This window comes from Pseudophryne corroboree, chromosome 3 (genome assembly GCF_028390025.1).
Source record: "Pseudophryne corroboree isolate aPseCor3 chromosome 3, aPseCor3.hap2, whole genome shotgun sequence".
Lineage (NCBI taxonomy): Eukaryota > Metazoa > Chordata > Amphibia > Anura > Myobatrachidae > Pseudophryne > Pseudophryne corroboree.
The window spans coordinates 461512780-461801137 of NC_086446.1; the positions used below are offsets into that span (position 1 = coordinate 461512780).

Sequence of the window (288358 nt, forward strand, 5' to 3'; positions counted from 1 at the left end):
TTTGGAGAAAATATGTGTCTTGGTGTGAATCCAAGAAGCCTCCTATGGAGGACTTTCAGCTGGGGCGTTTGCTCCATTTTTTGCAAGCAGGTGTGGATGCGGGCCTAAAGTTAGGCTCCATTAAAGTACAAATTTCGGCCTTATGAATTTTCTTTCAGAAAGTATTGGCCTCCCTTCCAGAAGTTCAGACCTTCGTGAAAGGCGTACTGCACATCCAACCTCCCTTTGTGCCCCCAGTGGCACCATGGGATCTTAATGTGGTGTTGCAGTTCCTGCAATCTCATTGGTTTGAACCTTTACGTAAGGTTGAGTTAAAATTCTTTACTTGGAAAGTAGTCATGTTGTTGGCTTTGGCATCCGCAAGGTGGGTATCTGAATTGGCGGCTTTGTCTCACAAAAGCCCCTATTTAATCTTCCATGTTGATAGAGCGGAGTTGAGAACTCATCAGCAATTTCTGCCAAAAGTGGTTTCATCGTTTCACGTAAACCAGCCTATTGTGGTGCCAGTGGCTACTGACGCCTTGGCGGATTCGAAGTCTCTCGATGTGGTCAGAGCTTTGAAAATCTGTCGCCAGAACGGCTCAAATTAGGAAAACAGAGGCTCTGTTTGTCCTATGGGCTCCCAACAAGATTAGGGCTCCTGCTTTCAAGCAGACTATTGCAGGCTGGATCTGTAATACGATTCAGCAGGCTCATTCTACGGCAGGATTGCCGTTACCGAAATCGGTGAAGGCCCATTCTACCAGAAAGGTGGGCTCATCTTGGGCGGCTGCCTAGGGGTCTCGGCATTACAGCTTTGCCGAGCTGCTACTTGGTCGGGATCAAACACCTTTGCGAAGTTTTACAAGTTTGATGCCCTGGCTGAGGAGGATCTCTTGTTTGGTCAATAGATGCTGCAGAGTCATCCGCACTCTCCCGCCCCTTCTAGAGCTTTGTTATAAACCCCATGGTTCTTGAAGCATCCCCAGCATCCTCTAGGACGTATGAGAAAATAGGATTTTAATACCTACCGGTAAATCCTTTTCTCTTAGTCCGTAGAGGATGCTGGGCGCCTGTCCCAGTGCGTACTGTATCTGCAGTTATTGGGTAGGTTTACACACATGGTGTGTTGCATTTAAGTCAGCCTGTTGCTGACGATATTCATGCCATGGTATACGTTATGCTTTCAGTGGTTGTGTTTACACACACAGGTTGTGTTACGCTTTATGTCAGCGTATTGCTGCATATTCTTCATGCCGTCGGCTGGTTTTCTATTGAATGCCACGTTCTGCGGCATACTGGAGGTGTGAGCTGGTAAAATGCTCACCGTGGTTTATCAATAAATTATTTCCTCGAAATGTCCGTCTCCCTGGGCACAGTTACTTAAACTGGAGTCTGGAGGAGGGGCATAGAGGGAGGAGCCAGTTCACACCCATTCAAAGTCTTAAAGTGTGCCCATGTCTCCTGCGGATCCCGTCTATACCCCATGGTTCTTGAAGCATCCCCAGCATCCTCTATGGATTAAGAGAAAAGGATTTACTGGTAGGTATTAAAATCCTATTTCTGACGTCCTAGTGGATGCTGGGGACTCCGTAAGGACCATGGGGAATAGACGGGCTCCGCAGGAGACTGGGAGACTGGGCACTCTAAAGAAAGATTTAGGACTATCTGGTGTGCACTGGCTCCTCCCCCTATGACCCTCCTCCAAGCCTCAGTTAGATTTCTGTGCCCGGCTGAGCTGGATGCACACTAGGGGCTCTCCTGAGCTCCTAGGAAGAAAGTGTTTGTTAGGTTTTTTATTTTCAGTGAGACCTGCTGGCAACAGGCTCACTGCATCGAGGGACTAAGGGGAGGAGAAGCGAACCTACCTAAGTGGTGGTAGCTTGGGCTTCTTAGGCTACTGGACACCATTAGCTCCAGAAGGATCGAACACAGGACCCGACCTCGTCGTCCGTTCCCGGAGCCGCGCCGCCGTCCCCCTTACAGAGCCAGAAGCAAGAAGGTGGTCCGGAAAATCGGCGGCTGAAGACTTCTGTCTTCTCCAAGGTAGCGCACAGCACTGCAGCTGTGCGCCATTGCTCCTCATGCACACCTCACACTCCGGTCACTGATGGGTGCAGGGCGCTGGGGGGGGGGGCGCCCTGAGCAGCAATACTGACACCTTGGCTGGCAAACTGGCACCATATATAGCCCCAGAGGCTATATAGGTGCTTTTTAACCCCTGCCAGAATCCATAAAAATGCGGGAGAAAGTCCACGAAAAAGGGGCGGAGCTATCTCCTTCAGCACACTGGCGCCATTTTTCCCTCACAGCTCCGTTGGAGGGAAGCTCCCTGGCTCTCCCCTGCAGTCAATACACTACAGAAAGGGTTAAAAAGAGAGGGGGGGCACAATTTAGGCGCAGTATACAATATATATAGGCAGCTATAAGGGAAAACACTCTTTATATGTGATATCCCTGTGATATATAGCGCCCTGGTGTGTGCTGGCATACTCTCCCTCTGTCTCCCCAAAGGGCTTTGTGGGGTCCTGTCCTCTGTCAGAGCATTCCCTGTGTGTGTGCTGTGTGTCGGTACGGCTGTGTCGACATGTATGAGGAGGATAATGATGTGGAGGCGGAGCGAATGCCTGTAAATGTGATGTCACCCCCTGCGGGATCGACACCGGTGTGGTTGGACTTATGGAAGGATTACGTGAAAGTGTCAACTCCTTACACAAAAGGTCGACGACACAGAACAGCCGGCTACTCAGCTTGTGCCTGTTCCAGCGTCTCAAATGTCATGGGGGGCTCTAAAAACGCCCGCTACCTCAGATGGCAGAAACATGTCGACACGGATACCGACTCCAGTGTCGACGACGATGAGACTAGTGTACCCTCCAAATAGGTCCACCCGTTACATGATTGAGGCAATGAAAAATGTATTACACATTTATGATAATACCCCAGGTACCACATAAAAGGGTATTATGTTTGGTGAGAGAAAACTACCAGTAGTTTTTCCTGCATCTGAGAAATTAAATGAGGTGTGTGAGGAAGCGTGGTCTTCCCCCGGTAAGAAATTGATAATTTCTAAACGGTTATTGGCAGCATACCCTTTCCCGCCAGAGGATAGGTCACGTTGGGAAACACCCCATAGGGTAGATACAGCGCTTACACGCTTATCAGAAAAGGTGGCACTACTGTCTCCGGATACGGCCGCCCTGAAGGAACCTGCTGATAAAAAGCAGGGGGTTACCCTGAAAGATATAGTCACACACTCGGGCATTATATTGCGACCAGCCATTGCTTCGGCATGGATGTGCAGTGCTCCCGCTGCGTGGTCAGATTCCCTGTCGGAAAATAACTATGGATAGGGACAATATTTTGCTGACAATAGTGCATATAAAAGACGTGGTCTTATACATGCGTGATGCACAGAGGGATATTTGCCGGCTGGCATCAAAAATAAGCGCTAGGTCCATTGCCGCCAGACGGGGGTTATGGACTCGGCAATGGTCAGGCGATGCCGACTCGAATCGGCACATGGAAGTTTTGCCCTATAAGGGGGTAAAACTGTTTGGGGATGGTCTTTCAGACCTCGTTTCCACAGCTACTGCTGGGAAATCGACCTTTTTGCCACAGGCTACCCCACAACAAAAGAAAGCACCGTATCATCAAGTACAGTCCTTTCGGCCCCAGAAAAGCAAGAGGGCTAGAGGCTCATCCTTTCTGCCGAGAGCAAAAGGTAGAGGAAAAAGCTGCAGCACACAGCTAGTTCCCAAGAGCAGAAGTCCTCCCTGCGTCCGGTAAGTCCACAGCATGACGCTGGGGCTGCTCAGGCGGACCCGGGTACGGTGGGGGGCCCGTCTCAGAAATTTCAGCGCCCAGTGGGCTCTCTCACATGGATCCCTGGGTCCTTCAAGTAGTATCTCAGGGGTACAGGCTGGAGTTCGAGACGTTCTTCCCCCCGCCGTTTCCTAAAATCTGCCTTACCGGCACCTCCCTCTGCCAGGGAGGCGGTGTTGGTGGCTATTCAACACTATAATCACAACAAGTGATTGTCAAGGTGCCCCTCCTTCAGCAAGGAAGGGGTTACTATTCCACAATGGTTGTGGTACCGAAACAGAACGGTTCGGTGAGACCCATCTTAAAATTAAAATACTTGAACTTTTATATCAGAAGATTCAAGTTCAAGATGGAATCGCTCAGGGCGGTTATTACGAGCCTGGACAAGGGGGATTACAGGGTCTCCCTGGACATCAAGGATGCGTACCTGCATGTCCCCATTTACCCTCCTCACCAGGAGTACCTCAGATGTGTGGTACAGGACTGTCACTATCAGTTCCAGACGCTGCCGTTGGAGTTGTCCACGGCACCGAAGGTCTTTACCAAGGTAATGGCCGAAATGATGATACTCCTTCGCAAGAAGGAAGTTTTTATTATCCCATACTTGGACGATCTCCTGATAAAGGCGAGGTCCAAAGAACAGTTGGTAGTGGGGGTAGCACTCTCTCGGGAAGTGCTACAACAGCACGACTGGATTCTCAATATTCCAAAGTCACAGCTGGTCCCGACGACACGTTCCAGTGGGACCTGTGGGACAAATGGTCCGGGTCCCATCTACAGATACAACAGCGGATAACCCTGTCGGCAAGAAACAGGGTGTCGCTGCTGTGGTGGCTGCAGAGGGCTCATCTACTAGAGGGCCGCAGATTCGGAATACAGGACTGGGTCCTGGTGACCACGGAGGCCAGCCTTCGGGGCTGGGGTGCAGTCACACAGGGAAGAAATTTCCAAGGAGATTTCGCTTCACATAAATATTCTGGAGCTAAGGGCCATTTACAATGCCCTAAGCCAAGCAAGGCCCCTGCTTCAGAACCAGCCGATACTGATCCAATCAGACAACATCACGGCGGTCGCCCATGTTAACAGACAGGGCGGCACAAGAAGCAGGATGGCGATGGCAGAAGCCACAAGGATTCTCCGATGGGCGACCTACACCCGGGAGAATGGGGACTTCTTCCAGAAGTTTTCCAAATGCGGGTAAACCGTTGGGAATGACCACGGGTGGACATGATGGCGTCCCGCCTCAACAAAAAGTTGAAAAGATATTGCGCCAGGTCAAGGGACCCTCAGGCGATCGCTGTGGACGCTCTAGTGACACCGTGGGTGTACCAGTCGGTTTATGTGTTTCCTCCTCTACCTCTCATACCCAAGGTACTGAGAATAATAAGAATGCGAGGAGTAAAAACCATACTCGTGGTTCCGGATTGGCCAAGAAGAGCTTGGTACCCGGAACTTCAAGAGATGCTGGCAGAGGACCCTTGGCCTCTGCCGCTCAGACAAGACCTGCTGCAGCAGGGACCCTGTCTGTTCCAAGACTTACCGCGGCTGCGTTTGACGGCATGGCGGTTGAACACCGGATCCTAAAGGAAAAGGGTATTCCGGAGGAAGTCATCCCTACCCTGATCAAAGCCAGGAAGGATGTCACCGCAAGACATTATTACCGCATTTGGCGGAAATATGTTGCTTGGTGTGAGGCCATGAAGGCCCCGAAGGAGGAATTTCAACTGGGTCGATTCCTACACTTCCTGCAAGCAGGGGTGACGTTGGGCCTCAAGGAAGGGGTCCATCAAGGTCCAGATTTCGGCTCTGTCGATTTTCTTCCAGAAAGAACTGGCTTCACTGCCTGAAGTTCAGACTTTTGTCAAAGGAGTTCTGCATATTCAGCCTCCTTTTGTGCCCCCAGTGGCACCTTGGGATCTCAATGTGGTTTTGGCATTCCTGAAATCACATTGGTTCGAACCACTTAAGACTGTGGAATTAAAATATCTCACGTGGAAAGTGGTCATACTGTTGGCCTTGGCTTCGGCCAGGCGGGTTTCAGAATTGGCGGCTTTGTCTTGTAAAAGCCCTTATCTGATTTTCCAGATGGATAGGGCAGAATTGAGGACTCGTCCTCAGTTTCTTCCGAAGGTGGTCTCAGCTTTTCACTTGAACCAACCTATTGTGGTGCCTGCGGCTACTAGGGACTTGGAGGATTCCAAGTTGCTGGACGTAGTCAGGGCCCTGAAAATGTATGTTTCCAGGACGGCTGGAGTCAGAAAAACTGACTCGATGTTTATCCTGTATGCACCCAACAAGCTGGGTGCTCCTGCTTCTAAGCAGTCTATTGCGCGCTGGATTTGTAGCACTATTCAGCTGGCGCATTCTGCGGTAGGATTACCGCAGCCTAAATCAATAAAAGCCCATTCCACAAGGAAGGTGGGCTCATCTTGGGCGGCTGCCCGAGGGGTCTCGGCTTTACAACTTTGCCGAGCAGCTACTTGGTCAGGGGCAAACACGTTTGCTAAATTCTACAAATTTGATTCCCTGGCTGAGGAGGACCTGGAGTTCTCTCATTCGGTGCTGCAGAGTCATCCGCACTCTCCCGCCCGTTTGGGAGCTTTGGTATAATCCCCATGGTCCTTACGGAGTCCCCAGCATCCACTAGGACGTCAGAGAAAATAAGATTTTACTCACCGGTAAATCTATTTCTCGTAGTCCGTAGTGGATGCTGGGCGCCCATCCCAAGTGCGGATTGTCTGCAATACTTGTACATAGTTATTGTTACAAAAATCGGGTTTTGTTGTGAGCCATCATATATATGCGACTGAAAACAGCTAGCGATAAACTCAGAATGACCCCCATAGCCATACTGAGTATTACTTTGTATTGCATGTCCAGTGCAGTTTATGGTACATAATTTCTGCATGGTACGCTTGTGACTATGGCCCTCATTCCGAGTTGTTCGCTCTGTAATTTTCTTCGCATCGCAGCGATTTTCTGCTAATTGTGCATGCGCAATGTTCGCACTGCGGCTGCGCCAAGTAAATTTGCTAAGTAGTTTGGTATTTTACTCACGGCATTACAAGGTTTTCTCTTCGTTCTGGTGATCGGAGTGTGATTGACAGGAAGTGGGTGTTTCTGGGCGGAAACTGACCATTTTATGGGAGTGTGTGAAAAAACGCTGCCATTTCTGGGAAAAACGCGGGAGTGGCTGAAGAAACGGAGGAGTGTCTGGGCGAACGCTGGGTGTGTTTGTGACGTCAAACCAGGAACGACAAGCACTGAACTGATCGCACTGGAAGAGCAAGTCTCGAGCTACTCAGAAACTGCACAGAGAAATCTTTTCACAATATTGTGAATCTTTTGTTCGCAATTCTGTTAAACTAAGATTCACTCCCAGTAGGCGGCGGCTTAGCGTGTGCAATGCTGCTAAAAGCAGCTTGCGAGCGAACAACTCGGATTGAGGGCCTATATACGTGTGTGTGCATGTAGCTGCTGCGTGGTTGCCTTATTGTAGGGTATTTCACTCAGCGTGCTATTCCTATATTACTATACCTGTGGGGGCCAAGTGTTTCAGGTTTTTTTCAGATAATATAGGTTTGTTTCACAAGATATGCTACTGGAGTATTTTTTCTTGTGAATTATAGTCACCATATGTTCTATTCCTATTAAACACTCAGTCTGTGCCAGCTTCGGCTGTTTCTCTGAGAGTTCTTATTAGGTATAGTGCTGCTACAAAATTATAAATACCTTTTTGTACCGGGTTGCCCATTACTGTGCACATTGTTATGTCTGCTTCACGTGGCAACGACGTTGGGGCCTCTCCCACACTGCGTGGTAGTGAGGCCACTGACGGCATGGAGGATAATTTAGCAGCTGAGAGTTCAGGTTCAGGGGCTTCCCTGCCCCCCAGTGGGTCGGTAGCACTCGGGGCAACTCAAGATCCACCTTGGGCTACATTTTCCACATTGTTAAACACGCTTGTAACTAAATTAACTCCCCCTGTGGGACCACCTGTGCTGCTATCACAGATTATGGTCCCCGCTGTGAACCCGCCATGGGCGGATTAGCTTTCCACTCAGTTACAGCATTTGAACCGATCCATGTCCAAATATAAGGGTCACTCTCGCCCGCATAAGACTAAGTCGTATTCTAAAAGGGCCATTACCTCCTCCCGATCCGCAGCCTTAACTGACACATCCTCTGAGGAGGACGGTGCTTATACTGAACCCTCGGACACTGATGCTTCAGATGGGGAGGGGAAATGTCCGTGGATGTCTCAGATTTGATTGAGGCGATACGGCTCATTCTTCAGGTGGCTGATGATTCTGAGCCTGAAACTATCTCCAAGAAACCTGATAGGTTTAAGCGTAAGAAGGTGGTTAAGCAGGTTCTACCCTACTCTAAACACCTGACTGACATACGTCAGGAATCCTGGGAAAATCCGGGGACAAAGTTTACACTGAATAAGAGACTGTTGGCTCGCTATCCTCTCTCTGCGGAGGTGTGTAAAAATTGGGAAACCCCTCCGTCTGTAAATTCTCATGTGGCGCGTATGGTTGTTTCCTCTGCCCTGCCAGTAACTACGTCACCTCTCTGAAGGAACCGACGGATCGTCGTGTGGAGGGCTGTTTAAAAGCGATTTATACCCAGTCTGGGGCTGTTCGAAGCTGTTGAGCTGTTCATGGGCTCAGGAACTCGAGGCGGAACTGCCTTCTGATGTTTCTGATCATGCTCGACAATGTCTCTCATATTGCCACGGCTTCTCTGTACCTTAAGGAGGCGGCCTCCGATGCCGGGGTGCTCGCGGCCAAAGCTGCTACTGCATCCGTTTTGGCCAGACGTATCCTTTGGTTGAGATCCTGGTCGGTGGATTTGGATTTCAGAAAAACCCTGGAGGTGCTTCCTTTCAAGGGAGACATTCTCTTTGGAGAAGACCTCAATAAGATTGTGGCTGACCTGGCTACTGCTAAAGCAGCCTGCCTACCTAGTACAGCTCCTTCCGCACAGAAGGCTAAAAGTACTTTCCCTCGGCCCTTTCGTACTCCAGGTAAAGCAAAAGGTCAGGCATACCCAAAGCAAACCCGTACTTCCAGTCCTGCCAAGCCCAAACCGAAGCGTGCTTGGGCCACCCGTCAGCCAGCTTCAAAAACTGATAAGCCAGCCGCATGACGGGGCGGGCCTCTCTCTGGGGCAGGGGTGGCCAACCAGTCAGAGACAGAGCGCCAAGAAATCTTGTTAGGTACATCAAAGAGCCGACTTCTCTGGCTTTTCAATATATTTTATGCAAATCTGGCTTTTTCAATGTATTTTATACCAGGGGTGTGACCTTGTGCCTACTAGGCCACGCCCCTGGTATAAAATACATTGAAAAAGCCAGATCCAACATAAAATACAATGAAAAAGCCACTTCTACATCAAATAATTGAAAAAGCCAGATCCGCATAAAATATATTGAAAAGCCAGATTCACATAATACACTTCAGTTCCCCCATGTGTCACTCCAGCCAGGACCCGCCTGTGTCACTCCAGCCAGCTCCCCCGTGTGTATTTGGCTCCCTCAGTTCTCAGTCTACGTAGTGCTGCTGCACGTCTAGCTGGAGTGCAGCGGTTTACAGATCTCTTATGGTCACGTGACTGAGTGTTGGGAGCCACATTTGAATGAAGAAAGAGCCGCATGTGGCTCCAGAGCCACGCGTTGGCCACCACTGCTCTGGGGGATCCCAGGGTGGGGGGCCGACTTCTAGGGTTTACCCAGGAATGGTTGAAGACCACTTCGGATACCTGGGTGAGGGAAGTCGTTGCTCGTGGTTACGCCATACCCTTCAAGAATCGCCCCCCTCATCGATTTTACCTAACAGATGTGCCTCTGGATCCGGCAAAAGCAAACACGTTGCACTCGGTGATACATTCCCTCCTGTCCACAGGAGTGGTGGTACAGGTGCCTCTGACTCAGAGGGGCGTGGGGTTCTATTCACTACTGTTTCTAGTCCCGAAACCGAACGGGTCCTCGCGGCCCATTCTCAATCTGAAGTCCTTGAACAAGCATGTGCGACTTTCTAAGTTCCGTATGGAAACGCTGTGCTCTATTGTTCTGGCCATGGAGCCTGGGGACTATATGGTCTCCCTGGACATACAGGATGCCTACCTACATATTCCTATTGCGGTATCTCATCAGCAGTACCTGCGGTTTGCAGTGGGCAACTTTCATTACCAATTTCGGTCGTTACCTTTTTGTTTGACTATGGCTCTGCGAGTCTTCACCAAGGTTATGGCGGTCATGACGGCCACGCTATGCCGTCAAGGGGTCAGGATACTACCATACCTAGATGATTTGTTGATCCTGGCGAGTTCCCCAGAACTTCTCCTGCGTCATCTCGATTTGACGATCCAGTGCATGAAAGCCCACGGATGGCTGATCAACTGGAAGAAAATAGGATTTTGATAACCTACCGGTAAATCCTTTTCTCCTAGTCCGTAGAGGATGCTGGGGACGACATCAAGACCATGGAGTATAGATGGGATCCGCAGCAGACATGGGCACTCCAAAGACTTTTAATTGGGTGTGAACTGACTCCTCCCTCTATGCCCCTCCTCCAGACCTCAGTTGTAGGAACTGTGCCCAGGGAGACTGACATTTCGAGGAAAGGAATTACTTAACTAGTGGTGAGATATCTACCAACTCACACCCTCAACCATGCCGCACACATGGCATTCAACATAACACACGCCAACAGGCATGAACTAATTGCAGCAACATGCTGAAACCAAAATAACACAACTTGTGTAACTGTAATAACTAAACTGCAGGTAAAGTACGCACTGGGACGGGCGCCCAGCATCCTTTACGGACTAGGAGAAAAGGATTTACCGGTAGGTTATCAAAATCCTATTTTCTCATACGTCCTAGAGGATCCTGGGGATGACCTCAAGACCATGGGGTTTATACCAAAGCTCCAGTACGGGCGGGAGAGTGCGGATGACCCTGCAGCACCGATTGACCAAACTTTAGGTCCTCATCGGCCAAGGTGCCAAACTTGTAGAACTTAGCAAATGTGTTTGACCCCGACCAAGTAGCTGCTCGGCAAAGTTGTAATGCCGAGACCCCCTGGGCAGCCGCCCAGGATGAGCCCACCTTCCTAGTGGAGTGGGCCTTTACCGACGTCGGTAACGGCAATCCAGACATAGTATGAGTTTGCTGAATCGTATTTCTAATCCAACGTGCAACAGTCTGCTTGGAAGCAGGACAGCCAATCTTGTTGTGATCATACAGGACAAACAGCCTCTGTTTTCCGTATACGAGCTGTTCTAGCAACATAGATTTTCAAAGCTCTAACCACATCTAGAGACTTTGAATCAGTGAATGTGTCAGTAACTACTGGCACCACAATAGGTTGGTTTATGTGAAAAGCAGAAACCACCTTTGGAAGAAAATGTTGGCGAGTCCGCAACTCTGCCCTATCTTCATGGAAAATCAGGTAAGGGCTCTTGTGAGACAAGGCCCCCAATTCCGACACCCGCCTTGTGGATGCCAATGCCAAAAGCATCACCACTTTCCAAGTGAGAAATTTCAACTCTATCTTTTGTAAAGGCTCAAACCAATCCGATTGAAGGAACTGCAATACCACGTTAAGGTCCCATGGTGCCACTGGAGGCACGAATGGAGGTTGGATGTGCAGAACCCCTTTCACGAAGGTCTGAACCTCTGGAAGAGAGGCCAATTGTATTTGGAAGAACACTGACAAGGCCGAAATCTGGACCTTGATTGATCCCAATCGTAGGCCCGTCTCCACACCATACTGCAAAAAAAATGGAGAAAACGTCCTAAATGAAACTCTTCCATAGGAGCTTTCTTGGATTCACACCAAGACACATATTTTCTCCAAATACGGTGGTAATGTTTTGACGTTACTCCCTTTCTGGCCTGAATAAGGGTGGGGATGACCTCCTTAGGAATACCCTTCCTGGCTAGGATACGGCGCTCAACAGCCATGCCGTCAAACGTAGCCGCGGTAAGTCTTGGTACACACACGGCCCCTGCTGCAGCAGGTCCTCCCGAGGAGGAAGAGGCCGAGGATCTCCTATGAGTAACTGCTGAAGATCTGGGTACCAAGCCCTTCTTGGCTAGTCTGGGGCAATGAAGATTGCTCGAACCCTTGTCTTTCGTATGATCCTGAGTACTTTTGGGAACAGCGGAAGTGGAGGGAAAGCATACACTGACAGAAACACCCACTGGGTCACCAGTGCATCCACTGCTACTGCTTGAGGGTCTCTCGACTTGGAACAGTATCTCTGAAGCTTCTTGTTGAGACGAGACGCCATCATGTCTATTTGAGGAACTCCCCAAAGACTTGTCACCTCTGCGAAGACTTCTTGGTGGAGGCCCCACTCTCCTGGATGGAGATCGTGTCTGCTGAGGAAGTCTGCTTCCCAGTTGTCTACTCCCGGAATGAATATTGCCGACAGAGCTTGTAGATGTTTTTCTGCCCAGCGGAGGATTTTTGTCGCCTCTGCCATTGCCGCTCTGCTTTTCGTTCCGCCCTGCCTGTTTATGTATGCGACTGCTGTTACATTGTCCGCCTGGATCTGCATGGGACGGTCTTGAAGAAGATGTACCACTTGTTGAAGGCCGTTGTGAATGGCTCTTAGCTCCAGAACGTTTATGTGAAGGCAGGCTTCCTGTTGTGACCAACGTCCCTGGAAGTTTTCTCCCTGAGAGACTGCTCCCCAGCCTCGGAGACTTGCATCCGTGGTTACTAGGACCCAGTCCTGAATCCCGAACCTGCGTCCCTCTAGCAGGTGAGAGCTGTGCAACCACCACAGGAGCCAAATCCTGGTTTTTGATTACAGGATTATCTTTCTGTGCATGTGTAGGTGTGACCCCGACCACTTGTCCAACAGGTCCCACTGGAATACTCTGGCATGGAACCTGACAAACTTTATGGCCTCGTAGGCCGCCACCATCTTCCCCAACAACCGAATGCACTGATGGATCGACACACTTGATGGTTTCAATATCTGTTTTACCATTTTCTGGATTTCCAGAGCCTTTTCCAGCGGAAGAAATACTCTCTGAACTTCTGTGTCCAGAATCATCCCGAGGAAAGACAACCTTGTCGTCAGTTCCAACTGTGACTTTGGTTAATTTATGATCCACCCGTGTTGTTGGAGTATTGACAGGGAGAGGGATATGTTTTGTAATAACTGCTCCCTGGATCTCGCCTTTTATCAGGAGGTCGTCCAGATAAGGGATTATATTGACTCCTTTCTGACGAAGGAGGACCATCATCTCCGCCATCACCTTGGTGAATACCCTCGGCGCCGTGGAGAGACCAAAAGGTAACATCTGGAATTGGTAATGGCAATCCTGAACCGCGAATCTCTGATAAGCCTGGTGAGGAGGATAAATGGGAACATGCAAGTAAGCATCCTTTATGTCCACCGACACCAATTAGTCCCCCTCCTCCAGACTGGCAATCACCGCCCAAAGTGATTCCATCTTGAACTTGAACCTTTTCAGGAAGAAATTCAGATCTTTTAGATTTAGGATCGGTCTGACCGAGCCGTCCGGCTTCGGAACAACAAAGAGACTTGAATAAAAACCCCGCCCTTGTTGTGACAACGGTACCAGGACTATAACCTGGTCTTGACATAATTTTTGGATTGCCGCTGTTACTGCTTCTCTCTGGCGGAGAAGCTGGCAAGGTCGATTTGAAAAATCGGCATGGGGGAACGTCTTGAAACTCTAGTTTGTATCCCTGGGATACTATTTGCAACACCCAGGATCCAGACCAGACAGAATCCAATCCTGGCTGAAGAGTTTGAGACGTGCCCCCACCCGAGCGGCCTCGCGCAAGGGAGTTCCAGCGTCATGCTGGGGATTTGGCAGAATTAGGGGTAGACTTCTGCTCTTGGGAACCTGGAGCCAGTGTGGGCTTCTTTCCCCTTCCCCTACCTGCAAAGAAGGGGGAACCTCTCGCCTTTTTGTATTTATTGGGCAGAAAGGACTGCATTTGCGGGTGATAGGTCTTTTTTTGCCGGTGCAGGCGCAGAGGGCAAAAATTTTGACTTACCTGCGGTAGCCACCGGGACTAACGCATCCAGGCCATCGCCAAATACGGCCTCACCTTTATATGGGAGAGCCTCCATGTTTCTTTTGGAATCTGCATCCGTGTTCCACTGGCGAATCCATAACGCCCGCCTAGCCAATACTGCCATGGTAGCGGCTTGTGAACTCAAGAGTCCAATATCCTTCATTGCTTCCAGCATGTAGGCGGCAGCGTCCTTGATATTCCCTAACTTAAGGAGTATCTCATCTTTATCAATCGTGTCAATTTCTGATGACACGCTTTCTGACCATTTTTCAATAGTGTGACTCACCCATGCGCAGGCAATAGTGAGCCTGAGCAGTGTACCATTGGTAACATAAATGGATTTCAATGTCGTTTCCATTTTGCGGTCTGCCGGCTCTTTAAGAGAAGCCGTGCCAGGAGCAGGGAGAATTACCTTCTTTGTCAACCTGGAAAGTGCACTGTCTAACACAGGGGGTGACTCCCATTTTTTCCTGTCTTCAACCGGGAAAGGATAAGCTATGTGAATCCTTTTGGGAATACGAAATTTTTTATCAGGATTCACCTACATCCCTTCAAACAGAGCACTTAGTTCGTATGAAGGAGGGAACGTGACTTTGGATTTATTTTCCTTACATAAATAAGCTTTCTCCTGAGGTACATGAATGCTTTCTGTAACCTCCAACACGTCCTTTATAGCCACAATCATATATTGTATACTTTTTGCCAATTTATGATCTATCTCTCTGGATTCACCATTGTCGACACAAGAATCAGAATCCGTGTCGGTATCAGTGTTTACAACATTTGCAAATGGTCTCTTATGTGACCCAGAGGGGCCGCCCGCATAAGGAATAACAGCATCCTGAAAAATCACATCTTCACCAGATTTTCTCCAGTATGCAGCCTTAGATTCAGATTTATCTAATCTACGGTTAATCAGATGCATACTGTCACGTAGCTCTTTCACCCATGCAGGCTCTTGGTGTGCCGGTAGCGCCACCACATTACAACTCTGTGTCCCTAAAATGGCTTCCTCCGGGGAGGAACTCCCTGCCTCAGACATGCTCACACACGTGTACACCACACTCACAGACACACTGGGACTTTTTTTGGGGACAGACCCACAGTAAAATCTGTCAGAGGGACACAGGATAGGAGCAGCCAATTCACAAACCCAGCGCCAGTATTGCCTGTGAACACAGCATGACCACAGCCCAAAAGTGCTTTTAAATAGTAATATACACTATCAAATGCACCACAATCGCTTTGTGCCCCCCCCTTTATAGCACCCTGTACTTGTCAGTAGTGGAGGAGAGGACCAGCGTGTTCTCTGCAGCCTGAGGAGAGGGAGAAAATGGTGCTGAGTAGTGTGCTGGCTGCCTGAGGAAGAAGCTCCGCCCCTCAGTATCCATGACAATATTTATACTGGCGGGGGTAGGGCTGTGCCAGCGGCATCTTATGCCCCCTTTTAGCCAGTTTGAGGTATTTTTCTTGCTGCCCAGGGCACCCCCCCCCCCCTGCACCCTGCAGTGCCTGTGTGTGTGGGCAGCAATGGCACGCTGCACTCCCGCCAGCCGCGCCGCACCACAGCCATCACTTACTTGATTGAAGATCATTCTTATACTCACCTGACTTCTGGCTCTGTGAGGGGGGTGACGGCGTGCTGTGGGAGTGAGCACCTAGACACGGCTAGCGTTCAGTTCCCTTCAGGAGGTAATGGTGTCCTGTCAGCCAGAAGCAGAGCCATGAAACTCTGAGGAAGTTGGTTCTGCTTCTGCCCCCTCAGTCCCACAAAGCAGGGAGTCTGATACCAGCAGATCTCCCTGAAAATAAAAAAACAAACATAAGTCTTTTCAGAGAAACTCAGTAGAGCTCCTCAGAGTGCATCCAGTCGACCTGGGCACATTTCTAAAACTGAGGTCTGGAGGAAGGGCATAGAGGGAGGAGCCAGTTCACACCCAATGAAAAGTCTTTGGAGTGCCCATGTCTCCTGCGGATCCCGTCTATACCCCATGGTCTTGATGTCGTCCCCAGCATCCTCTAGAATGTATGAGAAATCCTCCTTGGTTCCGGCTCGGAGCATGGTACACCTGGGAGCGTTATTGGACACCCACAACCAGCGGTTGTTCCTGTCTCAGGAGAAAGTCCTGAAGCTTCAGGACAAGATCCGATGCTTCCTATCCCGTCCGCAAGTATCGATTCATTCGGCGATGCAAGTGCTAGGTCTCATGGTGTCGGCTTTTGATATGGTGGAGTATGCTCAATTCCATTCTCGCCCTCTGCAGAAGTTGATGCTGTGGGACGGCCTGCCTCACCGGATCAGATCTCACATGATCTCCCTATCTCCGGCGGTCCGTCTGTCACTGAGCTGGTAGCTTCAGGACCAACGATTGAGCAGGGGCCGTCCCTTCTGGATATCCAGCTGGGTCCTGCTGACGACGAATGCCAGTCTGAGAGGTTGGGGCGCGGTGTTGGAACAACACTCTCTCCAGGGTCGGTTGACCGAGGAGGAGTCTCTACTCCCGATAAACATTCTGGAACTGCAGGCAGTGTTCAATGCGTTGACAATGGCCCAGCATCTGATACAAAACAGACCTGTTCAAGTACAGTCGGACAACGCCACCACGGTGGCGTACATCAATCATCAGGGCGGCACTCGAAGCCACATGGCAATGAGGGAAGTATCAAGGATTCTTCAGTGGGCGGAATGCCATCTGCCGGCAATATCAGCAGTGGTCATTCTGGGCTTTCTGAACTGGGAGGCGGACTATCTCAGTCATCAGGACGTGCATGCCGGAGAATGGAGCTTTCATCCAGAGGTGTTTCAACTTCTCGTGGACAAGTGGGACCTCCCAGATGTGGTCTTGACACAATCACAAGGTTCCGGTCTTCTGAGCAAGGACGAGGGATCCTCAAGCAGCATTCGTGGATGCTCTGTCAATACCGTGGAACTTTCGGCTGCCGTATGTGTTCCCTCCGGTGTCACTGCTGCCCAGAGTAATTCGGAAGTTCAAGCAAGAAGGAGTAAACCTACTTCTAGTCACTCCAGCGTGGCCCAGGCGCCACTGGTTCTCCGATCTACAGAGCCTCTCATTGGATCGTTCCCTTCTACTTCCACAATGACCAGACCTCCTCGTTTAGGGCCCTTGTGTTTACCAGGATTTGGCCCATCTGGCTTTGACGGCATGGCTCTTGAAGCTTCCGTCCTGATGGCCAAGGGGTTTTCTGAGGCGGTCGTTCAAACTATGTTGAAGGTCCGTAAGCCAGTTTCTGCTCGGATATACCATAGGGTCTGGAATGCTTACTTTACTTGGTGTGCGTCTCACAATCATGACGTGCCAAGCTATTGGCTTTTCTACAACAAGGCCTGGATTTAGGCCTGCGTCTGGCCTCCCTCAAGGTTCATATCTCTGCCTTGTCGGTTTGGTTTCAGAGAAAGATCGCTTCCCTGCCTGATGTCCATACATTCACTCAGGGTGTGCTGAGGATTCAGCCTCCTTATGTGCCACCTGTGGCCCCTTGGAATCTGTCGGTGGTTTTGGAGGCTTTACAGGAGTCTCCGTTTGAGCCTCTTACCTCTGCTGACCTTAAGTGACTTTCCCTTAAGGTGTTGTTTTTGCTGGCTATTGCTTCAGCTAGAAGGGTCTCGGACTTGGGTGCCTTATCCTATGAAGTCCCCCTATTTGATTTTTCACCGTGACCGGGTGGTTCTTCGGACTCGCCCTGGTTATTTACCCAAGGTGGTGTCTTCTTTCCACCTTAACCAGGAGATTGTGGTTCTGGCCTTTAATTCTCCTGAGTTGTCTTCCAAAGAGCGGTCTTTGGATATGGTACGGACTCTCTGTATCTTTGTGAAGAGAACTTCCTCCATTCGGAAGTCTGATTCTCTTTTTGTGTTTGGTTTTCACAAACGTGGCTGGCCATCTTCTAAGCAAACATTGGCCAGATGGATTAGAATGGTGATTGCACATGCTTATGTACAGGCTTAAAGCCCATTCTACTCGGTCGGTTGGACCTTCTTGGGTGGCCCACCGTGGTGCGACCCTTGATCAATTGTGCAAGGCGGCTACGTGGTCCTCGAGGAACATGTTTATTAGGTTCTATGCCTTTGATACTGCCACTTCCCAGGATGCTTCCTTTGGACGCCGGGTTCTTGTGCCCGCTACAGTGCGTCTGCTTTAGGACATCCCGATGTTATTTCCTTGTGGAGCCCAGTGTACCCCGCAGCAGAAAACGAGATTTATGGTAAGAACTTACCATTGTTAAATCTCTTTCTGCGAGGTACACTGGGCTCCACAAGGCACCCACCCTGACGCACTTAGAGTTAGATTTGGGTGGGGTGTGTTCTAAATTGCAGTGTAAAAATAAAGCAGACAGTATTTACCCTGCACAGAAACAAAATAACCCACCGAAATCTAACTCTCTGCAAATGTTATATCTGCCCCCCCTCCTGCAGTGCACATGGTTTTGCCCAATTGCTAACAAACTTGCTGCTGCGATCAACTCAGAATTACCCCCATTACTTCTTGCCACTTCAGGAGGCTGCAAGAAGAAATGTTTCTCCCACTGCTAATAGGCATCTGATTGGAGTAACAATTTAATTGCTCCATCGAACGCCCATTAGTTAAGGGCAGCCTTTTCCTCTTTAGAAGATCACATTTTCAGTTGGTATAAATCTTTTATATATGGATGGTTTTCATATGCTAAGTTTAAATCAGACTTCCTATAGGAACTTAAATTGCATTTATACTACGTGGTCAGTTCATATCCTGTGTGTTCTCTATAGCCTGTGGAAGGAGATTGGCTCTCAAATGTATAAAGTAGGGAGGGAAACAGATGAAGGGGTTAATCTGTTGCATGCCTTTTATTTTCCTCATGTCTCTAAGTGTGTTATACTGTATATAAGCTTTTCTAGATAAACCATGTCGCTATAACTTTTATACTGCTATTGCATGCAGGGTAAATACTGGCTGCTTTTCATTTAGCTCAAGATACTGGACAACTTTACACTGCAATTTAGAGTTCAGCTAGATTACACCCCTCTTAAGTCTAAATATTAAATCATTTTAAATCTATCCCACCTGCAGTACAACATGGTTTTGGCAAAGTGCTCTTTTTTTATGCTGTGCTCCCAACTCTGAATCAGGCTCTAATGGAGTAGTCCAATCTGTAGACTGGAAGAAATTCATACAGTATTTTGCGTTTGCTTGTTGTTTCAGTCGCATGGATGTCTTAGTTACTTTCTAGGTCACTAAGCTATACAATGGTGAAAACGCGATCCAGATTCATCCAGTAGCTTTTTGTGTGATGCCAGAACGAACAGACAAACATCCTGACAAAAAATTCCAATTTTTTTTTTTGTCTCTATAGTTCATAAACAATCCCTAGAAGTACATTTCTAAATAAAAAATGCTATGTACAGACACAACCCATTACTGGGTGTGTATACAGTATATATAGATATAGAGAGAGAGATTATAAACTTGTGAGCAGGGCCTTCTTACCTCCTATGCCTGTCTGTTATTACCCCGTTTTGTTCTATTACTGTCGTTCCAGTTGTAAAGTGCAATGGAATATGCTGCACTATATAAGAAACGTAATAAATAAATATACACACAAACATCGGATTTACAGAATCAGCGATTCAACCATCCATCAATTTGACATTTGGAATCAAAATATTTATTATAGCCTATGTAAGTGCCTTCCTCTGCATAGAAGGGCAATATAGCTTTGATTTTTTTAATGTTAACAGTAGTTCTAATCAGTTTATAACATTGTATCTCCAGGTTTCTCCAAGTCCCAGGCTCTGCGTTTTCGTGGAATTGGTAGAATAGGGTCTTCATTTTGCTTATGGACTCCGGTTCTTTCATGGCTATGGGGCCTTCTTGTGGTCAGTCTGGTTTTATGCAGACCAGCAGATGCAGTGTTTACTGGCAGGCCGGCACTATCTGGAGCTGCCCTACGTGAGAAGCTGTCTGATTTAGACTTTGATTTTATGTGAGTTAGGGCTGACTCTGAAAATGTGCTATAGGTGCGTGGCAGCAGTTGCCTATAAGTACCAGAGGTGGTTGAGGAGATTTCCTTATGTGGCACTTTGTGAGACTGCTGGTTTTTTTGCCAAAGTTTCAACTTTTGCTCCAAAACTCTTATTTCTTTTAGAACCACAGTCACTTTATCCATCCTGTCCAAGAGGTCACTGACTGCTGTAGGAAGGTGTTCCACAGCTAGCCCAGGTGAGAGTATAGGCCGAGGACTGGTTGGAGAGACCAGGACTTCATGAGGAAAAGAAGAGAAGTCAGTGGACAGCACAGTCGCAGATTGTGCGCGGGAGCAGGCCAGGGAAGTGCAGGTTGAGTAAGACTCCAAACCTTCAAATTTCACAGTATGGCGATACTAGATGGGGGTGAAAAATGAGATAGTCATGGTATAAGTAATTTCATTGCATTTCTTTAAAAAAAAAACTATTAACAGTGTTTATACGGGTAGCAGTTGATTTAGCGACGAACACAATACCACAGTCATAATCACGACACTCATTAACCGACAGTCATAATACCGACACGGTCAAAATACTGACATACATTACGCTGACATGTTCAAAATGGCAACATACCGATATTTGAAATGCCGACATGCGTTTTTAAGGAATTTTTGCCCCCAAAACAGACTTGTTTATACTTTACCATCCCAGTGGACCTGGAGGGGGAATATAATAGTGTGCCGAGCGTAGCGAGACACTGTGCCCGAATGCGAGGGGACGCAGTACACTTAGACGGTGTCTATGTCGACATTGACACACAAAATACAGAAAAACTCATGTCGGTATTTTGGCATTTCGGCATTTCAAATGTTGGTATTTTGACTGTTGGCATTTTGAACATGTCGGCATAATGAATGTCATTATTTTGACCGTGTCAGGATTTTGACTGTAGGCCAATGGCTGTTGGGATTATGACCGTCGGTATTCTGTCCGTCGGTAAATCATACTGAACCCGTTTATACAGCTGCAGTGAGGAAGTTTAAATAATTGATCACTGATTTTAATAATTGTTCATGATGACAAAAGAAATGGCTTTAAAGGAAAAAAAATTGCAATTATTATGTTGTCATTTTGTCGTGACCATGGTGCAAACAATGCAAATTGTAATTCTTTAGTTATAGTTTATTATTCCAGTGACCCTTAGTTAAGTGTTAAGTTTGACCAGCTCAATTACTGTAAGTAATCAGCAAGAAAATATGAGATTGATACTTAAGGGGGTACACACGGAGAGATCCGTGCTTAAATTCTAAGCAATCTGATTAGATGCTTAGGAATTAAGCACGGATCTCTCCCTGTGTAGGGTGCCGGCGGCAGCGATCTGCAGTCTCATGCGTCGCTATCGCCAGCTCTAGATTTGGCATGCACGCATGCCAAATCTTGTGAGATCGCTCATTTCACTGCTGGGTGAGTGCTGAGCGGAGAAGAGATGTGTGCTGAGCGGTCTGTGCTAGATCGCTCAGCACACATCTCCCCGTGTGTACGGGGCTTTAGTATAGTTCTGCTACACCAGTGTTTCCCAACTCTAGTCCTCGAGGACCCTTTAAGGCCCACACACACAGAGATGTATTCTGAGCGATCTAACACAAACCGCTCAGCCACATCTCTCCCCCCTGCTCAGCACACAGCGATGTGCGCTGAGGGGGGGGAGAAGGGGGTGAAGTGAGCGAACTACTAGATTCTAGTACCGGCGAGAGCTATGGGGCATCTAATCTAGTCAGATTGCTTAGAAATTAAGCACAGATCGCTCCGTGAGTACCCCCCTTAACAGTGCATATTTTATAGATTTCCAAGTTGGTGTACAGGTGACACATTTTGAAAGATCCATAGATGGAGCCAATTGTGATACTGAGGAGATCTGTAAAACATGCACTGTTATGGGTCCGTGAGGACTTGAGTTGGGAAACACTGTGCTACATGCTATGTTATACATGGAGTGGGCAAATTAGTTTGACGACTAGGCAATTTGATGCAAAGTATCTATTCCACAAATAATGCTGATGTATGACATGGTGACAGCTACAGGAGACGAGGGGGCGCACACACAGTCACCGCTGGACGCCGGAAAGGTAAGTATAGAAGAAATGGGTGCAGTATGCGCACCCTCTGGACTCGGGCCCGTGCGCACTGCACACACTGCACCCATCATAGATACGCCAGTGATATTTCCCTTGTTGACTATTGAGAAATTCCTTACCTCTTTTACTTTGCTGACTCCCAGCCACAGTTTGAACCTTTTGACAAGAAAATCTATCATCTCGTGGTCTTGAGGCTCCAGGGCTGGGCGGTAACTCTCAGCTTTGATAGTGCGAAAAATATTTAGTATTGCTCCAAACAGAAGTCCTCGCCATACCACCAACAGGCTCCGTACCAATCCAAGACACCATCCTAGTAAGGAGCAACTCTGTAGGATACACTGGAGAGAAGAACCGCCCCTCAATAAACTAAAGAGTGGGCTGCAGAGGACATTGGACATTGGCAATATTACATAGGACACCTGGGGAGAGATGACGGCAAATGCAAAAACAGAGTGGTCAGAGAAGATAAGGTTTTGTCAACCCCCTCCCCCCCAACACAGGTTATATTTGTGTATAAATGCTGTAATAACTATTACTGTAACAGTTTTTTTCTCTGACGTCCTAGTGGATGCTGGGAACTCCGTAAGGACCATGGGGAATAGACGGGCTCCGCAGGAGACTGGGCACTCTAAAAGAAAGATTAGGTACTATCTGGTGTGCACTGGCTCCTCCCTCTATGCCCCTCCTCCAGACCTCAGTTAGATTTCTGTGCCCGGCCCGAGCTGGATGCACACTAGGGGCTCTCCTGAGCTTCTAGAAAGAAAGTTTAAAATTAGGTTTTTTATTTTACAGTGAGACCTGCTGGCAACAGGCTCACTGCAACGAGGGACTAAGGGGAGAAGAAGCGAACCTACCTGCTTGCAGCTAGCTTGGGCTTCTTAGGCTACTGGACACCATTAGCTCCAGAGGGATCGACCGCAGGACCCGTCCTTGGTGTTCGTTCCCGGAGCCGCGCCGCCGTCCCCCTTACAGAGCCAGATGCATGAAGATGGTCCGGAAAATCGGCGGCAGAAGACTTCAGTCTTCACCAAGGTAGCGCACAGCACTGCAGCTGTGCGCCATTGCTCCTCATGCACACTTCACACTCCGGTCACTGAGGGTGCAGGGCGCTGGGGGGGGGGGCGCCCTGAGCAGCAATAAAAACACCTTGGCTGGCAAAATAACTACAATATATAGCCCCAGAGGCTATATATGTGGTAATTACCCCTGCCAGAATACAGAAAAAAGCGGGAGAAAAGTCAGCCGAAAAAGGGGCGGAGCTATCTCCCTCGGCACACTGGCGCCATTTTCTCTTCACAGTGTAGCTGGAAGACAGCTCCCCAGGCTCTCCCCTGTAGTTTTCAGGCTCAAGGAGTTAAAAAGAGAGGGGGGGGGCACTAAATTTAGGCGCAATATTGTATATACAAGCAGCTATTGGGGAAAACTCACTCAGTGATAGTGTTTATCTCTACAGTATATAGCGCTCTGGTGTGTGCTGGCATACTCTCTCTCTGTCTTCCCAAAGGGCTGTGTGGGGTCCTGTCCTCAGTCAGAGCATTCCCTGTGTGTGTGCGGTGTGTCGGTACGGCAGTGTCGACATGTTTGATGAGGAGGCTTATGTGGAGGCGGAGCAGATGCTGAAAATGGGATGTCGCCCCCTGTGGGCCGACACCAGAGTGGATGGATAGGTGGAAGGTATTAACCGACAGTGTCAACTCCTGACATAAAAGGCTGGATGACGTAACAGCTATGGGACAGCCGGCTTCTCAGCCCGCGCCTGCCCAGGCGTCTCAAAGGCCATCAGGGGCTCAAAAACGCCCGCTCCCTCAGATGGCAGACACAGATGTCGACACGGAGTCTGACTCCAGTGTCGACGAGGTTGAGACATATACACAATCCACTAGGAACATCCGTTACATGATCTCGGCAATAAAAAATGTGTTACACATTTCTGACATTAACCCAAGTACCACTAAAAAAGGGTTTTATGTGTGGGGAGAAAAAGCAGGCAGTGTTTTGTTCCCCCATCAAATGAGTGAATGAAGTGTGAAAAAGCGTGGGTTCCCCCGATAAGAAACTGGTAATTTCTAAAAAGTTACTGATGGCGTACCCTTTCCCGCCAGAGGATAAGTTACGCTGGGAGATATCCCCTAGGGTGGATAAGGCGCTCACACGTTTGTCAAAAAAGGTGGCACTGCCGTCTTAGGATACTGCCACTTTGAAGGTACCTGCTGATAAATAGCAGGAGGCTATCCTGAAGTCTGTATTTACACACTCAGGTTCTAGACTGAGACCTGCAGATAGTGCTGCTGCAGCGTGGTCTGTAACCCTTTCAAACAGGGATACTATTTTGCGAACATAAGACGTCGTCTTATATATGAGGGATGCACAGAGGGATATTTTGCCGGCTGGCATCCAGAATTATTGCAATGTCCATTCTGTCAGGAGGGTATTAGAGACCCGACACTGGACAGGTGATGCTGACTTTAAAAGGCACATAGAGCCTTATAAGGGTGAGGAATTGTTTGGGGATGGTCTCTGGGACCTCGTATCCACAGCAACAGCTGGGATGAAATTTTTTTACCTCAGGTTTCCTCACAGCCTAAGAAAAGCACTGTATTATCAGGTACAGTCCTTTCGGCTTCACAAAAGCAAGCGGGTCAAAGGAAAAAGCTGCACCAGTCAGCCAGTTCCCATAATCAAAATTCTTCCCCCGCTTCCTCTGAGTCCACCGCATGACGCGGGGGCTCCACAGGCATAGTCAGGTACGGTGGGGGGCCGCCTCAAAAATTTCAGCGATCAGTGGGCTCGCTCACAGGTGGATCCCTGGATCCTTCAAGTAGTATCTCAGGGGTACAAGCTGGAATTCGAGGCGTCTCCCCCCCCCCCCCCCCCCCCCCGCCGTTTCCTCAAATCTGCCTTGCCGACAACTCCCTCAGGCAGGGAGGCTGTGCTAGAGGCAATTCACAAGCTGTATTCCCAGCAGGTGATAGTCAAGGTGCCCCTACTTCAACAAGGACGGGGTTAATATTCCACACTGGTTGTGGTACCGAAACCGGACGGTTCGGTGAGACCCAATTTAAATTTGAAATCCTTGAACACATACATTAAAAAATTCAAGTTCAAGATGGAATCGCTCAGGGCGGTTATTGCAAGCCTGGAGGAGGGGGATTACATGGTATCCATGGACATCAAGGATGCTTACCTACATGTCCCCATTTACCATCCTCATCAGGAGTACCTCAGATTTGTGGTACAGGATTGCCATTACCAATTCCAAACACTGCCGTTTGGACTGTCCATGGCACCGAGGGTCTTTACCAAGGTAATGGCAGAAATGATGATACTCCTTCGAAAAAAGGGAGTTTTAATTATCACGTACTTGGACGATCTCCTTATAAAGGCGAGGTCCAAGGAGCAGTTGTTGGTCGGAGTAGCACTATCTCGGGAAGTGCTACATCAGCACGGATGGATTCTATACGTTCCAAAGTCACAGCTGGTTCCTACCACATGCCTATTGTTCCTGGGGATGGTTCTGGACACAGAACAGAAAAAAGTATTTCTCCTGCAGGAGAAAGCCAAGGAGCTGTCATCTCTAGTCAGAGACCTCCTGAAACCAAAACAGGTATCGGTGCATCACTGCACACGAGTCCTGGGGAAAATGGTAGCTTCTTACGAAGCAAAATTCCATTCGGCAGGTTCCATACAAGAACCTTTTAGTGGGACCTCTTGAACAAGTGGTCGGGATCGCATCTTCAGATGCATCGGCTGATAACCCTGTCTCCAAGGACCAGGGTATCTCTACTGTGGTGGCTGCAGAGTGCTCATCTTCAAGAGGGCCGCAGATTCGGCATACAGGACTGGGTCCTGGTAACCACGGATGCCAGCCTTCGAGGCTGGGGGGGCAGTCACACAGGGAAGAAACTTCCAAGGACTTTGGTCAAGTCAGGAGTCGTCCCTACACATAAATATTCTGGAACTGAGGGCCATTTACAATGCCCTAAGTCTGGCAAGGCCTCTGCTTCAAAACCAGCCGGTACTGATCCAATCAGACAACATCACGGCAGTCGCCCATGTAAACCGACAGGGCGGCACAAGAAGCAGGATGGCGATGGCAGAAGCCACAAGGATTCTCCGATGGGCGGAAAATCACGTCTTAGCACTGTCAGCAGTGTTCATTCCGGGAGTGGACAACTGGGAAGCAGACTTCCTCAGCAGACACGACCGACACCCGGGAGAGTGGGGACTTCATCCAGAAGTCTTCCAACTGTTGGTAAACCGTTGGGAAAGGCCACAGGTGGACATGATGGCGTCCCGCCTAAACAAAAAAACTAGATATTGCGCCAGGTCAAGGGACCCTCAGGCAATAGCTGTGGACGCTCTAGTGACACCGTGGGTGTGCCAGTCGGTTATGTATTCCCTCCTCTGCCTCTCATACCAAAGGTACTGAGAATAATAAGGAAACGAGGAGGTAGAACGATACTCGTGGTTCCGGATGGGCCAAGAAGAGCTTGGTACCCAGAACTTACAGAAATAATATCAGAGGACCCATGGCCTCTACCGCTCAGATAGGATCTGCTACAGCAGGGGCCCTGTCTGTTCCAAGATTTACCGCGGCTGCATTGGACGGCATGGCGGTTAAATTCCGGATCCTAAAGCAAAAGGGCATTCCGGAGGAAGTCATTCCTACGCTGATAAAAGCCAGGAAAGAAGTAACCGCAAACCATTATCACCGTATTTGGCGAAAATATGTTGCGTGGTGTGAGGCCAGGAAGGCCCCAACAGAGGAATTTCAGCTGGGTAGTTTTCTGCACTTCCTACAGTCGGGAGTGACTATGGGCCTAAAATTGGGTTCCATTAAGGTCCAGATTTCGGCTCTGTCGATTTTCTTCCAGAAAGAACTGGCTTCACTGCCTGAAGTTCAGACTTTTGTAAAGGGAGTGCTACATATTCAGCCCCCTTTTGTGGCACCGTGGGATCTCAACGTGGTGTTGAGTTTCCTGAAATCACATTGGTTTGAGCCACTTAAAACTGTGGATTTGAAATATCTCACGTGGAAAGTGGTCATGTTATTGGCCTTGGCTTCGGCCAGGCGTGTGTCAGAATTGGCGGCTTTGTCATGTAAAAGCCCTTATCTGATTTTCCATATGGATAGGGCAGAATTGAGGACTCGTCCCCAATTTCTCCCTAAGGTGGTATCAGCTTTTCACTTGAACCAACCTATTGTAGTGCCTGCGGCTACTAGGGACTTGGAAGATTCCAAGTTACTGGACGTAGTCAGGGCCTTAAAAATTTATATTTCCAGGACGGCTGGAGTCAGGAAAACTGACTCGTTTTTTATCCTGTAGGCACCCAACAAAATAGGTGCTCCTGCTTCTAAGCAGACTATTGCTCGCTGAATTTGTAGCACAATTCAGCTGGAGCATTCTGCGGCTGGATTGCCGCATCCTAAATCAGTAACAGCCCATTCCACGTGGAAAGTGGGCTCATCTGGGGCGGCTGCCCGAGGGGTCTCGGCTTTACAACTTTGCCGAGCTGCAACTTGGTCAGGGGCAAACACGTTTGCTAAATTCTTCAAATTTGATACCCTGGCTGAGGAGGACCTTGAGTTCTCTCATTTGGTGCTGCAGAGTCATCCGCACTCTCCCGCCCGTTTGGGAGCTTTGGTATAATCCCCATGGTCCTTACGGAGTTCCCAGCATCCACTAGGACGTCGGAGAAAATAAGATTTTACTCACCGGTAAATCTATTTCTCGTAGTCCGTAGTGGATGCTGGGCGCCCATCCCAAGTGCGGATTGTCTGCAATACTTGTATATAGTTATTGCCTAACTAAAGGGTTATTGTTGAGCCATCTGTTGAGAGGCTCAGTTATATTTCATACTGTTAACTGGGTATAGTATCACGAGTTATACGGTGTGGCTGGTATGAGTCTTACCCGGGATTCAAAATCCTTCCTTATTGTGTCAGCTCTTCCGGGCACAGTATCCTAACTGAGGTCTGGAGGAGGGGCATAGAGGGAGGAGCCAGTGCACACCAGATAGTACCTAATCTTTCTTTTAGAGTGCCCAGTCTCCTGCGGAGCCCGTCTATTCCCCATGGTCCTTACGGAGTTCCCAGCATCCACTACGGACTACGAGAAATAGATTTACCGGTGAGTAAAATCTTATTTTATTTTACATTTTAAATTGAGAAATGAATACATATACATTAGCATATTAGAAATTCGGATTTAGATGTACTGCACAGGTTTAAAACACAGCCATCTTCAGATACTGATTATGAAGGTACTGGATTTAGGACATAAAGCCACCTTTATTCTCGCCCCCCACCCCCTTGAATGTAGAACTCACACAGATAAGGAGAAGGTGCCTTATAATCACACTGTGATTGGAAGGTATTGTAAAATAAAGCAACACAAACCTCCTAGGTAACATCACACAATTTGCCAGAATTGTCTAATGCTCCCAAACAAGGCTCCCAGGAGCTTCCAGCAACATAGGATTTGAAAAGAATACACATAACCCTTCCCCAAGTCCCTGCTCCATGACTAATGGTGTGTACACACGGTGATATTTTTTGTTACGATTTTGACTATATAGTCAAAATCGCAAGAAAACTTAGTGCAGATTGCAAGGTGAAAGTCACCTTGCGATCCTGATTCGATGCTGATGCGCGGTCCCGTGCGGTCAGCATCGCAAGAATAGATAGACTGTGCAGGCAAGTAAATTTTGACTATCTCTATAGAAGAGATAGTCAAAATTTACATAGGCCCTCATTCTGAGTTGTTCGCTCTGTAATTTTCTTCACATCGCAGCGATTTTCCGCTAATTGCGCATGCGCAATGTTCGCACTGCGACTGCGCCAAGTAAATTTGCTAAGAAGTTTGGTATTTTACTCACGGCATTACGAGGTTTTTTCTTCGTTCTGGTGATCGCAGTGTGATTGACAGGAAGTGGGTGTTTCTGGGCGGAAACTGGCCGTTTTATGGGAGTGTGTGAAAAAACGCTGCCGTTTCTGGGAAAAACGCGGGAGTGGCTGGAGAAACGGAGGAGTGTCTGGGCGAACGCTGGGTGTGTTTGTGACGTTAAACCAGGAACGACAAGCACTAAACTGATCGCACTGGAAGAGTAAGTCTCGAGCTACTCAGAAACTGCACAGAGAAATATTTTCGCAATATTGCGAATATTTCGTTCGCAATTTTGCTAAGCTAAGATTCACTCCCAGTAGGCGGCGGCTTAGCGTGTGCAATGCTGCTAAAAGCAGCTTGCGAGCGACCAACTCGGAATGAGGGCCATAGCCAAAATCGCACATAGTCAGTATCTCAAGCACATAATGAGTGTGCTTGCAATACTGACTATGTGCCGACCTAGCCCCTGTCGCATAGTGAGAATCGGGCATAGCCCGAATCTCACCGTGTGTATGGCCTTAAGGTTGGGTTCGTTTCACAGGGCCAGCAAACCTGGAAATACCAGGGAGCATGCTGGGAGATGTAGTCCTACTGGGTAGTAACTTTTAAAGAAACCGGAAATTACAAAGGAGCATGCTGGGCGATGTGGTGAAACTAGACAGTGACTGCTGGGAAGACGGAAAGTCCCAGCACAACCTCTACCCAGCGGAGAGATTACCCAGACGGCCGGGCTCCATTTCAGAACAATCAGGTTAGTGAACAAAAAGAAACTCTTCATAACAGTATAAACCCCTACATACCTCCCCTTTCTTAATCGAGCCAATGGGAATTGACCCAAAATGGGGTTCAGGACTCTTTACTCGGCCCGTCTGTCAGAATGGCTGGGAGAACTCTAACAGGAAAAATAACGCTCTTTTGCTTCTCGTGTTTGGAAAAATTTAACTGTAGGCCTACCAGCTTCCTATTTCCTGCTTGTGTCTCAAAAGTGCCTGATCTGTGTGTTCTTCAGAAATAAACTTACAAAGGCCCCCTTGACTTAAGCTCCTTCTGGTTAAAGGCAAAATGTATACCTTCATTAGCCATACCTCCCAACTTTGCAGCCGGAGAAAGAGGGACTTTGGCGCGGGCTGCCAGTAAAAAGGGGCGTGGCTTGGCAGGAGTGCTGCTGCTGCAAGCCACGCCCCCATTTCCCTCACTGAAGAGGCATGCCTGGCGCTCTATGAGCTGCTGGCCATGCCCCCTCTCCAACTGTCTCCCTGTGAATAGATGCTTTGAGCATGCGTACAGTGTCTATTCAGCGCTGCGAGTGACTGAGCCTCCCAACTGCCCCCCAATGCGGGACACTGCGACCTGCGGGTGGTACAGCGGGACAGTCCCAAAAAAACAGGACTGTCCCGCGAAAATTGGGATAGTTGGGAGGTATGCATTAGCTATGGTCAGTTCCCGAAAAGAAATTCATTATGCCCTGCTCACTAAAGCTATACGGACGACCACAAAATAGCACTGTAAGTGTACTATCATTTGGAGTGACAGACACTGACTGTGCAGCCTATGACAGAGAGGACTGTAGTGAGTGACATGCCAGTCTTTGTAATAGTGACTCTACATTTTTTAGGCTCATTACAAATACGTCTACAAAGCACTGCCCCAAGCACCTTTCATGCTGACAAATCTGATGGGATACAATTTTCAAGTGCAGGACCAATAGGGCCCTATATGTCATCAGGGTAGGTCATGGAAAGTGCCGGAATCCCGACAGCAGGTTAAATACTGACGAACGGAATCCCAACATCCGCAGGGTATTCCAAGTCGGTTGGAGGGTCCATGCCACCAACAGAGTGGGAATATAACCTGAAGCGAGCCACCGGGCCGGGAAATGTGGTGAGCGCAGCGCACCCGCAAGGGGACTTGCTGCCTCGCTTCCGACAGACGGGATGCCGCTGCCGGTATACTGACAGCCGGCATCCCGTGTGCCGGTAAAACATACCAATTCCAGAGGTGGGAGCAGACTGGCACTTTTTTTTTGAGGAGGGAGGGAGCGGCTGTTACCAAGTATGCGCAGCCAGCAGCTCCTTCCTGGACTTTCTCTAAGCAGAGAGCTATATCTCTCTCCTTCTGTAGTAGCTCCACGGTAGCAGCGTTTGCTGAGGCGCAGACACTGCTGTCTTCTCAAAAATAAAACATTTGGCTCATCAGGGGGGGTTTCCAGGTACTCAGAAACCCCTCCTGTGTGCGCTACTGCCCCAGGTAACTTCCTGTACAAAGTAAATCGTTAATCCCTTACCCAATATCCCCCAATATAACCTTGCATGATCCACAGTCCAGTCCAGATAATCCTGAGTTACTGGGATATCAATATGTTGCCCTCCAACAGTAGCAATTCACACATGCTGACCCAATAACACCTGCGTATTAGGGATCAAATCCAGTTCTATTAACATAAGAGATGCCACAGAATCCCATAGTCCTTGAACCTTTTGATCCCCCACCAACACAGTCTGCATTTGTCATTGTCACTTCATATTCTTTGGAGTATACTGCCCTTCCCTTAGAACCAAATCTAGTACATATACTACCTCCCCTCTTGCTCAACGGGAGGAATCCAATCATTGCCCATGCCCACTTGACAGCCCTCAGGTGCATTCTGTACCACAGAATCAGGAGCAGAATGAGCTCAAGGAAAGGGGCCATGGGTTCGGGGGCACTCCCATTGCAGGTGACCACGTTGGTTACACAGATAACATCTTTGTGGTGACATTTCTGATACTCATACTCCCAGTGGTTGGAATATGGGAACCTGGATAGGGTTCTCTATACTCACTGGGGCAGCTACAACTAATTGTTCTGAAACCCTGGCCTTGCCATCCTCCAATTTGGTTTGATTGGCAACATAATCATCAGCTAACTCAGTGGCTTCCTTTAGTGTAATCGGTTTATCCACTGTCTCAATTCTGGGGCCATTTTTAGCATTGCTTCTTCCAGAATTACTAAATTCAAGCCCTCCCTAACTGGCAAATTCGGCATGCGACTGTTTCCAACTGTTTATCAAAGTCCAAAATTTAAACCAATGGGATTTGGCCATCACCTGACACTTTATTATTTATTACCAGTTTCTTATATAGCACAGCAAATTCCATTGCACTTTACAATTGGAAACAACAATGGTAAAGCAAACCTGGTAATAACAAACAGTCATAGAGGTAGGAAGGCCCTGCTCACAAGCTTACAATCTATAGGGAAATAGTCATTGATACACAAGGATAGGTGCTATCACATAATTGTCCACCAGATTGCAAAGATTCTTGGTGGGCTGCAGGATATGGCTACACAGCTGAATCGGGGTCAGGAAGAAGGGAAAGTGAAGAAAGAGAAAATATGTGAGGATATGTGTGGACTGCATAGTGAGGATGTAATTGGATAGGAAAGCTTATGAATGTTATGTTAGTGGTTACGGAATTAGATACGCTTGCCTAGAAAAGGTGAGTTTTCAGGGAATGCTTGAAGGTTTGGAGACTAGAGGAGAGTCTAATTGTGAGAGGTAGGTCATTCCACAGAGTGGGTGCAGCCCGAAGAAAGTTCTGTAATAGTGAATGGGAGCGAATGATGAGTGTGGATGAGAGACGTAGATCTTGTGAAGAGTGGAGGGGTTGGGTAATATTTTGAGATAAGCAAAGAGATGTACATTTGTGTAGTTTGGTTAATGGCCTTGTGTGTGAGTAAAAGTATTTTATATTAAATATGGTAGAATATAGGTAATCAATGGAGGGAATGACAAAGTGTGTCTGCAGACGGTGGACGCCTAGCGAGGAAGATTAGCCCCTCAGCTGCATTCAGAATTGATTGTAATGGTGAGAGTCTCTTTTGGTAAGACCAGTAAGAAGACTATTGCAATAATCAATACAGGAGATAATAAGCATGGATTGGAGGTAATGCAGTGTCTTGTGTAAAGCATGGTCATATTTTGGAAATGTATCTTCGATGCATGTAACATGATTTTGATGGAGACTGAATGTGGGGAGCAAAGGACAGTTCAGAGTCAAGGATGACACCCAGAAAGCAAGCTTGTGTAGTAGGATTGATTGTCTTGTTCTCAACGGTGATAGAGATATCAGATTGGTAACTAGCATTGGCTGGTGAAAATATACCGTAATTAACTATGTTTTAGAATTATTAAGTTTGAGGTGGCGAGTTGACATCCAAGATGAAATGTCAGAAAGGCATTCAGTGACATGTACCAATACAGATGGTGACAAATCAGGGAAGTATAGGTAGATTTGGATATCATCTGCGTACAGATGATATTGAAATCCAAAAGAACTGATTAGTTTACCAAGAGATAACGATTAAAAAAGGAGAGGACCTAAGACTGGGCCTTGCAGTAATCCAACTGAAAGAGGTAGCAAAGAGGAGGTGGATTCAGAGAAACAGACAATGGAGCGATTAGATAGGATAGTGTCGAAGTCGGAAAATATTACAGTACACACATCACGTACAAACACCACATAGATGGCCTCCGTGTGCGTACTTATTCGGCCATGCGTGCACATATTCGCAATTTGCGTATGGTCGCTCCCGCGGTCCTGCGTATTAGCGCGTGGTATGAGTAATTACAGTGGAATTTTACTCGCATGGAAAAGCCACAAAGACATATCATATATCTAATCCATATATTGCATAAATCACCCACTGTCTGCTTTCTCTTCTAATAGCATGAAGATGGGTCACACATAAATTATACTCCCAGAAACTCAAATACAATGGCCTTATTTACACAAAGCTTTGAAATCCTATGAAGAAGGCAAAATACCTTTGTTTACCCCTATTGTTCCCAGTATCTGTCGAAGACAATAAATACTGGATTGTCATTGTCTTATCTGAGGACAGGACAAACAAGAAAGACAATATCCAGGAACCTAGGTTGACTGAAGAAAAACTCAATTAGCAAAAGCTAACAAAATTACAAACCAGACATTTAGAAATCTGAGGTAATATTCATAGTCTAAACTCTTGGATATATATATATATATATATATATATATATGTGTGTGTGTGTATGTATGTATGTATATATATATATATATATATATATATATATATAAAATTCCTAACAAATTGTAATAGCAGGAGTGTATGTGTGTGTGAATATATATATATATATATATATATATATATATGTGTATAGATATATATGGATATATGTATATCTTGAGGATGGAAATAGATAATCATATCGTGTGGGATCATATTGTTCAGAGTCACGTAAACATTAATCTGGTGGGAATAAGAATATTATCATATATTACAACAATAAGTTATTAATAATACCATATTTATGTATGATTAATGTGATTGGTTTAACTGGTCATGGGGCGGGAACTCAGATGCAAACAACAGAAATCACATCTCAAGTCTTAGCCATCGCCCACCTCTTGAGCTGACCAATGATCCCCGGTGCACAGGATATGTCTCACCCCCGAACCAATGGAAGAAGAGCACACAGTGTCTATTGTATTATGTTTTGATCCACTGTATAAAAAGCCAGCTGCATGCCAGGTCACTATCACAGGACCAGACTGGGAAGCACAGGTGAAACTAAAACATATGTACCATTGACTGTAGCCATTTTTGTTTTATATTGTAACCCCCTGCAAGTAAAGAACCATTGGTGGGTTAGACCCCAACATAGTTTTGAATTACAATTGGTGTTGTGTCCCATTTCCTTGCTAAGGTTTAAAGTGTATTTACAGCCACTCGGGCTGCTGCATTGTGCTAACAGCGTATAAGCCTGTGTATGCAAACTGTGTAGTCACTACGCCATTTCGGCGCACGTACGCAGAGTGCGTACACTGTACAATCTTGTGTACGTAAGGTTTGTGAACAAAATAAGGGTGAAAGGTTAATTACAGCGGCCGCAGCGGCTCAATATTAAAGTGTATTAAGTGTGTTTAAAGTATAACTTTTAGTCCTGTATGTAAATCAACGTTTACAATAGGAACCAAGAAAGCGCTGTGTCTTGAAGACCTTGGGATTGTAGTGTTTGTATGAGAAGAGAGAGGTCAACAGGGTCAAAAGCAGCTGAGAGATCTAGAAGAATAAGAAGTGAGTAATGGCTTTTATATTTCGCAGTGACCAGATAATTCACTACTTTAATCAGTGCTGTCTCCGTGGAGTGTTGGGAACGAAAGCCTCACTGAAGTGGGTCCAATAAGTTGTGTGAGTTAAGAAAGTGTGTGAGGCAAGTGTAGGCAAGTCTCTCAAGTAGATTGGAGGGGCATAGGAACTGAGAGATGGGATGGTAGTTTGAGAGAGAGAGTTAGGGTCAGCATTTTGTTTGTTTTTTCAGAATGGAAGTTATCACTGCATGCTTGAACAGTGAAGGGAAGATACCAACAGAGAGGTTACAGATGTTAGTTAAGGTTGGGATGAGTAAAGGGGACAAAGATTTATTTGTGTGAGTATTGGAACAAGAGGAGAGGTGGTAAAGTAGCAGAATGAGAAAAGTTGTTGATACTTCATTTTCATTTTTGGGATCAAATGAAGAGAATGTGCCAGAGGGTTCACATAGAGAATTTAACAGGTCACTGGCTGGGGAAGAGCATACCATTTCATCACGGATCTTATTAATCTTATCCTTGAAGTAGGAAGCAAGATCTTGCATCTTGATAGTGACTGGTGGGTTGGGTGAGGGAGGGGTGAGAAGTGATTTAAATGTATTAAACAGTCATTTGAAGTAGGAGGCTTTTGCAGACATGAGAGTTTGGAAATATGTTTGGCAGTGTCCAGGGCATTATGATAAGAGCGGTAGACTGTCCTATATGTGAGGAAGTCGCTAGGAATATGAGATTTACGCCACTGATGTTCAACTTTATGTAAGAGCTTTTGCAGATGTCTTGTTAATTTAGAGTGTCACGGGTGACATTTAGGCCTATGTGTAGTGTGATGGGTAGCTGAAGCCACTTCATCAAGGGCTATTTTTAAGGTCTGGTTCGGGTGTGATAGAGCCGTCTCAAGAGAAGTGAATGCAGAAATAGGTGAGAGCAGTTGTTGCAGAGGTGGTGGAAAAGTCTTGAAAATGAATAGTGTTTATACTTCTGTGGATTTGAGGAGTATTGGAGAACTTCAGTGACTCTGAGTTTGAAATAATAGAGGAGAACATGCATGTGGTAAGGTTGTGCTCTGAGAGAGGGAAAGAAGTGTTAAGTGAATTCAGAGACTGTGCATAGTCTGGTGAATACTAGATCAAGGCAGTGGCTCTGCTAATGAGTAGAGGAGTCAGTCCATTGGGAGAGGCCAAGAGAGTAAGTTTGGGAGAGTAGTTGTGAGGCATGTGCAGCAGATTTCAGACTAGCAATAAAAATATTGAAATCACCCATGATAATGGTGGAGATGCCAGAGGAGAAAGTGAGGGAGTCAGGCAGAAAAATCTTCCAGAAATTGTTTGGGTTGCCCAGGTGGGTGAGAGACAGCTGCAGCATGCAGAGAAAAAGGAGTGTAAATCCTGATAGAATGTACTTCAAATGATGTAAATGTAATGATGTAAATGTGAGTGATGGAACCTGTTGTAGAACTGTGTATGCAAAAGTCATAATCCAACACCACCTCTTTTACTGTTACCAAGCCTGAAGGTGTGTGTGAAGTAGAGACCACTATGTGACAGTGCTGCAGGGGAGGCCGTGTATGATTGTGTAAGCCATGTTTTTGTTATAGCCAGCAGACTGACGTGGTAATGTATGAAGAGGTCATGGATTGATGTTACAAACAGAGCGTGCATTCCATAAGGCACATTTGGGTTGGGGATGTAATTCCGATCCCAGAGGTCAGTATACCGACAGCGGGATCCCGGCCGTCAGAATGCCGGCAGCGGGGTGACCGCTAGAAAGCCCCTTGTACTTGCCACAGGTTCTGTTCCCACTCCATGGGTGTTGTGGACACCCACAAGTGGGAACAGCCCTGGCGCAGCGGTCAGAATTCTCTGGAGTAGGGATCCCAGCATCAGTATTCTGACCACCTGGATCCCGACCACTGGGATACTAACTACACCCTGGCACATTTTAGTGAGTGGGTGGGTGATGGGAGACGTGATGTTCATGAGGTTGCCTAGATTTCTATATTGCTGTAAATCAGGTGTATGTGAGTGAGGAAAGTGGTTGTATCCCAGATTTGGTGAAATGAGAGAGATAATGTGGATGTGTGAGGTTTTTAAAAAATGTTATGTAGACAGGCTGTGGACGTTATTGTCAACAACAACAACCAGGAACGCTTTTTTTTTTTACTGTCTCATAAACCCTACACTCGTGAGGACTAAGCATGGCAATATTTTTCTACCAGAGTCCAGCCATTGGCACTGACGTCCTGCATGACCGCCTAACATGGCCCACGAGTACACCATCAGTTTGTTGGTGCACAATTCTCTGCCGGCTCCTGAGAATCCTGAACGGCTGTCATCTCTGACTAATATTTCTTCATACTGGTATTTGGGTGTGCCCTGCACTTCAGTCCAAGGGTGCTATCTGACTTGACAGGAATCCAGATTTGTGGGATTGTTACCTGCTGCTGACCCGTTTGCTCCCTAATGGGTTCTATTATGGAACTTATGGCCTCATCCAAGTTGACCTGTTGCTGGCTTCACTGCCCCCACCCCTGCCACCAACAGCAATTGCTTACCTGTTTTCATCCCCGGGATTGGTTCTCCAAAGATCTGTGTGGCTCCCTGCAACAGTAAAGGCCTGGTCATCTCCACTGGCTTCTGTGGTGTCTGCTTTGTCCCCTGGCGGATGGCTGCTGGCATTGTCATCTTGAGGTTCTAGGGGCTGCTCCTCCAGTGGTGCATCCATGATCTCTGCATAGTACTGTGGTGTCGGGTCCCACTGCCTAACCTGGGAGAGTGACAGTCTCATGCTCCACATCTTCGCTGAGGATCCAGTCTGAAGTGGGACAAGGCAAACCAGGAGCCTAAGCTGCCTACATCCTCTGCTTTGTAGACAGCTTCTCCTCTGACTTTAGACCTGTGACCATGGGACCTTCTCACTCCAGTCTTCACCACCTGCTCACACAGTTATCAGCGCCCGGCCCGAGGATGGTGACTTCTCCAGAGCCACTGCCTGCATTATATCTTCTGTGGTGTCACCAGTTTGCTTCACCTCCCATTGAGTTCTCCCCCTTTCTGCCATATACTCCCCTCCCCCCGCTGTTCCCTCCTCATAACCTTGTGTCTGCTCCCTTCCAATCTCTTGTTAGACTGTCTCCAGGTACCACCCTTGGTGACAGTAAAGTATCAGTAATTAGTCACATCTGCCTACCCTCAGCTTTCCTGGGACTGCAGGGACCCTTGCTCATGCACATTTTCACTGTCTTTTCCTGCTTGATGTGTTTCAGCTTCGCTGGGACACCTGCTTCCTGAAGAGGACTTCTATTTGTATCTTCTAAACCTTTGGATTGGAGTCAGCTACATAAGACTCCATTTGAAACACTATTTTCGAATAAATTACTCATCTCCTGCTCCAGGGACATGTCGCCCACTTATAACCTGCAACAGGCTTGTATACTATTTTAATTCTGTCTGGTTTGCTATTTTGCAAAAATATCGTACTTTTGTTTACTGCTGTGGTCGTAGACTGCCTAGTGTTAATTAAGCAGTGAATCACTATTAGAAAAGGTCAATAATTTCGAGTTACTGTCCTACCATTTTCATTTTGGTGATACACACCTTAACTTTTTGATTTCATTCTATTAGTTTATTAGTCTACAATAATTTTAATGTTATCATAGGCTGAGGCACTTATATTAGTGCTGGGGGTGTGGCCTTTTCCCACTGGGAGAAAAAAAGAAAAAATAGGAGTTTAATTACCTACCGGTAAATTCTTTTCTTGTAGTCTGTAGAGGATACTGGGGTTCCATTTAGTACCATGGGGGGTCCACTAGGAGCCATAGATGGGTCCACCAGTATAGACGGGTCCATAGACGGGTCCACTAGGTATAGACGGGTCCACTAGGAGCCATGGGCACTTTAAGAATTTGATAGTGTGGGCTGGCTCCTCCCTCTATTCCCCTAATACCAGACTCTATGCCCCTCCGACCAGACTCTGGAAACTGCGCCCGAGGAGACAGACATACTTTGAGAGAAGGATAGATAAGGTTAGTGGTGAGATTCCGAACCAACACACACAAACAGGAGGAAAGCCTTGAAAACAGGAACAGCAACAGCTGAACCAAATAACAGTGCAGGAAGAACGAAGCACCGGGAGGGCGCACAGTATCCTCTATGGCCTAAGAGAAAAGGATTTACCGGTAGGTAATTAAAGTCATATTTTCTCTTACGTCCCAGAGGATACTGGGGTTCCATTTAGTACCATGGGGAAGTACCAAAGCTCGCAAACCAGGTGGGATAGTGCTGAGGTTCCAGCAGAACTGATTGGCCTCTGGCGACCTTCAGTTTGGTCAAAGTATCAAACTTGTAAACTTAGCAAACGTGTTTGAACCTGACCAAGTAGCTGCTCGGCAGAGCTGTAAAGCCGAGACACCCTGGACAGTCGCCCAAGAAGAACCCACCAACCTAGTCGAGTGGGCCTGAACAGATTTCGGAACCAGCAAGCCTGCCATGGAATAAGCATGCTGGATAGTGAGCCTGATCCAGCATGCAATGGACTGCTTTGAAGGAGGACACCCAATTTTATTGGGATCATAGAGAACGAACAGCGAGTCAGATTTCCTGTGACGAGCTGTCCTCTTTACATACACCTTCAAAGCCCTCCCCACATCCAAAGACTGTGAAGTAGCAGAGGTGTCCGTAACAGCTGGAACCACAATAGGTTGGTTGAAGCGAAACGCGGACACCACCTTAGGACGGAATTGCTGACAAGTTCGGAGTTCAGCTCTGTCCTCATGGAAAATTAAGTAGGGGCTCTTGTGAGACAATGCCCCTAGATCCAACACACATCTTGCTGAAGCCAAGGCCAACAGTGTGACTGTCTTCCACGTAAGATATTTAATATCTACCTCCTGTAACGGTTCAACTCAGTCTGATTGGATGAACTGCAGCACCAAATTGAGATCCCAAGGTGCCGTAGGAGGCACAAAGGGAGGTTGATTGTGCAGAACACCTTTCAAGAACGTCTGGACCACAGGAAAAGAAGCCAATTGTTTCTGAAAGAAAATGGACAAGGCCGAAATCTGGACATTTATTGAGCCCAGACATAGGCCCACATCCACACCTGAATGCAGAAAAAGCAGGAAACGCCCCAGATGAAATTACACCGCAGAAACCTTTTCTGCTCTCACACCAAGACACATATTTCTTCCAAATACGGTGGTAATGTTTAGACGTTATCCCCTTCCTGGCTTGGATCATAGTCGGGATGACTTTGTCAGGGATAACTCTGCTGGCAAGAATCAGCCGTTTAACTTCAATGCCGTCAAACGTAGCCATGGTAAGTCTTGATAGACGAACGGGCCCTGTTGCAAAAAATCCTTGCGAAGAGGTAGAGGCCATGGATCTTCGAGGAGCATCTCCAGGAGGTCCGCGTACCAGGCCCTTCTTGGCCAGTTTGGAGCAATGAGAATTGTTTGAACCTTTTCCCTTTATATTCTTTTCAGAATTATTGGGATCAGAGGAAGTGGAGGAAACACGTACACCATCTGATATACCCATGGAGTCGTTAGAGCGTCCACCGCCACTGCCTGTGGGTCTCTCGACCTGGAACAATACCGCTTGAGCTTCTTGAGACGAGAGGCTATCATGTCGAGCTGTGGATATCCCCATCGACTTACCAAGCACCTGAACACTTCTGGGTGAAGGCCCCACTCTCCCGGGTGCAGGTCGTGACTGCTGAGGAAGTCTGCTTCCCAGTTGTCTACTCCCGGAATGAAGACCGCCAACAGTGTGTTTTTCTGCCCATAGGAGAATTCTTGACACCTCTGACATTGCTGCTCTGCTTTTCGTTCCACTCTGTCGGTTTATGTACGTCACTGCCGTCACATTGTCTGACTGGACCTGAATGGCCCGATCTTGAAGAAGATATGAGGCCTGCAGAAGGGCTTTGTATATAGCCCTGAGTTCCGGAATGTTGATTGGAAGGACGACGACTTCACTATCTTCATTGAAACTGCACCCCCTGGGTCACTGCTCCCCAACCTCTGAGGCTTGCATCCGTGGTTAGCAGAATCCAATTTTTAATCGCTAACCGTCGGCCCTCGATCAGGTGAGAAGTCTTTAGCCACCACAGCAGGGAGATCCTGGCCTTTGGCGACAGACAGATCCTCTGGTGCATGCGAAGATGTGATCCGGACCATTTGTCCAACAGATCGAGCTGGAAGGGTCATGCATGAAACCTTCCGTACTGAAAAGCCTTGTAAGAGGCCACCATTTTTCCGAAAAGGCGAATGCATAGGTGCACCGATATCCGGGTTGGCTTCAGGACATCCCGAAACATCGACTGGATTACCAATGCCTTTTCCAATGGAAAAAAACACTTTCTGCGACTGTGTATCCAGTATCATTCCCAGAAAAGGGAGCCTCCAAGTTGGCTCTAAGTGAGATTTCGGAAGATTCAGAATCCAGCCGTGATCCAGGAGTAGTTGGGTTGTGAGGCCAATGCTGTTCAACAACCTCTACCTGGACGGAGCCTTTATTAGAAGATTGTCCAGGTAATGAATTATGTTCACTCCCTGCTTGCGAAGGAGAAACATAATTTCTGCCATCACCTTGGTGAACACCCTCGGTGCCGTGGAGAGACCAAAAGGTAGGGCCTAGAACTGGTAGTGACAGTCCTGCAGTGCAAACCGTAGATAAGCCTGGTGAGGGTGGCTAGATCGGAATGTGAAGGTACGCATCCTTGATATCCAGAGACACTAGGAACTCCCCCTCCTCCAGACCTGAGATCACCGCTTTCAGAGACTCCATCTTGAACTTGAACACTCGTAAGTATGGATTCAATGATTTTAGATTGAGAATCGGCCTTACCGAACCGTCCGGTTTCAGTACCACAAACAAGTTGGAATAATTCCCCTTGTTTTGGAGATGAGGTGGAACTGGAACAATGACCTGCGTTTGTACTAGTTTTTGAATGGCATCCTGTAAGGTTATACTTGCCTCCTGTGAAACTGGTAAGCCTGATTTGAAGAATCTGTGAGGTGGGAGTTCCTGAAACTCCAGTCTGTAGTCCTGGGAAATAAGATCTATGACCCAGGCAACCTGGCATGATGTTGTCCAGATGTGACTGATTTTTTTTTAGTCTGGCTCCCACCTTCCATTCTTCCAGGCATCGCGGTCCACCGTCATGCTGAAGGCTTTGCGGAAGCAGGGCTGGCACTCTGTTCCTGAGAATCGGCAGATGTTGGTTTGCGTGGTTTACCCCTAGCGCCTCTGGTGGCTGTAGAAGAATCCTCTGGCTTTGCCCTTAAACTTGGCAGTCCGAAAGGACTGTAGAGTAGGTCCTGAGTAGGTCTTCCTAGTTGGGGGAGCTGCAGAAGGAAGATATGTAGACTTACCCGCTGTAACTTTGGAGATTAATTTGTCTAGTTCATCTCTAAATAAGGTCTCTCCTGTGAAGGGAAGGCCTTCCACGCCTTTCCTGGAATCCGCATTTACAGTCCACTAGCATAACCATAAGCCCCTGCGTGCTGACACTGCCATAGCCGTGGTGCATGCATTAAGCAAACCCGCTTTTTTTTTATGGCTTCCACCATATATTTCGCAGAGTCCTGTATTTGTTGCAGGAGTAAAACAATCTCCCCCTGGATAATGAATCCAACCCCTCAATTAGGTTACCTGACCATCTAGCAATAGCTTTAGTTATCCACGCACATGCTATAGTGGGTCTCTGGGACACCCCAGCAACCGTGTACAAGCATTTGAGTGTAGTCTCAATCTTGCGATCGGCCGTATCTTTCAGGGAGGCTGAACCAGGAACTGGCAACACTATTTTCCGTGACAGCCTGGACACTGATGCATCCACTATCTGTGGATTTTCTCATTTTTTCCTATCCTCCAGAGGAAAAGGAAAAGATGAGATTAACCTTTTAGGGATCTGAAATTTCTTATCAGGATTGACCCACGGTTCTTCAAACAGGGTATTCAATTCCTTTGACACAGGAAAAGTGACGGAGGATTTATTTTTTACATTAAAATAAGATTCCTCACACTCTTCCACTTTATTAGGAATCCACCACCCCTCAGCGTCAGAATCAGACTGCAGGATATGGGCCAGAGATCGCTTTTGTGCACAAATGTCAAGGGACTGAGACGCTTGTTTGGGGAGTGAGTCATAATCTCTAGTCATAATCTCATCCACAGACTGTCTTAAGTATTGCATCTCTTTCTCATGGCGGGACAATTTATTAGATATATTGGAAATCATTCCTTTAATGGAATCCAGCCACGCTGGTTCAGCCCTGCTAGCCTGAGAAGGTGCACTACACTAAGTACATAGTAGTGAACTCCCTGGGAAAGAGGAACACTCTTCCGTACATGAAACACACTCTTTGCCTGACATATTGTAAATGTGACAGCACACACAGGAAAGGTTAAAAGCACAATTAACCCACAAAGAGCCCTTCCAGGGAGACACAGAGGATATTTGGAGCCAGCACACAGTGCCCTTATTGCTAATATCAAGCTTAGCCTGGTCGTAGACTAAGTACCCAGATTGGGGACTTAGTACACTAATAATGGCTCCCCCTCTGCTATGACCCCCTGGTACCGCTGAGGTAATCTGGAGTCACACCGGAGGCGCTGCGCTTCCCTGTCAGTCAGCGTCTGTGTCCACTGCAGAGGGAAAATGGCGCTGGTGAGCTGCTGGATCCAGATCCGTTTTAAGACTTTGTTTGCCATTGTGGGTACTGTGTACAGTGTACTGAGACGCAGTTGTGTACTGAGTCTGGAGACGCAATGTGCCCCGGTGAGAGGCCATGCGTCTCCGTACCCTCATGCCGCCATTATGGCCGGCGACCCGCTAACTGGGATGCTGGCTTAGTACTCACCACTCTTCTTTCTTCTGGCTCTGTTAGGGGTGACGGCGTGCTGTGGGAATGTACGCTCGCTGTGGTGGGGCTTGCGAATAGTTCCCTCAGGAACTAGTGTCCTGTCAGCTGGGAACGGGACAAATTAACCCTTCAAGAGGTTGGGCCGTTCCCACCGCTAAGTCCCACGAAGCAGGCAGGCTGGTGTCATGCAGACCTGCCTGAAAATAACAAACAAAAATAAATGCAGAAAACTCTTCAGGAGCTTCCTTTAGCGTGACCGGCTCCTCCAGGCACATTTTCTAAACTATCAAATTCTTAAAGTGCCCAAGGCTCCTAGTTGACCCGTCTATACCCCATGGTACTAAATGGAACCCCAGTATCCTCTAGGGGGGTCATTCCAACCCAATCGCATGCTGCAGTTGTTTGCAGCAGTGCGATCAGGTCTGACCTGCGCATGCGCGTTGCTGCCCGGTGATGGCAAATGCCGGGCAGCGTGGGACCTTACGAAAAACGCGATTGCAGCGGCACTCGCAAGGAGATTGACAGCAAGAAGGCGTTTCTGGGCGGCAACTGACCGTTTTATGGGAGTCGTGGAAAATGCAGGCGGGTGTCTGACGTCAGTTCCGGGACCTGACAGGCTGAAGTGATCGCAGTGGCTGAGTAAGTTCAGAGCTACTCAGAAACTGCACAAAAACTTTTTGCACAGCTTCCCCGCACAAGCGATCGCACACTTGCTAAGCTAAAATATTCTCCCCCATAGGCGGCGACTATCTGATCGCATGGCTGCAAAAAACCGCTACCGTGCGATCAACTCTGAATGAGGGGCAAGGACGTAAGAGAAAGTATTTGTAGTGCCACGAGCTGCAAGACAAACGGGGACTGCTGTAGCCATTCAGCCAAAGGGCAAAATGAGAAGGGGCGTGACAGCTCCCCCTTACCACCCTCACAGAAAGAGGCTGAGGAGAAGAGCTGCTTCTACTACCAGGTAAGGGGGATGCCAGGGAGCGGCAGCGGACCCAGGCCGTTTAATTAGGCCTGGATCATTAGTATGCCTTCCAACATGACCCTCTCCAGGAGGGACAAAATGCTCTGCTCCTGGACTTTTCTCATAATTTATGATTGCTGGCACCTGTTTCGAACAGGTTAATGGATAAGAAAGGTATTTCTGCACAGGTGATGGCGAGCATAAATTAGGAGGGAAGTCCAGGAGTAGAGCATTCTGTCCCTCCTGGAGAGGGTCATGTTGGGAGGTATGCGTTAGTACCTGTTTCAGTTCCCTCTTGGCTGCCTGCTTATCATATGTTTTAGTTTTAGGAATACGGGCGTATTTTCTCTGTGGTATTGTGCTGCCACCTTGTGGTGAGATCCAAAACTGCAACTTCTTTATTGTATGTGCCTGTACCACACTGTCTAGTTGTTTATAGAGTATTTGTGTTTGACCTTTTGCACTCACTAAGTAATTGTTACATGTGGTGAGGTTTATATTTTCTCATGTGAGGGTAATTCTTTTCATATTTCCTGGTTTGTCGTTACTCTTGGTTTCAGTCCATGTCAAACCTGAGACAGACCCATTTCACAGTGCGGCTCCACCCTGGGTTACATTGCACCCGGGTGCAGTCTTTTTCTTCTGACGGCCTTGGAGATGATATAATCGCCATGCGCTGGGATTAGGCAAAAGCTGGGCCGACTAACTGCAGCAAGTGGGGGACTATTCAAAGCTGTCACTGGGGAGACGGGCAGGAAGAGTTTAAAGCCTCCCCATATGAAGCAGGGATGGGGTAAAAAATGGAATGGTCTGGACCATATGGGTAAATTATAATCTCTATAAACCCTTTCTGGATGGGACACTCCAGATACCTGAAGTTTTTCATTAGGAACGAAGCTTGTGGATTGGACTTCAGGTGCCGAAGATATTAGACTTCCATCCAGCAGGATCGGCAGGATCTGCTTAAACAGCTTCGGGTCAGAACCCCGCTTGTGGTTTTGCTAGCATGTAAGTGAATATCTCCCGTTACTTAATACTATAGATCTATATATTCTAGATATCTGAAAGGGGTACCACTGGCCTGTTTCTAGCTAGTCAGGGTCCAGAGATATCGGACTTCCAGCACCTGGTCCAGCTCCTTCCCTATCCTAAGTCCTCACTTGCTGGGTGGCGGTATTATATTTTCTTTGGTGGAATGTTCTGGCTCCTAAGAAATCCACCTAGAGTTCCGTAAACGAGATCTGTTTACACTGCCCCTTAACCCGGGTCCAACCCTGGTCGCTACCAGAGTTGGATTCCCGGGTAGTGACGAGGGTTATTTTTGAAGGAGCAGTTACCACTAAGCCACATACTGGGTTAGCACAGTAATAACCCGGGTTTTAGTGGCAGCAGAAAAGGGGTATAAGAATATACTGTTTGAAGTTTGTGAGTGCCTTCATCTGACTGGCACAAATTGTTACTTATAAATGGAGGTGGGCCGTGGAGCATGACGAAATTCCTCGAGTAGTCATCCCCATGCACAAATTTGCCTTTAGCCAACAAGGCTTATACCAATAAAAACTCTTTGGCCTCTCCTACGAACAGCTCTAACAATTCAGTGGGTTAGACTGGCCCCCCCACTCTGACAGGTTTATCTGTAGAGTCCATGCCTCTTGCAGATAAGGCAAGAGAAATTACCAAAACCATGATGTCTCTGACAGATAAGCATTTAGATGATATGAATGCAAAGTGAGATGAGACTCATCATACAGGTGATTCAAGGAAAGTAGATGATTTGGAGACCCGTCATAGACAGAATAGTCTCTGATTAATTCGCATTCCGGAGCCTGTTTCAGACGCCCAGGCCCAGCTCTATCATTTTCTGAGCGTAGATCTCGCTGCTGCTTTGGGTATCACAAGGGAGTTCTCTATGCCGCAAATTGATAGAAAACACAGATTGGGTGGTCCGGACAGTTGTCTGGTACAGGGCAGACCCAGGTCAGTGATCACAAACTTTTTAGATTGTAAGGGGAATTAAAAAAAAATATCTCTCAGTACCGCAGGGTACTCTCCCTTACAGTAAAGCAGGCCTGGCCAAACCGGTCCTCGAGATCTACCAACAGTTCACATTTTCCAGACCACCTATCTGGTGCACAGGTGTAGTCATTACGAATTAAGATGTGCTGCATTCATTTCTAACTGACAATTATACAGATCTCCAGGAGGCCTGGAAAACATGAACTGTTGGTAGATCTCGAGGACCGGTTTGGCCAGCCCTGCAGTAAAGGAACATCCTTATATTTCAGGATTTTTCAGCAGCAGTATCATAGAACGTAAGGCGTTCGCTGAGATTTGCCACTAGTTATACCATTGGGTTTGTATACAAATATGAATTAGGCCCTCTGTCCGTATGGTAGACAGTTCAGGCTCCAGATCAAGTGCTATGCTGTAAACCACTTTATTAATTATCTCCCTTTCACTGCAGAATGGGCGGTGCTTGGTCTACTGCTCGGGTAAGTAAAGGGGATAGGTGATAACTCCTGGCCATTAGCACAGCTGCCCGAAAAACAATACTGCAGGAATCGATCTCCCCCATCATTGTGCTTGTCTAGGCCCAAGCTTTTCTATTTCATCCGCATGGACTGGGTAGAGGCATCCCTGGAAAAGCAGTCTAAGGAGGAATGATTTTTTAGTATGTGGGAGAATTATTTCCACACTGTCTATTGAGGTCAGATGCCAAATTCACCACTGTCCACATAAAAAATGTCTATGTATCTATTATGCATGATTGATAATGATCCGCCTACTGCTGTTGATTTAAATACCGCTTGAGGGGTAGTTGTTGTGGGGTACCCCTGTGTGTGTGTTGGGGGTGGGGGGGGAGATTTGCTTTTTTTTTTAAGTTGTTTTGTTCCTATAACTTATCTCATCAATCTTGTTTAACTATTTGAACATGTCCTCACATAATTACTCTGTAATCTGTTTAACAACCTTGCTTTTGGGAGCATGGTTTTGGCTGTTACTTACACTGCTCACTTTTACATTTTCATGTATTTGACTATGTTTCCATCGAAAGTTATGATTTTTGTAACTCATCTGGATGGATCTATTGTATATACTGCAGTTCAACTTTGGATTGCTCTTTCTTACAGTAGCTATATACTTATTATATTCTGGATTCTGATACTGTTCTGTGATATAATATGTGTGTGCTCTAATGAATAAAGAAATGTTTAAAAAAAAACAACAACACAAGCCTCCTAGGTAACATCACACAATAACCATAATTCTCATAATTATATGATTGAATGCCAGTTTCCCCAAAAGTCTCAGCAGAGTCCCCAGAGTCATCAGAGGCAGTTACCCCAGTTTAATACCGTTCTTACCAGGATCTCAGGTAACCAATTCCAGCAGACTATTCAGGGTCCCGGCGACTTAGCCACTGCGCTTCACCAACATGGTGGTGATAACTGTGCCCTATCATCTGCAGCTTATAGGCTTATAGGTTCTGCTAGCATATCCAGTTCCTGCTGAAACACTTATGTAGTACTGCCAAACACACACAGCTTCTGGGAGCTTCCAGCAACACAGGATTTGGAAAGACTGTCACCCCTCTCCCAGCCCCTGTTCCCTTTTAAAACCAAACTGAAACATTTCACAGGGCCAGCAAAACAGGAAATTCAAGATGACCTGCTGGTAGATGTAGTCCTACTGGGTAGTAACTTTCAAAGAAGCAGGAACTAACAAAGGAGCATGCTGGGAGATGTAGTGAAACTGGACAGTGATTCTGAGAACACAAAAAGTCCCAGCACAACCGCTACCCAGAGAAGAGACCAACCAGACTGCCGGCCTCCATTTTCCAGGTTAGTAAACAAAAAGACACTCTCCACAACAGTCTAAACCCTCACAATGAAGACTAGAGAAATTTAGAAGAGAGTTACGCACTTTGAAGGCCACACTCATACTTACCACACTCATACAATGAATAAATGCCAAGGTTAAGATTGTCATAGGAAAAACAAATCCCAGTAGCTCCACCCTTAACTTCTGTAGTGTTTTGCCAAAGACTGCCCACCGCCGCACAAAGCGCAATTGTTGAGCAACCTTAAAAAAAAAAAATGGACTTGTGTTATTTCCACTCTCTTGTATACATTGCACAGTTCTGGTAAGATCCTAGTCGTACCTAAGAAACTAGTCTTACCTTTAGCATAACTAATAATAACAGGGTGGCAGACAGTGCCGCCTGTGTTCTTGACAGCAATGCTATATCATACAGGCTGATAAATGACCAAGGTTTTGCCTGAAATTGATCCATCCGATGCTTTGTTAGACAAATCCTGGCAACATGCACAATGCCTGTGGCTGCAGAGACCAGCCCTATAAGAATCCTTGTCCAATGGGGAGAGGAAGTTGAGTTCACATAACGGGCATTAACCATGGCAGCCAGTTCCGGACACAAGAAACAAAGAGCAGCACACAAGAGGGATAACTGGTGGGAGATCAAATAGCAATTGATTAGCTATACAGGTGAAACATAAGATAGCAACCATGTAAAGACACTCACAGCTAGTGCCATAGGCAGGTTGAGGCCATGTCTCAATTCCTGGATGTGGAATGGGAGGATGGAAAGTCTGGACGGGCTGATTCCATGAGGTGAGAGATCCAACTGGAGGACAGAGGAGATGTGAAGACGAACATCTTTGTGATACTGTGTGATTTCCAGTTGCAGTACACTGTAGATTATAAAAATATTCTTTATAGCGCTAAAGTTTTCCATACACATACGTATAAATAATGGAGAACACATGTTAACACACAGAAAATGCAGCCAGCCAGAGACGGCACAACTCGCTCAGAAAGGGTACGCAGTGCAGGGAGGCGTCGGGCTGAGAAGGCGCTCTTCCTGCTCTGCTACCCTGCTGTTGCTACCACTGCATCTGTCACACTGTATGACAGGCAGTGGCAAGCACAGCACTCAGTGTCAGCTTGGCTCTCCGGCTCCATCTTCCTCCCTCCTCCCCGCTGCACCTGTCAGGCTCTATGACAGGCAGCAGCGCCGGCAGCTTCAAGCTGATTTCCGTGTAAGTACTGCATACTCCCCCCTCTCTCCCCTCCTGTTGACATATGTGTAAGGCAGTGACGTGCGGTGGGGTGAGGCAGAGCCTTTCCTGTCATACTTACGTTTAAACCAGAGTTTTGACTGAATAAAATATATGAAAAATACTGATAATTTGTTTGAAATATCTTCTTTGCATCATTCTAATAATTTTTATAGCCCAAACTCTGGAGTAAAAAGTCTATGGCAGGTGAGGCAGTGCTCGCCTGTGTATCCTTTCTACACATCTCTGATCAAAACTCACTAGATTTCCAGGAGTTTATAATGCTGCACCTGTGTATAATGCCCACATGTACCCTTTGGCTCATATATTGCATGCAAATCTGGCTCTGGGGTTAGCCAGTGCCTCCTGAGCCATTTAGCTCACCGCACATCCCTGGTGTAAGGAGCACTACTTCTGTGGGCATTATGTGCGACACTACTACTGTGGGTGTTAATTGTAAGGGCCACTACTACTATTGTGGGCATTATGTATGGCACTACTACTGTGGGTATTATGTGTGGCGCTACTACTGTGGGTGTTATGTGTGGAGCTACTACTATGGGCATTATGTGTGGCACTACTACTGTGGGCATTATGTGTAAGGGGCACTACAACTGTGGGCATTATGTGTAAGGGGCACTACTACTGTGGGCATTATGTGTGGCATTATTACTGTGGGTGTTATGTGTGGAACTACTACTGTGGGCATTATGTGTGGCACTACTACTGTGGGTATTATGTGTAAGGGGCACTACTGTGAGCATTATATGTGGCAATAATACTGTTGGTGTTAAGTGTAAGAGGCACTACTACTGTGGGCATTATGTGTGACTGTAACAGTATGAAGAAAAAAAGACTCTTTTGTGGGCGCACTCTTTACTTTTAAATAATGTACGAAAGATTAGAGATAAATATAAGTATAAAATATAACTTTTATTTGTATCATAGAGTAAGAATCAGTCAGTGGTCAACAGAGTAACATTCAGATAATATAACAAAGTAGCTAGCACATAAATGCTGATACTTGATGAGGCAACAATGAAATAAACTGAATCATCAAATAATTAATAACAATTAAATGCTAATATTAGCATAATAAATTCCGACTGCCAAAATACAATAAGAGTGCCCTAAGAATTAAATCGTTTGGAAGACAGATAAGCTGCCAATGTGTGTAGGCCTCGCAATAGTCCAAATTAGGACAGTTGAAGCATAGAAGTGTTCTAGAGATTGAAGACTGTAGTATTCGTAGGATGAGTAAGATAGCAAGGTGAATCTGCTGTCAGTGTTAGACTCTGAGCAAAACGGACCAATGTGAGTTCTACTACACTGGGTCTTCCTCAATAGTCGCCCACTAGAGTACTGACCCAGCCCAACACTGATTAGCTTCCAAGATCAGACGGCTTTGGGCGTTTCCAGTGTGGTATGATCGTAGAAGAAAAACGAGCGATGACGGAGACTCAGGAATCACTGATGAGAGTTCACGAAATGTATAGTATGGAGGAAAAAGATGGATCTGCTGCCAATGTTAGACTGGGATAAACCCTGAATCAATGGTGAGAGTCCACGAAAGATAGATTAGAGTCAAAAGAAATGGGAAGCAGAAAACTTGCAAAAAAGAAGCCCTTAGGATAATTGGAAAGTTTGAAAATTAGTTTCCAATAAGCATTTCAAAGCAATAATTGCTGATAACAATTAATGGCATATAATGGAGAAACAGGCAAACACCTGTGCTGGCTATAGATAAACTAGATAAATTGTGGTCAGATTCTTCACAGCAGTGATAAAGATAACAGAGTATCCTAGGCTGAAAAAAGTACCCAAAATGTTTCTAATGCCAGATACAAGCAAGTATCGATAATTGAGCCAAAAGAGAGGATAACAATGTAATGAGTACTCAAGCTCTGAACCTATGAATACATATAATAAGTATGCAGAAATATCTTGCAAATTTAAACACAGTTAAATTGAGTATATGGCTTCAGATATAGCATTACTGAACAATTGAAGACTAATTAACATATTGCCATCAATCACGTTCTTTAATTGGACAAATAATGATTGATATAAATAATAATAGATGCCACTGAATACGTTATTGCCGAAGTTCAATTTATCTTTCAAAAAGATGGGGTAGATAAGCAATATTGAAATGCTGGAAAAGGAATAATAATTAATAAATAAATATACATGTATTGTAAAAGGAAGTGCAATTAATTTTACCAAATAGAGTGGATAAGCAATATGGAAAATGATGGGGAATGAATAAATATATAGATTGATGCTTCTCACAAAATATTCCAAGGGAGTAACAATTGATTGGATGGGGGATTTAAAAAAGAAGTGGAAAAGAATAGGAATTGAAATGCTGTGGGTAAAAAAACACAATGTACTGATATTACCCGTGGCAAATGTTGGATAAGGAATCCCAATCCTGATGTGTGAGGTCACTGTCACTGAAGGGGATGCCCGTGGTGACCGCGAAGAGAAGACACCAGTCACCGTCCTGTGCCCGTGGAAGACCTTAGCTGCCAGTAGTGAGGTAAAGTTCCGTTAATGAAGCAGCGGTTCTCCGTGGATGAAGGCGGAAGGTGCGGCCACGCTGGAGGAACCTGCAGCGCAGGCGGGTGTTCGTGCAGCAGTTGGTCTCGAATGTGGAGAGCAAGCAGCCGCAGGCATATGACTGGAGCGTGCAGCAATAGATCTCTAATATGGAGAGTGGGCAGCCGCAGGCATATGATGGGAGCAAGTACTTGAGGTGAAGGAGGAAGAACAGTCCGAGGCTGGAAACACTAGCAGCAGTTGGAGGATGATATTCCTGCGGGGCTGAGCAGAGCGCCGGGCAGCGGCGGGTGTGGGTGGATGTACGGCACTCAGGAGAGAGAAGGCAGTCGGAGGTCGGAAGACGCGTTTCACCCGTCAGCCGGGCTTGATCACTTCCTATTAGAGATCTATTGCATCTATTCCATATTAGAGATCTATTGCTGCAGCTCCCGTCATATGCCTGCGGCTGCTTGCTCTCCACATTCGAGACCGACTGCTGCACGAACACCCGCCTGCGCTGCAGGTTCCTCCAGCGTGGCCGCACCTTCCGCCTTCATCCACGGAGAACCGCTGCTTCATTAACGGAACTTTACCTCACTACTGGCAGCTAAGGTCTTCCACGGGCACAGGACGGTGACTGGTGTCTTCTCTTCGCGGTCACCACGGGCATCCCCTTCAGTGACAGTGACCTCACACATCAGGATTGGGATTCCTTATCCAACATTTGCCACGGGTAATATCAGTACATTGTGTTTTTTTACCCACAGCATTTCAATTCCTATTCTTTTCCACTTCTTTTTTAAATCCCCCATCCAATCAATTATTACTCCCTTGGAATATTTTGTGAGAAGCATCAATCTATATATTTATTCATTCCCCATCATTTTCCATATTGCTTATCCACTCTATTTGGTAAAATTAATTGCACTTCCTTTTACAATACATGTATATTTATTTATTAATTATTATTCCTTTTCCAGCATTTCAATATTGCTTATCTACCCCATCTTTTTGAAAGATAAATTGAACTTCGGCAATAACGTATTCAGTGGCATCTATTATTATTTATATCAATCATTATTTGTCCAATTAAAGAACGTGATTGATGCCAATATGTTAATTAGTCTTCAATTGTTCAGTAATGCTATATCTGAAGCCATTTACTCAATTTAACTGTGTTTAAATTTGCAAGATATCTCTGCATACTTATTATATGTATTCATAGGTTCAGAGCTTGAGTACTCATTACATTGTTATCCTCTCTTTTGGCTCAATTATCGATACTTGCTTGTATCTGGCATTAGAAACATTTTGGGTACTTTTTTCAGCCTAGGATACTTTGTTATCTTTATCACTGCTGTGAAGAATCTGACCACAATTTATCTAGTTTATCTATAGCCAGCACAGGTGTTTGCCTGTTTCTCCATTATATGCCATTAATTGTTATCAGCAATTATTGCTTTGAAATGCTTATTGGAAACTAATTTTCAAACTTTCCAATTATCCTAAGGGCTTCTTTTTTGCAAGTCTTCTGCTTCCCATTTATTTTGACTCTAATCTATCTTTTCGTGGACTCTCACCATTGATTCAGGGTTTATCCCTGTCTAACATTGGCAGCAGATCCATCTTTTTCCTCCATACTATACATTTCGTGAACTCTCATCAGTGATTCCGGAGTCTCCGTCATCGCTCGTTTTTCTTCTACGATCATACCACACTGGAAACGCCCAAAGCCGTCTGATCTTGGAAGCTAATCAGTGTTGGGCTGGGTCAGTACTCTAGTGGGTGACCATTGAGGAAGACCCAGTGTAGTAGAACTCACATTGGTCCGTTTTGCTCAGAGTCTAACACTGACAGCAGATTCACCTTGCTATCTTACTCATCCTACGAATACTACAGTCTTTAATCTCTAGAACACTTCTATGCTTCAACTGTCCTAATTTGGACTATTGCGGGGCCTACACACATTGGCAGCTTATCTGTCTTCCAAACTATTTAATTCTTAGGGCACTCTTATTGTATTTTGGCAGTCGGAATGTTATTATGCTAATATTAGCATTTAATTGTTATTAATTATTTGATGATTCAGTTTATTTCATTGTTGCCTCATCAAGTATCAGCATTTATTTGCTAGCTACTTTGTTACATTATTTGAATGTCACTCTGTTGACCACTGACTGATTCTTACTCTATGATACAAATAAAAGTTATATTTTATACTTATATTTGTCTCTAATCTTTCATACATTATTTAAAAGTAAAGAGTGCGCCCACAAAAGAGTCTCTTTTTTTCTTCATACTGTTGTTGTTAGCATGCCCATTGACTCAGGGTGCACCACCAAATTATGATTAGAAAACCACGTTTTCTTTGTACTCGTTATTTTGGTCAAATAAATTGATACTTTATATTTATTATACACTGGTGCGGTATCTCTCCAAATACATTATGTCTGACTGTACTACTGTGGGCATTTTGTGCGGCACTACTACTGTGGGCATTATGTGTAAGGGGAACTACTACTGTGGGCATTGTGTATAAGAGGCACTACTGTGTAGCGTAACGTGACTATAGGGCACTACTGTGTGACAACGTGAATAAGGAGTAATACTGTGTGTCGTAATGTAAATTAGAGGAGCTACTGTGTGTAGTAACGTGAGTAAGGTAGACTACTATGTAGTGTAATATGAATCAGGGGTACTACATGCGGTGTAATGTGAATAAGATTGTGCTACTGTGTGGTGTGATTTGAATTGGTACTATTGTGTGGCCATGCCCCTTCCTTGTCGGACCACACCCCTTTGTGCGAGCACTGTCTCTTTATTACGTATGGTAGGGCACAAATTTATGGTTTGCTGAGGGCACTGAACGGGTGTGGATCATTAGATCGACAGTGTCTAGGTCGACAATGTTTAGGTCAACCACTATAGGTCGACAGTCACTAGGTCGACAGGGTTGGAAGGTCGACAGGGTTTCTAGGTCAACATGTGCTAAGTCGACGGGTCAAAAGGTCGACATGAGTTTTTTTGGGATTTTGTGTCGTTTTCTTTGTAGAGTTATCGGGAACTCCAATTAGTGCACCGTGTCCCCTTGCATGGCTCGCTTTCGCTTGCCATGCTTCGGGCAATCGTAGTCCACGTGGATCGTTAAGTATGAAAAAGTTCAAAAAAATGTGAAAAACTCATGTTGACCTTTTGAACTGTCGATCTAGCACATGTCGACCTAGAAACCCTGGCGACCTTCCAAACCTGTCAACATAGTGACTGTCAACCTATAGTGGTCGACCTAAACATTCCTAGACAGTGTCGATCTTCAGACCGGATCCCCACTGAACACCCTAGCACCGGCACTGCAGCCAGCTATAGAGTTTCCTAAGCTATTAAAATCATCATGCTCAGCCCCACCAGTATGCATGTTAGTAAAGTTTTCATATGTGGTTATAGAGAACAGTGGAAACCAGTAGATAAACCATGCCCTAAAACAAGTACATTAACAGTCTAAATATTTCTAAAATACACAGCGCTTTATGATAATACCACCAAGAAATCTGTTAATTACTACCCATAATTGATTAAAAAAACACACCTAATCTCTACTGCTCCCACCGGTGGTACTGTTCCACCAATTACCAAAAACCACAAAATATATTTAAACAAGGGAGCGCTAAGAACAGGGTCAGTTTAAATCACACATTTATTACAATCCACATATAAACAGCAAATAAAATCAAGGATAATATCCGGATATTAAAAACAATATAGTGCACTCTTTATTTAGTCCCATGCCCTGAGCTCGAATTAGTAATTGTCTATTCACACAGATAGATCCGTACAATCTCCACTGGTACGCATTAATTGTGTCCAATTGTAACCATGCTGTCTTGATAATTAATTGGCTTTAAACAAGGCAACCTTCTTATTATTTGTATCCAGCAAATATGTATCAGTCACTGGAAGGCTCCTTAATAGATAGCAGTAGTGGGAGAGCGCTGTGTAGTAAATGGATGCACAGCGGTATGCTACGACCCCTACGTCCCAGCCGCAGCACGTCTTTTGAAAGGTTACTCACAGCCGCCTCTGCTTCCCTCGGGGTGCAGACCGTTTTGCACTTGGTCCTGCTGTTGCTTTATCCCCGGTCAGGTTTCCATTGCGCTGCGTGCGGTAGTGGGATCCGTTCGTGAAAGAGCTCTGGGCACCGGAATCCAAGTAGTGAACGCCCCTCTTACGCGTTTCTCCGCCCACGGGGCCAGCGGTTTCCTCAGAGAGTTAACTCTCTGAGGAAACCGCTGGCCCCGTGGGCGGAGAAACGCGTAAGAGGGGCGTTCACTACTTGGATTCCGGTGCCCGGAGCTCTTTCACGAACGGATCCCACTACCGCACGCAGCGCAATGGAAACCTGACCGGGGATAAAGCAACAGCAGGACCAAGTGCAAAACGGTCTGCACCCCGAGGGAAGCAGAGGCGGCTGTGAGTAACCTTTCAAAAGACGTGCTGCGGCTGGGACGTAGGGGTCGTAGCATACCGCTGTGCATCCATTTACTACACAGCGCTCTCCCACTACTGCTATCTATTAAGGAGCCTTCCAGTGACTGATACATATTTGCTGGATACAAATAATAAGAAGGTTGCCTTGTTTAAAGCCAATTAATTATCAAGACAGCATGGTTACAATTGGACACAATTAATGCGTACCAGTGGAGATTGTACGGATCTATCTGTGTGAATAGACAATTACTAATTCGAGCTCAGGGCATGGGACTAAATAAAGAGTGCACTATATTGTTTTTAATATCCGGATATTATCCTTGATTTTATTTGCTGTTTATATGTGGATTGTAATAAATGTGTGATTTAAACTGACCCTGTTCTTAGCGCTCCCTTGTTTAAATATATTTTGAAGTACATTAACAGCACTTTGCAGTAAGCAAATAACATTAACCCTACACATATTCAGTAGTATAACCTGACACTGATACCCCCCATTAGCTTTTATTTATATTGTGAGGAGCCAGGGCTTAAAACATTTTCCTATATCTCAGCTATGGTGTTTTATCCTAGTGATAAACTCAGGACTAAAAAAAAAAACGACTTTTTTAACCCCATACCAGATACAGAGGGGTAAATGTAATAGCCTGTGCACTGCACGCATCTTAACAACCAGTTTGTAAGTATAAATAGATTTTAAATATGCTATTTTTTCACAGTTTTCCAAAACGCGCCATTTACAACTTGTCAAAATCTGGAGAGCAAGTAGTTGATACAGCAAGTTGGTAGATACTGTACTTCTGATGGATCCAGTTTATATTGTTCAGGGCTCGGATGGTTTTCTGCATCTTTTCCAATGTGTTACCAAGTTCCTGACATGGATTCTGCTGGCAACTATAAATTGCAATATGTACAGTAGTTAGTACTGTATATTGAGAAGCTTTATTTATTACAAGCAGTACAGAATATGTGTACAATGGAAAAAATTGGTTAAAGACACATTTTATGATCAGATCCCTATTGCAAGGCACACCACGCATGAGGAATACATTTGGCTGTGCTAAATACAGTATATTTACACATTCATGTATAGAGAACTATGTGAACAGCTGAACATGCAATATAGATCATACTCTGGTACACTGTTATTTAGACAAATGGTCAGCATGGTTACCCAGCGGAAAGGATACCGGCACTCACAATACTGACGCCAGCAACCCGATCTTTGAAATCCATTTAAAACCAGGTTATGCATGTTCCTTCTAGTACACTCGTACCTCTTGAGTAGGAAAAAAAAACCTCTACTCTTCCAGATTACCAAAAATCCATCCTCCCTATGGAATTAGAGGTGTGGCATCATCTCCAGGTCTTCTTTTTCAGTAGGGCTAGTTTACTAGTTAAAATATCTCCTTCAATTACTTTCCCTTCTGCTTACTTTAGACAATACCACAAAGATTAATTGGCCATTTAGGAATTTTATTTGAAGTCACAAACACCATAAAATTGGTCTTATTTGATTGCAACAAGCAAAATCCAGCCAGGGCATTACCTTTCCTAACGTCACGCACTACAATCATGCGGCCCTACTGAGTCATCTTTGATTACCAGATTCAACCGTATACTAGACAAGTAAGAAATATGATTCCGCACCAGTCCTATCAAATTCAAATAGTATTTTAGGTACCAGAATTAAATTCATCTGAAGAGTAAATCTCTCATAAAACACTTGGTGGTGCACCCAGAGTCAGAAGGGAATGAGATCGAAATTTATGTTACAGAAGACTCTTGTGTGGGTGCACTCTTATTGTGTTTGCTTAAATCAGGTAAATTTAAAACATAACTTTTAATAATTTGGATTAATATACATATAAGCCCCACTACTCCACCGTAGGATTGATATACAAAATACAAACATACAAAAAGAACAAATAGGTTTAGTAATAATAAAATAAAATTATGTTCTGGTTAGTCTATTCCATATTAGACTGGCTGGGAGATGTGGACACTATGGTTCAATCTCTAAAACCGGCCATACCAGCACAAGCAAAGCTTGTTTTATGAGACCTAATAAGGTCAAAAAGAGGGGGCCGGATCTTTTGTACCAGGAGTACACACATCCACTAGTATTCTAAATGAGTTAATGTACGTGTATTTGAACCTCACAGTGCCCAATTGTTTCCTCTGCATACATGTCAGTTGGGTGTGGTTCAATAGATCTACAGTAAAAAGACAGACAGTTAATAGGTCGACCCGAAGTAGTAGACATGCAAGAGATTGACAGAAGAATGGTCAACAGGTGCAAAAAGGTCGACACATTTTGTATGTTTCACCATATCTGAGCCAAATTAGTGGAAATGTGTACCCTCACGGCCTAGCCTCGCTCACCAAGCTTTGGGCAAGGTGCCTTGCTCTGCTGCTGCTGCACTCGGCACAGGTTACTTTTACCAGTCGAAGTCCATGTGAATGGTACATAATGAAAAAGTTTACTCTTTTTTTTTAAAGACTTCTCGATCATATGTGTGTTGATTATTATCATGTCAACCTAAAGCGCTGTCTACCTTTTACGTGTCGATCTTTTCCATGTCAACCAATCAGGGTCGACCTATTGCCTTTCTATCCTTTTAAGATCTATCAACTGGATACTATGTCGGTCATACAGTTTTTCCTTTTAAGAGATTCTGGGTCTATGTACTAAACCTTGGTGAGAAATAAAGTGGATGGAGATAAGGTACCAACCAACTAACTCCTAACTGTCATTTTTTAAACACAGCCTGTGAATTGGCAGTTAGGAGCTGATTGGCTGGTACTTTATCTCAGTCCCCTTTATCTCTCTCCAAGGATTACTTCATAGACCCCAGAATAATTCAGCATAAAAAGAATTCAGAATTACAGAAAATAAATGTAAAAGATTACTTTCAAAATATTTTGGGGCAACGAACACATACTCAGGTGCATTTTATATTGTGTCTCATCAGAAGCTAGCATTGGTATGTAATATGAGGCCTATACTAATTATCCTTGTTAGCATACCCAGAGTGGTCATGCTCATGTGTAAAGTTTGGTCCCAATGTAAAGTTGGAGCAGATTTCTGGATATACCCAGCCAGTGGCAGAAGAGCTGAGTGGCATCTTCTTCAAAGAATCTGACTGCGAGTGTAAGATGGGAAACCAACCTGAAATAAGATAAGATATCATATGTTTGCTATCTCCTTCATAAAATAAAAGCTCTTAAAAAATAGAGTAACATTGGGTATTTATTGCCACAAAATGTATAAACATCACCTGATGAACTCAAAGGCAAAACATTAAGCTGGCACAAACGTGGAGATCCCAGCAAGGTCAGTCGAGGGTTACTGTAAAGGTGATCAGGTAATGTACTATCTAGCCAGTGCCATAAGTCAGAGATGCTGCAAATACAAATCAGAAAATCATGTTTCTTGAGCTTATAATAATGGCATCTTTCCACACACCTCTAACACATGGTCACATCTGGACTTTACCTTCTGATTGTAGTAAAGTTCATCTCAGCTCCAGCTGCAGCCCTGGTAACAGATTGTTTTATTGCTGTGTGAAGGAGCCGGTTGTTGTTGTCATGAAAACTGCTTTGAAAATTCATCAGCAGGACCAGCAGAAAGAAAACCATGTAACCTGTACAGCTCTACACATAAAGCATACTTTAATTACACCCACAGGTAACTGTTGTACATGCAATATTTGATAAATATTCTCATTAGTTATGTTGTTGTTATTATTATTATTTATTTATTACCAGTTATTTATATAGCACACACATATTCCGCAGCGCTTTACAGAGAATATTTGGCCATTCACATCAGTCCCTGCCCCAGTGGAGTTTACAATCTATATTCCCTATCACATGTACAGGCACACACAGTCATGCTAGGGTTAATTTTTTGTTGGGATCCAATTAACCTACCTGTATATTTTTGGATTGTGGGAGGAAACCGGAGTACCCGGAGGAAACCCACGCAAGTACGGGGAGAATATACAAACTCCACACAGTTAGAGCCATGGTGGTAATCGTACCCATGACCTCAGTGCTGTGAGGCAGTAATGCTAACCATTACACCATCCGTACTGCCTACACTTAATAATATATAATGCTTTAATACCTGCATTTTGTATTGCATTCCTGTAAATTCTCACTTTTACACAGTATCAAGTCTATAGAATGCCTACCATGACCTTGCGCTTACAGAATCCACTTGCCGAGTGCTCGCCCATATCAGCCCCTTTTCCCCAAATTACAACTGTTCACAGATACTCGGCGTCTGTCAGGACTTTAAATCTAAATAATGTAAGTTCAAGATCACAGACACATATATTTGAACAGGACACCTCAGTGGCTATTACAACTATGGGGGTAATTCCAAGTTGATCGCAGCAGGAAATCTTTTAGCAGTTGGACAAAACCATGTGCACTGCAGGGGAGGCAGATATAACATGTGCAGAGAGAGTTAGATTTGGGTGGGTTATTTTGTTTCTGTGCAGGGTAAATACTGGCTGCTTTATTTTTACACTGCAATTTAGATTGCAGATTGAACTCACCACACCCAAATCTAACTCTCTCTGCACATGTTATATCTGCCTCCCCTGAAGTGCACATGGTTTTGTCCAACTGCTAAAAAATTTCCTGCTGCGATCAACTTGGAATTACCCCCAATATACAGAAAACAGCATGCCAGATCTTCAGCATAGCAAGGGCAATCTCTCACTAAAGAGTATGCTTGCCAGTTTTCCCAAACAGAACAAATAAATTCATTGCTGGACAGTTCTCTCAAATAATAGTCTTTACCACAAAAAAGAATTGATGAGAAGTAACATTTTTCTTTTTGCCTTGTATGGAAATATTGCACAGTTCTTTCATATACAACAAGTTTATTGCATAAATGCTTTACTGAACAATTATTTCAAATAAGTCTTTTCCACAATAGAAAATTTATAAAAGTATCATGTTTTCTGCATGCATAAGTAAATGCCTTGTAGAAGTATGCTGCACAGTTCTTTCCAATAGCACACGTATATCTCACAGCAGATATCTGCAAACAGCTAATGTATTTCCAAAACAGCACAAGTACACTATGTAGACAAAAGTGATTGGACACTGATAGAAAATAGATCACCAAGATTGTATTGATGTCATTACGTTGTAGGTCCACCATGTGCAGTGATTACTGCAAACATCCTTCTTGGCAAACTTTCCAAAAGTTCCTGGACAACAGTAGGGGGGTATGTTTTCCCATCCTGACTTAAGTACAGTGAACAATTGTGGCACTGAAGGTCAAGTCACTCTAAAATGCACCCATCACTCCAATTCATCCCAGAGGTTCTCAGTGGGGTTAAGATCTGGACTCTGAGCTGGCCAGTCCAGCATCGCCCTGGAAAAGTGTCATTGGGCAGCCTATGAGGATCCCCTTTTAAAAATTGGTTAGCTACTTCCGGCAAGCCATTTTGTTAGCAACTGATCTAATTAGTGCCTGTTTTATACCTTCACAAACATGTCTGCTGCAGGAGCACACCATTTTGCTTGCGCATGGGGGTGAGGTGTCCAATCACTATTGTGTACATAGTGCAATATGCACAGCAGCAAGCTATTGAGTAGATCTTCAGAATACTCCAATTTAATAGCACTATAAAGAAATACGCCACAGTTATTTTCAATAGGCACAAATCATTAGATCTGTAGCAAGATACTTAGCAGATCCAAGTTAGATTCACCATAACTAAAAATCTGCAGTTAACAGGCTTTCCAAATGATATAGGCAAATGAACTTCACTTAGCAGCTCAGAACAAGAATCCATCTATGCATCAGGGCGGGTGGTCTACTGTATGCCGAATGTCGGGATCCCGGCACACAGTATACCGGCACCGGAATCCCGACACCCGGCATACCGACAACTATTCTCCCTCGTGGGGGTCCACGACCCCCCTGGAGGGAGAATAAAATAGTGTGGTGCGCGTAGCACGCCACCGTGCCCGCAGCCTGGCGAGCGCAGCGAGCCCGCAAGGGGCTCCTTTGCGCTCGCCACCCTGTCGGTATGCCGGCGGTCAGGCTCCCGGCGCCGGTATGCTGGTCACCGGGAGCCCGAGCGCCAGCACACCGTACGACACCCATCAGGACAATACAGGATCACACTTATAAGAACCAACAACAAAGAGTCTTTGAAGAATCCCTATAGAAGCTTAACATCCAATCAGCACTAGGCAAAGAACGATTTTAACTCCAGCTGCAGCAACTAGGAGTCAGAAAAAGCCCAGCACAATGAGACCTACAGTAGTCTGCACAAAAGAAGATGATTAGAGCTCACAGAACTATACAGGGGGAATGGGTCTAGACTGCACACTCTAGTGGTTGGAATGAGATGTGCTATCTGCTGAGATTTTATAGTACTACAAGAGAAGGATTGGGTGCTGATTGCATAGTGCATCTGCACCCATTCCTTCTTTTGTAGCTCACAGAGCTAAACTGACCATAATCTACTAAACTGTGCTTATTGCAGATTATAACTTCTTTTTTCCCTTACTGCTTCTAAATTTCTCGCTTTATCCTTATCTTTTTTTTTTATCTTTTCATTAATTCCTCCCAAAAGAACAAATTTAGATTTAGGTGGAGTCCCATAATGTATGCTATCAGTATATACTGTATATACTTTCATGTCTGTGTTGGTCTAGTGATACACTCCTACTATCATTATTGTGTGTACTCACTCACTCGTGATCCATAGCCGACCCTCCATGCACACTGTCTTCTGCTCTATACTCTACATTGCTTACTACATAACGCAGAAACACATTTCCCCACACATTGTTTGATTTCTCTCCATTTTTTGTTTCCCAGTAAAACTGAAATGTTATCTTCTTTTCATGCTATTTTCTAGCTTCTTTCAAATGCATTAAGTGCTCCTATTTTCTGCTCTGCCTTCTGACTAAACAGTCCAGCAATCATTTGGGTGTCTGAATGAAAAAGTTCAGAAATACTTGCAGATTCTTATGTAAATGTCATCAGTCTCTGTCACATGTCAATACTACTTTGCTTCTGTGATATAATGACCTCAATAATCTTATCTTGGTTCTTGTCCATGTTCTCTGTCTATTCCAGTCTTGCTTCCACTTTTAGAGATATATAGGTCCCTTCTCTTCTTCTTGATTGTCCTTCAGCGTATTAATCTATAGGCATAGCTTTCATCCCCGTCTCTATGCTGATAACACGCAACTTCTTCCTGTGAGGTTTTATCCTTTCTGATTATTCCCATAATTTTCCTTCAGAAGACTTTTCAACCCTATTTCTAGAAGCTCTCTCCCTCAAACTTCACAAGCCTCCGTTACAATACTACTGGCTTCTTACCTCTCATCAATTTTTCTACACCTGAAATTTCCATTTTCTGTTTAATTCATAAGCTTAAATCCTACCCTTTGTATCTATTCTAATATTTAAAACTGCTTGGTGTGGGCTGCCGCTGCCCACAGCTGCTGGTATCAGCTTCATGGGTGCTCTAATCCCGATTGATCACTCCGGCTGCTGGTGGCCCACCGGGTACTTCCCTACAGCCTGTCTCCTCAGTACCCAATGGGCCTAATTCAGACTGGATCGCTGCAGCGGCAGTAATCGCAGTCTGAAGCCCTTTGGGGAGTGCGGGCGCACCCTGGAAGGCCCAGTGAGATGCTAAAAACATCTCAGGGCTGCGATCTCCTCTGCCTGATTGACAGGCAGAGGTGGTTGCGGGGCAGGAGGGGGTATGCCAACACCGTTAGAATGCCGTTGGTGGGGCACGGTCCAGACAACCCAAGCGTGTCCAGCCTGTTGCGGGGGCGGGCTGCGGCGGCTGCATGATGTCACACGCAGCTGTTGCGACCCAGAATGCAGTGGGTAGCCACCTGCCAGCGCAGCTAGGCTGCACAGGCAGGGAGCTTCTCGGCAGGTGCAAAAGTTTTTTGCACTTGTGCGGGAGCGCAGGGCCTGACATGCGGGACGGACTAGCCCTGTGCTGGGCGTCCCCCCACATGACAGAGTAACTGATTGTAGATGTGCTAAATTTAGCGCATTTCATGCCATCTCAGCCCATGGCAACTGGAGCTTAAGTAACATAAAATGCATTCTATAAAATTATACTTAGCAGCTGATTGGTTGCCATGAGCAAATTCTCCACTGGCTCACTTCTCCATGAATAGACTCCAATTATTATTACCAGCTTCTTTCTACTGCAGCTATTCTTCCTTACCCAGCTGTCGCTTAACACTGATGGAAGGGCTCCTGTTGCTGCCTGACCTATGCTGCCCCAGTGCTCACCAGGATCCTGGTAAGTTGGACCACTCACCTGGAAGACTGTCTCGGCTGTGAGTAGTGACTGTGTGCATGGTAGAACTGTCTTGCTTTGGCTTGTAGCATCCTCCCTTGCTGTGTGGCTGGGATCTGTAGTGCCACAGCTTTGTGACACTGTTGGCTGTGTGTCCTAGCCTCCTGCATTACCTCCTTCATACAGAACCCTCATAGGTAGCCTGCTCACCCATGGGACACTGTGCTCCACCACCTTGTGACCATGTGGCTGCCTTCCAGCTGCTCAGTACTCTCCTGCTGCAGCCTACCCACCTGAATTAGTGCTTCCACAAGATTGTGTCTTGTGTCACCATGGAATTGGGACCCTCCACGATGCCTCAGAGGCTGTATAACCTCTCCTCTACTACCTGCATCATAAAGTGCCCCTGCTGCCTGGGACTTCTGCATTCCAGTTTACAGTTTGAATCTACTATCTGGTGGTGAGTGCTTTCTCTCATCATCCTCCTCTGGTGCTACCAAGACCAGTTCTGTCACAGCAATGCACCATTGCCTGCCTACACCAAATACATCACAACTGGGGGAGGCACAGATGCAGACTTCGCTGTGTGGTCACCACTTCTATTTGGCTTCCGTTTTACAATTTATAGCTCCCATGCTCCAAAGAACTCCTAGACCTTCAGTGAGTGAGATCTCTCCATCTTTCTCGGATTCTCTCTTCAGTAATACAGTTGTTTTCAATGTCCTAGAAATAGTGGCAGCTATACTGTCCTCGGACTCGCATTCCTTTTCTCTGGTCTGCCGTTATTTGAATTATCTACTCCATTTCCTGCCTCTCCTTTCCTGGTATTATCCATTAAGTGATTGAGATGTAGCATCTCTCTAATTGTGCCAACCACCCGAAATTGCTCTCCAGTTTTTAAACAGCCAGTTTTGTGTTCACAGTACACTAGCCATCGCTATGCACAAATCTGGTTCCAGAATTAGACAAGGCACATAATCTGGCATTCTATAACACCTATACAGGCTCTTTTTCACCTTCTGTCTCCCCCTCAGCACCACCTACAATGATACTCATAGGCCCCTCTGTTCTGTGGACTCACTTGCTACTAAGGATGACCCGAGGGCCATGATTTCCTAAATAAAGGACTCATTCAAAGCCGAGTTTGAAAGATTGACCTATACAACAAGGCATAGTGAGCTTTGCCCAACAGACTGCTGGAATTCAAAAATGTATTCCTCCTGAATAAAAATGATCTTAAAAATGGAGAACAACCTTTGGATCTGAACTGTTCCGGAAACCGTTACTACACAATATCTGGAAGCCTATGTTCACTCATTGGGGGTAATTCCAAGTTGATCGCAGCAGGATTTTTTTTTAGCAGTTGGGCAAAACCATGTGCACTGCAGGGGAGGCAGATATAACATGTGCAGATAGAGTTAGATTTGGATGGGTTATTTTATTTCTGTGCAGGGTAAATACTGGCTGCTTTATTTTTACACTGCAAATTAGATTGCCGATTGAACACACCACAGGGGTCATTCCGAGTTGTTCGGTCGTTGCCGATTTTCGCTATATTGTGATTAGTCGCTTACTGCGCATGCGCAAGGTTCGCAGAGCGCATGCGCTTAGTTATTTTACACAAAAAGGATTTTGGTACTTACCGATAAATCCATTTCTCTGAATCCTCTAGGGGACACTGGAGTCCTATACAGTAGGGGTGTGAAGCTTGCAACCGGAGGTGTGGCACAATCTAAAATTAGCATTGTCTGCACAGCCTACTCCTCCCCCTTCACATCCCTCCTCCCTCAGTTTGGAAAATTTGACTGAGAGAATAGGACATGATACTATAGCACATGGCGAGGAACCGAACCGTACAACATACCAAACAGCATCCAAGAAACTCTTAACCGAAAAACTAACGCTGTTTGTACGAACTGTTTGAACAAGAACTTTGAACACAGCAGGCCGACAGCACCGAGGCGGGCGTCCAGTGTCCCCTAGAGGATTCAGAGAAATGGATTTATCGGTAAGTACCAAAATCCTCTTTTCTCTTTCATCCACTAGGGCAGTGGTTCCCAAACTTTTTTTAATCACAGCGCCCTTGAGCATCAGAATTTTGTTCATGGCGCCCCTAGGTCAAAAGTTTCTTATTGAGAAATTTAGAATGAAATATTACATTAAGTAAAATGTGCTCATGTGTCATCCTTAGGTTCAGTTATGTGGTGAGGGACAAGATTTGCTTCTGTTTGGCCACATAGTTTATGATTAGAAGCCACTAGCACTGGTTTTGCCTTATACATTGACAATGAATTGGTCCTGGACCACCAACCCAAGGCACCCCTGCAAGTGTCCTGAGGCACCCCAGGGTGCCACGGCACACAGTTTGGGAACCACTGCACTAGGGGACACTGGAGTCCTATACAGTAGGGGACGTCCCAAAGTTATCCCCCAGGGAGGGAGTGCTGTCGGTGGCCTGCAAAACTAAACGTCCGAACTTAGAGTCTCCGGATGCAAAGGTATCAAACTTGTAAAATTTCGCGAACGTGTGGGCTGAGGACCACGTCGCCGCTCTGCAAAGTTGAGTAGTGGAAACACCTCTGGCAGCCGCCCATGAGGCACCCACTGATCGGGTGGTATGAGCACCCTTCTGAACCTGAACCTGTCTGCCACAGGAAATATAAGCTTGCCGAATGGCAACACGAATCCATCTAGACAAAGACTGCTTAGATGCTGGCCAACCCTTCTTTGGCCCATCATAAAGAACAAACAAATGGTCCGGCTTTCTGAAGGACGGCGTAACATGTACGTACACCCGTAAAGCTCGGACAACATCCAAGGACACTTCCCCATCTGCGAGACCCTGGAAAGATCGGACCACAATTGGCTGGTTTTCTGGAAACCCCGAGACAACCCTAGGCAGGAAATCTGCTCTTGTACAGGGTTCTGCCCTATCCTCATGAAAAATTAAAAAGGGACTCGTACACGATAAGGCTCCCAACTCAGAAACCCGCCTGGCCGAAGCCAAGGCAAGCAATAATGTGACCTTCCAAGAAAGATATTTCAGGTCTGTTCTTGTTAACGGCTCAAAAGTTGGTGATCTCAAAAATTCCAACACCAAATTTAAGTCCCATGGCGCAGAGGGAGGACGAAAAGGGGATTGGATCCTCAGAACTCCCTGTAAAAAGGTTTGAACCTCTGGCAAAGATGCTAACCGCTGATGAAATAGGATGGAGAGAGCCGAAATTTGAACCTTCAGAGAGCCCAGCCTCAGTCCTACCTCTAGACCGGCCTAAAGGAAAAGTAGAAGTCTGGATAAGTGGAAGTTCGTCGAATTCCACCCACGTTCTTGACACCAATCCATGTATCTCTTCCAAATCCTGGAGTAGTGCATGGTAGAGATGAGCGGGTTCGGTTTCTCTGAAACCGAACCCGCACGAACTTCATGTTTTTTTCACGGGTCCGAGCAGACTCGGATCCTCCCGCCTTGCTCGGTTAACCCGAGCGCGCCCGAACGTCATCATGACGCTGTCAGATTCTCGCGAGACTCGGATTCTATATAAGGAGCCGCGCGTCGCCGCCATTTTCACACGTGCATTGAGATTGATAGGGAGAGGACGTGGCTGGCGTCCTCTCCATTAGAAATTAGATTAGAAGAGAGAGAGAGATTGTGCAGAGTCAGACAGAGTTTACCACAGTGACCAGTGCAGTTGTTGTTAGTTAACTTTTATTTATTTTAATATATCCGTTCTCTGCTATATCCGTTCTCTGCCTGAAAAAAAACGATACACAGCAGCAGCCAGTCACACAGTGTGACTCAGTCTGTGTGCACTCAGCTCAGCCCAGTGTGCTGCACATCAATGTATAAAAGGCAAAGCTTATAATAATTGTGGGGGAGACTGGGGAGCACTGCAGGTTGTTATAGCAGGAGCCCCCAGGAGTACATAATATTATATTAATTTAAAATTAAACAGTGCACACTTTTGCTGCAGGAGTGCCACTGCCAGTGTGACTAGTGGTGACCAGTGCCTGACCACCAGTATAGTAGTATATTGTTGTATGTATTGTATACTATCTCTTTATCAACCAGTCTATATTAGCAGCAGACACAGTACAGTGCGGTAGTTCACGGCTGTGGCTACCTCTGTGTCGGCAGTCGGAACTCGGCAGGCAGTCCGTCCATCCATAATTGTATTACAATATATACCACCTAACCGTGGTATTTTTTTTTCTCTCTTTATACCGTCGTCATAGTGTCATACTAGTTGTTACGAGTATACTACTATCTCTTTATCAACCAGTGTACAGTGCGGTAGTTCACGGCTGTGGCTACCTCTGTGTCGGCAGTCGGCAGGCAGTCCGTCCATCCATAATTGTATTATTATTATAATATATACCACCTAACCGTGGTTTTTTTTTCATTCTTTATACCGTCATAGTGTCATACTAGTTGTTACGAGTATACTACTATCTCTTTATCAACCAGTGTACAGTGCGGTAGTTCACGGCTGTGGCTACCTCTGTGTCGGCAGTCGGCAGGCAGTCCGTCCATCCATAATTGTATTATTATTATAATATATACCACCTAACCGTGGTTTTTTTTTCATTCTTTATACCGTCATAGTGTCATACTAGTTGTTACGAGTATACTACTATCTCTTTATCAACCAGTGTACAGTGCGGTAGTTCACGGCTGTGGCTACCTCTGTGTCGGCAGTCGGCAGGCAGTCCGTCCATCCATAATTGTATTATTATTATAATATATACCACCTAACCGTGGTTTTTTTTTCATTCTTTATACCGTCATAGTGTCATACTAGTTGTTACGAGTATACTACTATCTCTTTATCAACCAGTGTACAGTGCGGTAGTTCACGGCTGTGGCTACCTCTGTGTCGGCAGTCGGCAGGCAGTCCGTCCATCCATAATTGTATTATTATTATAATATATACCACCTAACCGTGGTTTTTTTTTCATTCTTTATACCGTCGTCATAGTGTCATACTAGTTGTTACGAGTATACTACTATCTCTTTATCAACCAGTGTACAGTGCGGTAGTTCACGGCTGTGGCTACCTCTGTGTCGGCAGTCGGCAGGCAGTCCGTCCATCCATAATTGTATTATTATTATAATATATACCACCTAACCGTGGTTTTTTTTTCATTCTTTATACCGTCGTCATAGTGTCATACTAGTTGTTACGAGTATACTACTATCTCTTTATCAACCAGTGTACAGTGCGGTAGTTCACGGCTGTGGCTACCTCTGTGTCGGCAGTCGGCAGGCAGTCCGTCCATCCATAATTGTATTATTATTATAATATATACCACCTAACCGTGGTTTTTTTTTCATTCTTTATACCGTCGTCATAGTGTCATACTAGTTGTTACGAGTATACTACTATCTCTTTATCAACCAGTGTACAGTGCGGTAGTTCACGGCTGTGGCTACCTCTGTGTCGGCAGTCGGCAGGCAGTCCGTCCATCCATAATTGTATTATTATTATAATATATACCACCTAACCGTGGTTTTTTTTTCATTCTTTATACCGTCGTCATAGTGTCATACTAGTTGTTACGAGTATACTACTATCTCTTTATCAACCAGTGTACAGTGCGGTAGTTCACGGCTGTGGCTACCTCTGTGTCGGCAGTCGGCAGGCAGTCCGTCCATCCATAATTGTATTATTATTATAATATATACCACCTAACCGTGGTTTTTTTTTCATTCTTTATACCGTCGTCATAGTGTCATACTAGTTGTTACGAGTATACTACTATCTCTTTATCAACCAGTGTACAGTGCGGTAGTTCACGGCTGTTGCTACCTCTGTGTCGGCAGTCGGCAGGCAGTCCGTCCATCCATAATTGTATTATTATTATAATATATACCACCTAACCGTGGTTTTTTTTTCCATTCTTTATACCGTCGTCATAGTGTCATACTAGTTGTTACGAGTATACTACTATCTCTTTATCAACCAGTGTACAGTGCGGTAGTTCACGGCTGTGGCTACCTCTGTGTCGGCAGTCGGCAGGCAGTCCGTCCATCCATAATTGTATTATTATTATAATATATACCACCTAACCGTGGTTTTTTTTTCATTCTTTATACCGTCGTCATAGTGTCATACTAGTTGTTACGAGTATACTACTATCTCTTTATCAACCAGTGTACAGTGCGGTAGTTCACGGCTGTGGCTACCTCTGTGTCGGCAGTCGGCAGGCAGTCCGTCCATCCATAATTGTATTATTATTATAATATATACCACCTAACCGTGTTTTTTTTTTCATTCTTTATACCGTCGTCATAGTGTCATACTAGTTGTTACGAGTATACTACTATCTCTTTATCAACCAGTGTACAGTGCGGTAGTTCACGGCTGTGGCTACCTCTGTGTCGGCAGTCGGCAGGCAGTCCGTCCATCCATAATTGTATTATTATTATAATATATACCACCTAACCGTGGTTTTTTTTTCATTCTTTATACCGTCATAGTGTCATACTAGTTGTTACGAGTATACTACTATCTCTTTATCAACCAGTGTACAGTGCGGTAGTTCACGGCTGTGGCTACCTCTGTGTCGGCAGTCGGCAGGCAGTCCGTCCATCCATAATTGTATTATTATTATAATATATACCACCTAACCGTGGTTTTTTTTTCATTCTTTATACCGTCGTCATAGTGTCATACTAGTTGTTACGAGTATACTACTATCTCTTTATCAACCAGTGTACAGTGCGGTAGTTCACGGCTGTGGCTACCTCTGTGTCGGCAGTCGGCAGGTATCCAATACTAGTATCCAATCCATCCATCTCCATTGTTTACCTGAGGTGCCTTTTAGTTCTGCCTATAAAATATGGAGAACAAAAAAGTTGAGGTTCCAAAATTAGGGAAAGATCAAGATCCACTTCCACCTCGTGCTGAAGCTGCTGCCACTAGTCATGGCCGAGACGATGAAATGCCAGCAACGTCGTCTGCCAAGGCCGATGCCCAATGTCATAGTACAGAGCATGTCAAATCCAAAACACCAAATATCAGAAAAAAAAGGACTCCAAAACCTAAAATAAAATTGTCGGAGGAGAAGCGTAAACTTGCCAATATGCCATTTACCACACGGAGTGGCAAGGAACGGCTGAGGCCCTGGCCTATGTTCATGGCTAGTGGTTCAGCTTCACATGAGGATGGAAGCACTCAGCCTCTCGCTAGAAAACTGAAAAGACTCAAGCTGGCAAAAGCACCGCAAAGAACTGTGCGTTCTTCGAAATCCCAAATCCACAAGGAGAGTCCAATTGTGTCGGTTGCGATGCCTGACCTTCCCAACACTGGAGGTGAAGAGCATGCGCCTTCCACCATTTGCACGCCCCCTGCAAGTGCTGGAAGGAGCACCCGCAGTCCAGTTCCTGATAGTCAGATTGAAGATGTCAGTGTTGAAGTACACCAGGATGAGGAGGATATGGGTGTTGCTGGCGCTGGGGAGGAAATTGACCAGGAGGATTCTGATGGTGAGGTGGTTTGTTTAAGTCAGGCACCCGGGGAGACACCTGTTGTCCGTGGGAGGAATATGGCCGTTGACATGCCAGGTGAAAATACCAAAAAAATCAGCTCTTCGGTGTGGAGGTATTTCACCAGAAATGCGGACAACAGGTGTCAAGCCGTGTGTTCCCTTTGTCAAGCTGTAATAAGTAGGGGTAAGGACGTTAACCACCTCGGAACATCCTCCCTTATACGTCACCTGCAGCGCATTCATAATAAGTCAGTGACAAGTTCAAAAACTTTGGGTGACAGCGGAAGCAGTCCACTGACCAGTAAATCCCTTCCTCTTGTAACCAAGCTCACGCAAACCACCCCACCAACTCCCTCAGTGTCAATTTCCTCCTTCCCCAGGAATGCCAATAGTCCTGCAGGCCATGTCACTGGCAAGTCTGACGAGTCCTCTCCTGCCTGGGATTCCTCCGATGCATCCTTGCGTGTAACGCCTACTGCTGCTGGCGCTGCTGTTGTTGCCGCTGGGAGTCGATGGTCATCCCAGAGGGGAAGTCGTAAGCCCACTTGTACTACTTCCAGTAAGCAATTGACTGTTCAACAGTCCTTTGCGAGGAAGATGAAATATCACAGCAGTCATCCTACTGCAAAGCGGATAACTGAGGCCTTGGCATCCTGGGTGGTGAGAAACGTGGTTCCGGTATCCATCATTACTGCAGAGCCAACTAGAGACTTGTTGGAGGTACTGTGTCCCCGGTACCAAATACCATCTAGGTTCCATTTCTCTAGGCAGGCGATACCGAAAATGTACACAGACCTCAGAAAAAGAGTCACCAGTGTCCTAAAAAATGCAGCTGTACCCAATGTCCACTTAACCACGGACATGTGGACAAGTGGAGCAGGGCAGGGTCAGGACTATATGACTGTGACAGCCCACTGGGTAGATGTATGGACTCCCGCCGCAAGAACAGCAGCGGCGGCACCAGTAGCAGCATCTCGCAAACGCCAACTCTTTCCTAGGCAGGCTACGCTTTGTATCACCGCTTTCCAGAATACGCACACAGCTGAAAACCTCTTACGGCAACTGAGGAAGATCATCGCGGAATGGCTTACCCCAATTGGACTCTCCTGTGGATTTGTGGCATCGGACAACGCCAGCAATATTGTGTGTGCATTAAATCTGGGCCAATTCCAGCACGTCCCATGTTTTGCACATACCTTGAATTTGGTGGTGCAGAATTTTTTAAAAAACGACAGGGGCGTGCAAGAGATGCTGTCGGTGGCCAGAAGAATTGCGGGACACTTTCGGCGTACAGGCACCACGTACAGAAAACTGGAGCACCACCAAAAACTACTGAACCTGCCCTGCCATCATCTGAAGCAAGAAGTGGTAACGAGGTGGAATTCAACCCTCTATATGCTTCAGAGGTTGGAGGAGCAGCAAAAGGCCATTCAAGCCTATACAATTGAGCACGATATAGTAGGTGGAATGCACCTGTCTCAAGTGCAGTGGAGAATGATTTCAACGTTGTGCAAGGTTCTGATGCCCTTTGAACTTGCCACACGTGAAGTCAGTTCAGACACTGCCAGCCTGAGTCAGGTCATTCCCCTCATCAGGCTTTTGCAGAAGAAGCTGGAGGCATTGAAGAAGGAGCTAACACGGAGCGATTCCGCTAGGCATGTGGGACTTGTGGATGCAGCCCTTAATTCGCTTAACAAGGATTCACGGGTGGTCAATCTGTTGAAATCAGAGCACTACATTTTGGCCACCGTGCTCGATCCTAGATTTAAAGCCTACCTTGGATCTCTCTTTCCGGCAGACACAGGTCTGCTGGGGTTGAAAGACCTGCTGGTGACAAAATTGTCAAGTCAAGCGGAACGCGACCTGTCAACATCTCCTCCTTCACATTCTCCCGCAACTGGGGGTGCGAGGAAAAGGCTCAGAATTCCGAGCCCACCCGCTGGCGGTGATGCAGGGCAGTCTGGAGCGACTGCTGATGCTGACATCTGGTCCGGACTGAAGGACCTGACAACGATTACGGACATGTCGTCTACTGTCACTGCATATGATTCTCTCAACATTGATAGAATGGTGGAGGATTATATGAGTGACCGCATCCAAGTAGGCACGTCACACAGTCCGTACTTATACTGGCAGGAAAAAGAGGCAATTTGGAGGCCCTTGCACAAACTGGCTTTATTCTACCTAAGTTGCCCTCCCACAAGTGTGTACTCCGAAAGAGTGTTTAGTGCCGCCGCTCACCTTGTCAGCAATCGGCGTACGAGGTTACATCCAGAAAATGTGGAGAAGATGATGTTCATTAAAATGAATTATAATCAATTCCTCCGCGGAGACATTGACCAGCAGCAATTGCCTCCACAAAGTACACAGGGAGCTGAGATGGTGGATTCCAGTGGGGACGAATTGATAATCTGTGAGGAGGGGGATGTACACGGTGATATATCGGAGGGTGAAGATGAGGTGGACATCTTGCCTCTGTAGAGCCAGTTTGTGCAAGGAGAGATTAATTGCTTCTTTTTTGGGGGGGGTCCAAACCAACCCGTCATATCAGTCACAGTCGTGTGGCAGACCCTGTCACTGAAATGATGGGTTGGTTAAAGTGTGCATGTCCTGTTTTGTTTATACAACATAAGGGTGGGTGGGAGGGCCCAAGGATAATTCCATCTTGCACCTCTTTTTTCTTTTCTTTTTCTTTGCATCATGTGCTGATTGGGGAGGGTTTTTTGGAAGGGACATCCTGCGTGACACTGCAGTGCCACTCCTAGATGGGCCCGGTGTTTGTGTCGGCCACTAGGGTCGCTAATCTTACTCACACAGCTACCTCATTGCGCCTCTTTTTTTCTTTGCGTCATGTGCTGTTTGGGGAGGGTTTTTTGGAAGGGACATCCTGCGTGACACTGCAGTGCCACTCCTAGATGTGCCCGGTGTTTGTGTCGGCCACTAGGGTCGCTAATCTTACTCACACAGTCAGCTACCTCATTGCGCCTCTTTTTTTCTTTGCGTCATGTGCTGTTTGGGGAGGGTTTTTTGGAAGGGCCATCCTGCGTGACACTGCAGTGCCACTCCTAGATGGGCCCGGTGTTTGTGTCGGCCACTAGGGTCGCTTATCTTTCTCACACAGTCAGCTACCTCATTGCGCCTCTTTTTTTCTTTGCGTCATGTGCTGTTTGGGGAGGGTTTTTTGGAAGGGACATCCTGCGTGACACTGCAGTGCCACTCCTAGATGGGCCCGGTGTTTGTGTCGGCCACTAGGGTCGCTAATCTTACTCACACAGCTACCTCATTGCGCCTCTTTTTTTCTTTGCGTCATGTGCTGTTTGGGGAGGGTTTTTTGGAAGGGACATCCTGCGTGACACTGCAGTGCCACTCCTAGATGGGCCCGGTGTTTGTGTCGGCCACTAGGGTCGCTTATCTTACTCACACAGCGACCTCGGTGCAAATTTTAGGACTAAAAATAATATTGTGAGGTGTGATGTGTTCAGAATAGGCTGAAAATGAGTGTAAATTATGTTTTTTGAGGTTAATAATACTTTGGGATCAAAATTACCCCCAAATTCTATGATTTAAGCTGTTTTTTAGGGTTTTTTGAAAAAAACACCCGAATCCAAAACACACCCGAATCCGACAAAAATAATTCGGTGAGGTTTTGCCAAAACGCGTTCGAACCCAAAACACGGCCGCGGAACCGAACCCAAAACCAAAACACAAAACCCGAAAAATTTCAGGCGCTCATCTCTAGTGCATGGCTGTGACTTGTTGGAACTGTCCCTGAGATAGCAGGTCCTCTCTCTGAGGTAACCGCCAAGGATCTTCCGCTAGTAACCCTCACAGGTCTGAGTACCAACTCCTGCGGGCCAATCTGGTGCGATTAGAATCGCTCACAGTCATTCTTGTTGCAACCTTTTCCGAACCCTGGGTATGAGTGGGAATGGTGTAAAACTGCAAACCTTCTTGTAACACCAAGGAAGTGTTAATGCGTCCACTCCTTCTGCTGCTGGATCTCTTGTCCAGGGCACATATCTGGGCAGCTGATGGTTTTGCCGAGACGCCATTAGGTCGACTTGAGGTAGACCCCATCTCCTCACCACCATGTCGAAAATCCGTGGATGAAGGCACCACTCTCCCGGATGCATGTCCTGGGGACTGAGAATCTGCTTCCCAGTTTTCCACACCTGGAATAAACACTGCCGAGAGGATGATGTTTCACCTTTCTGCCCACAACAAGATCTTTGTGGCTTCCTTTAACGCCATCCTACTCTTTGTTCCTCCCTGATGGTTTATGTATGCCGTCGTCATGACATTATCCGACTGTATCTTTATGTGTTGACCCATGACTAGGTCTTCGGCTAAGAGAAGCGCATTGTAAACTGCTCTTAGTTCGAGAATGTTAATAGGTAGGCTGCTCTCCAGTAGTGTCCATCTGCCCTGAAACTGATGCACCTCCAAGACGGCACCCCAACCTCTGAGACTGGCGTCCGTTGTCAGGATCCTCCAATCCCAAATGCCGAATCTCTTGCCTGCTGTGAGATTCCTGTGCAACGACCACCAAATTAAGGAGGTTCGTATGCGCGGTGGAAGTCGGATTCTTCGATGTAGAAGCCAGTGCGAACCTGCTACCTGAGCAATGAGGTTCATCTGGAATGGTCGGGAATGAAGTCTGCTGGAGAGCTTCGAAGGACGCCACCATCTTCCCGAGAAGTTGCGTACAGAGGTGTAGAGAAACCGTTTGTGAGCTCAGTACCTGAGCCAGTAATCTCTGTAGGTCCTGGACCTTGTTCTCTGGTAGGAATACTCTCAATTGAACCGTGTCCAAGATGAGACCGAGGAATTTAATCCGTTGAGTTGGCATGAGGTTGGATATCTGGAAATTCACAATCCACCCATGTTGAATGAGAAATTGATGAGATGTCTGAACATCCCTGATCAACTGTTCCTGAGAGGATGTCTCGATCAGTAGATCGTCTAGATAAGGTATAAACGTGACCCCCAACAGTCTCAATCCTGCAACCATGATTGCCATGATCTTCGTAAAGACTCTTTGGGCTGATGATAAACCGAACGGCAAGGCCCTGAATTGGTAGTGATCCGTCACCAGTGCGAACCCTAAGTAAGCCTGGTGAGGAGTCCAGATTGGGATATGCATCCTTTATGTCCATAGATACCATGAACTCGCCTTGTTCTAAGCCTACAATGAGCGACTGGACTGATTCCATCTTGAATTTGTAGACCCTTAGAAACTGGTTAAAAACTTTTAAATTGAGTATCGGTCTGACCGTCCTGTCTATCTTTGGCACGACAAAAAGATTAGAATAGAAACCCGTTCCTTTCCGAAAGGCGGGAACTGGAATAATGACCTCTGACCGTAGCAATCTTCGAATTGCTGTCAGTAATGCCTTTGCTTTCTGAGGGCACCGAGGCAATCCCGTTGTAAAAAAACTGGCTGTGAGGCCTCTGTTGAAAATCCAGTTTGTACCCCTGGGAGATTGTTGTTTATCCAAAGTTCTGGTGAGGTTTTGGTCCAGATGTCCCAAAAACCTTCCAGACGTGCGCCCACTAAGGGGGACCCCAGGTGAGCTGGTAGGCCGTCATGCCACGGATTTGTCAGCAGGTTTATCCTGCCTTCTGGTTGCTGCCTGTGAGCGGCCTCTACCTCTGCCCCCACGTACTTGTGTACTGAAACCACTTCCTCGGGCTCGAAAGGACTGTGATCTAAATTAATCAAACGCTGGCCCCTAATAACCTCTCCTAACCTGTGGAGTGGCTGTCGTATAAGGAGTAGGCAGAAAGGTGGACTTCCCTGCTGTAGCTTGCGAAATCCACTCATCCAACTCTGGACCGAAAAGCATCTCACCCCCAAAGGGGATGAATTCTACCGCCTTCTTGGTGTCAGAGTCTCCTTGCCATTCTCTGAGCCATAAACTCCGTCTAGCCGATATGGCCGATGCGGAGATGGGCGATGCTATTTTTTGAGGCTTGACACAAGTATGAAGCAGATTCTCGAATGTGTTCCGCCAGTTGGGTTATCTCTTCTAAGCTATTTTCCTCCTCAATAGCTTGTACAATACGTCCAGACCATGCTCCCATGGTCTTGTTGACCCAAGCACAGACGATCGTAGGTCTCTGTGCAGCACCTGCTGCTATCAAAATTGACTTTAATGCTGTGTCAACCTTACGATCTGAAGCATCCTTTAAACTCGTTACAATAGGTATTGGTAAGATTGTCTTCTTCGACAACCTTCCTAGGGAAGCATCCACTACTGGTGGAGTTTTCCACTTATCCATTACACCCTTAGGTAGGGGATAAATTACTTGAAACCTCTTCGGAATTTGAAAGCGTTTGCAGGTTGTTTCCAAGCCTCCTCCATTTGAGATTGGAGGGATTTAGAAATGGGAAACACTGCTGAACGTGGTTTTTGGGATTAGAACAAATCGAAATCTTCTGGATCCTTTACCTCTTCTACCTTAAAGTTTAGGATCTCCTTTACCGCGACAATTAAAGAATCAAGACCCGAGTTTGCCGTAATCCTCTTCCGGAAAATCGGCGTCTAGGTTAGATTTAATTAACTCACCTTCCTCTGTATCAATGAGAAGACCCTCTTCCTCCTTCTGCTATAATAGGAAGAGGTATTTTAACTGTCTTGCGCACATTCGTTTCTGCTTGTGCGGGCGGAGTTAACCTGATGAGAAATGTCTCCATCGTCTTTGAGAATCCCGCAGCCCATTCAGATTGCTGCTTGTGGGATTCTGCCATCTCCTTGGAGATCCTATCTTCCCATGACCTAGCCAGAGCACTGCTCCCAGGTGGAGCGTCCTTGTCTAAGCAGGAGTCGCACACCCCGGAGCTGCCAACCCGCGTGCCCTTCCTGTTACATTTCGTACAAACATAACAGGTCTTAGAGGTCCTGGATGGTGCTTTAGACATATTGTTTAAACCCCTTACCAGGGTACTATGCGGCGCTTTCACCCTTTAAAATAGGAAGAGAAAGGCTGAGAGAGATGACTGAAGCAAAGGTATCGTATCAGGCTGGAATTACTGTTCCCTTCCTTACATAGAAAAAGGAACAGGACACAATAGATAAATAAAGCAAAAAAAAATAATTAATAATAATTTTTTTAAACAACAGCCGACATGCAACTCTCACACTTCAACTGTAACACAGCTACGATGGTCGAGTTGGCTTCACTTGCTTCCTCGTATTTTCAGTAGGATCTTTGTAATAGAATTCCTTTGAAAATAAAGCATATTCATATTATATTACAGGAGATCCTCATAGTATTCTATATATATAACATTTCACCAGCAGAGGGCGCTGTTGGTACCAGTAGAATTTCCTGACTCACTATAATTCTACAATAGGGTTCACTCCATGTGATTTGGCGCCTGCATGAATTTTAATACGGCCGCCACTTTAAAATTCTGGAAACATCAGTTAGTAGGGAGATCTTGCACCAGTGAGCCCCACTGCCTATACTACTGTATTTATATTGTTTGTTTTATCAGGCTGCTTCCTGAAGGGAGCCTCTCCTGTAGTGGCCGCCAATGTACGCGCTATTGAACCCGTCCCGCGGCTGAGGAAATCTCAGCCACGTGTTCACTGCAGCGTCTCCCGCTCCCCGCTTCCGGCGGCTGAGGGTATTTGCTCAGCGGCGCTGTGATTTCCCGCTGGCCGGCGCGCGCTGGGACCGCTCTCAGCAGGTCCCGTAGCGGCGCCTCTCTCATGCTGACGGGAGACTTTTGCTGTGCGCTGCTGAAGGGATCCCGGCCCGCCTCACACTGTTATTACATGCTGACTGACCGGCGCGCTGCATCGGGGATCTATTTAACTTCTCTATAAGTGAATCATTTTAGGAAAATAATAATAATTAAAAAAAAAAAAAATTACCTATGCTAACTGGCCCTAACAACCAGTACTCACAGACTTGATGATAGACCTTGAAGAGGATCTCCTGTGAGAGATGCAGGTCCCTTCAAAAGGGATCTTTGTCTCTCAATATCATCAGGCTTTGTCCTCCTTTTCATAGGGGGACGCAGCACATATATTTTCTTTATAGTTTTAGGAGCTCAATGCCCCCACGTGCTGTACCTCCAGCACAATTTTCCAAACTGAGGGAGGAGGGATGTGAAGGGGGAGGAGCCGGCTGTGCAGACAATGCTAATTTTAGTTTGTGCCACACCTCCGGTTGCAAGCTACACACCCCTACTGTATAGGACTCCAGTGTCCCCTAGTGGATGAAAGAGAAAGTTAGGTATTTTACTCACGGCATACCGAGGTCTTTTCATCGTTCTGGTGATCGTACTGTGATTGACAGGAAGTGGGTGTTTCTGGGCGGAAACTTGCCGTTTTCTGGGCGTGTACGAATAAACGCTGGCGTTTCTGGGAAAAACGCGGGAGTGTCTGAAGAAACGGGGGAGTGTCTGGGCGAACGCTGGGTGTGTTTGTGACGTCAAACCAGAACGAAACTGACTGAACTGATCGCAATGGCTGAGTAAGTTTCGAGCTACTCAGAAACTGCTAAGAAATTTCTATTCGCAATTCTGCTAATCTTTCGTTCGCAATTCTGCTATGCTAAGATACACTCCCAGAGGGCGGCGGCTTAGCGTGCGCAATGCTGCTAAAAGCAGCTAGCGAGCGAACAACTCGGAATGAGGGCCCACACCCAAATCTAACTCTCTCTGCACATGTTATATCTGCCTCCCCTGCAGTGCACATGGTTTTGCCCAACTGCTAAAAAAAAATCCTGCTGTGATCAACTTGGAATTACCCCCATTATTACATTCTCTGCTTTCTGACCTTTTGGATCATGCTTTATATATTAAACAGACCCATAGAGCTCGTTGCCCTACACACGGAGCGATGATCACTTAATTTCTAAGCAATCTGACTAGATTGCTTAGAACATCGCTCCGTGTGTAGGAGTGCCGGCGGCAATCTAGCAGGTCGCTCATTTCACCGCTGGGTGAAATGAGCGCCTCCCCCTGTGCTGAGTGGGGGGAGAGGTGTGTGCTGAGCGGTCTGTGATAGAGCACTCAGCACACATTTCCTAGTCAGTAGTATGGCCCTTAAAGCTGGTGATCTTCCAAGAGATGTTATCTTCAAATTCCTTATGTTTAAAACGAAGGACGGGACTGTAATTGCATCCTGAAACCGCCCTTACATCTTTTTTTCAGTAAGTCAGATTTTTTAAGATTTAGATCCATCTACAATTAAAAAAGGTAGGTCACAAAGACTTTATGTGATAATGGATACAAATACAGTATAGATGGGGATTCCTGTTTTGTTTACTAGTGGAGGTTTTTATATAGGTTTTATTTTGCAGTCCTTCAAAGGCTAAGAACCCTTCTGCCTTGAATGATGATCGACTTCTTGAACCAGATACCACTTGACGCTCTCAGTTCTCTCTACCAGTACATTTCTTATTGTAATGTCTGCCTGTTTTTTTTCCCCTATTGTTAATGAATTACTGCACTTTTTCACTCGGCCTCCCTCTGACCAGTTGTTCTCCATTACAAGACAGATGGCTCTCTTTTATCCACTATTCCCCATCTGGTTACGTCAGGGCATGTTCGGTCAGTATAGTTGGAGTGCTGTCTTTTTTTTATAGTTTTTTCTTCCATGAAATGTTTTTTTTTTATAAAGGTTACTATTATTATTATTATTATTATTATTATTATGTATCACTATTTTATATGTTTCACTAGACTATTTAAGTGTACACTTGTATTTCCTGGGTGGGTAAGCACTTTGTTGCTCACCATGTGCCACTCACCTAATATTTAAATTTAGAGCTATAATTAGACTATTCACATGCTGGTGTCCACCTTGCAAGAATTACATTCACATTAATAATATTTGAAATGCATATGGCCAGGGGTTAAAGTGGGCTGGAACAGGGCGGAACTGCATTCCGTCACTTGTACCCGCCAGCCCACCTTGCCCGGCCACTTTGTACAGGCAGTTCCTGGTTGAGTCCCCACTGTCTAGCTCCACCTGCCTCCTCTGTCAATGCAGTAGGCACAGTGCGTGCCTTCCATGTTGACAGAGGAGGTGGGTAGCCCTTAGCCCGCAGTGCCTCCCCAGCGAGTCCCCCCTCCAATGGCGCTAGAGGTAGGAATGAGACAGAGCACGAAGTGCTGTAATTGTGTGTCCGTCTATCATGCCTTTGACAGAGGAGCAGACTGCGAAATGAGAAGAGACAGGTGGAGCCATGTGGACACCGTGTACTGGAGCACAAGAAAGAAGAAAGAGGAGGCACATGAGGTAAAACACACTTGGGGTTGGCACATGAAGGAAGACAAGCTGGAAAGGGGGGCAAATTATGGAAGACACGCTGCAAGAGGGATGCACATGAGGGATAACCTGTGTGAAGGGGGAGAGCTGTATGAGGGATAAGTGGTGTCAGGGAGTGAGCTGTGTTTAGGGGTGAGCTCTGTCATTGGGTTATGTTGTGACGGGGAGAGCTGTGTCAGGGCGAGAGCTGTGAGAGGGATAAACTGTGACATGGAGAGCTGTGTGAGGAATAACCTGTGTGAGGAGGAGAGCTGTGTCAGGTATAAGCTGTGTTAGGGAAAGAGCTGTGTCAGGGCGAGAGCAGCGTGAGGGATAAGTGGTGTTAGGGTGAGAGCAGCGTGAGCGATATACGGTGTCAGGGCGAGAGCAGCATGAGGGATAAGCAGTGTTAGGGTGACAGCAGCGTGAGGGATAAGCGGTGTTAGAGAAAGAGCTGTGTCAGGGCGAGAGCAGCGTGAGGGATAAGCGGTGTTAGGGTGAGAGCAGCGTGAGGGATAAGCTGTGTCAGGGTGAGAGCAGCGTGAGGGATAAGTGGTGTTAGGGTGAGAGCAGCGTGAGCGATATACGGTGTCAGGGCGAGAGCAGCGTGAGGGATAAGCAGTGTTAGGGTGACAGCAGCGTGAGGGATAAGCGGTGTTAGAGAAAGAGCTGTGTCAGGGCGAGAGCAGCGTGAGGGATAAGCGGTGTTAGGGTGAGAGCAGCGTGAGGGATAAGCTGTGTCAGGGTGAGAGCTGTGTGAGGGATAAGCTGTGTCAGGAAGAGCTGTATTAGGGGGAGACCTGTGTGAGGGATAAGCTATGTGAAATATAAGCTGCAGGGTGAGGGGAGATCTCAGGGAATGCTTAAAGGTTTGTAGACTAGATAAAAGTCTTATGCATGGGAGAGCATTGCACGGAGTGGGTCCTGCATGAAAAAAAGCCCTGTAACCATTACTGGGAGTAGGTAATGCATGTATATGAGAAGCAGATCTTGTGCATAACGGAAGGGTGAGCTGGGAGATATTGTGAGATAAGAGAAGATATGTATGTTGGTGTAGTTTTGTTAATATAAGTCTTTTATATGGAAATCGATAACATACAGTCAGCCAGTGGAGGAACTGACAGAGTGGAGCAGCAGAAGATTAATGTTTTTCAAAAAGTAGAGGGGCTAGGGGTGTGGCATCTGCCAGGATGGCAAAAGGGGAGGGGCTAGTGATGTGGCACCCATGGGAGGGTGGGGTGTGCTTGGGGGGGAGTTGATGAGTTCTACCACCTCTCTGGGACCACTTTAAGCACTGCATATGGCTATAATTAAAATGATATAATGAAAATGTGTACTGTGATTTCTGTGTCTCTCACCTTGATCATGGTCCTCAGTGCACGCACTCTCCTTGCTTCTTGTTTAGCCTGCTGAAGGCTGAAGCCTCCCGGAGCCCGAACTTTGTTTGAATGATCTGATATCTTCTTAACAACTGGCTCCTCCACGAGCCCCAAACCTTCACTGAGTACTGGTGGGCGGCATAGAGCATAGTAAAGTGAAAGCAACACCACCTGCAATGTCCAAACAGTTGTGAATGTATGAAATTACTAGGGAGATCAGAAAAAGGAATCCAGAAAATACTACTCAGTGATGAGTTATAGATATGTGACCAAACATTATAGATAGATCTGTAGCCTTGCTGGCGCAAAGTAGGCCACATTGCTGTACATTAATACCCCTTTTATACCGCCCGAGGTGGGTCGCACCCTGAAGCCTGACACAAGTGCTTCCTGGCTGTGACCCGCCATAGACCCCAATTCAGATGTGGTTGAAGATGTTGCACATAGAGCAAAGTACAAACTTTGCACATGTGCTGGACCCATACTGTGCATGTATGGGCCCTCGGAAACTGGGCTAAAACCTGTCGGATTTGGCCGCGAACCTGACAAAACACGTGGATCCGTGGCTAATCCGCCGATCCACATGTTTTCCGACAAGTCAGAATTGTCGAACTGTCAGAAAAACGACAGCCCAATCGAATAGGTTGGAACACTGTCCGACCTAAAAAAGTCGGAAACTGCCGTCATATTTTGTATAGACACCAGGGAAATTTAGAGTAAAGCCCAGAAAACAGCAGAATGTGAGAATCATCTTTAAAGAAGAAAAGCACGCAAGGTCATCTGCAATGTGCTACAGTGATTTATTGTGTTAAAGTTTGTTTCATTGTAATAAGTCTACGTAAGTTGAACTTTCGATGATGAGATACTTCTGTACAGTTCACATTTTTTTTTACAATGATGGGGAAAAAAGGCTAATCTGAGTAGAAGCCCAGTTCTATAAGCCGTACATACATAATTTTGGAACATGACCTATTGTACAGCATTAAGAATTCAAAATGCTGTAATTTGGACTATAGGCCTAATTCTGATTTGGAAGTAGCAAGTAACTGCACTTGATCAAAACCATGCTGCGGTGAGGCAGATGTAACATGTGCAGAGAGATTTATAGTAGATTTGGGTGGGGTGCCGCCAAGCTGAAAACTAAATTGCTGTGTAAAAATAAAGCTTTTATACAAAACGAAAGTACTCCCACACCAGTAAGGATAATTTAACATAGATGTTCTCTTTCCCTTGTTTCAATTATATTGTATGGTATGCATACACATCTTTAATAGTCGGGAGTGCTACCCATGGCTTGGAAGACTATAACACAAATACACAGAAAAAGAAGCCATTTTCTGGGTGCACAATTACCTGGAAAAATATGTACAATGCACTTATAGAATATGTACTGCATCAAAAAGGTGGACATACCCCAGGATTAAAAACATGAAAAAATACTGACAAGTGTAGTGGCGCTCTACATACCGTCTATGAGACATAATTAAAACATACTAACGTGTCACCTATATGTACACATCAGTAGATGCACACTGTTATAATAAATAATTTACCATATTGTACAGGGTCGGACTGGCCCACCAGGGGAACAGGGGAAACCACCGGTGGGCCCCCTTTCACGTGGGCCCTCCTCCTCTTCTAGGGACCAGGTTCCTGACTGTATCCAAATGCACTTGAATTATGCATTATACATATGTTACATTATACGTCACAATAATATGGTTTATTATATATTTACCATTGGACACAGAAAATGTACTCTGTAATCGTTAGCCAAACTTCTGTGGTGACTGGCCACACCCCCACTGGAACTTGCCCAAACCCTTAAGCATGGCCCGCTACAACAGCATTCCCCCGGTGGGCCCTACATGCCCCAGTCCGACACTGATATTGTATATATATGTATGGCTAGATTATCACTAGGTGCGGTGTCACCAGCGGTCCCGCAGGACATCGGCAGAGTGACTCATAGCAACACAGTACATATATATATATATGGTACTATAACAGTAATATTAGGACAGTTGTCTGTGCACCTGCTATTGTAAAAAGAGGATATATGTTTATTATGTCCACTTAATGTGAGACCAATAGTTGCAAAAGAGAAACTGCACTTGAGAATAGAGTTTATTGTAACAAATAAAAAGTTACATAGTATTTACATGTGACATCTAGAACTCTTTACAAATAAAATTGTGATTTCCTGGGGAATATAGTGTAATTAAACTGAAAATTGGCAGTATCTCACAAATAAAGTCTCATTAGCAGCGGGGGCTATAATGCCTTTATTAGGAGAAAAATCTTCAGTATATTAATAGCAGTCTCTTTAGAAAATAAGATTTTAAACCTACCGGTAAATCTTTTTCTCCTAGTCCGTAGAGGATGCTGGGGACTCCGTAAGGACCATGGGGTATAGACGGGCTCCGCAGGAGACATGGGCACTACAAAGAACTTTAGAATGGGTGTGCACTGGCTCCTCCCTCTATGCCCCTCCTCCAGACCCCAGTTAGAGAAACTGTGCCCAGAGGAGACGGACAGTACGAGGAAAGGATTTTGTTAATCCAAGGACAAGATTCATACCAGCCCACACCATCCACACCGTATAACCTGGAATATATGAACCAGTCTAAAAGTATGAAATAAACAGCATCAGTCGAAGACCGATCAAAACTGTAACATAACCCTTATGCAAGCAATAACTATTTACAAGTCTTGCAGAGTGTTGTCCGCACTGGGACGGGAGCCCAGCATCCTCTATGGACTAGGAGAAAAAGATTTACCGGTAGGTTTCAAATTTTATTTTCTCTTACGTCCTAGAGGATGCTGGGGACTCCGTAAGGACCATGGGGATTATACCAAAGCTCCAAAACGGGCGGGAGAGTGCGGATGACTCTGCAGCACCGATTGAGCAAACATGAGGTCCTCATCAGCCAGGGTATCAAACTTGTAGAATTTTGCAAAGGTGTTTGAACCCGACCAAGTCGCCGCTCGGCAAAGCTGTAATGCCGAGACGCCTCGGGTAGCCGCCCAAGAAGAGCCCACCTAGTGGAATGGGCCTTTACCGAATTTGGTAACGACAATCCAGCCGTACAATGAGCCTGCTGAATCGTGTTACAGATCCAGCGAGCAATAGTCTGCTTAGAAGCAGGAGCGCCAACCTTGTTGGCTGCATACAGGACAAACAGTGCCTCTGTTTTCCTAACCCGAGCCGTTCTGGCTACATAAATTTTCAACGCCCTGACCACATCAAGGGACTCGGAATCCTCCAAGTCCCGCGTAGCCACACAGTGGCAAACGCAGGATTTCTAGAGGGGGGTTTCCAAATGCATTCCACAATCTACCACTTTGCAGAACATTGGTGCAAGTGCGGGAGTCTGGGAGAGCAGTAGAGGAACCTAGTAATGACCCTGGATATTAATGTAAACATTGGTCTTTTTATACACTGGATACTGTATAGAATACAGTATTAATATTTAACACACTATAGATGTTCTATAGTATAGGCTGTATCAAACATATTTAAATAATAAGTAAAAACACAAACATACAGCAATAGAATCAGTTTTGCATTTTCTAAGCACACATTCTCCCACCTCATGGTACGGCTCCTGTTTCTTCTTCCTGGTAGCTACTCTCGGGTCCAGTGCATTGATTGAGGACTCAGATCCAAACACACAGCAAACTTGGTAAAGGAAGCTGCTATCACCGGGAATGAGCAGTATTTCTGTTCTGTCCCTTAAACTGCATGTTGTAGTGGCAGCTCTGGTAATCGTATTATATGTCATTGATAATTTGAGCCACTTGCCAAGAGGAGGGGGGTTTCCAGGCAACCGGAACCCCCCCTGCGTTTACCTATGCCACAGGCACCACAATAGGTTGGTTCATATGAAAAGAGGAAACCACCTTAGGCAAAAATTGAGGACGAGTCCGCAACTCAGCTCTATCCACATGGAAAATCAGATAGGGGCTTTTGTGAGACAAAGCCGCCTACTCAGACACTCGCCTTGCCGATGCCAAGGCCAGCAACATGACCACCTTCCAAGTGAGATACTTTAATTCCATGGATTGAAGAGGCTCAAACCAGGGAGACTTAAGGAATCGTAACACCACGTTAAGGTCCCATGGTGCCACTGGAGGCACAAAAAGAGGCTGGATATGCAGCAATCCCTTCACAAAAGTCTGGACTTCTGGGAGAGAAGCCAATTCCTTCTGAAAGAATATTGATAGGGCCGAAAACTGAACCTTAATGGAGCCTAATTTTAGGCCCATATTCACCCCAGTCTGTAGGAAGTGGAGAAAACGGCCCAGATGGAAATTTTCCGGAGGAGCATTCTTGGTTTCACACCAAGAGACATACTTCCTCCAGATACGGTGATAAAGTTTCGCTGTCACCTCCTTCCTAGCCTTTATCAGAGTAGGGATGACCTCGTCTGGAATGCCCTTCCCAGCTAGGATCTGGCGTTCAACCGCCATGCCGTCAAACGCAGCCGCGGTAAGTCTTGGAACAGACAGGGCCCCTGTTGCAACAGGTCCTCTCTGAGAGGAAGCGGCCACGGATCTTCTGTGAGCATTTCCTGCAGATCCGGATACCAGGCCCTTCGAGGCCAATCTGGAACAATGAGAATTGTCTGTACTCCTTTTCGTCTTATGATTCTCAATATTTTTGAGATGAGAGGAAGAGGAGGGAACACATAGACCGACTGAAACACCCACGGTGTCACCAGGGCGTCCACTGCTACTGCCTGAGGGTCCCTTAACCTGGCACAATACCTCAGAAGCTTTTTGTTGAGGCGTGACGCCATCATGTCTATTTGAGGAAGTCCCCAAAGACTTGCTATTTCTGCAAAGACTTCTTGATGAAGACCCCACTCTCCTGGATGGAGATCGTGTCTGCTTCCCAGTTGTCCACTGCCAGAATGAATACCGCTGACAGAGCGCTTACATGATATTCCGCCCAGCGCAGAATCCTGGTTGCTTCCGCCATTGCCACTCTGCTCCGTTGTCTGATTGAATCAGAACCGGTAGGTCGCGAAGAAGATTCTCCGCTTGACGGAGGCCGTTGTATTTGGCCCTCAATTCCAGTATGTTGATGTGTAGACAAGCCTCCTGGCTTGACCACAGTCCCTGGAAGTTTCTTCCCAGTGTGACTGCTCCCCATCCTCGGAGGCTCGCGTCCGTGGTCACCAGAACCCAGTCTTGAATGCCGAACCTGCGACCCTCTTGAAGGTGAGTACTCTGCAGCCACCACAAGAGAGATACCCTGGCCCTGGAGGACAGGCTGATCTTCTGATGAATATGTAGATGGGACCCGGACCACTTGTCCAGAAGGTCCCACTGAAAAGTCCTCGCATGGAACCTGCCGAAGGGAATGGCCTCGTAAGACGCCACCATCTTTCCCAGAACTCGAGTGCATTGATGGACCAACACCCTTTTCGGCTTTAACAGGTCCCTGACCAAGCTCTGGAGTTCCTGGGCCTTTTCCATCAGGAGAAAAACCCTTTTTTGTTCCGTGTCCAGAATCATGCCTAAGAAAGGCAATCGGTTCATTGGAACCAACTGTGACTTTGGTAGATTGAGGATCCAGCCGTGCTGCTGCAACACCCTCAGGGAGAGTGACATGTTGTTCAGCAACTGTTCTCTCAATCTCGCTTTTATCAGGAGATCGTCCAAGTACGGGATAATTGTGACTCCCTGCTTGTGCAGGAGCACCATCATTTCCGCCATTACCTTGGTGAAAATCCTCGGGGCCGTGGAAAGTCCAAACGGCAACGTCTGAAATTGGTAATGACAATCCTGTACAGCAAACCTTAGGAACGCCTGATGAGGAGGATATATGGAGACATGAAGGTATGCATCCTTTATGTCCAGAGACACCATATAATCCCCCCTTCCAGGCTGGCAATGACCGTTCTGAGCGATTCCATCTTGAATTTGAACCTGTTCAAGTATAGGTTTAAGGATTTTAAATTCAGAATGGGTCTGACCAAACCGTCCGGTTTCGGGACCACAAACAGGGTTGAGTAGTACCCTGTCCCCTGTTGAAGCAGGGGAACTTTGACCACCACTCGTTGAAGACACAGTTTTTGAATTGCACTTAAAACTACCTCCCTCTCTGGGGAAGAAGCTGGTAGGGCCGATTTGAAAAACCGGCGAGGAGGCACATCTTCAAATTCCAGCTTGTAACCCTGGGAAACAATTTCTATTGCCCAGGGATCCACCTGTGATTGAACCCAGACGTGGCTGAAAAGTCGAAGACGTGACCCCACTGGGGCGGACTCCCTCAGCGGAGCCCCAGTGTCATGCGGTGGATTTAGTAGAAGCCGGGGAGGACTTCTGCTCCTGGGAACTAGCTGTAGCTGGCAGCTTTTTCCTCTGCCCTTACCTCTGGCGAGAAAGGAAGATCCCCGTCCTCTTTTGGATTTATGCGACCGAAAGGACTGCATCTGATAATGTGGCGTTTTCTTTGGCTGTGAGGAAATATAAGGTTAAAAAGCAGATTTACCTGCGGTAGCTGTGGAAACCAGGTCCGTGAGACCTTCCCCAAATAAGTCCTCACCCTTGTAAGGCAAAACCTCCATATGCCTCTTTGAGTCGGCATCACCCATCCATTGGCGGGTCCACAGGGGTCGCCTAGCAGAAATCGCCATGGCATTGGCTCTGGAACCCAGTAGGCCAACGTCTCTCTGAGCATCTCTCATATATAGAACGGCATCCTTTATATGACCCAAGGTCAGTAAAATGGTATCCTTACCCAGGGTATCAATGTCAGCAGACAAGGTATCTGTCCACGCTGCTACTGCGCTACAAACCCAAGCCGATGCTATCGCCGGTCTGAGCAAGGTACCAGTATGTGTATAAATTGACTTCAAGGTAGTCTCCTGCCTGCGATCAGCAGGATCCTTGAGGGCTGCGGTATCTTTACGACGGCAGCGCCACCTTTTTGGATAAGCGTGTTAACGCTTTGTCCACCCTGGGGGAGGATTCCTACCGTATCCTGTCCTTAGCCGGGAAAGGATACGCCATAAGAATCCTTTTGGGAATCTGCAGTTTCTTGTCTGGAGTTTCCCAAGCCCTTTCAAACAACTCAGGTGCCATGTACATTTAATTTTATGTCTTATTTTATATATTTTTTTACCTTTTACTTTTAAATTTTTCATCTTCCATTTTTTTGATATCCGTTTATTTTGAAAAAAACACAAGCGCTCAATCATTTTTTATTAAGCTATTTCCAAATTTTGAGCTGCTAAAACAATACAGCGCGGACCATCAATCATTTTCCATATCATTTAACTCATTGGAAGGGGGGAAAGAAACCTCCGGTTTCTTTTCTTTAAACATGTGGACCCTCGTGTCAGGTACAGAGGGGTCATCCGTGATATGCAACACATCTTTTATTGCAATAATCATATAATGAATACTTTTTGCCAACTTTGGCTGCAACCTCGTATCATCGTAGTCGACACTGGAGTCAGAATCCGTGTCGGTATCAGCAGAGCCGGCCATAGCTATAGGCAGACTAGGCAATTGCCTAGGGCATTTGATATGCCTAGGGGCATCTGCAGCTTCTGCTGATTAAAATGATATGCGGCATGCCTATATTCTGTATAGCATTTCATATGCAGATACAGCCACAGTCTCACACAGTATATAGGCATGCTGCATATCATTTTAATCAGCAGAATCTGCTTGTGCATCCTAGCCACATAGCAATGCAAATAAGATGCATTTTCATAAAAAAGGTGCCCGACGTTAGCATTGAGGCAATATTTATGAGGACACATCTGTATCCAAGCAGAGGCAGAGGTCACAGTGTTAGTGGAAGTGTGCGTGCTGTGTGCATGTGAGTGGGTTGGTTGTGCAGTAGTGTTCGGAATATGTGTAAGGTGCATTATGTGTGTCATGTAAAAATGCATTAATAATGTGCAACACATGTGTAAGGGGCAGTATGTGTGTCATTATGTGTATAAGGGCATTAATAATGTGTGGCATATGTGTAACAGGGTACTACTGTATGTGTGTCATTATGTGTATAGGGGCACTAATAATGTGCAGCAAATGTGTAGGGGCACTATGTGTCATTATGTGTATAAGGGCATTAATAATATGCGGCATATATGTAAGGGACATTATGTGTAAAAGGGCATTAATAAAGGTTGTCATAATGTGTAAGGCACATTATGTTTACAAGGACATAAATAATGTGTAAGGGGCATTACTGTGTGGAATTATGTGTATAAATGCATTACTAATGTGTGGCATTATGTGTATAGGGTGCTCTACTATGTGGCGTTGCGTATAGAATGGGCACTACTGTGTCATCTAATGTGAATAAAGAGCAATAAGGTGTGGTGTAATGTGAATAAGGAGCAATTCAATGTGATGTTATGTGAATAAGGGGCTCTACTGTGATGAGTAATTTTATAAGGTAAAGTAATACTACTGTGGGATGTAATATGAATTATGGACACTATTGCATGATCAAATGTGAATAAAGTTGCAGTACTGTGTGGCGTAATTGGAATTGGGGTTACTATTGTGTGGCCATGCCCCTTGCCAGCAAAAACACACCCTTTTTGGGCTGTGCACCAAATGTGCGAACTGTTCCTATTTAAAATATAGGGGGTACAAACACCAAAATAAGGACTGCTATGGGTGAGGGGTGATGGTGCTGGGAAAGAGGTGCAACCAGTGGTGGTGCTAGGGGGCACCAGTAAAAATCTTGCCTAGGGCATCATATTGGTTAGGGCCGGCCCTGGGTATCAGTGTCTGCTATTTGGGATAGTGGGCGCTTCTGAGACCCAGAAGGGCCCTGTAACATAGTAAAGGGCAAGGATGGACTCCCTGCATTTTCCCTGGAATCCACTTTGTCCAACCTTTATGTAATAAATTCACATTTGCATTTAAAACATTCCACATATCCAACCAATCAGGTGTCGGCGTTGCCGACGGAGACACCACACTCATTTGCTCCACCTCCTCCCTAGAAGAGCCTTCCGCTTCAGACATGCCGACACACGCGTACTGACACCCCCACACACTCAGGGAAATATCCAATCTGGAGACAGTCCCCCAATAAGGCCCTTTGGAGAGACAGAGAGAGGGTATGCCAGCACACACCCAGCGCCAATGACCCTGGAAAACAATTTCCCAGCCACACAGCGCTTTTTTAATATTATTCAATATACATTCACTGCCAAATTAAGTGTCCCCCCCCTCTTTTTAAGCCCTCTGTCACCGTGTTCAGCAGGGGAGAGTCTGGGGAGCCAGCTTCTCTGCAGTGTGCTGTGGAGAAAATGGCGCTGGTCAGTGCTGTGGAATCAAGCTCCGCCCCCTCAGTGGCGGGCTTCCGTCCCGCTCAAAAATACAATACTGGCGGGGGATTTGTATATATATTGCCTCCGCAGCCCATATATACTAAAATGCCAGCCTAGAGGTTTTATATTGCTGCCCAGGGCGCCCCCCCACCCCCACCCCTGCACCCTGCACCCATCCGTGCCTCAGTGTGTGTTGTGTGTGGGAGCAATGGCGCGCAGCGTTACCGCTGCGCGTTACCTCAGTGAAGATCAGAAGTCTTCTGCCGCCTGTGATGTCTTCTTTCTTCTAATACTCACCCGGCTTCTATCTTCCAGCTCTGCAAGGAGAACGGCGGCGCGGCTCTGGGACGAATGGCTAGGGTGAGACCTGCGTTCTGATCCCTCTGGAGCTAATGGTGTCCAGTAGCCTAAGAAGCAGATCCTATCACTTAAGTAGGTCTGCTTCTCTCTCCTCAGTCCCACGATGCAGGGAGCCTGTTGCCAGCAGGGCTCCCTGGAAATAAAAAAACTAACAAAATTATTTTAATCAGAGAAACTCAGGAGAGCTCCCCTCTAATGCACCCAGTCTCCTCTGGGCACAGGATCTAACTGGGGTCTGGAGGAGGGGCATAGAGGGAGGAGCCAGTGCACACCCATTCTAAAGTTCTTTGTAGTACCCATGTCTCCTGCGGAGCCCGTTTATACCCCATGGTCCTTACGGAGTCCCCAGCATCCTCTAGGACGTAAGAGAAAAGATACCTTATTTAAATATCAGACTTTCTATTTTTTTTCCCTCACTTATCTTACTTATTTTTTAATATATTTCATTATGACTGAACAATTTTTAACAATGAAAATAGAAGATATGTTTTATTTATTAATTTGGTAATTGTGAGGTTCTCAGTGCACTTGTGTGTTTATGGTAAAAATGAAGCTGTCTGACATTTGTGGGCTACATGCAAAAGCAGCCAGTATTTGTACTGCACGAAAAAAAATATAAATATATTTGCTCACCTTGCATGGCAACATGGGCCCTCATTCCGAGTTGTTCGCTCGCTAGCTGCTTTTAGCAGCATTGCACACACTAGGCCACCACCCTCTGGGAGTGTATCTTAGCTTAGCAGAATTGCGAACGAAAGATTAGCAGAACTGCTACTAAATAATTCTTTGCAGTTTCTGAGTAGCTCCAGACCTACTCACAGATTGCGATCAGCTCAGTCCGTTTAGTTCCTGGTTTGACGTCACAAACACGCCCTGCGTTTGGCCAGCCACTCCCCCATTTCTCCAGACACTCCCATGTTTTTCCCTGACACGCCTGTGTTTTTTAGCCAACGCCGTGAAAACGCTGAGTTGCCGCCCAGAAACGCCCCTTTCCTGTCAATCATTTACCGAACAACAGTGCGACTGAAAAGCGTTGTATGAGCACCAGCAAATCTACTAAGTTTTTAATTAAATAACTTAGCGCATGCGTGCTACGTACCATGCGCATGCGCATTTAGCAGCAAATTGCAGCATAGCGAAAATCGCCAACGAGCGAACAACTCGGAATGACCCCCATGGTTTGCTACAGATACAAAGTTAACTTGCTTTTTTTTTTACTTTACTTCCAAATCAGAATCAGACCCTATGTTCTAGCAAGGCATGTGGAAAAGTTAGTATAAAATTAGGGAAGTTGGGACATTGAGAGTTTTGGCGAATGAGAGGACTGTGAAAAAAGTATAAACTCTAGGAAATTGTAAAATCTAGGTATAGAAAATGTTGGCATCAAGGTGCTGGGTAAGAATTCTAATTCTGATTCTTTTTAGAAAGTCCTCTTACCTTAAATGGCTCCAACAGGAAAGCAGATGTAAGCAGTGCACAGGTAGTGGAAATGAGCCATAATAAAAGGCCATGCTCAGAAAGAGATGAAATGTATAGGATTGTGGCTGCAATACAGCCAGATAATAGAATAAATGACACTGAGTAAACCAACCACAGCATCCAGGAAGGGAATAGCCAACCTAGAGGTCTCCAGCGAACACCTGTGGGTAAAAGTGATGTTTAAACCAGTAACAAGCAGAAAACATTAGTAGGTATTCAATTGTTTGAAAAGTCAGTTGGGAGTCTGTTTAATAGATTTCCAAACAATTGAATTCCACCCATTATGTCATTATTACAAGATACTTTTACTTAAGGATTATAATAATAGTTAATAGTGATGCACCTAAAATATTTTACTCACCAATGCATGTTGTAAAGGGGGAAGGAGATACTGATGAGCTATCCCACCGGTCCTGGAGTTCAGAATCATTACTGGTCCCATCAGAAACAAGAGAGGAGGAATATGACCCTCTCCTAGCTCTATCCCACTGGTTGTTCTCAGAGCAGCATCCAGTCACATAGCAGTTGTCATCCTCAAACATGAGACTGTATCCACTCTCAGTACTGCAAAGAGAAATCATGTGATTACTAGCAGTGTTTACTGTGGTGGTGGTGGTGCTGCTGCTGCTGCTGATGATTATGATGATGATGATGATGATGATGATAATAATAAAATAATAGTTTGATGCTGTAGCTCCATTACCTTGGTGACCCTAGGTCTTGGTGGGATGAAAATCTGCCACTGTCTGATTCCTCGGTCAGTTTCCACACATGCGTGTCAGCAACAATGGACTGGAGTAAGTTCTCCTCTACAGCAGGACACAGATGTATAATCAGATGCTGGCTCTAAATGCCTAATAGAGAATGCTTAACATTTTGGTCCCCTCTTTAGATAATGTACCTCCCCAACCCCATACAGTTAGCACTCTACCACTACACAATTGAACAGCCATATTATGATGTTTGACAGCCAGAGAAAGGAGAGTTGTATGCTACTCATAGGATTGGAAAGCTGAGTCCGATCTATGGGTGAGGACAGGAAAGAGTAAGTTAATGGAAAACTTGTTTAGATGGACCAACAACTATTATATCAGGTCACTCATTCATTCCACAATTCCCTTCCTTGCTAACTCTCTAGGAATGCTCAAGATCTCCAATGTTCCATTCTCTTCCACCACCACAATCTGGCACCAATTTTAGGTAATGTAGCACTGGTGTGCCATAAGGGGTGGAAGAAGGACGAGAGCATTACCTAAAAAGGAATGTGTCCCAATGTGAACAACCCTTTTATCTTACTGAAAAAACTATACATGCCAAGTAGCATTGGCACTATCTTTGTACCTATGGCTGGTTAAAAAAAATGTCTTCCAATAGTTATTTAAGATAATGTATGTTGTTTCTTTCAATAGAGAAAATATTTGCCCCTTAATAAGAACCATTAATATCTGTATTGGTTTTATTTTTAAAACTAATATTCATGCCCAGTTTACACAGTAATTAGCTATGGTCCGCCCTGTTTGTGACATGTGCAGTGCAAACAGGTGGCACGCATACTCCCCCCCCCCCCCCCCCCCCTTTCCCCTCCGAGTGCAGAACAGACCACTTAATCTACAGGACAAGAACACTGTGGGGCACCGCTTCGCATGTAATGCGACCTGGCCAAGTAATGTACACTTGGCTCTGGTCACATCACATCATGCGACAGTGCCAGACAAGTGGTTAAGGACACATTCTCCCAAGTCATGTCAAGAACCCTGTCTCTTATTGTTAACAGCTGCTCTCTGGTCTCGCTCTTACATTGTGCTGATTAGGGAGGCCAATCCCAGGCCATTTTTTCAATCCCGGGTATCGGGATCGAAAAATGGACAATCCCGGGATCCCTGGGATTGGTGTTTCCCTGTGTGGCCACCCCCCTCGCCCTGCCCTGCACACATAACTCACCACAGCACTGTGGCGGGCGGGTAGGACACATCAGCTTCACTTTCCCGGCATTTCCTGGCGGCATGTGATGGCGCAGCATGACCACTCACTGTACGTCACGCTATGCTAGGGAGCCGGGAAGTGTCTGAGCATCCTGAGGATGCTCAACACTGATCCCTCAATCCCTGGGATTGGAGCTTTCAATCCGGGGATTGAATGCCGGACGTTTTTGGTACGAAATCCCGGGATCCCGACAATCCCAGGATTGGCCTCCCTAGTGCTGATGGAGTCGTCAGATCCAAATAGATTTAACATAGTCTACATGTAATTTAACTGAAATCACTGCCAATTCAGGGGTTTTTCCTCCAAGCCATTGGATAATAAAGCAGGCAGGTTGGATGGCAAAATCACTATCTATGGAGGCGATAGTATTTTTATTATTAGTATTATTATTATCTTTTATTTATATGGCACCACAAGGGTTCCACAGTGCCTAACAAAGTACATAAACATAAGCAAGACAAGAAAACAATAACTTACAGTACAAGACAATGTAGGACAAGTGCATTGTATATAAACATTGCTGCATAAAGGACAGGACACTGAAATAATCATCAGGGTGGCAGAAATCAAAGGCTAGGTGCCGTTGTAGGGAGTATGGAGTAGAAAATGGTCTGAGAGAAGGAAAGCACATGATGGGAGGAGGCCCTGTCCATGAGAGCTTACATTCTGAAGGGGAGAGGCATACAGACAGAGGTGACAGATGGGGTAAAATTGATCATGTAACAGAGGGTTAGGAAGAGAGATGAGGTAGACGTGAGCATGAAGCAGAGGGCTGGGATGAGAGATGGCTTGGTTTGATGAAGAAGTGGGTCTTGAGGAAAGATGGCTGGGTTTGATAAACATGTGGGTCTTGAGATCCTGTTTAAAGTTTTGTAGAGATGTGGAGAGTCTAATAGGGAGAGATAGAGAATTAAAGAGATAAGGAGCACCACAGCCAAAATCTTGGAGGCAGGAATGGGAGGAAGTAATCAGTTGGCAGGAGAGGCTGCATGTATTTATGAAGCAAAGAGGGCAGGTGGGTATGCAAAGTGAGATAAGGTCAGCATTGAGGATAGATTGGAGTAGAGAGGGGGTTTGTCAGGAATGCCAGATAGAAGGAGATTACAATAGTCCATTCTGGAGATGACCAGTGAGTGCATCCAGGTTAAGAAAGGGTCTGATCCTGGATATGTTTTTGAGATGGAAACGGCAAAACTGCGAGAGGTACTAAATGTGTGGTTTGAAGGAGGGGAAGACGAGATAGCACACTTGAGGGTTAGAGGAGATAGTTGTGCTATCAAAAGATATTGAAATTGTGGGAGGTGAGGTTGTGCGGTATGGTGGGAAGATGATCAGCTCAGCCTTAGACATGCTAAGTTTAAGAAAGCGCTTGGACATCCAAAAAGATACAGCAGAGAGACAGCTGGAAATACGAGTGAGGAGAGGCCAGTGGAAAAAAGGTAGATTAGGGGAAGTGCTAGAGACGTGGAGTCATGAGAGGAGACAGAGAAAGAGTGGTCAAAGAGGTAGGAGGTCAGCCAGGATAGGGCAGTATCACGCAGACCAGTGGAGTGAAGGATTTGAAGGAGAAGAGGGTGGTCCACGGTGTCAAAAGCAGCAGAGAGATCAAGGAGAATAAGCAGAGAGTAGTGGCCCTTGCATATCCATTCATTTTAAACCTGCCGAGAAAGTAATCTTATGTTCATTTTAACATGGGAATGTAATCAGAAGACTGTCACTTGTCAGATTGGAATTTGTACATCCCATAACAGAGGATGAAAATATATCACATAGCCACTCCCTGAACACCTGGTGGTAAACAAATAAAAAATAAAAGACCTGAAATACCTGACAGCGTGAAGAGTGGACTGCAGCTGGACTCCTCTGATAGTGATAGTAGGTCATCTCCAGAGCTGCAGGCAGATTGCAACCTGCAGTGATCATAGTCATTCTTTTTGCACATAGGCTGCATAAAGCCAAATGCTGACTCTGAAGGAATATCATACTGGGCATCATATAAACTATCACAAGAAGATATCCAGATGGGCTGGGAACTAATGGAGGACACAATGTATGAGATTTTTTTTAACAATTAAAGTTTTAAAAGGCACAACCTATCTGGATCAGTGCAAACAGGGTAACAACAACAAAATAAACACATTATAGAGTGTAACGACATCACATGATTATCCCCACCCTACGTTGCTGGAGAAGACATATACAGTCTTCTCAAATATGTCCACTAACACCAATTGCCTTGAGTTTTTCCTATGAATGTCTCAAAACTATTAGAAATATGGGACACTAAGCAAAAGGCATTACAGTTCCAGGGAGTCAAGGAGTATAACGCAGGCAGGCTGGGAGAAAGAAAAGACACCATGAGGACTGAAAAATGAATGGGAGGTGGGCCTGTCTACATAATGCAGTCATGTGACTGAGAGGATAAAGGTGATTAATACATGGACATGTACCCATTTATCCAATATGGTGGGTGGGGACTTAGAAGTGCTGCTGAGGTCTCTAATGACAGTTTTCTGCATCCCTGTAAGTAAACTGGATGTTTCAGCATGTGACAACTTGAACACATCAGATTAATTGAAGAGACGAGTACAGTAGATGAAGGTGTTATGTAACAATTTTCTGAATTTTTATTTGTTTTTTTTTTTGTTTTTTTTAATGGATAAAAAAAATCATAATAACAACATTATTATTTTAAATGTTGGTAGTCAATTTACTGATTACATTTGTAGATAAAAGTGCTTTATCTAATTATTGTTTTAATAACATAGGCCTGCAAAATTGAGGTAATTGAAAATTGTCTGCAATTTGGTACTAATGGTTTTTGGCATACTGATTTAAAATGTCTCTGTCACGCAAGTTTTTTTTCCCAAAGTGCATGGGGAAACTGCATAATAGTGCGTATTCTGGTTGAAACATACATTATTTGCAAAAAAACATTAAAATCAGTTTTAGCACAAAATTATTGCTAGACATCAATTCTGACATTGTAGAAAAACAAAATAAATTGTTTCATGCATGTCCTTATACTGCCTTTTCCTTTTCCCGTCAAAGTTCCTTTTGGTACTTTTTCTCTCCTCTCCACGGCGCAGAAAGTAGAACATACAGACATATAGAAACTTGAAAGTATATTGATAAGAACAATAAAGCATAAGGGTTTCAATATCAATCGGAGTAACACAGACATACACAGAGTATTGCAAAAAAATACAGTAGCTGGTATCCAGTCGTTCCAGAGAAATACAAAAGATAAAATCCAAAGTTGAAAAAAGATTATGTTGAATAAAGAGATCTTTGCAATATATCTACATACGATTTCTGTTGCCTTTCTTATTGTCTTCTATGGTCAAAATGTACATTGGCTTAAACTCGCAAGCATAATGCAGAAGGACAGAAGAGAAAAAAGAAAAATAGAAACCATCATACAATATGCAAAGAAATGCCTATAATATTCCACATACTATAGGAAACATGAAGAAAAAGAGGAAAAGGCGTGAAAAGGAAGGAGATGGGGGGAAAAGGAGAGGGGGGGGGGGGATGTGTGGATGACGAGGCCTCAACAAACCAGTATCAGCACATAGATAATGATGTCTTTTTATCAACCCCATTAGTATTATATCAAGGATATGCAGTGTTTTCTTCAAAGTTATTTGCCAAGCTTAACTACCACCAGAGAGCTATGTGACAACTCGTTCAAAGATCATTGTAATTTGGGAATATTCTTCAGGAAATCTTGTAATAAGATAGGGTCTCCATTTATCAAAGAATTTCTCAGATCCCACCTGAACGTTTGGCAACAGTGAGTAGCGTTCAAAATACAATAGTTTCCGTAACAAGTTGTGAACTTCCGTAACAGAAGGAGCAGCTTTGGAAATCCAAGAATTTAAGATTATCTTTTTGGCCACAGTGACCACACCGTTAAAAAGGGAAAAAGATATTTATCACAGGCAGCCAGAGACCACGTATCAAAATTGCCAAATAGAATCAAAATTGGGTCTAGGGAGATATGTAAAGAGAAAGATGAGGTAATAAAGTTCCTTATTTTATGCCAAAAATGTTTAATCTGGCCACAAGACCAAAAATTGTGGAAGAATGTGGCCGAGGAGTGGTGGCATTTAGGACACAAGCCATCCTCTTCCTGGACAAAAAAGCTCCTTTGTTTCTGTGATATGTATGCTCTATGCAGTGTTTTGATATGAGTATCTTGAAGGGAGTATGTGTGTAACGTTTTCAACGTTTTATGATAATATTTAAATAGCATAGCTCCAGTTATGGGTGACAAAATATCTTTCCTCCATAGCTCAGCCGTGGATTCCCACACAGTGTGTTAACCAGGCGATATGAGTTTCTGGTAGCTATATTTCGTTTTGTATGTAGCATTTAAAAAATTATCGGCGATTTGAGCTATAGGATCTGGAGACCTCTGCTGTAACATTATGGGGAGACAGATTTGATATAGTGTGCAAGTTGGGTATAAGGAAACCTATAATGGGTTGAGACCCCATATGTCTCCTTCAGATGTGAGAAAGATATGAATTGGCCACCCGGGTCAAAAACTTGGGAAGTGCTGCGTAATCCCTTCAATTTGAGTCTATGAAAATAGGTATCTTGTAAACCAGGAATGAACATGGGGTTGCCCAGGAGAGGAATCCATTTTGAATTTTGTGGGTTTTTAGATAACTTCTTATTAGTTGCCCACCAGGTATTATATGTGTCTTTAAAAAAACGGATTAGTGTACACTCCTGAAGGTAAATTCGCTCTGGACGTATGCAGGAGTGCTCCAGGAGCATAGGATGAAAATAAAGTATATTCTAAGTCACAGGTAGTGTACATACTTGTTTCTAGTAAACAGTACAAAATATACCTGAACAGTTAGGCATGGGGGTATTGAAGTAAATCCGGAAATCCCCACCCTCCATCTGCTTTTTGCAGTTGAAGTTTCTGTCTAGAAATCCTTGATTTTTTCGATTTCCACATGAATCTCTGAAAAATGGAATATAGCTCCCCAATATCAGCCAACGTAAGTCGAGGTGGCAACATTTGCATACAGTACGTGAGTTTTGGTAGAAGCATAGTCTTTATAACTTCCATCCTGCCCAGTAATGATAAAGGAAGATTATTCCAATTTTCCAGAGACTTAGTAAAATGAGTAATCATTGGGGTATAATTTAATTTGTATAAAATGGATAAATTGTTCGGGATCACAATACCCAAATATTTAATACGGAAGTGCATAATTTTGATGGAGTTTAAAGTATCCTTGCCTGGAAAAGTGTGTGTGTGTGTGGGGGGGGGGGAGTTCCTGATTTGTCAACATTTATTTTATACCCCGAAAAAGAACTAAAATGTTGAATAATATCAAAAACGAATGGAATAGATTGTTCGGGATCAGATAAGAAGAGCAACATATCGTCGGCAAAGAGGGATAAATGAAGATCTACATTACCTATCAGGATACCGGAATACAAAGGGGATTGTCTTAAAGCTATTGCTAACGGTTCCAAAGCTAACACGAATAAGAGGGGGCCTCTTAGTATAGGGAAACTTTCCGATAAGGTGCCGTTGCAGATTATTTGGGATGAGGAATTAATATACTATGTCCTAAGGAGAGAGACAAATTGACGCGGGAACCCAAAGCGATGTAATATATCATACATGTGGACCCAATGCACTATGGCCCTCATTCCGAGTTGATCGCTCGCTGACGATTTTTGCAGCGCAGGGATCAGGTTAAAAAAAAACGGGAAAACTGCGCATGCGCATGTACACAGCGCGCATGCGCTAAGTACTTTCACACAAAACGTTGTAGTTTTACCCAAGGCGCAGCAACGTTTTTCCATCGCTGGAGTGATCGTAGTGTGATTGACAGGAAGTGGGTGGTAACTGAGCGTTTTCAGGGAGTGTGCTAAAAAACGCAGGCGTGTCAGGTAAAAACGCAGGAGTGGCTGGAGAAACGGGGGACTGGCTGGCCGAACGCAGGGCGTGTTTGTGACGTCAAACCAGGAACTAAACAGACTGCATTCATCGCAAGCTAGGAGTAAGTCTTGAGCCAATCTGAAACTGCATGAAATTTTTTAGTAGCAGAACTGCTAACCTATCGTTCGCACTTCTGCTAAGCTAAAATACACTCCCTGAGGGCGGCGGCCTAGCGTTTGCATTGCTGCTAAAAGCAGCTAGCGAGCGAAGAACTCGGAATGACCCCCATGTCAAATGCTTTCTCAGCATCAAGGTATAAAATAGCTTTTGGCACATCAGACCTACATTGGGACCTACACACCACCGCCAAAACCCGCCTGATATTTACCACAGTGTTTTCGCTTTTAACAAGGCCTGTCTGATCGGGATGTATGATATCAGGGAGTATTACTTTAAGTCTGTCGGCTAATATTTTGGTCAATAACTTATAGTCGATATTAAGAAGAGATATCGGCCTATAGGAACCCAGTTCAGAAGGATTACGACAGGGCTTCGGAAGTAACCTCAGACCAGCTGAGGTTAAGGTGGGTATTATATTAAGACTTGTAATAGTCTGGCGTAAAGCCATCTGGGCCTGGGGCTTTACCAGATTTCAGTCCTGAAACAGCTTTCGCTACTTCCAGTTTAGAAATGGGAGCTATTAAGGAAGCACTCTGATCCGCAGTAAATTGTGGGATCGGCAGAGCCATCCAGAAAGAGGTGCTATCTGCCAAAGGTGGAGGAGGAGTAGAATATAAATTTGTATAAAAGTTTTTTAGGACTGAGGCTGTTTGTTCATTATTGGAAGATAGGGATCCATCCGGCATTTTCAAAGGATGGATAATGGAAGAGGGGCGTTGCCCTTTTAAGAGGTTCGATAAGGTCTTACTGGACTTATTGTCAAATTTATAGAATCTCAGAATCAGAATCAGCTTTATTGGCCAGGTGTACTGATGTACACTAGGAATTTTTTGTGGTACAATGCATTGCCAAGCAGCAACATGAAGGGGGAATACATAGCATAAGATAGGGGAAAAACGTGGCATAATACAGTACATTATAAACATTACACATATGAGTTCATACTGCACATTGCAACTGTAGGATGGACACGACATAGTAGACATATTATATGTCATGGGCTGGTCTGATTGTGTTCCTGGTAATGACCTGGGTGAGCCAGTGGAGGGCGCAGGGAAGCAGAAGTTAGGTGGCTTGAGATATGGACAAGTCATATGCTGGAGCACTCTAGAAGATTACACAGTGAGCACAGAGAATTGGCAAGACCTGAAGCAGAGGCGCGGAGTCTAATTCGCCAGGGGTTTTCGCCAGTGACCCCCGCCAGGGGATATGGTCTTCACTGCACCTGACGGGCAAGTCGCGGCCCTCTGCTCAGGTTCCTCTGTGGAGGCTATGAGACACTCAGGTATACAGAGATGCTTAATACCGGATTATACTGAAGTGCTTAATCATCGATAGTGAGTCCGATGGTGACGTGAAAAGGTAAGTAAATCGGAGATGGTGAACTCAGGAGTGCTTTGGTAGCTGAGGATATTCGGAGACTGTGAGGGGAATCCTGGACTGAGCACCGCAGACTGGTAACGCACTGAGATGGAGATAGTGGAAGTCTCTGGCGGCAGGTAAGTAACCAGGAAAAGGAGGTACAGCAGGACACAGGTAAATGGATCTCTGGAGCAAGCCTGGAGCCTTGAGAGCGACGCTGGAGAACTTGCAGAAGAACTGACAAGTTGTTCAAGGCAATGAGGACTCTGGAAAGCCTGCTTATATCCCTCCTGAAGGATGCTGATTGGTTGCTTCTGGCAGCAGCATGCACAGAACCAGGAAGTAATTACCTGTATACCTGGATCATGTGACTCTGGACAATGTGACTCTTCCAGAGTCAGTGGAAATCACGCTAGTAACCACAGAAAGCACCAACGGCTGATCTGCGGCACAGAATACACCAGCGTGCCGGTAAGTGGCGTGTGCGAGCAGTGCGTGAACTGTGGTTCCTGACATTGTACATGTAAGACTAAAAACGAAGGCTGCTTGACAGAGCAGCACTGAGGCAGCCATCCGTGGCACCAACTTGAACTCAAACAATGCACATAATACAGAAGATTTAAGTAATACATCAAAAGATAAACCACACAGATAAAAAAAAAAAAAAAAAAAGAAACCTTGAGCACACAGAAAGCATAATGCATGATTGGTGTAGGCATTTTGGTTAATAACCTCCAAGGGTTGTGTATTCCACCTTCACAAGGTACCAGGTGCGGCAGCCATCTCAGGCGCACTGCGTAGGATTACCTAGGGTGGAATAGTCCACCCCTAGAAGAGATAACAAAAAATGGGGAGATTGCAGAGACCTAAGGTTCAGAGTAGGGTTCCAACAAAACCATCAGGTCCATGTATTTTTCATCCCATCCACAAGCGCACCAGATAAGGCAGCCATGTTGGGCGCACTACGAAGGTTACACAGTGGGAGATGAGCCATACAAGGGCCAAATGCATGTATGGGAAAACTGACACGTCTGTAGGAGTATGCTATACCCTGCATGGAAAGATCCAAATGAAGCACACCTTGCAAGACTGCGCATATATAGGGAAAATTCTTTCAAGGACTTTCTTTCAGTACAGGACGCGGAAGCCTTTCTTCACATGCAGGCGGAAGCCTCCGATCTCCAGGAATGATTACATCTCCTTAGCTCAGGCATTGTGATACTGTATATCTTTATTCTCTTGCAGGTTATGTTATTCTACTGCTTCTCTAATTGGTTCTCCAGTTAATACTGTAGTTTATAGTCTGTTTATATTCATGGTTCCCTGCATTTTAGATGCCCTCTAATTAGGATATATATATACTGTCTTTTTGTTTCTAGATTTTTTGTTTCCAGTTATATGTTAGCGACATGACAAATTGTGTGGCTTCTCCACATATTTTGCCATGTATTCAAACTGTACTGATATAGCTTACGGGCTAATTTGTATGCAATACCATTCACTTATACCCATCGGGATATGATTGTTAGGCATTATTCTATTTACCTGTGTTTCCCTTGGGATCCGTGTTTTGTTTTCTGGGATAGTCGGGTAACAGTTAATATTTTTCTCCAGGAATTGTGCCGATCCACTGGTCGCTTCTTTACGGTTATGAGGTGGTTGACGGGATTGTATGGTTTGTTGATGTATAGAAGTTATATTTGGGTCACTCAACCGGAATGTCGCTTTGCAAAATATAAATATTTCTTTCTGTATGTTTCTCTATATTTGTTGTGTCTCCCCCTCCCCCTTCCCTTTTCCCAGTGGATGACGAGACTTTTTGACCTTTACTGTCCCCCTCTCCCTAGTATAATTTTTCTTTCCTGGCTTTTGTCAATTCTGCAGAATAGTCTTGGAAAATCAGAAGGTTATGACCCTCCCAAGTAAGGTTACGGTGTTTACGGGAAGCGTGCCAAAGTATCTCCTTGTGAAGGTAATTCAAAACTTTAAAAACCACAGCCCGGGGTCTGCTGCCCTCTTGTGACCGATATGGGCCAAGGCGACGAGCTCTCTCAATGACAATATCAGCACATTCATTTTGTACATTCAATAGAGCTGGAAGGGTGTGACGAACAAAAATCAATAACTCCGAACCTTTCACAGCTTCAGGTAAGCCTTTAACACGCAGGTTATGTCGTATGGCTCTGTTTTCCAGTTCACCTGTTTTGTTATGTAGGTGATAGCAAGCTTTAGTATTCATACTCACAGCCTTCTTAAGGTTGGCAATGTCAGCAAAGCATTCCCCCATTCTGTGTTGCATAGTCGTTAGTCTGTGAGAAAGTTGGGATAGCTGCCTGTTTATGTCAGCAGTCTGCTCCTTTAAGAGCGGTCCCACTGTTTCTCTAATGGCATTGACCATAGCTGTATAAGTAATGGGTGCTTCTGACATCTGAAGCACAGCATTGGGCAATGGGGAAGCACTCCCTTCAGATATAGTATTAGAGAGAGAAGGAGAAGGGGATCTGTCCTGCGGCGTCAATGGCGGAGAGACATGGTGAGGGTGAAGCGGCAGGGAGACCTGCAGTGCAGGCAGAGACTCACCCGAGGCCGTGGCCAACGCCATTTTGGCTTCAGTGCGGCGCCGCTCTTTATCCATCTGGCTCTTGTTGCGGGGCATGAGGGGAGTCAGAAAGTTCTCCATATATCGGGGGCTGTCACCGGCACTGCAGGGACCCAGCTGGCCGTTCGCAGGAGGCTTAGAGCCATCAGTAAGGCACAAATAAGCGGGGGGTTAGCGGAGCTTCTCTCTTCAGCTGCCTTCCATGGGGCACCCAGAACCGGAAGTCGCATATGCAGTTCTTCAGAAACATGGCACCCGCCATGTTCCAGAGACTAATACCTAATGCACATGCACGGCGACCATTTTGGCTGTGATATTTACTCTGGCTGCAGCGCCCGACGTGGGACACATTCAAACTGTCTCTAAATCATGTTACATGCATCTAAAAAACATATCCAAAATATGTCCTTATCTTACACAAGACACTGCAAAAACTCTAATCCATGCACTCACCATCTCCCACTGTTACATGTGCTGTCTGCAGCTCTGTTCTGTCTGTTTAACTGCAGCTCTATTCTGTCTGCTTAATTGCTGTAGCAGCACACCTGTTGGGGAATGCTTTGTTACCTGACTCCAGCCTGTTTCTTGTGAAAGTCAGGAATCTGGTGGATGTGCAGCAGCACAGCTGCAGAGAGTTGGTAATTAGGGGAGGCTGGCTGTGCTGTGACTCTCATTGGCTCTTGTCTCCTATATATGTGTCGTCTGTCCCTCACTCCTTGCTGGTCATAGAATTGGGTTGCAGCGGAAGCCTTTGTCCTTCTGTGCCAAGTCCCAGTCCTGTTGGAACACTGCTTCCTGTCTGCCTTAGCATCAGGTGCAGTGTGGATTCTTCCACACAATACTTGTTTTTTTGTCCTGTCCGTATCTAAGGTCTTTCTGTTTGCTATTCATTATCATTCTATTTGCATACAGCTGCTTCACACATAACCACCACATTTGCCTCTATTACCACAGTCCCATTCCACTGCAGTCTCTCTCTGGCCTCTTTAACCATGTACACAGTCACAGTCATATTAGTCTGTCCTCAGACCAATTCCTGGTCTCAGTCATTCTCTTGCTGTACTGTCTATCTTCTACAGTAGTACTGCTCCTCTGTGTTGGTACTGCGGTTGCCAGGAGTAACATCCACTGACCTGGAGCATTCTATGTTGTTTGTATGCCTGTTCTGCTTTCCCTGTCTGAACTCTATTTCCATGCACTTCTGTTGTTGCCAGTAGCTCCCACTGCTGGTTCAGAGCATTCTTTGTTATTTATGTACCAGTTGATTTATGTTCCTTGAATGTCTCTTTAATTAGATTACCCTGTCTGTTAGTCAGCTATTGCCATCTCTCCAGACTACTTCCTCGTTGCTATTTCCATTGGTGTACCACTCCTTCTGTGTCTTTCAATAACCAGATTTCTTGTTAGTACCTTTACCCTATTACCATACCTTGTTATTAATTCATTATTCTCTTGTCTTGTTCTTGTCTTTTGGTATTCTTGGTCTTGTCCTTAATATATTTCCTACCGGCATTGATTCAGGTCACTTGAGAGTTGAGCTCATACTACCGCCAGTGGCGTAAGTCCTGGTGGGCATCCCAGTACTGGTAGGCGCATAAAGCCTTATGGGAAAAGCAGCTCTTATAGGCAAGAAGACCTGCTGAATGTGTTCTATGAGTCTCAACCCCTGGTGTACAGGGGTCACTGCCAGAAGATCATCAGCGTTCTCAGAAGAAACCAAAGGAAGACTCTCTAGTCGTAACAGTCCTGCAAAAAACCTCAGTTACATTCATAACACCCGCATTGATTATTGCAATAGTCTCCTTACTGGTCTTCCCAAGAAAAGACTCTCACCATTACAATCCATTTTGAATGCAGCTGCAAGGCTAATCTTCCTAGCAAGACGTTCATCATCTGCTGATCCTCTCTATCAGTCCCTCCAGTGGTTGCCCATATTCTACCGTATTCAATATAAAATACTTCTACTCTCATATAAAGCTATCAACCAAACTACATCAACATATCTCTTCGCTTATCTCAAAATATCTCCCAACTCAACCTCTCCGCTCTGCATAAGATCTGCGCCTCTCATCTGCACGGATCACTTGCTTTCATTCACAATTGTAGGTCTTTCTTCAGGCTGCACCCACCCTAATGAATGCCCTCCCACGCACAATAAGACTCTCCTCTAGCCTCCAAACTTTCAAGCGCTCCCTGAAAACTCACCTATTCAGGCGAGCCTATCAAATTCCTGAACCAGCTACAGAAACATTCATATCTAATTACATCCCATCAGGACTGACTTTGCAATCTGGTGACTGATATGCTATAGATAGAGCCTATCCTTGTGTATCCTTCCTATTTCTCAATAGATTGTAAGCTTGCAAGCAGGGCCTTTCTACCTCTATGTCTGTCTGTTATTACCCAGTTTTTCTTATCACTGTTGATTCCAATTGTAAAGCGCAACGGAATATGCTGCGCTATAAAAGAAACTGTAAATAAATAATAATAAAATAAAAGGCAAGTATTAAAACATGGGTGCAGTGTATGCAGTGTGGGCCCCCCTAGACCCAGAAGCCTGTGTGCACTGCACACATTATAGAACCACCAACAGGGTTGGACTGGCCCACAGGGGTAACCTGTAACACTGTCTGGGGGCCCTCCCTCTCCTTTAGGGATCAGGTCCCAGACTGTGCACTTGAATGATACATAATACACATGTTATATTATACTGCACAGGACTATGGTGTATTTTCGACAGTGCATTGCTGTTATTAATCTGTAACATTATCACTAGCAGTACTTACTATATATTTATAGAGGGTTCCAGAGCATGCACTTTTTATTGGGTAGCCAAGCCTCTTTGGTGGCTGGCCACACCCCCTATAAAGATTGGCCACACCCCTAAGCATGGGCCCCTAGCACTGCTTTCCCTCCTGTGGGCCCTTTATTCCCCACACTCTGACACTGAACGCCAATAGTACTTTGGTATCTGTGTTCCATCTCCTTGATATCTTAATAAAATCTTTCCCCTTGAACTTCTTACAGCATCAAGATTTTCACGGAAATAGTCTAAATGAGAATTCAGGAAGTGCACCTGTAAACTCATTGAGTAACCCAAGTCTTTGTATTTCATCAGCATGTCTTCCACAATACACTTAAAGTTAGGGTTGCCGTGTAAATGATGCTGCTGTAAAAATAAATGGGAGGACTCGCACAAAGTCTTGCGCTTCCTGCTTCTTGCAGGCTATTACATTCATAGAAACATAGAAACACAGGAACATAGAATTTGACGGCAGATAAGAACCACTTGGCCCATCTAGTCTCCCCTTTTTTTAACCATATTTTTCCCCCTTTATCTTTCATAAGTTTCTGAATATCTGGACCGATGAAAACACCTTCTTTCACTTTTACTTCTGACAGTCACGGAAACAAATAAGTACAATAATAGATAAATCCCGCACCAATGTTTGAAAGCTCATATTGTATATATTCAAATATCAAATGTTTCCTGCTGCTATACAGTTAGTCTCATATGTGATGTATAGTCACATCAATCATTTGTCTTTTTGTTTGCAGGTGCTATCCTGATGCTTCAAGGTCCTAGGACCAACATATTGGTGGTCATTCCGAGTTGTTCGCTCGGTAATTTTCTTCGCATCGCAGCGATTTTCCGCTATTTGCGCATGCGCAATGTTCGCACTGCGACTGCGCCAAGTAAATTTGCTATGAAGATTGGTATTTTACTCACGGCATTACAAGGTTTTTTCTTTGTTCTGGAGATCGGAGTGTGATTGACAGGAAGTGGGTGTTTCTGGGCGGAAACTGGCCGTTTTATGGGAGTGCTTGAAAAAACGCTACCGTTTCTGGGAAAAACGCGGGAGTGGCTGGAGAAACGGAGGAGTGTCTGGCCGAACGCTGGGTGTGTTTGTGACGTCAAACCAGGAACGACAAGCACTGAACTGATCGCACTGGAAGAGTAAGGGGCCCTACACATATATCGATGCGCCGCCGAGGTGCCCGACGGCCGAGGTGCCCGACGAGCGACCCGGCGGCGGTGGGGCAGTGACGGGGGGAGTGAAGTTTCTTCACTCCCCCCGTCACGCGGCTGCATTGAAGTGCAGGCAAATATGAACGAGATCGTCCATATTGGCCTGCATGCACAGCCGACGGGAGACCAGCGATGAACGAGCGCGGGGACGCGCATCGTTCATCGCTGGAGTCTCCACACTGAAAGATATGAACGAGTTCTCGTTCATTTATGAACGAGATCGTTCATATCTTTCTGAAAATCGGCCAGTGTGTAGGGCCTATAAGTCTCGAGCTACTCAGAAACTGCACAGAGAAGTCTTTTTGCAATATTGCGAATCTTTCATTCGCAATTTTGCTAAGCTAAGATTCACTCCCAGTAGGCGGCGGCTTAGCGTGTGCAAAGCTGCTAAAAGCAGCTTGCGAGCGAACAACTCGGAATGAGGGCCATTATACAAAAAAGAAAGAGAAGCAGAAGAAGCATTTTTCTAGGATGCACTGGAACCAAAATAAATGTTAAAATAATAAATCTTTATTAGATATACATTAAAATGTTTAGGATTGGTAAAATATTAAAATATAGTGTGATAATAAAACAAAGTGTGAAATTAAAGCTACAGAAACTCCTGTCCCGGAAACAACAATGCTCCTACTTCAAAACTTGATCAAATGATGTATAAAAAAAATCTTCTCAAAGTGCTAGAATTACATTTTTGTTTTGAAGTCTAATACAGTAATTCTGAAAATACTGAAAATGAAAATTTGAGTCTGCAGACACTTTTTAGTATGTTTTCTGCAAATAGCACCCAAAAACCTATAAAAATTAGCTATTTGTTTTCAGACGTTTCTATTAAAAGACTGTATAATATATCTTTACTGTAAATATCTGTTTCTTCTCACCTCTTCAATTATTAATGTAAATGAACAATGGCACCAAGATATTATTACGACCGATGGGTCAAATGCAAATAAAAAGGAGTCTAAAGCAAGACCTTCCACCAATTTATCAAGATTAAGAGTCAAAAGTTGTATAATAATAATAATAATAATAATTATTATTATTATTATTATTATTATTATTATTATTTTAGTTATAGAGGTTGAGTATCCCATATCCAAATATTCCGAAATACGGAATATTCCGAAATATGGACTTTTTTGAGTGAGACTGAGATAGTGAAACCTTTGTTTTTTGATGTCTCAATGTACACAAACTTTGTTTAATACTCAAAGTTATTAAAAATATTGTATTAAATAACCTTCAGGCTGTGTGTATTAGGTGTATATGAAACATAAATGAATTGTGTGAATGTAGACACACTTTGTTTAATGCACAAAGTTCTAAAAAATATTGGCTAAAATGACCTTCAGGCTGTGTGTATAAGGTGTATATGTAACATAAATGCATTCTGTGCTTAGATTTAGGTCCCATCACCATGATATCTCATTATGGAATGCAATTATTCCAAAATACGGAAAAATCCGATATCCAAAATTCCTCTGGTCCCAAGCATTTTGGATAAGGGATACTCAACCTGTAATACGTTATTGAACATTATAGTTATAATATGTTATTGAAAATGATTTATTCTTTTTATGGTCTTTCTTGCCAATTAATTTACTGAGATAGGCATATCTGGATACTTTGATAGCAGTGGTAGAACTACTGCCAGGGCAGCCCATGAGGCTGTTATGGAGATAGGCAGTGAAAAGAACCTGACAATCCTGCAGCTGCTCCATCCACTCTGGAGGCCCATGCTCTGCTCTTCTGATATTCAGTGGTGACTAGTGCACAAGCAGTAAGCTCTGTTTGGGTTTTCAGTTCAGCACCCTCATAATGAACCCTCTGTTTAGCCCTGTCATAGGTATTTCACTTAAATGAGAACTGAGTTTTGAAAACAACACTTTTTGATTTGTCTTTCTAGACATGGGGAGTCCATTGACAGAAAAATACAAATTATTTTAGTATATTTTAATGCAAATTCTCCTCTGTTATGCAAAGAAATGGCTGTAGGTTTAAGATAATTCTATATTTCATAACAGTTGTTATTTCCCTAAAAAAAAAAAAGTACATGCATCTTTGAAAAAGTTTAAGATGCTCAATACTGTATGCCCAGTTGCTCACCTTCCTGTATGCCAGCAGAAATCCTTGCCAATGTCAAAGGCAAACTTGCTGCTGGTGATGGACCTCTAGAAGACAGAAATCCATCATTAAAGTCATTCGTTTTATTCCCTGTTGTCTCCCTATGACAGGGATATCTTTATTTTTTATACAATCTGTTTTATTAAATAATTTTGATATACAAGGAGGGGGAACAAAAGAGGGGGAAAAGATTACATGTAAAAAATGACAGGGATATCAGTGGTGGTCTATATGCTGTCACTTACACAGCTGAGTGAAGTGATGTCCAGCAGAGAGTCTGCCTTTCCAGGGATGGATAACATGGATGAAGTATCTACATGCAGTTCCTCATCTGCGGATGAAGTTGAGGTAGCCAAATCATCTACAAATACCTGAGGAAGAAAGATGACCCTCTCTTAGAGAAGGACAATATAACCAAGTCCAAAGACACCTATGAAGATGCCTACACAAACACAATTTATTATACATATGTCTTACCAAACTACGTGTTTCCCGGAAAAGGAATGTGACTAGAAGCTGCAGTGGAAGAACAATCAGACACACAAGGATCCCAACAAAAACACTTTGCCATGTAAGCAGAGACTGGCATCCCAGACGATAACTGATGCACAAAATTATCAAATAAAGAGAGAACATTGAGTTAAACGTTAGATACAAAATGTTACCCAATTACATTTCCATTGCAACTATACAGAACATTATGCTATTTTCTTCCCAATATAAGAAACAATAATGAAACTTACAGTAGTAACAATAAAAATATCTGTGCACTTTTGATAAAATCATGATTTATTGCTGACCTATTTCCCTGAACTCCAACTGCGCCATACCACAGGGAACAAGCTGCCATGTAAAGATGAAGAGTCAGTGCACAGCTTGTCACTCTTTGAATACGTGTAAAGCGGCTCCGTGCAGGACGCAACCACACAGACAACCAGAGGTGCCAGTCTGTGACACCAAGACGTAGTTGTGCTGGAAACACTTGGGAAAAACTGTTGAGTTCTTGAGGACCTGAAAGAATAATTTGTGATAATAAAAAAATTCCATCAAGATACATTGAAGAACCACTAGGAAGAGTATCTGATAATAAAAGCGTTTTGGTTCGTTTTCAGTTTTCTCTTTCTGATAGGATGAACTGGCTGGAAGGGGGCTCTCCTGAATAAATGTGTTTAAGCTGCAGCACTGTACCTGATGCTACACCTACATGCAAAAGACAAGACTGTGTCCTATATATAATAGCCTGCAAAGTGCACGAACCAGCATGATTTCAGCTATTAATCACATAGGTTTACAATGGCAATCATTTAAAAGGCAAAACTAGGTTGGTGTTGGCTTTCAACTTATTGCCACTTTAAGGCTACGGAATAATTGTGCTTGTGCCTGCAAATAGCAGGCTATTCCATATGGGTATGTGTGTTACACAATGAACTTCAAGGAATAAAGACCATGCATAGAAGGAGTTGTTCCTGGAAAACAAATAGATATTTCTTGTTCTCCGAGATCATCTTCCTTTTATAACATCCAATCACATTTTATACCGGAGAACACATTATTATCTGCACAATAAGTAATGGAATAAAAAAATTGAAATATATAATTAGGACATAAAATTTATGATTTATTTGAGACCTAATTAAAGCTCCAAAAATCAATATTAGTTACTGAGAGTCAGTGGTCGGAAAGTGGTAGTAGTAAGATTTTGAAATGACATTAGTTTGCTTGCATGGACATTCTTTGACTGTCCACAATCTTGCAAATGGTCACACAGAGTAATGCACTTTCATACAGGATATGGGTATTCTCCGGTGTATGGCACATAACCAACAGGAGGATTTGTAGTATACATGTACCCTGCAGATTGTAGACAAACCTCAGAGATAGCTACTAAATCCATTTGATTAACTAGTCACCACAAGTAGTCACCATTACTAGACACCATAAAAGGACTTACAAGTTGCCAGGATCTCTTTCTCCACTTTTCCTCCATTACGTTCATTCTCTACGGACAGCCAGTCATTCAGCAGAAAGAAGTAAAGGAAATCTGTCTGCTTGTCCCACACAGCCACATATTGCAGGAACCATGTAGGATCCAAGCCTAGACAGGCAACAACATCAGATTCATTTATGGGAACAAGTAATCTTCCCGAGATCTATTGAGACTTGCCTATTGCCACCCATACTCTCTATACACGTGTAAGGTGCTATTGTGTGTTTATTTTAATTCTATATACCATCGGAGGATATTATTAGATGAGACTTATACTTGCAGTAAAGGAAAGGACATCGGTGTAAGAACGTATTATATGTTGGGACAACTCTTATTGCATAGATGATTTTTCTGTTTTGTTCTGTGTATTTGTGAGTTGGTGACTCTATAAGTTGAATCTTTGCTGCTTTGAGGTGCTACACCATAGGATTGTTTTTGGTTTTTTTGCAGTATATTTATTACCACATTCACTGTGGTTATCTTCCGACCACATTTGGGTGACTTACAGCTTATGGGAACAGGGTCTCTTCTGGAGCTGTACTGGGACTCGCCTATAGCCAGCTATACCATCTATACACGTGTGAGGTGTCATACATTCCACTAGTATTACACTATTGTGTTTATTTTTTTATTTTTTTTATATACCAATGGGGAATATTATTGGAAGAGAATTATCCTTGAAATAAAGGAAAAGATATAAGTTCAGGTATTGTTGTGGGCATTAGTTAGTGTGCTGGGGGGATACCGGGGGGGGGGGGGGAAGCACTCCCCCCTTTCTGTCTGCTGTGACCCCTAGATAAGTATCTCCAGAGTGATTGAGCAGCTACCACTGTGTTTGTTTGTATGTGTGAGAAGGCATTGAATGGGAGCAGAATTTGGAAGGCATGCTGGTCCTTGTAGTGCTAATAGGAGATCTTAGGGGTCGCTCTCAGGTAAGCTAGCCCTCAATCTGGATGTAGTTTTGTATGACCCTTTATCATGAGGCCTTACTGTTGACAAATCACATGGCCATATGTGGGCACTGCTATTAGGTAGCGTAGGACTGCTCAGAGAAGCCTTGACACGGCTCAGCAGCTAACCACGTATTTGCAAATGAATGTAACAAATATCTCTGAAATTCTATTACCAGATAGGTTCTGGTATCGGGTATTAGTCAGTGTGCTGGGGGGATACCAGGGGTGGAAAAAGCACCCCCCCCCCCTCTCTGTTTGCTGTTTACTGTGACCCTTCCCCTTTTCTAGCACCTGATAAGTATTTCCAGAGTGATTGAGCAGCTACCACTGTGTTTGTTTGCATGTGTGAGAAGGCATTGAATAGGAGCAGCAATTGGAAGGCATGCTGGTCCTTGTAGTGCTAATGGGAGATTTTAGGGGTTGCTCTCAGGTAAGCTAGCCCTCAATCTGGATGTAGTTTTGTATGACCCTTTATCATGAGGCCTTACTGTAGACCAGTGATGGCTAACCTTGACACTCCAGCTGTTGAACTACACATCCCAGCATGCCCTGCTACAGTTTTGCTATTTGGGCTTGCTAAAACTGATGCAGGGCATGCCGGGATATGTAGTGCAACAACAGCTGGAGTGTCAAGGTTAGCCATCACTGCTGTAGATAAATCACATGACCCTATGTGGGCACTGCTATTAGGTAGTGTAGGACTGCTGATATCAGAGAAGCCTTGACACGGCTCAGCAGCTAACCATGTATTTGCAAATTCATGTAACAAATATCTCTGAAATTCTATTACCATATATGCTCAGGTATTGGTGTGGGTATTTGTCAGTGTGCTGGGGGGATACCAGGGGGAGAAAAAGCACCTACATCCCTGTTTGGAGTTTAGGGTTAGACTGTTGGAGGGGTAGGGTTAGGCTGTGGGCAGGAGGGGTTAGGGTTAGCTTACTGCAGTGCCCCTGTCGGGATTTCAAGCAGTCGGGATGCCAGTGTCGGTATTCTGAGCGCCTGCATCCTATCGGTAACCCATACCCAACCCTTTAATACTATTATTTCAAACAGTTTCTGATTATCTTTCTTAAACTTCACCTTTATTTACTTTTTGATTATTTTACATGATCTACTAAAATAAATATTATCATACCAGTGTTGTCATGCCACACACGAATCTTCCAAATCTCTCCCAAGTTACTATCTGTTTCAACCTGGAATATATCAATACTCCCAGTATTAAAACCTCCCCTGTTGTCCAGGTCACGGGCTCCGCTCTGATTCAGTCCATACAGACAGATCCCAACATGCGCAGTTGTACCTGAGAGAATTGTGATAATTAGGTACAGATGGATAGGATACACGTATGTACAATAAACCATGTTAACACAGGTATAAATGAAATGCATGGCCAAGAGCTCAAAGCAATTATGTAAGCTAATTTAATAGAATTATTAGTATAGAGATATGTGCACCACAAAGAACACTACATATCAACGGATATAGGGGGTCATTCCGAGTTGATCGTTCGCTGCCAGCGATCAGGTGAAACAATGACATTTCTGTGCATGCGTATGCCCACCAATGCGCATGTGCGAAGTACGGGTACAAAGCTCCTTGTGGTTGTGCTCAGGTTCTAGCGAAGTTCTCCTTCGCACTGACGGCCGCAAGAAGATTGACAGGAAGGGGGTGTTACTTGGTGTCAACTGACCGTTTTCAGGGATTGTTTGCAAAAACGCAGGCGTGTCTGAAAAAATGCAGGCGTGGCTGGGCGTTCGCTGGGCAAGTGTATGACGTCAAATCTGGACACGAATAGTCTGAAGTGATCGCAAGCGCTGAGTAGGTTCAGAGCTACTCTGAAACTGCACAAACTGTTTTTGTAAAGCTCGGCTGCACATGCGTTCGCACTTTTGCTAAGATAAAATACACTCCCCAGTGGGCGGCGGCATAGCGTTTGCACGGCTACTAAAACTAGCTAGCGAGCGATCCACTCGGAATGACCCCCATGGTTAATATAACATTTTTACCAGGAATCATCAATGGCACAGGCAGAAAAGAAAGTAGATATGTTCTTCATGGGTAATAGTGAATTATTCAGCTTGTTGGGACTATACCACATTAATGCACTCTACATATGATAGGGTATCCCTGCACACACCAGCCAGTATCTAAAACTCATTGAGAACTGCATTAGGTATCATAAAATACAAATACATGCTATTGTAAAAAATAAAAAAGGTTAAAATATCTAAATTATTACCATGGTTGACTAAGTGTTGGTTAGTTTTTTTATTTATTTTTTACAACTACTGTCTTTCTTTGCAATATGTTATATTTAAAATGTTATTTTCACATGAGAAAATATTAACTGGCAGATTCAATTGCGGATGGGAAATTTAAGAAACTTAGCAGTGGAGGGTTTTTCCTGCAGCCGTGGGGGTTTTTCGTAGTCAGTTAGGGGACGCCTCCAGAGCTTGTCTGATTTTTCCTAAAATCTTTATTTTTAGGAAAATTCACCAGGCCTTGCTCTTCACCCCGCAGCACAACCCCCCCCCCCCCCCTTCCCCCATCCCCCGTCCCCTAGGACTAATTAAGCAATTAAAGGTGTACAATTAGCTTAATTAGTCTGTAAGTACTTTCCTTCCAAAGCGGGGTCTTCTTCCTCCAGCGCCGGGAGCCGCATCGTTCATTGTTCGTATTGTACACATTGGCCCTCATTCCGAGTTGTTCGCTCGCTAGCTGCTTTTAGCAGCATTGCACACGCTAGGCCGCCGCCCTCTGGGAGTGTATCTTAGCTTAGCAGAATAGCGAACGAAAGATTAGCAGAACTGCTACTAAATATTTTCTTGCAGTTTCTGAGTAGCTCCAGACCTACTCCTAGATTGCGATCAGCTCGGTCCGTGTAGTTCCTGGTTTGACGTCACAAACACGCCCTGCGTTCGGCCAGCCACTCCCCCATTTCTCCAGACACTCCCGCGTTTTTCCCTGACACACCTGCGTTTTTTAGCACACTTCCGGAAAAGGCTCAGTTACCACCCAGAAATGCCCCTTTCCTGTCAATCATTCACCGATCAGCAGTGCGACTGAAAAGCGTTGCACGAACAACAGCAAAACTGCTAAGTTTTTAGTTAAATCACTAAGCGCATGCATGTTGCGTACCATGCGCATGCGCATTTAGCAGCAAAACGCAGGATAGCGAAAATCGGCAACGAGCGAACAACTCGGAATGACCACCATTGGGCGATATTACAAAGTATATCGCTCAGAAGGGTGAAAATGAGCGATATCGTTTAAAATATCATCTAGTGTATATGCATGTTTAGACACCGACGCTGGTGCTAGTAACCTTTCCAAGGATGAAGAGACCTGGACTAATCCTTGCACAGAATGGGCTAATCCCCGAGCACATTCTATTCCCTGCTGGGGAAGCAGAGGGAACCTGAGAAGTAGCAGGTGCCAGAGGCAGCAACTGAGGTGGACCTACAGGACCAGCATGCGGCTCTGAAGCTGAAGAGAGTTGCTTTGAGAGTTCTGCAATAGCTGATCCCATGTAGGGGTCAACATGTCTATAGTAGCAACCCCTGGTGAAGTGAGTAATAGCTCTCCCCCTCACAAATTATGCAAACAGCACCATGGTCTGTTGTAGGCTTAGGGACTTTAGCCTGACAAATATTTTAGTCACAGTGCCTCCGTTCTCTGGTAGTCTTGGGGCAGTATCCTATTAGGTGCAGTGAGTTACCACACGGTATTAATGGGCTTTTAGCCCGTTAGCGCTAGAGTGGTCATTTATCACTCTTTATCCATCTCCACTTTATCACTTTTTAAGGCTTAATACATTTGGGCCTTAAGAGCCTGAAAACTACACCCTGCTCCTCTGTGCACTTGAAAAAAACTGGAGTCTTGAGGCTTTCGGAGGATAGAAGGGAGTGGAGTTAATGTTCAAACAAGATAAGTTTAAGTGCCAAGGTCCTCGGACTCATTCCTATGCACCAGTATTCCAGTGTCCCCTAGAGGAAGAAGTAGAAACATTGTAAAACAGGTCCCAGCTAACATAAGAGATTCTTATCACTAAGTTCCAATTATATTACAACAGCCATAGCAACGAAACGGGTGTGCATGGGTTTCCTTACCTTTAGCATGTAAGCTTTTAGGAAGTGCCCTCTTCCTTCTTGTTATCCCCCTAGTACTATCCATGCCACCCAGTGACGTGCGGTGAGGTGAGTCAGAAAATTTTCTTTCATACTAACATATAAGACAGAGTTTTGACTATATAAATGTGGAAATGTGTTCCGGCGCTGGGACGATGTGTCTGCTCCCAGCGCCGGGCAAACAGAAGTGGCGGGTGTCCGGTGCCGGGACCATCTATTGGTTCCCGGCAATGGTTATACTGCAGAGATGGCCAGCGCTGCGGAAGTGGCGCTTCAAACTTTGCGCTGATTCACCAGGCAATCGGAAACACTGGCAGAGGGATTTAAAATCCGGCACCCTCTGTGAGCTAATCACGGCTCGCGGAGCAGCAGCCAATAGAAAGCGCCCGTGGCGAGCTGGCCCCACCCCTGGCTTGTGATGTCAGATGCTGCCGGGGAGCGGAGAAGTCAGGCGGCGGCGGAAGATGATAGATACCACGTGAAGAGCTCCAGTGGCCTGAAGACACCGGGATCAGAGTGCGGCTGGGGACCAGAGAGGCTACCAGTGGTTGAAAGAGAAAGCTGCCCCCTGGTGCCTCTCCCAACGGACAGGTAGGCCCTCGGTGAGGGCACCTGTCACCTACTCCCCTCCCTAGACCATCAGGGATTGGGCACTAGGCCCGTGAGCACAGTCAGGCTAGGGTCTGTTGCGCGGTAGGCGGGCATTAGGTCCGTGGACATAATTCAGACCTCTGGCCTGTGCACTTTTGTGGGCACTAGGTTCTAATTAATTAGTGCCCCCAAATGAGAAAGTTGATCTGGGCAGTAGGCCCAGGTCACCAGAAGGTGATTAATCGTAGGCAGGCTGTAAGCCTGATCCCTACATAAAGGTAGGGCTGGGCATTAGGCCCAGGTCACTCCAACGTGCCCTAGTAGCAGGCTTTTAGCCTGAGCCACATTAAATAAGAGTGATCTGGGCATTAGGCCCAGGTCATTCCAACCTGCCCCATGATAGGCGGGTGGTGTGCCCGTGCCTACATTGAATACGTGTGATCTGGACACTAGGCTCAGGTCACTCCTGCCGCTGAGCTAGGCAGGCCAAAAGGGTCTGAGCCTTGTAGTTAATAAGGTGATGTGGGCATAGGCCCAGATCAATAGTGTGCCCCTCATTTAGGTCAGAGCCCCTGCATTGCGTTGGACAGTATGCCCAATTGAACACTGAGGAGAGGTGGGCAGGCTTTGCAGCACCCACTCCCCAGTAATTAAAGTAATTTTCCCTGTGTGGAGGAACATTTAGCTGTAACAGCTTGAAAGCAGAGACGTAAATAGACAGGACGTTGCCTATTCTTGTACAGTGTTATTGTGATGTTTGCTGTTTCTGTGCAGGAAAAAGTTTGTTTCATATGTTGCGCGTAGAGTTTGTGCTGCACCACACACACCAGAGTTAGTTTGAGTGCTCTGTTAATGAAGCTAGTATAGCGGAAGCACCCTAGGTTAGGTTTTAGCCCTGCACGGCTGTTGCAGTGTTTCTGTCTGCTTACAGGGATCTGTAAGTGGAGAAGCGGAGAGTGTACAAGAATAGCAATGGTGAGCAACATCTACATCTGTCTTGTCTTGTGTGTTTGTTTGTTTGTTTGTTTGTTTGTTTGCTTCTACCTATCTATCCTCCTTTCTTCTGGGCGGACAATGAGCCTTGCAGTCCGGTGCGAGGTTGAATTTTCACCTGGTGCGTAAGTATTAATAGGTTATAATTCGATGCTCTGAGGCCAAGAGTGCAGAGGATGACCTTATCTAAGCCAGACACCCCTGATCCAGAAGACAGCTTGGTTTGGTGGGCATTTATGTCTGTAGTCAGGAGGAACGGTACTCACATCATCCCCTTCCTACTAGATTGTCGTGTCAGTTTCCAGTTGGTGTACTAGGACTGTTGATTTATCTAGCGGCCTGAAGGTGAGAGGGTGCAACACCAGCAAGGGTGTAGCTACCATAGGTGCAGGCAGTGCGGCTGCTATGGGGCCCAGAGCTGAGAAGGGCCCACCTTCCCTGTCACAGTTACATGCGTTACATACATTTTACGCCATCAGGTGGTACGTAGGGGTCCTTTCAAACTTTTTCCTTGGGGCCTGCAATATATCTAGGTATGCGCCTGGGTCTGTAGTGTGGTATAAAATGAACTGGTGGGCATGTTAATGTTATATAATATGAACTAGGGCACTGTAATGAGGCACACTTTGAACAGGGAGCACTATATATCATAATGTGAATTGGGGGTACTGTGCGGCATAATGTGTACTGGCAGCTCTGAAATGTGACATAGGGCTAAATTAAGCAGTACTGCGATTCATATAATAATCTATGGCACTACTATGGGAGCATAACATTAACTAAGGCTCTACTATGGTTCAGTGAATGAACTAGGGCACTATTATAGGGCATAAAATTAACAACTGCTGCAGAAAAGTGTCTCTCTAGAAGCATTGGTACGGGGGCCCCTTCAAAATATTGCTATGGGACCCGCAAAGTTCTGGCTACGCCCCTGAACACCAGGTAAGAAGCAAGGCAGCAGGCATTGCACTGTAGGCATCAAATAAAGTATATGAAAAAGACAAAGAAAATATTAGAAATATCTTCTTTGTATTATTCTAGTAATTTTTATAGTCAAAACTCTAGAGTAATAAGCCTTTTCTTTTCTACACATCTCTGATCAAAACTCACCAAATTTCCAGCAGTATGTACTGCTGCACCTGTGTATAATGCCCACATGGACTCTTTGGCTCAAATATTCGGTGGTATTCAAATGATATATCACGCCCAATCTCCTTTCTACAGTGATCCCCGTTATCACACATATCATGGCCATAGTAGTCAGGTTTAGCTGCGTAAAGGGTTAGGGTGCCTTGCAACCCCGGGGGTAGCAAGCTGAAATGATTATACCACGGTCGTCAGCAGAAACAGAACGGGTGTGGAAGGAGGTGAAAAGAATTGAATACCGCCCATTGTGTGTAAATCTGTCTCTGGTACTAGCCAATGCCTCCTCAGCCATTTACCGCACCGCACGTTCCCGATGCCACCAGTACTCGTCTTTTGTCTCCTTTGGTGACTATGATACTGTTTACTTGCACATACAATAGAGAATATTTGAGTGCTACCCTTCTCCCGAACACCTTTGCCCCACCCCCCACCACCACGACCACAGCCCCCCTTGATCCTGCTTCTTTAGATGTAGGCGGTTTTCGACCCTTGCCCCTGTACTCTTCCGCCCCTGGCATAGTTTTAATTGTACTTGTGGTATTTGTCTTTATATTTCCATATATATGCCACTTATGGGTCTATTTACTAAGCCTTGGTTGGAGATAAATTTGACGGAGATTAAGTCCCAGCCAATCGGCTCCTTACGGCCATGTCACAGGCTGCGTTTGAAAAATGTCAGTTAGGAGCTGATTGGCTGGTACTTTATCCCCATCAGCTTTATCTCCGTCCAAGTCTTAGTAAATAGACCCCTTATTCCTGTATGGCGCTGCATACATTTTATGATGCCTAATAAAAGAGATATGGCATTTACTGTAGAGTAATGAATGGGGAAGGGGGTTGGTGATGAAGGGATCAAACCTCAAGGATGGAGGCCTAGGTAGAAAAGAGTTTTGTGAATCATAAAAGTCTGGTGCAAACACATGGCCGTTGGTTGGGTTTGTAATATGTTCTTATTTGTGCACTAGGCACACTTTCAGGATGAAGGCTGGTGTTGTGATCAAGGGTTGAGATTCTTCAAGCTGGAAACCTACCAGGCATCTAGCAGCCATGAGATTATCTTTGATGAGTATCTAACTGAGCTTAGAGACACCAGGAATAGGTCATGGGTGAAAATAAAATGATTTATATGTGGATATCATGCCAAAATCCTGCCTACATTAATCTTTAAAATAAGTATTATATGCAACTTTGTTGAGAGTGTCCTGTGGTAACTGTCTTTACGCCTTTTTTGCTCTACAGAACATTAGTAATGTTGCAACCTTTATTTCTTTGCATTCATATTAGCTTCTTTGCATTCATGTTAGCAAGTATGTACATTTAATTATATATCTGTGCAAAGTGTAAATACGCACATGTCCAGACAAGCTATGTGAGGAAACATACGCACCTGCGCCCCTCCTCCAGCCTGTCTTCACCAGTACCCAGTATCTGTATTGACCTTGCGGACCACACAGTGGAATGATTCCTACTCGTGACACATCCAAATGGTCCAACTTGTGAGAAATTAGGACCAGCAGCACATATAAAGAAAGAAGCACTAAACAACATGTCACCACAAGTGTCCATTGTTGAGGATCCTAAGTGAGGGATAACAGTGTAGGATGGGGAAAGTATGAAAGTGGAATAAGAACCAAAACACAAGGAAAATTAAGTACAGCAAAATCGGGAAGTACTGTAAACTAAATATAATATAAAAATCCAACAAACATATAGGATATAGTGAGCTTATTTGTCAAAATAATATTTTAGTTTTAGTTAATAGTAAAAGTTTTAAAATGAAGCATAGTGCACTAACTATCAAACTTACAAACTTAACAGTAATATTTTTGAGTACAGTAGGTAAATTATGCTGTAAAATATATATATATATATATATATATATATATATATATACGTATACGTATGTATAAAATTACACATATATGGCTATCTCCCAGTAAACCAAAATAATAATAAAAAAAAGGAATAAAAGAAAATGATATAAAGAAAACGACCCTCACCTTTTACTGCCAATCCAGGCATGTGCACCGTATACCAAGTATCCAAAAACAATTAAAGAGGCAATTTCATGAAAATATCAGTTTGTTTGTTTTTTATATAGAAATCGCTGTGGCAGGTTATAAGAATTTTGTAATTTATCTTTTTCCAAAGATTTTTTTCAAGTATGCTACTTCTGATATTGCATTACCATGGCAACCACCGACACATGGCAAGTTTATATCATGCGAGAGACCCATAAAGGTTTGTCTCTACAGTCTCCTTTTTACCTCTGTGCCAACACTTGACATGAGAGCAGTAATACTGTGTCTGGCAACAATTTTGATTGTCAACAAAGAAGATTTTGAAAAGAAAATAATGATTTGTAGAAAGATAGCAAAGCAAAACCAAACACATTTGTTGAAAGAGAGTACAGACAATGAAAACACTATAGTTATACCAATTCCAGGAATGTCCATGCTTTAGACATACATAAAAGCATTCTCTATAAATATCTATTTATCTATCTGTTTATCTATACACAAAGTGCTTCTTTTGTTGTGGTACTCTAAATTTCTTTTTGGTTTAATTTTTAATTATTTTTCCTAGATCCAGAAACGCTAAGAAACTACTGAAATCATTTCAGAAATTAGTAAAATCGGTATCTTGGAAATTACTATTTTTCTGTGTACCAGCATATAGGTGCATAATGATCTGGCCAGACAGCGGCATCTGGCCAGAGTTGTCCGTGGTAATAGACAAGTGACACTGGCTCAAATCACATCCACATTCAATGTAGGAGGTACCATACACAGCAAGGCAGTGCAGAATTCTTTAGCTTCCATGAGATATGGGAGCAGAAGATCCACCAGAGTACCCCTGTTAACACTATGAAACTGAACACTGCGTTTCACCTGGGCTAATTGTACCCTGGGGGACTGGCAACATTTGGCGTGGTCTGATGAGACATGGTAGGGTTCGGGTGTGGTGCAGACCCCATGAGGCCATGGACCCCATCTGTCAACAATGCACCGTATAGGATTATGGTAGTTCCATAATGGTGTGAGGTGTGTTCACTTGGCATGGCCCACTTGAAAATGTTACTGACCGGTAACCGCTGTGTTGCAGTGCTTATTGACCATTTGTAGCTATTTATGTACCCCCAAAATGATGGAATATTCCAGCAGGATAGTGCACTATATCATTGGTCTCAAGTTGTCCATAATTGGTTCGAGGAGCATTCTGGATAGTTCAGATGAATGGTGTGGCCACCAAGCTCATCTGATATGAACCCAATCAAGCATTTATGGGACATGATGGAGAGGACCATTCACACCCATGATCTTGTACTTACAAATATCAAGGAGCTTTGGGAAGCTATCCAGGTGACATGGGTTAACATCTCTCTAAAGGTCTACCATTCACTTGTGGAATTGATGCCATGTTGAGTTGTTGCACTTTGCCAGGCTAGAGGGGGTCCTACATGATACTAAGCACCTATCCCATGACTGTTGGCACTTCAGTGTATAGATATAGAGTTAAATATATTCCAAACACAGGTAGGCACACACATGTACAAATATATAATTTTTCTTCAAAAAGTTTATACTTACAGGGGGAAGCAAAACAAGGTGATGTAAGGGCACAAAAACACTGGCACCGAACAGTGTAAGGTGGCGAGTATGACAAACGGCCTGGTGTGGTTGGCTGGCATTGCTTGGGGTCATGCCATTTGTTCTCCATCTATGGCTGGTCATATGGAAGTACTGACAAAGGCTTGAGAAGAGGCTGACAGAGGCTGTGACTGAGTTGATTGAAAGCAGGCTAGTGATATTGACCTGATACTCAAGCAAGGACACTGGCCAACTAAGATACAGCAAACAAAAGAACAATGAATGGAGATTCATATTTATTTAAATAGTATAGAGGTTTCTGTAAAGTCATGTAAATCCTAGTGTGTTAAGGGACAGTGTTTACTTAAACAACTGGCGTAAATAATAAAGGAAATAGGTTATCCAATATAACTGGGGAAGGAGGAATTTACTAGCTCTAGAAGAATTTCTAGAGTAAGGGAGTAAAGAAATTGAAAATTATTGATTACAATCAAACATTTACCTCCATTTACTGGGAAGAAGCAGGCTTATATTTTGTCTGTCCTGTGCCCCAAGAGTTAGATTGTACATGTAGATCCTTTTCCTGACAGATTGATTGGTGGAATGAATAGGTCCATATGAAATTAACAATGTTGGGGAATTTTCAAGAGACCAGTCTGACCCTACAAAATAATCACAGACCATGGCTTCAAAGAAGGACAGTTCTATTACAGCCCCAGGAAACCAAATTACATCACACAACAGATTAAACATCAAATGTTTTCAAAATATTAAAGAAGAGGGATATTTAGTAATAGAGCATTTGGGTGAAGACGTGCACTGAGCAACCAATCATGTCCAGTACATGTCATACAATAAAATACAGGCTCTGTCTGGTTATTATGGTTTAGTGCAAATTTAAAAGGGTAAGATTGTTGATTATCTTGGATCCGAATACTTGTCTTCCAGTGTGATGGTTAAATAATAACACTGAGTAACTGGCAATGTTTGCATTACCTACATATTTATAGGTACATTTAAGTGAATGTGATTTTGCGCTGAGCATCTATGGGGTGCTAATTTAGTGATGAGCGGATTCGGTTTTACTCGGTTTTACTCGGTTCTCAAAACCGAATCTTATTGGCTCACTGATGTCACGTGTTTTGGATAGCCAATAAGATTCGGTTTTGAGAACCGAGTAAAACCGAGTAAAACCGAATCCGCTCATCACTAGGTGCTATCAGCCAGACACGGCACTCCTGACATAACAAGTTTTCCTGCACACCTCAGTGAAGGATGAGGGAATATTTGCAATGTTGATGGCTGCCATGTTCCCCAGCACATTGCAGCCATTGTAGAGAATTTGTCCCATAAAGGTTTTAAGTGAAGTTGTTAAATTACGTTATTATAACCCTTTCTGGCAAATAAATGTATGGGGAACTTACTATTATTTTTCTCAGTTGCGATCAACAAGGCATTAAAATGTTCTTGCTAAGTCTGATCATTTATTCTCAGAAGCTACAGCAGTATTATTATTATTATTATTATTATTATTATTATTATTAATAATAATAATAATAATAATAATAATAATAATAATAATAATACACATTATTATGGCTACATCCCCTCATATTCACTTACCATTCATTGTAGTGATATCAATGTACAAATGTGTTCCTGCAGATCTGTGTGCCAGCTCAGTAGTTACTGTAATGTTGGCACTCCCTCTTGGTGGTAGGAAGACTGATGTTGGGGTCAGAATGACCTCTTTCCTGACAGGCATTCTCAGTTGAATGGCTGAACCTGCTGGCAAGTCTTTCACTGGTACAGAATCCCCCCTGAGTGATGTGAATTCCAAAGCCACTAGTTGGGATGTCACAGACATATTAGGAAGAAGTCCATCAGGAAAAGGGTTATTGTCCAGCTCTATAGTTACTTGTAGGAGTTCATGGTGACCTAACAAAGTACTTGGCAGAACATGCAGCTTAGAGTCTTGGCTGAGGTCAGAAGGAGTTGAGTACAGCAGGTGCTGAGGAAGAATTCTTGTTGCTTGTATTTTAACTCCAGGAACATGAATTATCAGAGGCTCCTCACCAATCATCCGTGACCTCCCGAGAGATACTGTCAATGTTCGTGCCAGGTTAAAGGCAAAGAGAGAAAGATCTTCAGAATATGAGGAAGTCAAAGCACCACCTACAGTAAAGAAATGTGAATACTTTTTATTATTTGTACAGCTCATTTTAATTAAATACGTTCTAAGAATACAGCAAGTAAATACAGTATGTTGTAAAATATGCAGAAGAGTGGTATATTGCTGTTTAGAAGTAAGTAAACATATACACAGTGGGGGGAATTCAACTGTTTCTCCCCGCAGCCGCCACTAGATGGCGCCCAAAGGAGCAATTCAATTGTTGCTCAGTTCAGGTGCACCGAGCCACGGGGAGACACATTTCAGCTCGCAGCCCCCCGTGCTGGCGAGCTGAAATGTGAGAAAAGTGACCTAACAGTACTTTTCGCAGCTAAACCCAACACTAATGAACGGGATCGGCGGGATAAACAGCATCAATTCAAAATCGCCCCTGCGATCTCCCTTCACTCGAGCATCGATATCAACTGAATTCCCCCCACGAGTTTTCTCATAACTGCACTTTCCTAAGTTTCCCCTTATTGCCTCCTACCTAGCAGAGTGAGTATGTTTTCTTGAATGTCATTCTCAGCTCTTTGACCCCTGTCACCTTCCACAGTCAGCACATGGATCATTTTCTCTGTGACTTCCAGGACTTTAAGCCATATTGCAGTATCCATCTCATGAGGGTCCTTAAGATGAGATAAGACATACTGTTACACAAGTACAGGGGCACCGATACAAACTGGCGGCGGGATGTAATGGAGTCCAAGGTCACCTGAAGTGCGGGATGCCGGACAATCTCAGACTTTTTTTAAAGGAGAAAAAACACTTACAATGCAAACTTTTGTTTTAAAGGGCAGTCACTTACAAGGCATGGGTTTGGCTTGTAAGTGTCTGCCCTTTTAAAAAAAAAGTCTGAGATCGGCCAGCATCCCGCACCTCAGGCGATCTCGGTCTCCATTACATCCCGCCGAATTTGTTATTAGTAAACGTACCATGCATTGCGTCAAAGCTGCACTGACAGCAGCTACCTCCCACAAACTGGAGAGATTAACAGAAGACACTGCCTGTGTTACATTGTTACGTATTTGGACGTGGTAATTGTGCTCCCTGTCCGTTGTATTATTATCCTGAGTAAAGATGCAAATATGGAAGACTTGTTACATTAAGAACAATGCATAGTACAACTACTTTAAGTATATCCTTATGTCTTTCTCATTGTTTCTCACCAGGTTTAAGGCAGTGATCATTTCCAGAGCAAGCTGCAGCACTAATGGTGTGTCACTCACTAGCTGCAAATGCTCCAACAACGATTCACTGTGATTCCACAACCACTGTGTTCTGGAAATACCACGGGACAGGGCGGGCATCAAGACTGATAGACTGCTGTACAGAGGGGGAGAAAAGGGAAAATGGAGACTTGCAGAGAAAAATTAATAAGATATGTTAGAAAGTTACAGCCCCATGACCATCACCCATAATAAACCATCATTTTCTGCAACTCCAAACAAACATAGAAACATAGAATTTGATGGCAGATAAGAACCACTTGGCCCATCTAGTCTGCCCCTTTTTTTTTTTTCTTACATTATTTTTTTCTCTAACCTTGTTTGATCCTTATTTCTTTGTAAGGATATCCTTATGTCTATCCCATGCATGTTTAAATTGCTCCACTGTCTTAGCCTCTACCACCTCTGATGGGAGGCTATTTCACTTATCCACTACCCTTTCTGTGAAGTAATTTTTTCTCAAATATCCCCTGAACCTCCCCCCCCCTCCAGTCTCAGTGCATGTCCTCGTGCAGGGCTGTCTTAACAGCAGTGTAGGCCCCTGGGCACAGCAATGCACTGGGCCCCCTACCCATCCTCCAGTGGTAGGGGTGGGGGGTGCTATCAGTGGCAGCTTTGAAGTCCCGCGGGTGGTAGGGGGTGTTCTATCTTCCGCTCAGCATGTAGGACCTGGAGCAGTAATTTCTGCTAATTACTCCTTTACTGCACAAATGGGGCTAAACTGTAGAAGGGGGCATTGGGCTGAATGAGGAAGCCCTGGTACATGACTTTTAGGGTGGCAGGGGGTGTTTAATACGTAGGGGAAGGGTGGATAGTGGAGTGGGCTTAATATTTATAATTTTCTGGTGGGAGGGCAGCTTGCTAGACTGCAGATATCTCAAGTTCCTGAAAATATATTTCTTAGCTTTGAACGGGATAAAAAACTAGAGAGTCCCACTTTTCACAAGGTACTGGGGAATTAGGGCTCAGAGTTCAGGTGCCAGAGCAATTCACCAATGAAAACCTAAAACTGCATATTAGGCGTGTGGAGCTGAAGCAGGGACCAGCTGCTTGAAGGCTGATATTTCTGGTTCTGGGCATAGTAGAGACAAGCTGCCAGTGTCCACCAAAAGGAGAGAGTCGCAGCTTTTGGATTATACCCTCAGAAAAACTCTAAGTCAGACAGAACCCGAGATATCTGGCTGGGAAGAGCAATTAACAGGCTTGGATGGGGACCACTACTTTGAGGTCGGATATCTCCGGTTCCCCATGGCCAATTTTAAAAAATCTGGTACCCCTGGAAAGAGGGGACCCTCAGCTATCAGCTTAGGGCCCTTATACTCCTGGGGCCCTTGGGCAAGAGCCCATTGAGCCCATACGGAAAGACGGCCCTGTCCTCGTGTCCTATTGCTTCTCTTCATTTGTAGAATGTTTCCCTCCTGGACTTTGGAAAGCACTCATTTCTGCTAAGCAAAACAGCAAAATCACCTTTACTCAACCAATGAGGCTAGGATAATGAAAATATTAATTATTGGTGCTGTATGAAAAATGTTTTAAGGGAAATGTATCAATAATTTATAATTAACAAAGAAGAAAGTGAGTCTTACAGTCTGAGTAAGTACATTGTAACTCTCCGCTCCATGCCCATAATGCCCTATCTCCAGCACTGTAGCCTCAATACAGAGAAAACATCAAAAAACATCACTCTCACCGATTTATTGCCAGGGTCCGATCGCCCTGCATATCTTCAACTTCCATGTACACTGTAATGACGCCACCGTCACCGCCTGCAGGAGCCCGCACACTGTGCCAGCTCCTCAATCCACGATATAAATATAGTTTCTGGCAACCCACGGCTGAGCATCTCTGAGCTGATAGAACGTAGAATAGCTGCATGCCCATATCTGGATTGCTCCATCCTGGCAGAAGAAGAGTCACAATTACACAATTTAACTGATGCGGAGTTGAACACAAATGTGTTTTATGGATATCTCTAGAGCATTTGGCACGGTGCATGGTCTGAGCTGATCATATGCCGCTATGGGTGAAACTGAGACGTGCGCTACTCAGTGGCATTTCCACTTGTGGGTCAATGGGTGAACTGGGTAGTAATGGGGCATTTACACTTAGGTAAAGTTAAGCTAGGATGTGTTAGCAGAATTGCGAACGTGAAGAGTTGTGCCCATACAAACATACAGCTGTTTTCATATGGATCTCCTGCACTAGGGATAGGACTCAGGCAAGTGGCCACTATGTAACAGTGTATGGATTGGAGCAATATGGTGGCAGAGGCATATGGGCATATAATAGCATTTTCCTCCATGCAGGCAATTCAGGTGTAATTGCACCCAACTTGCATTCAGCTCTGCATCAACCCAAATATATGCAGGTCACAAAACCCCATTACATTGCATATATCTGAAAGGCATAAGGACAGACAACATTTTGCTTGCTGTCCTATCTCCTAGTAAAATCATATAATCCGATATGTACTTAATCACCAAGTGGCAGTTGGAGATAAGACTGATCACTCTCTCTTGCAGCTTGAGAACCCTCCTACACATGTTACTGCTCTGACTGCAAGGCTAGCACAGACCTTGTGGGAAAAACTGCTGTTTTTTTTTCTTTTGGAGGGGGGGATGTTTTTTTTCTTTTCTTTTTTTTTTTAAATAAAATACCACAGTCTAGTCTTAGTTATACAGCTAATAAATTCTATATTTTACATAAGAGAGTTACTATGTCTAGCTTGCATCTGTATGTGACTACTGACCTGTGCAGTTATATTCCAGAGGAGTCTCATGCCATAATATAGTGCTCTGGGGAGCCAACGAGCAGTGTCCCCCAGTGGGAGGGTTATTTGGTTGTAGAACTATTCTGCCTTCTCCCCAGCCTGGCTCCTTCTGATGAGTAACATGCAGGGTGAATGTGTAGCTCAGATTATTAGGCAGAGTTCCTTTCCTAATCACAAGTTCCCGTGTTGTGGGGCCAGTGGTAGTTGTGTGCATGTCCAGAGCCAGAAAATGTCCATTAGAATCAGTGGCGCTCCAAATAAACTGCAATATAGGTTAGTTAGTGGGAAATAGCGTGAAGTCGTAACTACATTACAAAAACTGTATAACCATGCAGCTCTAAAAGGTCATTTGTTATTATTTCATTTTGTTTAGCTGCTCTCTTCTTTTTGGAAATGTGCAACCCTTCATTATTATTATTTTTTTTTACCCAAAATGCCTACACCAATTCTGCATTGTGCTTTCTGTTTGCTCAATGCTTTCTTTTATGTCTGTGTGGCTTATCTATTGCTGCTTTAGTTAAATCTTCTGTATTATGGGCCTATTTCAAGGTTGATTGCAAAACAACATCTTTCTCTAATGGGCAAAACCATGGCCCTCATTCCGAGTTGTTCGCTCGGTAAAAATCTTCGCATCGCAGCGATTTTCCGCTTAATGCGCATGCGCAATGTTCGCACTGCGACTGCGCAAAGTAAATTTGCTATGCACTTAGTAATTTTACTCACGGCTTTTTCATCGTTCTGGCGATCGTAATGTGATTGACAGGAAATGGGTGTTACTGGGCGGAAACAGGCCGTTTTATGGGCGTGTGGGAAAAAACGCTACCGTTTCCGGAAAAAACGCAGGAGTGGCCGGAGAAACGGAGGAGTGTCTGGGCGAACGCTGGGTGTGTTTGTGACGTCAAACCAGGAACGACAAGCACTGAAATGATCGCAGATGCCTAGTAAGTCTGAAGCTACTCAGAAACTGCTACGAGGTGTGTAATCGCAATATTGCGAATACATCGTTCGCAATTTTAAGATGCTAAGATTCACTCCCAGTAGGCGGCGGCTTAGCATGAGCAAATCTGCTAAAATCCGCTTGCGAGCGAACAACTCGGAATGACCTCCCATGTGCACTGCAGGTGTGGCAGATATAACATTTGCAGAGATATTTAGATTTGGGTGGGTTATATTGTTTCTGTGCAGGGTAAATACTGGCTGCTTTATTTTTACACTGCAATATAGATTTCAGTTTGAACACACCCCACCCAAATCTAACTCCCTCTGCACATGTTATATCTGCCCCACCTGATGTGCACATGGTTTTGCCCATTAGAGAATAATGTTGTTTTACAATCAACCTTGAATTAGGCCCCATGTGCATTGTTTTTGATGTCTGTAAAGCGCCTTGAGTCCTGTTGGAGAAAGAGTGCTATATAAAATTATTATCATTATTATTATTATTATTATTATTATTATTTGTACTCTACTCTAGCTTGTATTCTTTCACTAACAGGGAACACTCTGACTCAATATGCAAATGATACATTAATAATATAAATACAAAATTATCTCTTACCAAAGTGTCATTATTGCAGGTACCGCATTCACCGCGTAACACCACAGGAACCCTATGGCTTATCTGAGAAGAAGTTGACAAATAACAAGAAATGCACTGAACGTAAACTGGGAACACTGGACCAATATGGAGCGTGACCTGTGAAGGGTGAGAAAGGTATAACAACGATCGCAAAGTTAAGGTAATTCAGGGTAAAACAGCCATAGAATAGACTTACTATTTGCTTGGTTGTTGCCAGCTCTCTCCCTGGCTTCCGCACAGACAATGTGAAGATGTATGAGGTATTGGCACAAAGTGCAGACCCTATAATTGAAATCTTTGAGAGACCAGGTAAAGAGGGTAGTGAGCAGGAATAATTCTGTGGATGGCAAAAAAAATAAAAATTGAAAAAAGGAGTTATACAAACTATCTACAAGACATTGTGCCCCCTGTACCACCGTTGTCTCTGACTGCAGTCAAATACATTTCCTGGTTGTATTCCCAATAGTATTGTACAGGTGTTTGTATTCCCAATAGTATTATACATGTGGTTGTATTCCCAATAGTATTGTACAGGTGGTTGTATTCCCAATAGTATTGTACATGTGGTTGTATTCCCAATAGTTTTATACATGTAGTTGTATTCCCAATAGTATTGTACAGGTGGTTGTATTCCCAATAGTATTATACATGTGGTTGTATTACCAATAGTATTGTACAGGTGGTTGTATTCCCAATAGTATTGTATATGTGGTTGTATTCCCAATAGTATTGTACATATGGGGAGTACATCCCTCTTGAGCCACCGAAAGAATCTATACAATTATCTGTTTATATTCAATCAAAAATTAGATTTTAAACCTACCGGTAAATCTTTTTTGCGAACACAGATGCTTAATCACTCACATGGTAGGCAATTCTCAGACATAAAATCTGCACCTGCTATAGGGCTGGTGCACACTTCACTGGCGCGTCCGATGCTGGTGCACCAATTGGTATTTTAGTGGCTACGAACGCTAAAAGTGGGCATCTCAGTTGTTGCACATAGGGCTGTACACAAGGGAAGGGCTTTGTAGTGATATTTGCTTAAAGTCACAGACCTGTGGCAGGCAAAAGACGTATGCGACTGTGTCCGAGTCAGAATCAGGCCATTAGTGGTTTTATTTGGCATATTAATAAGTGGTAAGAATTCCTGCATTGACATACAGTATTTCTCTTACGTCCTAGAGGATGCTGGGGACTCCGTAAGGACCATGGGGTATAGACGGGCTCCGCAGGAGACATGGGCACTATAAAGAACTTTAGATATGGGTGTGCACTGGTTCCTCCCTCTATGCCCCTCCTCCAGACCTTAGTTAGAGAAACTGTGCCCAGAGGAGACGGACAGTACGAGGAAAGGATTTTGTTAATCTAAGGGCAAGATTCATACTAGCCCACACCATCCACACCGTATAACCTGGAATATACGATCCAGTTAACAGTATGAAACAAAACAGCATCAGCCCGAGACTGATCCAAACTGTAACATAACCCTTATGTAAGCAAAAACTATATACAAGTCTTGCAGAAAATTTGTCTGCACTGGGACGGGCGCCCAGCATCCTCTACGGACTAGGAGAAAAAGATTTACCGGTAGGTTTAAAATCTTATTTTCTCTTACGTCCTAGAGGATGCTGGGGACTCCGTAAGGACCATGGGAATTATACCAAAGCTCCAGACCGGGCGGGAGAGTGCGGATGACTCTGCAGCACTGATTGAGCAAACAGTAGGTCCTCATCAGCCAGGGTATCAAACTTGTAGAACTTTGCAAAAGTGTTTGACCCCGACCAAGTCGCCGCTTGGCAAAGCTGTAATGCCGAGACGCCTCGGGCAGCCGCCCAAGAAGAGCCCACCTTCCTAGTGGAATGGGCCTTTACCGAATTTGTGTTAACGGCAATCCAGCCGTAGAATGAGCCTGCTGAATCGTGTTACAGATCCAGCGAGCAATAGTCTGCTTAGAAGCAGGAGCGCGCCGCCAACCTTGTTGGCTGCATACAGGACAAACAGAGCCTCTGTTTTCCTAACCCGAGCCATCCTGGCTACATAAATTTTCAAGGCCCTGACTACATCAAGGGACTTGGAATCCTCCAAGTCCCCTGTAGCCACAGGCACCACAATAGGCTGGTTCATATGAAACTATGAAACCACCTTAGGCAAAAATTGAGGATGAGTCCTTAATTCTGCTCTATCCACATGGAAAATCAGATAGGGGCTCTTGTGAGACAAAGCCGCCAATTCAGACACCTGCCTTGCAGATGCCAAGGCCAACAACATGACCACCTTCCAAGTGAGAAATTTAATTCCACCGTTTGAAGAGGCTCATACCAGTGAGATTTCAGGAACTGTAACACCACGTTAAGGTCCCAAGGTGCCACAGGAGGCACAAAAGGAGGCTGGATGTGCAGCACTCCCTTTACAAAAGTCTGGACTTCTGGGAGAGAAGCCAATTCCTTCTGAAAGAAAATTGATAGGGCCGAAATCTGTACCTTAATGGAGCCTAATTTTAGGCCCATATCCACTCCTGTCTGTAGAAAGTGGAGAAAACGGCCCAGATGGAAATCTTCCGCAGGAGCATTCTTGGCCTCACACCAAGATACATACTTTCTCCAGATACGGTGATAATGCTTCGTCGTCACCTCCTTCCTAGCCCTTATCAGAGTAGGGATGACTTCTTCCGGAATGCCTTTTTCAGCTAGGATTCGGCGTTCAACCGCCATGCCGTCAAACGCAACCGCGGTAAGTCTTGGAACAGACAGGGCCCCTATTGCAACAGGTCCTCTCTGAGAGGAAGAGGCCACGGATCTTCTGTGAACATTTCCTGAAGATCTGAATACCAGGCCCTGCGAGGCCAATCTGGAACAATGAGTATTGTTTGCACTCTTTTAGGTCTCATGATTCTCAATATTTTTGAGATGAGAGGAAGAGGAGGGAACACTTTAGAATATAAGCTCTCACGAGCAGGGCCCTCTTCCCTCATGTGCTTATCCTTCCTTACTTTAATAATCTTCAACTGCACCAAATCCATCAGTCTTCTGCCACCTGATACTTATTCCAGTGCCATCTGCTGAACTATGTTTATTTACCCTGTACTTGTCCTATACTGTCATCAACTGTAAGTTGCTGTTTTCCTGTGTGATTATTTGTTTATGTACTCTGTAATTGGGCGCTGCGGAACCCTTGTGGCGCCATATAAATAAAGGATAATAATAAATAATAATAACACATAGACCAACTGAAACACCCACGGTGTCACCAGGGCGTCCACTGCTACTGCCTGAGGGTCCCTTGACCTGGCACAATACCTCAGAAGCTTCTTGTTGAGGCGTGACGCCATCATGTCTATTTGAGGAAGTCCCCAATGACTTGTTATTTCTGCAAAAACTTCTTGATGAAGTCCCCACTCCCCTGGATGGAGATCGTGTCTGCTGAGGAAGTCTGCTTCCCAGTTGTCTACTCCCGGAATGAAGACTGCTGTCAAAGCACTTACATGATTTTCCGCCCAGTGAAGAATCCTGGTGGCTTCCGCCATCGCCACTCTGCTCCTTGTTCTGCCTTGGCTTGAATCAGAACCGGTAGGTCGCGAAGAAGATTCTCCGCTTGACACAGGCCGTTGTATATGGCCCTTAATTCCAGTACGTTGATGTGTAGACAAGCCTCCTGGCTTGACCATAGTCCCTGGAAGTTTCTTCCTTGTGTGACTGCTCCCCATCCTCGGAGGCTCGCGTCCGTGGTCACCAGAACCCAGTCCTGAATGCCGAACCTGCGACACTCGAGAAGGTGAGCACTCTGCAGCCACCACAGGAGAGACACCCTGGCACTGGGGGACAGGCTGATTTTTTGATGAATGTGCAGATGGGACCCGGACCACTTGTCCAGAAGGTCCCACTGAAAAGTCCTCGCATGAAACCTGCCGAAGGGAATGGCCTCGTAGGACGGCGCCATTTTTCCCAGTACTCGAGTGCATTGATGGACCGACACACTTTTCGGTTTCAACAGGTCTCTGACCATGTTCTGGAGTTCCTGGGCTTTTTCCATCGGGAGAAAAAACCTCCATTGTTCCGTGTCCAGAATCATGCCCAAGAAAGTCAACCGGGTCGTTGGAACCAACTGTTGCAGCAGCACTCTTAGGGAGAGCGACACGCTTTGTAGCAACTGTTCTCTCGATCTCGCTTTTATCAGGAGATCGTCCAAGTATGAGATAATTGTGACTCCCTGCCTGCGCAGGAGCATCATCATTTCCACAATTAACTTGGTGAAAATCCTCGGGGCCGTGGAAAGCCCAAACGGCAACGTCTGAAACTGGTAAATACAGTCCTGTACAGCGAATCTCAGGTACGCCCGATGAGGAGGATATATGGGGACATGAAGGTATGCATCCTTTATGTCTAGTGACACCATAAAATCCCCCCCTTCCAGGCTGGAGGTAACCGCCCTGAGTGATTCCATCTTGAATTTGAACTTTTTCAAGTACAGGTTTAGGGATTTTAAATTCAGAATAGGTCTGACCGAGCCATCCGGTTTCGGGACCACAAACAGGGTTGAATAGTACCCCTTCCCCTGTTGAAGTAGGGGAACCTTGACAACCACTTGTTGCTGACACAGTTTTTGAATTGCAGCTAAAACTATCTCCCTTTCTGGGGAAGAAGCTGGTAAGGCCGATTTGAAAAACCGGCGAGGAGGCACGTCTTCAAATTCCAGCTTGTAACCCTGGGATACAATTTCCATTGCCCAGGGATCCACCTCTGATTGAACCCAGACGTGGCTGAAGAGCTGAAGACATGCCCCCACCGAGGCGGACTCCCTCAGCGGAGTCCCAGCGTCATGCGGTGGATTTAGTAGAAGCCGGGGAGGACTTCTGCTCCTGGGAACTAGCCGTAGCCGGCAGCTTTTTCCCTCTACCCTTACCTCTGGCGAGGAAGGAAGAGCCCCGACCTCTTCTGGACTTATGCGACCGAAAGGACTGCATCTAATATTGTGGCGTTTTCTTTTGCTGTGAGGAAACATAAGGCAAAAAAGTAGATTTACCTGCAGTAGCTTGGAAACCAGGTCCGTGAGACCCTCCCCAAATAAGTCCTCACCTTTGTAAGGCAAAACCTCCATATGCCTCTTTGAGTCGGCATCACCCGTCCATTGGCGGGTCCACATGGCTCGCCTAGCAGAAATCGCCATGGCGTTGGCTCTCGAACCTAGCAGGCCAACGTCTCTCTGAGCATCTCTCATATATAGGACTGCGTCTTTAATGTGACCCAAGGTCAATAAAATGGTATCCCTATCCAGGGTATCAAAGTCAGCTGACAAGGTATCCGTCCAAGCCGCCACAGCGCTACAAACCCAAGCCGACGCTATTGCTGGTCTGAGCAAGGCACCCGTATGCGTATAAATTAACTTCAAGGTAGTTTCCTGCCTGCGATCTGCAGGATCCCTAAGGGCTGCCGTCTCCGGAGATGTCAGTGCCATCTTTTTGGACAAGCGTGTTAAAGCCTTGTCCACCCTGGGCGAGGAATCCCACCGTACCCTGTCCTTTGCCGGTAGAGGATACGCCATAAGAATTCTCTTGGGAATCTGCAGTTTCTTGTCTGGGGATTCCCAAGCTTTTTCAAATAACTAATTCAGCTCATGAGATGGGGGAAAAGTTACCTCAGGTTTCTTTTCCTTAAACATGTGTACCCTCGTGTCAGGGACAGAGGGGTCATCTGTGATATGTAAAACATCTTTTATTGCAATAATCATATAATGAATACTTTTGGCCACCCTTGGGTGTAACCTCGCATCATCGTAGTCGACGCTGGAGTCAGAATCCGTGTCGGTATCAGTGTCTGCTACTTGGGACAGTGGGCGTTTCTGAGACCCAGAAGGGCCCTGTGACACAGTCAAAGCCATGGATTGACTCCCTGTTTTATCCCTGGACTCTGCTTTGTCCAATCTCTTATGTAATAAAGCCACATTTGCATTTAAAACATTCCACATATCCAACCAGTCAGGTGTCGGCGTTGCCGACGGAGACACCACAATCATCTGCTCCACCTCCTCCCTAGAAGAGCCTTCCGCTTCAGACATGCCGACACACACGTACCGACACCCCCACACACTCAGGGAAATAACTATATGGAGACAGTTCCCCAATAAGGCCCTTTGGAGAGACATAGAGAGAGTATGCCAGCACACACCCAGCGCCACCAGACCCTGGAATAAAATCCCAGTTAGGACAGCGCTTTTATATAAATATATATAATAACACTCACTGCGCCAAATACATGTGCCCCCCCCCCCCTCTTTTTTGCCCTCTGTGATCGTGTTCAGCAGTGGAGAGTCCGGGTAGCCAGCTTCTCTGCATGTGCTGTGGAGAAAATGGCGCTGGTTAGTGCTGGAGGATCAAGCCCCGCCCCCTCAGCGGCGGGCTTCGGTCCCACTCAAATAATCAAATAACTGGCGAGGGTTAATAATATACTGCCTCCGCAGTATATTTACATCTGCCAGTGTCGACTTGAGGCTATTAATTGCTGCCCAGGGCGCCCGCCCTGCGCCCTGCACCCTTACATTGCCCGCAGTTGTGTGTGTGTGTGGGAGCAATGGCGCGCAGCGTTACCGCTGCGCGTTACCTCACTGAAGAACTGAAGTCTTCTGCCGCCTTTAAAGTCTTCTTTCTTCATCTACTCACCTGGCTTTTATCTTCCGGCTCTGTGAGGAGGACGGCGGCGCGGCTCCGGGACGAACGGCGAGGGGAGACCTGCGTTCCGACCCTCTGGAGCTAATGGTGTCCAGTAGCCTAAGAATCAGAGCCTATCACTTAAGTAGGTCTGCTTCTCTCTCCTCAGTCCCACGATGCAGGGAGCCTGTTGCCAGCAGTGCTCCCTGAAAATAAAAAACCTAACAAAATTCTTTTTCAGAGAAGCTCAATAGAGCTCCCCTGTAATGCACCCAGTCTCCTCTGGGCACAGGATCTAACTGAGGTCTGGAGGAGGGGCATAGAGGGAGGAGCCAGTGCACACCCATTCTAAAGTTCTTTATAGTGCCCATGTCTCCAGCATCCTCTAGGACGTAAGAGAAATACTGTATGTCAATGCAGGAATTCTTACCACTGATTAATATGCCAAATAAAACCACTAATGGCCTGATTCTGACTCGGACACAGTCGCATACGTCTTTTGCCTGCCACAGGTCTGTGACTTTAAGCAAATATCACTACAAAGCCCTTCCCTTGTGTACAGCCCTATGTGCAACAACTGAGATGCCCACTTTTAGCGTTCGTAGACACTAAAATACCAATTGGTGCACCAGCATCGGACGCGCCAGTGAAGTGTGCACCAGCCCTATAGCAGGTGCAGATTTTATGTCTGAGAATTGCCTACCATGTGAGTGATTAAGCATCTGTGTTCGCAACGCTCCCATAATACACCCAAAAAAGGACCACCTTTGTGCTACTGAATAGCCACCTCCGTCACCACCTGGGACCACCCAATACATTTTCAATGAGCTTCTCTGTGCATGCGTCTGAAATTGCAACTACGACTCACCGACTTAGATGTATGCAAGGTAAAAAAAATGCACAACTACGTCAGACATCAACATACAGGTAGCATGCTAATCAGAATACGGCCCTATGTGCTTTTTCTTAATCAAGACATACAATTACTAATTGTAGATTCATTTTTAAATTCACCCACTTAAGCTAAGATACATGGCTCACATGTGTGCAGTTAAAGGGGGAGATTCAAATGTTTGAAAAGTCAGTTGGGAGTCTGTTTTTTCCTATCTAATAGACAGGGAAAAAAACAGACACCCAACCGACTTTTCAAACATTTGAATTCCACCCAAAGTGTTTCAACTGAATTTCAAATAAAAAACGACAACTGTAAGAGGTTCCAAAGTTGCTCAGTGGATTTCCAACAAATTTCATTATATTGTATCACCGGGAAACAAAAGCCAATTTGCTTCTCAAAAGAAGAACCACTCATGTTTTTTTTTTCATGATTGAATTAGGTTAAGAACATTTATTTAAAGTATATCAAATACAATTTTATTAAAAACAAAAGCACAAAATAAATAAAAATGTTCAAATACATTGGTTTAAACATTGATGGTTGCAACATCACAACCATCGTGACTTCAGTGTCTCTGCACGTGATCCTCTCTGCAACCAGCCAGGCTCCTCAGGGAAGGTAAGGGCTGCTTTTTGCTTTACATTTCCCCAGTGACTGCTAATGTATGCATCTGCAGGGTGGGGGGTGCTGCTGGGCTGTCCGATCAGCAGTCATCGGCAGCACGACAGGCACTGGTGGTGGGGGGTATGGGACCAGGAAGCAGAGGGACCGAGGGTCCTTCTGAGAGCAACAACTACAGGACTTATCTTCCTGCAGATGCACAGTGGGGGGTCATTCAGCAGTGATAGTGCTGAATGTAAATACAGCAGGACGCACCCTGTTGCAGTAGTGATCTGAGCTACGTCCTAGGATGCAGCATCGGATCTCTCACCACTGGGCGGCTTGCAGCAAAATGCCCGTCGCAGAGGCCAGGAAATCTCCGTTCTACAACTGAGATCCCTGGTCTCTTCCCACTGCCAAAACAGAGGCCGTTGCTGCCCCCTCTCCACCACCCAGACAGCAGCAGACTGTCAATCACTGACAGTCTGCTGCTGTCCTGCTTCCTATGTTGTAGGACCCGTTTGCGCACATGCAGAACTGGTCCTGCGCATGTGCAAAATAACGAAGATCTGTACTTTGCAATGATGGGCGCGGGTGCAACCGCACCTGAATGAAGCTCAGTGCACCTTCTGACACGTTGTATCAGATGCGACCAAGTCAGGGGAAGCACAGCATTTAATGTGACCATGCCAGGCAAATGGCTAAAAACAAAAAGATGGCATTCAGGACATACAGTATAAGCAGACTCAAAAGAATGAAGACAGAGGGGGTAATTCAGACCTGACTGTAGCAGAAAACTTGTTAGCAGTTGGGCAAAACCATGGGGGCCATTCCGAGTTGATCGCTAGCTGCCATTGTTCGCTGTGCAGCGATCAGTGTAAAAAAACGGCTAATCTGCGCATGCGTAGGCACCGCAATGCGCATGCGCGTCATAAGGGTACAAAATCCATTGTGGTTTTGCACAGGTTCTAGCGACAATTTCAAATGCACAGCTGGCCGCAAGGTGATTGACAGAAAGAGGGCGTTTCTGGGTGTCAACTGACCGTTTTCATGGAGTGTTTGGAAAAACGCAGGCATTCCGGAGAAAAAGCAGGCATGGCTGGGCGAACGCTGGGCAGATGTGTGACGTCAAAAGCCAACCCTCCAACGTTAGAATCAACGCACACGAAGAGTAAGTCAAGGGCTGGTCTTTTTTTGCACAAAATGTTTTTGCAGGCGCTCTGCTGCACATGCGTTCGCACTTCTGCAAAGCGAAAATACACTCCCCGGTGGGCGGCGACAATGCGTTTGCACGGCTGCTAAAAACTGCTAGCGAGCGATCAACTCGGAATGACCCCCCATGTGCACTGCAGGTGTGGCAGATATAACATTTGCAGAGAGAGATAGATTTGGGTGGGTTATTTTGTTTCTGTGCAGAGTAAATACTGGCTGCTTTATTTTTACACTGCAATTTAGATTTCAGTTTGAACACACCCCACCCAAATCTAACTCCCTCTGCACATGTTATATCTGCCCCACCTGCAGTGCACATGGGGGATGATTCCGACTTGATCGCAGCTGTGCTAAATTTAGCACAGCTACGATCAGGAACGCAGACATGTGGGGGGACGCCCAGCACAGGGCTAGCCCGCCCCGCATGTCAGTCCCTGCCCCGTCGCTGAAGTACAAAAGCATCGCACAGCGGTGATACTTTTGTACTTCAGGAGTAGCTCCCGGCCAGCGCAGATTTTGCGTGCTGGACGGGAGCTACTCGTCGCTGCTGCAATCAGATCTGAATTAGGCCCATAATCTTAATTATTTATGCAAGGTGTTTGTAAAAGAAGGAACAGTTATAAAGGGGACAGATACAAGTCTACATGAAAATGGACAAGTAATTGTTGGCTGGAAAGGGTATGTGATTAACATACCGACAGTCGGGATCCCGGCGGTCACAATACAGAAGCCAAGGTCCCGACGGGGGCACCAAACCACTGCCGGTATACTGGCGAGGTAGGTGATTCCCCCTCTATGGGTGTCCACGACACCCATAGAGGGAGAATAGAACCTGTGGTGAGCATAGCTTGCCACCAAGCCCACAAGGGGCTGAGATGCCCTCGCCACCCTGCTAGCATCCCAACGCTCGGGATGCCGATGTCAGGATAGTGAAATTCGTCATCCCGGGCTGCAGTATTTCATATCGAATCCCTGGAAAGGATGCACTAGTAGAGTCCATAGCAACCAATTAGATTCTAGTTATTATCTTTTAGAAGGTGCTAGATAACTGATAAGTACATTCTGATTGGTTGCTATAGGAAACATCTCCACTTCTGAAAACCAGAACTTTAGTAAATATACCCCTAAGTGTATTGTGATTCCCTTTCCTTCTGATTGACCACAAAGGCCACCCAGCATGCTTTTTGACCTATCTTGCCTGTCACAACCATGTAATTTTTCTTGGCATGTTTGTGGCGGATTCTTAACCTGACGCTTAGTAAATCTTGGGTTTCTATACTGCTAATGGGAGAAACATTGATGGTTCATTAATGTTCTATTGTAATCCAAAAGATAGTTTCTCAGCGGGTTTCCAGCAATTTAGGCTTTAGTAAATCAGCAGGATGTGAACTGCTGGAAATGCAAAACTGCTTAATTAAATCAAGTGGTCACCTTAGAGTTGGTCATATTTAAAAGTTCAATTCCTGGTGATTCCGGAACCCAATCAAGAAAATTTTCAAACATTAAGGGGGATATTCAATTGTGTGACATGTCAGCTGGGCGTCTGTTTTTTCCTATCTAACAGACAGGAAAAAACAGACACTCAATCGACTTTTCAAACATGTGAATATCCACTTCTATCTGTATTAGTAAGAGCAAGGTACAATACTTGAAGAATCTGGAGGATCACCAAGAAATTAACCATTTTGCAGACCTGTTTACTCCCGCATAGGCAAACACAGGGGGTTTCCAGCTGCCGTGAAACCCCCCCTTCCCCACAGCCTGGCCAGCAGCCACTACATACAGTATAAAGAGTGGAATGGAGCTGCTGCACATGTCCAGCGGTAGCATATTTTTCTTGCAAGTCTACTGTGTGTATGTGTCTGGGGATCCGAGTACTCAATCATGGCACAATAGAGAGAATCTGGTAAGTGGCTTACTGTGATCATTGGGCCTACTATGTCTGTACTACTGTATTACATAAATGGTACTTTGTTTGGGGCAGACTATAGCTTGTTACGTGCTAATTATTAGTGATGTGCACCGGACATTTTTCGGGTTTTGTGTTTTGGTTTTGGATTCGGTTCCGCGGCTGTGTTTTGGATTCGGACGCGTTTTGGCAAAACCTCACCGAAAATTTTTTGTCGGATTCGGGTGTGTTTTGGATTCGGGTGTTTTTTTTCAAAAAAACCTAAAAAACAGCTTAAATCATAGAATTTGGGGGTCATTTTGATCCCAAAGTATTATTAACCTCAATTACCATATTTTCCACTCATTTCCAGTCTATTCTGAACACCTCACACCTCACAATATTATTTTTAGTCCTACAATTTGCACCGAGGTCGCTGGATGGCTAAGCTAAGCGACACAAGTGGCCGACACAAACACCTGGCCCATCTAGGAGTGGCACTGCAGTGTCAGGCAGGATGGCACTTCCAAAAAATTGTCCCCAAACAGCACATGATGCAAAGAAAAAAATAGGCGCACCAAGGTCGCTGTGTGACTAAGCTAAGCGACACAAGTGGCCGACACAAACACCTGGCCCATCTAGGAGTGGCACTGCAGTGTCAGGCAGGATGGCACTTCAAAAAAATTGTCCCCAAACAGCACATGATGCAAAGAAAAAAAGAGGCGCACCTAGGTCACTGTGTGACTAAGCTAAGCGACCCAAGTGGCCGACACAAACACCTGGCCCATCTAGGAGTGGTACTGCAGTGTCAGGCAGGATGGCACTTCCAAAAAATTGTCCCCAAACAGCACATGATGCAAAGAAAAAAAGAGGCGCACCAAGGTCGCTGGATGGCTAAGCTAAGCGACACAAGTGGCCGACACAAACACCTGGCCCATCTAGGAGTGGCACTGCAGTGTCAGGCAGGATGGCACTTCAAAAAAATTGTCCCCAAACAGCACATGATGCAAAGAAAAATGCAAGAAAAAAGAGGTGCAAGATGGAATTGTCCTTGGGCCCTCCCACCCACCCTTATGTTGTATAAACAGGACATGCACACTTTAACGAACCCATCATTTCAGCGACAGGGTCTGCCACACGACTGTGACTGAAATGACTGGTTGGTTTGGGCCCCCACCAAAAAAGAAGCAATCAATCTCTCCTTGCACAAACTGGCTCTACAGAGGCAAGATGTCCACCTCATCATCATCCTCATCATCATCCTCCGATTCCTCACCCCTTTCACTGTGTTCACCCTCCTCACAGATTATTAATTCGTCCCCACTGGAATCCACCATCTCAGGTCCCCGTGTACTTTCTGGAGGCAATTGCTGCTGGTGAATGTCTCCACGGAGGAATTGATTATAATTCATTTTGATAAACATCATCTTCTCCACATTTTCTGGAAGTAACCTCGTACGCCGAATGCTGACAAGGTGAGCGGCTGCACTAAACACTCTTTCGGAGTACACACTGGAGGGAGGGCAACTTAGGTAGAATAAAGCCAGTTTGTGCAAGGGCCTCCAAATTGCCTCTTTTCCCTGCCAGTATACGTACGGACTGTCTGACGTGCCTACTTGGATGCGGTCACTCATATAATCCTCCACCATTCTTTCCATGGTGAGAGAATCATATGCAGTGACAGTAGACGACATGTCAGTAATCATTGGCAGGTCCTTCAGTCCGGACCAGATGTCAGCACTCGCTCCAGATTGCCCTTCATCACCGCCAGCGGGTGAGCTCGGAATTCTTAGCCTTTTCCTCGCACCCCCAGTTGCGGGAGAATGTGAAGGAGGAGATGTTGACGGGTCACGTTCCGCTTGACTTGACAATTTTCTCACCAGCAGGTCTTTGAACCTCTGCAGACTTGTGTCTGCCGGAAAGAGAGATACAACGTAGGTTTTAAATCTAGGATCGAGCACGGTGGCCAAAATGTAGTGCTCTGATTTCAACAGATTGACCACCCGTGAATCCTGGTTAAGCGAATTAAGGGCTCCATCCACAAGTCCCACATGCCTAGCGGAATCGCTCTGTTTTAGCTCCTCCTTCAATGTCTCCAGCTTCTTCTGAAAAAGCCTGATGAGGGGAATGACCTGACTCAGGCTGGCAGTGTCTGAACTGACTTCACGTGTGGCAAGTTCAAAGGGTTGCAGAACCTTGCACAACGTTGAAATCATTCTCCACTGCGCTTGAGTCAGGTGCATTCCCCCTCCTTTGCCTATATCGTGGGCAGATGTATAGGCTTGAATGGCCTTTTGCTGCTCCTCCATCCTCTGAAGCATATAGAGGGTTGAATTCCACCTCGTTACCACCTCTTGCTTCAGATGATGGCAGGGCAGGTTCAGGAATGCTTGGTGGTGCTCCAGTCTTCTGTACGCGGTGGCTGAATGCCGAAAGTGGCCCGCAATTCTTCGGGCCACCGACAGCATCTCTTGCACGCCCCTGTCGTTTTTTAAATAATTCTGCACCACCAAATTCAAGGTATGTGCAAAACATGGGACGTGCTGGAATTTGCCCAGATGTAATGCACGCACAATATTGCTGGCGTTGTCCGATGTCACAAATCCCCAGGAGAGTCCAATTGGGGTAAGCCATTCTGCGATGATCTTCCTCAGTTGCCGTAAGAGGTTGTCAGCTGTGTGCCTATTCTGGAAAGCGGTGATACAAAGCGTAGCCTGCCTAGGAACGAGTTGGCGTTTGCGAGATGCTGCTACTGGTGCCGCCGCTGCTGTTCTTGCTGCGGGAGGCAATACATCTGCCCAGTGGGCTGTCACAGTCATATAGTCCTGAGTCTGCCCTGCTCCACTTGTCCACATGTCCGTGGTTAAGTGGACATTGGGTACAACTGCATTTTTTAGGACACTGGTGAGGTCTGTGTACATTTTCGGTATCACCTGCCTAGAGAAATGGAACCTAGATGGTATTTGGTACCGGGGACACAGTACCTCAATCAAGTCTATAGTTGCCTCTGAATTAACGATGGATACCGGAACCACGTTTCTCACCGCCCAGGCTGCCAAGGCCTGAGTTATCTGCTTTGCAGCAGGATGACTGCTGTGATATTTCATCTTCCTCGCAAAGGACTGTTGGACAGTCAATTGCTTACTGGAAGTAGTACAAGTGGTCTTCCGACTTCCCCTCTGGGATGACGATCGACTCCCAGCAGCAACAACTGCAGCGCCAGCAGCAGTAGGCGTTACACTTAAGGATGCATCGGAGGAATCCCAGGCAGGAGAGGACTCGTCAGATTTGACAGTGACATGGCCTGCAGGACTATTGGCTTTCCTGGGTAAGGAGGAAATTGACACTGAGGGAGTTGGTGGTGTGGTTTGCAGGAGCTTGGTTACAAGAGGAAGGGATTTAGTGGTCAGTGGACTGCTTCCGCTGTCACCCAAAGTTTTTGAACTTGTCACTGACTTATGATGAATGCACTGCAGGTGACGTATAAGGGAGGATGTTCCGAGGTGGTTAACGTCCTTACCCCTACTTATTACAGCTTGACAAAGGCAACACACGGCTTGACACCTGTTGTCCGCATTTGTGTTGAAATAATTCCACACCGAAGAGCTGATTTTTTTTGTATTTTGACCAGGCATGTCAATGGCCATATTCGTCCCACGGACAACAGGTGTCTCCCCGGGTGCCTGACTTAAACAAACCACCTCACCATCAGAATCCTCCTTGTCAATTTCCTCCCCAGCGCCAGCAACACCCATATCCTCATCCTGGTGTACTTCAACAGTGACATCTTCAATTTGACTATCAGGAACTGGACTGCGGGTGCTCCTTCCAGCACTTGCAGGGGGCGTGCAAATGGTGGAAGGCGCAAGCTCTTCCCGTCCAGTGTTGGGAAGGTCAGGCATCGCAACCGACACAATTGGACTCTCCTTGGGGATTTGTGATTTAGAAGAACGCACAGTTCTTTGCTGTGCTTTTGCCAGCTTAAGTCTTTTCATTTTTCTAGTGAGAGGATGAGTGCTTCCATCCTCATGTGAAGCTGAACCACTAGCCATGAACATAGGCCAGGGCCTCAGCCGTTCCTTGCCACTCCGTGTCGTAAATGGCATATTGGCAAGTTTACGCTTCTCCTCAGACAATTTTAATTTTGATTTTTGGGTCATTTTACTGAACTTTTGTTTTTTGGATTTTACATGCTCTCTACTATGACATTGGGCATCGGCCTTGGCAGACGACGTTGATGGCATTTCATCGTCTCGGCCATGACTAGTAGCAGCAGCTTCAGCACGAGGTGGAAGTGGATCTTGATCCTTCCCTATTTTATTTTTTAACCTCCACATTTTTGTTCTCCATTTTTTAATGTGTGGAATTATATGCCAGTATCAATAGCAATGGCCTACTACTATATTTACTGCGCACAACTGAAATGCACCACAGGTATGGATGGATAGTATACTTGACGACACAGAGGTAGGTACAGCAGTGGCCTACCGTACTGCTATATATAGTATACTGGTGGTCACTGTGTCAGCAAACTTCAAAACTAAAATGCACCACAGGTATAGAATGTAGATGGATAGTATACTTAATGGATGACGACACAGAGGTAGGTACAGCAGTGGCCTACCGTACTGCTATATATAGTATACTGGTGGTCACTGTGTCAGCAAACTGCAAAACTAAAATGCACCACAGGTATAGAATGTAGATGGATAGTATACTTAATGGATGACGACACAGAGGTAGGTACAGCAGTGGCCTACCGTACTGCTATATTTAGTATACTGGTGGTCACTGTGTCAGCAAACTGCAAAACTAAAATGCACCACAGGTATAGAATGTAGATGGATAGTATACTTAATGGATGATGACACAGAGGAAGGTACAGCAGTGGCCTACCGTACTGCTATATATAGTATACTGGTGGTCACTGTGTCAGCAAACTTCAAAACTAAAATGCACCACAGGTATAGAATGTAGATGGATAGTATACTTAATGGATGACGACACAGAGGTAGGTACAGCAGTGGCCTACCGTACTGCTATATATAGTATACTGGTGGTCACTGTGTCAGCAAACTGCAAAACTAAAATGCACCACAGGTATAGAATGTAGATGGATAGTATACTTAATGGATGACGACACAGAGGTAGGTACAGCAGTGGCCTACCGTACTGCTATATATAGTATACTGGTGGTCACTGTGTCAGCAAACTTCAAAACTAAAATGCACCACAGGTATAGAATGTAGATGGATAGTATACTTAATGGATGACGACACAGAGGTAGGTACAGCAGTGGCCTACCGTACTGCTATATTTAGTATACTGGTGGTCACTGTGTCAGCAAACTGCAAAACTAAAATGCACCACAGGTATAGAATGTAGATGGATAGTATACTTAATGGATGACGACACAGAGGAAGGTACAGCAGTGGCCTACCGTACTGCTATATATAGTATACTGGTGGTCACTGTGTCAGCAAACTGCAAAACTAAAATGCACCACAGGTATAGAATGTAGATGGATAGTATACTTAATGGATGACGACACAGAGGTAGGTACAGCAGTGGCCTACCGTACTGCTATATATAGTATACTGGTGGTCACTGTGTCAGCAAACTGCAAAACTAAAATGCACCACAGGTATAGAATGTAGATGGATAGTATACTTAATGGATGACGACACAGAGGTAGGTACAGCAGTGGCCTACCGTACTGCTATATATAGTATACTGGTGGTCACTGTGTCAGCAAACTGCAAAACTAAAATGCACCACAGGTATAGAATGTAGATGGATAGTATACTTAATGGATGACGACACAGAGGTAGGTACAGCAGTGGCCTACCGTACTGCTATATATAGTATACTGGTGGTCACTGTGTCAGCAAACTGCAAAACTAAAATGCACCACAGGTATAGAATGTAGATGGATAGTATACTTAATGGATGACGACACAGAGGTAGGTACAGCAGTGGCCTACCGTACTGCTATATATAGTATACTGGTGGTCACTGTGTCAGCAAACTGCAAAACTAAAATGCACCACAGGTATAGAATGTAGATGGATAGTATACTTAATGGATGACGACACAGAGGTAGGTACAGCAGTGCACTCTGCACTGTACTCCTCCTATACAATATTTATTATACTGGTGGTCCCCAGTCCCCACAATAAAGCAGCACACTGAGCACAGATATGAAGTTTTTTTCAGGCAGACAACGTATACTGGTGGTCACTGTCAGCAAAACTCTGCACTGTACTCCTGCTATATGCTGCTCCCCAGTCCCCACAATTAAGCAGTGTGAGCACTCAGCACAGATATATTATGCAGCACACTGAGCACAGATATGGTATTGAGCGTTTTTTTAAGCAGAGAACGGATAAAAACTGGTGGTCACTTATCAGCAAAACTCTGCACTGTACTCCTCCTAACAGCTGCTCCCCAGTCCTCCCCACAATTAAGCAATAAAGCAATCAACTTCAACAATAAACGGAGAGGACGCCAGCCACGTCCTCTCCCTATCATCTCCAATGCACGAGTGAAAATGGTGGCGACGCGCGGCTGCTTATATAGAATCCGAATCTCGCGAGAATCCGACAGCGGGATGATGACGTTCGGGCGCGCTCGGGTTAGCCGAGCAAGGCGGGAAGGTTCGAACCTGCATCGGACCCGTGTAAAAAGGGTGAAGTTCGGGGGTGTTCGGTTTCCGAGAAACCGAACCTGCTCATCACTACTAATTATGCATCCTTCATGGCCTGGTGACGCTCACTCTAAAAGCAAACATTTTAAAATCCTCCTCCAGAAATCCTGTGTTTGGTCTTGCTCATAAGGCCTGATTCATGTTTGTAAGTACAGCAAAAAAACAAGCAACTGGGCAAAATCATGTTGCACTGCAGGTGGGGCAGATGTAACATGTGCAGAGAAAGTTAGATTTGGGTGGGGTGTGTTGAAACTGAAATATAAATTAGTGTAAAAATAAAGCTGTCTAACATTTGTTGGCCATTTGTTTAATATTGGTGAGCAAAAGCAGCCCGTATTTATCATGCACAGAAATAATATATAACCCACCCAAATCTAAATCTTTCTGCACATGTTACATCTGCCCTACCTGCAGTGCAACATGGTTTTGCCCATTTGCGTGCTTTTTTTGCTTTACTTACAAACATGAACCAGGCCCATAGTCAGGTGTCTCTCTTACCACTTTGTCCTATATAAAATGGTTGCCCTATTTTTTCATAGGGAGCAATGTGCTAAAATTCCAAATGCCACTTATCAGTTATTTTACTTCTATACATCTTAATCAAATAACAGTTCTTTTTTTTCAACACCAAATTATCCTGACATTAGTCATCCCAACCCCTCTCACCTCATTCTCCAGTGATTCTGATCTCCATTCATATGCGATATCTGTCTCTTGTTGTCCCTCATGCACATCAGGGTCATAAGATTCCGTGCCATCCAAAATCAAGTCTGTTTCTGCTGGCCAAGTCTGTTTTGATCCTCCATGTATCCGTGCCACCAGCAAACTATGTTTTACTTCAAATCTATGTATAACTTTATTAGAGAGGGGAGTGCCTTGAAGGCGGATTGTAAAAAGTAAGCAGTGCATTCCAATCTTCAGATTGCCTCCAGGGATGGCTAGTAGAGTGTTGGAGGTGTCCAGTTTTGGGAGGTCTAATATTTTGTCATAGCAAACTGATCCTTTGTACAACTGCCATAAGTATATTGCCCTATATTTGGTGCAGCCTTTTAGATCAACAATTACCTCAAAACTAGCACCAAAAGCTGGGTACACAACTGGGGGAGATTCCACAAGCCAGACGTGTGGTTGTTCACAGTTCAGTGACCTTATAATTACTGTTGTATTAGCATGAACCAAGCTCACAAGATTAAACACAGTCACTTGAATAACAAATATCCCTGCATTGTTGAAACAATGTTCAACAGACCTCTCTACACCTGTGAGATTTTTTTCAGAGTCTTCAAATGTCCAATGAAATTGCAAATCTGAACCATCTGATATAACAGCAGTAAATGTGATACATTGACTTAGAAAGACCTCTTTACTGTTGCTCTTCAAATAAACACTAGTCACTGGTGCCTGAATAATCATAGATGATACGAGTGAGGAAAAACTGCAAAGGTTGCTGACATTGAGAAGAATATGGAGTGTTCCTTCTTCCAGAGGAGTTAATTCTACTCTATGCCCTGTAAGTGAATGCTCAGCCTGTCCAAGCTGTTTGAAGGTCCAATCAAAGCTTGAGAGATGTCCAACTTCCAGTGTGGCATTTAAATACAGAGACTGCCTTACGGGCCAGGCAGAGGGTAGACTTAGTACCTTCAGACCTCTCACTGTTTCCAGTACATGAATGCTAAAGTTAAAATTAGCTCTGCTGACATTATTGAATGCATATGCCAAAACTTCATACATACCAGAGAAATTAAAGTTAACATGACCACACTTTTTTAGATGAACTTGAGATAGATTTAGCTGTGGAACAGTCATTGTAAATGTCACATTTGTGCCACTTTGAACACTGTAACAAAAGTTGACCTCTTGCCCTGTACAGGTATTGCTCCTCTCTGTAACGACAATGAAGCCAGTTACTATATCCTGCACAAGTAACATATGGGAAATGTTAGCATTGCTCACTGAGTTCCAAACCTGAAGCTGCAGCCAATACTGTCCAGGCTCTGTGAAGGTGTGTGACACAATCTGTGTACTGTATTTGGAATCTCCATTAATTCCAGAAACTATCCATTCCCACATTAACTCAGTGCCAAGTTCTGCAAAGCCACACAATAAAACTGTTTTGTGTGACATCACTACTTGAAAATTAAATGCACCCTGGATGTCAATGTTAATATTGGACACAGCTTCCTGTACTGTCAACTCTGTTGACACAGTGTTTGAACTTAAAGCATTGGATACTGTAACAGTAATTACCTTTGAGCCTGGAGTGAAGTATTTTAAAGTAAATGTCTGATTTTGGCTGGTATGTACAGATGATCCCTCCCCAAGGTCCCATGTATACTGCATGCCAGTGCCAGACTGAACAAGAACAGTTAGGCTCACAGGTGTGCCAAGGGGGGCAACACCAACAGAACTTTGTATAGAGACATTACTTATCCTCTCTAGGATTTGGAGTCGGGATTGTGCACATACTGATCCCAATGCATTTTCTACCCACACCTCTGCAAACAATTCTCCCAAGGCAGATGGGTGGAAAGTGATAGACGCGTTCTGGCTTTCCCATTGCCCAGGTTTTAAGACCCAGTGGTAGGTAAGGTTAGAACCTTTGACCACATGAGCTGTGAGAGTGAGGGGCTCAGAAAATCCAGCAAATCCATTCACCTGTGTGTTCTCTTGCCATATGCTAACACCCTGCACTTGCTCTTGCACCTCCACTATCACAAAAGCCTGGGCAGAGCTCACTTTATTTTCTGCCTGCACTCTAACCATAAAGATGCCAGGATCAGAAAATATATGTGACATGTTTGAGGGCCCACTTAGATATGGACATAATTCACATAATGACCAGAAATACTGCACAGCATCCCCATTAGACAGAGATGCCAAGAAACTGATGACTTGATTAGACTTTGCTAGTACAAGATCAGCACTCAGAGACAGTGCTGTGATAGGGGATTGTACATATAGGGTAATGGAGGCTTTACTGTGGCTCACATTGTTCTTTGCATGGACAGTAACTGTTATATTCCCTGATACATGGAAGGTGTGTGTAACATTTTGCTCAATATAAGAAAAAGATGACTCTCCAAAATACCAAATAAACTGAGCAGAGATATCCGGTGTGATCTTAGCAATGAATGTCTTCTGAACACCACGTGGGATCATATCTCCACCACTGTGCTCTATAGTTACAGATAAAATTGGCTGCTGCACGGTCAAGTAACACTGCACTTGATGCTGGCTCACATGATTCCAGACTGACACTGTTACATTGTATTCTCCTTCATGCATGTATGTCCAGCTAACATCTGGTGAGGAAGTGTGTATAGGTAGCATTCCCAGACAAAAATCCCACTGAAACCAGTACTGGTGGTGATGATCTGGTAAAGGTTGCACCATTGCGTGGAAGAGAACAGGCTGGGATACATTAGCTACTGTAGTTGATGCATTAAGGGTCACAGTGACGATCTTCTCTTCTACAGTTATGACTCTGTTATAAACATCACTCCCTACATCTCCACTCACCAACAGTTTCAGTGTGTAATTACCAGCGCTGAGATAGGTATGAACCACATCTGCCTTTCCGTGGACAATAATAGGTGGGCTGCCATCGCCAAGGTCCCAGCTGAATCTAAGCAATGTGGATGGCAGCGTGAGGTATGCAGTAAATTGGGTGGAGATTAGGGGGGTGACAACTGCAGGGACAATGTTGGTGATTTGCATTCTGCAAATTTGCACAATGAGTGATTTACTGACAGAGCTCAATGCATTTCTACCAATTACCGTAACAGTATAATTACCCTGCTGGTTATATCTATGTTTTACTTGTGCATCTGACTGATTAATGTAGGATTTACCATCCCCCATGTAAAAGCTCCATGTAACATTTGTGCCCTGAGTTAGTGAGCAAGTGACTATGGTTTCTGTACCAAGCTCAGTAGGCCCGTTGCTCAGTACTTGAATCCCTTCAATCTGCTGTTCAATGGTAATCATCAATGTTCTTGTTACATGGCTTCGCCCATTACTGGCAGTTGCAGTTACATTATAAGTGCCAAAAGATGTGTAGACATGTGTTATTTGTAGGTCACTGCTCTGTACAACTTCGGACTTATCACCAAAATTCCAAGTAACCGTCACTGCAAAATGAGAGGGTAGGCATAAAGTGGAGAACAATGCAGATTTCTGTAGTTCCGGAGATGAATGATCTACTCTCAGGATCATGGAGGTCAGTGGTAGAACAGCCTTTAGTACCACTGAGCGTGTAAACTCGGAGTCGCTATTATATGCAATCACTTTCACTTCATATTGACCTGTGAATAAAAACAGAACATGATTAAACCTACCCTTCTCAAGTGCAAGTTTATATTGCAGTCTCTTTTTCACGATCTCACCTTCCTGGGTATAGATGTGACTTTCTGTCATGTTCAAAGTGATCAGCGGCTCTGTAGAGATTTGTAGGTGCTGGACATCATTTGGAACAGAAACGCTTCTATTCAGTAGTGGACTGCCATCTCCAAAGTTCCAGCTATACAAAAGAAACAAGTTACAACTGAACTACAAAGACAGAGAAGACACCATGGAGGAAAAGAAAACAAGTTTGCCAGTGCTAGCCCAAGTGGCCACATGAGACAGCTCATCTACCATTATGCTTTTTAATTCTGTATTATGGTCAGAATTTGTTAGGCATGACATAAATCAGCATTGTTCGCACACACTGATAGGACATTATTCAGAGATGGACACAGATCACTGCATATGCAGCCGGATCTGTGTACATCTCCTCACATGCTGGGGGCCGCCCAGCACAAGGCATGGCCGCCCAGCATGTGTAGCGCCGCCTCACGATATATCCGCAATTAAATTGCAGACACATCAAATTAAGGTTGACGCCTGGCAGCGCAGCCTGGCTGCACTGTCAGGCATACCAATTCCATTTTTTAATCGGAGCAGCTGCATGTGACGTCACCCAGCCTGCCCCCATTTGGTTCTCCATGCCCCCCCAATGCTGCGTCGTCGCACCGCAAATGCCCGTCACTGTCAATCACATTGCGGAAGGATGTGGCTGCAAAGTGTGAGGCCACACAGCCACATATAGGCAAACTGCGCTGTGGGCAGCTCTGAATAAGCTTCATAGCCTCTGTCCTGTATTATGGGTGGGAACAGCAGTTTGGAAGTCAAGGAGTTCCTACCCGCTGTTAGGACACTTTAAGTACAGCATAACATGTTCTAAAATGTGGACTCCTGTAATGTATGGCTTTTTCTAATAAACAGGAAATCTGAAACGTGGCAGCCCAGAAATGGTTTCTGCAGAGACTCTTAGCTTCTAAAACAAGATTACTCAGAAAAGAAAGTGGACAAAATCTAGGATTATTGTAGTAATTCAGCAGTGACAATTGTACCAGGAAAACAATAGCTATAAATAATAATAATAATAATAATAATAATAATAATAATAATATAGCACTCTTTCTACAATAGGATTTAAGGCGCTTAGTATAACCTATGCCCCTCTCAATGTAGTGATTAGGGGACTCCCTATGCCCCCTGAAACCTCCTGGAGGACGCAATCCTTCCATTCTGTTCCAGCAGTGCTGTGAGAGTGCTGCTAGAGAACTGGATGTGATGTAGTATAATGCTTTGAACTGTGTTGGCAGAAATGAGGAGGGAGCGGCACAACCAGGACCCAGCTATGTAACAAATTGTTGGGCCATTATCCAACATTGCATCACTTTTATGATCTATAGCTGAGCAACCTTAGAACCCAGAGGTTGGTTGCAGGAGCACAGTGAACTTGCAAGTAGTCATGGGTCTTTAATATTAAAGATACCTGGGGTGTTTTAAAGGCAGTTCTTCCATATTACTTTTGTAAACATTTAACACCCGGTTGCAAGCTTTCTTATTTTTTTATTTTTATTAAATGAACATTATCCATCCTTATCCAACTGTATATACTATTGTAAAACTTTTTATTTAATTTCAGTCATGCTTTGAAAAATGATGTGCTTCAGCAGAAATATAGGCACACTTGCGCAAACTTAGACACACTGCACTACAGAAGAGGGTTTTGTGCCGGGATCCGGTCTCTAGGTCGACTGTAGCTAGGTCGACAATGTTTAGGTCAACCACTATTAGTCGACAGTAACTAGGTCGACTGGGTGTCATGGTCGACAGGGTCTCTAGGTCGACATGTTCTAGGTCAACAGGTCAAAAGGACAACATGTGTTTTTATAATTTTTTTTCTTTTTTTGAATTTTTTCATACTTAACGATCCCCGCGCAGAGGTGTAGCTAGGCGCCATGGTGCCCGGAGCAAGAGAATGTTTTGGCACCCCCCTCCCCTGCACTGACCCCCTACAGAGATGAAAATCCCCCAAACTCTTAATAAAAATAATACACCAAAATTGCCCCTCCCCTCCGACTTGATAATCCCCCAATGTCTCAATGAAAATAATGCCCTAGAACTGCCATCCCAGACCTTATAATCCCATTTTGTTACAATCCCTCAGGCTGCTGCGGCAAAGCTTTCTCTGCCTCTCAGGCAATTCAAGGACATTATTTTCATGTTTCAATGAAAATAATGTCCTAGAATTGCCTGAGGGACAGAGACAGCTGTGCCGCAGCAGCCTGAGGGGCAGAGAGAGTTGCATCGCAGCAGCCTGAGGGTGAGTGAGAGAAAAGATATAAAGCATGAAGGATTATGAAACCAGCACCTTATGTTTACTGTCGATGACCTTTCCAACTGAAACTGGAAACACATTTCCTGAGCCTCGGAGACCAGCAGAAAAGTGGAGAACACAATGAGTTCAGCATTATGTGGTTGGAAGATTCCATGTACATTAATAACCATGTCCACGTCCTGAGAACTGACTGGGTTCTGAGCAAGTACCTGGGAAAACCAAGACAAAAGATGAGGAAGGAACTAGAGAGGCAAGACATGTGACCTAATTAATGTAGTGCCACATTCACAAGTATAAGTATGAACTACCATAAAAAAGCACTGTCTTCTTGGTGGGGGGTCTACTATGGTATGACGGCGCTCGGGATCCCGGCGCCCGGTATGCTGGCGCTCGGGATCCCGACGGCCAGCATACCAGCGCCGGGTTCCGACCCCCGGTATACTGGCAGTGGGGTGAGCGCAAAAGAGCCTCTTGCTGGCTCGCTGAGCTCGCCACGCTGCGGGCACAGTGTCACGCACTATTTATTCTCCCTCCAGGGGTGTCGTGGACACCCCAAGAGCATACCTCCCAACATGACCCTCTTCAGGAGGGACACAATGCTCTGCTCCTGGACTTCCCTCTTACTGTATGATTGCCATCACCTGTGGTGAAGAGGTTAATGGATAGGAAAGGTGTTTCAGCACAGGTGATGGCAATCACAAATTATGAGGGAAACCCAGGAGCAGAGCATTCTGTCCCTCCTGGAGAGGGTTATGTTGGGAGGTTTGCAAGAGGGAAAACAGTTCTCGGTATGCCGGCTGTCGGGATTCCGGCGCCAATATGCTGAGCGCCAGGATCCCGGCAGCCATCATATCAAGTGCCACCCCTTTGTGGGCTGTCAGGATGGTGAAAAAAAAAAGCAACGTTTTCCAATTCCACATCCAGACAATAATGCAACCTGATATGATATGTAGGCCATTTCAATGCTAGTAAATAAATGATGTGATGTTTAGCAATAGCAGATATATGTGAACATGATGTACAGAAGGTGTAATATGTGTATTTCTAATGGCCAGAAGTTGCATATTATAATTTCCTTACCATGCTATGGATCCCTGCACAATTCATGCTATATATTCCCTGCACACTGTGAAAATGCTGTAGATCAGAGGTTCTCAAACTCGGTCCTCGGGAGCCCACACAGTGCATGTTTTGCCGGTAACCCAGCAGGTGCACAGGTGTATTAATTACTCACTGGCACATTTTAAAAGGTCCACATGTGGAGCTAATTATTTCACTTGCGATTCTGTGAGGAGACCTGCAAAACATGCACTGTGTGGAGTCCTGAGGACCGAGTTTGAGAACCACTGCTGTAGATGGTGCCTTCAATAGTCTTATACTACTTCACTCCATAAATGATAGCAGTGCTCCCACACTTGTTACAACTAAGTGAGGAGTATTTGTTGCTTTGTGCCTCTGCTTACTCAGGTGACTCATGTAACATGCTTCAGCAATTTATACACATTTTGGAAAGGCAAAGTGACAGTCATGTAGCTTACATTAAGTTAAAAATGTTGGTCTCAGATCTGTAATTCTAATACATTTGGTGGTAATTGGGGAACCATTCAGGATATCTGCGTTTGGGATCCTGAACGCCGGAAACCCAAATGGCTTCTCCTGACAGTCCTCAGTGGTAAGCCACAGGAGGGAGGGGAGGTTTAGGCTGCAGGGGGAGGGTTAGGGTTAGGCTGCCGGAAAGGGAGGTTTAGGGTTAGGCTGCGGATAAAGGAGGTTAAGGTTAGGCACCCCCAGGGAGGATTAGATTGCGGGGAAGGGAGGTTTAGGGTTAGGCTGTGGTGAGTGGGCTTAGAGCTAGGCACCACCGGGGAGGGTTAGGCTAAGGCTGCGGGGAGTGGGGGCTAGGTTTAGGCACCACCGTGGGGGCGGGCTAGGGTTAGTCTGCTTCAAGGTTAGAGTTAGGCTGCGGGAAGAGAGGGTCAGGGTTAGAGGGGTAAGACGGGAGGATAAACATACTTACCCAACCCTTGACGGGATTCTCTGCATCAGGATGCCGGCACATCGTATGTATTTAGTTACAGGGCCCAAAGCAAAAGAGGACTTCGAAGTGAACTTTGGGAACAAGAAGCAGAGGAAAGGAAAAGGGCGGTAGTGTCAGATGCAAAAGACAAAAGATGGACTTACCTTCAGCAGAAACACACCTGGAGTTCTGAATGTCACTACATAGCTTGGACCCTTGTATGAGAACTCTTCATTGTTATCCATAGTCCATGTGAATGTAACTGATGAGCCATGAGTAAGTTCAGCTGTGAAAATCTGAGAGAACAGATTGTCAGGGGATAGAGGCATGTTGGTATGGAAAGGATACATTGCTTCATATGCTTGGCATACACTGATAAAATACCTGTCAGACCAACTGATATTATTGGCGGGGTTGTAATGGCATTCGAGTTAGCTGCAGGTGCAGGATGCCGGCCAAACTCGGATGTTTTTTTAAAGTGGCAGTCATTTACAAGGCATGGTTTTGACTTGTAAATGACTGCCACTTTAAAAAAATGTCCAAGTTCAGGCAGAATCTTGCACCTCAAGCAAACACTGACGCCATTACATCCCACCGTATATCTGACAACCTGACACCCAGCAGATATTATGGGCATACACTGAAAGATATTTCACAGTGTATGGCCACATGATATCTGCACTCCTCCCCTGGGGAAGAGACATTTCCCCAGTCCTCCCCTGTGAAGGAACAGGGGAAATGTTGGTTGGTCGGCAGCGGCAGTGCAGACACTGAACAATCCGGCCAGCCAATTATTGGATCTATAAGACATGCTTGTCCGATAACTGCTAGCCACATAATTGTATAATGTATGCCCAGCAATAGGAATGAACATGCAATTCAGTATGAAAAGTGGAACCATGCAAAATAGCTTTTTCATTTGTACATTTAAGAGGACACTAATAAACCTGAAGCTGTAGTTGGAAAGAAACACATAGCAGCAGAAGGCACAGTTACTCACCCGTGTCTGGTTTAGCTGAAAGTTATAAGGTCCATGAGAAAGAATACGAAGCCCCTGAATAGCATCATGTGACTGGATTTGCATTGTGAGATTTTTTACACTGATATCATTGGTGAGAATGACGCTAAGTGTGATAGTTTGTGGATTATCTATGTACAATTCCATCCAGGCAAACATCAAATCCAAGGGACGGGTGTGGCAAATAGGTAATAAAGATACCACAGCCAAAGGACATTCCTGCTGCATCATGGACTCTCCACTCTGGATTGTTGTTGACCACTGAACATGAACAGGAGGTATACTCCGAGCACCGATAACCACCAGACTTGGATCTTGAGTAGCAACATGCAAAGAGTCATTGCAATGTGTAGGGTAAAGAAACTGCAAATCAGTGATGGGACTCTGAACAGTCACCTCACAGCTAGCTACAGTTGAGCTAATTTCATTGTTCAAGACAGCACTGACTGTGTATGTTCCGACTCCATGAAAACCCCATAACAATGGGGAGACCACAAGGCTGCGTAACTCTGACCCATAAATCACATGAAGGTCACAAACCACATCATCAACCCAGCTGTCAGAATCTATGAGAAGAGACTCTGTCAGCCATCCTCGGTGTACCATGCTGATATAACTCTGCCGCCAAGCTGAATCAGAGCTGGAGGTGCAGTGCAGGAAAGATCCCCTGCCGCCTGTGTGTTGTATAGAAAGGATATCATCGGGGTATACAGAGTGAGACAAGTGTGACAGTAGGACCTGCAAGAGAAAGAGAGTGTTCATTCATAACAACGGTTATGGAGTTGTATCATGTAGCTTGCTCGCTATCTAATGTTCTGACATAGTAGAGGGTTCTATTTGCGATAATAGGTTTTTGTCATTGAATGCTAATTTTCCTGGATTTATTCATATATATTCAACTTAGAGCACTTTTAAAATCTAACCTCTAATCTTTAATGTACCCTTTATTAAAATATATATATTTTTTCATTCATTAAAAGGTCAACTTCTGAAGTCCATGGTGGGGAGATAGCAAGCAGTGCCTCAATAATGTATATAGGACCCTATTCAGCATGGGTCGCTAAATTGAGAAAATGCAATCTGTCCGATTATCAATCGACGGTGTATGTGCAGTGTTCGCAATTGCGTGTGCCCACCTGCGTATTGCGATTATTTCTGCAAACGCATTGTGCTTCAACGCAATCGCATTTTTACTGACAGAAAGACAGCGTTTAGGGGGTGGAAACATAGCATTTTGTGGGTGCGTTTGTAAAAACACAGGCGTGATAAGGCGTTTTTTCAGGTGGGTCTCTGACGTCAGCGATGACCACTATTAGCGTCTTGCGTATGCCGAATTGTGGATGACCTTGCCTGGCACAGATGGAAAAACTCTTCAATGCTCCGGTATTTGCATATGGTTATTCGTTCACACCGCGCATTGCGTTGCACTCGCAATTTCTACAATAGGCATTTTTTCATTATTTCTAAGCGGCAACTATTTGATCGCAGAAACTGCTTTTTAGCAAGTTTTGGAATCCAACCTGAATAAGGTCCATAGCTAATAACTAATAAGTTTGGAAGCTCCGACTGACAAGGGTCCCTAGGACAGTGCCTGCAGGGACTACAGCTGTTTTGCAGATAATTCTGTAAAAATTAATTCAGTATTATTATACACATAAAGATCAAACTATTTAAGACTAAAACATAGATTTCTGAGCAGAGAATACATTTTTCCCTAGAAGGCATATGAAGTAATGCTATTCAATTTTAATATCCACAGATTTTGCTTGTAAAAGTTTTTGTGCCTCTTTCGTCCTCTAGAGGGCACCACAAGGTGATATATCTCCATAATAGTAATTAAAATAGAATCTAACAGGAGGAAACCTGTAATTCTAATCAGAATATTTTGAGCCTCGTATGCATCTATAATATATTTATAAACTTTTTACAGCTAAAAACCATGGACAAGAATAAATGTTGTAATTTACGATTTTCCATGTGTATTTTCTCTAAGTCCTATACATCTCTAAAATCCTATACATAACTTATGAATAGCTGATGATTACCTTCGATAGCTTGTGGTTGTGCGCTTGAACTAGGAGTGACGAAGGTTTCCTTATTTTATATTGCTCAGCACACATACATGCTGTATATAGAAGCACTAACCCCATAGTGATCAATTTCTGTATTTTTTATTTCACCATGCACATCTCCTCTAGTTACTTTCACAGTTGTAAACAAAAAAAATATAGTAATTGCCAATAATGAGTCATTTAATTTTGTTTTTGGGGAAATCATTTTGCAGTGAAAAGAGTGGAGAAGTTGGACCAGTGGAGAAGCTGAACCAGTGGAGAAGCTGGACCAGTGGAGAAGTTGGACCAGTGGAGAAGTTGGACCAGTGGAGAAGCTGGACCAGTGGAGTAGTTGCCTATCAGCAACCAATCAGCTTATACTTAACACTTTATAGAACGCACTTGATAAGTGCTACCTGGAAGCTGATTATTTGCTATGGGTAATATCTCCACTGTTTTCACAGCTTGATACATCAACCCCTTATTCTGAACAAATGTCTACCTTAACTAATCTATGAACATGGCATCATCTATGTCTAGCGAATAAGATAATATTATGCTTACCTGCCTTACCACCTTTCAATTGTTATTAACAATGACACAATTGGTCAATAAAATCTTTGTGAATTTGTCAGTAAGATGACCCATTTTAATATGACCATTTGTGTTGTTAATAACATTATAATTGTGAATATCTGAATGACAGAATGATGAATTTTGAAAACAATGCATGGCTCACATTTCCTGTCTTGCTGAGGTTACAAAATGCCACAGTGACCCATTTATACCCCTTTTACACCACCAACATATAACACGGGTTATTGCACATGAGCATGTATAACCCGTGTTGCTGCTCGGTGTAAAAGGGCAGAGTTGGAATAATCCAGGTCGAGTGACACGGTATTCCAACTCAGGTAGTTTGCAGGTCGTGTTCAACCCGGCAAACTGTGCAGTGTGAATGGGAGCCGGGTAGTATCGACCCGGCTTCACGTTTACAGTGAATGTACGGGCGGCGCTTGGAGATCATGTGATCTCCAAGCGCCACCCCCGCCGTGTCACAGGCAACGTCACCAAACTGGCAATATGCCGGCTGCTGACTGCAGTGGGAAAGGCTGCTGACGCGGGTCGCAGCCGGGTAGCACCCGTGTCAGGCTCACGGCTGCGACCCGTGATATTGGTATAAACGTGGTATTAGTCATCACAATACAGTATATTAATGGTTTGAGGTCAACTATATAACCAATGTTAGTGCATGGATCTTATGAATTACCCATTGGCAGAGCCGTAACTAGACTTTTTGATGCCCTGTTCCAGAATTGGTGCCCCTCCCATCTCCCAGTTTTCTAATAGGAACATAAGGAACATGCCCTCCTGGGGAAGGGGCATACAACATTTACACACATTTATAGAACACTGAAAGATAAGTGATTTTGACACAAATCCTCTTTGAACCACATTCATGCACTTAACTTGAGAGCTCAGTTATTCAGTTACAATACCGTTTATTAAATAACACATTTCAATATACTGCCATACCCAGGATTCAAACCTATAACCAGTTACATTAAAGTCAAACACCCTAGTCATTGAGCTATTTAATCCTTCATAAAAACTATGAGATTTCTAACTATATGAAGCTACTTGCACTTTGTAAAAAAAATAATCAGCATTGCAAATGAGAATATCTATGTAGTGTGCAGCCACATATCCAATGTCTTGCAGCCACACACTACATAGACCTGCTCAGCTGCAATGCTGATAATTTTTTCCCAAAGTACAAGGTAAGCTTCAAATAGTTAGCATTCTTTAGCTTTCAATGTATGGGCAGATAGCTCAATGAATAGAGTGTCTGACTGCACTGCCACAGGCAATGGGTTAGAGTCCTGGGTATGTTAGCATCTTAACTTGACAGAATAATAAAGAGCTTTCATCATTAATTGTTTATAGAACAGCACACTCATAAACATTCAATTTCCATCCATTACAAACTTTTAGACACAGTGGAGTGATTCAAAGTAATGGGCGCCCATCAGAGCAATTCAATTGTTGCAATGATCGGGCGTCCACTACTTTTTATGTGCCCAAATAGATGGGAATTAGTCGTGGATAGCAGCTACTCCCATCTAAAGTCTTCGTTAGTGTGCATAAACTCCTGTTTGGGCGCCTAAACCATGGACTTTACACACATTTCTTCTCGTCGCCTAAGGAGGCAGCAATAAGAAATGTCTTGGGGGTAAATAATTGAATCGCACCCATTTAGTCTTCACCTTTCCTGTTAATGCAGGTATACCTAGGCGCTTATGACGTGAGTTGTTATACTAGGCGGCTGCCTATAAAAGATGGGGAGAGTCACTCCCGTATTATAAATATAAAAGAGTAAAAGGAAGGCTTCTCTCCTGTATTCATAATCAGTAAGAGAGAAATGAATACTCCAATTTAATATAGGTATATAAAATACATTTGTAGGTACATAAAATAAATAAAAACAATATATACACAGAGTAATGATATTAATGCAATTACCGTGACAAATTTATATATGTATATATGTACTGGATACAGAAGCAGCGGCACTCGGAGAGCTTAAATACGTCAAATGTGTATTAAAACAGCATCAAATCAGACACCAGGTGACTGATTTGATGCTGTTTTTTTAATACACATTTGACGTATTAAAGCTCTCCGAGTGCCGCTGCTTCTGTATCCAGTAATTGTTCTTCACTGAGGGCACCGGAGCAACCATTACTTATAGAGGAAGTGCCGGTTCAGCATTGTATATATATATATATATATATATATATATATATATACAGTATTACCCAATTATCATTTATCAGGAAGCATTTGTGTTTAGTGGCAGAGTCCGTTCCCAGAGGTTCTCCTATAGATGACAAGTTCTGGATTGGTGAAGATGATGATAATTCCTTAATTACTCAATTTGGAAAGAGTTTAACAGTTACATTTTAATGTATATGTATATATAATATTTTTATGTGAATTACATTTTTAAAATGTATCCACTTTATATGCGCTCTCATTTGATCTACTATACTGTGTCTATATTGTGGTGATAATCCAGATCACCTACTTGGAGCTGCATATATTACTGTGGTATTGACATATTAGTACATATATAATAGGAGATATAGAGATTTTACAGAAAAAGATAGGGGTATATACACCCAGAATAGGAATTCCAACATGCATCAATTTCAGAGGGATAGAATTAATTCCTCCACCATGCATAAAAAAGATCAATATAGAACCAACCAACTCCATAATTCAAACAGGAATAGAAATAGCCCCCAACAATCTGTGAGAAGGGACCCAATACAGCAGAATCTAACAGATTTTCAACAAAAGGGAGCTAGACCCAAATCCACGTACTCTAGCAAAGGTTCTTTACAAGGATCAGAGACTTTTTTAGAGAAAAATCTGTATCTGATTTGGAAAAATCGGAACAGATACACCCCTCTGAATCAGAAGTCTTCAAAAAGAAAGGCTTCAGATCCAGAGGATCCAGAGGAGGACTTAGGAAGTCCGTCCAAAAACGCAAAGAAAGAATAAGAGACAAGAGCATCTTTAATCTATCGTCAAAATTGTTAACTGAAAGTGAGAAAGCCATAATCTCCAAAGGTCTTAAATTTGCACCATCCACAAGACCAGACCCTTTTGAATTATACGTTGAGTTGAACCGATATACTAGAGATCTCTGTAGACAGCGATATTTTACCAATAAACATCTAAAAAATGTGGAGGAAAATACCTTACCCATCTTACTAGATCATACTGATAATGAGTTTTAAAGCATCCTTCTAGAATTAGAACAAGAAAATGGTAATTCTGCAAAGTCTCAATTACTCTATGATGTTAAGAAAGATGACAAAGAGATTAAAGAAAAAAATCTGAATTTACTCAACACAATATAAAAATGGGTGCATTGAGGCTTTCTATTCTTCTACATTAAATGATTTTAGAGATCTTTATACCAAATTAAAGGATAAAAAAGTAAAATGTGATAATTTACATCCTAATGAACCAAAGGCCCTTACCCACTTAAGGAGAGATGGGTCGATCGTCATTAAAGCGGCCGATAAAGGCGGTGGTACTGTTATTCAGAATAAGAGTGATTACCTGAGTGAGGCTTATCGACAGTTAACCAATGCTAAATTTTATACAGTCTTGTCTGGTAATCCAACCTCTGCTTATTTGTGTGAATTTAAATGCTTTTTGGAGCTAGCATTAGAAGAGGGGGCAATATCCAGGAAGGAATATTCATTTTTATTTAATCCTTATAATGTCATCCCCACGTATTATCACTTCTCTAAGATTCACAAATCCCTCCACTCACCTCCTGGTCATCCTTTTTTTCTGGTGTTGAGTCCCTTACCACTAATTTATCTGCCTTTGTTGATTATTTTCTTTAACAACATGTCGTGTCACTCAGATCTCATATTAAAGCTTCAACCAATTTTTTTAATCTTATCAAGAATGTTCAATGGAATCATAGATATTTACTAATGACCTGTGATGCAGAGTCATTGTACACCAATATTCCACACAAAGATGGTGGTTTGGTACTACAAAATTATTTAGATTCAGACTCTACTCTGTTTGACATGAGATGTCAATTTATTCTGGATGCGGTCCAATTTATTTTGACTCACAACTTTTTCACTTTTGATGGTGTTTTTTATTTACAGATTTTTGGTACCGCAATGGATAACAGGACCTTTATATGGGCCGCTTTGAAGAACAGTACATCTGGAGCGGTCCATTCGGGGCGAACCTGATACTCTATGGGTGGTACATAGATGATATGTTTTTTATTTGGGATGGGGCTTTTGATTCAGCCTCTCAATTTCTCTCTTATCTTAACACTAACACTTCTGGTTTGAAATTCACCAGCACTATTCACAATAAATGTATAAACTTCCTGGATATAGCCCTAAATATAGAAAATGGGAAGGTGGTGACATAAAAAAGAGGTCAACTGCAATGGCAACCTTAACTTTCGCAGTTGTCACTATAGACCTTGGTTAGACAACATAACGAAAAGCCAGTACTACAGAATCAGGAGGAATTGTTCTGATTTTGAACAGCTTGTTTTACAGGCAAAAGACTTAAAAGCCTTCTCAGAACAAGGTTATCCAGATAGCATTCTTAAATCTGCTCTTGCTTGAGGTTAGCTCCATAGATAGAGAAAATCTTCTTACTAAGACGATGAAAGTCACAGATCATCTGACTACTACAGAATTTGAATGTAGTCCTATCTTTGTATCTAAATTCAATTCTCATTCCAAAAGCATTACAAATATTATCAAGAAAAATGTTGCTATACTTAGGACAAATAAAGTTTTATCTACATGTTTAGAAGAGACACGCTAAGATTGTGTTTAAAAAGAAAAGAAATTTACAAAGTTTTTTGGCACCTAGCCATTTTAAATCGAATTTGAGTTCTATTTCAGGTAATCTTTCTTGGATGGATAAGTTGGCTACTACAAAGGGTTACTTCAAATGTGGCCGTACAAGCTACTTTACTTGCCACTTTACACTTAATAGAAGCACTCAATTCAGTTCTACAGACCTCGGTACTGTGACATTCCTAGCCACATCAATTGCAATTCCAACCTATACTATTAATCTGATTACATGTGATTGTGGTTCACAGTATGTGGGACGAACTACTCGCACATTGAATATCAGATTTTTAAAACATAGATGGAATGTCCTTAAGGGCCATTGCTTACACAGTTTGTTTAGACATGTACACTCTAAACATCAGGGGAATAATAGGATTTTAGTACCTACCGGTAAATCCTTTTCTCCTAGTCCGTAGAGGATGCTGGGGACTCCAAAAGGACCATGGGGTATAGACGGATCCGCAGGAGCTTTGGGCACACTATAAAGACTTAAACTGGGTGTGAACTGGCTCCTCCCTCTATGCCCCTCCCCCAGACCTCAGTTAGAAAACTGTGCCCAGGAGAGATGGACATTTCAAGGAAAGAATTTATAATTTAACAAAGTGAGTGTCATACCAGCTCACACCACGAACATACCGCCAGACATGGCCTTCAACAGAATACCAGCCCACGGTATGAAAAACCTACAGCCATTTGCTGAGAGAATATGTAACACAAGCTGTGTGTCAACCCAACCACTAATAAGAAACCACATGTCAAGGCATGAACAACGTCAGCGATAGCCTGACAGAGAAGAAACACCACAAAGTGCAACCAAAATCAATAACTGCAGACACAGTACGCACTGGGACGGGCGCCCAGCATCCTCTACGGACTAGGAGAAAAGGATTTACCGGTAGGTACTAAAATCCTATTTTCTCTTACGTCCTAGAGGATGCTGGGGACTCCAAAAGGACCATGGGGTCTATACCAAAGCTCCAGAACGGGCGGGAGAGTGCGGACGACTCTGCAGCACCGATTGAGCAAACATGGGGTCCCCATTATCCAGGGTATCAAACTTGTAGAGTTTAGCAAAGGTGCTCGAAACCCGACCAAGTAGCCGCTCGGCAAAGTTAACCCGCCGAAACACCTCGGGCATCCGCCCAAGAAGAGCCCATCGTCCTAGTAGAATGGGTCTCCCCCAACTCCGGTAACGGCAATCCAGCCGTAGAACTAGCACACCGAATCCTATCACAGATCCAGCGTGTAACAGACTGCAGTGACGCAGGCGCCCCAAGCACGCTGGGAGCATACCGTACAAACAGAGCCTCTGTTTCCCCAAACTGAGCCCAATTGGCGACATAAATCTTCAAAGCCCTGACAGCATCGAGAGACATTGAATCAGCCAATGCTGAAGTTACCACAGACATCAAACTAGGCAGGAGTTTGATAAACCCCCAACAACCCTTTTCGGCAGAACTACTATCCGAGTTCTCAATTCAATCCACTTGGAAGCTCAAACAGGGGCTCTTGTGAGACAAAGCCGCTACTTCCGACAACCGCCTTGTGGTCGCCCAAAAAAACCAAAAGCATGACCACTCTCCAAGAGAGAAATTTTAACACAACCTTTAATAAAGGTTCCAACTAGTGAGACACTACGTCAAGAGCCCACTGTGCCAATGGGGCATCAATGGAGGTTGGATGTGTAGTACTCCCTTCACGAAAGTCTGAACTTCCGGAAAGGTGGCCAATTCTTTTTTATTTTTTTTAAATTTACAAGGCCAAAACTGCCCTGAAACAGAGCCTAACTGTAGGCCTGCATCCACACCTGCTTGCAAAGAATGGAGAAGAACGTCTCAGCTGAAATTCTGCCGTATGAAGCTTCTTAGATATACACCAAGACACATATTTACGCCAAATACGGTGTTAAGGCTTCACCTAACTTCTTTTATAGCCTGTAAAAGTGCGGAAATGACCTCACTGGGAATACCCGATCGGACTAGGATATGGCGTTCAACCGCCACTCCGTCAAACGCAGGCGCGGTAAGTCCTGATACACGTCCGGATTTTGCTGTAACAGTTCCTCCCGTAGAGGAAAAGGCCAGGGATCTTCTATGAATAAATCTTGAAGCACTGGATACCAAGCCCTCCTTGGCTAGACCGGAACAATGAGGATCGCCGGAACCTCTGTTATCACCTTCAGCAGAGTGAAAGCGGAGGGGACACACAGACCGGCTAAAAACACCCAAGGTGTCACGAGGGCGTCCACTGCTATAGCTTGAGTGTCCATTGACCTGGAACCATATTCCTGAGGTCTCTCGCTGAGGCGAGACGCCAACATGCCCAATTGAGGCACTCCTCGAAGACTCGTCACTTCTGTAAAACTTCTCGATGGCGACAGTATTTCTCCCGGATGGAGACCGCGTCTGCAGAGGAAATCTATTTCTCCGTCGTTTACGTCTGGAACTAAGACTTTACCAGTCTTTTCACCCAGCGGAAAACTATTTCAGCTTCTGCCATCGCCGCTTTGCTTCTTGTTCCGCCCTAGCGGCTTACTTACGCCACTGCTGTCAAGTCGTCCGACAGAATTAACACGGGCAGATCACGAAGAATATGTTCATTGAAACAGCTCTTACTTCAAGAAAGCTTATTGTAGACAAACTTCGCAGCTTGACCTTTTCTTCTGGAAATACTTCCCATGCAAGGACTGCTACCCAGCCTCAGCGATCTGCATACATGGACACCAGGACCTAATCCTGGATCCCGAACCTTCATCCCTCTAGGAGGTGAGAACTGAGCAGACACCACAGAAGCGATATACTGGCCATTAGAATTATATTCCGGTGCATGTGCCGGTGAGACCCGGAATACATTTCCAACAGGTCCCGTGAAAACCACTCTGGCATTCGACCTGCTCACCGAAAAGGCCTCTGAGGCTGCACCAAACTTCTTCATCAACGGAACATATTGATGGAGTGGTACTGCAAATCTGATCCGACTCAGGATCCTCAGCCCTCTTTCCGCAGGAAACCACAGAACCTCAACCGTTCAGTATCTACCTTGATACCACCTCCGACATCTGTGACGATGGGAACAACAGCCCTTCCCTGTGTTGAAGAACAGTCAGAGAGAAACAACGAATTGCACCACTTGTTTCTTGACCTCGCCTCAAGCAGGTGAACATCTCAGTACAGAATAACAATGGCTCTTACTATTGCAAGAAAACCATCATACAACCATCACTCCAGTGAAATGTCAAAGACAATCCTGGCTATTCCTCCAGGTAATCTGAATGCGTAGAACAACGCATGTAAACTTTTTTTTTTTTTTTTCACCGGGACAGGAGGACAAGGCCCTGAACCTGATGCACCTCTGGTATGGCGTCGCGTACTATCTCCCCTTCTAGACGGGAAACGGCAATATCCATTTGAAAATCAGTGAGGGGAAACATCTGTAACACCAGAATGTCCCCCTCTGGATTCTATAAGTAACTCACCGGTCCTAGTCCATTCCTGGACTAACTGAAAGTAGTAACTGAGTCCTCACCGGAGCGGGGTCCCGCCCTATAGACTCTGCGACATGTGGTGTATGTGATAAAAAACAGAAACGACCTCCTCTTCTGCGAACCTAACAAGGCTGCAGACCTCTTACCTGTTCACCTTCCACAGGCTGTACAGAAAAGGAGAAAAAAAGAACTGTATCTAACCGATTAAAATGACTGCATCCCACAAAAGAATGCGTCACCAACCATTGTGAGGGAATCTAACTCCCGAAGTTAGACTTACCAGGAATATCCACCGAGATTGACTGAACTGAGGCATCCCTCCAAACAGCGGTACACCGTCCCAGGGAAAAACTCCAGTAACTCGGAGTCAGCCTCAGCAATCCCCCGGTCACACATCCTGCATTCAAACGACAGCCTGCCGCAATGTTATAGAGAAGAACCAACATAAGGAACCTCCCCTCTCTCTTCAGGGTAAATCTATCTGACGACTTGCCGAAACCAAAACTCTCTCATGTGCATGTAACGCAAATATATAGAAATATAATATCACTTAGCTTTCCTGTATACGATCCTTGAGACAGGGTCCCGTGTCAACCAGGAGTTAACTTTCACAGTATTCTATCCGTGGCAGGAAAAGAATAAACCTTCGGACTCCTTGAGAGGATGTGATACCAACTCGTCACGGCCGACCTAGAGCTTTGTCAACAGAGCGACCAGCACATGAGAAAGAATACTTTACTTCAGTCGACGTTAGAAATCATAATGTAATACACAAATACACACGTATCCCCTATACATATATATATATATATATATATATATAACATACATATAAGTGGATTGTCTCAAACCGTAGGGTCCTTAGTGACAGTATTGTGTACTGTATGTTAGGGATGAGCGGGTTCGGTTCCTCGGAATCCGAACCCGCCCGAACTTCATGTTTTTTTACACGGGTCCGAGCGACTCGGATCTTCCCGCCTTGCTCGGTTAACCCGAGCGCGCCCGAACGTCATCATCCCGCTGTCGGATTCTCGCGAGGCTCGGATTCTATATAAGGAGCCGCGCGTCGCCGCCATTTTCACACGTGCATTGAGATTCATAGGGAGAGGACGTGGCTGGCGTCCTCTCCGTTTATAGAGAAGAGAGTGAGACAGTAGAGAGAGACACAGTAGTAATTTTGGGGAGCATTAGGAGGAGTACTAGTTACTTGCTGAAGTGATAGATAGTGTGACTGTATATTATCTGACTTGTGGGGGAGACACTGACAGTGGGGAGCAGTTAGAGTCTGAGAGCAGGACTCAGGAGTACATATAACGTACAGTGCACACTTTTGCTGCCAGAGTGCCACACTGCCATTGTGACCACACTGACCACCAGTATAATATATATTGTGATTGTCTGCTTAGGAGTACTACTTGCAAGTTGCTGATAGTGTGACCAGTGACCTGACCACCAGTCACCACCAGTTTAATATATATATATATATATATATATATATAATTGTATATAATATATATATAATATTGTATACCACCTACCCGTGGTTTTTTTTCTTTCTTCTTTATACATACTACTATAGTAGCTTACTGTAGCAGTCTGCGGTGCTGCTGAGCTGACTGTGTCCAGCAGTTCCGTCATCAGTCATTACATAATAAATATATATACCTGTCCGGCTGCAGTACTAGTGATATTATATATATATATATATATTGATTTCATCTCATTATCATCCAGTCTATATTAGCAGCAGACACAGTACGGTAGTCCACGGCTGTAGCTACCTCTGTGTCGGCAGTCGCTCGTCCATCCATAATTGTATACCACCTACCCGTGGTTTTTTTTTTTTCTTTCTTCTTTATACATACTACTATAGTAGCTTACTGTAGCAGTCTGCGGTGCTGCTGAGCTGACAGTGTCCAGCAGGTCCGTCATCAGTCATTACATAATAAATATATATACCTGTCCGGCTGCAGTACTAGTGATATTATATATATATATATAGTGATTTCATCTCATTATCATCCAGTCTATATTAGCAGCAGACACAGTACGGTAGTCCATGGCTGTAGCTACCTCTGTGTCGGCAGTCGCTCGTCCATCCATAATTGTATACCACCTACACGTGGTTTTTTTTTTTCTTTCTTCTTTATACATACTACTATAGTAGCTTACTGTAGCAGTCTGCGGTGCTGCTGAGCTGACAGTGTCCAGCAGGTCCGTCATCAGTCATTACATAATAAATATATATACCTGTCCGGCTGCAGTACTAGTGATATTATATATATATATATATATATATTGATTTCATCTCATTATCATCCAGTCTATATTAGCAGCAGACACAGTACGGTAGTCCACGGCTGTAGCTACCTCTGTGTCGGCAGTCGCTCGTCCATCCATAATTGTATACCACCTACCCGTGGTTTTTTTTTTCTTTCTTCTTTATACATACTACTATAGTAGCTTACTGTAGCAGTCTGCGGTGCTGCTGAGCTGACAGTGTCCAGCAGGTCCGTCATCAGTCATTACATAATAAATATATCTACCTGTCCGGCTGCAGTACTAGTGTGATATAATATATATTGATTTCATCTAATTATCATCCAGTCTATATTAGCAGCAGACACAGTACGGTAGTCCACGGCTGTAGCTACCTCTGTGTCGGCAGTCGCTCGTCCATCCATAATTGTATACCACCTACCCGTGTTTTTTTTTTCTTTCTTCTTTATACATACTACTATAGTAGCTTACTGTAGCAGTCTGCGGTGCTGCTGAGCTGACAGTGTCCAGCAGGTCCGTCATCAGTCATTACATAATAAATATATATACCTGTCCGGCTGCAGTACTAGTGTGATATAATATATATTGATTTCATCTCATTATCATCCAGTCTATATTAGCAGCAGACACAGTACGGTAGTCCACGGCTGTAGCTACCTCTGTGTCGGCAGTCGCTCGTCCATCCATAATTGTATACCACCTACCCGTGGTTTTTTTTTTTTCTTTCTTCTTTATACATACTACTATAGTAGCTTACTGTAGCAGTCTGCGGTGCTGCTGAGCTGACTGTGTTCAGCAGGTCCGTCATCAGTCATTACATAATAAATATATCTACCTGTCCGGCTGCAGTACTAGTGTGATATAATATATATTGATTTCATCTCATTATCATCCAGTCTATATTAGCAGCAGACACAGTATGGTAGTCCACGGCTGTAGCTACCTCTGTGTCGGCAGTCGCTCGTCCATCCATAAGTATACTAGTATCCATCCATCTCCATTGTTTACCTGAGGTGCCTTTTAGTTGTGCCTATTAAAATATGGAGAACAAAAATGTTGAGGTTCCAAAATTAGGGAAAGATCAAGATCCACTTCCACCTCGTGCTGAAGCTGCTGCCACTAGTCATGGCCGAGACGATGAAATGCCAGCAACGTCGTCTGCCAAGGCCGATGCCCAATGTCATAGTACAGAGCATGTAAAATCCAAAACACCAAATATCAGTAAAAAAAGGACTCAAAAATCTAAAATAAAATTGTCGGAGGAGAAGCGTAAACTTGCCAATATGCCATTTACCACACGGAGTGGCAAGGAACGGCTGAGGCCCTGGCCTATGTTCATGGCTAGTGGTTCAGCTTCACATGAGGATGGAAGCACTCAGCCTCTCGCTAGAAAAATGAAAAGACTCAAGCTGGCAAAAGCACCGCAAAGAACTGTGCGTTCTTCGAAATCCCAAATCCACAAGGAGAGTCCAATTGTGTCGGTTGCGATGCCTGACCTTCCCAACACTGGACGTGAAGAGCATGCGCCTTCCACCATTTGCACGCCCCCTGCAAGTGCTGGAAGGAGCACCCGCAGTCCAGTTCCTGATAGTCAGATTGAAGATGTCAGTGTTGAAGTACACCAGGATGAGGAGGATATGGGTGTTGCTGGCGCTGGGGAGGAAATTGACAAGGAGGATTCTGATGGTGAGGTGGTTTGTTTAAGTCAGGCACCCGGGGAGACACCTGTTGTCCGTGGGAGGAATATGGCCGTTGACATGCCTGGTGAAAATACCAAAAAAATCAGCTCTTCGGTGTGGAAGTATTTCAACAGAAATGCGGACAACATTTGTCAAGCCGTGTGTTGCCTTTGTCAAGCTGTAATAAGTAGGGGTAAGGACGTTAACCACCTCGGAACATCCTCCCTTATACGTCACCTGCAGCGCATTCATAATAAGTCAGTGACAAGTTCAAAAACTTTGGGCGACAGCGGAAGCAGTCCACTGACCAGTAAATCCCTTCCTCTTGTAACCAAGCTCACGCAAACCACCCCACCAACTCCCTCAGTGTCAATTTCCTCCTTCCCCAGGAATGCCAATAGTCCTGCAGGCCATGTCACTGGCAATTCTGACGATTCCTCTCCTGCCTGGGATTCCTCCGATGCATCCTTGCGTGTAACGCCTACTGCTGCTGGCGCTGCTGTTGTTGCTGCTGGGAGTCGATGGTCATCCCAGAGGGGAAATCGTAAGACCACTTTTACTACTTCCACCAAGCAATTGACTGTCCAACAGTCCTTTGCGAGGAAGATGAAATATCACAGCAGTCATCCTGCTGCAAAGCGGAAAACTGAGGCCTTGGCATCCTGGGTGGTGAGAAACGTGGTTCCGGTATCCATCATTACTGCAGAGCCAACTAGAGACTTGTTGGAGGTACTGTGTCCCCGGTACCAAATACCATCTAGGTTCCATTTCTCTAGGCAGGCGATACCGAAAATGTACACAGACCTCAGAAAAAGAGTCACCAGTGTCCTAAAAAATGCAGCTGTACCCAATGTCCACTTAACCACGGACATGTGGACAAGTGGAGAAGGGCAGGGTCAGGACTATATGACTGTGACAGCCCACTGGGTAGATGTATGGACTCCCGCCGCAAGAACAGCAGCGGCGGCACCAGTAGCAGCATCTCGCAAACGCCAACTCTTTCCTAGGCAGGCTACGTTTTGTATCACCGGTTTCCAGAATACGCACACAGCTGAAAACCTCTTACGGCAACTGAGGAAGATCATCGCGGAATGGCTTACCCCAATTGGACTCTCCTGTGGATTTGTGGCATCGGACAACGCCAGCAATATTGTGTGTGCATTAAATCTGGGCAAATTCCAGCACGTCCCATGTTTTGCACATACCTTGAATTTGGTGGTGCAGAATTTTTTAAAAAACGACAGGGGCGTGCAAGAGATGCTGTCGGTGGCCAGAAGAATTGCGGGACACTTTCGGCGTACAGGCACCACGTACAGAAGACTGGAGCAACACCAAAAACGCCTGAACCTGCCCTGCCATCATCTGAAGCAAGAAGTGGTAACGAGGTGGAATTCAACCCTATATATGCTTCAGAGGTTGGAGGAGCAGCAAAAGGCCATTCAAGCCTATACAATTCAGCACGATATAGGAGGTGGAATGCACCTGTCTCAAGCGCAGTGGAGAATGATTTCAACGTTGTGCAAGGTTCTGCTGCCCTTTGAACTTGCCACACGTGAAGTCAGTTCAGACACTGCCAGCCTGAGTCAGGTCATTCCCCTCATCAGGCTTTTGCAGAAGAAGCTGGAGACATTGAAGGAGGAGCTAACACGGAGCGATTCCGCTAGGCATGTGGGACTTGTGGATGGAGCCCTTAATTCGCTTAACAAGGATTCACGGGTGGTCAATCTGTTGAAATCAGAGCACTACATTTTGGCCACCGTGCTCGATCCTAGATTTAAAACCTACCTTGGATCTCTCTTTCCGGCAGACACAAGTCTGCTGGGGTTCAAAGACCTGCTGGTGAGAAAATTGTCAAGTCAAGCGGAACGCGACCTGTCAACATCTCCTCCTTCACATTCTCCCGCAACTGGGGGTGCGAGGAAAAGGCTCAGAATTCCGAGCCCACCCGCTGGCGGTGATGCAGGGCAGTCTGGAGCGACTGCTGATGCTGACATCTGGTCCGGACTGAAGGACCTGTCAACGATTACGGACATGTCGTCTACTGTCACTGCATATGATTCTCTCCCCATTGAAAGAATGGTGGAGGATTATATGAGTGACCGCATCCAAGTAGGCACGTCACACAGTCCGTACTTATACTGGCAGGAAAAAGAGGCAATTTGGAGGCCCTTGCACAAACTGGCTTTATTCTACCTAAGTTGCCCTCCCACAAGTGTGTACTCCGAAAGAGTGTTTAGTGCCGCCGCTCACCTTGTCAGCAATCGGCGTACAAGGTTACTTCCAGAAAATGTGGAGAAGATGATGTTCATTAAAATGAATTATAATCAATTCCTCCGTGGAGACATTGACCAGCAGCAATTGCCTCCACAAAGTACACAGGGAGCTGAGATGGTGGATTCCAGTGGGGACGAATTGATAATCTGTGAGGAGGGGGATGTACACGGTGATATATCGGAGGATGATGATGAGGTGGACATCTTGCCTCTGTAGAGCCAGTTTGTGCAAGGAGAGATTAATTGCTTCTTTTTCGGTGGGGGTCCAAACCAACCCGTCATTTCAGTCACAGTCGTGTGGCAGACCCTGTCACTGAAATGATGGGTTGGTTAAAGTGTGCATGTCCTGTTTATACAACATAAGGGTGGGTGGGAGGGCCCAAGGACAATTCCATCTTGCACCTCTTTTTTCTTTAATTTTTCTTTGCGTCATGTGCTGTTTGGGGAGTGTTTTTTGGAAGGGCCATCCTGCGTGACACTGCAGTGCCACTCCTAGATGGGCCCGGTGTTTGTGTCGGCCACTAGGGTCGCTTATCTTACTCACACAGCTACCTCGGTGCAAATTTTAGGACTAAAAATAATATTGTGAGGTGTGAGGTATTCAGAATAGACTGAAAATGAGTGGAAATTATGGTTTTTGAGGTTAATAATACTTTGGGATCAAAATGACCCCCAAATTCTATGATTTAAGCTGTTTTTTAGGGTTTTTTGAAAAAAACACCCGAATCCAAAACACACCCGAATCCGACAAAAAAAATTCGGTGAGGTTTTGCCAAAACGCGGTCGAACCCAAAACACGGCCGCGGAACCGAACCCAAAACCAAAACACAAAACCCGAAAAATTTCAAGTGCACATCTCTACGTATGTGTATGACTGTGTGCTGACATGCCCCAGGTGTAGATCAGACCGGAAACCATATGGTCAACAGAAACCTCTCTGTACAGCGCTGCGGAATATGTGTGCGCTATATAAATAACTGGTAATAAATAAATAAATAATAAACCCTAGTATTTGTCGACAAACCGGGAGTAGTAACCAGTTAAATAACCATCTGGCGGCCCCGAGAGGTCCGAGTAGAAAATACCTAAATAACCTTTCTACAGCTCTCCCACCTACTACCATATCAGTGCTTGAGTTACATGCCCAAGGAACTGTATCAAACATATATATACAAATACATATATATATATATATACATACATACTGACTTAAGGCAGTTACAGCCTGTTAAGTTACTCTCAGTAAAAACAGTTGGTGCCGACAGGGATTGCCCGCATACAACTGTGTCACCCAAATAGTGTTCCCTTTAGCCAAGTAATCAACTACCGACCTGCTGACACTGCATAAACTGCTTCGAGGACCAATAGGCATCAATGAAGCCGACAGCGATCCCCCTTTAGTGACAGAATACGGAATCCTGTCGACATATGTCGATTAAAAAGGTATAGTGGCATTCTGACCAGGGAAACCCAGGGTACATGGCATACTCCCATTTAAGCCCCTAAGTGTTATAATCTAAACACTGTGCCCCCCTCACGATTGAACAACGGCGGGGACATGGAGGAAAATGGTGCTGAAAGAGTTGTGAGGGTGAAGCCCCGCCCCTTCTCGGCGCTTCAACCCGCTAAAATATGCCTTCTCTTTCCCAGCGGGAGACCTTATACAGTGTCTACACACTGTATATAAGGTCCACACCGTTAAAACAGTGTTTATCATGCAGCACAGGGCGCCCCCCCCCCCCCCCTTGCGCCCTGCACCCTCGTGAGCCTTCGGCGCGGGAGAAGTGGCACGTAGCGCTGCTTCATACTGGCGGGCGACGGGACACTGACTAATATATATAGTTTACACCTGAAACCAGTGTACAACATGCTGCCCAGGGCGCCCCCCCCCCCCTGCGCCCTGCATCCTCATGAGCCGTCGGCGCGGGAGTCACTGGTGCGTCTGATGCGCTATGCTGGCGGAGGTATGGGACACGGTGCTCAGGCACCGAGAAAACCTTTTAATGCCAGCCTTGTTTGAAAAAAATCAGTAACCTGCTGCCCAGGGCGCTCCCCCCCCCCCCCCCCCAGCACCCTGCACCCTGTGAGTGCGTTGGTGTGTGGGAGCATGGAGCGCAACACGACCGCTGCGCTGTACCGTTACTGAAGTCTTCTGCCGTCCTGAAGTCTTCTGTTCTTCTAATACTCACCCGGCTTCTGTCTTCTGTCTTCTGTGTGGGGGTTGACGGCGCGGCTCCGGGAACAAGCAGCTAGGCGCACCAAGTGATCGAACCCTCTGGAGCTAATGGTGTCCAGTAGCCGAGAAGCAGAGCCCTTGAACTAAGAAGAAGTAGGTCCTGCTTCTCCCCCCTCACTCCCACGCTGCAGGGAGCCTGTAGCCAGCAGGTCTTCCTGAAAACAAAAAACCTAACATAAAGTCTTTCAGAGAAACTCAGTAGAGCTCCCCTAGTGTGTGTACATTCACTCCTGGGCACAAAGTCTAACTGAGGTCTGGAGGAGGGGCATAGAGAGAGGAGCCAGTTCACACCCAGTTTAAGTCTTTATAGTGTGCCCAAGCTCCTGCGGATCCGTCTATACCCCATGGTCCTTTTGGAGTCACCAGCATCCTCTAGGACGTAAGAGAAATTAATGTTTTACATTTACAAGACATAGAAACCATCAGAGCGACAGTGAGAGGAGGTAATAGATTTAACCTTCTTTGCAAAAGAGAAGCCTTCTGGATCTATTCTTTAGGCACTCTATTTCCTTCGGGTCTGAATGAGTCTATTGAACTCAATAATATTTAATGGATAATATCACACATTTTCCTCTTGCTGCCGCGCTGAGTTATACCCTGTGGTGTATCTCTTTCTTATTATTCCCTTAGCATGTTGTGTTGGCGTAAAAATTCCTATCCATCCCTCATCATAATTTTTGCAAATATACTTGTTATATTATTTCTCTATTCCTGCCTCTGTAATTATTCTGTCTGTTTTTTCTTCTTCCTTTGTATGTGGTCATTATATTGATACTATTAAGTCTGAACCTTATTATTGTCCCAACACCTTTGATTACTTGAGTAGTTGTCCAATTCCCTACTATTTATTATTAGGGAATTGGATATAAACAGATTCTGTTCCATCTAGGGTGGATGGTGTATCTGTATTCATTTATACTCAAGTGGTGTAGTTTATAGCTTGGTTGTATGCAATATCATATTTAAAAAATTCAAAAGATCAATTATATATTCAATTAAAATAGGAAAATTAAATTGGTCTGCACTTGGATTTGAACCCCGGTCCTGCTGTATACTCGACTCAAGCACCAATGCACTGAGCCACAGCTCCAACTTAGCTATTATTCTGATTGTAAATTAATTGAAGTTGGTCTAATGCTGCCATTCATTTAACTGTCTGGATTTTTTTCTTTTTTCTTTTCTTTCTTTTTCTTTTTTTTGTTTTGCCCATTATATTGATATCAGTGATCATGAGACTTATCAGTGCCTAATATATTCTCTATTTACTTGGGAAATTGATCATCATTCTTTATTACTTACTATTTGGGAATCTGATCTAAATAGTTTTTCACCATTCATGGTGAATGGTATACTTATTTTTATACACTCATATGTGTTTTAGTTTGTAGTCCGCATTTGGATATATCTAATATTCAATACTATATTTAAATATATAAAAATAATAATTATATATCACAACAAAATAGAAAATGTATTAGTCTGTAGCTGGGTTTGAACCCAGGTCTTGCTATATACTTGACCCAGGAATTGGTGCACTGTGCCATAACGCTCATATATACATCAATAAGATTCTAGTAATACTTGAAGTTGGTCTAATGATACTACAGTATTCATTAAACATTCAAAGCTGCGGTGATGCCGTTTTTAAAGTAATAAATCATTGAACTATGTTTGTTTTCTGTATATTTTTGTTTAAAAGTTCTAATTGTTTATATAAAATGTATCTTTGTATTGTATTATTATCTATTTGTAATTTTTTGTCTACTTTTGAGCACTAAAGTCTATTCTAAAACTGCACACCTGCAACATATAATTGCTGCACTTTGTGTGGATTGGTTAGCTGACCAGTGAAATACTGGATCTGCTGGAGACTAATTCATCCATTCCTTCTGATGAAATCGCTTCACAGCTAGAGCGGAGAAACGCGTTAAGGGTCACCCCCTGTGGAGCTGAAGATTTTCATCTGTAGATTGCCATCTAAAACATACCAGCGCTATCCCTTTGGTCCTTTCACCTTCAAGTGCTCTACAGCTGTGCGCCGCATTACGGCTGTGATTTCTGTCCCAGCGACCAATGGATGCCAGCCACTTTGCCTTTACTTCCAAACGCTCCATGGCTCTGTGCCGCACCGCTGCTACGAAGCCCTGTCTTGGCGGCCAGACCCTGACAGCCGCTCTGCTGTGTGACTCGCCAGCCTTGAAACAAACCACTGCATTACTCCAGCTTTAAACATCCAGCTGCGGAGCACACTAACTCAGATGTGTTACCCTGATGCCTGCACTTTTGACAGCTGTTTACTATTGGAGCCATTTCACAGGGTTATTGTGCACTAACCTATGTTTCCATCTCAACTGTGTCAACTGCAGCCTGTGTTTCAATATCACCGCTGATCTGCAAATTGGGAGTTTCAGAAAGGGACCCCTACAGCGGTGAGCACTGAATTCATTACTTGAGGTGAACATTGTTACCATGTTTAAGTAGCCACAATGTTTCAATATCAACTTCTTCATATTCTGTGGCATTATATAACTTTATATTGGATATCAATCATTTGAACTCTGGCACTCCGGATGTTATACATTGCTACAATTCCACATATCAGTTGTGCTTCATTACTTCACAGGAGGTGTTTAGCAGTTACATTTTAATGTATATGTAATATTTTTATGTGAATTAAATTTTTTAAATGTATCCACTTTATATGCGCTCTCATTTGATCTACTACAATTTGAAAAGAGGTCCAGTCAATGGTATAGTTGCTAATTCACCGCTAGAGGAAAGCTTACTTCAGTAGGTAATGATCCCAGGTAAAGTCCTCATGCAATACGGTGTAGATGGTACATCATAGGTGTTAAAAGATGGATTCCTCACAATAAAGTCCCAAAGGATTCCAGAAAAGTTCCAGGGGGTAGTTCGGGCTCTGATATCTCCAAGTTCTGATAGGGGCAGTAGTCGCATTGACGCGCTTCACTGCATAAACCTGCAGCTTTATCAAAGGTGTGTCACCTTTCCTGTTAGTCTTTATACTTTAGTCTCATTTCTTACTTGTCTTCCTTTCTTGTCTCTATCATATAACGCACTTTCCTTTCTTATTGCTCACATAACATATGCATCCCTCTGGCAGGGATCCAAAAGGATCCCATAGGTAGGTCTCTCTTGGGCAATGCCATCTGAACATGGCATTGCCCACCACTTCCAACCCCCGGAATCTATCTTATTCTGGGATGGGTGCATGTGAGGTAAGTTATATAGTCAGAATCTCTCCGTGTGTACCCCCTTTACTCGCCTTTTCTCTCTCACATACCTTACTCCTCACCTCCTTTTCTTTACTCTCTCAGGTGCCTTACTCTTTTCTTTCACTCTACTCTCATTACCCACATTTTTTATTCTCCTTCATACCTTAGCTTCTTTATCTTACATGACTCATTTGCAATATTTTCGTCTCTTCTCTATCATACCTTTTTTTTCCTGCCTCTATTTAGTGTTGTGTCACATGGCAGCAGTGCCGTGTGCTGGAAGCATCAGGAAGTGCAGCACTGCCCAAAGCGTCCTAAGGACGCCCCAAGCGGCTGCACAGAGACTGCTGCTATAATAATGGCTGCAGGGTGCTGTTCTAGTTACCTTGCTAGCCAGAAGAAAGTGCTGTCCACAGAGTGGCACAACTCTCCCGCCCCTAGTTACAGCGCTGGATTCTACCCTTTAGCTGCCGTTGGCATCATTAGGTGGTGCCCTCCCTTAGACGACACCCTCCCTCGACTGGTTCCCCTTGTGTGTGTGTGTGAGTGCTAATTGGTATATACACCCCTGTTTGAGAGGGACATGTTGGGCTGCTGCACGAGTAGTGTGGTAGCTATATGAGCAGTCTTAGACACAAAACACTTCCACCATCTGCTTGACCATGCTGCACTCACGTCGGAACTTCTGTGGTGGCGCACCTCCAACTGGGGTCCAGTGGGCCTGTTGTTTGGTTTTGAGGGAAAAACTGTAGATCCAGAATTAATCAGCACTGATGATCTTCCAGACAGTGTTTGAGTGATCGCCATCAAACATTGTCAGTTTGTTGCGGCACCAAATCACCCGAGCCTCATTTTGCTCTTGAGTCCACTGATGGGGCATCCAGCATACAGAAACCTGTTTGTTTGTTTGTTTTTTGTGGCATATCAAGCGGATGCTTCCCAATGAGATGCCTATCTCCTTCTTTAACTGGGCCATGGTATCCCTGGCATCCACCTCAATTATGGCCCGCACAGCAGCAATGTTGCCTGCAATGATGGCAGATACAGGTTGGCCACAGCACTCCTCGTCTTACAGGGACTGCTTTCCTCGACAAAATTCTGCACAGCACTCAAACACAGTGGTTTGAGACGGTGCTTCCGCCCCAAAAGCATCTCACAGTCAGTCACAACTCTCCTGCTGTTGCAGACCACACTTGTACTTGTAGAAGATCATGGCTCTCCAGTGGCCTCTGTTGAGCTCCATAACAAGTGTGTGAAGGAAGTGAACATGCTGACTTCTTCAGTGTGCAGTGCTGCTTATATAGGGTTCTGTGCCATGACATGTCACAATAAATTTAGTCAGATTACAGTTCACAACCAGTCAGATTGTGTCTTATGTACCTATGCACTGCACATCCGCAAACTAATTGCACACCCCTAGTATATACAGGTTGAGTATCCCTTATCCAAAATGCTTGAGACCAGAAGTATTTTGGATATTGTATTTTTCCGTATTTTGGAATAATTGCATACCATAAAGAGATATCATGGTGATGGGACCTAAATCTAAGCATAGAATGCATTTATGTTACATATACACCTTACACACAGCCTGAAGGTCATTTTAGCCAATATTTTTTTATAACTTTGTGCATTAAACAAAGTGTGTCTACATTCACACAATTCATTTATGTTTCATATACACCTTATACATACAGCCTGAAGGTCATTTAATACATATTTTTAATAACTTTGTGTATTAAACAAAGTTTGTGTACATTGAGCCATCAAAAAACAAAGGTTTCACTATCTCACTCTCACTCGGAAAAGTCCGTATTTCGGAATATTCCGTATTTCGGAATATTTGGATATAGGATACTTAACCTGTAGTACTATGCTGCCCACATGTATATAACCATGTGTTAATCATACTACAATTTGCAGGAGCCTGGCGGCAGAGCAGGACAGGTTGCGACCGCAGGTGAGCATGGTGTGTTCTGCCCCCCAGTGTACCGGCCGCGTTGCCAACGTAACAGCCCTGTCTTCCTTTACTAAAAAGCTGACTTAGGGCTTTTCACCATTTCTCAGACCCTGCCTTTAAAAGCGTTTGTTATAAGGCATACTAATTACACAGCCAGCAATCATGAATGGGAATTAAAAGCATACTGTCAATTTGGCCCCATATTTCAGTTATAAAAGTGATGTAGCCAGTAACACAGTAATATATACTTACTTGAATGTTTCTCCTTTTGTTGCTAGGAGAGAAATGCAGCAGCATGTCAGCGACTGGTGAGTACAATGGTGGGCTACCTATGTATCGAGGAGGGTAAGGGTAGTCCTTGGAGGAGTAAGTACTACAGGGATGGTCAAGCCTGAGGCAGTTTTCAGTAAGTGGACACCACTGTTTCCCACTTGGACATCCCCCTGTTGTGTTACACAAGGGCTGTGGATAGCATGTAGCAAATGGAGACTTCATTAATTCACAACCTTCATGAATACAAATAAATAAGAGGGAAGTGTTACAGATTGCATTGCAGTTATTTAAAAAACTACTACAAAAAAAGCTATCAATTAAATTATTTGCACATAAAATTAAAAAGGTATGTATTTTGTGGTAGACATTAGGGCCAGGATGTAATGAAGTCCGAGTTCGGCGACCATGCTGGATGCCAGCCGAACTCAGATGTTTTTTTAAAATCATGTACAATGCATGGTTTAGCCTTGTACAAGATTGGCCCTTTAAAAAACTTTCGAGCTCGGCCGGCATCCCGCACACCCATCGAACTCGGACTTCACTACATCCCGGTCCAGCTTTCTTCATACTCCTTACTGGTAAGGTAATGAAACTCACTATGGGCACTATAGTGCCTAAAGTTGAAGATGAACTTCTGCCTTCAGCTAACTTTGTATTAAATTGTATGTGCAACTGCTACTAAATACATTGCTTTATATTTCTCTGCACATAACCTACCAGGTGGAAGCAAATGTAGCTCTGGGCTGCAAAATGGGCGCAGAATCTGAACTCGAGCCTGCAGCTCATACTGCAAAGGGTGAACTCCCAAATCCAAAGCAAGAAGAGACCCAGAATGGCTAAACCAAAGGCCAGGAAATATCATTATCTACAGTAAAGTGGAGACACAGGAGAACATTATTATTGTGTCACTAATCAGCATTTTTCATATAGTGCACAAGTTTTTAGAGCCATTGCACTAACATGTTTTTGTTTTGGGGTTTTTAACAGAAAAGTATTTTCTTTTTTAGATAAAGTTTTCTCTGATAAGATGTCACTTCCATCAATTATGTATAGTTAGATTTGTGTATATTTTATAACGTACATTACACTCTATTTTCTATAGATTGTGCTGTGAGTTACAAAATGATTTCCTACCACCAAGGAGTGACCTTTGGGGCTGATACTGAATGGCTGTATTTGTGGGGCAGCTGCCTGATTTAGGGCAGGATGTGCTACACATGATATCCGTGATGCGATACATCCCGCCATATATCGGGTATATACCAGCATTAATAACACCAATATGTACCTAGAAATATGATTAAAATCTTAAAGAACAGCTCTCACGATAAGAGATGCCCTTTGAGATAACAAGACATCTAGGTTTATGATCCGGTGGTCCTTCTGCACTTGTGCCGGATGACATGCGAGCTAAGAGGTAAACTGGGAGGGATTCAATTGGATCCTTCTCAGATGCAAGTGCGAAAAGAAGTCCATAGGCTTCCATTGGATAACATCTTCTATAGATGGCATTGCCCCCTGTGTCCAAGTCCAGAATGTATCACAATCCAGAGATTGATACATATGGAAATGTGGCCAAAACTCTGAAAACTACATTCTCAGAGTTTTGCCTGCATTTTTGTCCTTGGTACAACCCGGCCTGTATACCTTATGCTAAGGCGCATTAGGAAACACGTTAGTTTGTGTGTCTGCATGCGAGAAGCACACTGATTTTATGCCAACTGCTGCATCCAGCATAATTAGTATTGGCACTTGCACCAGCCCCATATTAGCTGCAAGAGATACGTCAGCAACAGGCTTCCCTTCCCTGTACGCCCCACTCAGAATCACATAGAGCTTTAGACACATGCCCATGACATGGTTCCGGTATAAATGGTCGACAATGTTAATGTTGACACTCATTAGGTCGACCACTATTGGTCAACATTGACATGGCCGACACGGACTAATGGTCGACACCTGAAAAGGTCGACATATTTTTTTTTATTACTTTTTTTGGTGCCATTTTCTGCGTAAAGTGATGGGGAACCCCAATTAGTGTACCGCTTCACTCGCCATGCTTCGGCAAGGTGCCCCGCTGCGCTCGGCACAGGTTACCATTCCCAACCATAGTCCACGTGGATCGTAAAGTATGAAAAACTTCCAAAAAAGAAAAAAAATGTGAAAAACTCATGTTGACCTTTTCATGTGTCGACCATCTGTCCATGTCGACCATGTCAATATCAACCAATAGTGGTCGACCTAATGAGTGTCAAACTTAACATTGTCGACCATCTGAACGGATACCCCATGACATGACACCCCCACAACTCAGTCCGTGTTTTTGCATTGCCTATGCCCAATTTAATGGAAAGACAGATCCGGACAAGTTCTATCCAGCTCAGAATAGGACAGAGATACATAAAAATGTGTAAATTCACATATGTGCATGGTCTGCGTGTGAATGCTCTGTATTTGCACCCTCGCACAGAGATCTGTATATGGGCAATCAGGATAAACATATGAGAAGTCAATAAAAAAGCATCCATTCTTCATATAATGCTAATGAAAAGCGTTACTAGCAAACTTACTTCAATATCGCTTTGTGGATCTTCAAGAACAGGCAATAATGTGGCATTTTCTGTGTCAATGTCATCGAAAACAGGATTACCTACCACATACACCGGAACATCAGGAAGGTGCACTGGAGACATTAAGGTATATGGAGAAAAGAAAGGGGCAAAAATAATACATTTACTAACGAGTAAATAAAATGACTGTAGTAAAAGCAGCATTGTATCCACTATGTGCCAGACCAGTGCAGAAAAGAGATCTTTTCAGGGCAACATTACTGTAATGAGGTGAAGAGGGTGTATTTTAAATTGGTGTCCCTTGTTATGTATCCATTCCTCTTCAGCAAAAGGCATTGAATTCTGCGCTTGCTAAGATATGACTGAGATCTGGCCACATCCTATAAATGTAACTGTTAGTTCACTGTGTAAATAAATAATGGGTATAAAATGGGCAGCTTGGACTCCTTAAACCCTCACATTGCCTCAGTGTTAGACTACATGGGCTTATGATCACTAACACAGGGAGACTATGGGCGTGGTGACCCCTGCTATAGGGAAAACCAGCTGCAGTTTGTCCAGCACAAGACATGTGCCTCTATCGGTCATGCTGAAAAGCACTAGAGCTCTTGCGGACAGTGGACACCCTGTGCTTTGGGTGGGTGGAGACTCAAATTGGTGCTACCACAAAGATAGGAGCTGGCTGGGTCTTACTCGGACGGGGGTCCCTCCAAATGCCCACCAGTTTGCAAGACAATTTTCAAATGATTAGTGTATAAACTAGGTGCTAATCTGTGTGCGACCACATTGAAGAACTAATAATTTGAAACTCAAGATGTCAAGGGGGAATTAAGTTATAGGAATTTCACAAATAAACCTCCCTTGTAAACATTTAATGCTCGTTTAGCACTATATAAATGGTATAACCAATTAATAAAATACAGTGATTTAAAACAAATGAGTAAGACAATTTAATCATTAAAAACATGGGTTAACTCTATGTACATGGTATAACACATACAAATAATAAAAAAGAAGCATGATTGTGCAAAGTAAAATGGATCGTACTGGGCTAGCTTCACCATGCTATTGACTCCTGGGCAGTCACTGGTTGTAAATCCAATAAAGGTGTCCACAAGCGTGTGGAGTCGGGGACCTTGGTGTAAATGGACAACGCATTTCGAGGCCTAGGTTTCGTCCTCAGGGCTTGTATGGTACGATCCATTTTACCTTGCACAATCATCATTCTTTTCTATTGTTTGTATGTGTTATGCCATGTGCATAGAGCTAACACATATTTTTAATAAACCAGTGTATTTTATTAATTGGTTATTAATTGGTTATGCCATTTAGATAGAGCTAACAGAGCATCAAATGTTTACAGGGGAGGTTTATTTTTTAAATTCCTATAACCTAATTCCCCTTTGACATTTTGAGTTTCAAATTATTCGTTCTTCAATGTGGTCGCACACAGATTAGCACCCGGTTCATACACTAACCATTTGAAAGTTACCCTAGGGTCTGGGGTAATGTGAAGACTGGGACTCCAAAAGATGTAAGACCACTGCCCATTGTACCAAAAATATTATAGATTTGGTACATCCACTCAGTAACAATTTCATATAGTCAAATATCTGATGAATGATTAGCACATATAAATATTTATGTACAATTAAGTGCAATATATCTGGAGTTCTGTACCACAAAGCTCAATATATCTATTTATACAGGGCTTAAAGTGGTCCTGGAGAGGTGGTGGAACTAATTTACCCCGTCACCTACCCCCCATCCTCACATTAAGTGGAACCAGGGCCAGTGCTACTGTTTTTACCCCCCCTATAAATTAGTGCCCTCCTTCCCATACTTTATAAAGGTACATTGATCTCACATAATGCCCACAATAGTAGTGCCCCTTACACATAATGACCACAGTAGTGCAGCTTGTACACATAATGCCAACAGTCGTGTCCCTAATACACATCTCTGCCTCTGTCACTCCTGCAGCTCCATGCCCTCTATCCCTCCAGCAGCTTCCCCACCTCTCTTGTCCCTAGTTCCCCCTCTCATTTTGTCTTCTAGATACACAGAGCCTGCTCCTCTTCATGGGTCTTCTTCATTTCAGCAGCGGTGGCAGCATGACATCACATACGCTGTGACGGAAAGGGAAGCACTGGGACCTGAGGAGGGGATGAATGCTGTCCAACAGACACAGCGTGTGTGAGTGCCAGAAGAGGTGGACTATAAATGGAGGAGGACCATGGATCCACCAGGACCTGAGGAAGAGGGAGGTGGCTGCAGCTCGTCAGTAACACTAACACCGCCTGCATCATCTACTGATGTAGGTGATGGGGTAGGCTTTTCTGTTGGAGTTACTGTGCAAGGCAATGGAGGTGGTGGAACTAGTTCCCCCTACCATTATAGGTGGTAGAACTCGTGTCCCCCCCCCCCCCCCTTTTTAACCCCTGTACCAATATATGTACTTCCTCTCTGGAACTTTGTTTGTTATTCCTGGATCAAAATGCATCACAGGTGTAGAGGAAGACTACAGGTTACAGTACTAATAAAAGATAACAGCTGTGTGTACATAAATAAGCATTTTCACATTGTGTACCTACAGTACATCATCCTGGCAATTATTCCAGTAAACACATGTAAAATTATGTTATTTTGTCCAATATTCCCAAAATGATTCCTGCATATAATCACTCTGTATTGTAGATACAAACAATATTATCACTCTGAAATGTTCCTAGATCTCATCAATTACTTGGACTTTCACTAGAACAGAGTGGAAACTGCTTAGAGAAATAGGTCGTACATATGCCAAAACAATATATAGCTTGTCCTGGCCTCTTTAAGATGTTTAATCATATGCTTGTAATTTTCCATTTGCATTATGACAAACAAGTCTAATTTGGAAGTGAAGTTTAAGGTTATTTGCAGGTCTTTTCAAAGGGATCAATGATCCCTACTTCCTCCAACTCCTCCTTAGATCTGTTAGTTGCAGCAAGAAGTTACATTAGACCTTGTTCAGCTTCAGTTTTTCAGCTAAAATAGCAAAACATCAACTGGCTGCGATCGCATGCTGGGGGCCGCCCAGCACAGGGCAAAGTCGACCAGCATGCAAATGCCCGCAGCGCTGCCATTTTTCAGGTCGCAGCAGCCGCGTGTGATGTCACACGGCCTCCCTGAACCAACCCCCATTTTCATTGTCACGCTGCGTCGCAGCCCGTGAACGCCTCTGCCTGTCAATCAGACTAATATGCGATCATATCTCCCTGGCCTGCGCGTTTGCACTGCTGGTCCTGCACACTACAGCAGCCCCGGGTGAATGCGAATGCATCTCAGATGTGTCCAAAGATAAATCGGGCCCATAGTTAGATACTGACCTCCAGCTCTGCACTCACAAACAGAAGGTGCCTTCACTAAGCAGGAGCTTCTCTGATAGATTTGCCCGGGTATTAATGGCAGACGCGTGCACTCCTGCGCTATTTCCTGACCATCTGAGCTTGGCACAGTCAGGGTACTCCCATCATCTTGTTTCAGAGGCTGGGAGATATTGAGCCACACTGGAGAATTCCTGTTAGATAGACAGACATCACACTGTGTATAAGTGACACTGACAGAGAAGACAATTTAGCACACATTCCATATTATTTTTGACCCATCTGTGTGTGAGAGTGGTGTGATTACATTCCTCTGGGACAGGGAGTCTAACACAACATATAGATACATAGCAGGTAGAGTGGAAGTTATAGGTCCATCTAGTACTGCCCATTTTCGTATGGGATTTAATTTTTGTTTTTGTTTGCTTAACATATGATGATCTAAGTCTTAATAATAGCTATAACATATGTCTGTCTCTTGAATTACTGAGTTACACTAGCTTACTGCCTGAGCCCAGATCAAAACTGGTGGGGAGACTATCCATCACTATTTATGTAAAATAAAATGTCTTCCTTACAGTATATTGACTTTCATTCTTCCTTCCTCCAACTTCAAAGTGCATCAACTCACTTGTACAAATGTTATTATCTATACATCCATACTATACTTACTTTTTCACTCCGATAACTGGCACCACACAGTAATACCAAAAAATTAAAATTGATCAAAATAAAATTTTTCATCAGCCCATGGCTCACACCACCCCCACATCCCATTATTGCTCTTTTTTTCCCCTGCCCCTTACTAACCTTACTCCATAATGCCACCTTTACCTTTAAAGCTCACCCATCTTGTTAGAGCTAACTAATACCCCTTTCACACAGAAAATTCCAGCTACAACCCAGCTGGAAGACGGAGCTACCCCTTTCAAACATGGATGATGACACAGGTTATTTCCGAGTTGCCATCATTCACACCGGACATAGATCTTTCGGCATTCAGTAGGCACTTGGATATGATGTCATCTCCAAGCGCTACTGTCCCCAGCCAATCAATTTATTTTAGGCGTGACAGGGGACATTAAGACCTGAGATGTGCCTTTCTGATCTAAGCTGGGTTGCCAGTCCGGGGGAGAAACTCGGACAGAGAGCAGGGGTCATGGATCTGGGTCTGCCACCCCGATAGACCCTTTCAGACATAAGCCGTATCTAGGTCAATGCACGTTCACATGCAAAAAACCTGCGTTTTAGACTAACATCTGACCACCATTAGTCCCCCCCACCTACTCAAAATTATATAATAATCTCTTCCCATTGCAACGGTATTCACCACACAAATAGATACTCTGCTGCATTCATCATTGTAGGTTTCATAAACCTGTTTAATTTCTCTTTGTACATTATTCGAATCACTACCATCACTATCTAATAGATATATATACAATTCATTTATCTGATCACCGCACCGCATGTATTCATATGCACTTAATTGTTATCTGTTTGTAACACGTTAAACAATTAGGATTAAGAAACTGCTAACAATGGGCCTAATTCAGACCTGATCGTAGATGTTCTAAATTTAGCACATCCACGATCAGTTTCACAGACATGCGGGGGGACGCCAGCACAGGGCTAGTCTGCCACACATGTCTGGCTCTGCCCCCCCCCCCGCACAGGTGCAAAAGCATCGAACGGCGTCGATGCTTTTATACCTGAGGACAAGCTCCCTACCAGCACAGCTCCAGTGCACTGGCAGGGAGCTACTCGTCGCTTCCTGGGTCGCAACGGCTTCGTGTGACACCATACAGCCGCCGCAGCCCGCCCCCCGCATGGTCCAGGCACGCCTGCGTTGCCCGGACCGCGCCCCCAAAATGGCGGCCAAATGCCGCCGGTCCGCCTTCTCAATCCCAGCGACCGATCGCTTCTCTGGCATGCGCCGGCGCACTGCGGTGCCGGCGCATGCGCAGTTCAGACCTGATCGCCTGCTTTGCGAAAACACACAGCAGCGATCAGGTCTGAATTAGGCCCAATGTTCATAATCTTACCAAGTCTGTGTGCCGGGACCCAATGCATTACCAAAGATTTATGATGGGCCAGCTAAATTGGACAGGTGCTGTAGGTAACCAAGAGATCTCATTATGGCAGGATGGGGATGGGGGACTATGATGTACAGGGGGTGAGAACAGTCTCAAAATATTTTAAATATTATATTTTTAATAACTACTCAAATCTTTTAATGTTTTTTTATCAATTTATTTATTTAGTTGTTATTTTTGTGGTATTGTGTGACAGACAATACAATCTATCATTTTACTGCAAACTTGTATTGATTATTACGTAATGTAAATTCACTGTTTAGTCAGGATAAGAAAGGCCTGACTGACTCATCATTGACTCATGTGACAACCAGGGTTGAGCACTGGACACTGACAGAAAATGCAATGTGAGGCATGAAGAGATCCGTACATAGCCACGTGTTCACTCTGTCTGGTTGTTATAGCACAAACACAGGTGTGGATTACAGGTGTCTCAGATCCCAGACTACAAATAGTGAATGGGATGTTTAACCATAAACAAAGCTGGAGTGTGACCAATTGCAGCCGATAGATGATTTTGCACTAACCAGTTTCATAGAAAAAAATATTGTTTAGTGCTTTTAATGTTGTGTAGAGAATAATACGATTTTGGTTAGAAGCAAAATCGAACATGTCCCCAACCTTTGTGTAACGTTCCCCCAATGTCCATAATCTAAAATCAAATAAGGTTATCTCAGAGCCTTAACCAGACATTTTGGTGCACTGTGCCAGAATGCCACACAATTCAATTTATGAATTGATTAATTGTATTCCCCCAAAATTTGTGGGAAAGTTAAATCCATTTAGGAAATAATAATTCAGTAGTATCCCTGACCCCCTGATACCTGCAGAGTGATTTCCTCGGCCGCTGCCTCACTGTCTGCTGCTGCCCCGGCTCCCAGTGCTCCTCAATACTATGGGAAAGATGTTATGACATCTCACCCATTCCCAAGAGAGACTGCAGCGGAGATGGTGGAGGAGGAGGACCATAAGGGGCAGCCAACTGTAGCGCTGCCAGGTGCAATGTGTAGTGGCAGCGTTGCGCTCGGCAGAGGAGAAGTCGGGCTCACTGCTGTTATTATACATTGCCACGGACGGTACACAGCAGCTGGCAGTGCACACAAATAAAATAGTTCACAGGTCAATATGCCCCCTGCTTCACCCACAGAGCAAATGCTTTATGTGCCACGCACCGTCCACACAACCACCATAATTACGGGCTCGGGTTATCTTACTATAATAACAGGCAAGAGACATACATAAAAGGCCTAGACTTCTGCCCAGTTTCAACATATCATAACACCATCCTATCAGCATCATTTCTTATCTCTCTCACCCTGAGAAAGTTTCCTGTATGAAGGTTAGTTGATCCACTGAGGTTATGTAGGCAAGTTTCCCTCCAGGTATTGAAGCACAGCGACGGCGCGCATTTACCAGAGACTCCTTCACCTGATTTAACCAATAGCAGTGCAAATTACCCTGGAAGATTCTTCCACCACGGGGACAGGATGAATCATCTGAAAGTAAGAACAATTACAGCGTTCTAGTACTGTTATTCTTATACAAGCCGTCAGTCTTTCACTTCTAAAGGAGAAATTCTCAACAATCCTAAAACTTATCCAGTGCACTGTATTGAACGCCACAGACATTTATCCAGTGCACTGTATTGAATGCCACAGCCACTTATCCAGTGCACTGTATTGAACGCCACAGCCACTTATCCAGTGCACTGTATTGAACGCCACAGTCAGACATTTATCCAGTGCAATGTATTGAACGCCACAGCCACTTATCCAGTGCACTGTATTGAATGCCACAGCCACTTATCCAGTGCACTGTATTGAACGCCACAGCCACTTATCCAGTGCACTGTATTGAACGCCACAGTCAGACATTTATCCAGTGCAATGTATTGAACGCCACAGCCACTTATCCAGTGCACTGCATTGAACGCCACAGACATTTATCCAGTGCACTGTATTGAACGCCACAGCCACTTATCCAGTGCACTGTATTGAACGCCACAAACATTTATCCAGTGCACTGTATTGAACGCCACAGCCACTTACCCAGTGCACTGTATTGAACGCCACAGACATTTATCCAGTGCACTGTATTGAACGCCACAGCCACTTATCCAGTGCACTGTATTGAACGCCACAGCTATAACATGGATTTAGCGCTAACTCATTTGTTCAAAAAGGCAGTAGCTACAATTACTGTTTTAATAATCAGTTGAAGTAAAGCTATGGCCACACTAGCAACTAATAGTTGTTTGTGTGCACTTGGTTGCATAAATAGGTCATATAGGTCATAGCTGGCTACTTTCCCGGAATGTCACATTAAATACTAAATGGCCGAAGGGCCTTAATCATGACTATGCGTTACTTTTGCTATTTTGATATGGCAATACAAAGTTTATATGTCTCCATACAGGTACTATCTGAAATTATGAATGTACCAGATGTGATTGGCAGACTAACTATATCAGCATTTATATCTGCTTTTATGTCTGCTTTTATATCTGCTTTCATGTCTGCTAAGCGAATGTACAAGCGAATGACCAACATTCATTATGCTGTTGCACTATATCAGTAAGGATATTTTGTCTGTTCGTTGCTATCAGAAATGAACACAGGGCCTAATTCAAGGTTGATTGAAAAATAACATTTTCCTCTAATGGGCAAAACTATGTGCACTGCAGGAGGGACAGATATAACATGTGCAGAGAGAGTTAGATTTGGGTGGGGTGTGTTCAAACTGAAATCTAAATTGCAGTGTAAAAATAAAGCAGCTAATATTTACCCTGCACAGAAACAAAACAATCAAACTAAACCTAACTTTCTCTGTACATGTTATAACTGCCCCACCTGCACTGCACATGGTTTTACCCATTAGGGGAAAATGTTATTTTGCAATCAACCTTGAATTAGGCCCACAGTGCTTGGCAACCGGATACACTTCTGGCACTGCAATGGGCAGCTATCAGAAGGACTGCACATACGGTTAATCTCAGAAGTGAGTTTGGGAAGCAAATACAGTATAACTAATCAGCTCAAAGTGAAAGCCATTCTCCTGAAAGCCAGCTGTCCCACAATTTGTGGACTGTGGGGTCCAGTCAGGGTGTCAACAATAAAAAATGTCAACACCATTATGTTGACATGTTCTGATTGTCGACATACACACTGTCTATGTAATGAAGACATAATCAAACAGTCAACACTGCGAATGTGGAAAGTCATAGTTAGGCTACAAGAAACTTTTAATCTGATATGAGAACTTCACTACTTTATTAACTTGGATGGTTGTATTGTATGTGATAAATTAAACTGTACAATTTAATGATGATCCAGCATTCACAGTGTAGGAAACCACACCATGATTTCTGCCTATTTTGTCTATGACCATCCCTGATTATACAGACAGAAGCACCATATAGGATAAAATAAAAATGCATTTATGGACTGGATTTAAAAAAACAAAAATATATGTGCAGGCTCAAATGTGTAGGATTTTTTCAAGCAAATTACACAAATTCTATTTCAAAAGAGCAGGGTGGTTGGAGAGGAGAGAGCTGTGAGCAAAATAGAACTTTAGCAAACAAATGAATTTCAAATTTTCAATAAATATGTAGCTACACATACCTGTCAGATGCTGACCATCTGGTTGTTGAACCCCATAAACTATTTGGAGATTTGTGCCCTGGTTAATTTCAAGCCACACCTCCAAGTTTTGCCCTGTTTGCACCACTTCAGGGCAATGCAGCTCTGCTCTGTCTACAGGCACTGCCGTGATCACTGTGAATTCTGCAGCAGGATCTTGCCCTTCTGCTTTCACTTTGACTGTATATTGCCCAGGCAGACTGCTTTTGTGACTTGTCACTCCAAGAGTTGTAATAACAGGCTTGCTACCATCACTGTATTCCCACATATAATGTGTGACTGGGACAGAAGCCAATGCATAAAACTCAGCAGACTGGAACACAGAATAGTATGATGAGGCTGATAGTGAGACTGACACCTGTAATGAGAACATGGCTTTTATTGGATTACACTTAAAGACATCTGCAATTATAAACATATTAAATCACAAATGCTATACAATCCATAGAGCTATTTTTTTTAAACAGAAAGCTAGACATGAAGTTTGCTCAATATATAATAAAAGTTTCCCTACGAGGCCAAGTGTATATTAAATCCAGCAAATAAATTACTGCTGCTCTAAATATAATCTCTCTTCCTCTCTGTATACCTCTACTTACTCATGCACCCAGGATCTCTCTCATGCCGCACCTTTTTTATGTAACTCCCATCCTCATGCTGTAGTCAGACACTTATAATATTCAAGCTTTTAGAACTCCCTCAAACGTCTTCTTCTCAAATAAGCAGATTGCTTGGCCCTGTAACCACTCACAAGATCTACCTGGATTTCTCACAGCACACTGTGATTTATATAGCATACTCTACCAGTATACCTGCTCCCTCTACACATATTTTAATTTAGATAGTAAGCTCTTTGAGTTTGGCTCTTAATCATTCATATTGTCTCACGTTTGTGTAAATGTTAAATTCAGGTAATTGTTATAATACTGTGGAAATGTGTCCCAGCGCTGGGATGTCCGCTAACAGCACCAGGATTACAGCAGCAGCGGCTGGTGTCTGGTATCTGTTGGTTCCCAGCACCAGACTTACAGCAGCACCGTTTAGCTCTGCAAAAGGGGTGTTTCAAATTTGGGGCCAGATTGGCAGTCGATAGGAAAAAAGGCGGCGGCAAGCATTTGACTTTGGCACTGTTAATGAATCAATCCTGGCTCACAGACCAGCAGCCTATAGCAGGCAGCCGTGGCAAGCCACATCACAGTTCGACACACACCCCGGCAATTGACTTCAGACGCTACCGGGAGGAAGAATGGGGAGTTGGCGCTGGCCAGGACGACTCAGCAGCAGAAGTATGACGAGGAGGATGGGGGAGCACTGCAGTGGTGGGAAGTAAAAGAGCACAGTGAAGCCCCCCACCACAGCCTCTCCCACCATACAGGTAGGTCCTCCGTGAGGCCCACTTGTGTCACCATCCCCTCCCAAACCATCAAGGATCAGGCACTAGGCCCGTGGGCACAGTCAGGCAGTAGACCTGTGGCACAGTAGGTGGGCCTCTCAGCCCAGTGCACAATAGAGAGCACTAGACCATGTTGATTTAAGTCACCCTTCCCGGGTCAATACAATGATCTGGGCACTAGGCCCAGGTCATTTTAAAGTGCCTACTAGTAGACAGGCCAAAATGGCCTGAGCCTCCCACTAAATGGGGTGATCTGGGCTTTAGGCCCAGCTCAGCCTGTGCCCTATGTATGCAGGCAAAAGTCGGAGTTCCAAATAGATAATGTGGGCCTGAGTATTAGACCCAGGCAACAACTAGGCCACAGTTAGGCAGGTCAAAAGGGCTTGAGCCTCATTTAATAAGGTGATATGGGTTTAGGCCCAGATCACTGCAAGTGCCCAGTTAGGCAGACCAAAAGAGCCTGAGTCCCTGTAGTAGTGTGACCCTGAGTGCTAGGCCCAAGTAACTTGTTCAGATGCATGATAGGCAGGCAATAGCTTGAGCCTCTTAAATAAACTGTGTCTGTGCAGTAGGCACAATTAGCAATAGTGAGCGGAGGTAGGCAGGCTTTGCGGCTCCCACCCTCTGATTGCATCCCTCGTGTGAAGGAGCGATCCAGCTCCCCACACTTAGCTGTGGGACTTGGCTTGTAGCGTGGAGGGCTGTAAGGCTCCCATTGAAATATCCTTTGTTAAACAGTGGTGGCTATAGCCCCAAGGCAGTAATAGGAAAGGGCTGGCCAGCCTAAGTACTGTAGGTAAAGGTTCAATAAACAGTTCTCAATAGACATGAATTTAAAGAGACAGGACCGATGTTATTGTATTTTTATGGTGAATGTTAAATCCGTGAAGGGCATATTTGTTAGGCTTAATTTGGTAAAGTTTGTGCTGCACTACACAAGGTGAAAGGTTGAGGGCGATGTAGTTGTGTGCCACATTAAGTTAGGTTAAACTTGGGTTAGCTTTGCACAGTGTGGTGTTTCTGATCGCCTTAAAGGAACTTGTAAGTGAAAAAGCGGAGGAATCACAAGAATCACAACTGTGGAAACAATCTGTGTTTGTCCCTGTTGGTTTGTCTTTACCTAGCCATCTTCAGTAGTCATGGGGAGCGTGCCGGTACCAAACTTTGCAAATCAAATGTATATAATAATAATAATAATACCAATAATAATAAAATATTGCAACTCAGAGGAGACCAATCAGTCCCCTCTAAATTGGTAGTAGCATAGGGGCTGATGATCACACATCAGCCCCTCTGTGTTTGCAGATATTGGTGATCAGAGGGAACAAGTTAAGGCCTAGATAAATCTGACATATACTGGGGCAACACCCTGATCCACCAATGACCCAGGTCGGGGATCGGAAATATTAAACATGCTTACAAATCCTGATTCTCCAGGATCGGCAAATCTGGCATTTTTAACATGGTTAATTTCCCCAATTCCCCGACGGATCACTGATCATCAATAATATAGATCTGATAATTGTTCCAGTAGATAAATTATAATTTAAGCACTTCAAAACACAGGTCATCTTATTTATTTATTTATTTATTAACAGTTTCTTATATAGTGCAGCAAATTCCGTTGCGCTTTACAATTGGACACAATGATGCAAAAAAACTGGGCAATAAACAAACAGTCAGAGGTAGGAAGACCCTGCTCGCAAGCTTACAATCTATAGGGAAATAGGCATTGATACACAAGGAAAGGCATTATCTATTGCATATTTGTCCACCAAATTGCAAAGGTTCTAGGTGGGTTGCATGATATCACATCACAGCAATGATGAACCCTGGTCAGAAAGAAGGGAAAGTGAAAAAAGAGAAAATATGTGGAGGATATGTGCAGACTGTACAGTGGGGATATAATCGTATAGGAAAGCTTATGAAGGTTGAGTGAGCAGTTCTGGAATGTGATAAGAGGTGAGTTTTCAGGGAACGTTTGAAGGTTTGGAGACTAGGGGAGAGTCTTATTGTGTATGATAGGGCATTCCACAGAGTGGGTGCAGCCCGAAGGAAGTCCTGCAATCGTGCATGGGAGCAAGTAATGAGTGTGGATGAGAGACGTAGATCTTGTGAAGATCGGAGAAGTCGGGTTGGGAGATATTTTTGGATGAGCGAAGAGATGTACATTGGTGTAGTATGGTTAATGGGCTTATGTGTGAGTAAAAGTATTTTATATTGAATACGGTAGAATACAGGTAACCAATGGAGGGACTGACAGAGTGGATCTGCAGATGATGAACGTCTAGCAAGGAAGATTAGCCTCGCAGCTGCATTCAGAATGGATTGTAGTGGTGAGAGTCTCATTTTGGTAAGACCAGTAAGAAGACGCGGGAGATAATGAGAGCATGGATTAGAATTTTTGGAGTGTCTTTTGTAAGGGATGGTCGTATTTTGGATATGTTTTTTAGAGGCATGTAACATTATCTTGAGACAGATTGAATGTGGGGAGCAAAGGACAGTACTGAGTCAAGTATGACACATAGGCAGCGAGCTTGTGGGGTAGGATTGATTGTTGAGTTCTCAACAGTGATAGAGATATCAGGTTGGTAACTACTATTGGCCGGTGGAAATATAAGTAGCTCTGTTTTGGAAATATTATCTTATTAACCTTCCTTACCACTACCACACAATTTAGCCCGATTCCAATTTACCTACCAATATAAGTATGGACTGCAGGGGGGAAACTAGATCAACCAATGGAAATGAAGCTAAACAAAGGGAGCCCTACAAGCTAGATATAGGTACGTAAATGATGATGATGGTGATGATACTAATAATGATAATGATTAAGAGAATAACGGTAATTATAATAAATTATTATTCTTAGAAAGACCACATATTTCAAGTTGTTGATCTCACCTGCACAGTATGAAGATCCTGTATGATATTTTTATTGCAGTTGTTGTATTTCCCATTTCTTGAGCACACCCCTGAGCAGGTATCATTGTGATCTGTTGTGGTGAAGCCACAAAGGCATCGCTGCAAATCATCTCTACTGTAGTAAGAATAACCATAACGAAAGCAAAGAGCAAGACATCCATCACTGGGCAAAGGATCTGGGGTCACAAGAGAGTAATGTAGCACAAGGTCTGTGGGTCCTCTCACACATGAGACATGGTGATCCGCTGAAAAAAATAACAAGTGTTGTTTCACAGGAACAGAAACAGAAAAGAGGCAGAAACATTGTGCATACATTAATCAATTCTAGGCTACGCATTGGAGTAAGAGAACATGGTAATATGATGGGTGTAATAACATCATGTGGTTCTAGTAAAAAAAATGAAAAGGAGACAGGTTCCAGTCTAAATGGAGCACCCCAGAGGAAGAATACAGTTAAAGGTAAAATCCAGTTTAGAATAACATTTATTTTGTATTCCTAAACTGTGACATAAGTATTCTTCAAAACAGGGAGCGTTTCCCATAGTGCTACCAATACATAATGTAGTGGTACTGAATGATATAAAATACCAGGCAAGACCTTCTTGAGGGCAAAGTCCAACACATGCAACAAGTACAGTATTAGTTGCATTTTGGAGAAATATAATACATCAGGGCCCTATGAAGCAGAGCTTTTACATTACAGCATGGGTGATCCATCACTTCTTGACAGGGCAGTATGTTCTACTCTTAACTTCTATTGGTGGGCACATAAACTTACCTATCAGATGCTACCAGCAAGAAAGTTCTACTGAAGCAATACGCTTGTGTGTTAAAATTGTTAGAATAGTTCCTGGGGAATTACCATATCTACATAGGCCCTTCCATGAAATAGTGCAGGAAATATTCCTACTCTAACCTGCACTAGCCCAAAAGGACACTAAATAAATTGGTGGTAAGGAACAGGAAATGTATCCAAGGTAACCAAGCTCATTGATGGGTAAACATTGTGGTAGTAGTGGAAAAGAATGACTTGTTTAGATTTTGGAGAAAATGTAATAGTAATCAAGTCTCCTGGAACTGGCCAGCTGCCCTCAAACCCCCTGACCCCCACCCCTCCCTCAGTCGCCTGCTTGCTGTGCAAAAGTGGCCAAGGCAATTACGCAATTTGCACTGATTCACATAATCATAGCCCCATCCCCCGCTTTACAGGACCGTAATCTGGGCATTGTATAGTGGGGGGTGGAACTGCGTTGACACTATCACGCCTCCACGTCACCACATTGCCCACCTATACTGATGCCTCCACATTGGGCCAACCTGGCTGCCTCCTCCCAGAGCAGGCAGCCACAAAGTCAACAAGTATGCTTTATCGACATCCACTTGATCTCTCTCCAAGGCTTAATACATGGACCACCATGTCACTGATCGACATGTTAGGTGTACATTTAAACAAATATCAATATACAAAATATGGTTGATATCGTCAAATTAAAAGCCAAAACATTAACAAGATAGGATAAAACCACATGTTGGCCAGGTAGAAACAAGACAAGGTCAAACAATGATAATCACCAGGACACCAGGAGGGTGGGAGGTTAATGGCTGGTGCATATATTAAAATACTTCAGAAGTAAGGAAAACTTTTTTTTTTTAAATGCACATTCCTACTTAGGGCTCCAACTATTATTGGTACTTTTTGCTGGCGGTTTGTTCCATTTAGTATCATAGTGATACTAATGAATATGCCGCCAGCATTTGACATAATCTACACCTGCTGCAAGGTCTTATAGTCAACATGCTCAGAAGGCTTCACTGTAGGAAGAAAGGCTTTTGCAGGGCAACCATTGCAGGTATAAGGACTGTACCGCTAACTCAATCTATAAATGGTTTAATTGGTACAGTGCAAAAATGTGGTAAGATAAGCTTACTGCTGTTTGTAAACTACTTGCCTGGCGTGGTTGCATCAGATGCAAGGACACCAGGCTGGACTTTTTGTGACATGGTCACATCTGATGCGACCAATCAGAAAGCTCACTGTTCAATCATAAAAATAAAAAAAACACAATTTCTGAATTGTTAAGTGGTAATTACAGAATGGAGGACATAACCCCTTTGGCGAGTGCTAAAGGGGTCATGTCTCGTTCTTCCATGGAACCCTTAGTACTGGTAGATCATTTTTCAAAATACCCAGAAGTCTGACACCTCTATGATAGAACACCTATCATACTGATTTACAAACTGAAGGCAATGTATGAGTACTCTGGAATTCCAAAGGAACTGATAAGTGACCAACTGACCATTGCATGTTTTACAAAAGAGGTAATGCAAGTTGCAACATAGAGTAGGGAACCAAACTACTGTAGTCTAGGATACACCCAGTCTAACAGGCAAGCTGAATGTTTCATAGAAAAGTAAATACATTTTTTGTATGACACAGCACATAAAACAGATTCACATTGGGTTATTGTGAAGTTAATTAATGTTTCAGAGATATATAGCAAGTGTCATCTGTGTCTCATCATTTAGGAAAGTGACTTATAGACATTGATGGTATTGATACATGTTTATAGATCTCAAATTATTGATAATTGATGGAGAAACTTTATTCAGAAGAAATATGTATTAGTACATTTCAAGTACTTAATTGTGTCACTTGAAGGGTTAAACATGCTATATGAACTGTTATGTGCTTGAATAGACACGTACGCACTCTCTACAGGATACCCTTATCTGTTCATACAATACAAGGCTTGTTTGTGTCTCTATCTTCAAGGACAGTTCCATACCAGATCAAACCTGTTATTTCTTCTTCTGTGTGTTACCAAATATCCTGTGTTACCAACTTTCTTAGAGTTTTGAGACGTTTGCAGAAAACCCATATATGGAAATCCGCCTGATGTACTATTTCTGTCTTCTGCCTAGTAACTACTAACGAGCCAATAAGAGTGTAACACATGTCAGTTACACCCATGTACGTCGTCTTTATAAACCATTGTTAACCTTATAATAAACCAGAGTAATTCTTAACCATTGACTCGTGTATTCCATATCACGTTAAGTCTTACTCTCACTGGTACCAAAGAGGTCATCATATCGAGGGGGCACAAAAAGGGTTAAATCCTTACAGCTGGGGACTCAGTCCGGGATCCAGCCGATCGTCCCCTGATCGGTAAGATAGAGAATTTTGTTGTCTGTCTTGTCCGCTAAGGGATTGCGACCATCTACTGGATCTGAACTCACTCCGTGTTCCGGGAACACGTGACAAGGTAATATTTAAGTCCGGGACTTAATGTTACGTAGTTTTATGTAAAGGATTTTTTTTTAAGGCGCCATAAACAGGTATCAGGGATACCATAGAAGGACCAGGGGTCCACAAACAGGTATCAGGGATACCATAGAAGGACCAGGGGTCCACAAGCAGGTATCAGGGATACCATAGAAGGACCAGGGGTCCACGTATTTAAGGCGTCATAAACAGGTATCCGGGATACCATAGATCAGTGGTGGCCAAACAGTCGATCGCGATCGACTGGTCGATCGCGGACATGCGACCAGTCGATCGCGATACGCCGCCCAGCCACCCGAAGCCGCGCCTCTCCTGCCCTCCGCTCCCGCTCTGTCTCCTCACAGTCTGACGGCCGAGTGTATAGCTCAAATCAGGTGCCGGTTCGTTAGCCAATGAGAGCTCGCGGACCGGCACCTGATTTGAGCCATACACGCTGCCGTCAGACTGAGGAGGCAGAACGGGAGCAGCAGGCAGGAGAGGCGCGCGCTGCGCTCACCACACACCAACGGTGAGCTGTTCTATAATCTATACATGTCTGGCACTGGGGGAATATCTGGCTCTGCAGACACATGGCACTGTGGGGGCATATCTGGTACTGTTGGGGCATATCTGGCACTGTGGGGCATGTCTGGCACTGTGGGGTCATGTGTGGCACTGGGGGCATATCTGGCTCTGCGGGCACATGGCACTGTGGGGGCATATCTGGCACTGGGGGCATATCTGGCACTGTGGGGCATGTCTGGCACTGTGGGGTCATGTGTGGCACTGGGGGAATATCTGGCTCTGCGGGCACATAGCACTGTGGGGGCATATCTGGCACTGGGGGCATATCTGGCACTGGGGCATGTCTGGCACTGCGGGGTCATGTGTGGCACTGGGGGCATATCTGGCTCTGTGGGCACATGGCACTGTGGGGGCATGTCTGGCACTGTGGGGTCATGTGTGGCACTGGGGGAATATCTGTCTCTGCGGGCACATGGCACTGTGGGGGCATATCTGGCACTGTGGGGCATATCTGGCACTGTGGGGCATGTCTGGCACTGTGGGGTCATGTTTGGCACTGGGGGCATATCCGGCTCTGCGGGCACATGGCACTGTGGGGGCATGTGTGGCACTGTGGGGTCATGTGTGGCACTGGGGGAATATCTGGCTCTGCGGGCACATGGCACTGTGGGGGCATATATGGCACTGGGGGCATATCTGGCACTGTGGGGCATGTCTGGCACTGTGGGGTCATGTGTGGCACTGGGGGCATATCTGGCTCTGCGGGCACATGGCACTGTGGGGGCATGTCTGGCACTGTGGGGTCATGTGTGGCACTGGGGGAATATCTGGCTCTGCGGGCACATGGCACTGTGGGGGCATATCTGGCACTGGGGGCATATCTGGCACTGTGGGGCATGTCTGGCACTGTGGGGTCATGTGTGGCACTGGGGGCATATCTGGCTCTGCGGGCACATGGCACTGTGGGGGCATGTCTGGCACTGTGGGGTCATGTGTGGCACTGGGGGAATATCTGGCTCTGCGGGCACATGGCACTGTGGGGGCATATCTGGCACTGGGGGCATATCTGGCACTGTGGGGCATGTCTGGCACTGTGGGGTCATGTGTGGCACTGGGGGCATATCTGGCTCTGCGGGCACATGGCACTGTGGGGGCATATCTGGTACTGTGGGGGCATGTCTGGCACTGTGGGGTCATGTGTGGCACTGGGGGAATATCTGGCTCTGCGGGCACATGGCACTGTGGGGGCATATCTGGCACTGGGGGCATATCTGGCACTGTGGGGGCATGTCTGGCACTGTGGGGTCGTGTGTGGCACTGGGGGCATATCTGTCTCTGCGGGCACATGACACTGTGGGGGCATGTCTGGCACTGTGGGGTCATGTGTGGCACTGGGGGAATATCTGGCACTGCGGGCACATGGCACTGTGGGGGCATATCTGGCACTGTGGGGGCATATCTGTAATCTGGCGCTGTGGGGGCATATCTGTATCTGGCACTGTGGGGTCATATGTGGCACTGGGCATATCTGGCTCTGTGGGCACATGGCACTGTGGGGGCATATCTGTATCTGGCAGTGTGGGGGCATATCTGGCACTGTGGGGTCATATGTGGCACTGGGCATATCTGGCTCTGCGGGCACATGGCACTGTGGGGGCATATCTGGCACTGTGGGCACATGGCACTGTGGGGGCATGTGTATCTGGCACTGTGGGGGCATATCTGGCACTGTGGGGGCATGTGTATCTGGCACTGGGGGCATATGTGTTTGAGGTTTTTACCTGTGGGGGCCAATGTGTTATTTTGCGTGAGGTAGTCATTACACTCTGCGCAGCAAGGCTACGTCCCTTTTTTTTTGTTATACCACGCCCATTTTTAGTTATAGCACGCCCACTTTTTGTTATGCCACGCCCCTTTTTTTGCGCGCGCGCCTGCGGCGCGCGCTATTATTCCTCCTAGGTAGATCACAAAAGCTTTTTAGCTTTCACAGTAGATCACCGACTCCAAAAGTCTGGCCACCCCTGCCATAGATGGACCAGGGGTCCAAATAACAACGCTTCCTCGATTTGATCACCTAAATATTTGTATGTCTGTCTTATAAGTACTCATATTGTAATTTTTCTATTAAGGACACTCAGTGAACGGGTGGTAAGTGCACGGACGCTGAGTCTCAGAGGACATTGTTGTTTACAGTGATTTTAAGTACATTTGAAAGTTGATTTGTAACAAATAACATTGTCCACGATTGCAGAGATATTAATTGTACGGGTGGTAAGTGTACGTACATTTGGTATCACAAGTTGTACTGTTGTTGTTTTCTGTTCCCGGTAGTTTGTGTAGAGAATATGCACTCCCACATGTTACCAATGATCTATGATCAGATCAGCTGAATGCATACATAGACTATTGTTCCCCTTCCCTGTTATTTGTGAATTCTTTTAGAAATATATTGCGTGGGTAGTAAGTGTACACGCACTATATGACACTGTGTTTGGAACAATCTATGTTTTTTTTTATGATAAAGATTGTTATTAATTCAGTTTAGACACGTTAGTTACTTATTGGTAATATGGGATCAGATCAGAGTAAAGAGACTGAATACCCCCCTCCCCTCCCGGGAGAGACCTGCAAGGAATATGTTGCTCGTGTCTCCCCTACAAATTACTACTTTGTTAACCCCTGGCTAGACAATTTAGTGGGATGAACTGAGTGAACATCTGGACGCAGTGTTTAAAACCCGCTCGTCCCTAGCAGTAGCTTGCAAACAGAAACCTAGTGAGAATGTGACTGAATTCTGGAAGAGATTAAAAAAAAAATGCTGGTCAGAGGAAGCAGGTCTCACCCTAAGTAAATACTGACAGCTTACTTATTTCCACATTTATAAACAACCTACTGCCTTCTGTGACCTTGACAGTAAAACAAAGTGTTTCTAGTTGGACCTCAGACAACATTGAGGAATTCAGTAAACATTTATATGAGAAGGAAGCAGCAGGCTGTTTTGACATTAAAAAGACTACTCAAAACGTACTGACCCACAGTTTTCAGAACCTCCGGAGGCAACACAGGAACCCTCGCCCCCAGCGGGACACCCCACATAATAGGGGTCCCCCTGCACCTCCAAACAGATTACATACATCCTGCTTTAACTGTGGCAAGGATGGACACTGGGCTAGGGACTGCCCCTACCCCCTTAACAAACCTAGGCAGCCATCAACTGAATCTGCCCCCCTTAGCAACGTTCCCAGGGACCCCCCAAGGTTCCAGATTGACTGGTAGGGACAGCCCCGCTGACGGGGCCCAGAGGAGGGTGTCCCGACTTTCATGCAGCTCACAGAACACTGGAAGGAACCCCCAATGATCAATCAAGGTGTCAATGGAACAAGTGTCCCATTCCTGATTGACAGCGGGGCCACCACCAGTGTTCTGTGCAGGGACCAGTACCATGGGCCCCTGAGAAAGTCCGCTCCTTCAATGAGAATCAATGGGATACCCACAAAAGCTTACTCCACTGTACCTATCCCTATTGACACACCACGGGGACATTACATGGGGACTCACTCATTCACTGTCATACCTGACTGTCCAGTTAACTTGCTGGGAGGAGACCTCCTTACTGAACTACAGATAACCATCACCCCTACTGGTAGGGGTATGGACATAACCTCACCACACTTCCCCGTGCTCACTGAGACCACTGAACTAGATACAATAGACCCCCTTGTGTGGGCAGAAGGTCCCTTCGACACAGGACTGATATCTTGCACACCATACAAGGCCACACTCAAAACCAGACTCACAGCCAGTGTACCACAAACAGTACCCTTTGTCACAAGAAAAGATAGAGGGTCTTAGACCCATGGTACAACAATTCCTAAAGCAAGGAATTCTCAAACATGTAGTATCCCCATACTGCACACCAGTTAACCCTGTAGCTAAATCAGATGGGACTATAAGGTTTGTGCAAGATCTTAGAGCAATTAATCAGCTAATTGTTCCTATTGCACCCATTGTACCTGATGTAAACTCACTCATTTCAGCCATCCCTGTACACGCTGCATTTTTTTTCAGTAATTGATTTAAAAAATGCATTTTTCAGCATACCAGTGGACCCTCAGACACAATTACTTTTTGCTTTTTCTTTTGAGGGCAAGCAGTTCCCTGGCACCCCCCCTATGGTTCTGTCCTGCTACAGTATGCAGATGATCTGCTTCTCTGTAGTCAAACGGAGAAGGCCTGCCGAGAGGATGGTATATCACTGTTAAACTGGCTCTGTGAATGTGTCTAAAACAAAAATGCAATGGTGTAAAAAGCATGTTGATTATCTAGGTTTTGTACTTACAAAGGGAGAAAGGAAAATCAGTCCACAACGCATTCAGTCTGTATTGGGCCTGGTCACCCCAACCACTCAGAAGGAAATGCTATCCTTTCTGGGCATGATTAATTATTGCAGACAGTGGATATCTGATTGTTCCTACTATGACAATATCTTGAGACAAGCCACTCTCAATGACAAACCTAAACAGATTCAATGGTCACAAGAAATGTTAACTGCATATGAAAGTCTAAAATGTATGTTGGTAAAAAGTCCAGCACTGGGCCTCCCAAACTATGTACTACCGTTTCATTTATATGCAAGGGACAACTGTAAAACCATGGCGGGGGTACTGACTCAATTTCATGGAGGCAAGCTGCGCCCCGTGGCATTCTTTTCCAAAGTAATGCCTGTGTCGGTCCAAGGTATGCCTGCCTGTCTTCGGGCACTAGCGGCCTGTGCAATGGTAGCTGAAATGGCAACTACACTCACCCTAGGACACACCACTGTACTTCACACAACCCATGATGTTTTGGCCATTCTTAAAGGATTACATACACAACACATGTCTGCCCAACGCCTTAGTGGCTATGAAGTACAATTGCTGGGAAATCCCTCCCTCACCATCAAGTATGCTAATACAACTTCAGGTCCTGCCCCTATTCTAAACGCTCTTCTTGGTCTCAAAGGTCCCCAAGATGACTTGCCCGACGACCATGACTGCTGTCTGACCATAGAGACTGAGACATCTCCCAGACTGGACATGTCCCCCATACCTGTTCCTAGCTCTGACCATGTTTCTGTTGATGGCTCTTGTGCTAGACCAAATGACTCCACATACCAAGCCATGGCCGTCATAACCCCACCCATGATAGATGATCAGTATCTATTTACTGAACTCCAAGTTTCTGCCTCCCCCAAAAATTTAGCTGATTGGTTGTTTCCAATAATGCAGAAGAATCCTAAAACAGGATTAATCTGCAAAGAGGGGAAACCATGTATACCTCAAGTAAGCCCTCCCTATCATACTAGCAGAAATCAGAATAACTCCCCAGAAAACCCTAGGTTATTCACCTTTTGAAATACTCATGGGAAGACCCTTCCCCACACCCTGGGCTAAGAAACCACTAATAGTACAGGAAGGTGATTTAGAACTTATAAGGGAAGAGTACGTTAGGTCCCTTATAACGAAACTAGATGAAATTGAACACAAGGTTGTTTGTAAAAATCCTTCTAACCCACAGGAATCAACACACCCTTTCCAGGTTGGAGACAGAGTCGTTGTGAAGGTGCTCCCAAGGAATAAGAGTCCAGGAGACTTCACCTACGGTCCAGAGACAGAAGTTGCTGCGGTAACCAGAACAGCTGTCCTTACTGAGGAGGGGCCCACCTGGATCCATGCATCCCGAGTAAAGAAGGTACCCAGACCAGACCGTGAGGGAGATTCCAGAGAGGTACTAACGGGGGCAGACAGCCCTGACCTCCAACATGGAGAAGAGGACCCTTTTGCTGACAAAACAAACTCAGAATTCTACTCAAATATGGACTCTGATTACCCTACTTATACTTGCCTATCAGACACCCATATCCAGAACTGAAGTAGATATTACACAAACAAATGGACAAACCTCCCTATGGTATAATTCATCCAGCACTCATGTGGCCACATATACTGTAGAATATAAAGATTTTCTTTCAAACTATATGTGGAAAATTAGAGCAAATAGATTAGGTATAGGAACAGAAATTGTTTATGTTTGTGTTACCAGCAAGAATTGGGGAAAGAACTGTGATCATTGGGGAGCCGTGGGATGGAACACTGGTATTGATTGGGGTTACAAACCCAGCGAGGCTTTAAGCAAGAAGGATAAAAATAACAAGTCCTTAATGGTGGGGAAGTGGACATTATAGTCAAAGACAAACATTTTACCTAAACACTACCTCGGGGAAAGATTTAAAAATCTTTCCTCCAGGGTACTGTACAGAAAAAAGAACTACCGTCTTAGTTAATCAAACTAAGTCTTTAGGTGACATTTATTACATCTGTGGAGATTTAAAACTCAGAACTAGATTAGATATCCCATGGAAAGGTCAATGTGCCTTAGCCAAAATAATTATGCCATTACACATACTCCCAACTAATGAAGGTTCCCCTACCTCAAACACTGCTCCCACACATAGAAGAAAAAGGGAAGCTCCAATAGGTAGCTTCGATCCACATGTTTATATTGACACAATTGGGGTCCCAAGAGGGGTGCCAGACGAATTCAAAGCTAGAGATGAAGTAGCTGCAGGATTTGAATCCTTAATCCCTATAATAACTGTCAATAAAAATGTTGCATGGATCAATTATATCTACTATAACCAACAGAGATTCATTAATGATACCAAAGTTGCACTCAAAGGTATAGCTGAACAATTAGAAGCCACCTCCCAAATGACATTCCAAAACCGTATGGCCTTAGACATGATACTGGCTGAAAAGGGTGGAGTTTGTGTCTATATAAAACAGGTAGAAGGATGTTATACCTTTATCCCTGACAACACAGGGCCAAATGGTAAAGTTACCCTAGCCATAAAAAAACTAGATGATTTATCCATAGAGCTAAAAAAAGAATTCAGGTATTGATAACCCATGGAGCCAATACTTTGGTTGGTTTGAAAATTGGAAACAGGGTCTTGTTCAACTAGGAATCTACATATTGATTGTGATAGCAATTTTTTGTGTTGTTTTCTTTTGCATTATACCCTGCTGCAGAAAAGTCGCCACAAAAGGTATTGAAAACTCGCTTATGTATGAAGCCGTCCTTACAATCCCTCCTAACTCCCCTGCAGCCTATAAGCAATACCTAACTGAATATAGAAATAAAAAGCTCCATGAAAAGAATCATGTTATATAAATATATGATTCTAAGAGGGGATTGAAGGGTTAAACATGCTATATGAACTGTTATGTGCTTGAATAGACACGTATGCACTCTCTACAGGATACCCTTATCTGTTCATACAATACAAGGCTTGTTTGTGTCTCTATCTTCAAGGACAGTTCCATACCAGATCAAACCTGTTATTTCTTCTTCTGTGTGTTACCAAATATCCTGTGTTACCAACTTCCTTAGAGGTTTGAGACGTTTGCAGAAAACCCATATATGGAAATCCGCCTGATGTACTATCTCTGTCTTCTGCCTAGTAACTACTAACGAGCCAATAAGAGTGTAACACATGTCAGTTACACCCATGTACGTCGTCTTTATAAACCATTGTTAACCTTATAATAAACCAGAGTAATTCTTAACCATTGACTCGTGTATTCCATATCACGTTAAGTCTTACTCTCACTGGTACCAAAGAGGTCATCATATCGAGGGGGCACAAAAAGGGTTAAATCCTTACATCACTCACCAGGCTGTGCTGATTAATATTCTCAAATACTTGTGTGTAATTTACAAATTTTACATCAAGTGTGTTCCTATGTAAAAGCTAAAAGCTATTATATAGTAATACGCTTTATCTAAAATGACACATATTTTTGCCTTAATACCTCTCAGAGCATTCTTAAGAGCAATTATTAGACATGAGGCAAGCTCATTATAATAACTAGATACCCAGAGAGCGGAATATATTTTAGAAATACATTTTCAATATTTTGCAATCTGGTTTCAAACCTATAGATGAAATCTCATTTTGAAAAGAACAGTGATTCACACACTATGGGCCCGAGTCAGAGGCGGCTGGTGCAGGTGCCAGTGGTGCCAAAGTTAGAAAGACTGCTATGACATAATACAAATCCTGAATCTTCACATAGGAGACATGGTGTATTTTCTAACAAATATCGGCTGTACACAAGGTATTATGGAAGCAGGGACATATTAAGAGAGGAGGGGGCCCATGTACAGTTTCTGTCTGGACCACCTCCTCTCTAGCCAGCAGCATAGAGACTCTGTGCTCTAGGGTCACTATAAGACCCTGTAAGACATTAGTGCTATCCCAGAGTCTAATGCACATATGCCGGTTTCCGGTGACATGGCGCAGCAGCCATTTTCCCAATGATTTTCCAACTGCACAAACGCAAAATACCAGGAAAATGGTTGCAGAGCCATTTTCCTGGTGATTTGGGCAGCACTGCAGCCACTGCCAGGGGACTCTGGAAAGGTAAGTATTAAAAAAATTATTAGAGATACGCCACTATATGAAAGGCAGAAATAAAAGGCACCCAAAAAGTAAAAAGCACCAATTTGTTTGGAGAACAGGATATCTTCTCACAACTGTTGCCAGAAACCACCAGCATCTGAATGTGTCTGAGAAAACTACATAAAGCAGCAGTGCGAGGCTTAGTCGTATACCCTCCATGTTCAAGCACTAAGACATGTCAGACTCATAAACCATCAATAATTACTTTTGTAAATTTGGTTTCATTTGTTTACCTTTTTTATTCTGTATGGTAAAGTGGTTTTCACGTTTTTAAGAACATCTTTATAGTACAGGGTAAGACACCCTCCTTTTAACCCATTACAAAATAGTGCTGGAAATGTTCTTTAGACATTCTGGACCATGTTGACATGATAGCATTACACAGTTGCTTCAGGAATGTCAACTGTTCATTTGTGCTGCAGATCTCCTGTTCCACCACATACCAGAGGCGGCGCTCTATTGGATTGTAATCTGGTGACTGTGGAGGCTACTGGAGTACACTGAACTCAATGTTATGTTCATGGGGGGTCATTCTGAGTTGATCGCTAGCTGCCGTTGTTCGCTGCGTAGCGACCAGTGAAAAAAACGGCTAATCATACGGGTACGAAGTGATTTGTGGTTTTGCACTGGTTCTTGCATCGATTCCAATCGCACAGCCGAACGCAAGGAGATTACAGAAAGAGGACGTTTATGGGTGGCAACTGACCGTTTTCTGGGAGTGTTTTGGAAAAACGCAGGCGTAGCCGGGTGTTTGCTGGGTGGGTATCTGACGTCATTACTCGTCACAGCAATCATCGCACAGGATAAGTATCTCTAAGGCTGGTCTTGTTTTGCACAAAATGTGTTTGCAGGCGCTCTGCTGCACAGGTATTCGCACTCCTGCTAAGCAAAAATACACTCCCCCGTGGGCGGCGACTATGCGTTTGCACGGCTGCTAAAAACTGCTAGCGAGCGATCAACTCGGAATGACCCCCATGGTACCAGCTTCAGATTATGGGCCTTATTCAGCTTCAGTTGCAATTTTGCTAAATCTCAAATCGATTATTGGACGACTGCGCTGCAAATGCATTGCACGTGTGTAACGCACAATTTGCGATTCTGAGGCAATTGCATCTTTCTGGGATGCGATTTCAGTTTGATATTGACAGGCGGCAGGCATTCGTGGGCGTACACATGGCCCCCGGGGAGTGGGTGAGGAAACGCAAGCGTGTCATGGCTCATTTCGGGGTGATCTGACATCAGCTGGGATTCCTGCGATTAAAAACATGGCACCTGGTGCAACTGCATTCTCATTATTCTGAGTAGCCCTGAGTCATCCGCAACTGTGGATGGTACTCAATTTCTATGTATGCATTGCAGATTGCGACTGCATACGAAATGTTGCGATTGGATCGGCTGGCCTCTTTTACCTTTCTGGACGGCTCTTCGTATGCAATTTTTAGCAAAAGCAGGATTGAGAAAACGCTATTTCTGTCTCCATAGTGAATCAAGCTGAATGAGGTCCTATGTATGCCTTGTGACATTGTGCAAGATCCTGCCCAAAGTAGCCATTAGAAGTCAGATAGACTGTGGCTATAAAGGGATGCACATGCTCAGCATCACCGCTCAGGTGGCATTTATTAATTTATTTGTAAATTCTGTTTATTGGGATTTTCATATACACACAACAGATCTGTTATGGTAACAAAAGAGGGGGGAGGCAGAGAGTAACATAAAGGTGCAACAAAATACCATTCATAACATAAATAGTGTACATAGGGGGTCATTCCGAGTTGTTCGCTCATTGCCGATTTTCGCTATACTGCGATTAGTCGCTTACTGCGCATGCACAAGGTTCGCAGAGCGCATGCGCTTAGTTACTTTACACAAAAGTTGGGTATTTTACTCACGGCATAACGAAGCTTTTTCATCACTGTGCTGATCGTAGTGTGATTGACAGGAAGTGGGTGTTTCTGGGCGGAAACTGGCCGTTTTATGGGAGTGTGCGGAAAAACGCAGGCGATCTAGTTGCAAAACGCAGGAGTGGCTGGAGAAACGGGGGAGTGGTTGGGCAAACGCTGGGTGTGTTTGTGACGTCAAACCAGGAACGAAAAGGACTGAGCTGATCGCAATGGCTGAGTAAGTCTGGAGCTACTCAGAAACTGCTAAGAAATTTCTATTCGCAATTCTGCTAATATTTCATTCGCACTTCTGCTAAGCTAAGATACACTCCCAGAGGGCGGCGGCTTAGCATGTGCAATGCTGCTAAAAGCAGCTAGCGAGCGAACAACTCAGAATCACCCCCATAGTACATAAAGATAAATGAAAAGTATTGTAGCCAAGCCATCATTTCTGATGTATATCAGGAAGGACATTACTATCTGGCATAGCAATCGAAGTGACATGAGGATGCATCTAGCTTTAATTAAGAAGAAATACAATGGGGGAACTACACAAAACATAAGACAAGGGGTACAATGAGACAAATAAGAGGGAGGATAGGAATGACCACTCTTAGCAGCAAGTAAAACCAAAAGTCATGTCAGATAAAAGAAAATATTATCACACAGAGGATCTTCAACATTAAGGTTATAAGCGTAAGCGGTGAAGAATAGATGCACAATATAAGACTGGGTGAGTTGTTCAAGGTGTTCTATAAAGGACCCCATTTTCTGTAAAAGCCCAACATCCTGTTCTCCAAATTCGGCAAAGTAGAGTGCCTGTCAAAATACAGAGTTGCAATAATTCCGGTTTTACTTCTGTAATCATGGTTGAGGAGCCAGAGGTCCAAAGCACTAAAATACGTTTTTGAAAACAGTAACTATGACCATAAGAAGTGGAATTACTGACTTCTTATAAGGGCCAAGGTTCCAGCCAGAGAAATTGGCACAGAGGCAGACAAAGGAGTCTGGGTCTAATGACAAAGCAAGCATATTGTTTATACTGTATATCCTATTTTACCACAATCCCAAAGTCCGTGGAAAAGGGCAGCGTGTGAGTGGTGACATGTGAGACAAGCCCCGGGCTCTATGGAAATCATGTGTCTGCATCTCGCAGGGGCAATGTAGGCCCTATAATCTCCTATCAGGCACCATTAGCATTTATAGCATTTACTATCCTTATTAGTGACATTGGTCAGTTTATTCACTACATAAAGGAGCTTTTTAAATTGTTTTGTATGGAAGAATTGTGTGTTTGTGATTGTGTAATACATTTTTTTTTAAACATTCTTTATATGGCTGAGTCATAGCTTTATACGCCCCCTTTGGTGACTCCACTCACCAATTGCATTATTTAAATTTGTTATATTTGGGTATTCCGAAATACTGGCAGGCAGCATTTACATATTTTCAGATATGATAATTCTAAATAGTGTGCGCCTGGTGATTTTTCTAGCTTGTACCTATTACTGGTACATATGTACAGTTCACCTCTTGAAGATATGCAGATTGCACAGCCATCATGGTTATTTAAAAAAGTTTAAACAGAGCAGAGGCTGAGGATATGCACGGGATGTCTTTTCTGCCATGTTAAAGCCAGTCTGTCTGTGACTGAGATGAGATATTGGTAAGGTCAGGGTCTAAAAATCTAGTGTTATGACTTCCGGTGGGCAGGCTATCCAGCATGGCTGCATTTTAACTCAGCTCCGTGCAGCGTATTGATATCTACAGCCATCCTCTTTGATTGCATGCACTGGCGGCTAGGTTTTGTGATATCTACCTGCTGCAGACTACAGGAACACGGTGGATGTCTTTATCGGGTGTGGAGCTTAAGATTCTGGTGGAGTCTGGCCATCATTTTTGAAAGCCTGCATGACTGCCTCGTGGCATGGCGTGACTTGTTAGAAATCCTTCTGCTTAGTTGTTATCTCCCCAACTGCCGTTTGGGTGTTACCCCCTCCTACTTTCGAAGACATAATAGACTTACCTATGCTGTGGGTTACTGGAGATAGTCTGGAGTCCCTACTGGGGAGGCTGCCTTTGCTGCTACTGCAAGACTGAACTGGGTGGCGGTGCGGAGTGAGTGGCCTTCCTGACTGCTGAGGAGCGATTCCTGCTGATCGGGGATTGCGGTGAGGAGACGTTCGCCTGTGGTGGGAGAAAGTCTGCGAAGGGGAGAAACTCAGTGGCTCCTGGTGCTGGCGGAGAGTGCCACGCTCGAACACCCAGTGAGTGCCTTGCTGACTGCTGTGCTGAGTGGGCAGTTTCTGTGTATTGGCATTGCAGAGTCACTCTGTTCATTCCATGAGCCCTGCTTTTTTGTGGATACCAGTGGATGCTGCCATGGCTCTCAGGGGGCCTGGACAGAATAGAAGGTGGATATCTTCTGGAGCAGGCTCACAGTGGATCCCTTCCTCTGACTGCGGGAGCTCTTATTGGGCTGCCGGCTGTCACTGCCTATTGCCACACGCTGGAGTTGTGGACGGACAGCCACATGTCTTTCATCAAGTGACTTTAGTGCAGTGAACCTGTTAAAGATGTTCAGGGAAGCAGCTGACTCCGGGTGCGATTGACTCAGAAGCGTGGTTAGACACACTCTGTGGCAGCCTCTCTCTTTCCAGGTACTAACTATGTTGGTCTCCCCATTTCTCCTCCACTAACACAATCTCTCATATATTGCTTTCGTGCCTTCTTTTTTGATCCTTCCCTCCTATTGTGTTACCCCTTCCCTCCCCCCCTCATGCCCTTTGCTCCTACCCATTCCACATCCTTTCCCTAACTTTATCCCTACTGCATCTTTGCTTTTACATTGCCTGGGCAGATTGACTTTACAAGCTGCAAGACACAGTGCAGATCTTTGGAACTAGTTGGACCGGATCACTTAACTGGATGCTGTGACTCTACAGATCATAATAATTTTTTTTATATGTGCGATTATTCGACTGGTGTTGGCTGCATTTTATCTGAACCTTAAGCCAAGTTCACCCAAGATAACTGACAGGTTGATAGCTCTTGAACTGGTCCAACACTGATTATTGGTTTAGAAGGAGTACTGCATGGGCCAACTACAAACAGGTGGATGTACAGTTCATTCTGTTCCCTTTGCAACACTCCCACCTAATGGGGATCCTAGGGTGAGGTGTTACGTCACTGCATATATTAGTTGTAGATTGATGTTTTCAGAGTACTCGCTCTCCTCCTACAGTATATTGTATGTGTTTTCATGGACTGCCGGGCATTTCTGGGAAGCTTGCCAGTTTTAATTCCCTTAGTGCCAGTAATTTCACACTCAACTGCTGGGATAGCTGTGTATAACTCAGGTACACTTTAATAAGAACTGGGATACCACTCACATATTAGTCTTGATACATTGTATGATGCTTTACATTTTTGCTGAGTAGTGTACAAATAGACCAGAAATACCGGCATAGCTAGCAAGCAGTGTTTTAGGAGTGACTTGATACTTGATTTGGAGCTGTCTCAACCCTTATTATTCTGCTTGTATTCTCTGTAATAGGATAACTTTGCTTGACTACAACTCCTGTTATTATATTTGACATTTTAATAGGGTTACAGTTCGATATCTAGCGTTACGCATAGGTTTTCTTGACTAACCTGAGTGCCATCTACTGGTCGCTAGTAAAATTACCTGCCTGAAATTATTACTTTGTTAATCAGTAAAACATAGTGTTCACATTTTATTATATTTTTTTAGTTGTTTTCTATTGTAATTGCTGCCTGTGCATTTGAATGTGTCTGTCTGGACATGATCATAGGTGACAGGGAGTTTGTATGATTATGTCCTTCTGCATTCTTACCATGCACTGAGTGGATCCTTTTCATATTGTATTTTTACTATGAGTAATTACTTTATGCTATCTGAGCAGCTCTGTTACATTTCTGCTATTTTTACTGATATAATAGTCATATACCCTTTAAAGTATTGTATTTCAGTGAGAACTCTGGGTGTTTAGCAATATAAATACCCCACTGATAACAAGTTATCGGGCAGTGGGTTATGGATAAATACGTCCATAAAAATATTTCTGGCAAGTCTAATCAGTCAACTGTTAACACGAGGATGAATAGGAATAGACAAAACACTGGTAAATATACTCCACCTTCCCCCCTCGAACAACTGATTCCCCAGAAAAGATGCCTGAAACTGGGCTCTTCCTCCCTTTCACAAATGGCCCAAAAAATGTCCATGTTTTTGATGCCTCAGATAGATAAAAAAAACTTGAGAATATTAAATTTATTGATAAAAAGCTTGAGCAAATCCAGACCAGTTTAGATAAAACATTAGGAAAACTGGAAACTCATTCAACTAGGTTCACAGTGGTGGAACAGAGGGTGAGTGACACAGAGTTTTAAATACATGTTCTCCAACACACCTCCGACACCCAAACGACCACTATTCAAGCCCGGCAAGCTAAAATAGATGACTTGGAAAACAGGGATAGGAGATGTAATCTCAGATTTGTGGGTATCCCTGAATCCATCAGAGATTCACAGTTGTCATAATTCCTATGCACTGAAGTTTTTACAGCATTGGAGATTCCTGAGGAGATGTTCCTTCCACATATTGAAAGGGCCCATAGGATAGGCCCAACCAGGCCTGATAATGAGTCCAGACCTAGGCCAGTTATTGCGAAGTTCATGGATTTTCGCATGAAGGAACTGGTTTTGCGGTCATATCGCAAATGTTCCCAACTGAAAGTGAGAGACCAAAGAGTCCTCATCTTCCAGGATTTTTCAACCTCGGTGGTAAAAAAGCGTAGGGAATTCTCCAATGTCTGTAAAATACTTTACGACAATAATGCCCGCTATGCTTCAATGTACCCGGCAAAACTGTGAATTCAAGTTAACGGTCGAACCTTCTTTTTCTCAGATCCCAGTGAAGCTAGAAACCATGTAACAAAGATGTTAGGTTCCAGAAGCCCTGTCAATCACTAAAACGCACACCTTCAAATAATTTTGTATGTTCTCTCTCTGACACAAAGGGTTATATGTTCATGTTGGAGCTACTTGAATGTTAAATTTACAAATTCAGTCTGTTTTCCAATTCATGTCAAGTGTCATTCTTAGCAATGGTGCTTTTCACGTTTCTACAGTTTGTGAGAAGTTCGAAAAAGTTGCTTGAAACGATGTGTTGTACTCTTTTTGTGTACTTATTGCTGTCTGCATCTCATCTATTTCCCCCCTAATGGGAGGTACATTCATTCTCCTTTCACTACCTGCCATAACTCCTTGCTCGCTGGGACAAGGTGCGGGCACTTCTAATTCTAATTGTACGCGTGTATACCCTCCCTCGATTGAGCATTGGCTGATCGGAGTCTAGACTAATTTTCCACACCTTCCATTACTGTTGATTCACAGCTTACGTTGGTCTCCTGGAACATTGGCAGTCTTAACTCTCCCGTGAAGCGCAAGAAAGTAGCTATGCATTTAAAAAGATTCCACCCCCATATTATATTTTTGCAAGAAACTCATTGGATAGTGGGTTCAGGGTCTGCTCTGAAAGTGCCTTGGATAGATAAATGTGTCTTGGCTGACTATCTAAGGAAAGCAAGCGGTGTTGCGATACTATTCCACAAAAATTTGAACTATACCATTCTAAATTCAATTGGTGACCATAATGGCAGGTACTTAATTCTGGATGTAGAAAATTGGGGCGCTAAATTTACATTGATAAATGTACGTATATGCTCCAAATATTGGGACATCACATTTTTTGCAAGATCTCACCGTCTTTTTTCAATGCGAGAATTTCGCATTAGTGATAGATGGGGATTTTAAAAACCTTATTATAAACAAGCGACAACCACAGGGTAACTTACACTCCAATCTGTGGAAACTAATACAAATGAAGAGGGCATCTCTCCAGCTCACAGATATTTGGCGATTGTTAAAACCGACGGATAGATCATTCACTTTCTATTCTAATGTTCATCACTCCTGGTCCCGCATAGTCTCAATATTGATTGCAGACTCTTTGGTTTCCCAGGTGAAGAATGCTGATATTCATAGTGTGCTGATCTCGGATCATGTACCAATATCATTAATATTGGAATGGGCAAGACAGTCAGGAGGTACCACGTTATGGAGATTTCCTAGTTACTTATATCATTCTGATGATTTTCAGCAGTTTTTGATGAACAACTGGTTGAATTACTTGGATGATAACATAGATTATTGGGACAGACCCACTATATTTTGGGGCGCAGTCAAATTGGTTGTAAGGGGTCAAATAATTGAGTACGTTGCCAGACACAAAACAAATCTGCGGCCACTTATCGCTCTTTGCATGACTCTATGACTACAGCTCTTCAAGTCCATCTCACTACCTCTAGCGATGATTCCTTGAATGAATATACTGAGGCTAAACAGTTATTGAATGATTTCTTATTATCCCAAGCCAAAAAAGATTTGATGTTCTCTCGTCACAAGTACTATAAGTGGGGAAATAAGATGGGACATCTTTTGATGACTATGGTGAGGAAAAAACATTCTAGTCACTTTATAACTGCTTTGAAACATACGGGCCATTTAATCACAGACACCCGCGCAATTGTGCATGACTTTGAATCATACTTCACTGACCTATACTCTAGCCTTCCCTTCAACAAGGAGTTGAATGAGCGACTACTGAGAAAGGCAAACATACCTTCTCTATCCAATTCTCAGGCTGAAACCTTAGTTGAGCGCTAGAAGTTGACGAGGCAATATTGAAACTTAATTTGCACAAATCCCTGGGACCTGATGGTCTTTCTAATAAATTTTATAAAATCCTACATTCACATATTACCATTACTTTACTTGAATTGTTTAATAATATACTACGACAGCATGCCCCTTTTCAGTTAACTTTACTAAATACCGACATCAAATTATGTGCTAAGATTCTCTCAGAGAGATTACAATTGATTCTTCCCCATGCCCTGACCTCACACCAGCTAGGTTTTGTAAAAAACAAACACTCGGTCAAAGGGTCCGAGCAGCTATTGCAGCGACTCTGATTTCAGCCCAATCACTGCAAACACACAACATACAGTATTATTAAGCTTAGACACCACAAAAGCATTTGACACCGTACTTTGGCCTCATCTATATTCCACCCTATTGCATAGGAACTTTCATCAAGATTTTATCAGAACTATTTAATACTTGTACATATTGTCATCCACAACGCTCTTGATTAATGGCTTCTGTAGTGATCCTATAGTAATGCAAAGAGGGATGCGCCAAGGATGTCCTTTATCCCCTCTTCTGTTCAATCTGCCAATTGATCCCCTAATAAGTATCTTACAAAACGATACTCAATTTAGAGGGATTAATATTGTATGGAGGGAAATAAAGCTAACAGCATTTGCCGATGATATTTTGTTATATATTACTGATCTGTCAAACTCACATTTTTAATCTCTTACAATCGTGTGGGCATGTTTCCGGTTATTGTATTAATTGGTCAAAATCAGTTGCACTTCAGTTGGGTTCTAGGACTTTTTCAAGGGATGTGATGGATAATTTGGCCTTAACCTGAAGTTCAGACTCAATGACTTACTTAGGTATACAGAACCCTAGGAACCCAAAGTGTTTATATAACTTAAATTTTATGTCAGTGATCAATAAAATAGCTGCGTAGCTGGGGAGATAGAAATCATTACAGCTATCTTACCTGGGGAGGGTTAATTTAATAAGGATGGTATAGTTTCCTCGTCTTATGTATATTATTCAAACCCTTCCTAGCGTAATCACGCCTAAGGAAGCCCAATACTGGAATTTGTTGTTTAGAAAATTCATATTGGAAGGGAAAAAGCCACGAATAAGCTTAATCAAGTTGCAACAAACAACCAACAATGGAGGGCTGAACTTTTCTAATACTATGTGGTACTCTCAGGCAGCCCAACTGAGATACCGCCAGTATTGGATTCATAACCAGGAAATCTATACTAATACTGATTTGGACAGGGAGTTTTTGCAGGGTGGTGATTTGGAGAGTTTTCTGCATTTGCATGATCAAGAGATCCCCTCACTTATCAAAGAAAATCCACTTTTATGGCACGTTAAAAAATTGTGGGTGGGCATGAGACATAAACAGAATGTGAACGCTCACAAATCCATATTTCTCTCCTTCATAGCCAACCCAGAGTTTGAGGACAGGTGGGCGAGCCACCTGTTTAACATATGGAGAGCGTGAGGGATTATTAATGTAGGGAATTTAGTTGATACTAGGCTTAAAAGACCGCTAACATTCCAGGAGACAGCTGATAAGTTTCCAGTGGTGGAATCATACCCTATTGCTTTTCTACTGGGTCAACGCTATATCAGTTCTCTCATCAAAATATTTCTCTTCAGCTGACTGGCAGAACCTAGTAGATGATATGTTGAAATGGGAACCTCCACACAAAAAAGCCATTTCGATAGACTATTTTAGATTACTCAACAAGATCAGAAGGTTTAGCGGCCTGGCTATCACATTTTCCAAAACAGAGATAGAGGATATATTAAAAGCACATCCTCATGCATGTAAAACTCTTTCTTCCTCGAGATATAAAGAAATGTTTATAAACATACTTTACAAAACATACGTCCCTCCACATAAAAGATTTTTAATTGGTCTCTCATCATCTCATGCTTGCTGGAAATTCGGAGACCTCCAGGCAGACATTTTTCACTGCCTTTGGCAGTGTCCTCTAATTAGAAGTTTTTGGATTAAAATTCATAAATATGTCACTGACCAATTGGTTAATTATTTATCCCTATCGCCAGAATGGGAACTCTTTGGCATTATTCCCAAAAATCAGATTATGTCAAAAGGTAGCAAAAAACTGCTTCTAGCAGTAAGTGCTGCAGCACGTAAATCCATATTGCAAGTATGGTTCCATCCGGAACCTCCGTCATTACCACTATTTAAGGCAAAGTTGTTCTACTTGTTTAGAATGGAATGGGTGGGAGTAACACTGGAAAAAGACAAAAAAGTAGAAACATTCTTTGAGGTATGGGAGAGCTACGTAGCTACACTCTCTACTTCTATAACATCTTAACTAATACTTTGTGGTATATGACCAGAACATTGGGAGGTGATCCACCAGTTACCTTGTAATACTTATTACACTGGAATCTCGGGGGAAGGGGGAAAATGAGCGCAGACAACCTTCTTCTTTTGGTATACCTTTATTTCATTTGTGCATATTTTATAGTCCTGTTGTATTTTTGAATGCATAGGAATATTACGTTATCCTTTTGGATATGGATTAATGTATTGACATTTTGTGTACTGGGAAATTTATGTACAGATATATGTAATCCACAATACTGATGAACAACATACATAGTCAACAACAATATGTAACAATTGCAAGTTTATTGTATCATGTAAAACTTGTACACACTGTTTTTTCTCAGTTCTGTACAATGTGGCTTATATGACATGTTGCTTCATTAAAAATATGTTTAAAAAAAATAAATAAATAAAAATCTAGCGTTATAACCGCTATGATCCACAAGTTTATTGATGGAGCGAAGGGTGTCTGGCATAGAGGGGGAAGGCATAGCAGAGGGCAGAGAGGTGAGGCTGTAGCATTTTAATTAATATTACGGAGCCTAATAAAACATTCCCTACCCCATTATACCAACACCACCAGCCTGAACCATTGACACAAGGCAGGATGCTCTTATGAATATCACCTGTTTTTTCACTTACTGTCATGCTGCTATCAGATTGGACTTGTCTGGCCATTCTCCTCTGGCCTCTCTCATTATTATTATTATTATTATTATTATTATTATCCTTTATTTATATGGCACCACAAGGGTTTCGCAGCGCCCAATTACAGAGTATATATGCACATAAAACAGGAAAACAGAGACTTACAGTTAAAGACAATATACTACAAGTACAGGGTAACTAAGCATAATTACACCAGTAGATGACATAGAGATAAGTATCAAGGTGGCCGAGAACTGCAGGATATGGGCAGCTGAGGAATATTAAAGTGCAAGACATTTTCGCCCACAGAACTCCCACTTGCTGCTTGTGTTTTTGTTTTGTGCACCATTCTCTGTAAACTCTAGAGACAGCTGTCCATGAAATCCCAAGAGCTAAGCAGTTTATGAGATACTCAAGCTACTCCAACTGACACCAACAATTAAAGTCACTTGGCTCACACTTCTTCCCTATTCTTATGTTTGCCACATGATTGATTAGATATTTGCATTAATGAACAGGTGCATTTAATAAACTGGACAGTGTATGACTGTCCACTTTATCCTACGAGATACTGTGCACGTAGGAGTTTTCTGTCAGCGATAGATTATAGAACACAGTGCTGGTTTCTGTCACAGATATAGAGCATATTTTCACCACTGAATGTAGAAGGGTCAAATATAATAAAAAAACACATAAAGGCATGTCAATGTGCTATAATAATCATCCTCCTAAGGCAGTGGTTCCCAAACTGTGTGCCGTGGCACCCTGGGGTGCCGCGGGACACTTGCAGGGGTGCCTTGGGTTGGTGGTCTAGGACCAATTCAAAATATTTATTATCCATGTAATAGGCAAAACTACTACTTGTGGCTGCCAATCATAAAATATGTGTACAAACAGAAGCAAATCTTGTCCCTCACCACATAACTGAACCTAAGTATGACATATAAACATAATTTACTTAATTTCATATTTTTTTATAAATTTCCCAATAAGAAACTTTTGGCCTAGGGGTGCCGTGATAAAAATTCTGATACTCTAGGGCGCCGTGATTCAAAAAAGTTTGGGAACCACTGTCCTAAGGTGTTAGTTGTGAGGAAATAAACAATAATCCCTCAGACTCTGTGGTAGACACATGTTCAAGAAGACTGATGTTGTCACCAAGTATAAATCCTCACACAACGTTCCCTGATATTACGTGTAGTAGGCAAAAACATTGGAACCCCATACTGTGAATAAGATATAATGTGACTGCTGGACAATTTCAATTACACTTTTCTTTCCTGATAATTCAAACACTACTGAATGGGAATCCTAATACAGGTTGAGTATCCCTTATCCAAAATGCTTGGGACCAGAGGTATTTTGGATATCGGATTTTTCCGTATTTTGGAATAATTGCATACCATAATGAGATACCATGGTGATGGGACCTAAATATAAGCACAGAATGCATTTATGTTTCATATACACCTTATACATACAGCCTGAAGGTCATTTTAGCCAATATTTTTTATAACTTTGTACATTAAACAAAGTGTGTGTACATTCACACAATTCATTTATGTTGCATATACACCTTATACACACAGCCTGAAGGTCATTTAATACAATATTTTTAATAACTTTGTGTATTAAACAAAGTTTGTGTACATTGAGCCATCAAAAAACAAGGTTTCACTATCTCACTCTCACTCAAAAAAGTCCGTATTTCGGAATATTAGGATATGGGATACTCAACCTGTACCAGATCGTAAGGGTGGCTCTAGCTGCCACGACACCTCCGCCTAACCTATACTCCTCACACTGAGCTTTGTCTGAGCATTCTGAAGTGTGTAAAATTTCTAAACAGGCATCCAGGTCTACAGTTATAAAAGAGTATTTTATGGAGCTCAGGAATTTCATAGGCCTGTCTGATGGACCAACTCTCTTCTCCCAGATATTGATGCATTATTGGGTGATAATTTGCTAATTTCACAAATTAGACTGAGAAAACTCAATTAAAATTACGGTTGCAGCAGGTTCTCAATATATATCCTTGTCAAGGCAGAAAAAGAAGGTTAATCTGTATGCTAAGTGAATACACTTTCTCAAAATCTTCTAAAAACTATAAGCAGGGATTCTTTATTGTGGGTCAAACATTTAACTATTTTACAAATTCTAGAATTGCTAAATAACTCACTATAGCAGGTTTAACAAAACTGATAACTAAAACCACTTTCAGACATATGACTCGGGAATTTCCCTGCTCAGATTTTTGCTTGAGACCTACTTTCACAGTACACCTGAGACCAGGTCGTCCCCTTTCAGACATTAGCCTGGTCTGCCCTAGCATCCTGCAAGCCAGGGCTGCCAGGCTGCCCTCATGCCACACACACACATATATATGTCATATACACACACGTCACATTCATACACACACATACATGTCATACACACACACAAGTCATATACACACATACATTTCATATACACACATCACACTTATACACACACGTCACACTCATACACACACATGTCACACTCATAAACACACGTCATACACACACACACACACACACACACACCGGGTGAGGGAAGCTGGAAGCACACCTCAGATAGCACACAGCCCAGGGTGTAAGAACAGTCCGAGCAGGGTATAAGAACAGTCCAAGCAGGGTGTAAGACAGTCCAGGCACCCTCCTGGCAGTCTCGGCCTCTTCCTGGCAGTCCTGAACAGCCTATCATTACCTGGAAGTAAAATCCCGGGTTGCACCATTCTCACCTAACCCGAGTTGTCTACCCGGGACCAATGTCCCAGAAAAACCCTGGTCAATAGCAGGGGTGGCGACCCAGGAACATGTTCGCGGATTATTGCCTTTCAGACCTACAGAAATCCTGGATAGACACACGTTCACGCTCAAAAACCAGAGATTTTAAAGTATGTCTGAAAGTCTCTGGACCATTCTAGTTTATCACTAGAAAAAAATAAGAATTTACTCACCGGTAATTCTATTTCTCGTAGTCCGTAGTGGATGCTGGGAACTCCGTAAGGACCATGGGAATAGACGGGCTCCGCAGGAGACTGGGCACTCTAAAAGAAAGATTAGGTACTATCTGGTGTGCACTGGCTCCTCCCTCTATGCCCCTCCTCCAGACCTCAGTTAGGGAAACTGTGCCCGGAAGAGCTGACACAACAAGGAAAGGATTTGGAATCCAGGGTAAGACTCATACCAGCCACACCAATCACACCGTACAACTTGTGATAACCATACCCAGTTAACAGTATGAACAACAACTGAGCCTCATTTAACGGATGGCTCATAACAATAACCCTTTAGTTAAGCAATAACTATATACATGTATTGCAGAGAGTCCGCACTTGGGACGGGCGCCCAGCATCCACTACGGACTACGAGAAATAGAATTACCGGTGAGTAAATTCTTATTTTCTCTGACGTCCTAGTGGATGCTGGGAACTCCGTAAGGACCATGGGGATTATACCAAAGCTCCCAAACGGGCGGGAGAGTGCGGATGACTCTGCAGCACCGCATGAGCAAACTCAAGGTCCTCCTCAGCCAGGGTATCAAACTTGTAGAACTTAGCAAACGTGTTTGACCCCGACCAAGTAGCAGCTCGGCAAAGCTGTAAAGCCGAGACCCCTCGGGCAGCCGCCCAAGAAGAGCCCACCTTCCTTGTGGAATGGGCTTTCACCATTTTGGATGCGGCAATCCAGCCGCAGAGTGAACCAGCTGAATCGTGCTATAGATCCAGCGAACAATAGTCTGCTTCGAAGCAGGAGCGCCAATCTTGTTGGCTGCATACAGAATAAACAGCGAGTCAGACTTTCTGACTCCCGCCGTTCTGGAAACATAAATTTTCAAAGCCCGGACTACGTCCAGCAACTTGGAATCCTCCAAGTCCCTAGTAGCCGCAGGCACCACAATAGGCTGGTTCAAATGAAACGATGATACCACCCTAGGAAGAAATTGGGGACGAGTCCTCAATTCTGCCCTGTCCATATGGAAGATCAGATAAGGGTTTTTACATGACAAAACCGCCAATACTGACATACGCCTAGCCGAAGCTAAGGCCAATAGCATGACCACTTTCCACGTAAGATATTTTAGCTCCATGGTCTTAAGTGGCTCAAACCAGTGGGATTTCAGGAAATCCAACACAACGTTAAGATCCCAAGGTGCCACCGGTGGCACAAAAGGAGGCTAAATATGCAGCACCCCCGGAACAACGTCTGAAGCCAGTTCATTTTTAGAGAAAACGTATAGGGCCGAAATCTTGACCTTTATGGATCCTAATTTTAGGCCCATAGTCACTCCTGACTGTAGGAAGTGCAGGAATCGACCCCGCTGGAATTCCTCTGTAGGGCCTTCCCGGCCTCACACCAAGCAACCTATTTTCGCCATATACAGTGAAAAAGTCTTGCTGTCACGTCTTTCCTAGCCTTTATCAGCGTAGGAATAACTGCATCCGGAATGCCCTTTTCCGCTAGGATCCGGCGTTCAACCGCCATGCCGTCAAATGCAGCCGCGGTAAATTTTGGAACAGACAGGGCCCCTGTTGCAACATGTCCTGTCTGAGAGGCAGAAGCCCGGAGTCCTCTGAGAGCATTTCCTGCAGCTCCGGGTACCGAGTCCTTCTTGGCCAATTCGGAGCAACGAATATTGTTTTCACTCCTCCTTTTATTACAAATCTCAGCCCTTGGGTATGAGAGGAAGAGGAGGGAATACAGAGACCGACTGGAACATCCACGGTGTTACTAGTGCGACCACAGCTATCACCTGAGGGTCCCTTGACCCGGCGTAAAACCTTTTTTAGCTTTTTATTGAGGTGGGACGCCATCTAGTCCACCTTAGGCAGTTCCCATCAATTTTCAAACTGCGTGAAGACTTCCTGATGAAGTCCCCACTTTCCCGGGTGGAGGTCGTGCCTGCTGAGGAAGTCTGCTTCCCAGATGTCCACTCCCGGAACGAACACTGCTGACAGTGCGCTTACTTGATTCTCCGCCCAGCGAAGAATTCTGGTGGCTTCTACCCTCGCCACCCTGCTCCTTGTGCCACCTTGGCGGTTTACATGAACCCTTGCGATCTGACTGGATCAGAACCGGTTGGTCGCGAAGCAGGATCTCCGCTTGACTTAGGGCATTGTATATGGCCCTTAGTTCCAGGATATTGATGTGAAAGCAAGTCAGTTGACTTGACCACAGACCTTGGAAATTTCTTCCCTGTGTAACTGCCCCCCACCCTCGGAGGCTTGCATCCATGGTCACCAGGATCCAGTCCTGAATGCCGAATCTGCGGCCCTCGAGAAGGTGAGCACTCTGCAGCCACCACAGGAGAGACACCCTGGCCCTGGGGGATAGGGTGATTAACCGATGCATCTGAAGAGGTGATCCGGACCACTTGTCCAGTAAGTTCCATTGGAAGGTCCTCGCATGGAACCTGCCTAAGGGGATGGCCTCGTATAATGCCACCATCCTTCCCAGGACTCGAGTGCAGTGATGCACTGACACCTGTTTTGGTTTTAATAGATTCCTGACCAGTGTCATGAGCTCCTGAGCTCTCTCTATCGGGAGATAACCCTTTTCTGGTCTGTGTCTAGGATCGTGCCTAGGAGAGGCAGATGAGCTGTAGGAAACATCTGCGACTTTGGAATATATAGAATCCAGCCGTGCTGCCGTTACACTTCCAGAGAAAGTGATACGCTGTTCAGCAACTGCTCTCTTGATCTCGCTTTTATGAGGAGATCGTCCAAGTACGTGATAATAGTGACACCTTGCTTCTGCAGGAGCACAATCATATCCGCCATTACCATGGTGAATATTCTCGGGGCCGTGGAGAGACCAAACGGCAACATCTGAAATTGGTAATGACAATCCTGTACCGCAATTCTGAGGTACGCCTAATGAGGTGGATAAATGGGGACCTGAAGGTATGCATCCCTTATGTCCCAATTCACAATAAAGTCTCCCCTTTTTAGGCTTGCACTGACCGCTCTTAGCGATTCCATCTTGAACTTGAACCTTCTCAGGTATATGTTCAGGGATTTTTAATTCAATATGGGTCTGACCGAACCGTCTGGTTTCGGGATTACAACATGGTCGAATAATAACACCCTCTTGTTGAAGGAGGGGACCCTTGACCACCACCTGTTAAAGATACAATTTGTGAATTGCAGTTAACACTGGCTCCCTCTCTTGGGGGGAAGCCCGCAGGGCCGTCGGTGAGGGGGCATCTTCTCACAATCCAGCTTGTATCCCTGAGACACAATATCTATTGCCCAGGGATCGAACAGGGAGTGAACCCACTTGTGGCTGAACTTACGAAGGCGTGTCCCCACCGGGCCTAGCTCCGCCTGTGGAGCCCCAGCGACATTGGTGGATTTTTGTAGGGGCCGGGGAGGACTTCTGTTCCTGGGAACTAGCTGCCCGGCTCTGACAAGAAAGGACGCACCTCAGACTTTCTTGTTTCTTTATACGAAAGGCTGCATTTAATAATGTTGTGCTTTCTTTGTGCACACTATCTGCAGGATCCCTGAGAATAGCAAGTGCTACCGTCTGTGCAAACAGGACACCCCAGGGGAAGATTCTCAACATATCCTGGCCCTAGTGGGGAAAGGATACAGCCTGAGAATTCTCTTGTGGGAAGCTGCCGTCTCTTGTCTGGAGATTCCCGCTCTTTTTCCTCATGAGAGGAGGGAAATTTACCTCAGCATTCTTCCCCTTAAACATGTGTACTCTCGTGTCAGGGACAGATGAGTCATCAGTGATATGCAAATCATCTTTTATTTCAATAATCATATATTGAATACCTTCTAGCCATCTTGGCTGTAACTTTGCATTATCGTAGTCGACAGTGGAGTTAAACTCCATGTCGATACCAGTGTTTGTTATTATGGATAGTGAGCATTGAGAGACTCTGAAAGTCTCTGTGACATAGGGACAGACCTAGGTAGATTTCCTGTCTGTTCCCTAACCTTTTGTGCAATAAATTCACCTTAGCACTTACACATATCCAAACAGGTGTCGGCGTTGTGGACGGAGACACCCTCTCACACACATATCCGCTCTATCACCTCCTTAGAGGAGCCTTTTACCTCAGACATGTCGACACATGCGTACCGACACACCACACACACAGGGGATGCTCTATTTGAGGACAGTTCCCCCACAAGGCCCTTTGGAGAGACAGAGAGAGAGTATGCCAGCACACACCCCAGCGCTATATAACCCAGGGATTACACTACAACTCAGTGTTTACCCAGTAGCTGCTGTATATACAAATTTTGTGCCTAAATTTTTGTGGCCCCCCCTCTCTTTTCACCCTTTGTGTACCAGGATACTGCCGGGGAGAGCCTGGGGAGCTTCCTTCCAGCGGAGCTGTGAAGAGAAAATGGCGCTGGTGTGCTGAGGAAGAAGGCCCGGCCCCCTCAGCGGCGGGCTTCTGTCCTGTTTCTGACTAAAAATGGCGGGGGTTCTACACATATACAGTCACAGACTGTATTATGTGTATTTATTGCCAAAAGGTATTCTTATTGCTGCCCAGGGCGCCCCCCCCCCCCCCAGTGCCCTGCACCCTACAGTGACCGGAGTGTGTGGTGTGCAGTGGGAGCAATGGCGCACAGCTGCAGTGCTGTGCGCTACCTTAATGAAGACCGGAGTCTTCTGCCGCCGATTTTATCTCCTTCTTCTGTCTTCTGGCTCTGCAAGGGGGACGGCGGCGCGGCTCCGGGAACGGACGATCGAGGTCAGGCCCTGTGTTCGAACCCTCTGGAGCTAATGGTGTCCAGTAGCCTAAGAAGTAGAGATGTGCACCGGAAATTTTTCGGGTTTTGTGTTTTGGTTTTGGGTTCGGTTCCGTGGCCGTGTTTTGGGTTCGAACGCGTTTTGGCAAAACCTCACCGAATTTTTTTTGTCGGATTCGGGTGTGTTTTGGATTCGGGTGTTTTTTTCAAATAACCCTAAAAATCAGCTTAAATCATAGAATTTGGGGGTCATTTTGATCCCAAAGTATTATTAACCTCAATAACCATAATTTCCACTCATTTTCAGTCTATTCTGAACACCTCACACCTCACAATATTATTTTTAGTCCTAAAATTTGCACCGAGGTCGCTGGATGACTAAGCTCAGCGACCCAAGTGGCCGACACAAACACCTGGCCCATCTAGGAGTGGCACTGCAGTGTCACGCAGGATGGCCCTTCCAAAAAACACTCCCCAAACAGCACATGACGCAAAGAAAAAAAGAGGCGCAATGAGGTAGCTGTGTGACTAAGCTCAGCGACCCTAGTGGCCGACACAAACACCTGGCCCATCTAGGAGTGTCACTGCAGTGTCACGCAGGATGGCCCTTCCAAAAAACACTCCCCAAACAGCACATGACGCAAAGAAAAATGAAAGAAAAAAGAGGTGCAAGATGGAATTGTCCTTGGGCCCTCCCACCCACCCTTATGTTGTATAAACAGGACATGCACACTTTAACCAACCCATCATTTCAGTGACAGGGTCTGCCACACGACTGTGACTGAAATGACGGGTTGGTTTGGACCCCCACCAAAAAAGAAGCAATTAATCTCTCCTTGCACAAACTGGCTCTACAGAGGCAAGATGTCCACCTCATCATCATCCTCCGATTCATCACCGTGTACATCCCCCTCCTCACAGATTATCAATTCGTCCCCACTGGAATCCACCATCACAGCTCCCTGTGTACTTTGTGGAGGCAATTGCTGCTGGTGAATGTCTCCATGGAGGAATTGATTATAATTAATTTTAATGAACATCATCTTCTCCACATTTTCTGGAAGTAACCTCATACGCCGATTGCTGACAAGGTGAGCGGCGGCACTAAACACTCTTTCGGAGTACACACTTGTGGGAGGGCAACTTAGGTAGAATAAAGCCAGTTTGTGCAAGGGCCTCCAAATTGCCTCTTTTTCCTGCCAGTATACGTACGGACTGTCTGACGTGCCTACTTGGATGCGGTCACTCATATAATCCTCCACCATTCTTTCAATGGTGAGAGAATCATATGCAGTGACAGTAGACGACATGTCCGTAATCGTTGTCAGGTCCTTCAGTCCGGACCAGATGTCAGCATCAGCAGTCGCTCCAGACTGCCCTGCATCACCGCCAGCGGGTGGGCTCGGAATTCTGAGCCTTTTCCTCGCACCCCCAGTTGCGGGAGAATGTGAAGGAGGAGATGTTGACAGGTCGCGTTCCGCTTGACTTGACAATTTTCTCACCAGCAGTTCTTTGAACCCCTGCAGACTTGTGTCTGCCGGAAAGAGAGATACAACGTAGGTTTTAAATCTAGGATCGAGCACGGTGGCCAAAATGTAGTGCTCTAATTTCAACAGATTGACCACCCGTGAATCCTTGTTAAGCGAATTAAGGGCTCCATCCACAAGTCCCACATGCCTAGCGGAATCGCTCAGTGTTAGCTCCTCCTTCAATGTCTCCAGCTTCTTCTGCAAAAGCCTGATGAGGGGAATGACCTGACTCAGGCTGGCAGTGTCTGAACTGACTTCACGTGTGGCAAGTTCAAAAGGTTGCAGAACCTTGCACAACGTTGAAATCATTCTCCACTGCGCTTGAGACAGGTGCATTCCACCTCCTATATCGTGGTCAGTTGTATAGGCTTGAATGGCCTTTTGTTGCTCCTCCAACCTCTGAAGCATATAGAGGGTTGAATTCCACCTCGTTACCACTTCTTGCTTCAGATGATGGCAGGGCAGGTTCAGGCGTTTTTGGTGTTGCTCCAGTCTTCTGTACGTGGTGCCTGTACGCCGAAAGTGTCCCGCAATTCTTCTGGCCACCGACAGCATCTCTTGCACGCCCCTCTCGTTTTTTAAATAATTCTGCACCACCAAATTCAAGGTATGTGCAAAACATGGGACGTGCTGGAATTTGCCCATATTTAATGCACACACAATATTGCTGGCGTTGTCCGATGCCACAAATCCACAGGAGAGTCCAATTGGGGTAAGCCATTCTGCGATGATCTTCCTCAGTTGCCGTAAGAGGTTTTTAGCTGTGTGCGTATTCTGGAAAGCGGTGATACAAAGCGTAGCCTGCCTAGGAAAGAGTTGGCGTTTGCGAGATGCTGCTACTGGTGCTGCCGCTGCTGTTCTTGCGGCAGGAGTCAATACATCTACCCAGTGGGCTGTCACAGTCATATAGTCCTGAGTCTGCCCTGCTCCACTTGTCCACATGTCCGTGGTTAAGTGGACATTGGGTACAACTGCATTTTTTAGGACACTGGTGAGTCTTTTTCTGAGGTCTGTGTACATTTTCGGTATCGCCTGCCTAGAGAAATGGAACCTAGATGGTATTTGGTACCGGGGACACAGTACCTCAATCAAGTCTATAGTTGGCTCTGCAGTAATGATGGATACCGGAACCACGTTTCTCACCGCCAAGGATGCCAAGGCCTCAGTTATCCGTTTTGCAGCAGGATGACTGCTGTGATATTTCATCTTCCTCGCAAAGGACTGTTTGACAGTCAATTGCTTGGTGGAAGTAGTAAAAGTGGTCTTACGACTTCCCTTCTGGGATGACCATCGACTCCCAGCAGCAACAACAGCAGCGCCAGCAGCAGTAGGCGTTACACTCAAGGATGCATCGGAGGAATCCCAGGCAGGAGAGGACTTGTCAGAATTGCCAGTGACATGGCCTGCAGGACTATTGGCATTCCTGGGGAAGGAGGAAATTGACACTGAGGGAGTTGGTGGGGTGGTTTGCGTGAGCTTGGTTACAAGAGGAAGGGGTTTACTGGTCAGTGGACTGCTTCCGCTGTCGCCCAAAGTTTTTGAACTTGTCACTGACTTATGATGAATGCGCTGCAGGTGACGTATAAGGGAGGATTAACGTCCTTACCCCTACTTATTACAGCTTGACAAAGGCAACACACGGCTTGACAAATGTTGTCCGCATTTCTGTTGAAATACTTCCACACCGAAGAGCTGATTTTTTTGGTATTTTCACCAGGCATGTCAATGGCCATATTCCTCCCACGGACAACAGGTGTCTCCCCGGGTGCCTGACTTAAACAAACCACCTCACCATCAGAATCCTCCTTGTCAATTTCCTCCCCAGCGCCAGCAACACCCATATCCTCCTCATCCTGGTGTACTTCAACACTGACATCTTCAATCTGACTATCAGGAACTGGACTGCGGGTGCTCCTTCCAGCACTTGCAGGGGGCGTGCAAATGGTGGAAGGCGCATGCTCTTCACGTCCAGTGTTGGGAAGGTCAGGCATCGCAACCGACACAATTGGACTCTCCTTGTGGATTTGTGATTTCGAAGAACGCACAGTTCTTTGCTGTGCTTTTGCCAGCTTAAGTCTTTTCATTTTTCTAGCGAGAGGCTGAGTGCTTCCATCCTCATGTGAAGCTGAACCACTAGCCATGAACATAGGCCAGGGCCTCAGCCGTTCCTTGCCACTCCGTGTGGTAAATGGCATATTGGCAAGTTTACGCTTCTCCTCCGACGATTTTATTTTAGATTTTTGAGTCCTTTTTTTACTGATATTTTGTGTTTTGGATTTTACATGCTCTGTACTATGACATTGGGCATCGGCCTTGGCAGACGACGTTGATGGAATTTCATCGTCTCGGCCATGACTAGTGGCAGCAGCTTCAGCACGAGGTGGAAGTGGATCTTGATCTTTCCCTATTTTTGGAACCTCAACATTTTTGTTCTCCATATTTTAATAGGCACAACTAAAAGGCACCTCAGGTAAACAATGGAGATGGATGGATACTAGTATACTTATGGATGACGAGTGACTGACGACACAGAGGTAGCTACAGCTGTGGACTACCGTACTGCGTCTGCTAGTATAGAGATGATAATGATATAAAAAAAATATATATATCACTACTGCAGGTATATATAATATAATGACGGACCTGCTGGACACTGTCAGCAGACTCCTAAACTACTAGTATGAAGAAGATAGGAAAAAACCCCCCACCACAGGTAGGTATACAATTATGGACGAGCACTGACGACACAGAGGTAGCCACAGCCGTGGACTACCGTACTGCATCTGCTAGTATAGAGATGATAATGATATAAAAAATATATATATATCACTACTGCAGGTATATATAATATAATGACGGACCTGCTGGACACTGTCAGCAGACTCCTAAACTACTAGTATGAAGAAGATAGAAAAAAAAAACCCACCACAGGTAGGTATACAATTATGGACGAGCACTGACGACACAGAGGTAGCTACAGCCGTGGACTACCGTACTGCGTCTGCTAGTATAGAGATGATAATGATATAAAAAATATATATATATCACTACTGCAGGTATATATAATATAATGACGGACCTGCTGGACACTGTCAGCAGACTCCTAAACTACTAGTATGAAGAAGATAGAAAAAAAAAACCCACCACAGGTAGGTATACAATTATGGACGAGCACTGACGACACAGAGGTAGCCACAGCCGTGGACTACCGTACTGCATCTGCTAATATAGAGATGATAAAGATGATAGAGATGAACAAAAAAAATATAACACTACTGCAGGTAAATATTTATATAATATAATGAATGACGGACCTGCTGGACACTGTCAGCAGAATGCGTTTATAGAATAAAAAAAAAAAACACCACAGGAGTGTTTAACTTTTTCAGGCAGACAATATACTGGTGGTCACTGGTCAGTCACACTGGCAGCAAAAGTGTGCACTGTACTCCTGCTATAACTGCACCCCAGTCTCCCCCACAATTCAGCTGTGTGAGCAGTGAGCACTCAGCACAGTCAGATATACATAGATGATATTATCATGCAGCACACTGAGGCTGAGCACAGATATGGTATGTGACTGTGTATCGTTTTTTTTCAGGCAGAGAACGGATTATATTAAATAATAAATAAAACTGGTGGTGGTCAGTCACTAGTAACTAACTATCAGCAAAACTCTGCACTCTGAGTACTCCTAATGCTCCCCAAAATTACTAAGTAATCAACTCAAGTGTCTCTATCTATTCTAACGGAGAGGACGCCAGCCACGTCCTCTCCCTATCAATCTCAATGCACGTGTGAAAATGGCGGCGACGCGCGGCTCCTTATATAGAATCCGAGTCTCGCGATAGAATACGAGCCTCGCGAGAATCCGACAGCGGGATGATGACGTTCGGGCGCGCTCGGGTTAGCCAAGCAAGGCGGGAAGATCCGAGTCTGCCTCGAACCCGTGTAAAAAGGCTGAAGTTCGGGGGGGTTCGGATTCCGAGGAACCGAACCCGCTCATCTCTACTAAGAAGCACAAGCTAGCTGCACGCAGGTAGGTTTGCTTCTCTCCCCTCAGTCCCACGTAGCAGTGAGTCTGTTGCCAGCAGATCTCACTGAAAATAAAAAACCTAACAAATACTTTCTTTCTAGCAAGCTCAGGAGAGCCCACTAGGTGCATCCAGCTCTGGCCGGGCACAGATTCTAACTGAGGTCTGGAGGAGGGGCAATGAGGGAGGAGCCAGTGCACACCAGATAGTACCTAATCTTTCTTTTAGAGTGCCCTGTCTCCTGCGGAGCCCGTCTATTCCCATGGTCCTTACGGAGTTCCCAGCATCCACTAGGACGTCAGAGAAACATTTTTTAATAGCTTATCAGTCATAACTTCCCTATCAGAAAAGCCCCCAAAACTGTCAGAGTTCTAAAGATTCCATATGGACAGTTTTCATGGCATTCCCTTTATTAAAGCAGAATGGTTTCTGCGCTAAACTAGATCTCTAGAATGCTTTCTTTCCATTTTCATATATCTAAATAACAGTAGGTTACAGTTTTATTGAAAAGTTATATTGTACCAGTGTTATGTCATGTATTTTGTTTCTCAGACACAACTTATACATTGTCCACTGGAACAATAGTCGCCACCTCATCTAAGAGCTGGATTAAGACTTTGGAGGATCCGGGGCACGTAATACTGGGGGCCCCCCAAATATTTGGGATGCAGGGACCTGGTTCTTCAGCGCGTACATGAAAAGAGGGTGTGGTCACACATCATGCCCCCATTTCATGTTACAAAGGGTGCATGTAGATGACTTCCTGAGTTGCTAGGCTGCCCCCCAGCCTCACGCACACAGCAGGAGAGGCTAGCTAGTGCTAGTTTCATCATCATTATCATTGAATATCAGTACCAGCCCTCCAGAACCCACAAGCTCCTGGCAAGATTATATGTGTCTGCAGTGAGTTTACCTCCGTATTTACTTTCACGCAAATAATCATACACATACGTAACATACTGTACATATATACAGTCACAGGCACACTTGATATTCATGGGTACACTTTACGCGATCACTTTCATTACGCAAAGCTGAGCCTGGATACATCTGTAGTGTACATACAGACAGACAGTGTCCCTTCCCTGAGTCCCTCTTACTTTATAGGCTGGCTGCTGGATACTCTTAATCTCTCTGGCACCAGTGGCAGATTTGAGAGTCAGACCTCCCCTAGGCACAATATTATTGCCCCTCTCCCTAATCCTACCTTGTCTTTTGTAATAGAATTGTCCTTTACCATAAGCTGTGATAATATCTCAGTCAGCAGAGCAACAGCCTCTACAGGCAAGGTCCCTACGTTTGAATCCTGATAAAGTACCCTTCCTTCTAGTACATGCTTTGAATAATGGGACCTGACTCCTCAGGAGAAATGGGGAGTAATACAAGAGTTTGGCTATGACTTACCTACAAAAATCCAAAATTTCTCTCAATGATTTAGCAGCACTAAGTGGGACTTTGACTTTGTTCCACATTCCTGTCTTGTGCAGGAACCCATAAGCACTCCTGAAGTTTCTTACAAACCTGCCAATTGCTAGTCAGGCATGAGTTACCTGTGCTTCCATGTCATATGGGAGATATCTAATTGAGATTCACTGCCAAATTACAAGTATATGTTAGATCGTCCCTTGATTTTAACGACAACATCAGATGTGTCTCCACTGGGATAGGAAGATTTCTCCCAACACAGCTATACAAGGAGAATGATCAGGAGAAGAAAATAGCCTTCATATCAATATATTCCATCTAAGAGCTGAGAAAATAACTTTTCAATCTCGATCTCTTTAACCTGCCAAGAGACACAATGATCTAGTTCTTCTCTGGACAATGTGACAGCTATATCCTACATAAACATAATGGGGAAAATATTTTAATGTTCATTTGCATGGAAGCTTTGGATATTCATCTGGAGACCATAGAAAGGAACATAATTATTAATTAACTAGCAGATTCCCTTTCCTCTCTGATTACCTCGACTTCCTTATCAGAGATTGTCTATTTCTTATACACTGGCTTCCCTCTTAGCTTTAGCATTTGCAACAAGAGGAGTTGACGTACCTTATTTATTGCCTCATACCCAAGATTCTCAACCCCTAGAAGTGTACCAAATGATTCTCAAGGATCATATCAAAACATCTCTTATGTAGATGTATTTAGTAGAAACAGACATAATTAAAGATGATAAATAACCAAATATTTACATTGTCTCATGTTTATCTACTTACCCCATTTGTTAAATATACAGCAATAATTTATTACCTGTAGAAAACCTTTCTGTACAGCTAAACCCTCTATCCTTATAGAATACATTCTTTGTTACATGATAGCACCTGGAATTGATATTTCTCAACTTGAGGTCCTCTCTCTACTGGGTAACACTGCATCTAAAGCTGCCTCAAAATCTTACCTCTTCTAACTATCATGCATGCTGCAAGCTGGTCATCTGTAAGTACAATTGCTAAATATTATGGAGACGGGTTATCAGGAGACTATAGATGCATACACACTTGCCGAGAAAGTAAACAACGTCGCTCATTTTCATCCTTCCTGAGCGATGTTGTTTACTTTCTCGGCAGGTGTGTATGCTGCCGCCAACAAGCCATGCATGGTCCCGCGGGTCGTCAACGACCCTCGCTGTCGGCTGTGCATGCAGCTCAATTTTTACTGTTGTCCAAGAGCTGCATGCATGGCCTGGCAGCGGCATGACATTACTGAGCGATATGGTCATCATATCACTCAGTGTGTATGCACTGGAGCTGACCGCCCTGGCCCAGGAGGGGAAACACTAGGCGACGTCGCTCATAGAGCATGACGCCTAGTATAGACCCACCTTTAGGCTGAAGGGAATTTTACCTCAAACTCTGATATACCCTCAACTTCAATGGATTATGAGTGCAGTTTGACACTACTCGAAGGCTACTTTTTGAGAGGAGTTGTCAAAATGAACGCATCTCAGAAGGTCTTCCCTTACAAACATTTATGCACAAGGCTCATTTGACATTAATGCAGTCATAAGCATAACATTATTGGAGACGTAAGATTAAGAAAATATTAGGTCTAAGAGAGCAACAAACAAGTGTGTGGCAGTCTGCCCATCAGCAGTTGCTAGGTGGCAATCTCCCAAACAACAAACTGTCATTTGCAGGAATCTATGATCTACAAACTTTCTTTGTTCTAGAATTCTCACACCCTCCACACGCAATTGGATTGTCCTCATAGGCCTTGTTCTCCAGTTGTGTACATTTATATATATTCCATCTGTAATTGTCTAAATATATAAGAAAGTTGTGCATATAATATATATATAGTGCATGCAAGTATAACCAGTCAAAAGAAAGAGCCATAAGAAAGAAAGAGCTATAAGTGTGTGTTTACCAGTATTGTTTGCCTAAATAAACGGTTAAGTCGGTTCAGACATGAAGTGCGAATATTATTCTGCTTGTGTTCCAACACACACAATATTAACCCTAATGTTTGCTAGTTATTAGGATTGCTAACAGTAAGCTTCTCAAAATCTGATTCCGTGAGCAGTAGCAGAGTTTAAGGATGGACAGGCGCACAGGTTTAAAACCCAAATGAAATATCCCGCACAGGACCAAAGAATGATGCTTATATTGTAACCAGCAAGATTGTCATTGAAAATTGAGAACCACTGTTCTCATATACTACATATTTCTCGCTGGAGGTGCTCCAAGGAATCAAATACAATATATGGAAAGGGTATAACTAGGCCTCGGTTAGTTCCAGAAAGATAATTCCTTTGTGGGCACTCTTTTATATTGCCATAAAGATAAATGATAATCAATTAAAACATAACTTTGAATACAATCTTCCTTAAATATATGGGTGTTATGACTGATAATAAAGTTGTGACACAGTCAACCTTTCATATAAAATATCCCAGAACGGGAGGGAGAGCGCGGAGGTTCCTGCAGAACTGATTGCCCAAACTTCAGGTCCTCAGAGGTCAGAGTATCGAACTTGTAGAACTTCGACCCCGACCAAGTAGCCGCTCGGCAAAGTTGTAAAGCCGAGACACCCCAGGCAGCCGCCCAGGAAGAACCCACCTTACGAGTAGAGTGGGCCTTAACAGATTTTGGATGCGGCAATCCTGCCATAGAATACGCATGCTGGATAGTGAACCTGATACAGCGAGAAATCATCTGCTTAGAAGCAGGCCACCCAACCTTGTTGGGATCATAAAGGACAAACAGAGCATCCGACTTTCTGTAATGAGCAGTCCTCTTCACATAGATCTTCAAAGCCTGTACAACATCCAAGGACTTTGAGGTAATTGAGGAGTCAGTAGCCACTGGCACCACCTCTGGAAGAAAATGGACAAGACCGAAATCTGGACTTTTATGGAGCCCAAACGTAGGCCCACATCCACACCTGCTTGAAGGAAGAGGAGAAACCGCCCAAGTTGAAACTCCACCGTGGGAAACTTCTTGGATTCACACCAAGACATGTACTTTTTCCAAATTCGATGGTAGCGTTTACACGTTACTCCTTTCCTAGCCTGTATAAAGGTAGGAATAACTTTGTTCGGAATGCCCTTCCGAGCTTAGATCTGGCGTTCGACCTCCATGCCATCAAACATAGCCGTGGTAAGTCTTGATAAGCAAATGGCCCTTGTTGCAGAAGGTCCTCTCGAAGAGGAAGTGGCCTCGGATCTTCCAGCAGTAACTCCAGAAGATCCGCGTACAAAGCTCTTCTTGGCCAGTCAGGAGCAATGAGGATCGCCTGAACTCTTGTTTTCTTTATGAGTTTTAGAATTCTTGGGATGAGTGGAAGTGGAGGGAACATGTACACTGACTTGAACACCCACGGAGTTACCAGGGCGTTCACCGCCACTGCCTGTGGGTCTCGCAACCTGGAACAGTATCTCTGAAGCTTCTTGTTGAGGCGGGAGGCCATCATGTCTATCTGAGGTACACCCCAAAGATTTGTCACCTCTGTGAACACCTCCAGATGGAGGCCCCACTTTCCCAGATGGAGATCGTGTCTGCTGAGGAAGTCCGCTTCCCAGTTGTCCACTCCTGGAATGAAGATTGCTGACAGCGCCACTGCGTGTCTGTATACCCAAAGGAAAATTCTTGTTACCTACGACATTGCAACCCTGCGCTTCGTTCCGCCCTGTTGGTTTATATAGGCTACCATCGTTACATTGTCCGACTGCACCTGAATGGCCTGATCTTGCAGAAGATGTGCCACTTGTAGAAGATCGCTGTACACGGCTCTTAGTTCCAGAATGTTTATCGGAAGAATGGATTCCAGACTTGACCACCCAAGGTTTCCCCTTGGGAGACAACGCCCCAACCTCTGAGACTTGCATCCGTGGTTAGAAGGATCCAGTTCTGAATCCCGAACCTGCGGCCCGCGATAAGGTGAGGCATTTGTAACCACCATAGGAGTGAAATCCTGGCTTTCGGTGACAGACAAATTCTCTGGTGCATGTGCAGGTGAGATCCGGACCACTTGTCTAGGAGATCCAGTTGGAAGGAGCGTGCATGAAATTTTCCCTACTGTAGAGCCTCGTAGGAGGCAACCATCTTCCCCAGAAAGTGTATGCACCTGAACTGATATCTGGGCAGGCTTCAAGACATCCCGGACCATTGTTGGTATCACCAATGCCTTCTCCACCGGTAGAAACACCCTCTGCACTTCCGTGTCGAGGATCATCCCCAGGAAAGACAATCTCCTTGTCGGCTCCAAATGTGACTTTGAAAGATTCAGGATCCATCCATGATCCCTGAGCAGTCGAGTCGTGAGACTGAAACAACCTCTCCCTGGACGATGCCTTTATCAGCAGATCATCCAGATATGGAATTATGTTCACTCCCCGTCTGCGGAGGAGTACCATCATCTCTGCCATCACCTTGGTGAACACCCTCGGTGCTGTGGAGAGGCCGAATGGCAGTGCCTGGAACTGATAGTGACAGTCCAACAGTGCAAATCTGAGATAAGCCTGGTGTGGCGGCCAAATTGGAATGTGGAGGTACGCATCCTTGATATCCAGGGATGCCAGGAATTCCCCCTCCTCCAGACCTGAGATCACCGCACTCAGAGACTCCATTTTGAACTTGAATTCCCTCAAATAAGGGTTTAACGACTTCAGGTTCAAAATTGGTCTGACCGAACCATCCGGTTTCGGTACCACAAATAGGTTTGAATAGTAACCCTTGCTTTCCAGATGAGGTGGAACTGGAACAATTACATTTGCCTTTTCTAATTTTTGAATGTCTTCCTGTAGGATAGCCCTTTCTGTCAGCAAAGCTGGTAAGCCTGGCTTGAAGAATCTGTGAGGTGGGAGCTCTTGAAACTCCAGTCTGCACCCCTGGGACACAATATCCTGTACCCAGGGATCCAGGCCGGATGATATCCAGACGTGACTGAAAAGTCTGAGTCTCGCTCCCACCTGCCCGCTCTCCAGGCTGTGAGGTCCACGTCATGCTGAGGATTTTGAGGAAACAGAGCCAGGCTTCTGTTCCTGTAAACCTGCAGGTGTGGGTTTTCTGGATTTTCCCCGACCACCTCTGAAGAAAGTGGAAGGGGGCTTGGACTTCTTAAGCTTTGCGGTCCGAAAGGACTGCATTGTAGATGTAGAAAAAAAAAATTTGGTGTCTGAGTGGCTGAGGGAATGGTTGACTTATCCGCGGTTGTCATGGAGATCCACGCATCCAATGCTTCCCCAAATAGAGCCTGACCTGTGAAGGGTAAGTTCTCCACACTTCTCTTGGTTTCCGCGTCTGCAGACCATTGGCACAGCCAGAGTCCCCTGCGTGCCGAGACAGCCACGGAAGACATCCGTCAAATAATGCATTTAACTCCTTAGACACAGGAAAGGTCAGGGAGGCTTTCTTATTGTCTGTAAAGTAAGCCTCCTTGACCTGCTCAGGTGATTTGTCAGAAATGTTTAACACATCCCTAATATCCTTAATTATGAGCTGCACCCCCTTTGCAACGGATGCCTCACCCCCCCCCCCCCCCCCCCGCATATCCCCATCACGTCTCCCGTATCAGAGTCGGTATCCGTGACGATCTGCATAATTTGGGCAAGAGCACGCTTCTTTGGGCATATACCAGGGGAGTTTGAGGAGGTAGTGGGAACAGAACAAGACAAAACCTCTACAGATTACTCAAAACCTGTGTTTCAGTCTCAATATGAGCAATCCTAGATGAAATCTGGGATATCATTCCCTTAATTGAAGCTACCCACAACGGTTCGGATTCAGAAGGCTGAGACATGATATTACATTCCTGAGTACATGGAATGGATTCCTCTGGGGAAGATACATACTCTGACACATACAAGACACAGAGTCCCTGGACATGGTAATGTGAGAAATATGTACACACGCACACACACACACACACACACACACACACAGGAAAATGTCAGACACAGTTTCCCCCCAAGTACCTTCAGAGAGACACAGAGTTAATGGAGCCAGCACCCACACAGCGCTCCAGTAGGCAGTTATATAATAAAAGCCTGGCGCTGACTGTGCAACCTTACTAGACTGCACAGTGTAAAATTGTGACTAATACTCTCTCCCCCCTTCTATAACCCCTTGGTTCCGGACAACATAGCTGGAGATATGTGGAGGGTCAGCGCTCCCTGTCAGCGTCTCTGTGTGTGATCTGCAGGGAGAAAATGGCGCTGGTGAGCTGCTGGATCCGCTCTGTGGAGAAGCTCCACCCCCTGTCATGGCGCGTCTTCCCGCACTTTAAGATTATACTGGCCTGAGGTAAAACACATTGCTAGCAGTAGAATACCTTCCCTGATAGCCCAGATGACCAGTTTTAAGGGTATCGCGCTGGCCCACGGAGCCCCTCACAGCGCTGCACAGCAGTGCCTCTGGGCCTCCGGAGCGCAGCTACAGCGCTCCTCCTCTGATGCTGCCATTCTCACCGGTTCCCCGCTTGTCGGGACGCCGGCAACCTACTCACCACCGACGTCTTCTGGCTCTGTTAGGGGGTGGTGGCATGCTGCGGGAGTGAGCGGTCACCTCTGGGGCTTGCGATCATCACCCTCAGGAGCTCAGTGTCCTGTCAGCGGAGATAGTGGCCATTAACCTCAGAGGGTTGGACACTACTCCCCCCCCCCTAAGTCACACGAAGCAGGGAGGCTATTGCCAGCAGCCTCCCTGTGCCTAACTCTTTAAAAAGAAAAAAGAAAACTAAAAGAACTCCTAGGAGCTCCCCTAGCTGTGACCGGCTCCACCGGGCACATTTTCTAAACTGAGTCTGGTAGGAGGGGCATAGAGGGAGGAGCCAGCCCACACTATTAAACTCTTAAAGTGCCCATGGCTCCCAAGGGACCCCGTATATACCCCATGGTACTAATGTGGACCCCAGCATCCTCTAGGACGTAAGAGAAACATATGTGGTACAGATTAAATAAATCAAGGTGACCAAAATGTGCAGCACCACCTGTAAGATTAGATAGGCACAGTAGTTGCAGTAGTTAGAAAAGTATGTAAATGTTCGGCTGGCACAACACGCATTAACATACAGTAGATCCCTCAGATTCAGTCAATCAGTTAATGTGGCAGAGACTAATGTGGAACATAACAGCACTAAGTAATTAGAGTGATATCCGTGCTTAAAAAAACATAATCTTTCTCTAAGACAATGATAGAGGTAAAGCATCTGTTGTTCTTGAGTGTAGGTTTTAAGTCAGCTTTAGATCCATAATTATAAGCATATTATGGAAACAAATGTAAACCTTAAACTGCTGCTTCTTATTAATGTAACACGTTTCTGTTTTCTCATTCCTTCCTAATTTAACACTTTTCTGTGTCCTCACTGTCTGAAGCATAAAGCTGTGCTATGTGCGACAGGAAGGTGTCTGACTCTCACTGACTGAGAGACCGCCCCATGTGTTCTTCCTGCCTTTTTACATAGCAGCTGCCGCTTTGCCAATGTCACAGCTGTGGGGCGAATGGAGCCATCTGCACAGTCCCCGTTTGAGAGGAGACATGTCTACAGAGGACCCAGACCACAGATATGCTCCCACAGCCAGCGGCACGTCTTGCACAGTCCCCGCCGGTACCTCCGTCTCCTACACAATCCTTGCCATAACTGGAGGAATGCTCAGACAATGACTCCTCCAGTGGCAGCAGGGGTTGCACGGGAGGAGGCAACATCAGTGCCGCTGTCTGTTAGTATTACAATGGGAGCATGTCGCAGCCCTGGTCCTCTGCAGACATGTCTCCTTTTCAGCGGCAGCAGGGACTGTGTGGGAGGCGGAGGTAATGGCAGGTACTGTGCAGAAGGTGGTGTCGGCTGTTAACATTACCATGGGAGCATGTCTGCGGGCCGGGTCCCCTGCAGATATCTCTCCTCTCCAGCGGCAGCGGGGACTATGTGGGAGGATGTCGGGTGCTAGCATTACCGTTGGAGCAAGTCTATGATCCGCTCCATTTCGTCCAGCAGCTGTCACATTGGAAGGGAAGCAACAGCAGCTGCTCTGTACAGCTCAATGCTCCAAACACTGAGGACACTGAATAGTGCTAAATTAGGAAGGAATAAGACGATACAAAAGTAAACAGTTTACTAAAGCATTACATTAGTAAGAAGCAGCAGTTTAAGTGTTAAATTAGTTTACTTAATGTTCTGAACAACTTTACTGAGATTCTGAAGCAGTTTAGATATGCTAACCAAGGGGGTCCTGTGTTATTTATTATTTAATAGTTTCTTAGAAAGAGCAGCAAATTCCGTTGTGCTTTACAATTGGAAACAACAGTGATAAAATAAAATAAAATAATAATAAAAAACAATTGGAAACAACAGTGATAAAATAAAACTGGGTAATAACAGATAGTCATAGAGAGAGACAGGCCCTGAACACCAGTTTACAATCTATAGGGAAGTAAGGGGTGGTCTTCAGTATTCCGAATGTCGGGATCCCGGCGCACAGTATACCGGCGCCGGAATCCTGACACCTGGCATACCGACAGATATTCTCCTTCATGGGGGTCCACGACCCCCATGGAGGGAGAATAAATAGTGTGGCGCGCTTAGCGCCACCGTGCCCGCAGCGTGGCGAGCGCAGTGAGCCCGCGAGGGGCTCCTTTGCGCTCGCCATGCTGTCGGTATGCCCGGCCGCCGGCATACCATACTACACCCGAAGTAAGCACTGATACCCATGGATAGGTGTTCTCTATTACATAATGGTCCACCAGTATGCAAAGGTTCTTGGTGGGCTATATGATATGGTCACACAGCAAGTTGGCCTGGGATTAGTGGTTCCGGAATTTGATAATCTTGCCTGAAGAGGCAAATTTTCAGGGAAGGTTTGGAGACTAGAAGAGAGTCTTACTGTGCATGGGAGGGCATTCCACAGAGTGAGTGCAGCCTGAAGACAGTCCTGTAATGTGAATGGCAGCGAATAATGAGTGTGGATGAGAGATGTACAGTAGATCGAAGAGGTTGGGATATATTTTTAAATACAGCGAAGAGATGTACATTTGTGTACGGCAGAATACAGATAACCAATGGAGGGACTGACAGAGTGGACCCACAGGCGATGAACGTTTAGCGAGGAAGATTAGACTTGCAGCTGCATTCAGAATGAATTCTAGTGGTCTCTATTTGGTAATACCAGTAAGAAGACTATTGCAATAATCAATGTGGGAGATAATGAGAGCATGGATTAGAGTTTTTGCAGTGTCTTGTGTAAGGTATGGTCGTATTTTGGATATGGTTTTTAGATGCACGTAACATGATTTTGAGACAGATTGAATGTGGGGAACAAAGGATAGTTCAGAGTCAAGGATGACACCTAGGCAGCGAGCTTGTGAGGTAGGATTGCTTGTCGAATTTTGTTTTGTAAATATTAAGTTTGAGGTGGCGAGATGACATCCAAGAGGGAAATGGCAGCAAGACATTCATTGACATGTACCGATACAGATGGTGACAGATCTGGAGAGGATAGGTAAATTTGAGCATCATCCGCGTACAGATACTGAAATCCAAAAGAGCTGATTCGTTTGCCAAGAGATGAGGTATAGATTGATAAAAGCAGATGACCTAAGACTGAGCCTTGCAGTACACCAACTGATAGAGGTATCAAAGAGGAGGTGGATTCAGAGAAGCGGACACTGAAAGAGTGATTAGATAGGTAGGATGAGAACCAAGAAAGGGCTGTGTCTTGTAGATCTAGGGATTGTAATGTTTGTATGAGAAGAGAGTGGTCAACAGTGTCAAAAGCAGCATAGAGCTATAGAAGAATAAGAAGTGAGTAGTGGCCTTTGGACTTAGCAGTGACCAGATCATTCACTACTTTAGTTAGTGTTTTCTCTGTGGAATGTTGGGAACAAAAGACTGATTGAAGTGGGTCCAATAAGTTGTGTGAGCTAAGAAAGTGTGTGAGGCGAGTGTAAGCAAGTCTCTCAAGTAGCTTGGAGGGCCATGGGAGCTGAGAGATGGGGCAGTAGTTTGATAGAGAGTTTGGGTCAGATTTTTTTTCAGAATGGAAGTAATCACTGCATGCTCGAACGGTGAAGGAAAGATACTAGTAGAGAGAGAGAGATTACAGATTATAGTTAGATTGGGATTAGCACAGGAGACAGAGCTTTACTTATTTGTGATGGTATAGGATCAACAGGAGAGGTAGTAGGCGGATAATAAGAGTGTTGATACTTTATCTTCATTTGTGGGATCAAAGGAAGAGAAAGTGCCAGAGGGTTCAGGTAGGGAATTTCGTAGGTCACTGACTGATGAAGAGCATACCATTTCATCTCGGATCTTATCAATCATGTCCTTGAAGAAGGAACCAAGATCTTGCTCATTGACAGTGGCTGATGGGTTGGGTGAGGCAGGGTTGAGAAGTGATTTAAATGCATTAAAACGTCACTTAGGGTTGGGTACTTCAGCAGAGATGAGAGTTTGGAAATATGTTTGGCAGTGTCCAGGGCATTACAATAGGAGTGGTACTGTAGATACAGTAGTCTTATATGTAAGGTAGTCGCTTGGTGTACAAGATTTACACCATTGACGTTCAACATTACATGACAGTTTTTGTTGTGTGTCTCTTGTTAATTAAGAGTGCCATAGTTAACATATAGGCCTACGTGTAGTGTGATGGGTCACTAGAGCCACTTCATCAAGGGCTATTTCTAGAGTTTGGTTCAGGTGTGATACAGCCATCTCAGGATAAGTGAATGTAAAAAAAAAGATGACAGTAGTTGTTTGAGAGAGGTGGAAAGTTCTTCAGAATGAATAGTGTTAATATTTCTGTGGGTTTGAGGAGTATTGAAGGACTTCAGTGACATTGAGTTTAAAGTAACAGAGGAGAGTAGTTTGGAGGCATTAGCTGCAGATTTTGGACTATCAATAGCGATATTGAAATCACCCATGATGATGGTGGAGATGTCTCAGAAGACGTGAATAGTGATATTGAAAACAGAGGATAGGAAGTGAGGGAACCAGGCAGAAAAATCTTCCAAAAATTGTTTGGATTACCCAGGTGGGCAATAGATTGCTGCAACACACAGAGAGAAAGGAGTGTAAATCCTGATAGAATGTGTTTCAAATGATGTAAATGAGTGATGGAACCTGTGTTAAAACTGTATATGTGAAAGATTGGGATAAAAATAATACAATCCCACCTCCTTTACGGTTAACAGGCCTGGAGGTGTGTGTGAATTGGAGACCATCATGTGACAGTGCTGCAGGGGAGGCCGTCTGATTGTGCCAGCTATATTTCTGTTATAGTAAGCAGGTTGTAGTTGTTAGATATGAAAAGGTCATGGATAAATGTTAATTTGCTACAAATAGAGCATGCATTCCATAAGGCACATTTTATTGATTTTAGGGTGATGGGAGACACATGACATTTATGAGGTTACCTTGATTTAAATATTGCTGTGAATCAGGTGAATGTGAGTGGGGCAAGTGGTTGGGGCCTGGGTTTGGTGAAATGTCACCAGCTAATAGAAGCAAGAGAGATATAGTTGTAGGTGGTTTGTGAATGTTTTTTATGGTGACAGTTTGTGGGTGTTATTGTCAAAGTAAAAATTTCATAAGTGTTAATAAGAGGGAAGTGGATACTTGAGGTGGCAATGTGTATAAAGTGGTGGATTGCAGGGAGAATGAAGGCTGAAACTGCTTTGGAGAGAATACCATGGAGAGCAATGAAGAAAAGCAATACCATGGTCTGAACTTGAAATGTATCTTGTCTCCTTTAGAGAGAATTTGCAACCTGCTAGTTAGTAGCAATTTCTGATTATGTGATATAGTAAATAACCAATTATATTATTGCACCACTATTACACTAATGTGTCACCGAACGTCTATAGCAATTCACATAAAATCACAGGTTAAAGACAGAATAACAGAAAGTAGGAAATGATACATATAATGTGAATGGTATCTGGTTGATAGTTCTACAGTAAACTGATAGACAGTCCATAGGTTAACACTATATGATCGCCATACATTAGGTCAACGGGTTCAAAAGGTCAACATGTTCAAATGGTTTATTTTGTCATTTTTGTAATTTTTTTCATACTTTACCATCCACATGGACTACAATTGGGAACAATAACCTCTGCCAAGTGCAGCAGTAATGAAGCGAGGCACCTTGCCTGAAGGTACACTAATTGGGGTTACATGTGGTTAAACATACAAAATGACACCCAAAAATGCAACAAAAAAGTTTTGACCATTTCCATGTTGACCTTTTGACCCTGTCGACCTTTTTTACCTGTCGATCTTTTCACTGTCTACCTGTCAGTCTTTTACATGTCGACCATTTGGGGTCGACCTATTGACTGTCTATGAGTAGACTGTAGATCTAATGAACAAAACCCATGTGAACCAATTTGTGGACGGTTAATGAGAGCACCTGTATGCTACAGAGAGGTATGTAAACATAATTTTGCATCTGCATTTGACTCTAATGTATCTCCAGAGGGGAAAACGAAGAGTCAATGAGAGTACAGATTGAAACCTAATGCCTGGTAAGGTAGGTCTGCAACAAAGGTTTCATATATCCACCAGCAACTATGCAATAAAAAAAAGGTTAAATATCTACAAATTAAACATGAATTGCACATTCATGTTTGTTTGTCATTTTGAGTCTACAATTACATTAAAACTCCTCCAATCCCCCCACCACACACACACACACCACACACACACACACACACACACACACACACACACACACACACACACACACACACACACACACACTTTACAGTTCTAAAGCAGAAAATAATCACTGTAGAGTTAGGAACATGCATGACTTTCCACATACCAACACTGACATAATGCTGACATTGTGAATGTTGACACATAAATTTAGGGCTGAGGTTAGGCTGCAGTTAGTGTTAGGCTAAAACCACATTGTTGACATTTTGATAGATGACATCTGAAAGCATTAAAAGGTGGAACACTGCAGAGAGAGGTGTATCACTAGAAGCATTGGGGGGCCCTGCATAATTATGCTATGGGGCACACAAAGTTCAAGTTGTCCCATACCTATTATTACTATAAAAAACAGTACAGGTTTTAAGATGGACAAGGTAAAAAATACATCTTACCACATGGAAGCCAATGTAAACTGGAACCAGAAATACAACTTTCTGTCTCTGGGTCCATGACTAGGTTCACTCCCTTTGTCAACTGGGAAAGAAAACGGTGCAGAGGACAACCACATGGTAAATGGTTGCCAGAAAGATCCCTGGAACACAGTAATGGGTGTGGGAATGAGCTAAGCATTGAATACAGTGAAAATGTATAAAAGAAGTAGGGTAAAGTGATAACATACTGGTTGATAAAACAACATCAAAAATCATGGTTAGGAATAGTAAAGCTAAAAGAACAATGAGGAATGGTAAAATATTTTTAGAAATTGATAGAAATTAACAAAAAATGGTATGGCAACATACTCTTTAGGACCATTTATCACAATACTCACAATGTCTGCAGTTGGGGCAGATAACTGATCTTATCTTCATCAATGATCCAGATTTGGTTCTGACTTAGATTTCTGCACAAGAGAAAGAGTGGACCAGGAGGGGAGCATAATGAGTCGCACTGAAGAATCCAACCTATAAAAAATGCACCACATCTACCAGTATGTTATCTAACCTGCCACAGCAGATATTCCAGTATTTACCCCAACCACTTTATACTCACAGTTCTCTCATACTTTGAAGCCCAATCAGGTCTCTTGTGCGGAGCAAAGTTATCTGGTTTCTTGAGAGATCCCTAGATAAATTAAATTGTTACAATATTTCAATTGCAATTAGGGTAAATTTTATTATTCAGATACAATGCACCAAAAACCTACTGTATGACTTTCATTCTGAATGGTCATTCAAGTGTAGTGAAGCAACAGCTGAATAAACCAAGAAATCTGTTTACTTAAATAAATGTAAAATATGTTCACTAAATAAGTCATTATGGGCCTAATTCAGACCTGATTGCAAAAGCAAAATCTTTTTCTAATGGGCAAAACCATGTGCACTGCAGGTGGGGCAGATAGAACATGTGCACAGAGAGTTAGATTTGGGTGGGCTATATTGTTTCTGTGCAGGGTGAATACTGGCTGCTTTATTTTTACACTGCAGCTTACTGTAGATTTCAGTTTGAACACATCCCACCCAAATCTAACTCTCTCTGCACATTATATCTGTCCCACCTGCACTGCACATGGTTTTGCCTATTAGAGAAAAAATTTGCTGTTGTGATCTGGTCTGAATTAGGCCTTATATTCAAAGCTTTTATTTTTTATATATACTGGTATTGTATCTGAATCAAGCGATAAACGTTGAAATACTCCACGAATAATCTAGATCCATCCAGGCATTCCTTCTCCCAGAGTATCCGTCCCTGATTATCTTCAATGGTTACGTTTTATTCCTTGAATGTCCATGGCATTAACTCCACAAATAAACATAGACTAGCCCTAGCTGCATTTCACCGAGAGAAGGTGACAATTGTAGCCTTACAGGAGACATATTTTTACCCCTTAGCCATCCCCCTGTTTTGAGGGACACTAGATACCCAGTTGCTAATTATGCTAATGGTCCTTTCAAACAGAATGGAGTGGCACTTTTGTTTCACCCCTCAATTCTTTTTGAACTTTCCCATAAATTAGAAGACAGAGATGGCCGATATTTGATATTAGTAGGTAAATTGGAGGACAATGAGATTACTCTCATTTTTCTATATGCCCATAACTCCCGTCAGGTAACTTCTCTTAGAAGGCTGTTTGTGGCTATGCAGAAGGTGTTCAAAAAGGGCACTTATTTGTAATGGTTGATTTTAATCTGGTTTCTGATAATAAGTTTAATAAGTCATCTATTTCTTGGGATGTGAGAGCTGGTCAAGACTCTTTTGTAGCTTTCCGTAACTTACTTACTGAATTTGACCTTTATGACATGTAAATACTACACGTATTTTCTCTATGTCCATAACTCTTACTCACATATAGATTTAATCCTTCTGGATAAATGGTCACTTGAATTCGCACCGGTCTAGTATTGTCCCTGTAACTTGAACTTGGGCTTGCTCTAATTTGCAGCTCCCTCCTAGACTGTGGCGATTCCCTGAGTATTTGTGGTCAACCCCTGAGGCAACCAAGGTGTTGGCTGATGTCCTTACTGCCTATAAAACTACAAACTCTCCTAATGACACATCTGTGTCTACATACTGGTGTTCTCCTAAGGCTGTGTTACGTGGGGTGGCTATCCAGACTGGATCCCGTTTGCACAGAAGTATCTCCAGCAACAGTCTGCCTTAGAACAATGTTTTACACAATTAGAATCTCTGAATCATGCTGGACCTTTTAGTCTTCTCCTGCGGCAATTAGTGTCCATTCGTAATTAGTTTCAAAAACTATTTATGGCTGCATGCGTAGTGCGCTGACGAAACTTCAGCAGAAGTTTGACATTTTAAGCAACAAATCCGGAAAACGTTTGGCCTGTAAACTCTGCATGTGTCATACCAGGAATAGGATCAAAGCTATTCACTCTCCAGATAGGCAGAAGTTGCTTAACCTTTTTGCCATAGCTAATGCTATGTAATCTGAAACCAGATGCTGACACCCCACAACCCACAGACCTCCAGCTCCCCAAATTGACAACTGATAATGTATCAGCCTCCAAATGTCCCATTGTCAGACGATGAGGCTCTGGGATGTTATATTTTTATAGACATTTCGTTGATGTTATTTATTTATAAACGTTTTGCCACCGATATTGCTCCCACACTTGCCATTCTGTTTAATTTTGCCACTAAACAAGGTTTTTTCCCCGGCTGAAATGTTGGAAGCCCAGATTATAACCATGCCCAACCAGGGAAAGACCCTTCCTTTTGCTAAAAATATAGGCAAATTGTTCTTCTCAATACCAATGTAAAATTATACACTAAACTGATAGCCTTTCTCCACCGAAACCTCAGTTTCTCCATCTGGACCATGTGGGCTTTGTCCTGGGTCTGCACCTTACTAAAAGTATTGTCTTGCCTACTAGTAAGCTCTCACTGATAGCCCATGCCTGTTTGATCTCAGTGTGGCAGGCATATGGTATAACAAAGATCGACGATTGTTATGCAGTGATTATATACTCCCTTTTTGCCACCTCCAGGCGCATTATTATTTACTCCCTGGGACATTGTTTACTTATTTGCGTATTAGCCATTGGGTGTCTAGCATGCTCAAGATAGCTGGCTCTTGAAATCTTCCCCCACCTGCTGTCTTAACTAAAATGACAACTGGCAACTCCAGGGGTGATCTTCCTGGAAGTTGTGGACGTGGTTAAAACTAAAGTGCAGCTATAATGGGAATGGACCTCCAAGTAACATTTATGGGCCAGCAATAGGAGACGATATTTTTTACAACCCCACAGTTTTTCTAAATGCTATAATCATTTGGAGATGCATTTTAACCTGCTTCATAGGCTATATTTTACACCAGCAAAGTTACATAAGATATGGCCCTCCCAGTTGAAATATTGCTGGCGGAATTGCTCACAAGTGGGCGATATCTATCATGTTTTTTTGGGGTGTTTCATGATACATACGCTTTGGCATGAGATTTTCTCTTTGGCTCATAAAATTCTCATGTTCCCTTTCAGGAATCGCCCTCCCTGGCCCTTCTTCATTTATACCCCACAGATTTGCCTAAATCAGTTCGATATCTTTTGGGATATATCCTAACTGCCACTAGAGCTACCATTGCACAGCATTGGAAATGCCTGTTTTCCCCGTCTATGCATAAAATAATATTATGTAAAATCCACTATGCTTTTCAAATGGAAACCTTAGGAATAGCCTACTCCTTTTCAGCCTCCTCTCTGTTGGTAAAATGGTTTAAATGGAACAAAGTTTATTTATTATTAAATAAATAAAATTTGTCACTGATGGTGATGGTGCCACGTTGCTCCTTGGGAATCCGTGGCAATTTCTCTTGTGCATCTATAGTGTTAAAATTATGCTTTCAAGGCAGGATTCTTTATGTCTTTTTATTTTAATTTTTTTAATTTTCTTCCTTTTATGTATGCCTGTATGCATCACCATGAACGGTATTTCTCCTTTTACTGCTTAGTCCGACTGTGATTTATGATACTCTCCCCTCCCTTTTCCTTTTTTGTATCCCTCCAAATCTATTGATGGGGAAATACTCCATGAATGCAAAAATTCATCCATTGAGCATCTCAGAAAGCCTAAACTTACTTAGAATGGAAGCTGAGAATCCACTGCTAAGGCCAATAAATACAACAGGACTGACATGGCCCCTTTTTCTGAAATGAACACCCTCCCAGCCCACAAACGGAGCAACAGCTGAATCACAGCACATGTGCACTGCAACTCTGGTGCATGTACAGTCCTCCCACTGTCGGACAGCTGCGGGAATAATATAAAATGTGGCCATCTCTGAATAAGGCCCACTGTACTCAATAATGAATGAGAAATCATTTCAAATAAATAGGTGTTTAAATGGCTTGTTTCGGTTCCAACACAAATTAAATAAGTACAATGTTTGCCAATGAGCAAAGCTCCCAGGTTCCAGGACCTGATACTCTGAAGGGGTAACTTGTGTATTAGTCTCTATGACAAAATATCTATTTTTAGGGCCCCCATATCTGTACATGGCACTGATAATCTTGCCAAATGTATGAACCCAGGCCTTTGTAATTTCCATAATTGGTTAGATGAGTTTCCTGAGGAGACCATGTACAGTGGGTGAATGTTGAAGAAATACTGTCCCCATCCTAGGATACTGGCATCTGTAGAACCAAGCTACATCACCTGTACTCTAAAAGTGAAAATGTGCAACCCTTCCACAAATGATTGTGGCTTCTGCTCCCTAGTGGTGTCAAAACTGGCCTAAACACTGAACCAGAGATTGAAATATGCACTTTAAAAAGCTAACCTTCTGTCCTAAGGTCCCTTAAAGAATGCTAAGAGGAATTGTGGTCCTCCTGGACCAGAGTGTCACAGTCAGAGAAGATTCTCACAACTCCAGATTTCCCTGGAAGAGAAGGCAATGTGCTCCAATACTCTATAAGGTACAAAAGCATTAGTCTGGATCTGGTCATTATTACCTTAGCACCAACTATTTAAAAAAAAACAGTTCTAGAGGAAAACAAAGTGATGGAATTAGTATCTATTGAGGGAGTGGAAGTGCATGTGTTCACCTAGCGGAAGTGCCCACCACTGACAAACCTAAAAAACTCCCCAGGAGCCTAAATCGATACGGAACAATTCACCTGCAGGACTTCAATTTTCCTTAAATGGCCTAAAATATGGTACTCCAAGAAAAAAATTACTCCTGGCCTAGGGGGACACATAATCCACCATCTGTGCCTCACCTACTGATGAATAACAAACATAATTATAATCTTCCTTTAGCTGTTTTAAACATTAGGAGGAAACTGGAGCAATGAGGTTGAATTATTGCATCATAAGCATAAACAACAGGAATTCCATTCATTTCTGTGAAACATTTTTTCACACATACTGAGCAAAAACAATTGACTGTAACATTGTCCATATCCTTTACAAATGCATACTGATTACATACAGTATATAAACATGTGAGGCACTCTTTACTTTTCATATTTATCCAGAAAATATAAACTTATTGGAACAACCATCTCTTCACAACATGACAGCAATAAAATATTTGCATGTTGCACAGTGATTGCACTGGAAACAGAAGAGTGCGTATTCATTATGCAGTTATGTATTATGCATGAGTTGGCTACTGTACAGCTATTTAGTATGGATTTTATTCTGATTTGAAAGGATGACTTCCCACTTCCAACCAGGCAGACAAAAGTTACTTTGAATTCCAAGAATGGGACATCCAGTGAGGCTCAAAAGTAAACTTATGTGATTACTAGTAAAACTGCTTTTGTGTAACTGAACTATCGAATGGGAAGAAACAGTGCAAGAAATGTCCATTACATACACACATTGTTAAATTTTAGATGTGTTCAGCAAATTTAGGGGTAATTATTCCTTCTTCCTGAATTTCGCTAAAAATGAAGGGAATTCCTGCTAAAAAGCCTGAAACCTCTGTTCTAATTTACTGCTAAAGTAATAAAAAGACATTAGAGTCTCACTGATGATTTCCATTGGAAGACTTTTTCAAAACAATTAGGAATACAGAAAAAAGGGAGGGGTACATCCAATAGAAGAACAAGGGAAAATAAAAAAAGAAGAGGGGGGGGGGGAATGTTGAAGTGAAGATGGATGCGAGTTTAAGGGGTAAATGTATAATAGCGGCACGGATCGTGCTGCTGTAACTCTTCCTGCTTTGCCTCATTACCGAGGCGAAGCAGCAAGGGACATCGAGAAGATGAGTTAACATCTTGTCTGTAGAAGCGGGGGAGTGAAAACTCCACTGGCTCCACTGCGCGTGTGCGGGATCGCCCTACTCATGCGAGATCCCATGCGCAGTCTGGAGCCAGAACCCGCCACTTGCAGGGATAGCTCTGTCCCTGCTGTGGAGATAGGGCATCGCCACCTGCAGCTGTTGAAATGGATAGCTGCAGGCAGGGGAGAATCTAGGGGTCCGAGCACCCATGGCAAAGTAGGTATTGGCACCACCCCCATATTTGAAATATGAAAGTCACCAAAAAGTGGCGCGACCAAACAATAGTACCCTTAGTTTATATTACATCACACAGTAATGTCCGTTATTCACATTATGCTACACAGTAGTACCCCTTATCTAATACCCCATCTCCAACATTAACAGGTAGACCTGTGAGTACCGGTAGCTACTTTACTACAGCCTCTATCTATCTATCTACACATATATATAATATATATATTAGAGATGAGCGGGTTCGGTTCTCAGAGAACCGAACCCCCCCGAACTTCACCACCTGAGCCCGGATCCGAGTCAGGCTCGGGTTTTCCTGCCCGACTCAGAAACAACGAGGCAAAACGTCATCATCCTGCTGTTGGATTCTCGCGGGGTTTGGAGCCGCGCATCGCCACCATTTTCACTCCGGCATTGGAGAGTGTAGAGAGAGGACGTGTCTCTGTCCTCAGTGTCCGTGTCTTGTGCTGCATCTTTCCAGTCACAGTGGTGGTGTCCTCTGCTGCTGTCACAACTGAGGGCCTGAGCTGACGGGAGGCAGCCTCAGTTGTAGGGGCTGAGATGTACCGGAACCTGGGAGGTTGTATCAGACCCCTGGACATGTAAGTAACATGAATAATAACTGCCCGAAGGCGTGACCACGACAACTTAGATAAAAGTCAATGATGTTTATTATGACAACTCCGCAACACAGCAGCAGTAAAAGAAAACGTAAAAGTCAGCAAATAATAAATACAGTTCCTGGGTACTACAGGATGGCAGGAGCCACAGGGCACTGGTAGTGTGAGATAGTTCTTATGATCTTCTAGATGGAAAGTCCTTACCAGGCCCGACTGTAGCAATGGAGATAACCCAGGATTGTGCCAGCTGGTGTTCCAGGAAAAGCTGGGTTGCTGAAGGTAAAACAGCTGCTGTGGATACTGGCTGGAACCAGACTGTTGTTAGCACGGAGTGGATACTGGCTGGAACCAGTTAAATAATAAAGGAACTTGGGAGCGATGAAATATGAACTGAAATGTAGAATTTGAGAGCGGAGAAATAATAATACCGGTGGAGAGTGGTAAAGTGTAGAAAGGACACCGGCCCTTTAAGGGAAGCTGTACTCTGCTGGAAGCTGAGCTGGAAGCAGGTAATGTTGTAGCTGGAAACAGATGAATCCACAATGGATTGGAGAGTCAGGCTACACCGCAGGTGGAATGCTGGTGCGGGTCTCTATGGTGGAAGTCTTGAGACAGGAGCTGGAACCTGGAAGACAATCACAGGAGAGAGACAAACAGGAACTAGGTTTGACAACCAAAGCACTGACGCCCTCCTTGCTCAGGCACAGTGTATTTATACCTGCAGCAAGGAAGGGATTGGCTAGGCAATTATGCAGATTAACAATACTGACAACAGATTGGAGGAAATGATCAGCTGACAGAATCCAAGATGGCTGCGCCCATGCAGACACTTGGAGGGAAGTTTGGTTTGTAATCCATGTGGTAATGAAAACAGTAATGGCGGCGCCGGCCACTGGAGACAGGAGACGCCAGGCTGACAAGTGCACATCCAACCACGCGGACACAGCGGAGGCCGCGGCTGACGTAATCGCCACTCTGACACTCTGCATGCAGAAGCTCAGGGACGGCGGCGGAGGCCGCGGGAGACGCCATGCCAGATGTAATAAGGCGTTACTGTGACAGCGTCTCAGAGAGACAGGAGAGGATGCAGGAATGTGAACATTAGGATAACAGATGGAATCCGGTCCTGGAGCGCTGAGCCAGCCTTAGGAGGCATCTGATGGGTAAGAAATGGCGTCCAGATACCCGGATCGTGACAGCACCCCCCCCCCCTTTAGGAGTGGCCCCAGGACACTTCTTTGGCTTTTGAGGAAACTTGGAATGGAATCTCCGGACCAAGGCAGGAGCATGGACATCAGAAGCATTGGTCCATGAACGTTCCACAGGACCATAACCCTTCCAGTCAATAAGATATTGTAGTTGACCGTAACGGTGACGTGAGTCCAGGATCTTGGCCACTTCATACTCAACGCCTCGTTGAGTTTGGACTTTCGGAGTTGGAGGAAGTGAGGAATGAAACCGATTCAAGATCAGCGGTTTCAACAGGGAAACATGGAATGTCCTGGGTATTTTTAAGAAGGGAGGCAACTGGAGTCTGTAAGCAACAGGATTGATGACTTGTTCAATCTTGAAAGGACCGATATAGCGAGGTGCAAACTTCATACTGGGAACTCTTAACCTCAAATTCTTCGTGGATAACCATACCCGATCACCCACCTTGAGAGCAGGAACTGCTCGACGCTTCTTATCCGCAAACTTCTTGTACCTGAACGATGCCTTGAGCAGAGCTGATCGTACGCTCTTCCAGATATTGGCAAACTGATGCAAGGTGATATCCACTGCGGGAACAGAAGTTGCTGGAAGCGGTTGGAACTCAGGAACTTTAGGGTGGAATCCAAAGTTAGTGAAGAATGGTGTTGAAGCAGATGAAGAATGATACTGGTTGTTATGACAGAACTCAGCCCAGGGAAGTAATTGAACCCAGTCATCTTGAGAGGAGGACACATAGATGCGGAGGAAGGCCTCCAAGTCCTGATTCACCCTCTCGGTTTGACCATTGGTCTGAGGATGGTAAGCCGTGGAAAACTTTAGCTTGACTTGGAGGACTTGACATAAACTTCGCCAGAATTTGGCTGTGAATTGAACTCCTCGATCTGAGATAATTTCTTCAGGAAGACCGTGGAGTCGGAAGATCTCTTGTATGAATACTTGAGCCAACTTGGAAGCTGACGGAAGACCGGTGAGAGGAATGAAGTGTGCCATCTTGGTGAACCGGTCAACTACCACCCAGATGGTATTGAACTTGTTGCACATGGGTAAGTCTGTAATGAAATCCATCGACAAGTGGGTCCATGGTCGACGGGGAACGGATAGTGGAACCAGTTGCCCCGCAGGCGACTGGCGGGATACTTTATGTTGGGCACACTTTGGGCAAGATGCAATAAACTCCAAGACGTCCTTTTTCAGAGTTGGCCACCAATAGGACCTAGAGATAAACTCCAGGGTTTTTTGGATACCTGTATGTCCGGCAAAACGGGAAGCATGGGCCCAATGCATGAGCTTCTTCCTTAGCATCGGCTTCACAAAACTTTTCCCTGATGGGGGCGTAGAGTCCATCCCTACCGTGGAGAATGCCAACGGATTTATAATAGGATGCTTGTCTGAAGACTCTGACTCATTTTCTTGCTCCCATGAGCGGGAAAGGGCATCGGCCTTGCGATTCTGAGAGCCCGGACAGAACTGGAGTTTAAAGTCGAACCTGGAAAAGAAAAGTGCCCATCTGGCCTGACGAGGGTTGAGACATTGTGCGCCCTTCAGGTATAAAAGGTTCTTGTGGTCTGTAAGTATGGTGATTAAATGAGAAGCTCCCTCCAACAGATACCTCCACTCTTCTAGAGCGAGCTTGATGGCTAGCAACTCCTGGTCGCCAATGGCATAGTTGCGCTCAGCTGGGGAGAACTTCCGGGAGAAGAAACTGCAAGGATGTAAATGGCCATCTTTAGCCCTCTGAGATAACACCGCTCCTACTCCAACGGAGGAGGCATCCACCTCTAGGATGAAAGGAGAGTCGATGTCAGGCTGTTTCAGGACAGGCGCAGAGATGAACCTCTGTTTTAAAAGATGAAAAGCTTGCATGGCTTCTTCAGACCACTTGGACGGGTTAGCACCCTTCTTGGTGAAAGCAGTAATAGGCGCCACAATGGTGGAAAAGTCTCGTATAAACTTTCGGTAATAATTGGTGAACCCTAAGAACCTCTGGACCCCTTTGAGGGTTAAGGGTACCGGCCAATTCTGAATTGCTTGTAGTTTCTCAGGATCCATCTCTAGTCCGGAACCGGACACAATGTACCCTAGAAACGGAATGGACTTGACTTCAAAGACGCATTTTTCTAATTTGCAATAGAGATGATTGACACGGAGACGGGACAGAACCTCTTTAACCCAAAAACGATGTTCCTCTAAATCGTTGGCAAAAATGAGGATATCGTCTAGATAGACCACGACATGACGGTATAGAATGTCTCTGAAAATCTCATTGACAAAATGCTGGAAGACAGCTGGAGCATTGCTCAATCCGAAGGGCATGACGAGGTACTCATAATGTCCGTCACGGGTGTTAAAGGCGGTCTTCCACTCGTCACCCTCACGGATCCGGATGAGATTGTATGCACCTCGCAAGTCCAGCTTTGTAAAGATGGTAGCTCCGCTAACTCTGTCAAAGAGCTCAGTAATCAGGGGTAAAGGATAACGGTTCTTGATGGTAATGTCGTTCAAACCTCTGTAGTCGATGCACGGCCGCAGACCACCATCTTTCTTTTTTACGAAAAAGAAGCCTGCGCCGGCTGGGGAAGAAGAAGGTCGAATGAACCCCTTTGCTAGGTTCTCTTTAATGTATTCCTCCATAGAATGCGTCTCAGGCAGAGACAACGGATAAGTTCGGCCTCGAGGTGGAACCTTCCCTGGAACGAGATCAATCGGGCAGTCCCATTCTCTATGAGGAGGAAGGATATCAGCAGAAGCTTTACTGAACACATCCGTGAAATCTTGATATGGAGGAGGTGGAACATCAGACGACCTGGGGGAGGAAGAACAGACAGGCAATACTTTAAACAAACATGTCTCTGCACAGGAGGAACCCCATGCCAGGATTTGCGTAGTCGTCCAATCAATTGTAGGATTGTGAAGACGGAGCCATGGAAGGCCCAGGACCACAGGATGTGTGGCTCTTGGAATCACTAAAAGTGAAATAAGTTCGGAATGAAGAACTCCCACTCTCAGACGAACTGGTAGAGTCCTTAGAGCAATAACAGTATCAAAAATTTTACTGCCATCCACGGCAGTTAAGGAAAAGGAGGAAGGAAGTCTCTCGGTGGGTAGGGACCACCGTTTAACATAGGCTTCAGTAATAAAGTTCCCAGCTGCTCCGGAATCAAGGAGAGCAATGACGTTCCGATAACGTTGAGCAACTTGAAGCGAGACTGGGAGATTACAATCATGAGGAGATGGAGAGGAGATCATTACTCCTAGCCGGCCCTCTCCTGGGCGAGCTAGGGTTTGGAGTTTTCCCGGACGTTCGGGACAGGCATTGATGGTGTGAGACGGAGCTGCACGGTAAAGACAAAGAGACTCAGAGAGACGTCTTCGGCGCTCAGCAGGAGTTAAACGGGAACGGCCAATTTGCATGGGCTCATCTTTAGATGGTGACAGTTGACGAGGAGGAGGAGCAGAAGATGTTGGAGCAGATGATCTTCCACGCTCAGTTGCTCTCTCTCTGAAACGTAAATCAACTTTCGTGCAGAGTGAGATTAGCTCATCTAACTTAGAAGGTAAGTCTCTGGTAGCTAACTCATCTTTAATAAGCTCAGATAAGCCATGCCAGAATGCAGCATACAGGGCCTCGTCGTTCCATGCCAGTTCGGATGCCAGGATCTGGAACTGTATCAGATATTGTCCTACAGTACGTGACCCCTGGCGTAAACGGAGAATCTCGGATGAAGCTGAGGTTACCCGGCCTGGCTCGTCGAAGATGCGCCTGAATGTTGACACGAATGCAGTGTAAGAAGATAGCAGGGTGTCGGACCTCTCCCATAACGGTGATGCCCAGTCAAGGGCGGAGCCACTGAGAAAAGAGATGATGTAGGCAATTTTTGTACGGTCACTGGGAAAATTGCCAGGTTGTAGCTCAAACTGAATCTCACACTGGTTGAGAAATCCCCTGCAGAATCTTGGAGATCCGTCAAATTTTGCTGGCGTTGGAAGATGAAGACGTGGAGCAGAAATGGGTAAGGTGGGTGGGGTTATAGCTGGAGTCACTGTGGTTGACGCACCAGATGCGCCTGATCCACGGAGAGTTGTCTGAATCCCATCCAGCCGAGTAGAGAGATCCTGGAGACAGCGGATGATGTGGCCCTGTGCAGCCTCCTGATGTTCTAGTCGGGCTGCCAGTTCTTGCATCGGCCTGGCCGCTTGATCCTGGTCTCCGGCTGGATTCATTAGGTCAGTGCTTACTGTCACAACTGAGGGCCTGAGCTGACGGGAGGCAGCCTCAGTTGTAGGGGCTGAGATGTACCGGAACCTGGGAGGTTGTATCAGACCCCTGGACATGTAAGTAACATGAATAATAACTGCCCGAAGGCGTGACCACGACAACTTAGATAAAAGTCAATGATGTTTATTATGACAACTCCGCAACACAGCAGCAGTAAAAGAAAACGTAAAAGTCAGCAAATAATAAATACAGTTCCTGGGTACTACAGGATGGCAGGAGCCACAGGGCACTGGTAGTGTGAGATAGTTCTTATGATCTTCTAGATGGAAAGTCCTTACCAGGCCCGACTGTAGCAATGGAGATAACCCAGGATTGTGCCAGCTGGTGTTCCAGGAAAAGCTGGGTTGCTGAAGGTAAAACAGCTGCTGTGGATACTGGCTGGAACCAGACTGTTGTTAGCACGGAGTGGATACTGGCTGGAACCAGTTAAATAATAAAGGAACTTGGGAGCGATGAAATATGAACTGAAATGTAGAATTTGAGAGCGGAGAAATAATAATACCGGTGGAGAGTGGTAAAGTGTAGAAAGGACACCGGCCCTTTAAGGGAAGCTGTACTCTGCTGGAAGCTGAGCTGGAAGCAGGTAATGTTGTAGCTGGAAACAGATGAATCCACAATGGATTGGAGAGTCAGGCTACACCGCAGGTGGAATGCTGGTGCGGGTCTCTATGGTGGAAGTCTTGAGACAGGAGCTGGAACCTGGAAGACAATCACAGGAGAGAGACAAACAGGAACTAGGTTTGACAACCAAAGCACTGACGCCCTCCTTTCTCAGGCACAGTGTATTTATACCTGCAGCAAGGAAGGGATTGGCTAGGCAATTATGCAGATTAACAATACTGACAACAGATTGGAGGAAATGATCAGCTGACAGAATCCAAGATGGCTGCGCCCATGCAGACACTTGGAGGGAAGTTTGGTTTGTAATCCATGTGGTAATGAAAACAGTAATGGCGGCGCCGGCCACTGGAGACAGGAGACGCCAGGCTGACAAGTGCACATCCAACCACGCGGACACAGCGGAGGCCGCGGCTGACGTAATCGCCACTCTGACACTCTGCATGCAGAAGCTCAGGGACGGCGTCGGAGGCCGCGGGAGATGCCATGCCAGATGTAATAAGGCGTTACTGTGACAGCGTCTCAGAGAGACAGGAGAGGATGCAGGAATGTGAACATTAGGATAACAGATGGAATCCGGTCCTGGAGCGCTGAGCCAGCCTTAGGAGGCATCTGATGGGTAAGAAATGGCGTCCAGATACCCGGATCGTGACAGCTGCCATATGTCCAGTGCTGCTGTATAAGTACAGTCCAGTGGTGCTGTGTTGTGCTTCATCAGTCCAGTGGTGGTGTGTTGTGCTGTATCAGTCCAGTCACAGTGGTGGTGTCCTCTGCTGCCATATGTCCAGTGCTGCTGTATAAGTCCAGTCCAGTGTTGCTGTGTTGTGCTTCATCAGTCCAGTGGTGGTGTGTTGTGCTGTATCAGTCCAGTCACAGTGGTGGTGTCCTCTGCTGCCATATGTCCAATGCTGCTGTATAAGTACAGTCCAGTGGTGCTGTGTTGTGCTTCATCAGTCCAGTGGTGGTGTGTTGTGCTGTATCAGTCCAGTCACAGTGGTGGTGTCCTCTGCTGCCATATGTCCAGTGCTGCTGTATGAGTCCAGTCCAGTGGTGCTGTGTTGTGCTGCATCAGTCCAGTGGTGGTGTATTGTGCTGCATCAGTCAAGTCACAGTGTTGGTGTCCTCTGCTGCCATATGTCCAGTGCTGTTGTATAAGTCCAGTCCATTGCAGTGGTGCTGTGTTGTCCTGCATCAGTCCAGTGGTGGTGTCCCTGTGTTGCTCGATATGTCCAGTGGAACTGCCGTATATGTCCATTGATACTGCCGTATATGTCCAGCAGTACTGCCGTATAAATCCAGTGATCCTGCCATATAATTACAGTGATCCTGCCGTATAATTACAGTGATCCTGCTGTATAATTACAGTGATCCTGCCGTATAAGTCAAGTGATCCTGCCGTATATGTCCATTGATACTGCCGTATATGTCCAGCGGTACTGCCGTATAAATCCAGTGATCCTGCCGTATAAGTCCAGTGATCCTGACGTATAATTCCAGTGGTACTGGCGTAAAAGTCCAGTGATCCTGCCATATAATTACAGTGGTACTGGCGTATAAATCCAGTCCAGTGATACTGCCGTATATGTCCATTGATACTGCCGTATATGTCCAGTGGTACTGCCGTATATGTCCAGTGGTACTGCCGTATAAATCGAGTGATCCTGCCACATAATTACAGTGATCCTGCTGTATAATTACAGTGATCCTGCTGTATAATTACAGTGATCCTGCCGTATAAGTCCAGTGATCCTGCCGTATATGTCCATTGATACTGCCGTATAAATCCAGTGATCCTGCTGTATAATTCCAGCGATCCTGCCGTATAATTCCAGTGGTACTGGCGTAAAAGTCCAGTGATCCTGCCGTATAATTACAGTGGTACTGGCGTATAAATCCAGTCCAGTGATACTGCCGTATATGTCCATTGATACTGCCGTATATGTCCAGCGGTACTGCCATATATGTCCAGTGGTACTGCCGTATAATTGCAGTGATCTTGCCATATAAGTCCAGTGATCCTGCCGTATAAGTCCAGTGATCCTGACGTATATGTCCATTGATACCGCCGTATATGTCCAGTGGTACTGTTGTATAGGTCCAGTGGTACTGCCGTATAATTCCAGTGATCCTGCCATATAATTCCAGTGGTACTGGCGTATAAATCCAGTCCAGTGATACTGCTGTATATGTCCAGTGGTACTGCCGTATAAGTCAGTGGTACTGCCATATAATTCCAGTGATCCTGCCGTATAATTCCAGTGATCCTGCCATATAATTCCAGTGGTACTGGCGTATAACTCCAGTCCAGTGGTACTGGCGTATAATTCCAGTGATCCTGCCGTATAATTCCAGTGGTACTGCCGAATAATTCCAGTGATCCTGCCGTATAATTCCAGTGGTACTGGCGTATACGTCCAGTCCAGTGATACTGCCGTATATGTATAGTGGTACTGCCGTATAAGTCCAGTGGTACTGCCATATAATTCCAGTGATCCTGCCGTATAATTCCAGTGATACTGCCGTATACTGTATGTCCAGTGGTACTGCCATATAATTCCAGTGATACTGCCGTATATATATATATATATATATATATATATATATACACACTGCTCAAAAAAATAAAAGGAACACTAAAATAACACATCCTAGATCTGAATGAATGCAATATTCTTATTAAATACTTTGTTCTTTACATAGTTGAATGTGCTGACAACAAAATCACACAAAAATTATCAATGGAAATCAAATTTATTAACCCATGGAGGTCTGGATTTGGAGTCACACTCAAAATTAAAAGTGGAAAAACACACTACAGGCTGATCCAACTTTGATGTCCTTAAAACAAGTCAAAATGAGGCTCAGTAGTGTGTGTGGCCTCCACGTGCCTGTATGACCTCCCTACAATGTCTGGGCATGCTCCTGATGAGGTGGCGGATGGTCTCCTGAGGGATCTACTCCCAGACCTGGTCTAAAGCATCCGCCAACTCCTGGACAGTCTGTGGTGCAATGTGGCGTTGGTGGATGGAGCGAGACATGATGTCCCAGATGTGCTCAATTGGATTCAGGTCTGGGGAACGGGCGGGCCAGTCCATAGCATCAATGCCTTCGTCTTGCAGGAACTGCTGACACACTCCAGCCACATGAGGTCTAGCATTGTCTTGCATTATGAGGAACCCAGGGCCAACCGCACCAGCATATGGTCTCACAAGGGGTCTGAGGATTTCATCTCGGTACCTAATGGTAGTCAGGCTACCTCTGGCGAGCACATGGAGGGCTGTGCGGCCCCCCAAAGAAATGCCACCCCACACCATTACTGACCCACTGCCAAACCGGTCATGCTGGAGGATATTGCAGGCAGCAGAACGTTCTCCTTGGCGTCTCCAGACTCTGTCACATCTGTCACATGTGCTCAGTGAGAACCTGCTTTCATCTGTGAAGAGCACAGGGCGTCAGTGGCGAATTTGCCAAACTTGGTGTTCTCTGGCAAATGCCAAATGTCCTGCACGGTGTTGGGCTGTAAGCACAACCCTTACCTGTGGACGTCGGGCCCTCATACCACCCTCATGGAGTCTGTTTCTGATCGTTTGAGTAGACACATGCACATTTGTGGCTTGCTGGAGGTCATTTTGCAGGACTCTGGCAGTGCTCCTCCTGTTCATCCTTGTACAAAGGCGGAGGTAGCAGTCCTGTTGCTGGGTTGTTGCCCTCCTACGGCCTCCTCCACGTCTCCTGATGTACTGGCCTGTCTCCTGGTAGCGCCTCCATGCTCTGGACACTTCGCTGACAGACACAGCAAACCTTCTTGCCACAGCTCGCATTGATGTGCCATCCTGGATGAGCTGCACTACCTGAGCCACTTGTGTGGGTTGTAGACTCCGTCTCATGCTACCACTAGAGTGAAAGCACCGTTAGCTTTCAAAAATGACCAAAACATCAGCAAGAAAGCATAGGAGCTGAGAAGTGGTCTGTGGTCACCACCTGCAGAACAACTCCTTTATTGGGGGTGTCTTGCTAATTGCCTATAATTTCCACCTGTTGTCTATTCCATTTGCACAACAGCATGTGAAATTGATTGTCAATCAGTGTTGCTTCCTAAGTGGACAGTTTGATTTCACAGAAGTGTGATTGACTTGGAGTTACATTGTGTTGTTTAAGTGTTCCCTTTATTTTTTTGAGTAGTGTATATTGGAACTCGTAGCCCGGCACTCCCTTGGAAAATATTGTGCCCCAGTGCCCTCAGTAGATCATTGGTAGAGAGAAAACAAAGACTGTGGCACTCAGTGACTGGTGTGGAAACAATGTATTATCCAAAAATCACACCCATAGACATATATATATATTTATTAGAGATGTTCGGGTTCGGTTTTACTCAGATTTACTCGGGGCTCGAAATGGAATCTTATTGGATCACGGATGCCACGCGTTTTGGATAGCCAATAAGCAAAGACCGAAATACCCGAGTAAATCGATATATATATATATATATATATATACCCTGTTGCAAAGCGGATTACTGAGGCCATAACAATTATGCTGGTGTTAGACGTGCGTCCGGTATCCGCCATTAGTGCAGTGGAACTGCAGTGCCAACCCTAGATGGGCCAGGTGTTTGTGCCGCACACTTGTGTCGCTTAGCTTAGTCATACAGCTACCTCATTGCACCTCTTTTACATCTTTGCATGATGAGCTGTTTGGGGCCTTTTTTTTAAATCTGCCATCCTGTCTGACACTGCAGTGCCACTCCTAGATGGGCCAGGTGTTTGTGCCGCACACTTTTGTCGCTTAGCTTAGTCATACAGCCACCTCGGTGCAACCTTTTGGCCTAAAAACAATATTGTGAGGTGTGAGGTGTCCAGAATAGACTGGAAATGAGTGGAAATGAATGTTATTGAGGTTAATAATACCGTAGGGTCAAAATTACCCCAATATTCTGTGATTTTAGCTGTTTTTATCAAAAATCATCCAGATCCAAAACCAAAACACGAAAGGGTGGTTTTGGCAAAACCAATCCAAAACCAAAACATGAGTGGGAAATTAGAACCAAAACACAAAACAGGAAAAGTGCCCACCGCACATCTCTTATATATATATATAATATATATATATATATATATATATATACGACAGAAAACCGGAAGTGGGGCGGAAGATCCGCCGGCGCATCTTTATGAGAGTTTTACAAAGCTCTCATACAACAAACCTGCTTTATAAACACTGTGTTTACACCATATACATATATATTACGGAATAAGACTATTGATTAACTGTAACTAAATGCTCTTAGTCTGTTTTACATCACCATGGTCAAACCAACAGGAAGTGATGTCACAATTACTATAGGATTAGTACTGGTATAAATAGAAGCCTGTCCCATTCTACCTTTACCCCTTGATGAAGTCTGAATGACGAAACGCGTTGGTCAACCTGGCAGTGACCTCATACCAAGTTAAGCAAAATCTTTTTATCTTTTAACTGGTATTATATTGTATTGTGTATATTGTTTTTATCCCAATTTTTAAAAAAGTTTTTTCTGCTTAAATTTGTCTTATGTTTTAAAATTGTACTTAATAAATTTTTTATATAGTTCAACCCTTTCTGATTATTCTCTTAGCACAAATATTATATTAGATATTTTTATCCAACTATTTTTACTGCATCTCTCTTAGACACCACTGGTCGCTATATCCCCCCCCCCCCTCTCCTCCTGTGTGTTATTAAGTTTGCTACAGGGAACTACCATCCCTGTTTTCTGGGGGACAGCTGACGCCCTGCATAAGCTTCTAGGGAGTGTCATTTAATTTCAGGTATATTCATACCTTCAATTATTTTATTTTATTCACTATTGTTGTACACAAGTGGCGCAATATTCTCTTCTTTTTTTATATATATATATATATATATATATATATATACCCAAACAGAAAATTCAGCACTCACCATAGCAAGTTCACTTATCCTCACCACATCAATAAATGATGGGGGTTTAGTTAGTGAATTGGCCAATGCACAGAAGCCTGCAAACCGATCGCCAAGGTACCCCACCTTCCTGCAGGTCCTACACTATTACAGAGTCTTAAAACCTGGCAACTGTTTAATACACATAATATAACTGCATATAATATAACTGCAAATATGCCTACTTGGTTTAATGTGCACCTGCCAAATACCTTATGGCTTTTAAAGGTACACTAGTCACCTAGCACTGGTTGATACAGGTTAAGGATGATTGAGTCTACATAGGGGTGCATGAAAAAGCTTGTGGTCCTTGGCACTGGGGTCCGGCATTGCTCCGCAGTCCGCTCTACATCAAGTAACTGTTAAACTACAGCTCCCAGCAGCCATTGCTGCCGGGAGCTCACAGTAGCAATGGCTGCTGGGAGCTGTAGTTTTGCAGAGTTGTTTGATTGTAGTGCGGACTGCGGAGCAGTGTCGGACCCCAGCACCAAGAACAGTGGCTACCGCTGCTGCCTTCTGTGTTCATTGCCGGTCATCCCTGTGGGTTGCGGACACAGGGGCACAGTTAATCTCCCCCCTGGCCGCAGGTGGCACAGCCAGGGAGGCGCCCCTCCTCAGGTGGCGCCCCTGGCGAATGCAACACTGGCCAATGGGTAGATACGCCCCTGGCTGCAGGTGTCGGAACGGTCAGCAGCACCTTAACCCCACATATCAGCGTGCTATCTTATAGTGCCGCTGTCATGTACTGCATACTGGTACAGTCATACATGGTGGAGAAGAGGTATAGCGCACATAACGCTGATACCGCTTCTCCCCCATAACGACGTAGAGTCATCTATAAAGATTAGGACCTGCGCAATGTAAACAAAATTTTCTCAGGTCTGTGCATAAAGAGACACAGTCAACTAGTGAGCAATTCATAGTCTCTGGGCCTGATGCAGAGATGGACCAGTGCAGGTGCGTTTTCACAGATGAGGGGGACCGTGTGCAAACTCCGGGTGGGCATCCTCCTCTTTACGGTGCAGTAGACTCTGGCATTATGCCAGAGTATATTGCACTTGCGCAGGCCTCTGGAAATATGGCACCCGCCATGTTTCGGAGACTAAATACTTACTGCACATGCGCGGCGGCTATTTTACTGCGGCTGCAGCTCAAATGCGGGACTCCGGAAAGGTAAGTAATAACAAATGGGTGTAGGCCCCCCAGGACTCAGGGGCCCATGTGCACCGCACACATTGCACCAATTATAGAAACGCCAATGACCCAATGTCAATGTTGTATGCAGTAGATCAAATTTTTGCCATTGTGCATCTAAGTTGCACTGCACATGTGCTGCAGTGGTCGTGAGGATTTATCTGCATAGTGATTAACAGTCCCGTATGCATTAAACATGGCTCTGGCGTCTTACTTCCAATGGCCATGAGGTTACTCAAAAGGATGATTATTTACCAATGTACGTCTTATGTCTGCGCCTACATACACCAGCGGCGGATCTCATACACCTCCAGTGGACGTCTCAATACAAATCCCAATGACTGCAACATTTACATAGTTTAGTACAGAGTCGCAGGTGCAACGGCATTTGTGTGCATCCCTGCTGTCTGTAGCAGAGCTTCTCTCCTCTCCTCCCACACTCACCAGCTACCCTTATAACTACCTCACAGCTAGCAAGACCACAATTTCCGCATTATGTCCCTGTTTCAGGAATGTTTTACGCATAGCCTGGCACTGTGGCACCTTAAAATGCAACAACAATAAATAGTAACGGTCCATGAAAATAAGAATTTACTTACCGATAATTCTATTTCTCGTAGTCCGTAGTGGATGCTGGGGACTCCGTAAGGACCATGGGGAATAGCGGCTCCGCAGGAGACTGGGCACAAAAGTAAAGCTTTAGAACTACCTGGTGTGCACTGGCTCCTCCCCCTATGACCCTCCTCCAAGCCTCAGTTAGGATACTGTGCCCGGACGAGCGTACACAATAAGGAAGGATTTTGAATCCCGGGTAAGACTCATACCAGCCACACCAATCACACCATATAACTTGTGATCTAAACCCAGTTAACAGCATGATAACAGAGGAGCCTCTAGAAAAGATGGCTCACTACAGCAATAACCCGATTTTTTGGTAACAATAACTATGTACCAGTATTGCAGACAATCCGCACTTGGGATGGGCGCCCAGCATCCACTACGGACTACGAGAAATAGAATTATCGGTAAGTAAATTCTTATTTTCTCTGACGTCCTAGTGGATGCTGGGGACTCCGTAAGGACCATGGGGATTATACCAAAGCTCCCAAACGGGCGGGAGAGTGCGGATGACTCTGCAGCACCAAATGAGAGAACTCCAGGTCCTCCTCAGCCAGGGTATCAAATTTGTAGAATTTTACAAACGTATTTGCTCCTGACCAAGTAGCTGCTCGGCAAAGTTGTAAAGCCGAGACCCCTCAGGCAGCCGCCCAAGATGAGCCCACCTTCCTTGTGGAATGGGCTTTTACAGATTTTGGCTGTGGCAGGCCTGCCACAGAATGTGCAAGCTGAATTGTACTACAAATCCAACGAGCAATAGTCTGCTTAGAAGCAGGAGCACCCAGCTTGTTGGGTGCATACAGAATAAACAACGAGTCAGATTTTCTGACTCCAGCCGTCCTGGAAACCTATATTTCCAGGGCTCTGACAACGTCTAGCAACTTGGAGTCCTCCAAGTCCCTAGTAGCCGCAGGCACCACAATAGGTTGATTCAGGTGAAACGCTGAAAACCACCTTAGGGAGAAACTGAGGACGAGTCCTCAATTCCGCCCTGTCCCAATGGAAAATCAGATGAGGGCTTTTACAGGATAAAGCCGCCAATTCTGACACGCACCTGGCCCAGGCCAGGGCCAACAGCATGACCACTTTCCATGTGAGATATTTTAACTCCACATATTTAAGTGGTTCAAACCAATGTGACTTTTGGAACCCAAAAACTACATTTAGATCCCAAGGTGCCACTGGAGGCACAAAAGGAGGCTGTATATACAGTACCCCTTTCACAAACGTCTGAACTTCAGGGACTGAAGCTAGTTCTTTTTGGAAGAAAATTGACAAGGCCGAAATTTGAACCTTAATGGACCCCCATTTCAGGCCCATAGACACTCCTGTTTGCAGGAAATGTAGGAATCGACCTAGTTGAAAATTCCTCCGTCGGGGCCTTACTGGCCTCGCACCACGCAACATATTTTCGCCAAATGCGGTGATAATGTTTTGCGGTTATATCTTTCCTGGCTTTGATCAGGATAGGAATGACTTCATCCGGAATGCCTTTCTCCTTCAGGATCCGGCGTTCAACCGCCATGCCGTCAAACGCAGCCGCGGTAAGTCTTGGAACAGACAGGGTCCTTGCTGGAGCAGGTCCCTTCTTAGAGGTAGAGGCCACGGATCCTCCGTGAGCATCTCTTGAAGTTCCGGTTACCAAGTCCTTCTTGGCCAATCCGGAGCCACGAATATAGTGCTTACTCCTCTCCATCTTATAATTCTCAGTACCTTGGGTATGAGAGGCAGAGGAGGGAACACATACACTGACTGGTACACCCACTGTGTTACCAGAGCGTCTACAGCTATTGCCTGAGGGTCCCTTGACCTGGCGCAATACTTGTCGAGTTTTATAAACATGTGGAAGACTTCTGGGTGAAGTCCCCACTCTCCCGGGTGGAGGTCGTGTCTGCTGAGGAAGTCTGCTTCCCAGTTGTCCACTCCCGGAATGAATACTGCTGACAGTGCTATCACATGATTTTCCGCCCAGCGAAGAATCCTTGCAGCTTCTGCCATTGCCCTCCTGCTTCTTGTGTCACCCTGTCTGTTTACGTGGGTGACTGCCGTGATGTTGTCCCAATGGATCAACTCCGGGTTACCTTGAAGCAGAGGTCTTGCTGAGCTTAGAGCATTGTAAATGACCCTTAGCTTCAGTATATTTATGTCCGTGGTCACCAGGACCCAGTCCTGAATGTGCGGCCCTCTAGAAGATGAGCACTCTGCAACCACCACAGGAGAGACACCCTTGTGCTTGGTGACAGGGTTATCCGCTGATGCATCTGAAGATGCGACCCGGACCATTTGTCCAGCAGGTCCCACTGGAAAGTTCTTGCGTGGAATCTGCCGAATGAGATTGCTTCGTAGGAAGCCACCATTTTTCCCAGAACCATTTCATTGATGTACTGAGACTTGGCTCGGTTATAGAAGGTTCCCGACTAGCTCGGATAACTCCCTGACTTTCTCCTCCGGGAGAAACACCTTTTTCTGGACTGTGTCCAGGATCATCCCTAGGAACAGAAGACGAGTCGTCGGAATCAGCTGCGATTTTGGAATATTGAGAATCCCATCGCGCTGCCGCAACACTACCTGAGATAGTGCTACACCGACCTCCAACTGTTCCCTGGATCTTACCCTTATCAGGGAATCGTCCAAGTAAGGGATAACTAAAATTCCCTTCCTTCGAAGGAGTATCATCATTTCGGCCATTACCTTGGTAAAGACCCGGGGTGCCGTGGACCATCCATACGGCAGCGTCTGAAACTGATAGTGACAGTTCTGTACCATAAACCTGAGGTACCCTTGGTGAGAAGGGTAAATTGGGACATGAAGGTAAGCATCCTTGATGTCCCGAGACATCATGTAGTCCCCTTCTTCCAGGTTCGCAATCACTGCTCTGAGTGACTCAATCTTGAATTTGAACCTCCGTATGTAAGTGTTCAAGATTTTAGATTTAGAATCGGTCTCACCGAGCCGTCCGGCTTCGGTACCACAACAGTGTGGAATAATACCCCGTTCCCTGTTGCAGGAGGGGTACCTTGATTATCACCTGCTGGGAATACAGCTTGTGAATGGCTTCCAAAACTGCCTCCCTGTCAGAAGGAGACATCGGTAAAGCCGACTTTAGGAAACGGCGAGGGGGAGACGTCTCGAATTCCAATTTGTACCCCTGAGATATCACCTGAAGGATTCAGGGGTCTACTTGCGAGTGAGCCCACTGCGCGCTGAAATTCATTGAGACGGGCCCCCACCGTGCCTGATTCTGCTTGTAAAGCCCCAGCGTCATACTGAGGGCTTGGCAGCGGCGGGAGAGGGCTTCTGTTCCTGGGAACTGGCTGATTTCTGCAGCCTTTTTCCTCTCCCTCTGTCACGGGGCAGAAATGAGGAACCTTTTGCCCGCTTGCCCACGAAAAGACTGCGCCTGATAATACGGCGTCTTCTTATGTTGAGAGGCGACCTGGGGTACAAACGTGGATTTCCCAGCTGTTGCCGTGGCCACCAGGTCTGAAAGACTGACCCCAAATAACTCCCTTAATAAGGCAATACTTCCAAATGCCGTTTGGAATCCGCATCACCTGACCACTGTCGTGTCCATAACCCTCTACTGGCAGAAATGGACAACGCACTTAGACTTGATGCCAGTCGGCAAATATTCCGCTGTGCATCACGCATATATAGAAATGCATCTTTTAAATGCTCTATAGGCAATAATATACTGTCCCTATCTAGGGTATCAATATTTTCAGTCAGGGAATCCGACCACGCCAACCCAGCACTGCACATCCAGGCTGAGGCGATTGCTGGTCGCAGTATAACACCAGTATGTGTGTAAATACATTTTAGGATACCCTCCTGCTTTCTATCAGCAGGATCCTTAAGGGCGGCCATCTCAGGAGAGGGTAGAGCCCTTGTTCTTACAAGCGTGTGAGCGCTTTATCCACCCTAGGGGGTGTTTCCCAACGCACCCTAACCTCTGGCGGGAAAGGATATAATGCCAATAACATTTTAGCAATTATCAGTTGTTATCGGGGGAAACCCACGCATCATCACACACCTTATTTAATTTCTCAGATTCAGGAAAACTACAGGTAGTTTTTTCCTCACCGAACATAATACCCCTTTTTGGTGGTACTCGTATTATCAGAAATGTGTAAAACATTTTTCATTGCCTCAATCATGTAACGTGTGGCCCTACTGGAAGTCACATTTGTCTCTTCACCGTCGACACTGGAGTCAGTATCCGTGTCGGCGTCTATATCTGCCATCTGAGGTAACGGGCGCTTTAGAGCCCCTGACGGCCTATGAGACGTTTGGACAGGCACAAGCTGAGTAGCCGGCTGTCTCATGTCAACCACTGTCTTTTATACAGAGCTGACACTCTCACGTAATTCCTTCCAACAGTTCATCCACTCAGGTGTCGACCCCCTAGGGGGTGACATCACTATTACAGGCAATCTGCTCCGTCTCCACATCATTTTTCTCCTCATACATGTCGACACAAACGTACCGACACACAGCACACACACAGGGAATGCTCTGATAGAGGACAGGACCCCACTAGCCCTTTGGGGAGACAGAGGGAGAGTTTGCCAGCACACACCAGAGCGCTATATATATACAGGGATAACCTTATATAAGTGTTTTTCCCCTTATAGCTGCTGTATTTTTAATACTGCGCGTAATTAGTGCCCCCCTCTCTTTTTTAACCCTTTCTGTAGTGTAGTGACTGCAGGGGAGAGCCAGGGAGCTTCCCTCCAACGGAGCTGTGAGGGAAAATGGCGCCAGTGTGCTGAGGAGATAGGCTCCGCCCCCTTCTCGGCGGCCTTATCTCCCGTTTTTCTGTGTATTCTGGCAGGGGTTAAATTCATCCATATAGCCCAGGAGCTATATGTGATGCATTTTTTTTGCCATCCAAGGTGTTTTTATTGCGTCTCAGTGCCCCCCCCCCCCCCCCCTCCCCAGCGCCCTGCACCCTCAGTGACCGGAGTGTGAAGTGTGCTGAGAGCAATGGCGCACAGCTGCAGTGCTGTGCGCTACCTTGTTGAAGACAGGACGTCTTCTGCCGCCGATTTTCCGGACCTCTTCTGTCTTCTGGCTCTGTAAGGGGGCCGGCGGCGCGGCTCTGGGACCTATCCATGGCTGGGCCTGTGATCGGTCCCTCTGGAGCTAATGTCCAGTAGCCTAAGAAGCCCAATCCACTCTGCACGCAGGTGAGTTCGCTTCTTCTCCCCTTAGTCCCTCGATGCAGTGAGCCTGTTGCCAGCAGGTCTCACTGAACCTAAAAAACCTAAAACTAAACTTTTCACTAAGCAGCTCAGGAGAGCCACCTAGTGTGCACCCTTCTCGTTCGGGCACAAAAATCTAACTGAGGCTTGGAGGAGGGTCATAGGGGGAGGAGCCAGTGCACACCAGGTAGTTCTAAAGCTTTACTTTTGTGCCCAGTCTCCTGCGGAGCCGCTATTCCCCATGGTCCTTACGGAGTCCCCAGCATCCACTAGGACGTCAGAGAAAGTATTGTTATCATATACAAGGTATCTGAAGATTTGTGTGCAATGCATAGTCACTGAGGTTTTTCATGTCTCTCTCCCCCTATCATTATGAAACTATGAAATGCAATTCATGTATGTGCTGCTTGTTTTTCTCGCTCTCTTTTTTTCATTTGTAGCTGTGGGGGTGGGGGTGGGGGGTTCACACACAGACTTGCACACTTCTATAAAAATGGTGCAATGTCTGGAAATATACTTTTATGATACCACTACTGTACTTACAGGGCTCCAGCAGGGGGCATTTGGCTCATAAACTACTCTTTGTGAATCATTATGTAAGCGCTGCTTGATGGCACAGACAGAGTTATCATTTATTGCCACTGTACCGTGTTTTGCAATCTTGCAGATTTATATGTCTCCCTTCTCCACTAAGGTTCAGTACACTTTGAGATTATATGATGGGTACTTGAAGGTCAAAAGGGACGCTGACCATAGCTGTAAACACTTTGTCTGCAGTCCCTTAACATTGCCATGGGAATAGAATGAGTAAAAGAAGTCAGAACATTCTTAGAGTTTCCCAAGTGCTGCCCGGATACCCAGAGCTGTGTACACCCTGCGGGCAACATTACCACGGATACCAAACAGTGCCTGAGCCAATCCCATACAGCATGTATTCTCTAGATGTGTTTACAGAGATATTTATTGCATAAAGGGAGTGGTGCGTACGTTACACGTATTGTCTTATCTTGTGAATATTAAGATGTTTGCTTAATTTAAGCTCCTATCTAATAATTTTTTTTTTCTTTCTGAACCTTTTAGTTCCCATGTCCATGGCGAGAGGATATCATGTATCCATTATTCTTAAATAAGGAATGTATAACTGCTTTGTTCTTCCTTTTTCACAGTTGTTCTTAAATATGAACTGTTTGTGGGTGCTTTTATATAAAGTATGTTGCAGAAAGCTTATGTGCTGAATGTAAAACATCAATGATAGATGACTTGATAAGTTACAAGAGCCTCATATCCGACCCCCAAATGTCAGCACTCACAAAACGAATCAATTTATGCAAGGAAAAGGAATTATTCAGGTTAAGTGATGTGAAAGATGGCTGCTTTTGGCAAATAATATTAATACAAAGTCTTTAACTCTGTTTCAAGCTTACTGAGCTTAACTCTACTGCCCCAATTCATCACTAAGAGGTTGGAGCCATGGGTGAAACTCAGTGGGGCATAAAGCAGGGAAAAGAGAAGAGGCACAGGGCAAAGAATAGGACCGATGGGCAGCAGGTGAGGGCTAGAGGAGTTGCCTTTTGCCTTCCACCAGTGTACCTAAGTGTAGCACAAGGCTCTGCAGAACAATTACTTCCAGAGCTTTGCAAACAATAAAACAATTTTATTTATTTATTTATATCCCTTCCTGGATCTTGCCTGCATTAATTTAAATCGCTCCCCCACACGCTCTTTCATCTCCCAGGTGGAGTTTCCACTGAGAAGTGTGGTGGTGGTGGTGGTGGCGGGGGGGGTGGGGGGGGGACAATATGAGCAATATGAATTCAAAGTAGACATGTGCCAGAAGGGCTATATATATATATATAGCCTACATATAAATATATACATTATACATGCAGGGGGTTTACAAAGCTGTATAATTACTATACCAGGAACACTGGGAGTGTAATTACTGAATGAGGGGAGGAGAGTGGGCAGAGTTTCAGCCGGCTGCAGGTACTGATTGGACGAGAGCCATCTGTCCCTGCACTGCAGTTCTCAGCTGAAATACTTTCCTCGTGTAATGCCATTCTTATTTGATATTATATACGGTAATCCTTTAAGGGGTTTTTTTAAACATTTTTCTGCTACTTGTAAAGCAGACATGTTAAGCGATGTAGAAAGCAATGGCTTGTTCTCTACAATGAAATGCTGTAGGAGTCAAGCATTAATGGAGAAGATAATTGTGTTATCTTCTCTGTTAACCTGGGATACTTAAATCATGCAGAAGTATTCGTTTAAGTAACTGGAAGGTTGCACTTCAGATATCGCTTCTGTATGATGATGACTGAGTAATACAGGTGATTGGAGCAACGTTCCCCCAATTTACTTCCTAATCTGCATTAGGCCCTGTTTATAACTTTACTTTATGTAGAACTTACAGTTCTTGAATAGAGCTGGTACAAGAACAGTAACTCATTCTGTTGTGTGCTGGGGTTGGGGGTCAAACTAGAAACATTTAATGCCAAAGGAACACAAAAACAATTGTTGCTAAATGTGGAATGAGAAAATAGAACAGTTTTGAAAATATGGCTCATCTGTACAGAAACATAATAAGTATACAAAATAGGCATTTGCCCAAAAGTTCCATAACAGCAGGGTTTCTAGATCAGGGTACCTAATTTCAAAGGGTTATTCACACTATTGCATTTGAAACAAAATCACACTTTACTGAATTAATAAGTAATATTGTTAAACAGTTATCATAGTTAGTATGGCGCTACTCACATGGTGATGGTGCCTGGAGGACAATCCTTGGCAGAAGGAATACCTGATAATCCAGCCCCAGAGCAATTCACATGAGTACGTGTGCACTTACACTGTATGGGACAGCGTATGGGTGTCTCTGCACTCAATGTCCATCCTCGGTCAGTGGAACAGTTATTGCTTGTAGTGTCTGAATGGACTGCTATACCCTCAGTGGTATCCACATGGTTTGATCGGCACTCTGATCCCTGAGTGCTCCTTTTGCCCACCGATGGGTCAGCATTTAGAAGAGAGGTCCATATCAGAGCAGCTGTCAGGAACCACAAAGCAAGCAATTTTGCAGGTACTACACAAACAGAGTGGCCATATCCCTGGCACCTTAGCATTGTTCAGCAGCATAAGATTTTCCCTGAAACAGGACCCTGTAAAATTGCTTACGCTGTACCAGGTGACAGAACAATGCCACTTGTTCACAGGGTTGAGCTTAGAACAGTAATCATGTTCACAGGCCCAGCTTTACACAATGCAAAAACTGCATCAGATATGGCCTATGGTACAATGTGTCCTACTAAAGCTTACAAAGTTCTGCTTCAAAGCCGGGATTCTTCAGACAGCCCCAGACCTGGAAGAATAACTCCTGATATTACTATGTCAGCACAATCCATGAACTTTCTTATTGCTGCTTATATCCTTTATCCTCCGACATTGCACATGTTCTCAGTTTGGTCAGTGGTACTCTCTGCACCTCCAATACTTGTGTGCCTGATCACTTACTGCTCCTCTCTTTTCTTTCTAGGGCTTTGTCTCTGAGGTGGGGGTTTCATGTCATTTACAAGGAAGGTCTCACCCACCCCCATAAATTCCCATTCTCAACCTGCATCTCTAGGGAACCATGTTGTGAATTTCAGAGGGTGGGGGACAATACACTCAGTGGGATCTTACTAGAGAACATACTTATCTTTATAGTATGAAAAGTCAGTATCATAGTTGCAAACTCTCTTATGGGTGTATTTAGTACATAAAGTGTAATCTTTTCATTTTTAACAAATAAGAATAGAATTATATTATAACATAAACATGATGATGGAAATTTAAGACACAACTGAAAGACTGACTGGACTGTAAGGCACACACATTATGAGAATGGTTAACGTACTATACGTTCAAGCATGGGATAATAATATAGAGTGGCGCAGTACCATTCATACAGCATTGTGAAGACACAGCAATACAATATACTTGTTATTGTATTTACGTGGTGTACGTCTCAGAAACTGGCAGGGGGTTCTGTTCTCTACAGTATGATTCCATTAGTGGCAGTGAGACTATGATATCCTTTCTGAAGTTAACATATGAGATAGGTAATAATAATAATAATAATGTAGAGAGGATAAAATTATGGAAATGACAATTAGAATTGCCATTTCAACCAAACCGATTTTCTTTGACAGCTTTTATTAAACATACTGTATGAACATTATAAATCTACTTGAACAATTTCAGCCCACTTGCAGTATAAAAGCTTGCTATTCTACAAATGGGATGTAGTTATGTGGTCGGCATTCAGGAGGCCACCAGTTACATTACCGACGCCAGGATCCCAAACGCTTGAACGCCCGACAGTCGGCATGCCGATTATCAGGGACTATTTCTACGACACCCATAGAGTGGGAATAGAACCTGTGATGAGTGCTGCAAGCCTCCGAGCCCGCAAGGGGCTTTGTTGTCCCCCCCCCCCCCCCACCATTCTAAACCTCGGGATCCAGGCGTCGGTATAGTGAACGGCAGGATCCCAAACGCCGGTCACCCATAGCCAACCCACCTCTCTGATTAGTCCTGTTCCCTCTCTGCAGTCAAACAAATCTCCCCCCCCCCCTCATCATGGCTCCATCCTCCATCCCAACACCTCCCCTCATTCACATACTTACCTTATCCTTGCACAATTGTTACATAGCTTACTAAAGCAGCATTAAAGTGTAGTGTGAAAAAACAAACATACTACTCCCTTTACCATTTACCACTAGAACTGTATTTCCAGGGCCTCTATTGTTTACCACACAGCCCCAACCAAAAGTTGGGAAATTTGTTTATTAACAGCTATTTATATAGCGCACACATATTATTCAGCATTGTATTGTGAAAATTTCAGTCATTCACATCAGTCCCTGCCCCAGTGGAACTTACAATTTATATTCCCTTCCACATGGGCCCCTATACACACACTAGGATTCTTTTTTTTTTCTTTGTCAGAAGCCAATTAACCTACCAGTTTTAGAAGGAAGGGAAAGCAGAGAACCCAGAGGAAACTCATCCAAATATATGGAGAATATACAAACACCACAAAGCTAGTGCCGAAGGGGGTCTATTTACTAAGCCTTGGAAGAAAAGTGAATTGGAAAACATCTATAAAGCTGCTTTGAGCATGTATCTTATTTGCTGGCTCCGTCACACACCCTCCAAAGAACTACATATCCCCCACTTGGAGTAGTGTTTAGCATTAGTGCCTCACAGCACTAAGGTTCAATTCCTTACCAAGGGGTCTATTTACTAAGGATGGAGATAAAGTGAACGGAGACAAAATACCAGCCAATCAGATATAGAACTCTCAGGCCATGGCTGTGCAGTGTGCACTACTGTAAGTCATGTGTGGATGGACCTGCACCTGTGTCATGTGTATGGGTGGTCCTTCACCTGTGTCATGTGTATGGGTAGTCCTTCACCTGTGTCATGTGTATGGGTGGTCCTTCACCTGTGTCATGTGTATGGGTAGTCCTTCACCTGTGTCATGTGTATGGGTGGTCCTTCACCTGTGTCATGTGTATGGATGGTCCTTCACCTGTGTCATGTGTATGGATGGTCCTTCACCTGTGTCATGTGTATGGGTGGTCCTTCACCTGTGTCATGTTTACGTATGGTCCTACATAGCAGCAAAGCGTCCCTTAAATGTCTGTGAGTATTGTGTAAAATAGTACAGAAATAAGTCATATACATTACCAAGCTTACACAAACAGGGAAGTGAGTTGTATGTGTGGAAGCCAATGACATCCCTATTAGTGAAAGTCCAGATAACTGCATCTGTTTATAGACATAATCTTTCCTATAAAACAATTGGGGAGTGTGCTTAACCCCTTTCACTTCCAGATGCTGTTAAGCTGCTGATACTGTATGTATCCATTTTCATTGTTACAAACCTGAAATCATATTATCATAAGTCACATGCAAAAGATCTGGAAAACCCCACCCTGTTAGTTCAGGAGAAAATTCCAGAGGGTGAGATCAGGGAGTGTTTTATCTCTGAGTGACTCAATGTTTGATTTTATGACACCAACTGAGCTCAGTTATCAGTCACTTAGTAACTGGTCAATCCTTTATAGTCTGAAACTGTGTATACTAGGGGCGTATGTAGTAACTGTACCAAGCTGGGGACAACTGCATCAGCTTGCAGAAAACAAACACTTTGCCTGTGGAAACCAGGGCATAGAAGCATGGAGATAGCTGGCAGAAGTCTGCTAATAGTAATTTGTAACTTGCAATTGTTAAATGACAGGTGAAGTGTTTGTTCTCAGCAAGCACAGTCGCCATTGCGTTCTGCCCTGCAGGGATCGTACCAGCCTCTTTATACTGCTAAACTAGATTTCATTACGTTGTGGGGGGGGGGAAGGTACACTTGAAGTGTTTAAAAACACTGTTATGTTACATAAAGATTTTCCTCTAATGGGGTGGGATATTTTTCTTAACTAACCAGATATTCAGAGAAACTTCCCATTAACAACCCACCACCCACCTCTCAGTGTGACAGCACAAGGACCAGTAAGAATACTAATCACTCACTGGACAGTATTCTGTTTCTTGAACTCCATGCCCCTCTCCCCCTCCCTCTCTCCCACGTCAGTGCTCTCAGTGGTCCTTACTGATCTTAAACACTAAAATCCCAGACGCAGATCAGTGTGACAACACTCCAGGGGCTGTACGCTGCTATGCAGAGCAATTTGTACATTACTTGCTCTTCTCAGCATGATATGCATGCAAGCCACAATCTTAGGGGGTCCACCTCCGTTGGGCATGAGGGGTGGCGAAAAATGTTTCTTTTGCAAGGTTTCAATGAGCATTTAGTTAATTATTAACTACAAACTGCTAGCCTGGTTTTTCTATTTCTTGGGATTTATTCAAAACATGATGTAAAGAAGATTTCACCTGCACTTAATGATGCAGCTTCTTTTCCAGCTGCCAGCTGCCAGGGTATGCTAGG

The 288358-nt window shown here is 44.7% G+C and overlaps 1 protein-coding gene and 2 pseudogenes across 1 annotated transcript; 1 reads left to right on the top strand and 2 right to left on the bottom strand.

Moving 5' to 3' along the window:
- Window positions 1-19518: 19518 nt before the first annotated feature.
- Window positions 19519-210800, bottom strand: LOC135057308 (polycystin-1-like). The gene is made up of 44 exons (XM_063963198.1): window positions 210743-210800; window positions 203358-203623; window positions 199043-199418; window positions 196735-196915; window positions 193327-193517; window positions 189959-190071; window positions 188106-188253; window positions 187368-187621; window positions 162476-163231; window positions 161640-161771; window positions 159492-159667; window positions 157174-157307; window positions 153455-157092; window positions 135041-135181; window positions 134824-134961; window positions 133245-133527; window positions 132186-132393; window positions 130436-130625; window positions 130202-130336; window positions 129757-129895; window positions 128720-129271; window positions 127599-127758; window positions 127097-127349; window positions 124894-125083; window positions 117782-117949; window positions 115655-115798; window positions 114504-114714; window positions 114181-114304; window positions 113949-114074; window positions 113686-113750; window positions 99325-99530; window positions 96218-96323; window positions 95876-96078; window positions 95473-95675; window positions 84341-84532; window positions 60411-60568; window positions 60193-60317; window positions 59942-60083; window positions 57710-57805; window positions 49351-49519; window positions 48988-49275; window positions 48756-48890; window positions 22097-22396; window positions 19519-20255 (listed from the first exon to the last, which is right to left on the bottom strand). Exons 1-44 carry the CDS (start codon window positions 210798-210800, stop codon window positions 19629-19631), a joined length of 12600 nt encoding a protein of 4199 aa, XP_063819268.1. The 3' UTR covers window positions 19519-19628.
- Window positions 51204-51322, bottom strand: LOC134897521 (5S ribosomal RNA; annotated as a pseudogene).
- On the top strand, window positions 54129-54247 carry LOC134896259 (5S ribosomal RNA; annotated as a pseudogene).
- Window positions 210801-288358: the final 77558 nt, after the last annotated feature.

What these genes read in the sequence shown, in the direction of transcription:
- LOC135057308 (XM_063963198.1), bottom strand. Translation starts at nt 210,800, where the DNA reads ATGGTTATCTGTAGTTCAGTAAGGAGGTCTCCTCCCAGCAAGTTAACT. An exon ending in ATACAGGAAACTTTCTCAGG is followed by an intron (nt 193,518 to 196,734) that starts GTGAGAGAGATA and finishes TCTATCTAACAG; the next exon opens with GAATTCTCCAGTGTGGCTCA. An exon ending in CAGGTGTGTTTCTGCTGAAG is followed by an intron (nt 159,668 to 161,639) that starts GTAAGTCCATCT and finishes TGGTTTTCCCAG; the next exon opens with GTACTTGCTCAGAACCCAGT.